Source organism: Hypanus sabinus, chromosome 8, assembly GCF_030144855.1.
Source record: "Hypanus sabinus isolate sHypSab1 chromosome 8, sHypSab1.hap1, whole genome shotgun sequence".
Lineage (NCBI taxonomy): Eukaryota > Metazoa > Chordata > Chondrichthyes > Myliobatiformes > Dasyatidae > Hypanus > Hypanus sabinus.
Genome location: NC_082713.1, coordinates 68,915,889 through 69,204,246, shown reverse-complemented (window position 1 = coordinate 69,204,246; position 288,358 = coordinate 68,915,889). Strand labels below are relative to the sequence as shown.

Below are 288,358 nucleotides of genomic sequence, written 5' to 3'. Positions count from 1 at the left end.
AACAATTTATGATACAATAAACACATAAAGGATTTAAAAAAACACAGGAGACAAAATACAAGACACAAAAACTAGGCTCTTCTTCTTTAAAATTTTATATGGACCTGCAAAAAATTTAAACAGACAATTTCTCACAGAGAGATAGCACGCTTACCAGAGAACAACTGAAAAGGAAAATGTAAATAAACGGGGCCTAATACATTCACACAGTCTCTTAGAGGCAAACTCCTTACACACACACACACACGCAAACTGACATATTTCACCTCACATATTACTCTGCATTCAAATCTTTACACTCTATTTACAGGGAAGAGGGATGCAGGTCAAATGACCTCCTCCCTATGAGGAGGAGGTGTGAAAGTGCTAACCACCCCCATCTCCCGATTCCAACTGCTGCCGGAGGGAAACCTGAATTGAATGAAACAAATCTGGCAGAGGACAAAAAGAGCCTTTATCTAGAGAGGACTTGAAGAGTGACCCTTCCCCCCTCAACACACCCCCTTTGTGCAGTTCTCCCTCCATTTTGCATAGAGGGTACCTCATTTACTTGCCCCTCTGGGATTGCAGATTTGAGTAACGCTAGAAACATTTCTTTACAGGACATGCGGGATCTCCCACACCCCATCTGCTCACCTAACTTCCTCATCTGGCTCTTCTATGTACTCTAAAACTTGTAATAATTGAACTGCTGTGCTTATAGGAAGACCAACAGCAGGTGTATTAAAGATTGCACTGTTCCTTTTATTGGAGAAGTTGCCACCTTAACCACATGTCTTATCATTCTAGAAGTTAATTCAACATCCGCTGGCAGGTTACCATTATCGCAGTATAATTCAGTGATTAAAGCTCACTGATGTAGAATTTTAGTGCCCCACTCTACTGTGCTCCATTCTGCCTGCAGTGTTAAATTCTATTCAGTAGGAGTGGGACACGTAAACTTAAGCACTGCCACTACTCGATCCCATTGTGATGCATTATGCTCAGAGGAAGCAAGCAGCATTCTCAGGGCATTACTGATTGCACTTAGGATGATAGGTTCCCTAAAGCACCCAACACTCCAGTACTCCGCTCATCCCATAACCCTCAGTAACCATGCGGCTGAAGACTTCACAGCTTTTTGCCTGTACCTATCCCCTAAACTAGCTAATTCCTTCGCAGAGAATTTGCTGATCACTGTTGTCTCGAAGGGGCTCATGGTACCATCTCCCTCACTTTCATCATCCAGTGGACATCCCCATCCCCCAGTCCCATAGTAGGATCATTGTTCAGCCTCATAAAAGCTTGAACCTTAGCAGGGTCGGCCTGCCAACCATCTCGACACGCAGCATTCAAGTGTCATATCTTCATTAGCTGACAAGCCATCTCTATATCGTTATCCTCCAACTTTGCTGCCCGAAACAGAGCCGTCAATAGTGATTCTACCAGAGCAAACACACCACTGACTTGGGGACTAAGTCATTCTTAAGATCCACTATCCCTTTATATAGATGTCTTATAATCTCTGCGGACAGCCACAAAGCATCCCACTAGCTATCCTTTCTCCCGGAAAAACCCAAAGATTTAGGTATGGAAACATTACTTAATTTCAACCCTGCCCAATTTCAACCCTGGCAAAATTGAACTGGTTTGATCAATCTACTGGCATTCCACAACCCATTGCTAAGTTAGCAAGGCTTCCAAAGCCTGCACTATTGACAGTCCAACCTGGGACAGCATCTCTCATAAGTGGGTTCCTCTCATTTAAATAACCTTTTAAAGAAGTACATTTCTGCTCAAATAGTTATTACTGCTTGCAACATGAAAATGTAACACTGAATCAGGCTTACAGGTCTGGTCAGTGAGGCAGAAAACATTGACTGTGAATAAGTATGTTAATCATTTATGTACAAACAGTAAAAATTTGACCAAACATTCATGTTCCCCAAGTTGCAGAAACTACAGAATTGAATACAAGCACCCTAAGCTAAAAAGCATGCATAACATATACCTTCCCAAACGGTTATGTGCAGTGTGCCTTAGACATAGGGAGAGAGAGCAAGCACAGTCCAAGAGCTTCTTTATACTTGGATATTAGAAACTGGACATGAGGCAGCGAACAACGGAAAAAGCAGCTGCAGTTTCTAAACTAACCAATCATGACAAAAGCAGCTTTCGATGAGCAGAATAAGCCAGGCCCTCCACCCTGCAGGACAATGAGTTCTAAATGTTGTTATTGTCTGTCTTAAACATATTCTCTAGAAGCTCATTTCTTATATGCAATAGCACCTTAGTCATGATGGAGCTGAATAGCGACCCCTTTGTTTGCATCATTGGAAACAACTCTATTTTCTTCTTTAATATCTCTATTTGTCTCTTTCAGGGTTCTTTTGAAGACACTGACCTGGAGTTACATGCTGGCTTCAGTTCTTTGTGGGAATGGGACCCACTCTCGAGGTTTCACAGCAGACTGTTATCTGACATGCCAAGGATGCAGCCTAGGAGATTAGCTCGCCTTGGGGAGTTCAGGATCTCATGGCTCTGGAGACGAGCGGATTGAAGGTCGGTGTCCCAGCAGAAGATCGGTGTGTTGTGGGAGTCGGTAGATCTATGGCTGTGTTTGTTATGTCTCCCCTCTCACTGTGAAATGGAGACATCTCTTATTCCCTTATTAGGGAGAGATGGAGCCTGTGGTATGTTGAACACCAGATGCATGAGTAGCTTTTGGGGTGCTGCAAGTCTGTGTCTTTGCTGTTGCTTTGCTGCATGCTTGAGTGCTCGGTGGTGGGTGTCGATGCTTTCTTTTTGCTAGAGGGGGAGGGTGGATTGTTGCTTGCTGCCACTTACACGAGGGAGGGGTGAGCTGGGGAGTACTTTTGGGGTTCTAACATTTAACTGTCATTCATTCTTTGGGGGTACTCCTCTGTTTTCATAGATGGTTGGAAATAAAAAGAATTTCATGATGTATATTGTATATATTTGTCTGACAGTAAATGTACCTTTGAAACTTTGAAACCTGTGTTGTTTGACTCTTACTTTAAACTATACCCTTTAGTATTTACCTCCCTTCTCCTTGTCATGGTCCCGACTGGCAATTCCTCATCTTACCATTATCTCATTGATTGTGCCTTAATTCCTGTCGGCTGATTCCCTATGATTGCTAGTCTCATTAATTACTACACACCTGGTTCCCACCAGCAAATGTAGGATAAAACTCGAGAGTCACAGCCATGCTGTGCTAGTTCGTTGGTCGACTCTAGTGTGAGTAAACCTTGTTTCCTGGTTCCTTAGGACTGTCAGTTCTAAGCTCCACATTATTTCGTAGATACTCTATGTAAATCTTGTCTCTGTGTAATGACTCGCATGGATACCGGTTCCCTGTTCGCGACACTGCTAATGCCTCATGACTCTGCCTCCGTGCCTGTGTCCTGCACTGGTTTCGTCCTCAGCCTCGTCCTTGTGACACGCCTGGGAAAAGGACCTATCTGTACCAGTCATGATATTTACATATCTATAATATCACTCCTCAATCACCTATATTTCAAGGAATAAAGTCCAGCCTCTCACTATACTTCAGGTTCCTGAGTTCTGTCAGCATCCTCATTAAGCTTCTCCATACCCTTCCCAACATAACCATGTTCGTCGATGACATGACTGTGGTGGGTCTCATCAGCAAGAACAAGGAGTCAGCTTACAGAGAGGAGGTGCAGCGGCTAACGGACTGATGCAGAGCCAACAACCTGTCTCTGAATGTGAACAAAACAAAAGAGATGGTTGTTGACTTCAGGAGGGCACGGAGTGATCACTCTCCAATGAACAGCGACAGCTCCTCAGTAGAGATCATGAATAGCACCAAATTTCTTGGTGTTCACCTGGCAGAGAATCTCACCTGGTCCCTGAATACCAGTTCCATAGCAAAGAAAGCCCAGCAGCGTCTCTACTTTCTGCGAAGGCTGAGGAAAGTCCATCTCCCACCCCCCATCCTCATCACATTCTATAGGGTTGTATTGAGAGCATCCTGAGCAGCTGCATCACTGCCTGTTTCAGAAATTGCACCATCTTGGATCGCAGGACCCTGCAGCGGATAGTGAGGTCAGCTGAGAAGATCATTGGGGTCTCTCTGATGCACCATCAATAACTCACACTGAGACGTAAGGCGAGATATCGGCTTTTATTGACTGGAAGAAGGAACCAGGAGTGAGTGTCCATCATACTAAGTCCTGGAGACTGAGACCGAGCGTCAGGCCTCAGATCGCCTTTATACAGGGGCCTGTGGGAGGAGCCACAGGAGCAGTCAGCAAGGGGCGTGTCCAGACAGGCAGTTCACCACACTTTCTTCCCAACATTACAGACATTTACACTACACACTGCATCCACAATGCAAACAGCATTATGAAGGACCCTACACACCCCTCATACAAACTCTTCTCCCACTGCCATCTGGGAAAAGGCACCGAGGCATTCAGGTTCTCATGACCAGACTATGTAATAGTTCCTTCCCCTAAGCTATCGGACTCCTCAATACCCAGAGCCTGGACTGACACCAACTTACTACCTTCTGCTGTGTCTATTGTCTTGTCTATTATTTATTGTAATACCTGCACTGTTTTGTGCACTTTATGCAATCCTTGGTAGGTCTGTAGTCCAGTGTTTTTTTTCTGTGTTGTTTTTACGTAGTCCAGTGTAGTTTTTATACCTTTTCATGTAGCACCATGATCCTGAAAAACATGGTCTCATTCTTACTGTGTACTGGACCAGCAGTAATGGTCAAAATGACAATAAAAAGTGACTTGACTTGACTTGACTTGATAATGATATCTTTCCTACAACAGTGCAGCCTAAGCTGTATATAGTACTCCAAATGTGGTCCCATCAATACTTTTTTCAATAACTTATGATCTGTTAACTAATAGAGACTACTCAGGAATATTACTTCAACCAGTTCTTTGTTCAGACCACATTTGTTTTCCTTTACTGAATCACCAACATGGTCAGTGTATGTGTAAGGCCTGCCCTTTTCTCTTCAATTTCAGTGAAAAATGTCAAAAGCCAATCACAAACTGAATCATATTACAAAAATAGATTGTTGATTAGTCAGGGTATCAAAGAGGAAAGGGTGTAGGGAGGAGAATGGGGTGGAGAGGAAAAAGAAATCAGCCACAATTTGTACAGACTAGTCTTGATGGACCAAATGGCCTAATTATCTCCATTGTCTAACGTTATGACTTATCATGACTTCCTGTCTAAGTGAGTCAGTACAGCCTCTGACTGAGATCTAACCTTTATAGAAAGTAAGGATCACTGTTGTAAGTTAATTATTTGTTCATGCATAGCATATTTCTAGCATTATTAAAAGACCACAAACAGAACTGCCATAACGCTTATTAAAATCTGCAAATGATGATTCACCAAGAGTAACCTTACACTTGAGAAATTCAGAAGAACTTAAACAAGCTAGTTACTTGAAAATAAGTTGAAGCAATATACTTAGGATCTAAGTGAGGATTTTTATTATTTAAGTTTAATTGTTAAAGCTTCCATTGGTAGGGATGCGGTGATGTATAAGGAGACATACATACAAGGATGAAATAAAAGGAAGATGAATAAATGCCTCAGGAACCTAATAAACAGCTGAACTTAAGCACAGTTTAAAGAAAATGGATTACAATCTCCTGTGAAAAATACTGAGAATCAAATAAAACAAAAGGTGATAAAGTGATGATAAAATAGGATAGAATACATTAAAGCCAGGCTAAACAGTGGAGTATTGAATAGACTAGACTCAACAATGAAAAGACTTTCATTTATCATTTGCTGTCTGACTCGTACAAAACATCTCACAAATGTTTTGTGTACAATCAATTACTTTCCAGCATAGTTGGTTTTTAATGCAGGCAACAGTGCCATTTCATATACAGCACAAGTCCACAATCAGGTGGTGAGTTCCATACGGGGAAAGCCATAAACTTGTTCACTGTAAATGGGTTTGTGATTTTATTACATGGAGCATGCATTGAATATATTTTCATATTACTGGCCTCTTAATCAGGTTTTGGGGCAATGGCTGAGAGAGGAAAGTTGACAAGGACACAAGAAATGTTTTTTCTGCTTCTGGAAATAGTGTCTGAAAACTATTAAAATCGACTAGTTGTATTTCCACAAGCACCTTGATCAGAACTATATAGTCCTTGTCTGCAGTATTTAGATTGACTTTCATGCATGTCCTATTCCTGTTTCATTACTGATTGTACGTGCATATGATGTCCACTGCATTTTCAAGACGAAAGAGAGTATCATGTACCTTAGAGATCCTTAGTCTGACCAGATAACTGATTGGATTTAGCTACAAATAGACTGCACATGGATGCAATAGAAATAGGACCCCTAGCACCCAGGGCATGCCTTTTTCTCACTGTTACCATCAGGTAGGAGGTACAGAAGCTTAAAGGCACACACTCAGTGATTCGGGAACAGCTCCTTCCCCTCTGCCATCTGCTTCCTAAATGGACACTGAACCCTTCAACACTACCTCACTTTTTTAATATATATTATTTCTGGTTTGCACTTTTTAATCTATTCAATATACACATACTGTAATGGATTTACTTATTTATTCATTTTTACATTTTTTCTATATTATGTATTGCATTGAATTGTCCCGCTTGGTGGCGCAATAATATCAGCGCCGGATTCCGGAGTGAAGGTTCCCAAGTTCGAATCCAAGTTCGGTTGAGCATTGAGCTAGCAACTTGGCCTCATAAAGACAAGAATAGCTTGCTACGGAAACACCGTCAAAAGACAGTGCCCCGATAACGTCACTGCTGCGTTAAGGGCTATTCTTATGTGTTGGTACATGGCCAAGTGGTTAATGCGTTGGTCTAGAGATCTGAGGGTCTCTAATTCAAGCCTCAGCTAAGGCAGTGTGTTGTGTCCTTGAGCAAGGCACTTAACCACACATTGTTCTGCTCACCGGTGCCAAGCTGTAACAGCCCTTGCCCTTCCCTTGGACAACATCAGTGGCATGGAGAGGGGAGACTTGCAGCATTGGCAAATGCCAGTCTCCCATACAATCCCATACAGGACTGCACCCTGGAAACTTTCCAAGACGCAAATCCATGGTCTCTCGAGACTAACAGATGCCTATAGAGTTGTTGCTGCTAAGTTAACAAATTTCACTCTATGTATCGGTGATAATAAATCTGATTCTGATTCAGATTTTGGAATGTTCTATAAAAGATAGTATTTCACATATATCTGACTTTCCATTTGCTAAATATCAACTGCTATGAAACAATATGCCACAACAGATCATGCAGATATGTTAAATGTAAAACTATATCTAAAGATACAAAACAAAATAATTGTTTTCATTGCTGGAGAATTGGGATTTGCAACAAATTCCTGTATATCAGTGAGGCCTAACATAGACTGAGAGATTTCTTTGCCGAACACCTACGCTCTGCCCACCACACAAAGTGGTGGCCACCCATTTCAATTCTACTTCCCATTCCCATTCCAACATGTTAGTTCATGGACTCCTCTACTGCTGCAATGAGGCCACACTCAGTTTGGATGATACCTTATATTCTGTCTGGGTAGCTTTCAATTTGGCCTGAACATTGACTTATCAAACTTCCAGCAATTGCCCCCTCCCCCTCTCTTTCACTATTCCCCATTCCCATTTCCTTCTCTCACCTTATCTCATTTCCTGTCCATCACCTCCTTCTGGGGCTCCTCCTCCTTCCCTTTCTTCCATTGTATTCTGCTCACTCCTATCAGATACCCCCTTCTCCAGCACTTTATCTCTTTCATGAATAAACTTCCCAGCTCTTAACTTTCCACTCTCCAGGTTTCACCTATCACCTATCACCTTGTACTTCTTCCTCCCCTCCCCCCACCTTCTTGCTCTTTTTTATCAGAACTGATGAAGGGTCTCAGCCTAAAATGTCCACTGTTTACTAGATGCTGCCTGGCTTCCTGAGTTCCTCCAGCATTTCGTGTCTGCCTTTCCTAAATTTCTAAGGTTGTTGGCTTTGAATATAGCATTTACATGCCATCTTTTTTATGGGTTTATCTTCAAAATAATTTGACCCACAAGCAAATGCCAGCAGCTAAACCAAGCTTACAATTTACCAAATTACTATGTTTCTCATAAAGCAGATAGTCATAAATAAATGGAACATGAAGAGAATACACAAGCAGGAATAAAAATGAGGCATAGAGGCATGGAGGGGTAGAAAATTGAAATAGAATAAGAGGAAATAGAATTTCCAGCTTTCCTCTTTTGTTTTTAGTAGAAATAGATTTTAATGCATAAATTACACACATGCAATGTGTGGGCAAGTTTATTTTTATGTAGAGAGTAGCAGGTTCTGGATTAGCTTTCCAGGGTAGTTGTGGAATCAGGCAGTTTGATGGAGTTTAGGAGGCTCTTAGATAGGAGCATAAATATGAAGGGAATGGAGGGATATAGATGAAACACAGGAGGAGGACATTTAGTACAAATTGGGATCAAAATCAACACAACACCATCTGCCAAGTGGCCTATCCTGTGCTTTGCTGTTCAGTGATCTATGGCACATGTTTTGAAGCATTAGCGCACCTTGGGAAATAAGACAAGGTACTTTGTATCAAAATTCACCCAGGTACTGGAGTCATTTCCCCACTATATGTCAAGCATTTGATAACACCCAGTGAAAGGTTCCTGACTCATTGGTAAAAATTTCATTATAACATCTTGATTGAATCAAAATAAATCAACAAACAAGCCATATAGCAAATCAGGAACCGTATGTGAATGAAAGGACTCCTGCTGGAATGTCCATATTATCTTCAGAGTCTCCCCACATTGATTTCGGTATGTTATACTTTCACAGAAAGTGTGTAATGGATAGGCTGACCTGTGGGCTCTTTTCAAGGTGGTGCCAATAACTGTTGCTTCTTTGAATACAACTCAAATATTTGACAAGAATTATCATTTAGGAATCCAACAGCTGAAGTCTACAAACACTGCCATGGATACATTAGTAAGCAATATTGTATTATGACATTTAAAAACCTATTGAAATCCAAATCTAGTGATAGCAGCAGATCCTGGACTGCAGACTTGGGTTGCAAGTGCAATTTTCCTTTTAGAAATCAGAAGTGCAGAATCCAAACCGGTCTGCAGATATGATTGAATCATAAAGGCTTTAGACACGCAACTATCCCGCTGGCAAATGTACAGTCTCTGGAAAATAAAATTGAACATTTCAGAGCTAGATTGCAGTACCAGAGGGACATCAGGAACTGCTACGTACTTTGCTTTGTGGACACATGGTTCACACCTGCAATTTTGGATGTGTCGCTGGAGTCCAATGGTTTCATCTTCCATTACAAAGACAAGCAAGCTGAATCTCTTAAAGGTAGAGGAGCTGGAGTATACGTAACTCATCATGATGCACAAATGTGGTGATTCTGTCTCAGTCCTACTCGCCCATCCTGGAATATTTAGCAGTCAAGTGTTTTCTGCCATTGTCCTGGTAGTGGTGTACATTCTACCTCAGGCCATCGTCAGACAGATCCTGGAAGAGCTGAGCTCCATAATCACAGTCTGATGCCTTCCTTCCCATTGAAACTGTCTACCGCCTTTCCTATGATTGTGGGGGATCTCAACCAGGCCAGCCTGAAGAAGCCTCTGACCAATTACTGCCAACATATCACTTGTAGAATCAGAGGATCCAACACACCTGACCACTATTATACCATCATCAAGAATGCTTACCTTGCAATCCCATGGCCATACTTTGGAAAGTCCAATCATATGGCTCTACTTATGCTCTCAGTTTTTATGACTAAAGACCAGAACACTGGTGTTGAGGACCTAATGAGAGGCAGAGGAGCAGTACAGGGCTGCTTAGAGTCAGTGGACTGGACAATATTCATGGAGTCATTTTTGTATCTGAATGAATATGCCACAATTGCCATTGACTTCAACAAGACCTGTGTGGATAAGTGTTTACCTTCAAGAACATGCCGACATACATAAACCAAAGCCCTGAATGAACCAGGAGATATGTAGCCTGCTGAAGGCTAGATCTGTGGCATTCAAGACTGCTGATCCATAACTATACAATAAGTCAAGCACAACCTACAGAAGGCTATTTTAAGTGTAAAAAAAACAATTTAATTTGAAGTTACAGATGGAATCAGATGCACATTAGCTCTGGTGGTGTTCCTACCTGCAAAGTGAAAACTAACAACACGAATAGCTGAGGTGTTTCGCTCCCAGATGAGCTCAACACCTTTTATGCACACCTTGAAAGGGAGAATAAAACTACACTTGTGCAAACCCCTGCAGCATTGGTGACCCTGTGATCTGTGTGTCAGAGCCTAATGTCAGAACATCTTTCAAGAGGGTGAACCCTCACAAGGTGTCGGGGTTGATGGTGTACATGGAAGGACATTGAAAAACTATGCCAACCAACTGGCAGGAGTGTTCAAGGACATCTGCAGTCTCTTACTGCTGCAGCCAGAGGTTCCCACCTGCTTCAAAAGGTTCAATCATACAAGCACCCAAGAAGAGCAGGGTGAGCTGCCTCAATAACTTTCACCCAGTTTCACTCAATTCTACTGTGGTGAAATGCTCTGAGAGGTTGATCATGCCCAGAATTAACTCCTGCCTAAGCAAGGACCTGGATCTACTGCTATTTGTTTATTGCAACAAAAGGTCTACAGCAGATGCAAACTCATTGATTCAGCACTCAGCCTTGGATCACACATACAATAGCAACACCTGTGCCAGACTGCAGTTCTGCAGTTAATTGTTTCCAGCTCAGAATTCAAAACAATCATACTGTCAGTTCTATCAACGAGCTCCAAAGCCTGAGTCTCTGTACCTCCCTCTCCTAATGGATCCTTGACTTCCACACCAGAAGGCCACAGACAGTGTGAATCAGAAATGACAATCACTGACAATTAACACAGGTGCACCTCAAGGATGTGTGCTTAGTCCACTACTCTTCTTTCTCTGTGACATAACTCAAATGCCATCTATAAATTTGCCAATGGTACAAGTATGGCTGGCAGAATTTTAGATGACGATGAGGAGATAGGTAGTTGTTTGAATGGTGCCACAACAACATCCTTGCACTCAACATCAGTAAGACAAACGAATTGTTTCTTGGCTTCAGGAAGGGGAAGTTGGGGGAACACAAACTAGTCCTCATCGAGGTATCAGTAGTGAAAACGATGAGCAATTTCAAGTTCCCGGGTGTCAGCATCTCTGAAGATCTATCCTAGATCCAAAGTATTCATGCAATTACAAAGAAGGCATGACTGCAGCTATATTTCAAAAGTTCAAAGGTCCAAGTTAATGTCAGAGAAATGTATACAATATACATCCTAAAATGCTTTTTCTTTGCAAACGTCCACGAAAATAGAGAAGCGCCCCAAAGAATGAACAACGGTTAAACATGAGAACCCCAAAGTACCCCCATGTTCCCCCTTCCTTCATGTAAGCAGCAGCAAGCAATGATACCCCCCCCCCCAAAAAATAAAGCGTACCCGCTACCGAGCACAAGTGTGAACTGGGAGATAGTAAGGACACAGACCTTCCAGTTACCCCAAAGACTATCACAATTCATCCGGCATTTGACAAACCACAGGTTCTTTCTCTCCCTAATAAGGGAGAGGGAGGTGCCCCCCATTTTCACAGTGAGCGGGAGACATAACAACAACCGACTGGTTTACAATGTTAAAAAGTCCATTTCGTTGCTTTTTACAAGCTCTGTGCCTGAAGATTGCAAAGACCTCTTGTCTTTGGGTCCTCAGTGATAGATCTTCCGGCCTCCTGGATGACATATGAGTCTCCTGCCATGATACCAACCCTCGATCCACCCGTCTCCAGAGCCCCAAGGTCTTAAGCTATTAAATACAAGCCGGACTCTCAGGACGAACCATTGGCATGCGGAACAACAATGGCTGGTCCTGACACCCTGAGAACAGGTCCCATTCCCACAAAGAACTGAAGTCTACATGTCACTCCAGGTCAGGGTCTTCAAAAGAACCATGAAAGGGAAAAATAAAGATATTAATGATGAAAATAGAGCTGTTTCCAAAGATGCAAGAAAAGGAGTCGCTGCTTAGCACCATCTTAACTCCAAATCCAACTTCATTAGGAGTTTGAAGTGGTGTGGTGAACTAGACATACCTGTCTGGACACGCCCCCTGCTGACTGCTCCTGTGGCTCCTCCCACAGACCCCGGTATAAAGGCAATTGAGGCCTGAGCCCGGCCTCTCAGTCTCCAGGATGCAGAATGGTGGTCAGTTACTGCTTGTTCCTTCTTCCAGTCAATAAAAGCAGATATCTCGCCTTTACGCCTCAGAGAGAGTTATCGATGGTGCATCAAGAGGCTTGGTATGTTACCAAAGACTCTGACAAATTTCTACCAATGTACCATAGAGAGCACTCTAAATAGTTGCATCACCATCTGGTATGGTGTGGCCACTGCACAAGATTGGGAAAAGCTGCAGAACATTGCAAACTCAGCCAGCTGCATCATAACCATATAAAAATCACAGCATGGAAACAGGCCATCTCGGCCCTCCTAGTCCGTGCCAAACTCTTAATCTCACCTAGTCCCACCTACCCTCACTCAGCCCATAACCCTCTGTTCCTTTCCTGTCCATAAACCTATCCAATTTTACCTTAAGTAACACAACTGAACTGGCCTCTACTACTTCTACAGGAAGCTCATTCCACACAGCTATCACTCTCTGAGTAAAGAAATACCCCCTCGTGTTTCCCTTAAACTTCTGCCCCCTAACTCTCAAATCATGTCCTCTCTCAACGGAAACAGCCTATTTACATCAACTTTATCCATCCCTCTCAAAATTTTAAATACCCCGATCAAATCCCCCCTCAACCTTCTACGCTCCAATAAATAGCAACCTAACTTGTTCAACCTTTCTCCGTAACTTAAGTGCTGAAACCCAGCTAACATCCTAGTAAATCGTCTCGGCACTCTCTCTAATTTATTTATATCTTTCCTATAATTCAGTGACCAGAACTGAACACAATATTCCAAATTTGGCCTTACCAATGCCTTGTACAATTTTAAGATTACATCCCAACTTCTGTACTCAATGCTCTGATTTATAAAGGCCAGCATTCCAAAAGCTTTCACCACCCTATCTACATGAGACTCCACCTTCAGGGAACTATGCACTGTTATTCCTAGATCTCTTTGTTCCACTGCATTCCTCAATGCCCTGCCATTTACCCTGTATGTTCTATTTGGATTATTCCTGCCAAAATGTAGAACCTCACACTTCTCAGCATTAAACTCCATCTGCCAACGTTCAGCCCATTCTTCTAACTGGCATAAATCTCCCTGCAAGCTTTGAAAACCTACCTCATTATCCACAACACCTCCTACCTATCATCGGCATACTTAGTAATCCAATTTACCACCCTATCATCCAGATTATTTATGTATATTACAAACAACATTGGACCGAAAACAGATCCCTGAGGCACCCCGCTAGTCACCAGCCTCCATTCCGATAAACAATTATCCACCACTACTCTCTGGCATCTCCCATCTAGCCACTGTTGAATCCATTTTATTACTCCAGCATTAATACCTAACGACTAAACCTTCTTAACTAACCTTCCATGTGGAACTTTGTCAAAGGCCTTGCTGAAGTCCATATAGACTACATCCACTGCCTTACCCTCGTCAACATTCCTCGTAATTTCTTCAAAAAATTCAATAAGGTTCGTCAAACATGACCTTCCACGCACAAATCCATGCTGGCTACTCCTAATCAGATCCTGTCTATCCAGATAATTATAAATACTATCTCGAAGAATACTTTCCATTAATTTACCCACCACTGATGTCAAACTGACAGGTCTATAATTGCTAGGCTCACTTCTAGAACCCTTTTTAAACAATGGAACTACATGAGCAATAAGCCAATTTGACAATTTGAAAATGGCCACCGCCGCACTTCCTCTCAAAGCCTCGCTGTCCTCTTCCAAAAGAGCAAGTACTAGCCTCCACAACATTGAAGGCACCATCAAAAGGTGATGCCTCAAAAAGGTGGCATCCATCATTAAGAGCCCCATCACCCAAGACATGCCCTCTTCTCATTGCTACAGTCAAAGAGGAGGTACAGGAGCCTGAAGACACACACTCAAAATTTCAGGAACAGCTTCTTCCCCTCTGCCGTAAGATTTCTGAATGGACATTAAACCAGTAAACATTACCTCACTACATTTTTGCTCTCTTTTTGCACTGCTTATTTAATTTATTTTTATATACATTTTTATTGCCAATTATAGTTGCTTCTTTTTTCAATTATTATGTATTGCAATGTATTGCTGCCACAAGACAAGAAATTTCATGATGTATGCCGACGGTATTCAATCAGATTCTGATTCTTTATTACAATTACAGTGGTCAAACCTGGCTACCCATTAGTGCAAGGGACCTAATTATTCATTACTGCATTACTTAACTTTCTTCCAATTCTGAGTTCCTCCTCGCCCCTTTACTTCAACCCTCCAGATTTTCTTTTCACATTCCGATTTTCCTTTTGCTTCAATATTTATGCACTGCACCTTCCATCCTTCCTCTGTCCTCCTATTTCCCTGGTTCCCATGGCAGCCTTTGGTTCTGTTGTTGGAGAGAAGTCTTCATGCCGAACTAATTCTAACCCTAACTCTTTTGATCAATTCATTTGTGAACACACATTTGGTTCCTAGCACTTTTAAGTGACTGGAAACCACAAAAGAAATGTCTTAAAGTGTGGATGTCATTCTCTAACTATTATTGAAGTGTCATAAAATTTGAAATAGCACAAATTTAACACATCAAAATCTAATTCCTCATCTACCACCTTCTGTTTTTAACACCATACTGTGCTATTCATTATGCTTTTATGAGATCCAATGAAGACTCAGGTTGTTAAGCTTAAGAGGGTGAAGTATCAGTTTAGAAGTCAAGTAACAGTGATTTTGATTTGATTGTGAGAGCAGTCTAAAAACTGTAGGTTGCATATCTCCTTAAGAAATGTCTTTTTATTGTGCAGGCATTGCTAATTATTTGCTTAGAACTGACCAGGTGTCCCTGTAAAAGTTCTGGGGAGTTAAACTTTTGGTGAAGAGCCCCTGCTTTTACCCTGACTGAACAGAAAACCTCCAATTCATTTCAAACCAGTTGTATTTCCATGGTATCCATCAAGAGCAATGTCAAGTGTAGGTAAACACCAATCAGAATTTTTATTAATCAAGTATCATCCTGAACAAATGTAATTAGCTGGCCTGAATCAATTCTTGCTATTGATTTACTAAGGTGAAGAAGTTCGACTTGGAATACAGGGACAAGCAGAAATGTAAAAAACACCTGATGATGTCAGACTTAGGGTAAAAAAACTTGAAAATTACAGTTTATGGATATGGAAAGATTAATTAATTCTTTCTTGCATCATACACTTCAGTTACTTGATGCAACCATAGTGTTACCTGATGTAACCATAGCCTTCAGCCAGGAGCAATTGTCATTAGGTGGTGCCTAACCTTCATAGAGCGTTTCCACCCTTAACCAGTTGGTGGGTCAGCAGTGGTGGTCAAGTCACTGCCCATCTGCTCCTGAATTGCAGCCTACTCCATATCCAGCAAGAGGCTCGTTTTACTTCTTCCCGCATCCTGTGAGCTGCTTGCTTCTTGCTCTCTTCATCAAGGCCCAGTGCAGACAGGAACCTCCATACTGACCTTGCCGGGAACCATCTGCTGCCGATCTGCACGGGGAATAGTCACGTCTGCCATCCTTTGTCCCTACACTCCAGGACTATGGACTGCTACTTCAGGGCCTTCTTCTCATGAGCTTCCTCACATCCTTCTTCCCATGGTACGGTGAGCTTCACCAGGGAGATTTTCTTGTCTTCAGTGGGCCACAGTACAATGTCTGGTCAAAGTGTGATTCGCTGCACCTCCAGGAACTGCAGCTCACCCCATCCCCCCCTCCCCTGCATTGACTCTCATAACCCATGATTTGGCAGTTTGCAGCAGATTGGATTTAGGCCTCTTTGATATGACTGGCGTGGCCCTCTACTTGATGAAAATGACTGCCCTGTTTGCCTCTGTGCAGCTGATCTCTTTTTACACCCTCTCCCACTCCAGTGTGTCAGCAAGGGACAGCAGGACATTGTCATGGTTGTTTTGCATCCAGACAGAATGTCTGCCTGTGAATCCCTCTGACCACAAAGCTTGCAGTTAGCTGTGATGGTGTAGGGACTGTGTTATATGCAGACTGCAGAAGGAAAGTGTGGACAGGCTCCAGTCTCCAAAGCTCTGCCCAAGTGATCTTGTGCTTGGAAAGATCTTATTTTGTCCAAGCGCTCTATGAGCTCCAGCTCCACTGCCTTCGATTCCCACCATTCATCCTCACAGTTCCGTGCCTCTGCCTGGACCGTGTCACACATCTCCCTTGCATTTGCATTCCCCCATCATTGGAAGTGTGCAGAGCCAAGGCCTGGTCATCCCAGGCATGGGTTGCTGATGATTTCTCTCAACTGCAGGGAGCTCACTGCCTGATCTATAGCCAAGTTGGAAGCCTACTTTTGGTCCAATCTTGTTGTGACCCCTGCTTGGTTTATTAGCTTGTTACCAGAGTCACTCAGTGTTAACACAATTCTACATTTCGCCACCTTGAACTCCTTCACTACTGATAACAATAGGAGTCAGGTTTTGTCGATCTTCTTCAGCACTCTTCAGTATGTTTTACAGTGTCTGTGATGTTGGCACTGTCAGCCATTGCTGCACGAAACCTCTTTCCAAGACACTTTACTGGGTTGTCCTCTATGGATGGAATGACTTCTCCCTGTACTTGAATACTGAACCTGCTAGTAACTTTGCCTTTTTTGATCACCATGCATCTGGACTTCCTGGATTTGAAGGTCATCCTAACCCAGGTAGCTACATTATCCAGGGTTTCCAATACTCATCTTGCTTGGACATAGATACCATCTATGTTCTCGGATCCCGGGCTCCAACACCAGGCCTCGAGATATGTCTGTTGCTGCCGATATGTGGTGGTTCAACTTCCTTAGAGAGATAAAGGCCATTGCAGAGCAAGGAAAGGGCAGCCCCGTGAAGGCCAGAACTGAGGGAGGTACATGTTTGCTTATACTCTACTCAGATCTGCAAGAGAGAATTTGGAATATCTCCCAGGCATTGAAACAGTATTCAAGTGTAGGATGGACGAGTTTTAAAAGAATGAAAGTTACTGCCAATTATATTAACTTTTGGCTTTTTGCTGTGAAATTCCTCTGCTGTTTTAACAGATGAATTATCCCATTGAAATAAACATGTTAAACTAATAAGGAAATGGTTATGATACAAACATGTTGAGTGAATTATTCTCCTGCTGATAGCAGTTATTTTCAAACTTTAAAAATGCTTCACGGGAAATTAAGTGTTTGGCATAAAAACTCTTCTGCCTCAGCGACAGAGGAAATGTGAGAATGCTATTTGAGGCCAATGGAAACAGTGAGGCCAACAATGCTGTTAGATGAAATGAGAATATATTAGAAGGCAAGAGATTGGATCTTTTGAGTAGATAAAGAGATGAAGGAATCAGGAACTGTGGCTTTGAAGAGCAAAAAAGAAAGACTTCCATTGCTTCATTGAAGAGTGAATGAAATAACAATTGAGTCATTGAACTGTAAGGGAACTGAAATTTAGGAGACTGAGGGCATATGATTTGCAGCAGAAAACTGTTGTGTTAGGAGTGAAATAATCAATTACTTATTTATACTAAAACCTTGAACATGGATTTTTCACTGCTTAGCTTATCAGGAACAATTGAATGTGCCTCATAAATCAATAGAATATAAGGCCCTTAATCATAAAATACTTAATATCTGTGTATTGATTGATTCATTTTATTGCACATATAAAAGTATTTGCTGCAGGAAGCAGCCTTTTTGGATAATTCAATCCAATTTGCAAAGACTGTTACCAGATACAGGTCACACTCACTCAAAAAATGCAGAGGTCTATTGCATACAGTCAACGTGGAGTTAAAGCAACTTCAAATGAAACTGATCTTATGTAGAGTTGCTCAATTTTCAGATTTTTTCCATTTCCGTGAGCTGTCCATTTATAACATCCAAGCTTAGCTCATTTGTAGCTTGAAAATATTCTTCATTGTGGAAACTCTTTCCCTCTGTTTTTCTGGTTGACCTTAAAAAGTAAACCAGCAATGCCTTCAAGAAAGCAGTGTGTCTTAACTGACTATTCCCTGCCTTTTTCTGATACATCATGTTTTCACCTTAAATTTATTACTCTTTTGTACTTTTCAAAATAATTCCACTTACTCTCAATTCGGCTGATTCAACCATCTGCAGTTTAACGAACAATGCTTTTATGACTTCCACCAAGAATTAATGCTGTTTGGAAACTGAATCACTCCCAAACCACAAATTGTTCAACCAACTTAAATTAAAAAGAAATCCCTAGTCAAACAGCTGGGCTATTCTGCCTTGTGGATTGCCAGTTTTCTGGTCCATAATGGAAGGAGACAAAACGTTTAAAATAAACATATGAACTGATTTTGGAAACAGTTAATAACAGAATTACTGAATATCTCACAGATAAAATATCTTTCCAATGATTCAGTTTTACTTTAAGAAAACTCATTGAAGATGATGCCTGCAGATGCATTTGCTTTTCCTGGTGAACTGCACAGACTTTAAAAATAAATTTCGCAGTAAGTACATAACATCACTCTGGAATATACATAAACAATATAAGGCCCTAGAGAATATCAGGTTTTTGAAAGATTCAAGAAGGAAACAAATGTTTCATCAAAGTCAACGAAAGACCAACAGATTGTGTTGCTGTAACTACTGCCACATGTGCTTGTATTCTGTCTCATCTCTTATTCAGAATTCAGCTGATTGGCTGATGAAGGCAGCAATAGATAGAAAGAAAGACTGACATTAAAGGGATCAAAAAGCAAAGCAGCTCAAAGACTTGGATTTCATGGAAACGTCCTTTGGAGAAATGCAGCAGAGGATGAATGCCCAAGTTAATGTAAGACAAAGGGGAAACAGAAATGAGGATGAAAATTTAAAAGAAACATGAAGCTAGTTACATCATGCATATGGTTAAGCAAGTAAGCATGAAAGCAGGAACTAAGAGGTAGAGAGTTAATTTAAATTTTTGACCATAGAGGTCAAAATATATTATTTGAAAATCTCAAAAGTAAAAAATAAAAAGCAAGAAAAATAAATGATTGTGGGCTAATAAAATATTGAAAGTTTGTAATCTTATGTAAATATAGTAAAGTCATTCTATCCAATCAACTCTGAGGCAAGTAGCGTAAATTGTCCTCAAAGGGATGTATAAAGTGTTATATGACTTGAATTGTTAAATAGAGTTTTGAAATGATTTTTCAAATCGAAAATAATTGAGAATATGGTATAAATATATATATAGAACATGCATTGTTGTAGGAAGCTTGATTGTAGAATTGAACTGTGCTCTCACGGGGATGTAGAACTAAAACTTTGATGTCCCAGCAATGGCAGCCAGTTGCAACATCAATATTGCTATAGTGCCTTTAAAGTAACAGTGTCTGAAGTCAATGTAAAGAAATTATGTTAAACAAACGTTTACACAAAGGCATCTTAGGAAATATTTGTTTTGTTGATAACAATAAGTAGATTGTAAAAGAAGAACAAGACGAAGACAGATGGCTTAGGGAACTACTTCCAAGTTCAGCTAAAGAGTCCTAACATTGAAAAGGAAGAGTATTGTTATTACAACAGTTGTAGAAATTAGAAAGGGGAAATGATGCCACAGAGGCCTTCAGAAGCAAGCATACTTGGACGTAGCTCAACAAGTCAATATAGGTTGGTGAGTGGAAATACTAAGTGAGTCTTGATGTAAGTTATGATACGGGCAGCGGAATTTTGGATGGCCTCAAATCTATGAATGCTAGAATATAGAATGCACAAGAGAATTCAGATGCTCAAATCTGGAATGCCGGGGCCACCTCTTTAACGCCAAGGTCAAGAGTAGAAGACTGCTTTGCCAACCACCTGAGTTCTGTCTGCAAAAGCCACCTTGAACAATGAGTTGCATGCCATTTTTGCTCCCTTCCGACCTGCACACTGACCTGTGTGCTCTCATCTTTCACCACTGCAAGAATGAAACCAAATCCAAACTAGGAGAACAGTACAATATACACCTCCTGGGAAGTCTACAAACTAACAGCATGATCATTGGATTTTCCAGCCACGATCCTCCATCATAACTTCCATGTTCATTTCTTTTTCCTTATGGTCCACCCTAATTCACAGCTTTCCCCTATCTCTTTTTGGCAGCCTCCCTCTAACTTTGCATTATCCAGTTTCTGTTTCCATCTGCCTATATTTAATTCACTGGACATCCTATCCCTCCCCCTCTTGTTCTGTCTGACCAATATCCCTTGCCCTATCTGGTTTTCTCTTATCACCTTCCTTACTTATCAGATTCCAAAAGTTGCAGTCCTTTGTTTTCTCCACTTATCACCTTTCAGCTTCTGAACTTAACTCCACCCTCCCTTTCCCTTACCTGGCTCCATCTGCCTATTATCTCCCTTTTCACCTGGTTCCTTCTATCACCTGCCAGTTCATGTCTCATCCCTCTCCCTCACCTCTTCATATTGGTTATCTCCTCTTCACAATCTCAGTCCACGTCCCAAAATGTCAATTGTGTCTCTGTTTTCATGGATGCTGCTTGGCCCAGTGAGTTCATCCAGCAGTTAGTTTCTTTTTGTGCTAGAATATGGGAGTCTAGCAAGGAGTGCAGTGGAGCAGTTAAGTAGCATATGCATGGATAAGTGCTCTAGTGCCAAATGACGAGGTAGAGCCAGAGTTAAGCGAAGTTACAGATGTGGAAAAAGGCAGTCTTGGTGATCATGCAGTCATGAGGTCCACCCAGAATCAAAGATAACATCAAGATTGTGAAGAGTCAAGATTTGCCTCTGGTAGTTCCCTGGACAGGAGGTGGAATCACTGACAAAGGAATAGTCTTAGTGGTAGATACTGAAGGAATGGCTTCTGTTTTCCCAATATTCAGTTGTATAACACAAGAAAGATGTCACCATGACTTATTTAAAATGACTACTGCATCTGGCACTAAAGCTGTTACCAACTACACTAAATCCTTTGGGAAACTAGGAGGAAACGTAATTCACAAGCTTGGTTCACCAGAAGTATATGAGAAAAAGAAAGCAGGTCTTAGTTTCTTAATTCTGTCAACTTTCTTTTGATATGAGGTAGTATAATTATATGCTAATCTAGGAACTAGTTTTTTTCATTAACATAGATAACATAAAAAAGTTGTCTACTGAATAATCATTAAAGTTGTCATGTAGTTAAGGAAAGAACTATTCTATTTCAGTTAAATAATTATTTATCTCTTTTTGAGGTTGATGCATGTACAATTTTTCAGTAATTAAAATTTATAGAATAATTAAAATTTACAGACACTAAGTGGATAAAGCAAGTTTCAGGTAATTTTATAAAACAGATTGATTTTTTCAGGTTTTATCTTGACTGCTGAGCAAAGGTTTTTGAATAAGCTAAAATGATATATAATTCATAAGTGTGAATTATTTATTAAGAAAGAACAGATTTTATGAATTTCATTAATTAGCAAAGCTGCATAAAACGGATGTTCCATACAATTGAGTTTTCAGCAAAAATGCGCAATGGTCAACTCCTGGAATGTAAGCTGAAGACATTCAGAAATGTAATATACCAAAAGGAACAATAGATAATAATTATTCAACACCTTTGGTTTTCATTTGAGTTAGAACCAGAGAATAGCAATTAATCTCCATATCCGGCAGGTAATTGTAGAGCATTGCAGTGTTTGTAAATATCTGTTTGAACATTAGAAAACTGTAAAAACAAAGCAAAATGAGATAATGGCACATTTTCTAAACGTAATGATAACAAAATTAGTTTGCTGATTTAACATTGCGTATCTGTGAGTAAAATTTCTCCATTGAGGCAATAATTTGATGCCTTTTGAAATGGTTTCATTGTGTTAGTAAGTCAGAAGCTGAAGCTTTGTGATTTGCATTCACAGTAGGTATCCTGTCAACCTGTTCAATATTTAGTGACACAAAGCACCTTCTGATTGAAAAGTTAAACCACATCAATGTTCATCCTTGGCGGCTCAAGTCAAAAATTCAGGAATCTCTCTCCTAATAGCATTTTGAGAGCATCAACAGGACACAGACTGGTTCTCCATTACCTTTTCAGGGTGATTCGAACAGAGGAATAAGCACTAGTTCTGCCTGTTATACCCACGTTTTAAGAACAGTGAATCATTTGTTTAACTTTACCAAGTAAAAAGTGAATGGTTTTTGTGACACTAACAGACGGTTACTTCCAGAATAGGTAACATGGTTGGCACAACATTGTGGGCTGAAGGGCCTGTAATGTACTGTAGAATTTTATGTTTCTATGTTTAGTTCTACCTGTTTGGTTTAGTATATTATTCTCAGCAAGGCAAGGAACAATTATTTGTCAAAGTCAAAACATTTTACAAGTTAACCTTTTTTCATCTAGTGTTCTAAGTGTGGTTGTAACAAAGTTTTATAAAATGGTGGAAACAACATTTATGATGAAGGGACCTCTTTAAAATTGGGCTAATAATCATAAGCCATTCACTCACACACCTACCTGTAGTATAATACTATGTAATACACATGATATAAAGATTACATACAAAGAGGTTTTATTAATGGATTTTGTATTTGTTCCTGCCTATTGACTGAACTAACAGTTCCTGGTACTCACTATTGACACTGACCTAATCTGGTTATGAAGGAATTAACCATATCTGAGAGGGTCCCATGCCACAGAATGGACTGTAAGCAGTGACAAGGCCTTGGGAGTAGATATTCAAGTCCTGTTCCTGCCAAGTTAGACTACATTGACAAAGATATCAGTTTAGCTTTTCATGGGACAGTGCCAGGTGGCATTTACATGTACATTTGCCTATACTTGTCTGTTGCTGGTATTTATCGCTGACTTTTGAATACCATTAAGAAGATGTTGATGAGCTCTCTTCTTGAACTACTCCAGACTTTGTGGAGAATACACTCACACAGTGTCGGATAGAGAGTTCCAGGATTTAGATCTGGAATAATGAAGGACTAGCAATTTATTTCCAAATCAGCTCATGATGTTCTTATAATGTGCTACCCTTGGGCTTTTTTATCATAGCGGCTGTGGATTGGGAAAGTTCCTTCAGAACAGCATGAAGCACTTTGGTTCCATCAGTTGTCTAAGTCTAGGGAAGACAGTCTGAAGCACAAGCCCATTAAAACCCCCGTTTGTGTGGATGCTGCACGATTCGTACCCTGTTACAAATAAGTACCACGAAATAACAGTCAGCACACTGCACACAATTAAACAATTTAGCATTATAATTCTTAATTTGGCTAAAGGGTTAGTAAAGAAAAAGTAAAAAACAAAAAGGGCCCATTTTAATGAAACAGTCTAATGTGCATAAGTGAGATCTCACTGTTTCCCCTTCGATCTCCCCGGGCTTCTTTAGATTATGGCCCAGCTCTGGGACAAATCCAATGACTTCTTCCCTCTGGCATCTTCTCCCTTCATCTCCCGCTGAACCAAAGACCCAGCTCAGACCAGTGCTAGGTACACGACACAAATAACACACTCCCTTCATTGGACGGCTCACATCCAAAAGCACCCATTATCTATAACCATGACCCAAATACTGCTTCTACAGAAAGACCATCATGTTAGCAGTGAAACACTTTCCAGGGTGTCACAAGCAGATACCAGTAACTGAGGAGAGTTTTGTACTCTGCAGTCTATATTGTCTAAGTTCAGAGAGTCATACATCAGAGAAATAGGTCCATTGGCACAACAGTCCATGCTAAGATGATCCCATTTGCCCAAGTTTGACCCCAATAATGGAGACAAGAACAGCATGTTACACTTGGCACTTTTTCAATAATTTTAAATATCTACCTTCATTGTGCTAGAAATTAATTAAAAACATTAAGGAAAAGTAAATAAGCTACTTTCTTGCAGATACTTTTATATCAGCACTGTGACCTCACTCAAATTGCAATAGTGTTGTAGATAGTGAGGAAGATTTTTTTTAATGCCACAGCCCAATACACTGTAGATTAGCTGGAAGGCAAGGAAGAATAATGGCAAATGGAATGTAATTCTAACCAATGTGAAGAGGAGTATTTTGAAAGGGTAAATAAAGGTAGGACATTCACAGTAAATGAAAGGTCCGAAGCAAGAGTTGATGAACAGAGAGTCTTTGAGGAACAATCTGTAGAGTAGCAGCAAAGAGGAATAAAGCGCAGAAAAAGGTATATGGGGTTCATTGGCTGTTGCATAAAATATACGGACAGGAACATTATGTTACAAGTTTCTAAAATATTGTTTCTGCCAAACCTGGATTTACTTTTTTTGTGCATCTATGTATGTTTACCACACTGTGGGAAAGATGTGATTTCACTGGAAATCATGCAAAGGAGATTCATTGCAATTTTGCCTGGATTGGGGCATTTAGGTTATAAATATGTTTGTATATATTATACGTACCGAATCTGCTTTACCCAGAGTAGAGGAGGCTGAGTGTTGATGTAATTGAAAAAAGATTGGGCAGAGAGTAAAACTTTTTTTTCCTTTCTGGGGAGTCTAAATCAAGATGACAAAGATTTAAGAAAAGTTTTTGGAATTTTAAACAAGACCTGAGAGGCAGTTTTTTCTACATACAGGTGTTGGTGTCTGGAATATGCTCCCTGAAGAGGTGATGGAGACAGATACTCTCAGAATATCTAAAAAAGATCTAGACAAGTACTTGAATCACCAAGGCATAGAAGGCTATGGATCTAATGTGGGTAAACATAATTAGAGTAGATAGTTACACAGACACATGGATATGGTGGGATTAAGATCCTGTTCCTGTGCCGTATGACTTACCAATTATTTGAGTCACGTTCCTCACTCCAACCGTGGCTAACGTAAAATTGAGGGGTCAGCACAACATGCCCCATTGCTGCCCTGTGCACTGAATCCAATGAGTGAATGGGTGCTTAATCTAACATTCAAAATATCCACCCTTCAATGTGCAGGTGAGGAGTTCAAAACTGCAAGCATCAGGTAAAGACAATCTAACCCAATGTTTTTAAGTAATGATGTATTTACTCTCAACTATCAATACTTGCTTTTTTGCTCCCTGTGATGTGATGTCTGACAATGACACTTGTAAATCATTCTCCACTGCTGGAAGAAACCCATATTTTTATCTTCATTGCTGCCAGAACAGAAATTGATGGTTCACAAATATACATTATTAGCAAAGGAAGTCATATTTTCCCCTGCTTCTTTTAGCAATTTTGGAATCCCTGCAACAAGATGTAGCCAAAGCCAGTGAGGTGTTTATACCTGAAGCTTAATTATCAGCAAGCTGCAAACAAACAGTTCCAATGAATCTTCATTGATTTACATACTGAAGCAAAAGAGTGAATTATGTCCTAAATCCAATTCTTATTATCTGGATTTACACTACTTTAAATAAGTATTTGAATTGCTATGTCAATGTTTCAAGATAAGCACAGTTCTCTTCTTTCACACATACACAACGATCATTGTGTTTTTATCCAGAAATTGATCCAAACATGGTCCCGCTTGAAAGGTTGGTCAAGTTGGCTCAGTTGCTCAGCATTCAAGATGTGTTTGAAGCTGGATTAGACATTGGCTTTGTGGGAGAAGCCAGAGAGCGGCAGTAGATAGTTGCTTCTCTGACTGGAGGCCTGTGACAAGTGGAATGCTGCAGGGATCGGTGCTAAGTCCGTCGTTGTTTGTCAATTATCTGGATGATAATGTGCTTAACTGGATCAGCAAATATGCAGATGACACCAAGAATGGGGTGTAATAGACAGCGAGGAAGACTACCATGGCTTGCAGTAGCTGGAAAAGTGAGCTGGAAAAGTGAGCTTAAAAATGGCAGATGGAATTTGATGCAGATAAGTGCGAGGTGTTGTCCTTCAGTAGGACCAACCAGGGTAGGTCTTATACAGTGAATGGTAGGGCTCTGAGGAGTGCAGTAGATCAAAGGGATCTGGGAATACAGGTCCTTAATTCATTGAAAGTAGCATCACAGGTTGATAGGGTTGAAAAAAGAAACTGTTGGCACATTGGCTTTCATAAATCAAAACATTGAGTACAGGAAATGGGATCACAAACAAAAGAAATACTGGAGAAACCTAGCAGGCCAGGCAGCATCCATGGAAAAAAGTGAACAGTCAATGCTTTGGGCCGAGATCCTTCATCAGGACTGGAAAAAATAGATTAGAAGCCAGAGTACGAAGGTGAGGGGAGGGGAGGAAGAAGTACAAGCTGGTAGGTCATAGGTGAAACTGTGGGGGGAAGGGGGAAAGTAAAGAGCTGTGAAGTTGATTGACGAAAGGAATAAAGTGTTGGAGAAAGGGGAATTTGATAGGAGAGGGCAGAATGTCATGGAAGAAAGGGAAGGGGAAGGAGCACCAGAGGGACATGATGGACAAGTAAAAAGATAAGGGGAGAGAGGGAAACGGGAATAGCGAATGGAGAAAGAGAAGTTGGGGACCAATGACTGGAAGTCAGAGAAATCAGTGTTCATGCCATCAGGTTGGAGGCTACCCAGACAGAGTATAAGGTACAATGGCAGATGGAATTTAATGCAGACAACTGCAAGGTTTTGCAGTAAGGAACTGAGAACAAAGGTTCCATAATTCATTGAAAGTGGTGTCACAGGCAAATAAAGTCATAAAGAAAGATTTGGCACATTGGATTTCATAAATAAATGGATTAAGTACAGGAGATGGGATGTTACATGAAAGTTGTACAAGACATTGGTGAGGTGTAGAGTATTGTGTGCAGTTTTGGTCACCTACTTACAGGAAAGAAGTAAATAAGGTTGAAAGAGTACAGATAAAATTTACAAGGAGATTTACAATCTCTGGAGCACCTGAGTTATATGGAAAGATGGAAAGAGGGGAGATTTGATAGAGGTGTGCAAAATTATGAGAGATATAGATAGGGTAAGTGCAAGCAGGCTTTTTCCACTGAGGTTAGGTGGGACTACAACCAAAGGTCATGGGTAAAGTGTGGAAGGTGAAAAGTGTAAGGGGAACATGAGAGGAAACTTCTTCACACAGAGTTTTGTGAGAGTGTGGAATGAGTGATCCATGCAAGCTTGAATTCAATTGTTAAGGGAAGTTTGGATAGATACATGGATAATAAGGATATGGAGGGCTATGGCTCTAGTGTAGGTCAATGCGAATAGGCAGCTTAAATTGTTCTGCATGGACTAGATGGGCCAGATGGCCTATTTCTGTGCTGTACTTTTCTATTACTCTATAGCTCCAAAAATCTGAAATCCCTTTGCTCAGTCTTGTTTGGCAAATCTTAGTTCTCTTCCGAAATGTTGAAATCATGATCACTTGCTTTGATTATAATTTTATTATCTTCCTATGTTTATGGAGTTAGATTATTTAACAGGTTAGAAGCATCAGCTAAGAACTCAAAACAAAATGCAGGAGGAACTCAGCAGGCCAGGCAGCATTATGGATGGAACAAGCGATTAATGTGTTGGGTTGAGGCCCTTCATTAGGACCACACTATAGATGCTTCCGGATCTACTGAGTTCCTCCAGCATTTTCTGTGCGTTGCTTGTGATGTCCAGTATTTGCAGAATTTCATGCGTTTTTAAGCAAAGACCAAAATCTTTGTTTTGCATCATTCGTCATAAATGATTTCAGAACAAAAAGTTAATTTTTTTATGGATTCCAAGAAGTATTTTCAGAAATTGTCCATCAGACAGCCAAAGTACCTTATGAACTAACTGTGTTGCACTGCCAGTAGCAAAGATAACCTTTGTGTGGTGGGATTAGTTATTTTTTTAATTCAATATTCTTTAAACTAGTACAAAAGAATCTGAAAAATCAACAGAACAATATACAATTTGTCCCTGAAATTCTTTCATTTTCTATCTGGTTGTTTGCAGACAAATGGGGCTGGAAAGGTGACTTCAATTCTTTGTGCTATGTGTAACTGTCCAAATGTTGATAACTGTTCTTTACAGTTTAATGCACTGGTCAGAAATAACATCTTCCAGGACCTGCTCCAATTCTACATTGAAGTTAATACATAGGTTTAAAATGACTGTAGACATTATATCACATTGATCCATTATTTGCTAATTTGTTTTCCTCTTATTTAGAGATACGTACAGCACAGTAACAGGAACTACTGGCTCATAGATTCTATGCCTCCCCATTACACCCATGCAACTAATTAACCTACCAACTCGTATGTGTTTTGGAAAGTGGGAGGAAGTATATGCAGTCATGGGGAGAAGTACAAATTCCTTACAGACAGCAGTAGAACTGAATGTGAGTCACTGGTGCCGTAATACCATTATGCTGTTATGCTACCATGCCGCTCACATTACGTAGAGATACTGTATATGCTGCAAATGAAACTATTTCCCAATGAAATTTTGTCAAGATTTGACTAAAGTCATTAATCCATAATAATGATAGCAGTGAAGTATAAGTCTATAACAACATCATCTTTAGTCGATGATTGAGAAGGTTGACAAGGAATGATATAATGATATCTTTCACTTCTTCAGTAATTCACATGAATTCTTTGGTTTTCCTTGCACCGCTCGTCTTTGCCTATTCAAAGGTTAATCCATTTCAAGGTTAGTAAGAAATGATCACCGCAGAAGGGATGATGTCATCAAAAATAATCCATACAGCACCCACCACCGAGCTCTCAAGCGTGCGGCGAAGCATCAGCAAAGACACAGAATTGCAGGGTCCCAAAGACGACTCGTTCATCGTATTCAACATAACACAGCCTCTCTCTCTCTCCCTAATAAGGGAGAAAGAGTGTCTCCATTTCACAGCGAGAGGAGAGACTTAACAAACAACTCGCTGATTTATGACGTTAAAAAATTGCATCGCTTTCTCTGAACTCTATGCCCAAAGAACTCGGGACTCTGGGCACACAGCCAGCAGCCAGCTCACTGCTTTCAATTTTCAGTATCCCATGACACACCAGATTCCTGCAGAGACACCAACCTTCAGTCTGCCCATCTCCAGAGCCACGAGATCCCGGAACTCCAAAGGCGAGCTAATCTCTCAGGCCACATCCTTGGCATGTCAATTAACAGTCAGTTGTGAAACCCTGAGAGCGGGTCCCATCCCACGAAGAACTGAAGTCAGCGTGTAACTCCAGGTCAGGGTCTTCAAAAGAAACCTGAAAGAAAAAAGTAGAGATACTAAAGATGAAAACAATCAAGCACCTATTTTCCAATAATCTCAATTATTGGAAAATAGGTGCTTGATTGTTTTCACATACTTAATGGGCCAATGGGACTGGGACCATTGGTAAATTTATCTGCTTTGTACTATTAAGGTTATAATCTTATGCTTATTCCCTTTGAAAAATATAAATAACTGCTATAGTAATACTGAAGTATAACCAGTATTATAAGTATAAGTATTGAAGTATAAGTATATAGTCCTAGTAACCATTTAAAATGCAATATTTAAAAAGTACAATGCAAATTGATTTGTTACACTAAATGAACTATTTATGGACTGCATCCACTGTTGTATCTGCAGAGGTGTTGTGTTTGTGGAGGTAAAGTCAGTAGGTGCAAGTGTAGTCATTATAAATGTAGTAGCTCGAAGTGCACGTAGGTTGTACCCCTTACGCTTGCCCACAACCTCACTAGTGGGAATGAATATCAGGGAGAGAAATTAGTTCATTCTTCCTTCAATAAATTTGGAAGATCATGCAGAGTTAGCATTAGTGATATTTTTCCAGTGCTTGAAGCTGCTGCTTAGCATATCCAGGTCTGAGAAGTATGTTGAGGAGCAGGGAATACTGTTTTCCAGTAGACTGTCAATTTTGCTGCCAAGTCTGAGGTTTTGATCTCCATACACCCTTCTCCTCAAGACTGCACTTGTGTATTGAAGGTGGTCCTTTATCAGGAGGTGCCTTCCGAGATATGGGTTTTCTATGGTCTTGCTCTGAGGCTCTGTTGATGGTGGGGGGGGGGGGGGGGGTGTGATCTTTGTCTTCTGGATGCAAAAGTCTCAATGAAACTCTCATTGATGATTTGTAGTTTAACCTCAGTTTATGCAAAGCAAACATAATCTATACACTGAAACTCAACGACTAATATTTGGATAAACTTAGTTCTGCAGTGTAGTTGTCCAAGGGGAACAGTTTCAGGTTAATTTTGAAGAGTACTCCACTCTGGTGAAAAGTTTTTCGAAGTGAAACATAAAATTAGAGCAAGTAAAACTGAGAAAGTTTTTGAAACCAGTCTAGATTGAGTATGTTTGCAATGGAACCTCCAAAGGCTTTGAAAGCACTGAAGAACAGATAAATCAAGGTCATCAGATACTTACTGAGCCTCTCTGCTCTCATCATTCACTATTTCTTCTTCAGGTTGCATGTTTCTGCTGGATCTCTGCCTTTAGCTGCTTGTGATGCTGTTTCTTTTCATTTGAGGATCTGTGAATCTAGGAACAGCTTATGTTTGCCTGAGGGGTTTGTGGAGGCGGGCAATCACAACATTTATTTATTTACAAAAACTATGGTATAGAAAACTGCAGAACAAGTGCTGAGAAAGGAAAATTTTAATGTCTGGCATGTATAATGTAAGCCCAAGAGCCTGTCCCCATACTATATAGCTCAATGGCTTGAGTTAGCTTCCTGATCTCCTGGTCATTTTTGTCAACCTGATTCTTTGTGTTAGAGAACCCAAAGGTCCCCTCGCAGTTGTCAGGTATAGTTAATCATATGACAGGGCACAAGCTATGAAGACGGCATGCCTCCTGTACAAGCAGTTGTTTCTCAGGTGCTGTCTCAGAAAAGTTAGATAAGTGGTTTCCTCGAGAGATTCAAAGTTGATCTACTTGGGGTAATGTTTCTGCTGACACTTATGCTTGGAACCAGGTTGATGGGGGCAAAAGAGTAGATTTAGTGGTGGTCAGTGAAGTGGTCATCGCTACCTGTGCAGCAAATCAATGCAGACATTTTTCTTCCCTCTTCCAAAGGTGTTGTGTTGTGTTGCTGTGACCTCTTGTGCTTACCACTCTGATGAAAGTTAGGTGTTCCAAGCATTTTGTCAGAGGAATGATTCCACTGGAGTTTAGCTTCCCTACTCTGTCCTTGATGGTCTTACCTTGCCACATGGCTGTGACCCTTCCCACCTCATTGCTGAAGTTGCCCAGGAAGATGTTACTCTCTGTCAAAAGTTTTCACTGTCAGAGTGTACATCCTACTTGCTCTTGGCAGAAGTACCAGGATCAGAGACATTTACAATATTGTTGGCTTTCATTTTGAGAGTGTCAAAGTATCGTAAGGTACTCATTCATTTAACCAGTTTAGGTTCTGAGCTACTGAATTCGATTATTCTTGATAGAGAACTTCAATCCATTAAGTTAGTTTTCCTCTTCCAGTATAGCTCTGCAAAAGATGCATAACTACTGCCTTTAAGCTGGGCATCTTTTGATGACTGTGTCTCACTTAGAGCAGTCTTATTGATATCAGAGCTTTCAACGCTGAACTACAATGGTTAAGAGGTGTTTAGGTCTACCACTGTTTGGATTGCCTATAATAATCCTGTCATTCTATGTATATCTAAATTGAAGAATTGTCCAAGCATTGTCAGTTCAGTGATGGGCTTTCCCCATTTTTACCTGCACTGGGATGGACTTGTCCTTGACAGAGGGTTTCCTTATCTGGGGATTGAGAATTCTTGTACAGTCCTAGCTGACAGCTAATGTGTTGGAGGAACTACATGCCAGTCATTTAGGCATGATCAAAATGAAAGCTTTGGCTCAGAGCTTTGTCTATCAGCAGATTGAGCAGCTCAACATTCACTGTTTGGGATTCCAACATGCCTTGAAGATGCCAAGAACAGCATCTCTCCATCCCTGTGAACAGCCTGCATTGCCCTGACAGGTGAGTCAGGGAGATTATGACAGACCATTCATGGGCATACTTTTCTTGGTAGTACTGAATGCAGCTACCAAGTGGACAAAAGTGTTCCCAATAGCCTCCACCACAACCTTGCACACTGTTGGTGTGTTGGGCAGCCTCTTCTCAAGGATTGGTGTTCCTGAACACTTAGTTAGTAACAATGGACGACTGTTTGTTCTAGAATAGTTTCAGTCATTAGAATGAGACATATTGCAATAGAATAATTCATCTATGCCATACCAGCCAGCTACAAAAAGCTTGCTGTAAAGTTTTGTCCAGAGTCTAAAGAATGCACTATAAGCAACGTCAGCAGAAAGCATTATACTAATACTGAATCAGAACCAATTTCTTGGTAGCACTGGATGCAATTTACCAATTTTCTTTTTGCACATCGTAATGCAGTGCAGTCCACACCCAACAAATCATAATCTATGCTGTTCCTGTTTCATCCTTGGACTCACGCTTGGATCTCCTCATACCTCATTTCAGAAGGTGTATGCAAGACAAACAGCTGAGACACACTGAGGGTTCCTCAATAAGGAGGTTGGATGTTCCATTAGCAGACAAGCAGTCCTGGTGAGGGACTACAGAGGTGATCAAAAGTGGGAACTTGGAAAGATTAAGGACAGCACAGGACTACTCTCCTACACAGCAGAGATTGAGTACACTGTCATCTGGAGGTGACGCATTGATCAGTTGAGAAGAGCAGAGTCAATTATTAGATATGGAAGGTGTACAGAGCTATAAGCACCTCTTCCTGTAGTCCCAGAGTCAACTTCTACAACCACCAGGAAGGAGACTCCAGAAGCTGAGAGTGTTTTGCAGCCACATGTCTCACCACCCCAAGCAGAGTGCCCCCCACCCCTGTCAGGAAAGGCCATACCCCACAAGAGTAAGAAATCCTCCACAGCAGATAAACCTTTAGGCCTGAATGAGACAACTTAAAATGACTATGTTGTAGATGTCTGTATGGTAGTTGTATAATATTGCATACATATTTGAGTTGAGATGGATTCTATACTGAATTGGAGTCTATAGCAAAGCAGGAAGGAGTGTAGTGTATTTAATATTTTGGTAATATTTGAGTAACATTGTAAGTACATTGTTTGATTAAGCATTGACTGCTTGTTTATATAACACATTATGGGTTATATGTAAGAAGTACATGAATAGCATACATCATTACTCCACCATGTCATACCTGAGCGAAAGAAAAACTAAGTAGACAGGCTTGCCCAGCTCCTGGATTTTTCTTTTGATTAGTTTCCGGGTTACAAATCGTAATAACTACCTCACAGGATTCACAAACCAAATATTTCATTAAAGGACAAGGGGACAAAGTAACTGGAAACATGCTGGCCCATAGCTGTCACAATGAGGCCTCGCTCAAGTAAGAGGAGCAACCCTCATATTCAGTCTGGGTAGCCTCTAAGCTGATGGGGTGAACATCATTTACCTAACTTCCAGTAATTTCTCCCCCCTTCCAGCTTATCTCCTTTACCATTCCCCAATCTGGCTCACCTCTTATCCCTTCTTTTTCTGAACCTGTCCATTACCTACTGTTGGTGTCCCTGTGCCTTCCCTTTCTCCCATGTCCTCTCCTACCAGATTCCTTCTTCCTCAGCACTACCTCTTCCACCTATCATCTCTCCACATCTCACTTCATCCCTCCCCTTCCTCCACTCACCCACTTTTCCCCTCACATGATTTTACCTATCATCTGCCAGATTATACTCCCCCTCCACCTACCTTCTTATTTGGGCATCCTTCCCTTCGTTTCCAGTTCTGATGGAGGGTCTTATCCCAAAATAGTGACTGTTGATTCCCCTCCGTAAATGCTGCTTGACCTGCTGAGTTCCTCCAGCATTTTGTGTGTGTTGCTTTGAATCCCTTGTGTTTATAATTACTGATTTAGTTTTAACACACTGGTCCCCAGCTGGAGCTGCACTCCTAACCACATCTCACCTCCCTTTTGTTAATGTAACTATTTTGCTTTTATTTTGAGATAAGCATATGGTTAATGGTGACATTTTTTTTCCTTTTTTTTTGCACCTGGTATGACTCAAGTAAGTCATGATAGAGAATAAGCTGAATCCACTCACAGGTTAGCACTGTGATTTCTTGTAAATTGTGCCAATTTTCAGCAAGTCATTTAACAAACACTGTAGAATGAGTGGCTGCAAATGCCGAGCTTTTTCTAAATTTTGGTCAGAACCAAAGAAAAAGAGACACTTTTCTTCCCAAGCCAGCCATTTGGAGCTGCAGCCAGCTGATGTGAAATATCGTTTTAACCATCACTCTCTGAAAGCTGTGTTCATTTGTAAGAGTTATCTGAAATGGTGAGTGGTGAGTAGAAAGATGGGGTGATCAGGAAGAATTACAAATGATTTCCCACACTAGACAAAGAATAGTAAGTATCCTTGATCTTAAAGGGTTTCCCAACTGAATAGATTAGGGCAGCACAGTAGCACAGAGATTAAAGTCATGATATTACAGAGCAGCAACCCAGGTTAAATTATACTGCTGCCTGTAAGCAGCTTGAATGTTCTCCCTGTGACCACGTTGGTTTCCTCTGGATGTTCCAGTTTCTTCCCACATTCCAGAGACAAAACAGTCAGTAGGATAATTGGTTACATGGTGGAAATCAGACAGCATGGTCTCTTTGGGCTGCAGGGTTCTGTTACCATGCTGTATCTCTAAATAAAATGAAAAAAAAAACTTTGGCAGAAAAGCCCAGGGATCAAAACTAGTGAAATGTCACAAGTGAGCTGTTACAATTTTAAACTTTATTGAAGGAAGTTTGGAGGACTCAGAAAGTAGAGAATTCAGAAGAATGAGGGATGGCTTCATGGAAACCCCTTGATGGAGTGAATGTGAAGAGGAATTTCCCTTTGGTGGGAGAGTCTAAGACCAGAGGACACAGTTTCAGAATAAGTGGGCATCCTTTTAGAACGGAGATGAGGAGAAATTTCTTCAGCCAGAGAGTGGTGAATCTGTGGAATTCCTTGCCACAGGCAACTGTGGAGGCCTTATGTACATTTAAGGCAGAGGTTGATAGTTCCTTATTGTTCAGAGCATGAAGGGATATGGAGCGAAGGCAGGAGATTGGGGCTGAGAGGAAAATTGGATCAGCAATGATGAAAAGGTGCACCAGACTCGATGCACCAATAGGCTAATTCTGCTCCTATTCCTTAGGGTTTTATAGTCTTATGGACTACTTTGGCTGCAGGACTAGTATTTGAATTAGAAGCACAGAACGACCACACCAATCAGCTCTGAACAGACTCTTTCCATTGTTGAGTCATTTTCAAACCAAATATGTAGTTTGCAAATATGGGCTAGAAAAGTAGTAAACAGAATTCAGCGTCTAATAAGTTTTATATTCTTTAAAACCAAAATCAAAATGAAATCAGCATAGGAACCCAAGAAACAGAAGGAGAAATGTTAAAGACTGCACCCAGGTATGATAAGATTCTGAACGTTAATAGCATTCAAATTTTGGAAACATGAAACATTTTGAAAATTAAAGTTTATACTTCTGAACCTATTTAAAACCTAACAAGGCACAGGAATGCTGGATTAAGCTGCACACAGAAGAATAGATTTATGTTTGAAACAGTGGACTGCTGCATCCGCCAAACAGACAGACTGTCCAGCTGTACCTGCAAATACAGTAGGAGAAAAAATATCACCAGTGGTGCTGTCAGCAAGCCATGAAAAAAACTGAGGAGAGTTCATAAAAGAGAAAGCTTATAGCAAGGCTGCCAAGTATATATAGAATAGGTGTGGACAGTACGATTGCCATTTGCTATTATTGGTTTGAGAATAAAAGCAAATGGCAACAGGTGAAAATAGAGGCAGCTTGAAAACAGAGTTCAAGGATTTCCTCCAAGATAAAACAGCAAGAAGGATGCTTATCATCTCTCTGTAAAAACACCTGTACTCATACACACATCACCCACACCTTCTACCCTGTTGTCTCCTTCTGTACCTATTAGACCTACACCAATTACATCCACACCTACACTTGCACTTTCTACATCCACACTTACTACTCTCAGCCTTACACCCATACCTACCATATCCAGACTACCACACTCATCCCCAGATCCTAACCTATTCCACCCATACCTCTACCTGTCCCTACCACTCTGACACGTTCCACACCTCCTACACCTAGACGCTCAAAACCCTCACATACAGCTGCACCTTTTTCACCCAGATTTACCCAGTATCTACTATGCTCATACCTACCATCATTCACATCTTTAACACCTGCACCTATATCCCCACACCAATAACACATGAAAACAAAGAGGTAGAGGAAACCTTATGATTGTGTAGTACTTTATATCTTATAATTAATGTTTATTTCATACCTTATACTATTTGTAGGATTTGTTGTTATATTATTTTGTTTGTGGAATTGATTTCACTTTAGTTAACTTCCAAATCTGCTTTGGATTGTGCTCTCTGGGTTTATTTAACGTAGTATGCTCCAGTTCTACACAAAGGTGCCTCGAAGTCAATAGATTCCAAGATGCCACAAGGACCGCCAAGAAAAGCAACTGTCTCACATTGAAATCAGAAGGAAAAGAAACATTGCTTTGAAGAAGCCGTTCGAAGATCCTGCTGAGGATTGATGATTGACAGTGGTGAACACAGAAACAGCAGACTGCAGTCGGGTAAGAGAAAACAGTTGGGACATTGAAGCTTTGATGACCATTGGTGCACAATAAATCAGTAAACTTGCATCTAGCACCCAGACAGCGCCAATTTAAAAAGACAGCAGCGGTCTGAGGTTCTGTGAGAGACAGAGAGAATTCAATAACTGGAGAAATCACGGGAGGATTGAACACGGTGCACAAAAGCCATGGATGGAGCAATGTCATCCTTTAGGCAGAAAATGAGGCAAAATTGTGGCTTTAATGCAGCCAATGACTATACAAATGAACATATTATCTTTCACAGCATGTATAAAGTGAAAAGAACTATAGTTATTTACAGGCAAGAAATAAAGGATCACCTTAGAAAAGCACGAATACCACGTACAGTACTTTCATGAGAGTGTAAGCAGGCACTTCCATTGACAGGGTTTGGCTCTGAGACAATCAATTGTTTCTTCTTATACCAGCTCTTCTTTTTCTCTTCATCTGCTAAGGCACTCTTTTGGAATCAAGGTTAAGTTGTTCTATTCTGGCCCCCAAGGCTGAGGTGAATGATACTTGTACAGATGGGGCAAAAAGTGCTTGATTAGGGGTATATTAGGTAATTGGTATGGTTGTACACTTCTCTACCCTGCATGCTGTATGTTCTTGATAGAAAAAAACATAGAAAACCTACAGCACAATACAGGCCCTTCGGCTCACAAAGCTGTGCCGAACATGTCCCTACCTTAGAACTGCCTAGGCTTTACCCATAGTCCTCTATTTTTCTAAGCTCCATGTAGCAATCCAAGAGTCTCTTAAAAGACCCCATTGCTTCCGCCTCCACCGCTGCTGCCGGCAGCCCATTCTACACACTCACTGCTCTCTGTGTAAAAAACTTAACCCTGACATCTCCTCTGTACCTACTTCCTAGCACCTTAAAACTGTGCCCTCTAGTACTAGCCCATTTCAGCCCTGGGAAAAAGCCTCTGACTATCTTCACAATCAATGCCTGTCATTATCTTGAACGCCTATATCATGTCACTTCTCATCCTCCGTCGCTCCAAGGAGAAAAGGCCGAGTTCACTCAACCTATTCTCATAAGGCATGCTCCCCAATCCAGGCAACATCCTCGTAAATCTCCTCGGCACCCTTTCTATGATTTCCACATCTTTGCTGTAGTGAGGCGACCAGAATTGATGTATAGACATGGAGCCTAAATGCTCCTTCTCCATACGAGTGGGCATAGGTCAGGGTTTCTCATGAGATAGTGGGAATCTGGGTTTTTGAATGAAACTCTGAGAGGATCTTTAAACCTATCCACCTGGTAAACTTCTTCCTGTGACTGTGCTTGGAATATAGTCGCTTATTGGGTCTGCCCAATGGAGCTGTCTGAGGGTCAGTAAACCCTTAATGATGGGGACATTATCCTGGAAGAGCACACAGAAGCACTGGATACAGTCGATGACCCCAACACACTCACAGGTGAAGTATCACACTTGAAAAGACTGTTTGGGGCCCTGAATGGTAGTGAGGGAGGAGGTATAGGGGCAGGGGTGGCACTTGTTCCACTTGCAAGGGTAAGTATCAGGAGGGAAATCAGTGTTGAAGGACAAAAAGACAAGGGAATCGCATAGAGAGTGATCCCTATGGAAAATGGGAAGTGGGTGGGAGAGTAAAATGCGCTTGCTGGTGGAATCCCATTGCAGATGATGGAAGTTATGGAGAATTATGTGCTGGATATAAAGGTGAGTGGGGTGGTAGGTTAGGACAAGAAGAATCCTGTCCCAGGTGGGGTGGCAGGATGTTGGGGTGAGGGGTAACGTGCACAAAATGGAAGAGATGCATTATGGAAGAGGGTTAGCATTGATGGTGGATGAAGGAAAGCCCCTTTCATTTGAAAAGGGATGGCATCTCATTAGTTGTGGAATGAAAAGCCTTATCCTGAGAGCAAATGTGACAGAGATGGAGGAACGGAAAGCTGGGGTTGGTACTTTTGCAAGTGACAGGATGGGAAGAGGTATACGGTAGTTCAGTTAGTTGTAAGTATGAGTAGGTTTATAAAAGATATCAGGAGATAAATTGTCTCCAGAGATAGAGACAGTGAGATTAAGAAAGGGAAGGGAGGTGTCAGAAATGGATCAGGTAAATTTCAGGGCAGGGTGGAAGTTTGACGCAAAGTTCCTGAAGTTGATGAGCTCTGTATGGGTGCAGGAAGTAGCACTTATGCAGTTGTCAATGCAACATGGGAGAAGTTGGGGAGTGATACCAGTGTAGTTCTGGAACATGGACTATTCCACATAGCTGACAAAAAGGCAAGCATAGCTGGGACCCATAAGAGTGCCCATGGCTACACCTTTCATTTGAAGGAAGTGGGGGGAGCCAAATTATTGAGAGTGAGGACCAGTTTAGTCAGGTGGAGGAAAGTGATGGTGGAGGGAAACAGGTTGGGTCTGTTGTCTAGAATGAAGTGGAAATCTTTAAGGCCCTCTTGATTGGGGATGGAGGTGAATAGAGACTAGATGTCCATAATTAAAATGAGACAACCAGAGCCAAGGAACTTGAAGTCATTGAAAAGATCCAGACTTATTCAATATTATGGATGGAGGGAGGAAGGGACTGAACCAGGGGGGGAAAAACAGAGTTGAGATATGAAGATATAAGTTCAGTGGGGCAGGAACAAGCAGAAACAATGTGCCTACCTGAACAGGCATGTTTGTGGATCATGGGTAGGAGGTAGAAACGGAAGGTTTTGGGTAAGGGAATTATAAGGGTATTGGCATTGGATGGACGATCCCAAGAGTCAATAAGATCAGTGATAGTGCAGATGACAATGACCTGGTGCTCCTTAGTGGGGTCCCTGTTTGAGGGGTAAGTATATAAATAAGAGGAGGTGTCTACATGTTGGTGTCTGGCTTCAGCAAGGTACTCTGCTTATCCCTCTGGTGAATATAAATGATTTTGTGGAGTCAACCTTTGTGGAATCTATCCAATGCCTTGTGGCATGTGCTGTAGTTAATTCACAACTCCTAGGTGTATAAGACAGTAAGAACACCCGCTATCGAAGAAGGCAAGTGAGTCTTGTGCCAGATTTGAGACTCCAACCTTCAATTACATTTATTTTAAGTGACCAAATGCTATGCAAGCACATTAAAGACAACAGTATTTCATCATCATTGTCTGCCTGTACCGAAAGCTGTTTGCCAAGATATGGAAAGTAGTTCATGTTTTCTTTTATTCTCCGAGGACAAAGTGGTGCAGCAGCGTTGACTGTCTTGCAAGTGTAGAGAGTAAGGATGATCCTCCCATATACTTGTAATTGCGTGAGCGAGCCATCAGTAGCCTGGAGCTCTGCTACTGACCATGCATTATCTGCATACGGCAATTTCATATTGAAGTTCACACCTTCATATTTCTGAAATGCAAGTTGAACAGTTTTCCATGCGTTATGGTATAATTGTATTCTCATGGAAGTGTGTTGGAGGTGAGTTGTAAGATTATGAAAGGAATTATTGAGAGAAGTGTTAGGGCTAGGATACAGTCTTGTTTGACTGCTATCCTCGCAGAGATCTGGTCTGCTGTAGGACCATTCATTAAGATCATAGCTTGCATGCCATGATGAAGCAAAGAAAGCACTCCACAGTCTCACCAGGTCAAGAAAGATGATGCATGGTAGGCAGTGACACTCCTAGTATTTTTATTTTATTTGCTATGTAGGGAAGGTCAGATCCTCTGTACCTCAAGAGGGATAGACTCCACACTATGATTTGGAGAGCAACATTTGGCAACTGGGAGTGTTGGGGGGTGCGGAATTAAGAAATAGATACATAGGATTATACAGAATGGAAACAAGCACAGCTCATCCATGCCAGCCATGATGCCTATCTACTCTAATCTCATTGCCTGCATTTGGCCTCTTTCCCTCTTAACCTCTCCTGTCAATATTCAGTCAAATGTCTTTTAGACACAGTAATTGTAACTGTCTCTACCACTTCCTCTGGCAGCTCATACCCACTCCCTTCTACATGAAAAAAATTCATCTCAAGTTCCTTTTAGATCTTCAACCCCCTCACCTTGAACTTAAGCCTTCTAGTTCTAGAAACTCCTATCATGGGAAAGAGACTATCAGCTGCAGTTTTTTTTTTAAATTTTATAAACCTTTTTGAGGTCAAGTATTTAGATGATAACTTTTTCTGTGCCAATAAGGGAGAACCCCTGTAGTTATCCAACTGGCTTTATCTTCTTTCTTGAAAGTGATATCAATTACAGTATCTCTAAGGTCCTCAGATAATCCTTCTCTTTACAAATGGAGACATTGAGATTGTGGATTTGTGACTTAAGCTCTTTTTATTGTTGAGTTTTAGAACTTTAGCAGGGTTATTATCGGCTTCCAGGGCTCTTTTAACCTGGTAGCCCCATAGAAAGCCAAAGATATTTCACTCCCTGAAGTACTGCAAGAATTGACGGATTACTTCAATCTTCAGCCTTTTGAAATAGCAAAAGATGAACATGTTTGGCTTGGGAATCAAAGAGCAGGAGAGACAGCTAGTGAATATATTGATGCCTTAAATGATTCATCTGGACTTTATAGGTTTAGCAAATTCTTAAACAGTGTACTGCAAGACAATTGTGTGTGTGTTTCAAACAATGTGCAGATCCAATACACATTGGTAACAATAAACCATTTGACCTTTGACCTAACTTGCAAGTTGCAACCCTAAAGGCAATGGCATCAAAAAATGCCAAGAAACTTCATTCTATTAGTCAGCTCTGCTTTCTTGTACTTAGAAAGCAGTCACAGGAATTCCATTCCTAAAACAAGGCCAGTCTAATTTGGATGTGAGTAATGCCAATTTCTGCTACAACTGTATTCCAATCATTTAGCAAAGGTCTATCCTTTAAGAAAGCAAAGTGTGTCAGAAGATGAGACATCCAAATTCAATCCCCAAACTGATGAGCAAGATCAGCATTTTCATCCCTTTACAGAGATTTATCCAAATTTATCTAATTTTAACAAATATAACAAGAATACATTGAAGTTACACAAGAAAGTGGGAGTTCTGAGACTGACAAACTAATACAACACACAATGGGTCAATGGTGAGAAAGCTATGTCCGCAGAATTGAATAATACCTTGTTAGAATTGGAGGAAAAATCAAAAGTGTCTATGTTGACACTACAGTATGAGTTGTAGCAGAACATACTGGAGGAATTTATGAAGGCAAATTAATTCCACAATTTATAGAGCAATCATTGACAAGGCGATGGAAGTCAGCAGTGAGTTGAGTCTGGATGTTGCATATTCTACAGTTCAAGAGATAATGAGAACTCCAGTGATCTAAACACTGTAAAGAAAGCCACTACCAGCCTGAATCTGTAATTACCTTGCACATTTAAAGTATTATTTCAAAGAGGAAAGCTGTGTGACATATATCCATGTGTAAATATGTAAAAGAATCAAATGTGTGTGTGATGTGAAAGCATGTGTCAGTTACTGGTTTTCAATAAAGTGATAACTCATGTTCTGAAGCTCCTGGTGTCTCCTTGAGTTAATTTACAGTACTCTGCAAAAGTCTTAGTGTATATGTATATAGCTAGAATGCCTAAGACTTTTGCACAGTATTATAATAATTTTATGAATTGAACTGCACTGCTGCCACAAAAAAATTCATGACATATATGGGTGATGATAAAACTGATTCTGATATTGGTCCCTGTTGTGAACTGAGATTGGCAAGGGAGCAGGGTCAGAGGAATCATTTTTGGGAAAAGGGGAAGTGAGAGGAAGAGAGCGGGAAGCAACAGAGACATTCTGTACGAATCAATAAACCAATTGTTTGAAAACAAATGACTTTGCCTGGTGTCTCAGGGCTGGGTGTGTCTGCACCCATGCCACCCCCATCCCTGAAAGTCCTTCCCTGCTACCTCTCCCGAACCCCTCACATGGTGCTGCACTCTTGGCATTCCCAACATCCTTTACTCCCTCTAGATTTACAAACTCTCTCTCCTCTCCACATTGATAAATACGGTACAATGCAAAAGTCTTATGCACTCTATCTATATATATAGAACAATGCTTTTAAATGACCTCCCAACACACTAGCTGAAACTTTGTTGCTACATAATTACTGTGATGCCAAGAGCAGAGTAGAGGCTACGTAATTAATAGCGAATGAGTGGACCAAGGCTTATCATCATCCTTAAGCCACCAATCAGAAGTAGACTCAGTGGCCACTTTTTAGGTTCACCTCTACACCTGCTCTTAATGTAACTATCTAATCAGCCAACCATGTAGTAGCATGACAATGCATAAACGCATGCATACATGGTCGAAAGGTTCAAATTTTTATTCAGAACTAACATCAGAATGGGGAAGAAATGTGATCTAAGTGACTGCTGATCTCCTGAGATTCTCACACGTAACAGTCTCTAGAGTTCACACAGAATGGTATGAAAAACAAAATAAGAAACATCCAATGAGCAGCAGTTCTTGGAACAAAAACACACTGCGAAGAGGTCAGAGGATATTGACCAGCCTGGATCAAGCTGCCAGTAAGGGGACAATAACTCAAATAGACATGCTTTACAACAGTGGTGTGCAGAAGGCTGCCTCTGAATGCACAACATGTCAAACCTAGAAGAGGATAGGTTTCTGCAGCAGAAGACCATGAGCACACACTTAGTAGCCAATTTATTAGATACAGGAGGTATCTAATAAAGTGGCCACTGAGTATATATTTACTATTTAACTGGATAAATGAGTAGCACTCTCGTTAGATTAGCATACTTGATTGGCACCCCACCACCATATTGAACACACTCTCGCTCTATCTCTATCTGCCCCCTTTCTTTTCCTATCCACAAATTGCATGGCATCAACTCAAAGCTTCTATGACAGCAGGAGGTAAACATATTACCTCCACCTCCTACAAAGAGAACAGTTATCTGCCATTATGTTAAATATTGTAATATTTCAAGTTGAGTAATAGCAGTTCACTGTATAATAAGGAATTCTGATTCTTTAGTAATACCCTGTGTTGAACATCGGAACAGTTTGAAGTTATACTTTCCCTGCTCCTTAATAGTAGGTGAAAACCACGGGGATGTTTGTCCTACGAATTTTAGAGACCCAGGTAGAATCTTGGTTGAGAAGTAGTGTTTAAGGACTGATATGTCTGTGGTGCTGGTCTACACTGCCAGTGTATTACCTGTTAGCTATAAGGAGGGGGAGTGGGGTGTGTGGAAATGTTTGGATACTGGTGAAGAGCAAAGCCTATTGAATGAGTCATAGTCATAGATCATAGAGGGGAATGTAGTGTGCTTTTCGGCATTTTGCAGTCTGATACACCAAGGTGAGCGCAGAGTGATGGAAACAGCTGAACTGGAAATAAACTGAGTGATCAGGAGCAGTAGTAGTGTTGAGGTTGGTGATGTTATCTGCCCGTCTCCCTCCACAGATACCACCTGCCCTGCTGACTTCTTCCTGCATTTTTGCAGGATGTTAGCAAAATAGAAGTCATAACTCTAACCATTATGTAAAGACTCATGAAAGCCCTTCCCAAGTGGGAAGAAGAACCTTTATTTCTTTGACAACCAAACTCTCTAGAGATCCTGGTCAGAGTAATTTTACCATTGACGGGTGATGTTATCTACCTGTGTCCCTCCGCAGATACCACCTGACCTGCTGATTTCTTCCTACATTTTGTTTGTTGCAGGATGTTAGCAAAGTATTAGGTATAAATGTCATATCTCTAACCATTATGACCAGGCATGAAAACATTTCCCAACTGGGAAGAAGAGCCTTTATTTATTTGACAACCATACTCTCCAGAGATCCTGTTCAATGTAATTTTACCATCTGTTATGTAAATTTAGCTCCCAGAGATCAGAATCTAGAACTCTTTGGCTTTCTCCATTTCACTGGCAAATTATCATGTGTTGCCAGCAATTCAATTCACTATATCATGCTTACAAATTATTTATTCACCTTGATTGCTCAACTTGGCAGATACAAATTAATCATTCAGAATGTATCAATGGACCAGCAAAACAATGAACTTTCCATTCTTTGTATTTCAGTCCTGATTTCCATACCAATTATAACACTTGCTGAATGGAATAATTCTAATGTTGTTTACAAAACATTTCCCTCTCTAATCTTTCATACTTCACCTTCAACCCATAAATAGCATGTCTGATAACTTTGAGCTTGGCATTGTCTATATGCTAATCAGTCAGGTAGAGCTATATTGATGAACCACTCACATTAAGTTCGCTCAGTGAATGCTGGACAAAGCAGAAATAAGATGGCAATCAATATGAATTAACTTACAGCCATATTCTGACCTGTTAGGAGAAGAGATTTGTTCATACCCCTTTACTGAGAGGTTGACTTGAACAATTGAGGATGACCTGGAGATTAGGTCGGTCAGAAGAGGATGGGCATTATTTATGCAGGATTTGGTTTGGTTTTAATGAGAACCAAGATGAAAAGCAAATCAAAGTGGTGGCACTCAGGTCAATCTACAGTTTAAAGTTCCATATTGCAAAGAAGGGCCCAAGAAAGAGAACTGCATCCCTGGACCCCTCCCTCATCCAAGACTTCCATCTGGACAAGCCTGGAGGATCACCCGGAGGCTCCTGTTGACGGGGGGGGGGGGGTGGAGGACTGTTATGGTACCGTCTGGCAATTCCTCATCTTGCCATTGCCTTCTTAATCCCCTTGTCTGATTTCCAATCGTTCCCAGTTCCACCTGGTTCCCATTATTGCACATAGGATAAAACTCGGGTGCCACAGCCACGCTTTGCCAGTTCGTTGGTTGACTCTAGTGTGGGTAAAGCTCATTTCCTGATTCCTTAGGACCATCAGTTCTAAGCTCCGCAACATTTCCTGGATACTCTACGTAAGCCTTTTCTCTGTGTAAAGACTCTCCTGGATACCAGTTCCCCATTCACAGCAGTGCTAACGCCTCACGACTCTGCCTCTGCACCCATGTCCTGCACTTGGGTTCATCCTCAGCCTCGTCCTTGCAACACATTGTCCTCATCAATGCATTTTGTTAACTTCCCAAACAAGAGGTTTGCTCTTCTCCATTCAGCTGGCATCTCACCTGTGGACAGTGAAGACTTAAAAGTCTCTGTCATGACCTCAGAAATATTACCTTCAATACTAGCTGAAGAAGTGTCACATCAGTCCCTGGGGCTTATACATTTTGAAGTACATTAAAATACCTAGCACTTTCTCCTTATTAATGACAATCTGTTCTGGAATTCTACTTACCCTCCCTGGATTCTCCAACTGAGATATTATTCTCTGTGAATACAGACAAGAAGTATTCACTTAGGAGCTCAGCCACATTCTTTGGTTCATTACAGAGATTGCAATCTTTGTTTCTAATAGGCTTTACTCTTCCTCTTGTTAGTCATTTGACCATAATGTACCCATTAATTGCTTTGGGATTTTCCTCAATCATATACTTCTAATATTTTTTCAATAGCCTTAACACATTCTATATCTAGCAGTATTGCCTTTGCCTGGATCTGCAGTATTACCCTTCAATTTAAGGGAGCCTCTTAGCTCTTAACTCACACTATACCACTTTTAAATGATCCCACTCACAGAATGTAGTCCCACCTGCAAGTGGCAGCTCCCTGTTCAATTTTTCCAAATCCTGTCTTATACTATTGAAACAAGCCTTTCCCTGATTAAGGGGCTGGCCTGTAATTTCCATGAATACCTCGAAGCTTACACGGTTGTAGTCACTATCTCTAAAATGCTCTCATTTGCACAACTACATTCCCTAAGATTAGGCTTAGTACTGCCCCTTCATTAATATGTCTGTCTACGTACTAGCTCAAGAAGTCTCCAGCGTACTCTATAAAAATTGCACTCTCTTCAACCATACACACTATGATGATCCCATTTATTGCTGAGGATGCTGAAATCCTTATTATTGAAACTCTTCCCTCTAGTCTTCTAAACACTAGGGAATGTAAGCTCAGTTAGCTTAATCTCTCCTCAAGTGGCAGAAGTGCCATCATTAGAATCTGTCCAGTGAATTTTTGCTGCACTCTTTCCACTGGCAAGTCTGTCATTGTTTTAACTATGAAGACCAATGTTATACACGTACTCCTGCTGCAGTCCTACTAAGAGTCTAGATAACTACAGTAAGACATCTTTACTCTTACACTCAAATCCTTTCTTAATAAATGCCAACTTACTATTTGCTGCCTTAATGACTTGTAAACCAGCATGATGGCTTTCAGTGAATTGTATACAAGGACAGTTTGATTACTTCTAACATTAAAATTACCGAACCCATAACCATTTAAAAATACTCCACATCTTATTTTTCTCACTCTTTTGAGTCCCAAAGTAGATAACTTCATATGTTTCTACATTATAATGCATCTGACATCCTGGTCACCCATTAATCTAGGTTATATCCCTTAATGCTTCTTCACCTACTCACAAACCAACCTAACTTTGTATCATCACAGTGTTACAGAAGTTGATAACAACATTAGCCATCCATCCATGGAAGAAGACACCATCTTAGTTCCTGTGAAATTAATCTTGTCATGCTTGAGCTAGACTTCTCCAATCTCATTACAGTCATGATGGTTCTACATTGAAGGCTTGTCACTGTATTGTGTTTTGTCTACTGTTAGGCAAGAAACATAAGAAATGAGGAATATGAGCAGTTGTAGGTATTTGACCCTTTGAGCAGGCTCTTCCACTTAATAGGTCCCCAATTGATCCTATCTTGCCTTCAAAACCACTTTACCACTCTTTCCTTATACCCTTTGACTTCATTTAAGTTCAAATATCTGTCAACGTCCACTTTGAATGTATTCAATGACTCCATTTCCATTGTTCATAAAGAGAGCAATTTTAAAAGAGTCACTGCCCTATGAGCAAAGAACTTGTTTGTCTAAAATTGGTTTGCTCATTTCCTGCTTCCTGATTTCAGATACACACACTGGGAAAACATTCTCACTATTTATCCTGTCACTTCCAATTAAAATCTCACTGAATTCAATAATATCACATCTCTTCTAAATTCCAATGTGGATAAGCCCAACCTGCTCATTTACTTTCATATTTCAAAGCCTTAATCCCAGAAAGTAACCAAGTGAATTTTCCCTGCAATGTCTCCAATGTATATCCTTGCTTAAATATGGAAACTGACTATCCATAGCAATTCCGGTGGAGTGTCACCAGCACCCTGTAAAATTGAGTCAATACTTTCCTACTTTAATATTCCATATCAGAGGGTTATTCTCCTCTAAGTAAGTAAACCCTGAGGTACTGGACCTTCAGACCTTAGAATGGGCAGTACCATGCAATATCAACTGCTGTTGTTCTTGCCACTTCTATCAGTTCTTGCTTAATTATGGAGTATGATTCACCCGGGTAACTGACAAACAATAAACCTTACTGAGATACCGAAGAGTCTGAGCTTGTGACAGGGCTATTTGAAGCCTATGATTATGCATAGTCAAAGGACTGAATTCCTCTGAGGTGTTAATGCCTTTATGATGTACCTAATCACTGATGGACATTGAAGAAAAGTAAGTAACATAAGACTGCATGTCACTGCCCCCCATCTTACAATGTTAGCACTTGCCAATACCTAGCTATAGCACTTGCAGTTTGAATTAGAAGTCCCTCTGGATGCAGTTCTTTGGAGGACTTATGCACACCATAGAGCTAATCTTTTGCTAATCGCTCCTCTTCCCCAGTATGCAGTAACTTCACATCAGGACCTACGATTTCCGTCCTGTCTTGTTGCCTTCTTAGTGTTAATTGTTGCTTGGTGACAGCCCTCACAATCTTTCAGTGGAGATTATCCTTATTGACACTCATCTTTCAAGCAACAGATTCAGATGAAAGCTCATTGGCCTAAAACATTAGTTGGTTCCCTCTCCACCAATGCTGATGACCTATTCTTATTTCACCATATCATCTTCCAAAGTCAAAGTCAAGCTTATTGTCAAATGCACAAATACATATATGCACAGATATATTTAAAATCTTACTTGCAGCAGCATTACACATATTTAACATCACATATAAAATATTTATAAGAAAGAACATTAACTAAATTTAAAATATACACAGTTTTCAGGAGAAGACGCAATTAGATCAAAATAAACCCCACTGTAGTACCAAGTGGTTAAAGTGGCCATAAAGTTAGAATACTGAGATAGGATTAGAGTTGTTCAGGATGAATCAGGAACCGAATGCTTGAAAAATAGTAGCTATTCTTGAACCTGCTACATTAGTAGTTATTCTTGAACCTGGTGGCATGGTACTTTAGGTTTCTGTACCTCCTGCCCAATGGTATCTGTAAGAAGGTAGCATGGCCCAAATGATGGCGATCTCCGATGGTAGATCTTGCCTTCGTGAGTCTTCCTGCTGGGGAGGGATTTGCAGGTGATGCCAGTCTATGATGCAACCAGTTGGGATACCTGCAACAGTACATCTGTAGAAGTTTGTTAGATGGTGCCCGCAACCAAAGACAACATCCTTCAGACAGTTCATGAAACTACTTCTTTCACTTCTTTTATTCTTTCTGTTTATTTCAAATATGATTCTGCTAATATTGGAGCCTGTGGTCTACATTTTGATGGTGTGTTGCCTGGCCGATTGAGTGATTCAGCACTTTGCTGTCTCTGAGGGGGTTCGGTGAAGTTTCAAGTTAAGCTTACAGCCTGAAGACAGAGTGTGAGGCCATGATCGGCTCCATTTCTCGCCAATCTCATTGATTAAAGCATCATGGAAGATTGAAACGAGGCTGAGAACGAAAGACAAGCAGGTGTTCAGCACCATCTCGCAGTGTCTGACCGCTCTCTCTCTCGCCCACTGCTCCAGAGGAACGTGCCTGCATTCGAATGGTTTCTCTCTCCCTCTCGCTCGATGCTGCCCAGGGTCCTGGATGTTGGAGAGCTTTAATCTATGCAGTTTGTGGATTGGGGTCTGTAGCTGACATTATGATGTGTTTCTGGTTTTTGGCTGCTCTGTTTTCATTGCTATTTTATGCAATTTTGATTTGGACTGACTGGCTCTGCTGCCTGTGGTTAACAAATGACACAGAGCGAGATTGAACTGAACATAGCTGAAATGAATATGCCTGGAGTATTTTGATAACCTTGTGGTATGGTGTTTTATATTCTGTGTTTATGATCTGTGTTTTTTTTTGGTCCTCTGTGTGATTTGTTCCTTTTTTTTGCCCGTTGGAGGTTGAATGATTTTCTTTGAATGGGTTCCTTGGGTTTCTTTATTTTGTGGCTGTCTGTGGAAAGACAAATCTCGGGGTTGTATACTGCATAAATTCTTTGATAATATATGTTCTTTGAATCTTTGAATCTTGAATGTTTGATGACATGCTGAACCTCTTTAAAGTTCTAAGAAAGTAAGAACCCTAACAAACCATCTCTGTGATTGCAGCTACAGTATGTGCTGGACCCAGGGCATTTATCCCATGATGCTTTGCGTAGAATATTATGGATTGAAAACTGTCTACTTTACTTCTTACATTATAACTCTGATTATGCACCAGAATACTGCATTGTTTTCTGAGTGGCTTAGAAAAAATTGTAGAAGGCTGCATGTGCAAGCCAGTATACTTGTAGAGTTATCAAATCATTGTAGTGTCCCAATTTACCATGTTATCCCCTGTTGGCTGAACATGTACAGCTCGGATACTGAAAGCCTCAAGGAATATTTTGATCCTTGCCTGCCTTCCTGGTGAAGAAAGCTATACGCATGGAAACATAAGCTCTACGGGGAAAAGTGGGAATGGTCGAACATCTGGAGTTACAATCTCAATTTTGTTTAATTGCACAGTTCACTTCCAGTAAATCTGATAGATACTTGGCATAGAAGACAGCATTAATTTTACTTAAATGTAGAAAATGCTTAACAACTGTAATTTTGAAAAGAAAACTGCTTTGTGATTTTTTTTTACTTTTGGTGTTACAGAAATCATCGTCTACACTATTACAGACTGTTAATCTTACTGGAGTTCTAATTCAAACTCAGTAACTAGATTCAGCTTTTCAATTCTTTGTTGATGTATGTAGTAAGTACCTAACTGTGTTTTGTCTATGTACTTAAAGCACCTCAAATCATTCGGAATAAGTTAATAATATAGTAGGCCAGCACTGCATGAAAAATTGAATGATCCCTCATTACATTCTGAAAATAGATGTAAATGTATGTATATTCATGTCTTTTAGCTATGATTTTTTGAAAAGAAAACCATTTATTTTAATATTTTAATATCCAGTTTTTTTTTACATTCTGTCCCTGTTCTAGGATATCTATTGTTGTCAAAAGGTAGAGGCAGGTGTACACACTTAAAGTCACATTTTAAATTCTGTCTTCTCACAGCAGTCTTTCTGGAAACAAGACTTGTGTTTTTATTCTAATGTAAAATAAATGCCAATGATCTTGGGATTGATTGCAAAGTGAAATACAGTATCTCTAACATATATGTCTTCTAATAATTTCTAAAACAGAAATAAGAGCTAAGATGATCCAAAACTATATAATAAACCAGAAGAGATAACAGTCATTCTTTATAAATCACTATTTTTCACATGTCTGTATTAACAAACCAACATGTAATACAGGCAATGTCATCCAAGCTGGTAATGGTGGTAAAGTTTGTTATTGTCCCATATTTGTTGTTCCTCACTGCACCTTATGGTGCACTGGGCAGCAACCTTTGCTGTTTCTTTGGTGTTTGTCTGCTTTTTATGAGGCAGAATTGCAAGCTCAAATCTCAACCCAGCACAGATGGAAAGCTTGCAAGGAGCCGGCCGGATTCAAATCCAGGACCACTCACCTCGAAGTCTGGTGCAGACGCCACTGCACCACTGGCCAGCTTTGCTCATATTTAGTGCCAGCAAAATTGCCAGCTCTATTACAGATGACTATAAAACACCTGCTACATTGAATGAATTCACCTAAAGGCATCCAGTAGCATTTTCTGTCGTCTTTGGGTCAGCTTCATAGACAGTTTCTGTTTGGTCCGAAAATGATTTATTTATGTACTGAAAAATTATCTCTGTTTCACAGCAATTTCCTTGGCATGTGACTGAAAATGACTGGCTAATTTGGTTTGGCTTTATCATATGCTCTTCTTTCAACTCATTCTTCTTTCTATTTAAGGGTGGTTTTGAACATACTAGAATTTGCTTCAGTGGCACATTTGAATAGTATACAACCAAAGTGTGTTGTTCAAGCCTTTGCAACCTTTAGAGATTTCGCCCACTTAATGGCTGATACCATCATCAAATTCATAGCAGTTTTCACTTAGCTAAAATAATTACAGTTGCCCAGAAATCTGTCCACTCAGTGGAAGTCTGATAAGTCACCAAAGGATCCAGTAAAAACAAACCCAGCACTAGTATTATGCTAGTCTCTTTAAAGACATATGATTAAATAGTGGCAAGTCTTTTAGCTGTCCTGATTCAATACTAATTAGATCGTCATTTGGACTATTTGGTACTGGGAATGTTTCCCAGTTTCTTTTGTAATTTCTGCTCAGAATAAATTATCATAACGGTGCCTTGACCTGAAAGTCTTGACAGGTGTCAAAGATCTATTTTAAGTCACTAGCTTGATCTACCCATAAACAAATAGCTTTTCAGCAGGCCCTTTTAAAATTACTGCTCTTAAATACTGAGGATTTCTTTAACAAATATAGCCGTACCTCCTTCCTATTCAACACTGTACTTTTTGAAAACTTTTTGAACTTTGAATCAGTATGCACAAAATGCTGGAGGAACTCAGCAGGTCCGGCAGTATCTATGAAAATGAATAGATAGTTGATGTTTCGGGCCAACACCCTTCTTCAGGACTGTCACAGCTTGAAACGTCGACTGCCTATTAATTACCATAGATGCCTCTTGACCTGCTGAGTTCCTCCAGTATTTTGTGTGTGTTGCTTTGGACTTCCAGCATCTGCAGACTTTCTCTTGTCTTTGTAATTTGGTTCACGCTTATAGCCAGTTATCTGCATATTTCAAAAACACAGAAGACGGTATTCTGTCTTTTCTGTCTAGCAGAAATTAATCTAGGCATTTGGTTTAGGTACTGGTTTACCATTTGTCACTTGAACCAAGATACAGTGAAAGCTTTTCTTTATATGCTATGCTGACAGATCGTTCCACACATGTACTTTGAGGTAGTAAAAAAGGATAGCAAAATGCAGAATACACTATTACAATTACAGAGTAAGTGTACTGCAGGCAGACAAATAAAGTGCAAGGCTCACAGTGCGGAAGATTGGGAGGACAAGAGTTAATTTTTTGCTGTATGAGAAGTTAATTCAAAAATCTGATAATAGCAGGATAGAAGCTGTTCTCAACCCTGCTGCTACATGCTCTCAAGTTTTGTAACTTTTGACCAATAGAAAAGGAGAGAAGAGAGAATGCCTGTGTAGGAGGGGTCCTTAGTTATGTTGACTACATTTCTATGGCTGCAGGAAGTGCAGACAGAGTGGATAGATACATTTTGTGTGAGGGACTGGGTTAAAATTGTCCAAGGACTCAAGCATCGATGCTTATTTCTATTCTTGCAATTTATGACACTGCTTTCCAGCAAATCCTCGTGGTTGCTTCTTAGATTGCAAATTGAAGAACACTAAATTAACTTACCTCATACTTCAAAAAAGAGGGAGAGAAAATGTAGAAATATGTAATGATCAGTTAAACACTGAATAAGAAAGATACTGGAGTGCATTATAAAAGATGTGATAATGAGACACTTAGAAAATATCAGTGGGATTAGACAAATACAAAAATAAATCTACAAAAGAGAAATAGTATTTGATAAACCCCTGGAGTTTTTCTGAAGATGTAACTGGTAGAAAAGATAAGGGAGAACTACCGAATTTGGCATCTTTGGAATTTCTGAAGTCTTTGAGAAAGTCAAGAGGACAAAATTAAAGTGCAAGGTAACATATTTGTTGACAGATCCAAAATAGAAAGTCAGAATAAATGGGACTTCTTTGTGGATGGCAGGCACTAACTAGGAAAATACTGCAGGATGCAGTGCTTCAGCTTCCTGAATGTGATATTTCAAAGATTGCCAACAGAACGATGCCGTGAAGAACACAATGCAGCTTCAAGATGATTTAGACAAGTTGAATAAGTGAAAAATATATAGCAGATACAGTATAATGCGGATAAATGTAAAGTTATCCAACTTGGTACTTAAAAACAAAACGACAGAGCACATATATTGTCCAGCACATGATGTTCTGGCTTTTGAATGATTACCTATTGACAAGGAATTCCAATGATAAGCCATTTGCAATAATAGTTATAATTAAACTCCTTTCCTGAGTTAAAGGTGAAATTGAAAACAGCTTAAGCACTAAGTATTGTTACCTGCTGCAACATCTGCAGACTGAATAATTTAAGTTAAATATTGTGATGGCATTGTTGTCCACAAAGTTCTAAACTCAAACAAAGACCTTAAACTCCATCTGATATAAATAGCTATGGGTACTCTCACTAAAGGGAGATTACATTACAACTCAAACAAAATGCTGGAGGAACTCAGCAGGCCAGGCAACATCTATGGCAAAAAGAACAGTCGTCGATTCAGGCCGAGACCCTTCGGCAGGACTTTTATCCATAGATGTTGCCTGTCCTGCTGAGTTTCCTCCAGTATTTTGTTTGCGTTGCTTGGATTTCCAGCATCTGCTGGTTTTTAATTGTTGCTGATTATATTGCAACTATCCAGTCTTCAAAGACTAACTTACTTGATTGTTTACCCTCCACAGTGAGTTTCGCTGCCAATACCCACTATTTGAGTAGCGGGTCTCCCCACTGATCAGGGAGTAGATGCTTACAGCTAACAAAGTATTTTCAGTGATACACATTTAAATCCAAATAACATTCTTAAAACACATATAAAACTCACAGAAGATTTCTATCTTATAGAACATTTCCAAATTACACAAATGATTTCTAAAGCATAGGTACAATTCCTTTAAAAATTTGTACCCATGAGCTGCAGATGAACCAGTCATCCATCACAGGAATCGAAGGCAGAGGAATAGATTCTAGTTCACACCATGTTTTTGTCATTCTTCTTGATCTTCTTGGATCATTCTAAAAAAGACTGTATTGCTCTCTACGCTTATACTGTATACAGTATAGTTACAATATTATCTCCCTTTAGTGAGGGGATCTATAGTTTCTATATAGTTACAGTATCATCTCGCTTTCGTGAAGGGATTTGTGTTTAGAATTTCATAATTCCAACCCAGTACCCCACTCTTACCTTTTACATCTTCTCACATGCCTATTACTTCCCCTTGTTCCCCTTACCTTTTCCTTTTGACTATTGTCTACTGTTAGATTCTTTCTTCTTCAACTCCTGACCTGTCTCACCTACTACCTTTTGCCACCCCCAAACTGTTTAATTCAGGTATCTCCACCCCAGCCCCTTCCTTCTCAGCCCTGAAAAAGGATACTGGCCAAGGATGTCAACAGTTTACGTCTTTTTCATAGATTCTGCCTGACCTGCTCAGCATTTTGTGTGTGTTGCTCTGGATTTCCAGCACTTGCAGCTTTTCTCATATTTGTGATTTATATTGTTTCTTTGTACTTGATGTACTACATACACATGTGATTTTTTTCAGATACCTGTTAACACAAGTGATCTAACGTTTCAGAATACAGAGATCCCAGATATCCATGGTTAATGTTGTGTAGCTGAATACTTGAGTACATAAATCTTCCAACTATTAACAGATCAGCTATTTGATATACTAAATGATAATATCAATCTGGTCTGCAAGCATCCTTGAACTAAGTAGTTGAGGCAGCATTGTCTAGCTTCCAATTAACATATCTCATTGTCTTACAATGCACCTGTTGAGCAATAAGCCCAGGTGCTGTGGGCCAGAAAGTCTGCTCCATAGACAGTGTTTGTTTGCAAAGTTATCCTTTTAACTTCAAACTGATTATTGCCTGCCATTTACATTAAGAATTGAAGACTCTCACATTTAGACAAGAAGCTAAACAAAGAAAATTGGTTGGAAGTTTAACTTACTCAGAAACAACACTTTGATCATGAGAAGTAACAACTTTTCTGTTTAGAAAGCTGAGCTTGGCAAAAAAGGAAGACCCCCTGGCCGAGGACAGTAAATCATCATGATAGTACCTCGAAAGTGAAAACATATGGAATACATTTTAAATTGATGCTGATGTTTTTTCAAGCCTCTTCCAGCCACCCACACCTTTCCTGTAAATAGCCACAGATTAAGTCCTCAGTGTCCTCAGTCCCGCCCACTTCTCCAAATAATAAATTGAGTCCTTTTGAGACACAATGGTCATGGAAAGAATATGGTCCCTGAATATACTCTGACAAGAGAACATACCCAATTGGCAAACAAATCGATGTATCATGAGCTTCAGGAGCATAAAATATTTGAAAAATGGAGTGTTTTTGTATCCTTTAAATGCTGGCGCAGAAAGGGATCTGGGTTTTCTTGTACAACTATCATTGAAAGCTTATATGCAGAAGTATCAGTTTGGAAAATAAGGAATATATTGGTCAGCATTATGAGAGATATTGCATATGGGAGCAAAAATAATTAATAAATGGTACAAAGTTTTACCTAAGAAAGGATGTACTTGCTACAGTCAAAGTTGTAACAAAGCTTCAGCAAATTGATTTCTGGATTATAAGACCACCTTATGATAAAAGATTGGAGGTCAACAAGGTCTGAGTTCCTTGGATTTTAGAAGAACTGGAGGAATCTAATAGTGTTCTGCATACTGCTTGCTGGGAGAAACAAAGAAAATATGAAGGGAACTCAGTGGATGAGGCAACATCTTTGGAAGGAAACATTCTTTTTTAAATTGGAGCTAGAGGCTGAGAGTGAAGGAGTAAGGAATCTCAGAGAGAAGCCTTTAGTTTACACTGCTCGAGGAAAAGATGCTGGACTGCGCAGGCACTTGACATAGAGCACCAAAGGTTTACAAAAAGACTACCACATACAGTGGACAACAGAGTGAGAGGGAGCAGAGTGGAACAGCTTTGGCTCAACAGGCTTCAGCGTGAACAGGAAGAGGCGAGGATAGGTTCCGGTAAGTTTTGTTTAGTTCGTTTAGAGTAGAGAGAATGCCAGGCAGGATGTTGGTATGCTCCTCTTGCAGGATGTGGGAAGTCAAGGAGACCTCTGGTGTCCCTGACAATGACACCAGCAAGAAGTGCATCCAGCTGCAGCTCCTAACAAACCGCTTTAGGGAACTGGGGAAGGAGCTGAATGACCTCCGGATCATTCGGGAGAATGAGGAGTTTATAGATAGTAGTTTCAGGGAGGTGGTTATGCCAAAGGAGTGGCACACAGGTAATTAGGTTACCATCAGGCGCAGGAAGGCAAAAGGGCAAGCAGAGCAGGGTTCCCCTGTGGCCATTCCCCTCAACAAGTATATCGATTTGGAAACTGTTGGGGGGGACAAGCTATGGTAGCTGGATCTCTGGCACTGAGTCTGGTTCTGCAGTGCAGAAGGGAGGAAGGAAGAAGAGGAGAGTGGTAGTGATAGGAGACTTGATAGTTAAAGGTACAGACAGGAGGTTCTGTGGTCATGACAGAGACTCTGGATGATTTGTTGCCTCCAGGGTGCCAGGGTCAGGGATGTCTCTGAATGCGTGCACAGCATTCTGAAGTGTGAGGGTGATCAGCCAGATGTCATGGTACACATCAGAGGATGAACACATGGCTGAGGAACTGGTGTAGGGGGCAGGGTTTAAGATTTCAGGAGCATTGGGACCTCTTCTGGGGCAGGTGCAACCTGTGCAAGAGAGACGGGTTACACCTGAACTATAGGGGGACCAATATCCTTGCAAGGAGGTTTGCTAGTGCTATTGGGGGGGGGGGGGGGGGTTAAACTAGATGTGCAAGGGGATGGGAACCAGAGTGACAAAGCAGATAGTGGAGCGGGGTTGAAAATAAATGATTTTAAAAGCTCATGCAAAGTCACAAGCAGAAGGTTTGTGTGTGGTGGTAACAATCTTCTGATGTGTGTCTATTTCAATGTCTATTGTGGGGAAGGCAGACGAGCTGAAGGTGTAGATTGACACATGGAATTATGACATTATAGCCATTAGTGAAACTTAGCTACAGGAGGGGCAGGACTGGCAGCTTAATGTTCCAGGGTTCCAGTGTTTCAGACGTGATAGAGGCAGAGCGATGAAGGGTGGGGGGGGGGGGGGCAGGGGTGGTGGCATTGCTGATTAGGGCAAATGTTAGAGCAGTGCTCAGGCAGGACAGATTAGCTGGCTTGTCTACCGAGGCCATATGGGTGGAGCTGAGAAACAGGGAAGGTATGACCACATTCATGAAGTTGTGTTATACACCACCCAATAGTCAGTGAGAATTGGAGGAGCAAATCTGCAAAGAGATAGCAGACAACTGCAGGAAACATAAAGTTGTAATAGTAGGGGATTTTAAATTTCCACATTTTGATTGGGACTCCTATACTGTTAAAGGTCTAGACAGGTTAGAGTTTATAAAATGTGTCCAGGAAAGTTTTCTAAATCAATATATAGAGGTACCAACTAGAGAGGATGCAACATTGGATCTCCTATTAGGGAACGAGTTAAGACAGCTGACGGAAAGTGTGTGTAGGGAAACATTTTGATACCAGTGATCATAACACCATTAGTTTCAACTTGATCATGGATAAAGATAGATCTGGTCCTCGGGTTGAGGTTCTAAACTACAAAAAGGCCAAATTTGAAGAAATGAGAAAGGATCTAAAAAGCGTGGATTGTGACAGTTTGTTCTCTGGCAAGGATGTGATTGGTAAGTGGGAGGCCTTCAAAGGAGAAATTTTGAGAGTGCAGAGTTTGTATATTCCTGTCAGGATTAAAGGCAAAGTGAATAAGAATAAGGAACCTTGGTCCCGAGGGATATTGGAACACTAATGAAGAAGAGAGAGATGTATAACATGTATAGACAACAGCGAGCAAATAAGGTGCTTGAGGAGTATAAAAAGTGCAAAGAGAAACTTAAGAAAGAAATCAGGAGGGCTAAAAGAAGACATGAGGTTGCTTTGGCAGTCAAGGTGAAGGATAATCCAAAGAGCTTCTACAAGTATATTAAGAACAGAAGGATAGTAAGGGATAAAGTTGGTCCTCTTGAAGATCAGAATGGTCGGCTATGTATGGAACCAAAAGAACTGGGGGAGATCTTAAATGGGATTTTTGCATCTGTATTTACTAATGAAACTGGCATGGAGTCTACGGAAATAAGGCAAATGAGTAGTGAGGTCATGGAACCTATATAGTTTGAAGAGGAGGAGGTGCTTGCTATCTTGAGGCAAATCAGAGTAGATAAATCCCCAGGACCTGACAGGGTATTCCACCGGACTTTGAAGGAGACTAGTGTTGAAATAGCAGGGGCCCTGGCAGATATATTTAAAATGTCAGTATCTACATGTGAGGTGCTGGAGGATTGGAGGATAGCTCATGTTGTTCCATTGTTTAAAAAAGGCTCTAAAAGTAATCCGGGAAGTTATAGGCCGGTAAGTTTGACGTCAGTAGTAGGTAAATTATTGGAAGGAGTACTAAGAGATAGGATCTAGAAGTATTTGGATAGATAGCGACTTATTAGGGAGAGTCAACATGGTTTTGTGCTTAGTAGGTCATGTTCAAACAATCTATTAGAGTTTTTTCAAGTCAAGTCAAGCTAAGTCAAGTCAACTTTTATTGTCATTTCGACCATAACTGCTGGTACAGTGCAGAGTAAAAATGAGACAACGTTTTACAGGACCATGGTGTTACATGACGCAGTACAAAAAACTAGACTGAACTACATAAAAAAAAACACAGAGAAAGCTACACTAGACTACAGACCTACACTGGACTGCATAAAGTGCACAAAAACAGTGCAGGCATTACAATAAATAATAAACAGGACAGTAGGGCAAGGTGTCAGTCCAGGCTTCAGGTATTGAGGAGTCTGATAGCTTGGGGGAAGAAACTGTTACATAGTCTGCTCGTGAGAGCCCGAATGCTTCAGTGCCTTTTCCCAGACGGCAGGAGGGAGAAGAGATTGTATGAGGGGTGCATGGGGTCCTTCATAATGCTGTTTCCTTTGCGGATGCAGCGTGTGGTGTAAATGTCCGTGATGGCGGGAAGAGAGACCCCGATGATCTTCTCAGCTGACCTCACTATCCACTGCAGGGTCTTGCGATCTGAGATGGTGCAATTTCTGAACCAGGCGGTGATGCAGCTGCTCAGGATGCTCTCAATAGAACCCCTGTAGAATGTGATGAGGATGTAGGGTGGGAGATGGATTTTCCTCAGCCTTCGCAAAAAGTAGAGATGCTGCTGGGCTTTCTTTGCTGTGGAGCTGGTGTTGAGGGACCAGGTGAGATTCTCTGTCAGGTGAACACCAAGAAATTTAGTGCTCTTTACGATCTCTACCGAGGAGCCGTCAATGTTCAGCGGGGAGTGGTCACTCCGTGCCCTCCTGAAGTCAACAACCATCTCTTTTGTTTTGTTCACATTAAGAGACAGGTTGTTGGCTCTGCACCAGTCCATTAGCCGCTGCACCTCCTCTCTGTAAGCTGACTCATTGTTCTTGCTGATGAGACCCACCACGGTCGTGTCATCAGCGAACGATGATATGGTTCGAGCTGTGTGTTGCAGCACAGTCGTGGGTCAGCAGAGTGAACAACAGTGGACTGAGCACGCAACCCTGGGTGCCCCCATGCTCAGTGTGATGCTGTTGGAGATGCTGTTCCCGATCTGGACTGACTGAGGTCTCCCTTTTTGAGGAGGTTACCAGGAAAGTGGATGAAGGGAAGGCAGTGGATATGTCTACATGGGCTTCAGTAAGGCCTTTGACAAGGTCCCGCATGGGAGGTAGTTAGGAAGATTCAATCGCTAGGTATACATGGTGAGGTAGTAAATTGGATTAGACATTGGTTCAATGGGAGAAGCCAGAGTGTGGTAGTGGAGGACTCTCTGAGTGGAGGCCTGTTACTAGTGTTGCGCCACAGAGATCAGTGCAGGATCCATTGTTCATTGTCATCTATATATGATCTGAATGATAATGTGGTAAATTGGATCAGCAAATTTGCTGATGGTACAAAGATTGGAGGTGTAGTGGACAGTGAGGAAGGTTTTCAAAGCTTGGAGAGGGATTTGGACCAGCTGGAAAAATGGGCTGCAAAATGGCAGATGGAGTTTAATGCAGACAAGTGTGAGGTATTGCACTTTGGAAGGACAAACCAAGGGAGAACATACAAGGTAAATGGTAGGACACTGAGGAGTGCAGTAGAACAGAGGGATCTGGGAATACAGATACATAGTTGCCCTAAAAGTGGCGTCACAGGTAGATAGGGTCGTAAAGAGGGATTTTGGTACATTGGCCTTTATAAATCAAAGTATTGAGTATAAGAGTTGAAATGTTATGGTGATGTTGTATAAGACATTGGTGAGGCCGAATTTGGAGTATTGTGAGCAGTTTTGTTTACCGAATTATAGGAAGGATATTAATAAGGTTGAAAGAGTGCAGAGAAGGTTTAAAAGGATGTTGCCGGGACTTGAGAAGCTGAATTATGAGAGAGGTTGAATAGGTTAGGACTTTATTCCCTGGACCATAGAAGAATGAGGGGAGATTTGATAGAGGTATATAAAATTATGATGGGTATAGATAGAGTGAATGCAAGCAGGCTTTTTCCACTGAGGCTAGGGGAGAAAAAAAACAGAGGACATGGGTTAAGGGTGAAGGGGGAAAAGTTTAAAGGGAACATTGGGGAGGCTTCTTCACACAGAGAGTGGTGGGAGTGTGGATGAGCTGCCAGATGAAGTGGTAAATGCGGGCTCACTTTTAACATTTCAGGGAAACTTGGACAGGTACATGGATGAGGGGGGTATGGAGGGATATGGTCCAGGTGCAGGTCAGTGGGACTAGACAGATAAATGGTTTGGCACAGCCAAGAAGGGCCAAAAGGCCTGTTTCTGTGCTGTAATGTTCTATGGTTCTATGGACAGTTGATGTGTTGGGTCAAGATCCTTCATGATTGTATCCAATGATGAGATGATTTAGAACATGGGGTCAGAGTCTAAGGTTACAGATTAAATAATTTAGCATTGAAAATAAAAGGAAAGTTTTCATGCACAAAATGATGAATCTATCTCCATTAAAATAGTTACTGGAGGTCCGATGCCTCTCTTGCCCAACGTCCAACTAATTCTACAGTACAGATCTTCAGTACTATAACTGGGAATTGTTTAGTGCAATAGACAAAGTAGTGTCAGTGGGTCTGCAGAATGTCTTTGACAAGGTGCCACACACGAAGCTACTAAACAAGATAAGAGCCCATGATATTACAGAAATGATTGTAGCATGGATAGAGGATTGGCTGAATGGCTGGAGGCAGAGTGGGAATAAAGGGCTCCTTTCCTGGTCAGCTGCCAGTGACTAGTGGTGTTAAAATGGGATCAATTTTAGTACCGCTTCTTTGCACATTTTATGTTAATGACCAGGATGACGGAATTGATGGCTTTGTGGCCAAGGTTATGTACAGATAACTGGAAGAACAGTTGCTGAGAAAGTTGTGAGTCTGCAGGAGGACTTGGACAGATTAGAAGATTGCGCAATGAAGTAGCAAATGGAATACAGTGTATGATTATATACTTTGAGAGACTGTTTTATAAATGAGGAGCAAATTCAGAAAGTGGAGGTACAAGGGGCCTTGGGAATCCTAGTGCAGCATTCTCTAAAGACTGAATTGCAGGTTGAATTAATGGTAAGGAAGGCAAATTCAATCTTAGCATTCATTTTGAGAGGACTAGAATATAAAGGCAATGATGTAACACCCAGGCTTTATAAGGCATTGGCCAGACTGTACTTCGAATACCATGAGCAGTTTGGAGCCCCTTATCCAACAAAAGATGTGCTGGTATTGCAGAAGGTCCAGAACAGGCTCATGAAAATGATCCCAGAAATGAAAGGGTCAACATATGAGGAGCGTTTGATGGCGTTAGGCCTGTATTCACTGGAGTTTAGAAGAATGAGTGGGGATCTCATTGAAATCTATCAAATGCTGAAAGGACTACATAAAGTGGATATGGAGAGGATGTTTCCTATGGTGGGGGAGTCTAGTATCAGAGAGTTCAGCATCAGAATAAACGATGTCCCATTAGAACAGAGATGAGGAGGAATTTTTTAAATTGGAGGGTGTTAAATCTGTAGAATTCATTGCTACAGATGGTTCCAGAGGCCAAGTCATTGAATATACAGTATTTAAAGTGGTGGTTGATCAGTTCTTCATTTGTAAAGACATTGAATGTTAAAGGGAGAAGGCAGGAGAACGGGTTTGAAGGGATATTAGATCAGACCTGATGGAATGGCAGAGCAGAGTCGATGGGTTAAATGGCCTAATTCTTCTCCTCTGTATTATGGCCCAATGGTCTAACTCCTGTATGCACTGCTCTCAGCCATTTCATAATACCACTTGGATTGAATAGGTTTGGCTATAGACCGGTTTCTGTGATGGTGGCAATTTTAAGATGAAGTAAAGGTTAATGATCTAGTCAGCACTTCAGGATGAACATGGCTATAAATTCTCAACATGTGGCTTATCACTCACATGCTGGGTATTACCATCACTGAGGATGGAGATGACCGTGGTGCATTGTCGTTCTATTAGCTGTTTACTTGTCCAGCATGTTTCACAACTAAGTGAGGCAGCAATGCAGATCTTCAATCTTATCCATTGATTATGAGATCACTTAGTTCTGTCAGTAACATATTGTTTCTGTTTAACTCACAAATGGTGAAGTTACAATGAAATTATTGGCACCTCATCTTTTCAGAAATGGCTGATCCCATTTTATCTTTAAAGTTAATGATCTTCTATCAGAAATATACATCACCACTGTGAAACATTAGTATACATGGCTTGTAATCCACTCCAAATACAGTAAGACAAATATGCAATCAGATCGAGTGTATGGTGTTTACAACTAAACATAATTTTTATATTAGAATGAGGTTTATTATTACTGCCTTCTAGTATATGATGTGAAATCTGCTGTTTTGCAGCAACAATAAAGTGCAAAACTGAAGCAAATTACTATAAACTACAAAATAACCAGTGCAGAAAAAAGGAGTAATGAGGTAATGTTCATGGGTTCATGGATCATTCAGAAATCCAAAGGCAGAGTAGCAAATCCATTCAGGATTTCAGGCTCCTGTACCTTCACTGAGAAGTGGGGTGGGGATTTAAAGTAATGGATGCTGATCTTCTCGCGGCACCGCCCCTTAAATACGTTCTCAATCATTGTGTCCATGATGGAACTGGCTGATTCTACAAGCCTCTGCAGCTTCTTGTGGTCCTGTACATTGAAGGTTCCATACCAAGGTGTGATGCAACCAGTCAATGCTCTCCACTGTACATCCATATAAATTTATAAATTTATTTGATCACATATTGAATTTCCGCAAAACCATAACAAAGTAGAGTGTCTAGCATGTCTGCTTCATGCTTGATTCAATATGTTGTGCCCAGGATAGATCCTCTGAGTATATATTTTTCACTCTTTAATGTTTACCTATATGCTTATGCATATACATCTCTTATTACTTATGCATTGGTATGTAAATAATAAAACTCCAAAGAGTGATGTTTTATTTCCAAGAGAGGAGACACATTATTTAGAGCTTGGTTCAAATTGAAGTTCCAGACTGCCTATGAAATTGGTGGATTGTTTGAGAAGCAGGTGCATGAGATGGCTGTTATCCAGCAGAATCAAATAAATGAACACACATATAGCCTTTTACTTTAAGATATATTACTCTGCTGCCCATTTTGTATTAATGAAACAATGAAATCTAAGTATTCCTTCAAAATACACATTTAATGAACAATGAAAGTGTATTCTGATAATTGGCTCTTGGAATCTTCCTTTGTTCATATTGAATCAAAATTTGGATCTCTGCTCATAGAAAATTCTGTTTCTCTGCCCAATTTAATTTGATCCTTCACCTCCTGAAGTCTGCACTGGATCCAACCCAGACACAGCTTCCTGATCAAATGGTTCACATTCTTCACTTGGCTCATCCCCAGCACCTTAGATTCTGTCACTCATTACAACCAAACGTATCTTGTTCCTAACTCCCACCTATGTGAGAGCATCTTTCTCAGCAGGTTATGAGAATGAATACCCTAATTATTATTTTGCACTGTCTTCATGAAGGCATCAAGGCAAAGCAAAAAAAAAGACAAAAACCATAAGTATTTTTACAGATACCAGACCAACTACTTGCATATTGAGACATTTATGCTCTCAGTGCAAAATGATTGTTCCAATTTCTCCATGAAACAATTACCATGAACAATTACCTTATTTGAGAATCAGATATACCATGTGATTTTGCTATCCCTATAGGGATAGAACAAACACAGTTGACGAAATACAGCATAAGACCATAAAACTTAGGAGCAGAATTAAGCCATTCAGCTCAGCTAATCATGACTAATTTATTTTTGTTCTGAACCCGATTCTCCTGCTATTTCCCACAATCTTTGACACCTTTACTAATCAAGAACCTATCAATCCCTGCTTTAAATATACCCAATGACGTGGCCTCTAGAGCAGTTTATGCCAATGAATTGGCTGGACTCTGGCTAAAGAAATTTCACCTCATTTCTGTTCTAAAGGAACATTCTTCTATTCTAAGGTTGTGTCCTCAAGTCCCAGACTCTCCCACTTTTGGAAACATTATCTCACATCCACTCTCTCTAGGCCTTTGATATTCAGTAGGTTTCAGTTAGATCCCATCCCCCATATTCTTTTAAACTCCAGTGATTATGGGCTCAGAGCAATCAGATTCTCCTTGTACACTAACCCTATCATACACAGTATCATTCTCATGAACTTCCTCTGGAATTTCTCCAGAGTCAGCATATCTTAGATGTGGGGTCCACAACTGCTCACGATACTCCAAATGTGGTTTGAACACTGCCTTATAAATCCTCAGCATTACATCCTTGTTTTCATATTCTAGTCCATTTGAAGTGAATGATAAGGTTCTTTTCTACCGATTCAGTTTGCAAGTTAACTTTTACGGAATACAGCACTAGGACTTCCAAGTCCCTTTGCACCTCCAACTTCTGTATTCACTCCCCATTTAGAAATTTGTCTATACTTTTATTCCTTCTACCTAAGTGTATTATTAACAACAACCTCATTAAAAACTGTGTGCAAGAGTATGTGACTATGAAAACTTGCTGTACATTCCCAAATCAGAAATCATGAATGAACCAGGTGGTTTGTAGTCTGCTGAGCACTAGATCTGAGGCACTTAAGCCCGAACAAGAAAACAAGGTATGATTTGCAGAGGGCTATTTCAAGAGAAAAGAAACAATTCCAAGTGAGGTTAGAGGCGAGATCGCATGCATGTCAACTCTGCCAGGGTTTGCAGGACTTAACCTCCTTCGAAACGAAACCAATTAGCACGAATGGCAGCGATGCTTCACTACTAGATGAGCTCAATGTCTTCTATGTCCACTTTGAAAGGGAGAATATAATTCCAGCTGTGAAGATGCCTGCTGCACCCTATGATCTCTGTCTCAGAGGCTGATGTCAGGTTGTCTTTCAGGAGGGTGAACTCTCGCAGGGCAGCAGGCCCCAATGGAGTAGCTGGTAAGGCTCTGAAAACTTGTGGCAACTAACTGGCAGGGCATTTTCAACCTCTCACTGCTATGGTTACCACCTGCTTCAAAAAGGCAATAATTATACTCGTGCCTAACCTGAGTAGTGTGAGCTGCCTTTATGACTATTGCCCAGCAGCACTCATATCTACGGTCATGAAATGCTTTGACAGGTTGGTCATGGCTAGAATCAACTCCTGCCTCCTCAAGGACCTGGAACCCCTGCAATTTGCTTATCGCCACATTAGGCCTACAATCTCAATGGCTCTTCACACAGTCTTAGATCACCTGACAATACAAACACCTATGTCAGGATGCTGTACATTGACTACAGCTCAGTGTTTAACACCATAATTCCTGCAATCCTGATCAATAAGTTATAGAACCTGGGCTCCCTCTGCAATTGGATCCTTGACTTCCTAACTGGAAAACCACAATCTTTCTCACTGACGATCAACACTAGCACAACTCATGCGAGTGTGCTTAGCCCACTGCTCTACTCCCTCATACCCATGACTCTATGGCTAGGTATAGCTCAAATGACATCTATAAATTTGCTGATGATACAACCATTGTTGGTAGAAGCTCAGATGGAGATGAGAGGGCATTCAGGAGCAAGATATACCAACTAGTTGAGTAGTCTCAATGCAACAACCTCACAGTCAATGTCAGTAAGACCAAAGGAGCTGATTGTGGTCTTCAGGAAGGTTAAGACAAGGAAACATGAACCAATTCTGCCAGAGGAATCGGAAATGGAAAGTGTGAGCAGTTTCAAGTTCCAGGGTGTCAGTATCTCTGAGAACCTAACTGGAATCAACATATCCATGCAGTTATAAGGGCGTAAAGGGGGCTTCTTCTTTTTTCCTTGTTACCGTGAATGTAATCAAAATGGCTTCTTTGTCTTGTTAAAAGCAGGAATGCTTCTTTGTTGCGAGAGAATGCTGGAAGCTTGTTTGGGTTAAAATTTACTGATAACGAGAATTGCATTCCTTTGTAAACCAATTGGGATTAATGTTGCACTTTCTTCTGAGTCTGGAAGCTATTGTTGGCGGGCTTTTGGGGAGATCGGCGCAAGGGGGTGAGAGAGAGGACGCGATGCTGTAAGCTGGGCGAGGAACACACCCCAAGCGGGGATCCGAGGCCAGGAGATACTCCGAGGAGAGGGGATGAAGCTAGATGTGCTTTGTTGACCACTTCGCAGGGTCCTGAGCTGCGAGTCGAGGAATTCGGAGGGGATCAAATGGTGGCCAGAAGACTTCAGTAATTGAGCTCCAATGGTAGTGCACGAAGGGGTTTGGACTTTGATAAGTTTGGCGCCTTTTCTTTATTTTTTTCTTCATATATACTGTATCGTTATTAATCATTTAGTTATAGTAACCTTTATAAATTGTACTCATTTAATTGCCTATGGTGTACTGTCTGTTTTTGAGCGAGGCGGGGACATCACACAGCATCCACACCAGCTGATTACCCAGTTTGGTGGGGCCGAAGGCTGCTCCCCCTAGACAAAAATGAGCTGAGCGAGCCTGAGGCGACCCAGGGGGTTACAAAGGCAAGACAGTGGCTATATTTCATTAGGAGTTTGAAGAGATTTGGTTTGTCACCTAAAACACTCAAACATCTATCGATGTACCATGTAGAGCTTTCTGACAGACTGCATCACTGTCTGGTATGGCAGGGGTGGGGGGTTATTGCATAGGACCAAAAGAAGCTACAGAAAGTTGTGAAGTTAGTCAGCTCCATCTTGGTTAATAGCCTCTGGATTAGCCAAGACATCTTTAAGCAGCGGTGCTTCAGAAAGGCCATGCCCATTATTAAGAACCTTCATCACCCAGGGCATGGCCTCTTCTCATTGTTACTGTCAAGAAGGAGGTACAAAAGCCTGAAGGCACACACTTAGTGATTCAGGAACAGCTTCTTCTCCTCAGCCATCTGATTCCTAAGTGAACATTGAACTCATGAGCACTACCTCACTTTTTTATATTAATATTTCTGTTCTACACTATTTTCAATCTATTTATATATATAGATTGTAACATGTGTGTGTAGGCCTCTATTAGTCTCAATAGACCATGGATTTTCACCTTGGGAAGTTTCCAGCGTGCAAGCTTGAGCAAGGTTTTTTTTATGGAAGACTGGCAGTTGCCCAAGCTGCAAGCTGCCCATGCCCCTCTCCACACCACCGATGTTGTCCAAGGGAAGGGCATTAGGACCCATACAGCTTGGCACCGGTGTCGTCGTGAGCAATGCATGGTTAAGTGCCTTGCTCAAGGATACACACACAGTCTCAGCCAAGGCTTGAACAAGCGACCTTCAGATAACTAGACAAATGCCTTAACCACTTGGCCACACACCAACACTGATTGTAATATATACTGTAACTGATTTACTTATATTTTTCTTTCTATATTATCATTTATTGCATTCAACTGCTGCCACTTAGTTAACAAATTTCACGACGCATGCCGGTGACAATAAACTGATTCTTATTTTGCATTTCCCTACCTTGTAGCCAATCTGGCGCTTCTTTGCCATTCTCCTCATCTCTCCAAGTCCTCCTGCAGACACTATGCTTACTCAACACCAACTGCACCGCAACCATACTTTGTTCCATACCTGCAGAAAATTCCACAAATGATCCTGAATTGATTTTAGATACTTTTAGCAATGATAGAAGAATATTGTATTACCCTAACAAGAATCATAACCGGCGGCTCAATTTTGTTATGGACTTAAAAGTATATTAAGGCTTGCTATGAGATCACTTAGCTCTGTCAGTACCATTTAATGGCTTTTTAACCCACCAACTAATATATAACCTAACTAAGTGCAACTTCATACTCACAGCTAAGCTACAAAGTCTCAATTCATGTGAAGGCAACATCTCCTGAAGAGCTTATATAGTTCAGTAGATCTCCTCCATTGCAAGCATTATTTACCTTAATGGTTTGTAAACAAGCTGTTTATCAAGTCTATAGATAGCATTATATTTGTCAATGTAAAAGCAACAAGAATATGATAGTGGCTGGCAATAGCATAATAAGTAATGATTCTTAATTAACTATTGCAGTCATAGTAGGTGATACAGTTTTGCAGTAGATAGTTGTACTGCCTCAGAGTTTAGCGATCAGCATTCAGTCCTGAACTTGGGTGGTGTCAGTGTGAAGAATGCATCTACTCCCTGTGGTTGCAAGTATTTCCCCCTGCTACTCTGGTTCCTTTCCACATCCCATCATCATGGTGGTTGGTAGATTAAATGGCTGCTATAAATTGCCCCATGTATAGGTGGGTGTCAGGAGAAACTGCGGGGAGTTGATGATCATTTGAGAAAGTATAGACTACTGGGAAATAAACAGGGGCATAAGATTAATGGGATTGCTCTGAGAGCTGGTAAAGACGTGAAGGTCTGAAGGGCCTCCTCCTGTGTCATGACAAATATGAGAAATACTAATGGTATAGTGGTCTAATAATTGTCACTATTGCTGGAAATATTACCAAGGAACCTGCAAAGCTGTTTATAATAGCGCCACAAAGAAATAAAAATCATAAAGTTGCCAACTTTAATATAAATGGGTGTGATGTCATAACTAGCAATAGCTGGTGATAATGGTAATAGTACTTCATTTGAGTGTGGCTATAGAATCATAACTGGAAATGAGCTGATATCAAAATAATTTGCATTACATTGGAGAGTAATCTGGCACAATGCAATTTCAGTGATAAATGGAGAGTACAGTATATGAACTCTATCTAAGAGGGAAACAAAGGTCCTCAGGATCATTGGACACAGGCTGCTGAATTTTACACAACTAGTGTAACATAGTGGCTCAATCACTTACTGTGTCCAACTCTAATTTGACCTCTGCATAGCAAATCTATGAAAATATGTGTATGCTTCTGCTGGATTACTATTGTAGTATTGTTATAATTATTGTTATAATTTGATAGAGAGAAAGTAAAGTCTGACATAGCAGTATTTCAGTGGAATAAAGGAAATTACAGTGGTATGAGAGAGGAGTTGGCCAAATTAAATTGGAAGGAGCTGCTGACAGGGATGACAGCAGAGCTGCAATGGTGTGTGTTTCTGGGAAAAATGAGGAAGGTGTAGGACAGATGTATTCCAAAATGATGAAATACTCAAATGTCAAAATTGTTCAACCATGGCTGACAAGGGAAGTTATAGCTAACGTAATAGCAAAAGAGAGAGGTGACAACAAAGCAAAAATTAGTGGGAAGACAGAGGATTAGAAAGCCTTTAAAAAGCTACAGACAGCAATAAAAAAATCATTAGTAGGGAAAAGATGAAATATGAAAACAAGCTAGCAAACAATATCAAAGTGGATAGTAAAAGCTTTTTAAAGTACGTAAAAAAATAAAAGAGTGGACATAGGACGGCTAAAAATGAGTCCGGAGAAATAGTAACAGGGGACAAAGAGATGGCAGATGAATTAAATGAGTACTTTCAATTAGCCTTCACTGTGAAAGACACTAGCAGATATTGTAGTATGTGAAGGAAGAGAAGTGAGTGCAGTCACTATTACAAGGGAGCAGGTGTTCAAAAAGCTGAAAGACCTAAGGGTAAATAAGTTACCCAGCCTAGATGAACTGCACCCTAGAGTTCTGAAAGAGGTAGAAGTAGAGATTTTGGAGGCATTGGCAATGACCTTTCAAAAATCATTGGACTCTAGCCTCATACCAGAGGAACGGAAAATTGCAAATGTCACTTCTCTCTTTAAGAAAGGAGGAAGGCAACAGAAAGAGAATTATAGACCAGTTAGTCTGAGTCAGTGGTTGGGAAGATGGAGCCAATTGTTAAGGATGAGGTTATGGAGTACTTGGTGACACAGAACAAGGTAGGATAAAGTTAGCATGGTTTTCTTAAAAGAAAAGTCTTGCCTGAAGAACCTGTTACAATTCTTTGAGGAGATTACAAGTAGGATAGATAAAGGGGATGCAGTGGATGTTGTATATTTGGACTTTCAGAGGGCCTTTGACAAGATGCCACACATGAGGCTGCTTACCAAGTTAAGAGCCCGTGGTATTACAGGAAATCTACTAACATGGTTAGAGCAATGGCTGATTGGTAGGAAGCAGTGAGTGGGAATAAAAGGATCCTTGTCTGATAGGTTGCTATTGACTAGTGGTGTTCCGCAGGGGTCGGTGTTGGGACTTCCTCTTTCTATGTTACAAATCAATAATTTAGATGATGGAAGAGATAGCATTGTTGGGAAGTTTGCAGATGATATGAAGATTGATAGAGGGGCAGGTAGTGTTGAGGAAACAGGTAGGCTGCAGAAGGACTTAGACAGATTAGGAGAATGGGGAAGAAAGTGGCAAATGAAATACAATGTTGGAAAATGTATGTTCATGCACTTTGGTAGTAGAAATAAATATGCTGACTATTTTCTAAACAGGGAGAAAATTCAAAAATCTGAGATGCAAAGGGACTTGGGAGTCCTTGTGCAGAATATCCTAAAGGTTAACTTGCAGGTAGAGTTGGTGGTGAGGAAGGCAAATGCAATGTTAGCATTCATTTCAAGAGGTCGAGAATACAAGAGCAGGAACCTAATCCTAAGGCTTTATAAGACACTGGTGAAGCCTCACCTTGAGTTTTGTGAATAGTTTTGGGCTCCTCATCTAAGAAAAGATATGCTAACATTGGAGAGAGTCCAGAGGAGTTCACAAGGTTGATTTCAGGAATGAAAGGGTTATCATACAAAGAATGTTTGATGGTTCTGGGTCTGTGCTCGCTGGAATTTAGAAATATGAGGGGGGATTTCATTGAAATTTTCAAATGTTGAATGTCCCTGACAGTGTAGGAAAGAATGTGGGGGAGTCTAGGACAAGAGGGTTCAATCTCAGGATCGAGGGCTGCCCATTTAAAACAGAGATGCCAGAGAGTAGTGAATTTGTGGAATTTGTTGCCACATGCAGCTGTGGAGGCTAGGTCGTTTGGTGTTTAAGGCAGAGATTGATAAGTTCGTGATTGGATACGGCATCAAAGGTAATGGAGAAAAGGCCGGGGAATGGTGGTGAAGAGAGGAACAAAAGGATCAGCCATGATTGAATGGCAGAGAAGACTCCTGTATTTTATGGTCTATGTTCTTGTAGTAACTTGCTCTATAAACAAGAAACAAGACCACTGCCGGTAAGAACTGATGCCTACAAATATCCCTTGGAAGAAATGGAAAGAAAGGTCAGAGTTCATGATATGGATTTAAAATTGCCTTAACACGTATACTTAACCTTCCTACATAGGTTAAAAATTAATATGTATTACTCTTATACTACCATATAACCTAGCTTTAGCTGATTTATGTAAATAACTAATAGTTAAACTTAGCTATGTCTCCTTGAATAGTTCTTTAACTACATGCCTTAATGAAATCCATATGCTCAAAATGGAACAGTGACATTTAGCCTAATTTGAAGCCATTCTAAAAATCGAAGCCAATTGTTTAATGAAATTGGAACTAGTTAAGAGCAAATAGTTACCATTTACAAGTAAACTAATTTGCATGTGATTGTTTTTCAAAATACTTCTAATAGCTCTTTCAATTTTCTCATCAAAACTCACAAATTAATACATAAGAGATCTCTCCTGGAGTCATTGTATAAACAAGAAATGCACTCAGGAAGTAACTACATGTGAATAACACATGTCAACAAAAAGATCTCCATGTTACAATTTCTGCCAAATTCTCAATAATAACCCAACACTTCATTGTTAAGTCTCAAGTCTGAGTCATTGCTTGGATCATCACATTCTTTCAAAGGTCCACAGGAAATACTGAGGTCCGGATTTGATTGAATAGTTGGCGAATACAACTGTGTTGGAGCTATTATGTGTAACTGAAAATTATCCGTTATGAATGCCACTTTGAATCTTTTCAAAATAATGTAGCCTACACATTTGTATTGTGAAGTTTAGTCTTTACAATTTTGCATTGCTGATTTAATTTGTAATATGTTCTACAAGGTTATGGTGCTTAATTCCATTTTATTTATCCATACCCTTAAAAGTTTTTTGGAAATATGAATAATAAGGATCAAATTTTATACCATCCTTGAGTCAGAACTTACATTAGAGAGGTAAGATCTGAATTTAAAATTTAAGGTGAGTACATTGCTCTGTGAGCCATCAGAGACACAATAGGCCTAATGCTGTTATTCTATTTGTTAGAGAATACAGAGATGTGGAATTAAAACATGATGGAGGGAGATTCTTACTAAGATAGGTGAAACTTTTCATTTCAATTTGATGAATGAACTCTAAGTATGTATAGTATGACAATTTTAAAATTTGTGATAGTATGGAAAATGTTTTGGCATAAATCCAGTTCATAATGCTCAGCTCTCCCTAAAGGGAAGCTCTTTGATTCATTGAAAAGCTTGAGGTCTAGTTCAGAAATAAAACATAAAAATAAATGGAGGAACGCTCCAATTGTCCAATCATTTCCTGAAATTGGGAAAATAAATTTTCCTACCAAGATCCCATCTGGTACAAGATGCTAATTCTCTCAGCTTAAAGAGTTGGGTCTGAAAGTCACATAAGAAGAAATTCAATGACCTTTTGTAAACTGCTTGCTTAAGACTCCCATTCTAACATATTGCATGTTATGTCTGCTGGCGCTTAGGGCAGCAATGATGTTCCTCCATCTCTGTCCATCCTTGACCATCTAACCAATTTTGGCCTTGATCTTGATGATAGTCAGGGCTCCCTCTTGGTTTTCACTATTGTCAGCCATACAAGTCCTAGGTGAGGACTCAAGAATACCATCACACACAGATGTAGAATGATTCTTCATTGCTGACTCCATAACAGTTTTGTTTGCTCAATTAGGGCTGTTAGCCCTGAGCTGATCTCTCGAACCTGGAGGACCGGTGGACCACTCTTAGTCTGGTCTCTACCCTTTGACTTGTTTGGCATTGGTGACCCTACCAAGAGCCAAAGCATGAAGCCCTGACTCTAGCCAGCGTCATTGAAGCATGCAAGTTTCTAAAACCATGACAAGATTATGGTCCTCTCCGAGGATGACTTCCATTTACAGTCTTGTTATAGTCACCTTCTCTGCACTACATTGAAAATTATAATACTCCTTTTCCATTTTTCACTCAAATAATTAACAGTAGCCTTCAGACACTTTCTTCCTGTGTTACTTCAAAACTCTGTCATTCATTATTAATGCCTTCTCCTACACTCTCCTCATGCTTCTAAACAGAACCAGGCCATCTATTATCGTTGACAAATGCTCAGCATACTAATAATTAACACACTTCCTCTCCTTTTGTAGGACAGACTGGCACACATCAAGGAGAGAACCTCACAAGAAGTTCCATTGTATAATTGTTGCTATTTGTAAAAGGGTTGTACAATGGAAACAATGAACAGAGTGAGAGCCAGAAATATTGGCAATAGTACAGCAGAAAGAACTTTTGCATGAAAGCATGGCGTTCTGTTAATTTATTTCTCTATTAAGCACGAGGAAATCTGCAGATACTGGAAATTTAAACAACACAAAGAAAATACTGGTGGAACACAGCAGGCCAGGCAGCATCTATAGGGAGAAGCACTGTCGACGTTTCAGGCCAAGACCCTTTGTCAGGACTCACTGTCGACATTTCGGGCCGAGACCCTTCATCAGGATAAATTGGGGTACAATTTATTTCTCTTCTCACCTTTCTATTAATTCATTTAAACTATTTCAAATTGGTGCTAAGGTAGGCAGGTACTTTTTAGCAGTGATGTATTGCTAGCTCTGTAATAGTTTCATCTCTTGTCTCTCCAGATACTGACAAAAGTACATGATCAGAGAAGGAGAGAGAATCAGCAGCTGAAGGACCATCATTGATCATTATTGTGCCTTAAAGAACCAAACTAGTATCCTGCAAACTTTGGATTGTGACTTGCCATGCCACCATGGGATGAAGTGGTAAATGTAATTGCACAAGAGTAAGGGCAGCAAGAATTGATTGAAGATACAGCTCACTAGAAGATACGTTTCCAGCTGAGCTCCACTTATAAGGAAAAGAGACAATTGCCTGGAAACTGAATTGCTATGAAATAGGAGTACTAACTTTATACCACAAGTTAATCCAATATCTTCTTTATTCTCGTAGAGCTCAGGGACGTTATTCAGTTATAGTCCTTATTCAAAAGTACTTTTTAGATTGTTAAATGCTCCTTAAAATGAAAATCTCCTCAGATTGCAAGAATAATGACTTCAGTTTAGCACACCTGCAAGCTCTCCTGCACTAATTAACTTGTACTTGAAGAGTGAATTCTACTGAGCTGCAGCACTGCTCTAGGCCTGTTTGCTGCATATAACAAGAGGCACTGTGTGATAGGAGTCTTGTAACCCTGAAACAAACATTGGGAAATTGATGCTTGCAAGTTTGCATGCTTGTTCAGCCAGGTTATCTTGATGAACTAAAACAGTTGAAAACCTCCTTGAATTGAGGGGATCACTGATTTACCTACTAGTTGCTGTTACAACCAGCAAAATGATGATACTGATGTGAATGTTGTAGGTGAATTTCCTCTAGAGCAGATGGATGGTAAGGGTGTTGAAATGAGTTGCTGAGTATTTGGGAGAAAATGCATTAATGGAAAAGTAAGTGGGAGTATAGAATTGATGGGAATATTCTGAACATTCCCAAGGAATTAATGGGATCTATTGTATAATTATAAATGTGACATATAAGAAGTAATGTTAACTGTTTGTATTGGAAGCCAGCCCTTGGGACTCGAGAGTGGATGACAGGAAAGGGCATTTGTCACATGTTGAATGGGGTACTTTGAAAGCAGTCATTCAGAAGGTCAGGAGAAAAGGAATTCAGGGGAAATTTGCTGCATGGATTCAGAACTGGCTTGCCCACAGAAGGCAGATGGTAGATGGTGGTAGATGGACTGTATTCTGCCTGAAGGTTGGTGACCATTGGTGTTTTGCCGGGATCTGTTCTGGGACCCCAGCCCACTGGGATTTTTTTTTTACAAAAGAATTTAATGAGGTAGTGGAAAAGTGGCTGAATAAGTGTGCATGTGACATGAAGTTTGTTGGTGTCATGGATATTGCAGAAATTTGTTGAGGGTAACAATGGGATGATGCAGAGCTGGGCTGAAAAGTAATAGATTAACTTTAATCCAGAAAACTAAAGTGATTCACTTTAGAAAGGTTGAACATAAAGATAGAATACAGAAGTAATATCAGGATTCACAATAGTGTGGAAGAACAGAGTGGTCTCTTGATGTGCCTCAACGGTTAGTGGTATATATTTGAGAAACTTTTAGATAGGCAGATGGCTGAAAGGAAAATGGAGGGTTACTATGAAGGGAAGGGTAGATTGATCTTGGAGTAGGTTAAAGGGTCAGCAGTGCATCATGGTCTGACGTGCCTGTGCTATGCTGTGTACTCTTGTATATCTTATTTTGCCGACTGAGCCCATTGTTTAATTGGTGAAATGTAATCCAGTTTCTTCTGGGAACACATGAAAAGGTGTTAATTGTAGACTGTTCAACAAATATCTGATTTATTCACCTCAAGCAAAGTGTATGTTTCCCAATTTGTACCTGTGCAGGAGATTAACTTCAGTGCAATTTTCTCCAAAAGATGACAGTGCAAAACAATCTGATTTCCAAGCAGATTTCTTCAAATGAGCCATGCATCATAAATGCTACAACTAGCAATCATCTGTTAGAGCGAGTGGTATTTTAATTGGCCATGTTGTTTAGCATGGTGAATTCTTTGTCCATCGTGGAGCTACCATTCATCTATGACATTTGATCTCAACCCTGTGACACCTTGAATTGTGCTGCTCTTGCTGCTGCCAATATTAATATTTATCAAGGGCATACATACCGATCCCTTATATGTAAAAGGTTATATCACTGCCTCCAGCTTATTAAGTCCTAATGGAGTCTGGGCTGGAGCTATCGTCGGTACTTCCCTCAAAAGGGCTTTGAGTATTAATATCCATTATGTGGGTTTGTTCTCCAATTTAACTATTTTAACAAGTTGTTTTAAATCCTTTGCTGAAGCTTTCAGTATAGCTTTCTGGGTCAGTCCAGATGAAGGGTCTCAGCCTGAAATGCCAACTGTCCAGATCCTTCCTCCTTCCACAGATACTGTCTAGCCAACTGCGATCTTCAGGTTTTTTGGATATCACTTGTGCTTTATATATACAGTAGTCTTTTTCTTTTTGCAGTTGTGTACAAATGTCACTTAAAAGTTAACGGGGGTTGTTACTGCTTTAAAATGACAATCACACAGTTAACTATTATACAATTGTAGATGCAGTTTTTCAGGTTCAGTGAAAAGTCAACAGCCACAATAAACAGACACGTTAACATGATGCCACTAATCTAATTTGATTACATAATACCACACTGTACAGTACAAGGAGAGCACTTCAGTAAGTCAAGTTAATTGTTACAAAAATGCAATGTTTCACGGTAGTGGGCAGAATTTACTTGAAATCTAAACAAGTTTGGCAGCGGGATGGGAACCAAATTACCAGGTCAGAAAGTAGAAGGATGAGGAGCAAGGTAATGTCAGGGTCAGTAAAAACAGACGGCGTGAGGCAATAGATACAATGAGACAAATGGTTTGAAGTGTGTGTATTTTAATGCTAGGAGTATTATGGGCAAATGTGCTGAACTTGGAACATGGGTACATTGATGCACCATCAATAACTCACTCTGAGACGTAAAGGCGAGATATTGGCTTTTATTGACTGGAAGAAGGAACCAACAGTGAGTGACCACCATACTACATCCTGGAGACTGAGAGGCCGGGCTCAGGCCTTGATCGCCTTTATACCGGGGTCTGTGGGAGGAGCCACAGGAGCAGTCAGCAGGGGGCGTGTCCAGACAGGCACACGTAGTTCACCACATACATGGAATTATGATGTTGTGGCCACTACAGATACCTAGGAGTCCAACAAGAGCGTGGGCTGTACTGGTTAAAGAACTGGCCAGGTGACTGACCTTTCAGTGGGTGAGCGGTTAGCGTACAGTGATCACAATTCCTTAAGTTTTATGATTGCCATGAATAAGTATGGACTTGGCAAGAGACTACTAAATTAGTGAAGGGCAAACTGTGAGAACATTTGAAAGGCACTAGGGAGAGCTAATTGGGAACAGTTGTTTCTGCACCAATTGCACATCTGATATGTGGAGGGAGTTTGAAGATTAACTGCACAGAATACAACGACAGGTATGTTCCAGTTAGAAGGAAGGACAAGGATGGCAAGGTAAGAGAATTTTGGATGTCAAGAGAAGTGATGAATTTAGTTAAGCTGAAAAAGAAAAAAGTATGTAAAGTTTAGGATGTGGGAAGAAAAGCAGAGTCCTTGAACAAAACTCCAGAAGGGAATTGGAAAAACCAGGAAGGGCCATAAAAATCTTTGGCAAGTAGGATTAACAAAAATCCCAAGGCACTCTATACCTCGAGCAAAAAGATAACTAGGGAGAGTGTAGGCCACTGAGGGATAAAGGGAGGAACTTTTGCTTGGATGAGGGTAAATTCCTTAATAATTGGGTTGTTTTCTGTGGTAGGGCAGAGACTGAGGAGAGATCTACCACTGTTTTATAAGATTATGACAGGCATGGGTAGAGTAGACAGACAGTATATTTTTTCCAGGCTTGAAATATCTAATACCAGTGGGTATACTTTTAAGATGAGAGGGATCAAGTTCAAAGAAGATATAAGGAGCAAGTATTTTTTTACGTGGAGAGTGCTGCCCAGGCTAGTGGTAGAGGCAGATACATTAAGGACTTCCAAGAGGCATTTAGGTAGGCACATGAATATGACAGAAACTGAACAATATGGACATTGTGTATGCAGAAGGGATTAGTTTAGCTGGCTACTTGATCACTAATTTAATTTGTTCGGCTCAGCATTGTGGGCTGAAGGGCCTGCCTTGTGATGTACTGTTCTATGTAGTTTTTAAACCTGTGATTTACTAATGGCGAAAAAGTCTACTCATGATATCTGAGTAGCCACAAATATTTACTGATCTTCCTAATTTGTGATGATCACCACCTCCATAGGGAATAGGTAACATTTTTATTTGCAGCCTAAATTTATCAAGGATGTTAAATGGTGTAATGATGCCCTAGTAATGTAGAGTTCCTTCTCTTCTTGTTTGTCAGGAATTATGTCCTGGATAATACTCGGAGCAAAATCTTGCTGAAAGCCCAAGGCAAACACAAAGAATACTGGCAGCACTCAGCAGGTCAGCTAGTGTTTATGGGAAGAGAAACAGAGATGACATTTCAGGTGATAGGCTCCCTTAGCTGAATTAGAAAAGTGAGAAAAGTGAATTAGAAAAGGTGGGGGAAGAGAAGACTAAAGAGAATAAAGGAAATGACTAGGATAGAATGTACTAATTAATTTAAAATCAGAACCTTGTTTAATATTACCGGCATGTGTTGTGAAATTTGTTGTCTTTGCGGCAGCAGTACAATGCAATACATAGTTATAGAGAAAGCAAAACCAATTGTGAATTATAGTAAATGTATAACATAAATAGTCAAATTAGATATGTAGTATAAAAATAAAAACTTAGTGAGGTATGTGTTCAATGTTTATTCAGAAATTGGATGGCAGAGGGGGAAAAGCTGTTCCTGTATCACTGACTTTGTGCTCCCGTACCTCTTTCCTGATAGTAGCTGTAACTCCCTGGGTCGCCTCAGGCTCGCTCAGCTCGTTCTTGTCTAGGGGGAGCAGCCTTCAGCCCCTCCAAACTGGGTAATCAGCTGGTGTGGGATGCTGTGTGATGTCCCCGCCTCGCCCAAAAACAGACAGTACACCATATGCGATTAAATGAGTACAATTTATAAAGGTTACTATAACTAAGTGATTAATAACGATACAGTATATATGAAGAGAAAATTAAAGAAAAGGCGCCAAACTTATCAAAGTCCAAACCACTTCGTGCACAGCTGTTGGAGCTCAATTTCTGAAGTCTTCTGGCCACCATTCGATCCCCTCTGAACTCCTCGACTCGCAGCTCAGGACCCTCTGAACTCCTCGACTCTCCAAACAGCTCAGGACCCTCCGAGTGGTCAACCAAGCACATCTAGCTTCATCTTCCCCCCCCTCGGAGAATCTCCCGGCCTCAGACCCCCCTTTGGGGTCCGATCCTTGCCCAGCTTAGAGCATTGCGTCCTCTCTCTCGACCCCCTTGCGCCGATCTCCCCAAAAGCCCGTCAACAAAAGCTTACAGACTCAGAAGAAAGAACAATAATCCCCATTTGGTTTACAAAGGAATACCATTCTCGTTATCAGTAAATTAGCATTCCTGCTAGTTAACAAAAGTAAACCCTTTCCCAACAGTAACAAAGAAAAAAAACCCCTTTACATAGCAATGAGAAGAGGCCAAGTCCTGGGTGAGGGCAATATGTCCTGAGTGAAATACAACATGGACTCAGGGTAGTAGAGTCATACAGCGTGGAAACAAGCCCTTCCATTCAATCACACCATGCCAATCAAGATCCCCATCTAACCTAGTCTGATTTGTATGCTTGTGTTTGACCCAGATTCCTTTAATCCTTTCCTATCCATGTATCTGATTGAGTGTCTTTTAAATGTCAATGTTCCTACAGTACCTTAGCAACTTCCTTGGGTAGCTCATTCCATATTTGGATCATTCTCTGAGTGAAAAAAATTGCCCCTCATGTTCTTCTTAAATCGCTCCTCTCTCATCTTTAACCTATCCCCTCTCATTCCAGATTTTCTGACCCTGTATCTCTATAAGATCATCCCTCATTTCCCACACTCTAAAGAATAAAATTCTAATATTTTCTAATGAACTAAGTCCTAACTTGCTCAACCTCTCTGTAAGTCTCAGTCCCTTGAGACCAAGTAACATCTTCATAAATATTTTCTGCACTCTTTCTTGCTTAATGGTATCCTTCTTACAGCAGGCTGATAAAAACTGCCACAATATAAACCTGAATTAAATTCCATTTGCACTTCTGAGCCCATTTGCCCAGTTAAGCAAGATCCCACTTAACTATTAATATCCATCTTCATCACCACCTCTTCTAATATTATCTAAATCCTGCAAATAATAGCTTGTACATTTTCATCTAAATCACTGATTATATGACAGATAAAAAAACGGGTCTACCACTAATCATTGAAGCACATCAATAGTCATGGACCTTCAGTCCCCTAAACAAATTTCCATTAACATCTTCTGATTTCTAACGTCAAGCCAAATGTGTCTCAATTGTTTACAACCCCCTGGATCCCACTTGATCTAACTTCCCAGAGCAGACACTATGTGGAGTCTTATCATCAGCTTTACTGAAGTCTATATAGACAATATCCATTCCTCTGCCCACACTGATCTTCTTGGTTACTTCTTCAGAAATCTCAATAAATTAGAAGAATTTGAAGTGAACTTGAAATGAATTCTTATTTCGCCTTAAAGGAAAGTTTGGGTCACTGATGGCAAGAAAAGATGAGGTAACAGGGTAGATGTTAGATCTGGAGAACTGCTGTGAGAAAGAAACTTGTCAGTGAAGAAGTTAAAAGTCAAAGAAGTTTCAAAGGAATGCACACAAAATGCTAGAGGAACTCAGCAGGTCAGGCAGTATCTATGGAAATGAATAAACAGCTGACGTTTCAGGCTGAGACACTGCTTCATGATTAGAAAGGAAGTGGGAAGATGCCAGAATAAAAAAAGGAGAGGAAGTTAGATAACTAGATGGAGACAGGTGAAACCACATGGGTGAGAAAAGTAAGGGGCTAGAGAGGAAAGAATCAGGTTCTTAGAGCTTTGGGATCTTTTTTGGGGAAGGTATGATCTGTACAAAAGTGATGAGTTATACCTGAACCCAAGGGGGACCAATATTCTTGCAGGCAGGTTTATTAGAGCTGTTGGAAAGGGTTTAAATTAATTTGGCAAGAGGGTGGGAACCAGGGAAAAGGGTCTCAGGATTGGACGGATGGTAAACAAGCAAAGATAGCATGCAGTCAGACTGTCAAGAAGAGCAGGCAGATTGGTGAGTACCAGTGCATTAGGGAAGCAGTATTAAAAAGGGTAGAGAATACAACACTCAGTGTTATGTCTCAAAGCACAGAGTATATGCAATAAGATGGATGATCTTGCTGCACCATTACAGATCATCAGGTATGATGTTGAGACCATCTCTGAATCATGACTGAAGGAAGATTGTAGTTGGGAACTGAATGTCCAAGGTTACAAGTTGTATTGGAGGGATAGGAAGGGAGCCAAAGGAGAAAGTGTGGCTCTGCTGGTAAAGAAATGCATCAAATCAGTAGAAAGATGTGACATAGGATCAGAAGATGTTGAATCCTTGTGGGTTGAGTTAAGCAACTGCAAGGGTAACTATATACAGGCCTCCCAACAGTAGCTGGGATATGGACCACATATTACATTTGGAAACAAAAAATGCATGTCAAAAGGGAAATGTTATGATAGTCATGGGAGATTTCAACATGCAGGTTGATTGTGAAAATTAAGTTGGTAATGGATCTTGAGAGTGAGCTTTTTGAAGCCCAGGAGATGACTTTTTAGAGCAGTTTGTCATTGGGCCTACTAGGGGATCAGCTATTTGGATTGGTGATTGTAATGAGGTGATTAGGGAGCTTAAGGTAAAACAAACCCTTTGGAGGCAATGATCACAATATGATTGAGTCAACTTGAAATTTGATAGGGAGAAAATAAAGACTGATGTAGCAGTATTTCAGTGCAGTAATGAAAATTACAATGGGATGAGAGAAGTGTACAAAGTAAATTGGAAGGAGATACTGGCAGAGATGACAGCAGAACAGCAATTGTGTGAGTTTCTGAAAAAATGAGGCAGATGCAGGACAGATGTATTGCAAAAACAAAGAAATACTCAAATGGCAAAATATACAACTGTGGCTGACAAGCGAAGTCAAAGCTAATGTAAAAATAAATGAGAGGGCATACAACAAAGCAAAAATTAGCAGGAAGATAGAGGATTGAGATGCTTTTAAAAAAAAACCTACAGAGAGCAACTAAAAGAACAATTAAGAGGGAAGAAATTAAATATGAAAACAAGATAGCAAATGATATCAAAGTGGATATTAAAAGCTTTCTCAAGTATGTAAAAAGTAAGAGAGATGAGAATGGATATAGAACCACTAGAAAATGAGGCCAGAGAAATAATAATGGGGGACAAGGAGATAGCAGATGAACTAGATGAGTATTTTGTATCAGTCTTCACTGTGGAGGACACTAGCAGTATGCTTGATGTTGTAGTGTGTGAAGGAAGAGAAGTGGGTGTAGTTACTATTACAAGGGAGAAGGTGGTCAAAAAGCTGAAAGATCTAAGGGTATCTAAGTCACCTGGACAAGATGAACTGCACCCTAGGGTTCTGAAAAGGGTAGTGGTAGAGAGTGTTATGAACAGTTTTGGGCTCTACATCTAAGAAAGGATGTGTTGGTTTTGGAGATGATTCAGAGGAGGTTCACGAGGATGAACCAAATTCCTTATTTCTGCTCCTATGTCTTAATATCTTACAGTCTTATGCAATCTGACAGGAGAGGAGAGCGGACCATGGGAGAAAGGGAAGGAGGGGAAGCTGAGTAAGGAGATAGGCAAGTGAGGAGAAGTAAAGGGCCAGATTGTGTAATAAAAGAGGGAAGAGGAAGGAATAATTATTTTACCAGAAGGAGAAATCTATGTTCATGCCATCATGTTGGAGGCTACCCAGACAGAATAAGGGGTGTTGTTCCTTCACCCTGAGAGTAACCACGGACATACATGTCAGAATGGGAATGGCAACAGGAATTAAAATGGCTAACCACCAGAAAATTCCACTTTTTGCAGGTGGAGTGCAGTTGCTCAACAAACGGTCCACAAGAGGCTGCATCAGTTTTAAAGGATTAGTGCCTTCAGAATGCTAAAAGAAGATAAGTCAAGAAAATGACCTGGTGCTGGGACCTGGTTGGGAGTCACAAACATGATGAACAAAGGTCCATTGAATGTGAAAGTTGGTGAAATGAACAGGGAAATCTGTAGTGATATTCTGGCTGCTTAGAGAGGGAATGAAAGGCACAGGAGAAAATATGGTGAGAGATAAATGGTGGCATTTTGCAATTGAGTAAAATCTTATTGTTGATGAGGACTGTTGATGAAAAGAAAGCCGTTGGAATTCAGTGCATAGTTCGTTTAAAGTGTCCAAACCTGTTTTCAAAAGTGAGCAGGACCTTTTGAGACTTGAGGGTGGAACAACAGATTGCAGAGAGAGTTGAGAGACAGTTCCTTGTGGAGTTTACACTTCGGTTTTCAATAGCGTGTGGGGCCTATCAGGTTTTGTCTGCAGACTGGGAGATTACTTAGGCTATTAGTAATTTAGCAAGGGCCAATAAATAGAACTGAGGTGTAAGTGGAACAGCCATTGTAGGAACTGGTAATGGTTAGTGTGTGAAGTTATGGCTCAGCTGGCTTTGGCCTGAATTGGCCGAGGCACTAAGTTTCTAGTAAGTTTTTCTTTTCTCTCTCTTTGTCTATGAGTACATAGCTGGTGCGCTGAGTATGGATCCAGGGTTAGTGCTATGTTCTTTGTGTGAGATGAGGGAACTCAGGGAGACCTGTAGTCTCCCTAATAACTTCATTGACAAGTACATTCAGTTGCAGCTCCTTAGAGACAGTTTGAAGGAACTGAAGCTGCAGCTGGATGACCTTCCAATCATGTGGAAGAATGAGGAGGTGATAGATAGGGGCTACAGACAGATAGGAACCAGCTAAGTTGCAGGATGCAAGTAGCTGGGAGACTGTCAAGAGAGGGAAATGGAATAGGCTGCCAGTGCAAGGTACCCTTGTGGCTGTTAACCACAATAATAGGTATACCACTTTGGATACCATTTGAGGGATGGCCTACAGATTGCAGACATAGCAGCCAAGTCTCCGGCACTGAGTCTGGTTCTATGGCTCAGAAGGGACAGTGAGAGAAGAGAAATGGATTAGTGATAGAGCATTCCTTAGTGAGAGGAGTGGACAGATAATTCTGTGAATGGGAAAGAGAAACCCAGATGGTATGTTGCCTCCCATGTTCCAGGGTCAAGGATGTTTTGGTTTTGGGCCACAGCGTTCTAAAGGGGGAGAGTAAACAGCCAGCGGTCATGGTACATATTGCTACCGATGATGTAAATAGGAAAAGGGATGAGGTACTGAAAAGGAAATCAAGGGAGCTGTGTGGAAAGCTGAAAAACAGGACCTCAAGGATAGTAATCCCTGAATTGATGCCTGTTGCACATGCCAGTGAGGGTAAGAATAAGATGATTTTTAGGGTAGGGGGCAAGGCTTCAGATCTCTGCATCATTGGGATCTCTTATGGGGAAGTTATAACCTATAAAAAAAATGGCTAGTTACACCTGAACTTAATTGGCATCAACATTCTGCAAGCAGGTTTGCCAAAACTGTTGGGGCATGTTTAAACTAATTTGGCAGAGGGAAGGGAACTGGAGCGAAAGGGCTGAGGATGGGGCATTTGGTACACAAGTAGATGCAGTGTGTAGTGTGACTGTGAGGAAGGACAGGCAGATAATAGGGCAACATTGCAGTCAGTGGGATGTGTTGAAGTGTAACTTGGGAGCAAAATCCAAAAAGAGTGATGAATACAGGACTGAAGATTTTATATTTAAATGCACAGAGTAAAAGGAATAAGCTAGATGTTCATGCGGCACTGTTAGAGATAGGCAGGTATGACATTGTGGGTATCACTGATGTGGCTTAAAGGAAGATCATTGCTGGGAGCTTAGCATTCAAGGATATACATTGTATTGAAAGGACAGGCTGGTAGGCAGAAGAGGTGGGGTGGTTCTGTTGGTAAAAAATCAAATCAAATCCTTACAAAGAGGTGACATACTGCAGGATGTGAAGGTTGAGTTTTTGTGGGCAGAATTAAGGAAATGCAAGTGTAAAAGGACGCTGATGGGAGTTGTTTCCAGGCTTCTGAGCAGTAGCCAGGATGTGGTCTACAATGACAATGGGGGATAGAAAGATATATCACAGTCAGGGTATTTCAATATGCAGGTACACTAGAAAAATCAGGTTGGTGCTGGATCACAAGAGAGAGAATTTTTAGAATGTCCACAAAATGGCTTTTTAGAGCAGCTTGTGGTTGAGCTCACTAGAATATCAGCTACTCTGGATTGGGTGTTACTTAAATAACCAGATTTGATTAGGAAGCTTAAATAAAGGAACCCTTAGGAAAGAGTAATCATAATATCATCGAATGCACCCTACAGTCTGAGAGGGAGAAGCTGAAGTCAGATGAATCAGTATTTCAGTGGAGTTAAAGGAATTATACTGGCATGAGAGGAGCTGGCCAAAGTTGATTGGAAGGGGTCACTAGCTGAGATGCCAGCAGATGCCATGTACATTCCAGAGAAGTATTCTCAAGGGAGGATGATGCAAAAGAAAGGATGTATAATATAGAAAAACTTAATATGAAGTTGGAGGATTGGGAAGCATTTAAAAAGCAACAGAAGTCAACTAAGTATGCTATAAAGAGAGAAAAGGTTAAAGGAAGATAAACTAGACAATAATAGAAAACAGGACACAAAGTTTTTTCAGATATATAAAGAGTAAAAGAGAAGTGAGAGGGATATCAGACTGCTGGAAAAGTAGTAATGGGGGACAAAGAAATGCCAGATGAATTAAAAGAGTATTTTGTATCAGTCTTCACTGTGGAAGACACTAGCAGTATGCCAGAAATTGATGACTGTCAGGGGACAGAAGTAAATACACTTGAATTACTAAGGAGAAGGTGCTTAGAAAGCTGAAAGGTCTGAAAGTAGATAAATCAACTGGATTAGTCTTGATATTTCAAGAATCACTAGATTCTGGAATGGTTCCAGAGGACTAGAAAATTGCAAATATCACTCCACTCTTTAAGAAGGGAGTGGGCACAAAAAAAAAACAAAATTGTAGGCCAATTAGCTTGACTTCAGTGGTTGAAAATATGTTGCAGTCTATTATTAAGCATGAGGTTTCAGGATACTTGGAGGCACAGGTCAAAGTCAGCATGGTTTCCATGAGAGGAAATCTTGCCTGACAAACCTGTTGAAGTTCTTTAAGGAAATAACAGGTAGGATAGACAAAAGAAAGTTAGTGGATTTTCTTAGGTTACTTGGATTTTCAGAAGGCCTTTGACAAGGTCCCAAACATAAGGCTACTTATCAAGATGAGAGCCCATGGTATTACAGGAAAGGTATGACTATGGATAGAAGATTGGCTGATTGGCAGGAGGAAAGGAGTGGATATAAAGGAGGCCTATTCTGGTTGGCTGCTGGTGACGAGTGGTGTTCTGCAGGGATCATTATTGGGACTATTTTTTGCAATGTATGCCAATAATTTTGGATGATGACTTTGTGGCTATGTTTGCAGAAGATATGAAGATAGGTGGAGGAAAAGGTAGTGTTGAGGAAGCAAGGATTAAGGGAATGGGCAAAGAAGTAGCAGATGGAATATATAGTAGCAAGATACATGGTCACATACGTTGGCAGAAAGAATAAAGGTGTGTACTATTTTCTAAAGGGGAGGAGATTGAAAAATCGGAAGTGTAAATGTACTTGGGAGATCTCATGCAGGATTCCCTAAACTGATTTGTAAACTGAGTCTGTAGTAAGGATAACAAATTTTCCAAAAGCAAGGATGTAATCCTAAAGCTTTATAAGGCATTGATCAAACTGCACTTGGAGAATTGTAAGCAGTTTTGGGCCCCTTATCTAAGAAAAGATGTGCTGGCATTGGAGTGGGTACAGAAAAAGTTCATGAGAATAATTCTGGGAATTAAAGGGTTAATGTATGAGGGATGTTTGATGGCTCTGGGCCTGTTCTCAGTGGAATTTAGTAGAATGCAGGGTGATCTTATTAAAACCTATTGAATATTGAAAGGCCTAGATAGAGTTGATGTGGAGAGGATATTTTGTACGGTAGGGAGTTTAGAGTCAGAGAGCACAGCCTCAGAATAAATAACAGAGGAGGAATTTCTTTAGCCAAAGGGTTGTGAATCTGTGAAATCCATTGCTAGAGATGGCTGTGGAGGCCAAGTCTTCGGATTAACTTAAAGCAGAAATTGATAGTTCTTGATCAGTCAGGGCATCAAAGGTTACGGGGAAAAGGCAGGAGAATGGGGTTTAGAGGGATAATAAATCAGACATGATGGAATGATGGAGTAGATTTGATGGGCCTAATGGCCTAATTCTCCTCCTGTGACTTGTGGTCTAACTAGTGTGGTGGAGACAGCATCTGATATACTAGCTTTCATAGGTTAGGACATAGAATATAGAAGTTGGGATTTTATGTTGCAACTTTACAAAATATTGGTCAGGTCACACTTGGAGTAATGTGCTGCTCTGAACCCCATCAGGATGTGACTGTGCTCAAGAAATTGCAGAGGAGATACATCAGCCTGCTGCCTGGATTGGAGTACTTATAAGGAAAGGTTGGCTGGGTTTGTTTCTCTTATATGAAGGAGAATCGGGGGTTACCTGAAAAAGGTAAATAAAATATTGACAGCATGGTAGCATAGTGGTTAGCACAATGCTTGACAGTACAGGTGACCAGGGTTCAAATCCCGCCACTGCCTGTAAGGATTTTGTATGTTGTATGCCATGATGGCATGGGTTTCCTCTGAGTGCCCTGGTTTCCTCCCACAGTCCAAAGACAGACTGGTTGATAGGTTAATTGGTCATTGTAATTTGTCCTATGATTAGGCTAGGATTAAAATCAGGGGATTGCTGGATGGCATGACTCGTAGGGCCAGAAGGGCCTATTCTGCACTGCATCTCAATTAAATAATATTAAAAAAATTAAAAGAACCTGTAGATTGGGTAGACAGCCACACACACAAAATGCTGGAGGAACTCAGCAGGCCAGGCAGCATCTATGGAAAAGAGTAAATAGTCAGTGTTTCAGGCTGAGACCTTTCATCAGGCAATGACCCTTCATCTAGTGTTTGAGATAGGGTAGATAGCTGGGAGCTTTTTTCAATAATAGGGGTGTTTAAAAAACAAAATGGTGCTCGCTTCGGCAGCACATATACTAAAATTGGAACGATACAGAGAAGATTAGCATGGCCCCTGCGCAAGGATGACACGCAAAAAAAAAAACAAAACAAAATGACATAGGGTTAAGTAGGAAGAAATAAATTTTAAATTGGATTTGAAGGGTTGATATCTGGAGTGTTGTCATAGGAAATGATGTATTTAGATACAACCACCATGCTTCAGAGACATTTAGACAGACATAAGTTAGGTATAGAAGGATACAGATTGACTGAATGTATATGAGATGAATGTAGTAGGTAGAAATGTTAAAGTGTTGCAGAAAGACTCATTTCTGTGCTCTTTCACTCTATGGCTCTGTTATTCTTGACAACTCCTACTTTTTGGATATGAATTCCAGATTCTGTGGGATGATCTGGAAGACTGAAAATATTGAAGATTGCCAAAAGGTTAAAACATTGTTTGAGAAGCCTAGTATTCATTTTGTGTAATGATACTGTTGCATTACAGCATTGATATATATTTTGTCAGCTCTTTTAATGGAGACATTTATTTCAAACCTGTTTCAATCTCCAATAATATTGGAAAAGTAATGTCAACAAAATACATTAACAAGTCGTTACCCTAATATAAAACTTGTGTGAGTTTTCTAAAAAGTGAAAGCACTTAACTTTTAATGCAGTCCTTCACAATCGCACAACTGCAAGTTTAAAAGTAAGTTTCTGACAAGTGCAAAAGCATAAGGGCAGCAATAGTGGGAGATTGTTTGATGTTTAATGAAATACGAATTGCACAAAGTTCCTGATCCAAATCCAGAATATTTTAAGCAAGTATATGGCAAGCACAACTGAGTGGAGAGGTGAGTAGAAATCTGGATTTACATCCTTCACCTGATAAAGTAGTCACTGAATGTATGTTTTCTGGTCTTCTGCTGATGTAGCCCAGCCCCTTCAGAGATGCTTTCTGCACACCACTGTTGTAATGTGTGGTTATTTGAATTACTGTTGCCTTCCTATCAGCTTGAATCAATCTAACCATTTTCCCCTGACCTCTCTCAATAACAAGACATTTTCACCCGGATAACTGACACTCACTAGATCACAAACAAAGGAAAATCTACAGGTGTTGGAAATTCAAGCAACACACACAGAATGTTGGAGGAAATCAGCAGGCCAGTCAGCATCTATGGAAAGAAGTATAGTTGATGTTTTGGGCAGGACTCACTGGATGGTTGTTTTTGTCTTTCACACCATTCTCTGTAAACTCCAAAGACAGTTGTGCATGAACATCCCAGATCAGCAGTTTCTGAGATACTCAAACCACCCCATCAGTTATTTCACAAAGTCACTTAGATCACATTTCTTCCCCATTCTGATATTTGTTCTGAACAACAGCTGAACTTCTTGACCATGTCTGCATCCTTTTATCACTAAGTTGCTGCAATATAATAGGCTGATTAGATATTTGCATTGACAAGCTGGTGTACAGATATACCTAATAAAGTGGCCATTGAGTGTTGCTATGGATGATGAAATTGGACAATTGAAAGAAGTGTGAGAGGATGATTTTTTTTACAATTGTGATTATAAGTCAGTTATATTGAGCATAATTGTGGAAAGGACAAAGCTAAAGGGAAATAAAGATCTCTAAATTGGGTAAATGCCAATTTCCTTGACTGAGAATTGATTGAGCAAAAAATGAACTAGAAACAGCAAATGAATCTCAAAACGCTATGAGATATTTAAGGGGTTTTGGCGAGTTCCGGGTAGGTACCTTTACAAAAGGAAAAGAGAGGATTTTCAAATCTAGAGCACTTTAGGCTGAGTTACATGGAAGTTAAGATGAGGCAGAAAAGAAATGCGTATATCAGATGAGAGTTTAATACACCAGAAATCTTGGAAGAAGATAAGGAAGCGTAGGAGGCAAATTAAAAGGGAAATTAGGAAAACAGAGAGAGGCTTTGAAAAAAAAATTGGAAATAAAATGAGAGAAAATCCAGAAGTGTTTTATAAGTGATGCACAATCAATAACTCACTCTGAGACGTAAGGCAAGATATTGGCTTTTCTACATCCTGGAGACTGAGAGGCCGGGCTCAGGCCTCAATTGCCTTTATACAGGGGTCTGTGGGGGGAGCCACAGGAGCAGTCAGCAGGGGGCGTGTCCAGACAGGTATATGTAGTTCACCACATTCACCCCCCCCCCCCTTTGTTTTAAAAAGAGTCCCCATGTGCCGAAGTTTCTTACAGGTTAAGTCTATCAGGTGGTCGAATCTGTCACTGCGATCTACGTAGCACCGGCTGTGATTGCACAGATGCCGGCGACATTGGTGATGCAGGAGACGGTGGTGCTTGCACCGGAGAGGGAGGTTGTGCTGATTCCGGCCTAACTGGAGGTGTCAGCCCACTAGGCGTCAGTGATCCCTCACGCATGTGCGAGGTGCCTGGTATATATGCGTACGAAACGTCCGGTATATGAGTGTCGTGAGGAGTCTGTGTAGGGCCTGGTGAGAGCGGTGTCACCTCGGGTACAGGGTTCATAGTTATCGGAGAGTGTTCAGGGTAGTGGTCTGCGGCACCTGCGGGCGCCAGGTCGCGGATGGAGACCGTGTCCTCCCGCCCATCAGGTAAGACCACGTAGGCATACTGGGGGTTCGCATGTAGAAGGTGAACCCTCTCGACCAGCGGGGAGTATTTATTACTCCTCACATGTCTCCGGAGCAGCACTGGCCCCGGGGACGTCAGCCAAACTGGTATGGTGGTCCCAGTGACAGACTTCCTGGGAAAAGAGAATAGGCGTTCGTGAGGGGTGGCATTGGTGGACGTACATAACAGAGAGCGGATAGATTGGAGTGCCTCAGGGAAGTCCTCCTGCCATCAAGAGACCGGCAACCCTTTTGACTTAAGGCCTAAAAGTGTGGCCTTCCACACTGTGGCATTCTCCCTCTCCACCTGTCCATTTCCCCGGGGATTATAGCTTGTGGTCCGACTAGTAGCAATGTCCCTAACTAGCAGGTACTGGCGCAGCTCGTCACTCATAAAGGAGGACCCTCTATCACTGTGGATATAGCAGGGATATCCGAACAAAGCGAAGAGCTGGCGCAGGGCTTTTATGACAGACGTGACAGTGGTGTCGGGGCAGGGAATGGCAAAGGGGAACCGCGAGTATTCGTCGATAATATTGAGAAAATAGACATTGCGGTCAGTGGAGGGAAGGGGGCCCTTAAAGTCAACACTCAGTCGCTCAAAAGGGCGGGTGGCCTTGACAAGTTGCGCCGTGTCAGGACGGTAGAAGTGCGGTTTGCACTCAGCACAGATTTGGCAGTCCCTGGTCATCGTCCTGATGTCCTCCAGGGAGTACGGCAGGTTCCGGGCTTTCACGAAATGATAAAATCGTGTGACCCCCAGATGGCAAAGATGTTCATGAAGGGCGTATAGCTGGTCGAGCTGTGCGCTAGCACACGTTCCCCAGGATAGGGCATCAGGGGGCTCATTGAGTCTGCCAGGCCAGTACAGAATATCATAGTTGTAGGTGGAGAGTTCTATTCTCCACCGCAAAATCTTATCATTTTTGATTTTGCCCTGCTGTTGGTTGCTGAACATGAACGCAACCGACTTGCTGAGCGCTGGTCGGTCAGCAAGGTGAACCTTTTGCCAGCAAGATAGTGCCTCCAGTGCCTAACAGCCTCCACTATGGCCCGGGCTTCTTTCTCCACCGTGGAGTGCCAAACTTCAGAGTCTTGAAGGGTACGAGAGAAGAATGCTACGGCCTTCCTGCCTGATTGAGGGTAGCAGCCAGAGCGAAATCGGAGGCATCACACTCCACTTGGAAGGGAATGGTCTCGTCCACCGCATGCATTGTAGCTTTGGCAATGTCCTCTTTAATGCAGCTGAAGGCCGCGCAGGCCTCAGCAGAGAGGGGAAAAGTGGTAGACCTGACCAGGGGGCAGGCCTTGTCTGCGTAATGGGGGACCTATTGGGCATAATAGGAAAAAAACCCAGGCATCGTCTGAGGGCTTTGAGAGTGGTGGGAAGAGGGAGTTCTAACAGGGGGCGCATACGGTCGGGATCAGGGCCAATGACCCTGTTTTCTACGACATACCCAAGGATAGCGAGTCGGGTGGTTCTGAACAGACACTTGTCCCTGTTATAAGTAAGGTTCAGAGCTTCGGCCACTTGGAGAAATCGTTGGAGGTTGGCGTTGTGATCCGGCCAGTCACGACCACAGACAGTGATGTTATCCAGATAGGGAAATGTGGCCTTCAGTTGGTACTGGTCCACCAACCGGTCCATTTCCCTCTGGAAGACAGAGACACCGTTCATGACACCGAAGGGGACGTGCGGGAAGTGATAGAGCCTGCCGCTGGCCTCAAAGGCGGTGTAGGTGCGGTCCTCTGGGTGGATGGGGAGCTGGTGATAAGCGGATTTCAGATCTATTGTCGAGTACACCTTGTACTGAGCTATCTGGTTGACCATATCTGCGATGCGGGGTAGGGGGTATGCGTGAAGCTGCGTGAACCTATTGATGGTTTGACTATAGTCCATGACCATCCTATCTTTCTGCCCAGTCTGAACAACAACCACCTGGGCCCTCCAAGGACTCGTACTTGGCTCAATGATCCCCTCCCTGAGCAGCCGCTGCACCTCTGACTGAATGAAGGCCCTGTCCCCCGCACTGTGCCTCCTGCTTTTAGTTGCCATAGGTTTACAGTCAGGGGTCAGGTTGGCGAACAGCGATGGGGGAGGGACCTTGAGGGTGGAGAGACTGCAAGTGGTGTCGGTAGCGCAGAAAATCCATAAGTGTTTTATAAGTACACAAAGTGCAAGAGAATAATGAGGATAAGTAAGATTTAAGGACAAAAAGCAATCCGACATGTGAAGGTAATTTATGAGGGTAATAGTCTTGATTTTTCTTGACAAACCATGGGAACGATATTAATGTATTGCTAAGATGGAGTACTGATGCAATAAAGTGAAAAAGAAAGTTTTAACAGGGTTATTATCTTCAAAAGTAGCTGGAACATAAGATCCAGATGAAATATTCCCATTGTGTTACAAGAAGCAAAGAAAGCAAGAAGCTTTGAGTACAATTATTTAATCTTTCCATGGCTCTCAGAATGGTATCCAGGGATTGGTAAACTGTTGAAGGGTTATAGCAAGTATTCAGAGGCCAGCTAATTTAACTTCATTGGTGGGTAAAATATTAGAATCTGTTCCAAAGATCAGTACAGATCTTCATCAAAGTTACTCAAAGAACACAGGATTTATTGAAGGGACATCTGCTTACCCTCTTCCCATTACTGCCATCTGGGAGTAGGGGCAGGAACCAGACCATTCAGCTTTTTAGGAACAGCTTCTTTCCATCTGCTGTCAGATTTTGAATGATCCACAAACCAAAACACTACTTAGTTATTCCACTCCACTTCTGCATTATTTATTTATTTGTGTTTATTTATTTATTTTATTGCAACTTGTAATTTGTTATGCCTGTTGCCACGGAACAATTAATTTCATAACTTATGTCAGTGAAAATAAATTTGATCTTGACTACCTGATTAAATTCTTCAGAGTTAAAAAAAAATAAAAATGCATTTGATTTAAACTAAAACAAAGTTAGAAAATGCTGAAAATACTCAGCATATCAGGCAGAATCTGTGGAAAGAAAAATAGTGTTAAGATTTCAAGTCAAAAACTCTCAGTGGAAAAAGCTTGTTAAATAGCTGGGAATGTTGGGGTAGATGGACATCTCTCTCTGGGTAAAGCTACTACAACAGTGGGGATAAGCTTAAACAAGTCCATGAGTGAATGAGCATGAGACATAGACAAAACAAAAATGTAGAAGATGCTAAATGCAAAGCAGGAGATGTGCCCAACAGGTCTGGCTCAGCATGCCCTCCAACCCCTTAGGAAAGAAAGAAGGAAGACAAAATAAAGGGAATAAGGAAACAAGCTGAGACAGTAACACAGATGTGCAACTGATATGGATAGAAATCAAGTTACTCAATGATGTAAAATTCAATATTGAGCACCTAAACTGCATTTGGTTTCTCCAATGTAGAGGAGAACACATTTTCATTTTGGTTTAAACTGTTTTAATTATAGTGGGGCTTCTGAATAGATCTTGTACAGAAAAACTGTCAAAAATGAACAAAGCCCATGGGACCTCAGGGCAAGTGGCTAATTGGATCCAAAACTGCCTTGTTAATAGGAAGGGAACATTCCTATTTGTTGACTGTTTTTGTAACTGGTGGGTTATTACCGATAGGTTTCTCAAACCTCTAAACTTGGCCTTTTGCTTTATGTAATATACATGAATGATATTGACCCAAATAGATAAGGCATTGAAGGGAAGTTTATAAATTGTTCAAAATTGTCCTCACACTTGATTGGTGTTGGCAGTGAGGAGAAACACTTTAAACTGCACGAATGATCCACAGTTACCTGGAAGAGTTTAATGCAGGGATAAAATACCTGCAGAAGGTGTAATTAAGAAAGGAAATATCTAATAAATACAAGAATTTAGTTAATGGGTCAGTAAGTATAGTTTGGGCCAAAGGTCCAGCTTCTGTACTGCACAAATCTACTAACACTATTGTTTGGTGTGGAGGAACAGAGAGTCTTGGAGTTGATGTTCACAGATCCTTTTCGGTTACAGTCCAGGTCAATCAATGGTTAAAAAGACAGAAGTGATGAAAAATATTATCAGTCAATCCATTAATTTAATAAATGCCAGGAGTTTTTTTTTAGAAGAGTTGTGCATTTCAGTAGTTAGGCCACAGTGTTGAGTGTTTTCTACATTTATTATAAAAGAAAGATTTGATTGGACCAGAGAAGGTATAGAGAAGTTTTAGAAAACTATGGCCAGGGCTAGAAAATTAGCTAACAGAAAAGATTAAATATCATGGGATTGCTTCCTTTGGAATAGAGCAAGCTGAAAAGAAATCATTAGGGGTCTAAATAAAGGAAACCCCCATTTACTTTTAGCACTGTCATCAAAAACCAGAAAACAAGTATTTAAAATAATTTGTGAAAAGATTGGAGAGGAGATGAGGAAAATTATTTTCACTCAGAAGGTGGTGATTTTTGGAAGAATGGTAGTCAATGCTAAAAACTCTGAACACAATTAAACAGTAATTGAGATGTTACTGGAGGAACTGTGAACTTCAGGATTAGGGATTGTGTTCTGCTAGACTGGAGAGCCTTTTTCAGCTAGCAGAGAACAAAATGAAAGTCCTTCAGTATCATAAATTTTTGATGATTTTGTAAAACATGTTATTAATAGACCTAAACCTCTGAAACACATATTATTTCCCCTTTTTTATTATCAAAACCATATAATTTGCCTGATATGCAAATACTCTTTACTGTTAAATTATGTTGTATGTGGTTCATAAAGACACCCTAATGGTCAATTGTACTTAAAACAATAACATTTAATTTAAGTACTATAACACAGTTGGATAAGGTTAGTCTCAATTTTCTATTGAGCAGAATTAAATCTCAATGAAGATACATAAGAGATCTCCTAATGCATTTGCAAAATATAGGTTTAAATCTCAGTCTAAACACCAAGGAAACAAAATGAAAGATATGTAAAATTATTACTTTCATAGAACATTGTCATAATAAAGAAGAGACTGGCTGATCTTGTTATGCCTGTTTCGAATCTTTGATAATATTATTCAATTAAATTCAGTTCACTTCCCTCTTCCTGTAACCTTATATGTTGTTACTTTATGACACAAGAGATTCTGCAGATGTTAGAAAGCTTGATCAATAGTCATAAAGCACAGCAGGTTATTCAGCATCTATGGAGGGAAGTCAACATGACAGGTCAAGACCTTGTATCTGAATACTTCATCTGAACAGTCCAGATGAAGATTTTCAACCCAAAGCATTGACTGACAACTTCCCTGCATCAGTAGTGCTTTAAGCATTGAGTACCACCAATATCTTTTTAATTTGCTCCAGGTTCCAGCAACTGCAGTCTCTGGTATATTCATTTTGCATTTCAATGATTTGATTTCTGAAGGATGTACTATTCCAAGCTCTATCAGGGAGGAGATTGGCAGAAAAATAAGATTGAAGTACATGCTCAAAGCTTCTTTAAAGAAAACCAACATCAAGAACTCTTGTAGCCCGATGCTTCATGATGGCTCAAATTAAAGAGGGAGCATTTGGGATGGTATTCCGAACCTTGAGGCCAAACATCTAGAGCAACCTAAAGCAATGAATGGGCACCATCTACCCATCCAGCTGCCTCATCAACCACTTCCTGTACAATCTGTGAGAGAATCTGGGGTCCCCACATTGCATGCCTCAGAACCCACAAATTTGGAATGAAAGCAAATCATCCTCAATGGGCAGGAAACTGCCTGAGCAGAGGCCACAAGGACACCCAAGTCCCTTTGAATATCAACATTAGCAAATCTACCACTATTCGTAAATTGCTTAACTTCTTGTTTTGTGCAACAAAATGGATAACTAACATCTTTCCTTATTGGAGTGCGGTGGGTAGAGCAGAATAAGCTTCCCTCTTGAAGTCTTTGATAGTTGGCAAACGAGGACTGGGACTGTCAAAATCTTTCAATGATTCCAAATTTCTCTTTCATGTATATCATGACTTTAGAAAATTTTTAAATGAAAATCAACAGAAAATATATCTAGATAACAGAAAATATGCAACAAAAGAAATATAGCGATAAAGATGTAACCAATTGTTTTACCTTTCTTCTCTGCAGTGCTGTTACCTCTATTCACATTAATTGGCTCACAGTTTCTGTGCCAGTTTTAATTTGGTGTAGGATCTAAGATCAGACTCCTTTGTATAACTGCAGGGGCATCTCAACAAGCTCCTGCTGTTCTGCTCGACTCTGCTCCAGTGTGAGGTCTTAGCCGCAAAAAGGATAGCAGAGATAAGCTCGTAGTGTTCAAGTATTCCGTTTTCCTGGAGTAGTCCTGTAACTTACCAGCAATTAATAATGCAAAATGCCAGTGTGGCAAAATCCAGCAAGTTAGAGCCACTGACATGAACATGAATCGCAACTTGAATTTGAATTAATTTTCCTTGAGCTTTGAAAGTGACCAGTACTTTAAGACAAATATAGTAAATGCTGATTGCCAACTGAAGGACAGGCTTGATAATCATTGCATTCAATTTTATTCTTGTCCTTCACACATCATGGCATGGCTACGCAGGCAGTCTGTATCATTATTTTGTAAATCCAGGAATTCTTTGTAGGTAATGGAATGGCTGTGAATTGGAACAGGCATACGTAGGATACTGCTCCCTGTTACTTGAATCTTACAGCTATTCTTGGAACAAGACACGATAGTGTTGCATTTTTATTTGTAGAATATATAAAGAGTATTCTCCACAACTTGACTATGGTCCTTCTTGTTACACTAAGGAAAATGTTATTAGCACTAACTGGGCACCTAGGAACTAACAATTAGCAGAAGGCTTGTGAAATAATAAGGAATTGTGCACTGCTGTTGAATACATTTCCAGCAAGCATTTGGCGAGCCAATATGCAATTATCCAAATAGGTACCTCTCTCTTTTGTTTCCATGGGAACTCTTTGGTTACTATTCCTCCTTTTCTCCTTAGAATAGACAAATGATGGTGCTACAACAAAAACTTCCATTTACCTAGCTCTTTTAGCTCAATAAAAATCGAGCTCCTTTATTACCTCAGCCAAAGGTGCTCCACAAGAACACAATCAGATAAAAACAGACAGTGAAACAATAGAGGAGATAATAGAATAGGTGATTAAAAGCGTGGTCAAGAAGTTCATATTCAAGGAGAAGCAAAGTGAGGAGAAAATCACTGCATTGCTGTAGCCATTACAGAAACCTGGCTGCCGTAAGAGCAGGACTGCCTGCTTAATGTTCCGGGGTTTAGATCTCTCAAAAGAGATGGCAAGGGAGGTAAAAATAGGGAGAAGATGGGGGACATTGCTGATCAGGGATAATATCTCAGCTGCAGAAAATCAGGAAGACATGGAAGGACTGTCAATGAGTCAGTTAGAAACAGAAAGGGCGCAACTACTCTATCAGGAGTATTTTATAGGCCTCTAATAGCCACTGGGACACTGAAGAGCAGATAAGAAGGCGGATTTGGAAAGTACAAAAATAACAGGTTTGTTGTCATGGGTGACTTCAACTTTCTTAATGTTGATTAGCAACTCCTTAGTGCAAAAGATTTAAATGGGTTTCTGACATAGTATGTGGACAGGTCAACTAGAGGAGAGGACATACTGGATCAAATACTCAGCAATTAACCTTGGTAGGTGACTGACCTCTCAGTAGGCGAGCTTTTCAGAGATAGTGACCACAGCTCCCTTATCTTTAGCATAGTCACACGGACCAGGATATCCCACTGTGACAAGGAAAAGATGATAGGGAGAAGGAAGCACTTTACAAGTGAGGTGCCGAGAAAGTCAAGAGGAAAGAAGGAAGCATACTAAGGTTTAGAAACACAAATCAGGCAGTGCTCTTAAGAATTCCAAGGCAGCAGCAAAGAGTTTAAAAAGAGATTTTGAAGAGGTAGAAGGAACTGGTGAAACTTTTAGTGAATAAGATTAAAGAGTTCACTATGTACATGAGGAACATGAAGACAGTAGAGTGAGAGTAGACTACACAGGCATAAATGGGGGAAATGTGACTGGAGGCAGAGGGGATAAGGATGGTCCCTAATGAAAACTTTGCTTCAGTGTTTGTTAGGGACAGAGCATTGACAAATTTGAGGCAAAATAGGCTAATACGCTGGAGCATGCAGAGGTTAAGAAAGAGCTAGTGTTGGAGCATGTGAAAAATATTAGGATAGGGGAGTCCCTGGTACCCGATAGGATATACCCAAGGTTACCACATGAACTGAAGGAGCAGATTGCAAAGGCATTGTCAATGATCTTTGTGACCTTCTTTTACACAGGTGTGGCACAGAGGATTAGAGAATGTCAAATGTTGTTGTATTGTTCAAAGTTCAAGCTTATAAGTAAAAGTATGTATAACTAATATCAATAAACATCCAATATGCAAAAGTGGACTGATCATGCAAGTAATAAAAAAGTAAGCTAATAGTACTAAAGATATGAGCTGCAAAGACGCTGAAAGTGGGTTCATGGGCTGTGGAGTCGGTTCAGTACTGAGACGTGTGAAGCTGGTCAAGGAGACCAAATGCCTGCAGGGCAGTAAGTGCTGTCAAACCTGGCAGCATGGGACCCAAAACTCCTGCACCTCCAGTCCGATGAAAGCAGTGAGAAGGAGGGTGGGGATGTGTCAAATATAGACAGCAGCAACGGACTCCCCTGTGGAATCTTGGCTGGCTTGGAACATTAGTTGCTGTTCTACACTCGGACACTGATGCTTTCATCTGGTTTGAGTCCGCCCCTGTGATAGCCAACGTCATCCACTTCAAAGTGCTGTGCCTGCATCCCTTAATGTCAGGTTCTCTGAATCCTTCAGAAGATTATAAGATGCTAATTCATTTTGACAGTGCAAAGGTACATTTCTTAAAGGGAAATTACAGGCTGTGAATTGCAGCAATTATAGTTTAGAAGTATATCTGGTAGATATGTGAGGTATTAGGAATAATACTGGGAATTATAGACCAGTGAGTCTTTTGCCAATGGTGGGCAAACTATTGGAGAAGATTCTTAGGGATTTACGAGCATTTGGAGAAGCACAATTTTGTTAGGGATAGTCAGCATAGTTTTGTGAAGAATAGGACATGAGCCTAATCATGAGTTATAGAAAGAGGCCTTTCAGCTGCGCAGGACAATACTAGTTGTTTACAGTACTTCAGTTCTATATTTCCCCAACAGCCCAGTCAATTCCCCCCACATACTACCACCCAGAAACTCACAGGGTGAACTGATCTACCAGCCACAACTCTTTGGGCTGTGGAAGGAAGGTAATGCCTCCACCCGTAGGATGAGAACACCACAGATGAGGATTGAACCTGGGTCACTGGAACATTAAGGCATCATCTTAACTAGCTGTGCCACTCTTCCCTATTGTAGAAGAAAATTCTTAAATTTACAGTATAATAAAACTTTCTGATGTAAAGGGGAAGAAAGGAACTAGTGGAGGATTTATGCATTGAGGCTACCTGGTTTATGTAGAGCACCATACTCACATGAAGATCTGATTTCTCATACTTGATTATGTGGGTTTAATAGCATCATAAAAACTACTATAAATCCAGTAAAATCTAATTTTAAAACTAAAGGGCTAGCAAAATTTTAATTGCTGAAATGGAAGTAGTCACATAAACTTTATTCCAATGAAAACAAAGGAAGTGAGCTAATGCTTTTCTATTAAAATAATGGATGGGTCAGAGTCAGATGAACATGTTAAATATTTGTCCAATATAGTTCTTTTTGGCTTATCTTGACACGGTCAATTTGCGAATAGATTTGAATGTTCAAGCTGATCTTTGAACAAATCATTATTTTTGCATTTTATTGGTTATAAAGCATTTTGGATCATCCTGTGAAAGGTCCCCAAACCTTTTGCTTTTGTGGATAATGCACCCTTCATGCAAATAATTGAGCAAAAATGAAATAAAGTGAAATATGTTTATTTTAGCAGTTCTGACGAGCTGTTTCATGCTTTGAGGTACACTTGGATGAGCACTTCCAAATGGAATGATAACAATCTGATAAACCTTTACTGATTGTATTAATCTCACTCCCTATATTTCCCCATGGAAATTTGCTCTAGTATAAATGATAAACAATCTCTTCCCGGTTAGTAAAATTGATTTCAACCATGTGTATATAATCACATTAAAAGCAGTTAAACAAATATTTCAATTCACAGTATCCCCATCAAATAAATAATCTACTCCTAACATTACACAGTACACAGTACTAAAATCTTAAATGTGGAAATCCCATTAATTTGCTTAAATTAAATAAAGCTCAAAACCTTTCCTTCTTATTCTTTATTTTAAAACCTTGGCAGTTCTATTAATGTAATGACAGGAAAGTTCAATAAAGCCAATTAATACAATCACACAAAAGAATGTTCTTTCTTTTGGAAAAAAAAAGTTTAGAGCCTGCTGAATTTTGGACAACTGCTGAGCAAATCACTTAAGATGCTTTTTAGCAGCTTATTGGTTAACAGAAATGTCTTTCAAAACAAAGGATTAAATAACTGAATGGATTTCAAAAATCACTAACTCATCTATAAAACATTTCCAGTGCTACATCTCTGCACATTCTAAAGTTGAAGAAAGGGCTAGGTTCTCATTGAAATCTGTATTTATCTGATTAGCTCTGGCACATTTCACTTGTGATTAATCTGATTACTTTTACTGGCAACCTCCAATCCTTTCAAAATCTGCATTGGCTAACATAATAATGTATAAAGTAAAAAAGTAACCCTAAACTATACTTTTAGATGTTGCGGTAACTCCCTCTATCCCTCCTCCCCCTCCCCCTGCTCCCCCACGTCTTCACCCTCTCCCCACTCTCCCCCTCCCTCTCATCCCTCTCCCCCTCACCTTTTTCCCCACCTCTCCCTCTCCTCCCCTCTCCCCCACCTTCCCACCTCCCTCTATCCCCACCTCTCCCCTTCCTCCCTCTACCCACACATCTACCCCTCTCCCTCTCTTCCCTCTCCCCACCTCTCACCCCTCTCTTCCCCTCTCTCCCCCTCTCCTCCCCCTCCCCCACTCCCACTCTTCTCCCTCTCCCCCTCTCTCTCCCCTTCCCCCTCCCCCACCTCTCCCCAACTCTCCCCCCTCACCCCCTCTCATCCTCTCACTCCTCTCTCACCCCCATATCTCCCTCTCCCCCTCTCCTCCCCTACCCCCCATCTTTGTCAGTGGTTTCCATGGTTAGAGTGTTGCTGATGAATGTAGCATGGTGTTTCATTGTTAGGTTTGGCCGAAGAGTCATGGGTCAATCACCCATCTTGGAGGGGATGAGGGTGTTGGAATTATTAAAATGCCAGAATAGCTCATTATTGATGACAAAACTCATCCCTTATTCTTGGAGTTGGCTGTTTCCTGCTTACCATGTCTCTCTTGGGTGGGGGGGAGTGGGGAGTGAGGTGAAATTGCAGTGTCAAAATGTCTGAGTTCTTGCGTCAAAATTTAAACCTGATGCAGATGGGATGTCCTAACATTCCTGATCCATTAGGTTTTATAAACATTGGATATCATCAATGACGTGGGCTTGACAGAGTGAGTTCTTTGAAAGGAGTCCAACTTGAGTGGAGTCCAGGATCTGCTGCATGAACACACCCACATGCACATGTTTATCATATACTTTGCCATTGATATTACACTGAGCCTCTTTGCAGTCTTCTGACCTTGGGGTCTTCTCACAGGCAGGATGCGAAGCTTAAACTTGGACACTATGAGTTGATGATCCGTCCAGCAGTCGGCACCACACATGGCCTTTGTCACTCCCACGTCTTGCCAGTCCCTCTTTCTGGTGATGACATAGTCAATCAGATGCCAGTGCCTAGAGCGTGGATGCATCCAAGATGTCTTGTTACGGGTAGGGAGGCAGAATAGGGTGTTGGTGATGACAAGGTCATGCGTAGCACATGTCTTGGGGAGCAGGAGGCCATTGCTGTTACATTTGCCAATACCATGTCTTCCAAGAATCCCTTCCCAGGTCTGGTAATCTGTCCTCGCTCTGTCCCCGAGGACAATAAGCTTCTCTGACTGTGGGACTGCTGCTATGAGGGCGTCAAGTTCTTCATAGAACTTATCTTTGATGTCATCTGGGTTGGTCATTGTTGGGCATATGCGCTGATCAGCGTTGCACTCCTCTTATTGCCAAGCGGGAGCCGAAGCGTCATCAGGCGATCGTTGATGCCCTCTGGAAGCTTGGCAAGTTTACGAGCGAGGTGGGATCGGATGGCAAATCCAATGCCAGCCTCTCGTCGTTCAGTGCTGCTGTGACCGCTTCAGAAGAAGGTGTACCCGCCACCATGTTCTGTAAGCTGGCCCTTGTCTGCTAGGCGTGTTTCACTGAGTGCTGCAATGTCCACGTTATAGCGGGCTAGTTCTTTGGCGACCAGTGCTGTTCTTCTTTCTGGTCTGACAGCCTTGGTGATGTCAAGCAGAGTTTGCACGTTCCACGTGCTAAGGTTGAGCACTTTCACTATCGTCTTCTTTGTAGTTCGACCGCTGAGTGGGATCCCCGCCAGCCACGGTGTGCTGGCCAGGGTAAGATGAAGCCGGCTATGTTTGAGGCACCTTTTCTAGCCCCTTCCTCCATGGAGGTGAGCAGAGCAATTCCTAAAGAGGACTGCTCAGACACCCAGGGAGCTGCCGAGCTCCACTGCAGCTTCATTCCATCGGAGAACGACCCAATGCCCTGGGCCGCCTGTGTGCAGATTTGTGACTACAGCTTCCAGTGTATCCACACCTGCTACTTCGCCACTCGCCCATCGCCACAGGACTTGAAGTTTTTTAGCGGAATGGGTTTGGAGTCGTGACTTGCGCTTGTTTTGGATTAAAGTGAGGGAGAGTTGCGCAAATCGTCAGCCTCACTCTCTCGTCCCGACCTATCTCTATCCAGTTGCAAGACGGAGTCGAGATGGTTGGAGATAAGTCCAGATGCAGTGGATGGCCAGCAGTGTCCTACATGTCTCACTGTGCCCTGATTGCACTCCACAACACTTTGCTCAGTCCGCCTTCCTACTCGTTGGACCGCCTAGTGGTGGTCCGCGTAGTCCGCCAAATTCAGTCTTCGCATGTGTAGGTAGACAAGCCCTACCTCACCAAGGATTTGAGGCCCATCGGCTACCCTCACAAGGTTTTGACGGCCAGTTGAAGCCGTTGCCCAGGGTGTGGCCGCTGTTGCATGCAAACAGCTACGAGGAACCACTGGTGAGAGCTGAGTGTCAGGTGAGGACCAATGCGGACGAACTACTCAGAAGAGTTCGACATGTTCCCCGTCAGAGGTACTACCTCTCCCTGACACCCCATACACCCCAAGCTGAAGAGCAGCATAGTTGCAGAAGAATTTCGTGAAGACCTAGATGGCAGGCTGTTTGACACACCCCAGTATGACCACACCAGCATTAAAGAGCAGTGGACAGCTTTCAGAGACACAGTCTACTCTACCGCTCTCGAACACCTTGGACCAGCAATCTGTAGACATCAAGACTGGTTCGATGAGAAGGACGAGGAGATACAGGCACTGTTGTCAGAGAAACACCAACTGTTCAGAGCGCACCAGAATGATCCCACGTCACAAGCAAAGATAGATGCCTTTGCCAGTGCAAGACAGAAAGTGCAGAAGAAACTCCGTGAGATGCAGGATATCTGGTTCAGCAATAAGGCCAATGAGATCCAGGGCTATGCAGACAGTAATGACACCAAGCGTTTCTATGACGCTTTGAAGGCTATGTCTGGACCTTAGTCCTCTGGCTCCTCCCCCTCCTCAGTGCAGATGGGACTCGGCTGGTGACAGAGAAAAAGCAGATTTTGGAGAGATGGGCTGAACACTTCAACCAGGTCCTCAACCGCCCTGCCGAAATCAATGATGAGGCCATTGCTCGCCTACTTTAGGTGGAGATCAACCTGGACCTTGACAACCTCCCCACAGAAGAAGCAGTCAGAAAAGCCATCAGGCAGCTCTCTTGTGGCAAAGCACAAGGATCAGATGCAATCCCTGCTGAAGTCTACAAAGCAGGGGGCCTCCTGAATGAATGGGCCTATTCATGATGCAGAAGCTGACCGAGCTCTTCCAGTCTATGTGGAACGAACGAAAGGTCCCGCAACAGTTGAAAGATGCCAGCATAGTCCACATCTACAAGAGGAAAGGCAACCGCCAGTCTTGTGACAATCACCGAGGCATCTCCCTCCTGTCCATAGCTGGGAAGATCTTGGCTTGCGTCCTGCTTAATCGCCTTCTCCAACACCTTGAGCAAGGTCTCCTCCCAGAAAGCCAGTGTGGCTTCTGTGCAGAGCGTGGAACTGTTGACATGATATTTGCTGCACGCCAACTCCAGGGAAAATGTCAAGAGCAGCACAGTGACCTCTTTATGACCTTTGTCGATCTGACCAAGGCATTTGATAAGGTCAGCGGAGATGGCTTATGGAAGATAATGGAGAAGTTTGACTGCTCTAGCAGGTTCATCACGATTGTTTGGCAGTTCCACGATGGCATGATGGTGTAAGTTTTGGATGATGGTGATGAGTCAGAAGCCTTCCCAGTGACAAACGGTGTGAAACAAGGATGCGTTCTCGCCCCTACACTCTTTAGCATGGTCTTCTCTGCTATGCTGAATGATGACTTATGCAATTGTCAGGATGGTATACACGTCAGATACAGGACTGGCGGTGGGCTATTCATCCGCTAGCATCTACAGGCTGTTACAATTTTAAAGGAGACCGTTGTCATGATGATTGCGCCCTCAATGCCAGCACAGAGCAGAAGATGCAGCGAGAAATGGACTGCTTCTCACGAGCCTGTGACAACTTCGGACTTACAATCAGCACCAAAAAGACCGAAGTTATGTACCAGCCCACAGCCGGAAAGCCCTACCAGGAACCACACATCACAGTAAAGGGGCAGAAGCTACTGGCAGTCGACAGCTTTACTTATCTGGGCAGTACTCCATCACGAGCGGTGAACATAGATGCAGAGATCAGCAACAGAATTGCCAAAGCCAGTGCTGCCTTTGGGAGACTCCGTGAGAATGTATGGGAGCGGAGAGGACTCAGCCTAACCACCAAGCTGAAGGTCTACCGAGCAGTGGTTCTCACCACCCTCCTCTATGTCAGCGAGACCTGTACCGTCTACAGCAGACACGCTAAACAGCTCAACCACTTCCACTTGAGCTGTCTCCGCAGACTTCTCCACGTACGATGGCAGGACAAAGTCCCAGACATGGAGGTCCTGGAGCGGGCTAGCCCCCACAGCGTCTACACCCTCCTACAGAAAGCCCAAGCTGGATGGGCTGGCCATGTCATCAGGATGTCTGACAGTCGACTACCAAAACAGCTACTGTATGGAGAGCTGAGCCAGGGCAACCGCTCAGTTGGAGGGCAGAAGAAACGTTTCAAAGACTGCCTCAAAGACCTCAACCTCAATCCCAGTAGCTGGAAATCGCTTACTCTGGACCGCCCAACCTGGTGGAGCAGGACCACTAAAGGAGCGTATGCAGCAGAAATCAGATGCACCGCAGAGGCTCAGAGGAAACACGTAAGGCTCGAGCTACCTCTACTTCCACTGCAGCACCTACCCTCATGTGTCCCACATGTGGGCGAGCTTTCAGGGCCCGGATTGGTCTCAACAGTCACCTCCGGACCCACAGTCACAAAACCTCCACCTGACAGAAGTCGTGGTCGTCTTCGACTCCGAAGGTCGAACAACAACATTGATACTACATACAGTCATACCCATACATGTACAGATATCCCTTTTCACTGTTTCCTTCTTTAATCATAAAAAAGTAAGACATAGGGGCAGGATTAAGCTATTCAGCCCATCAGGACTATTCCGTCACTTGATCATGGCTGATTTAGTTCCAGCTCAACCCCATTGACTTGCCTTCTCCTCACAATGAATTCCACAGATTCACCAGCCTCTGGCTAAAGAAATTCTTCCTTATCTCTGACCTGAAGGGATGTCTGTCTGTTCTGAGGCTGTGCCCTCTGGTCCTATATTCTCCCACTGTTGGAAGCATCCTCTCCACGTCTACTCTATGTAGGCCTTTCAATATTAGGCAGGTCAAAGCCAGAATTAGGTTTCATAACACTGGCATATGTCATGAAATTTGTGTTTTGTGGCAGCAGTACAGAGTAACGCATGATAATTTTAAAAGATTAAATACCGTAAAATTCAATAAGAAATATATATAGTGAGGTAGTGTTCATGGATTCATTGTTCATTCAAAAATCTGATGGCGGAGGGGAAGGAGCTATTCATAAAATATTGAGTGAGTGTCTTCAAGCTGCTGTATCTCCTCCTTGTTGGCAGCAATGAGAAGAGGGCATGTCCTGGGAGGTGGGGTCCTTAATTATACATGTTGCCTTTTTGAGGCGTTCCTTTTGATGATACCCTCACTGTTGGGGCTAGTGGCCACGATGGAGTGGGGCTGAGTTTGCAATTTTCTGCATCTTTTCATGATCCTGTGCAGTCACTTCTCCATGCCAGTCAGTGATGCAACCAATTCGAATGTTCTCCATGGTACAACTGTAGAAATTTGGTGGAGTCTTTAGCAACATATCACATACCTTCAAACTCCTAATAAAATATAGCCGCAGTCATGTCTTCTTTGTAATTGCATCAGTATGTTGGGACCAGGATAGATGTTCAAAAATGTTGACACCCAGGTACTTAAAACTACTCACCCTTCCCACTGCTGATCCTTTGATGAGGACTAGTGTGTGTTTTCTTGACTTCTCCTTCCTGAAGTTTACAATCAATTCCTTGGTCTTATTGATGCTGAGGGCAAAATGTTATTGCTACACCACTCAAGCATCTGATCTATCTCACTGATCATCATCCAAAATATTGCCAACAACATTGGCAAATTCAAAGGTGGCAGTTGAGCTGTGCCTAGCCACACAGCTATAAGTGTCGAGAGAGTAGAGCAGTGGGCTAAAAACAGATCCTTGAGGTTCTTGCGTTTATACTCCAGTCTTCTTAAAATGAATGCTAACATTGCATTTGCCTTCCTTCCTACTGGTTCAACCTGCAAGTTAACCTTTAGGGAATCATGCATGAGGACTCCCAAGTTCCTTTTGCACCTCCGATTTCTGAATTCACTCCTCATTTAGAACATAGTCTAATTCCTTTCACCAAAGTGCATGACTATACACTTCCCTACACTGTCTTCCATCTGTGACTTCTTTGCTCATTCTGCAAATCTGTCCAAATCCTTTCACAGATTCCTTACTTACTCAATGCTACCTACCCTTCCAGCTATCTTTGTATTATCCTCAGACTTGGCCGCAAAGCCATCAATTCCATCATCCAGATCATTAAAATATAATATGAAAAGAATTCCTACTCACTCTTTGACCCCTTCACCTCTATCTCCCTGAAGCTCCTCTCCCTCATTGCCTCCCCTCCCCCTGTTATCTCAGATCTATCCCAAACAACCCTCAGGACACTCCCTCTTTCTTGGATCTTATTATTTAAGGTCATCCATCTTTTACTCTGCTGTTATATTCAATTAATAAAGTTCTGTGCAGTTTAGCCCAAGAACATGTTTTTTCTTTGAAAATGTTCTCTTTAAAATTTGGGAATTTATCCAATTATGTATCTATTGTAAATCTGCAGACTGATATAAGAAGATATTAACAATTTTTGCCATTGTCATATTAACAGGGATAACATTCTAGGTAAATGATAGATCTAATTGTTTGCCATCTCTATGACAATGTAAAATTAATTGAAGAACTATAGAGCAAAAATGTATTCACCTTTCATGATACAAGGACTTTCAAAGAGATATTTGCAGAAAATAACACAAACATTACCATATAAAACCAAGTCGTTTGTGCTAATCAGTTCATCCTGATGCAACAGGAAAGTACTGCAGATGGTGAAAATTGAAATAAATGGTGCATCGCAGACAGCATCTGTGGAGGCAGAAGTATTCGATATTATTCTGCCAATGGTTTTTTTTGAGGGAGTTGGATTAGGGAGACGTGGGTTTGGTCGTGTGAGGTGGAATTACAGTGCAAGATGTGGTTTAAAATCGGGAAAAGTGCCTCAATATTTTTTATTGCATTTGGTGATCTATCTTCCTTTTTTGTTAAGTTATTACAATTGCTTTTAACCTTATTATATGTCCATTCATTCACAATCAGCATTCCACTACTGAAGAGATGTGTATAAATTACCCTGTGGACAATGACTGATTCCAACAGTGAATGCCTCAAGGCTCTCAGCTTTATCGAACATCACCATGGCGGCTATCACTGGGCACGGACGCTGCGTTGAGGTCTGATAGCGTAAGATGAGCCCATGGTCGGTTCCACTACTCCATTCTGAGTAAAATTAAAATCACTGAGGATGAGAGCAGAAAAAGAACAGGTATTTAGTGCCATCTGTCTGTGTTTGACTGGTCCCCCTCTCTTCTCACTGCTTCTGCCTGACAGAAGAAGCAAGAGACTTGGGTCCCACACCACACTGGGTTCTGGAGCAGTTGTTGCCTACAACCATTGAGCACTTGGAAAGGCTTCACTTGCCTCATCGTTGAACAGGCTCCATAGCTATGGACTCACTTTCGATGATTCTGCCGATCATCTTCTATGTGTTTTTATTTACATTTTTTTTACTATTAGTGTGAGTTGTCATCTTTTGAGTTTAAGTTCAGGTTGAATTGTCTTTCAACCATAGATGAATACAAGTCAGCATTACACTGGGGCCAAGGTGCAAAATACAGAACCAACACAGCACAAGGCACGTATAGCATGTATAAGATAGTAGCAAAATATAGTCACACAAAAAATAGTCCAAGTCCATTGGTCCCTGGTGCTGCAGTCTGCAGCTGAACACAATACAGGTTGTCTTCAGCAGAACGAGCACTGACCCCAGCATAAAGGCCATCCTGCACTGACCCCAGCATAAAGGCCAACCCACACTGCCTCCTGCCAACTCTGATACCGGGGCAGCTGCAAACCCACTATGACTGTAGCAACGCAGTTCCCCGGCTACCCTGCTATTCACCAATTAACCAATGTCTAACAGGGTCTTGTGATTACAAGATAATCACTCGCTGTTAGACTGCACACCTCCTTATTTTTACAAATTGGATGTGTGGCTGTCTTTTGTGTGTTTTGCTGACGAATTCTATTGTATTTCTTTGTTTTGTGGCTGCCTACAAGATGAATTTCAAACTTGTTTATGGTATATATACTTGAACTAACCTGGCCGGCAGCAGAGCATTCTGGACTTAGCTCGATGTGGAGAAGGAAGGTTCAAGTAGAACCACAGCTCAAGGATCTCACACCCCACCTCCCACCCCCCCACATCCTCTGCCAGTACCTGTCAGAGAGGCACAAATCCCAGTTGATTTAATTTGTTGGATATTTCCATTCTGATTTACTGATTTTAATTGCACAGGAAATGCCATTGGTTTATTATTGTCACATGTACCAAGATGCAGTGGAAAGCTTGTCTTGCATATCCTTTATACAGATCAAATAATTTCAGATTGCACTGAGCTAGACTGGGACAAAGCAATAAAAGTGCAGAATAAAATGGAAAAGCTAAAGTGTATATGATTGCCTGGATTTTGACTTCTTTGTTTCTGAGCACATGGATTTCCCACTCTAGTCCCTTTTATCCCTTCCTCATTCATTACAATACTCCTTGACCAAACTCAGCTCATTTATCCTCATAGCTTGTCCTGTGGTTCAGTCTCAAATTTTGAAAAAGAAACCCTCTTGTGTAGGGCTTTTCAACTTTTTATGGTGTTACAAACCCAGATTGATGGAGTCATTAGTCATGTTGTTCATGCCTGTCTCAGTGTAGTAATGGATGGACCAGGAGAGCTCCAAACCTTGTTATCATGAGCAAGTAGTAAGTTAGGGCAGGGAAGGCAAAAACTGATCATGATCTTTGCTGAAATCATAGGTGGTGCAACACACAAAAACTTGCAAATCAAGATGAAAAAGCTCTCATCCCTAAGGATATGCCCATGGAAGGTTCATAAAATGTTATTTTCTTAATTCCTTTTTTTTCTACATTAGTGTACTGTTTGCTACTAAAGTATGTCATTCAAATCAGCCTGCCCAGCAATGTAGAAGCATCTGCACCAGACTTTGAGGTGAGTGGTCCTAGATTTGAATCCAGCTGGCTCCTTGCACACTTTCCATCTGTGCTGGGTTAAGTATCGAGCTAGCAGTCCGGTCTTGTAAAAAACAGCCTAATGCTAAGGAAACGGCAAGATTGCCGCCTAATGTGCCACAAGGTAGGAAGAGGAACAACAATGACATTCAAATATTGCCCATTAATGCAATCAAATAATTACGAATTTTATGATAATCTGTACAATAGAAGATTGAGCAGGTGAGTTGTGGTTGTAGAACATTTTGTGTAGATTACTTGCAATTAATGCTGGGAACAGATCATAGGATTTAATTTGTTTACATCACTTTCAATGAACTTCGTCAACATTACCACCTCTATGCCAGCCTAGGAAGCAAAATAGGAGATGTCTATCTTCAGTCTCATGTTGGTCCTGTATGTTGCCTGGGAGGCAAATGGTTTCTTATGCAGAAAATGCTAATTACATAGGTCAGTATTATTACCATGGATGATGATGGCCATTCTCCTGCCAGTTAGCTCTCAAACATGTCCAAGCTACCTCCTTTGCTGTCAACCTGAAAACCTTCCGGATTGAATTAAAAACTGAAACCGTATCGAATTTGAGTTACCAGTGGCAAAGATTGATTTAGTTATGCAAAGTGTGTTGATAACTCCCTAATTGATTTGCAGATCAAATTCTGTGGCCCTGGTTTCTTCTCTGTGTCACACAAAACATACATATTTGAAAGCCATGTCAAAAACAAACTTAAAAATACTTAAAGATATAATTGCCCACCTCCAAGCACGTCTTCGCTAAATGGGCAAACTGAGCTGAATGCATAATCCACAATGAAATACATAGTTTCCTCTCAGTAAATATCAATTGTCCAGGCATTGGATCTCAAAAACCACATCCATTTTCATGAAAAATTAAATGGAATTGGAGGCTTCATGTAAGTTTCTGGAGAACCTACTGACTGATTAAATCACAGTCTAGTATGGAGTCTCCAATGCACAGGATCGCAAGAGGCTGCAGGGAGCTATAACACAGTCATTTCCATCAAAAGCGCAAGCATCTCCAACATCAAGGACATTTTCAAGACATGGAGCCTCAAGGAGGTGGCATCCATCATTAAGGATCCTCAAGAACAAGCATATTCCCTTGTCACGCTACTTCCATCAGACAGGAAGTACAGAGAGCCTAAAGTAGTGGTCACCAACCTTTTTAAGCCCAAGATCCCCTACCTCGGCCCTAGTGAAAGGCAAGGTCGACCTACTAAATTGATTAGTTACACACATGCGCACCAGGCAGAAAAGATCAGAAGTAAAACCCCGCAACCCGGAAGTAGAATTAATATACATTCACCAGAGGTCACCACCCATTTTTGTACCGTGGACCGGTTTAATAGTGACAATATTCTTGCGGACCAGCCAATGGGGGGTGGGGGGTGTTAAACACGACCGGAATACAGCGATACTCCAAGCAGGTTCCTTATGTCCAGTCTATTCCGCAGTTAAGTTTACGTGGCTCTCGGCACTTAGCTTCTGTCCCGCTTGCTCATGTTCTTTTCCGCTGAAAAATCTCAACAGGTTTGTCTTTAAGTGCAGGGTGCTTGGACTCAAGGTGCCGAAGCAGTTTTGAGGGCTTCATTGCCTCATTAGACAGCCTCTGGGCCCAAACTCCAGCCTCCCGCCTGCCGCCAGATGCCTTGGCCAGGTGCAGCTGGTTGTGGGTGGGGTGAGAGGACAAGGTCAGGGCCGTAGGTCCCCGTGCTGGGGCTGCAGCAGTTGCAGTCCAGAGAGAGCGACCGACCAAGCGAGGAGTGCAACAGGGCATGCCCACCCCCCTTGTAGGTAGGATCTATCGGCCGAAAAATATTTGGCTCGAGGGATGACTTTCAGTAGATCGCAGCGAAGTAGCTGCTCTGATACTTACGAAACCCTGAGCTCGAATTAGGTCGTCTGCAAATATTTTAGCACCAGGTTCCCCACAAACATTTGGTGTGCTAAACCAGTTTACAGGCAGTGCCCATCTGTCTGCGCTCCAGCCCAGTAGTTGGCCACTTCTCGCCAGCCGCGCAAGGCCAACCAGTGATCCCTGGTGCGAAGGTATCACTGCATTTAGGTGACTGATGACCTCACGTGCATTCAAGTTCAACAGTGGGCATGACAGGGAATAAGGAAAGGTGCAGCTGACTCATATCATTTCATATCGCAAAATCACATCGTTTCCTCGCGGCCCGGTGGTTGGGGACCACTGAAGTACACTGTGTAGTGTGTGGCGGGGGAGCTACACACATGCGCACTGGGCAGAAAGAACGGAACTAAAACCCCGCAACCCGGAAACAATCTCTCAACAGTATTTGTGTATTTATTTTTCATTTTTTTCAGGATCCACTGGGAAGGTCTCAAAGATCGACCAGTCAATCGCGATCGACGGGTTGGCGACCACTAGCTTAAAGAGACACACCCAATGAGTCACAAACAGCTTCCCCACCTTCGTCATCAGATTTCTGAATTGTCTATGAATACTATCCCATTGTTCTTTTTTTTATGACTGGTTTATGATTTTATGACTTTGTAATGGACTGCTGCGGCAAAGCAACCAATTTCATGCCATGTTAGACAGTAATAATTAACCTGATTCTGATTAGATTATCACATAGCTCTGTGAATTTTTTGATGTTGTATTCTAAACCTGTTATTGAACTTACTATGGGAAGATCTTTGAGTTGATTGTTAAGAATGAGGTTTCAGGGGACTTGGAGGAACACAATAAAATAGGGCCAAGTCAGCATGGCTTCCTTAAGGGAAAATGATGCCTGAAAAATCTGTTGGAATTCTTTGCAGAAATAACAAGCAGGATAGACAAAGGTTAATTTGCAGTTTGAGTTTGTGGTGAAGAAGACAAATGCAATGTTAGCATTAATTTCAAGAGAACCAGAATATAAAAGCAAGGATGTAATTCTGAGACTTTATAAGGCATTGGTGAGGCTCAGCTTGGAGTATTAAGAGCAGTTTTGGGCCCTTTATCTTAGAAGCGATCTGTTGGCATGTTCCACTTCCATCCTTGCTTATCCACCTCAACCAACCTGGTCTTCACTCCTTTCCCAAAATATTTAACTTTCTTAAATATGATTGCACATCAACATCTTACTATGTTGGTTCTGCAAGCTTATAACTCACAAATTAATTACTTTATACTTAACTTCACCATTTTCATTTCACCTTTTTGAAAATGGTCGCTAGCTCTGTTCTTACTGACAAAGGGAAACAAATGAACCCTTTTAAACACCAAAGATGCTGTTCAGTTTTTGTCAAATTTGCTACCTATTTTCTTTTCTGGGGTCGTATTCCTTCGCCATGAAAATCAGCTTTTCATCATTTCTTTGTGTGTTTTGGTCCATGATTTTGGCCTTCTCAGTTATTGGCTCTGGATGTAAGGAAGTAGTGAGTTGCCTATGCTTACTGGGGTCCTACTTGGGCTTGCATTATGCAGTCTGCTCAGAGAGACACAGGTTTATTAGTCCTGACAAGGCCTTGTGTTGTGATAGTGAATAATAGCAGATGGAGTGAGGAGGTTGACAGTTAGCAAAGAAAAACTGACCACATTCAAAAAAAACTCAAAATACCTTACTTGCTCATATTCATGTTTGTCAAAGCTATCAGGAAAAATATGCTTTAAATGTCTGTAATTTTAGTAAGAGTCAAAATGCTTCAAATACCAAAACTCTTCAAACCCAGTAACAGCTCTAAATAATTAAATATTTTATAAAAAATACTTGAAACATCAAAAACACTTAAATACACTCAAACAAATTGAAGCAAAATCTGTACTAACCACTACTCTCAGCAGTTTTCCATTGAACTAAGTGGAGAGATTATCTCTGTGCCAGCAGATTATCTCTGGTGAGAGTTGCTTGAGAAAGATCCCCTACTGGGAGTGGTGGAAATCTGCCAGGCCTTTAGGCTCTACAGTGGACAATTCCAGTGTGAGAATGCTGTTAGGAAACAACCTTTAACAGCTGAAGGGATCTTTGGGACGATGTTCCTCCACACATAGCCAAAGCTGAAGATGCCCTTTGGGAGAATGTCAGTCATTCATCTTCAAGGCCCCATTCATTATATTATAGTGACTACCCCATAGATTTTCTGAATTTTATTTCCTTTCTTGACTTCTGGGAAATCCCTCATTTAATAGATTCAACAGCTAATTGTTCTTTGTGGATCTTGTAATGGATAAGTCAGAAAGTTTTACAATATAAGAACTCTTTTGCCTATCTTTTTAGCTTATTTAGTACTTAAAATCCTGCACAATTATTATTTTTGTAATGGTACTTTTTTACTCATTTGCATGTTTTCCTTCATCCCATTCTGTAGCTGAAGCATTAGACTGATAGATTGGATTGGATTTGCTGGAAGATGCTGACAGTTCGATGCTAACCAACCAAACATTTTCCAGAGAAGTAATTTCAAGTTGATATCTCTCATGTAGCCACCAAAGTCATGAGCTTGCAGTCTTTCCAAACTGCCCTCCGATATTGAGTTCCTCAGATAACAGAGTGCAGGTTTGCTACAGTTCCCCAGTACCTCCACAGGGGTATTTGCCCATTGATTCCATACTAGAAAAAATGAATGGAGAGATTTGAATGAAGAGAAGGATAAGTATTAATTTATATATTCTTGAACTAATTGCGTTTAATTAAACATTTTAATTGTTTTCAAGTTTATTAAGTATTTTAAATTGTTAAATTTTTAAATAATGTTTTAACTAATTCATTAATTTTTAATAGTCGTCAGCTGTTTCTGACTGTCAGGGATATACAGAAGAATTGATTGTCCTTGAAGAGAATGCAGGCTGGTAAGCTTGGAGATACTCTTTTGCCAGCTGACAAAGCACTTCCATGGATACTGTTAACCACATAATGACATTGTATCATGCCAAGTCCAGTCATAGCCCTTTGTCTCACTTTTTGTACCAGGGCAGCTTTAGGCAATGATGATGCGGATGAATATGGAAAATAAATTTTGTACTTACCTCTTGGGTCAGTGTGGGTAGCTCCTTATTGGCTGCTTCTCACCAATTTTGTTTTACTTTGATCCATGTAGATCCTATTTCTGGCTCCCTGGTGACTGTATCATTTTCCTTTGCTGTCTTTATGTTATAATTATAAAGTACAGGCACTCCACATTCCCAACTTTTCGACATATTTAATATCCTACAAAGTTTCCTTCCCAGACTTGGTTTTGTGTAAATTTGTCTCAACAATCCTCTTGCATTTGGTTTCTCATGAATTATTATTACCTCCAGTACTTCAGTTTTAATTACAACTAAAAATATATACTACTTTTTCCACTTGCTCCCAGTATGTGTACCATTCCCTGTAAGCAGAAGAAGTGCTACACCTGCCTATTCACGCCCTCCCTCAATATTCCGGGCTCCAAACAGTCCTTCCAGGTGAGTCAACACTTCACCTGCGAGCCAGTCGGGGTCATCTACTGGATCCGGAGTTCCCAGTGTGGCATCCTCTGCACTGGTGAGACCCAATGAAAATTTGACAAGCGCCTTCTCTCTGCCCATACCAAGTAGGATTTTCCAGCAGTCAACCAGCTTAATTCAAATCCCCATTCCCCTTCCAATATGTTGATCTATGTCCTCCTCTACTACCACAAAGAGGCCTCTCTCAGGTCAAAGGAGCAAAACCTCAAATTCTGTCTAGGTAGCCTCCAAGCTGATAGCATGAACAATCATTTGTCTGGTAATCTGGTAATTTTCCCCTCCCCTATTCTCTTCTTCCATTCCATACTCTGGCTCCCAGCTTAGCCCTTCTGTCCTCCTCACCTGCTTAGCATTTCCCTCTGGTGCCCATCTTCTTTCCCTTTCTCTCCTCTCCTACCAAGTTCCTTTTCCTTCAGGTCTTTACCTTTTCAACTTATCACCTTCTAGCATCTTACCTCATCCCTCATCCCTTGCCAACTGGCTTCACCTATAACCTTCTAGCTTGTCCTCCTCTGCCTGTCGCACCTTTTTATTTCTGGGCTCTTCCCTCTTCCTTTGCAGTCCACATGAAGGGGTTTGGCCCAAAATGTCGACTGTTTACTCCTCTCCATAAATGATGCCTGACCCGTTGAGTTCCTCCAGCATTTTGTATGTTACCTCTGGATTTTCAACATCTCTTGTGATTATGTGGGCAATCTGACAATTATGTCCAACCCTATATACCACTGAACAGTGGAGGAATTCATGAGTCAATCACATTGGTGGATCTGGGATCACGATTAAGCCAGACGAGTCAAAATCTTAATGCACAGGAATGCACAAATCTACAAAGTGTGGTGGACTCAGGCAGTTCCAGAATAGGTACAGCTCCTCTACAAGAGCCAATGTCAGGAAGGCAAGGTTCATTATTAAAGGCCCTCACCATTGAGGCCATGCTCACTTGCAGGAGACCCTGGAGCATGTAGACCCTCACCACAACACACAATAACTGCTCTTTCCCACTACCATTCGGTTCTGGAACTGAACTAAATCTATAAACCAAATGGTTTCTTACAAGATTCTGACAATTCCATAGTTACTGTTATTAATTTGCAGTTCCATAGTTAGTACCTTTTCTAATTTGAAGGTATATTTAATTAAACTTAAATTCCCTGGCTGCCATGGTGCAAATTAAACCCAAGGTTCAAGGTACGTTTATTATGAAAGTATGAATACACTATACAGTCTTGAGATCTGTCTCCTTACAGGCAGCCACAAGACAAAGAAACCCAAAAGTACCCATTAAAAAAGGAAGACTGTCAAACAATTAAAGTGCAGAGAAAAAAAAGATTGTGCAAACAATTAAAGCTAAGAAATGACATTCAGAACCAAAATCCACGAAAGTAAGCAAATAGTGTCCCAGAACTGAAGTCCACAAAAGAAAGTCGATCCACAGACACAAGGCCTCAGAGCCTCAGTTCAGCTCACTGCTGAGTAAACATCACAGAGCAGCAAGCTGAGGCACCTCGTGCATTGTCTCGAGCCCCAACAACCTGACCTTTTCAATCTAGCTCGACGCTTAACTCGTCACCCAAAAATAAGAGTCTGTTGCTTCGAAACGTTCTGGGGCCTGGACCCCACCACCTCAATTCAACCTGTACCCAACCTTTCCAATTTGGCCTGGCATTTAAATTGTCATCCAAATGTTGGGTTCTGTCGCTTTGGTACAAGCTGAAGTTTGGACCCTTGCACTTCAATTCAGCGTGTAACCAATCTTTCCAATTTGGCCCGGCGTTTAAGTCAGTCAGGTCTTTCCTGTTGCCTTGCTTCACCTAGGTTTTGCCATATCGATTCACCTCCAAGTCCAAAGGGAAGCTATAGGCCAGGTTTGTGGTATCATTTAACAGGAAAAGTGTGATCAGCAAAGTATTTGGTCATTTTCTTTGTTTCATTGGTCACCAGCAAGTAGTCATTGAGCTTCAACAGCACCATCTTAAACCATGTCACTAGATCAACAGTTCAGGTGTCTGTCAGTTTAACCTCTAAGTTAACACTCATTTAACTTATTTATAACAGTTCTTCCCATTTTATTCTTTACATTTTTATGGACTATTTGTTTCCAGGCCTATTACGCTCAGTTTGTCCTGAGTTTTGTTTTGTTCCTATTTAGACTTGTTTCTCTGCTTGTAAATTTCTGCCACTAACTTACCGAATTTTTTCCTATAAATGGCCGGCTAGGCCGCTGACCATTAAGGTAGATCCTTCTTCAACTAATATTGATGCTATTGAAATAAATCATTGAATCAAAGTTCAAAGAAAATTTATTATCAAAGTACATACATGTCACCATATATGTAATCCTGAAATTCATTTTCTTGCAGACACAAATCCAATAAATCCAATAACCATAACAGAACCAATGAAAGACCACATCCAACAGGATGGACAGCCGGTATGTAAAGTACAATTAACTGTGCAAATACAAAAGGAAAAAAAGAAATACTAATAATAAGTATATAAACAATAAATATCTAGATCGTGAGATGAAGATTCATTGAAAGTGATCCCCGAGGTTATGGGAACAGTTCAGTGATGGGGCAAGTGAAGTTGAATGAAGTTATCCCCTCTAATTCAAATGCCTGATGGTTGAGTGGGAATAACTGTTCCTGATCCTGGTGGTGTGAGTCCTGAGGCTCCTCTACCTTCTTTCTGATGGTAGCAGTGAGAAGAGAGCATGACCAGATATTAAGGGGTCCCAGATGATGGATGCTGCTTTGCTGTGAAAGCTCTCCATGGGGATATGCTCAGTGATGGGGATGACTTTACCTGTGATGGACTGGGCTGCAGCCATTACTTTTTGTAGGATTTTCTGTCCAAGCACATTGGTGTTTCCATACCTCGCTCTGATGCAGCCAGTCAATATACTCTTCACCACACATCTATAGAAGTTTGTCGAAGGTTTTAGATGTCATGCTGAATCTACGCAAACTTCAAAGGAAGTAAAGGCACGGCTGTGCTTTCAAACTATGCTGTCAAGTTTGTGGATGACACAAAAGTGCCTTATCAAGAACAATGATGAGACAGAGTATAGCGAGGAATTGGAGCAGCTGGCAGACTGGTGTGAGCAGAGCAGCCAAAGCCTGAATGTGGAGAAGACAAAGGAAATCACTGTGGGCTTCAGGAAGATGCAGATGAAGCATCCTCTTCTGCAAATAAATGGCTTCTCCAGAGAGGGAGTTCCTGGGACTTCACATCATAGATAATCTCACTTGATCCATTGATATCAGCTCCCTGAACAAGGAGGAACAGCAGCGCCTCCACTTCCTAAAATGATTGAGGCAAACAAGGCCCCCACCTACCCCATCTTAACTGTGTTTTACACAACGACCATCATGACAAGTTCCATCTCCATCTGATATGGGAGCAGCCCTTTGAAGTCCCTACAAAGGGCTGTGAGAACAGCTGAGAGGGCCTCTATGCCATCCATCAGGGGCATTCATTAGGAGTACTGCATATGCAAGGCTCTTAAGGATCTCACCCACCCATCCAGCATTCTCTTTGATTTTCTACCATCAGGTAGGAGACAACAATTCATAAAAACAAGAATGGTCAGGATGAGAAACAGTTCCTTCCCCCAGGATGTTAGGCTTCAGAACTCCCTGCCACGTAGTATTCAAAGTGTCACTGGTTAACCTGTTCCATACCTTACAATATTTAATATTAATGCACTCTAATTTGTTTTTCATGTGTGATTCATCTGTAGATTTTATTCTTACCTTCGTAAGTTATCATGTGTTATGTGTGTTATGTGTACAACTATACTTTACACCTTGGTTCAGAGAAACAACATCTCATTTCTGTATACATTATATGGTTATATATGTTGTATACAATAAACCTGACTTGACTTTATAATTGCACTTACATGCTGGCCCAGGACAGATCCTCTCAAATGATAACTCCGAGGAATTCAAAGTTGCTGACCTTCTTTACCTCTGATCCCTTGATCAGGACTGGCTAATGGCCCTCCATTTTCCTCCTCCTGAAACTGATAATTAGTGCCTTGGTTTTGCTAACATTGAGCAACATTGGTTGTTGTTGTGGCACCATTCAGTCAGATTTACAATCTCCATCCTATATGCTGATTTGTCACATCTTTAATTGAGCCACCGACAGATGTTATCAGCAAATGTAAATATGGCATTGAAGCTGTACTTAGCCACACAGACAGAAGTGCAAAGTGAATAGAGCAGGGGGCTAAGCATGCAGCCTTCTGGTGCACCTAAGCTGATTGTGCAGGAGATGTTGTTGCCAATCCAAACTGACTTGGGACTGTCAGTGAGGAAATCAAGGATCTAATTGTACAAGACTGTATTGAGGCCAAGGTCTTGAAGCTTATTAATTAGTATCAAAGGGATTAGTATTGAGTGTTGAGCTGTAGTTGATAAAGAACATGCTTATGTATGCATCTTTGCAGTCCTGATATTCCAGGGTTGAATGAAGAGCCAATGAAATGGGATCAGTCACAGTATGGTACAATACAGAAGAAGGCCATTGAGCACATTCTATTCATGCCAGCTCCCTGGTTGAGCACCTCACCAGTTCTATCCCTGGTCTTTTCTCCATAGCCTAACAAAATTTGCCTCATAATAAAACTATCCAATCTCCCTTTGAAGGTGACAATGAAACCTACTACCTACTTCTACTCTGGGTAGAAAATTCATTCAAAATAATGTCTCAATTAATTATACATTCCCTTTATTTTATGCTTGTAACCTTTAATACTCAAGACCCTTACTAACAGAGAGAGCCTGCCAGTATCCACTCCATTCAGACCCGTAACTATTTTTACATATTTTAGATGATCACCCTTCAAAGTGCTCTTCTCTATATAAAATATTTTTGGCCTCTCCGATTATCTGTATTTCTGATCCTGCAAAATATTCCAGTAATTATTTTCTGGATGTTCATTGTTTTTCCATGTTAATTCTATTATGAAGCAACCAGAATTGAACATAAATCTTCATATGAGATTGGAAAAGTGTTATATAAGGCTCAGCACAAATTCCCAGCTTTTATATTCTATGTCTCTATTGATAAAGCCCTGAATAGTCTATGCCTTATTAACAGCCACAACAGCAGAACAGATATTGAGAATCTATGGCCAGTGACTCATCTAAATACCCCTATTAACTCGGCATGAGTTAGAAGAGTTTAAGAAACCCTACATTTGCCTTAATGAGTGCAGCTCCCATCAAAGGCAAATAAACTTCAAACCTTCCAAGTCAAAGCAACCCACATGATTGGCAAAACATTGAAAAATAGAAACATTGAAAACCTACAGCACAATACAGGCCTTTTGGCCCACAAAGCTGTGTCGAACATGTCCTTACCTTAGAAATTTCCTAAGGTTATCCATTGCCCTCTGTTTTTCAGAGCTCCATATACCTGTCCAGGAGTCTCTTAAAAGACCCCATCATATCCGCCTCCACCACCATCGCCGGCAGCCCATTCCATGCACTCACCACTCTTTGCATAAAAAATCTTACCCCTGACATCTCCTCTGTACCTGCTCCCTAGCGCCTTAAACCCGAGTCCCCTTGTGGCAACCATTTCAGTCCTGGGAAAAAGCATCTGACTATCCACATAATCAATGCCTCTCATCATCTTATACACCTCTATCAGGTCACCTCTTATCCTCCATCGCTCCAAGGAAAAAAGACCGAGTTCACTCAACCTATTCTCTTAAGGTATGCTCCCCAATCTGGGCAATATCCTTGTAAATCTCCTCTGCACCCTTTCTATGGTTTCCACATCCTTCCTATAGTGAGGCAACCAGAACTGAGCACAGTACTCCAAGTGGGGTCTGACCAGGTTCCTATATAGCCACAACATTACCTCTCAGCTCCTAAACTCAATCTCTCAATTGTTGAAGGCCAGTGCACCGTATGCTTTCTTAACAAGGAATCAACCTGCGCAGCAGCTTTGAGTGTCCTAGGGATTCAGATCCCAAGATCCCTCTGATCCTCCACACTGCCAAGAGTCTTACCATTAATGCTATATTCTGCCATCATATTTGACCTACCAAAATGAACAACCTCACACTTATCTGGGTTGAACTCCATCTGCCACTTCTCATCCCAGTTCTGCATCCTATCTGTTACGTATTCAGGCAACAATAAATATATGAGTTCGGCAAGGGTTTCTTATAACAAACAACACGTTTATTAAACACAGAAAACAAACCCCCCAAAAGTAAACAAACACTACCGTAACCGGAAACAGCTGCTGAACGGCTGTTCAAACAGTTCGTAAAGTGATATTCCAAAATAGTTCTTTAAAGTGGTATTGCCAAAAGTTCGATATGCTCACAGTCCATTTAAAAGGAGAGACTTTACAGGACGATTTAAATTCTCTTTCACGTCGCTTGCTTCGATCCCCGACGTCGAACTTCCCATGAAGAATTTACGAAACAGAACGGCTTAAAGGCACTTACCTTTCCTTCTCCACTACCTTCAATCCTTTCTAGGTAAACCTAGGGATTAACACGAAGATAGTCAACGAAATCCTTCCAAATAAGGATCAAACAAAGGTCGCCCCCGTTTCACCGTAGAAAGCGATTCTCCTCGATCTTTAACTTCCAACCTTGAATCTTCACTCTCCACTGTCTCAAACTAACAGAATCATAAAGAACCTGTTGGCATTAACCTTTTAAACTTTAGGCATTAAATAAAAACTTCATCCTTCAGCTAAACTGCGTCATCACTTCAAACACGCAGTGGCATGAAGTCAACCTGGCAAATCCAGCCACGAACTGCCCCTCCTCACAGGGTGGGGTCTACCTTTTATAACCTGTAAAAAAAACCCGTCACATGATCTCTACTGGCGGGAAAATGACGTCATTCCACCATCACAAGACCATCACCTCAAGTCCAGTACAGCTTCAACCCCAGTCACATGACAAGGGCTCCACTGTCATGTGTCACGAGTATGTAACATATCAATGTCCCGCTGTAACCTCTGACAGCCCTCCACACTATCCACAACACCTCCAACCTTTGTGTCAGCAGAAAATTTACTAACCCATCCTTCCACTTCTTCATCCAGGTCATTTATTAAACTCATGAAGAGTAGGGGTCCCAGAACAGATCCACTCGTGAACGACCTCCATGCAGAATATGAGTCGTCTACACCCACACTTTGCCTTCTGTGGGCATGCCAGTTCTGGATCCACAAAGAAATGCCTTCCTTGGATCCCATGTCTCCTTACTTTCTCAATAAGGCTTGCCTGGGATACCTTGTCAAATGCCTTGCCACGTACACTACATCTACTGGTTTAGCTTCATCAATGTGTTTAGTTGCATCCTCAAGAAATTCAATCAGGCTTGTAAGGCACGACCTGCCTTTCACAAAGCCATTCTGACTATTCCTAATTGTATTATGCCTCTCCAAATGTTCTTAAATCCTGCCTCTCAGGATCTTCTCCAGGATCGTAAGAAGCAGTAAATTCTGGGAAAAAACCAGCAGTTCAGGCTGCACCTGTGCAAAGAGAGCATGACTTCAGGATTGAAGGATGTCCATTTAGAACTGAGATGCAGAGAAATTACTTTAGTCAGAGTGTGGTAAATCTATGGAATTTGCCACGAGTGGGAGGCCAAGTCATTGGGTGCATTTAAGGCAGAGATAGATAGGTTCTTGATTAGCCAGAGCATCAAATGGTATGGGGATAAGGCAAGTAGGGATGACTAGAAGAATTGGATCACCCCATGATTGAATGATGGAGCAGACTTGAAGGGCTAAATGGCCTGTTTCTACTCCTGTATCTTATGGTCTCATGGTCTTAAATCTGTAACAAAATGCAAAATACATACTTTTGCCTATATTCTCACTCTCCGGCTGCTCCCATTCACTCACTGAACAGATAAATTTGTTTACATTTTATCCCTATGGTTACCTCAATTTACCCCATGATGGACATCACCTTATCTCCAGTCAACATCTCCCCATACATCTAGAGTTTGTACAAATTTCTTTTGTCACATTTTGTGTTCTGGTGAATGGTCTCCAAACTGAAACATTTACTTGACCAGCTGTATAACTCCATCATCTTTTAATATTTTTCTTTAAGTGGCCAACATCTGCAGTTTCTTAAATCTGAAGTCCACGTGACTGACAGTCCGCCCATCATCTTAAATATTCCTTCTCTTCCCCACCTGGGTACACAGAACACATTGTGTGCAAGTCACGAAATGCACTGCAGTTACTGAGACTGGTCTAACAGTACCTGACAAGCATTTGACTTCCAACACCCACGTGCTCAACAGCAGTCCTTATCTGAGTACACCACCTGAGCGTGACTTGCTAATTACACCTAATTTGTCTGGAGGAGGAGTAAATAGAAGGAAATAAATAACGATGGGGGGGAGGTGAAAGAAAAAGAAATCCTTATATTGCAAAATATGAAACAATTGTTGGAAAGATGGTTAAATAGACTGTATTTGAAATACCCAGCAGGCCATGCAGCATCTGTGAAGGTGGAAACAAATTATACTTTGTATTGCAGATGGATGAATTTTATTTAGAACTGACCAGTTTTGAAGTAAACTGAAAAGGTGTTTATCTGAAATTGCTAAATTCAATACTGAATCCCAAAGGCTGTAATGTACAATCATTCCTGACAAGAAAAGGCAGACCTAAAGAGCTTTGATGCGATTATTTGTTGTGAGCTCCCTAAGCACTGGTCTATTGCATGTCTAGTTTTGCTGTTAAGCAAACATACAGTTGTTTGTTATAGCTTCAGCAGGTTAGTAAATCCCAACACGCTCTTCTACACTTCTCATTGAACCATTAGAATCAGAATCAGGTTTATTATCACCGGCATGTGACGTGAAATTTGTGAAACTTAGCAGCAGCAGTTCAATGCAATGCATAATATAGAAGAAAACAATATTAATAATAAATAAATAAATAAATCTTACTGGGTGTACTTTCTACATTATGCATATATTGAATAGATTAAAAATCGTGCAAAGAACAAAAATATTATATATTTTAAAATTGAGGTAATGTCCAAAGCTTCAGTGTCCATTTAGGAATCGGATGGCAGAGGGGAAGAAGCTGTTCCTGAATCACTGAGTGTCTGCCTTTAGGCTTCTGTATCTCCTAACAGAAGATAACAGCGAGAAAAGGGCATAGCCTGGGTGCTGGAGGTCCTTAATAATGGATGCTTCCTTTCCGAGACACCACTCCCTAGAGATGTCCTGGGTACTTTGTAGACTAGTACCCAAGATGGAGTTGACTAAATTTACAACCCTCTGCAGCCTCTGTAGCCACCCATACCAGACAGTGGTGTAGCCTGTCAGATTGCTCTCCACGGTACAACTATAGAAGTTTTTGAGAGTATTTGTTGACATGCCAAATCTCCTCAAACTCCTAATAAAGTATAACTGCTGTATTGCCTTCTTCATAACTGCATTGATATGTTTGGATCAGGTTAGATCCTCAGAGATCTTGACACCCAGAAGCTTGAAATTGTTCATTCTCTCCACTTCTGATCCCTCTATGAGGATTGGTATGTGTTCCTTCATCTTACCCTTCTGCAAATCCACAATCAGCTATTTCATCTTACTGATATTGACTGCCAGGTTGTTGCTGTGCCATCACTCCACTAGTTGGTGTATCTCACTCCTGTACGCCTTCTCGTCACCACCTAAGATTCTACCAACAATGGCTGTATCATCAACAGATTTATAGATGGTATTTGAGCTATGCCTAGCCACACAGTCATGGGTACATAGAGAGTTCAGCAGTGGTCTAAGCACACACCCCTGAGGCGCACCAGTGTTGATCGTCAGAGAGGAGGAGATGTTATCACCAATCCGCACAGACTGAGGTATTCCGGTTAGGAAGTCAAGGATCAAATTGTAGAGGGAGGTACAGAAGCACAGGTTCTGCAAGTTCTCTATCAGGATTGTGGGAATGATAGTATTAAATGCTGAGCTTTAGTTGATGAACAGCACCCTGACATAGGTGCTTGTGTTGTCCAGGTGATCTAAAGCCACATGAAAAGCTATTGAGATTGCATCTGCCGTTGACCTATTATGGCGATAGACAAATTGCAATGGGTCCAGGTCCTTGCTGATGCAGGAGTTCAGTCTAGTCATGATCAACCTCTCAAAGCATTTCATCACTGTCGATGTGAGTGCTACCAGGTGATAGTCATTGAAACAGCTCATGTTATTCTTGGGCACTGGTATAATTGTTGCCTTTTTGAAGCAACAGGGAGCTTCTGCCCTTAGCAATGAGAGGTTGAAAATATTGTTGAATACTCTCACCAGTTGGTTGGCACAGGTTTTCAGAGCCTTACCAGGAACTCCATCGGGACCTTCCGCCTTGCGAGGGTTCACTCTCTTTAAAGACAGCCTAACATCGGCCTCTGAGACAGAGATCACAGGGTCATCAGGTGCAGCAGGGATCTTCACAGCTGTAGTTGTGTTCTCCCTTTCAAATTGTGCATAGAAGGCATTGAGTTCTTCTGGTAGTGAAGACTCACAGCCATTCATGGGTTTCACTTTCTAGGAAGTAATGTCTTGCAGACCCTGCCAGAGTTGACGTACATCTGATATTGCCTCTAAAATGGAGGCGCGATGCAGCACGCAGCAGCCGCTCAGGGATGAATATCTGTTATCCGTCAAGTAGGATGCCGTGTACAATCCTGATTTGCTGAAGACAGAAGGGTGAGGCATGGAGGAACGTCTGGTGAAACTTTTGAAATGCCTGTTTCGCTGCCACTGTTACTGTGCAGTCGAAAAATCTCCGGGAGAAAGGCCCCGAATCCTCGGCTTTGCCTGTTGCTTGGCAGCCGGTGCCGGGGTCGAAGTGCTCGGCAGAGATGGTGATCGGTGCTGAGTGTCGGAGGGCTGGTCGGAGGCTCAAAGTTTTCGGACGGACTCAGAGTTGGCTGTGGTCGGGTGCTTCCAGAGGCTGCATCGGCAAGTTTGCGGCACTGGAGGTCCATGGCAGGAAGAGCTTCTCTTTCTTCTACCGTCTGCGTGAAATGATGGGTTGTCGGGACTCTGAGCCTTTTTTTTTACCCTGTGCCCATGGACTGCTCTTTATCAGATTACGGCATTGCTTTGCACTGTTGTAACTATATGTTATAATTATGTGGTTTTTGTCAGTTAGTCTTGGTCTGTCTTGTGTTTCTGTGATATCATACTGGAGGAACATTGTATCATTTCTTAATTCATGCATTACTAAATGACAATAAATGAGGACTGAGTGTCCTCATCATCCAATCTAATCTAACCTCATTCAAAATTGTCCCTTCACTGTTGAAATAGCCCTCCGCAAATCATACCTGTTTTTCTGGTACAGGTCTGGTTGCCTGACTTGAATGCCACAGATCTAGCCTTCAGCAGACGATGTACCTTCTGTTTCGTCCACAGCTTTTGGTTTTGGAATATACAGTAAGTCTTTGCAGGCACACACTCATTCGCACAGGTTTTAATGAAGTCGGGAAACAACTGCAGCATACTCATCCAGATTTGAGGATGAATCCCGGAATACAATACAATCGACCGATTCAAAGCAGTCCTGTCGGCACTCCTGTGCTTCCCTTGTCCATACCTTCTTGTTCCTCACTGCTGGTGCTGCAGTCCTCAGTCTCTGCCTGCACTCAGGGAGTAGAAGTACAACCAGGAAATCAGACTTCCTGAAGGTAGGGCATGGAACAGCATGGTAGGCATTCGTGATGGTGGTGTAGAAATGGTCTGGTGTGTTGTTTCCTCTAGTATTACCAATCTGCCCGGCTTATTAAAACTGCCAGATTGAAGGATATACCCTTCCATGAGCTTATAAGATTGTGCTGTGTATATTTTTACACTGCTTCTGATATCACTTACTGATTGGCAAGCTTGGAGCCAGATCAATTCTCAGTCTACCATAAATACCATGATCATGGTGGTACAAATCACAATGGACGTTTCCTTTGGTATGATAATTGGCTTGGTCTTCTCACAAACTTTGCAATGTTTACCTCTACCAATATTAATATCAACAGATGCATGATAGATATGTCACTTAACACTCAAGCAGCTTGGTCAGTAGCTGTGCTATCAAGCCATGTCTAGTAGTAACATTGAAGTTCCCTATCTAGAATGCTGTGCTTTCTGTGCTTCTTCTACTGTCAGAGTTCCCTTCAAATGCTGTTCAACATCGAAGAGCAATGATTCATCAGCTGAATGAGAACAGTGGGTAATAATTGAGAGGATGTGTCCTTGCCCATATCTGGCCAGATGCCATGAGACTTCAGGTCTCAAGTCAATGTTGCAAAGACCAAGTAACGACATCTCTCTTGTATACTCCTCCTTTGTCTGCCTAAGCAATAGAATAAGATGTATTGGGGATTGTGATGGAGGAGCCATTGTTTCATTACCTCTAATTCCACAATAGGCAATAGATTTGTATTTTCTTTTGTTTAATTGATCATGGGATATGAATGCTATTGCCAATGCCAGCATTAAATATTCATTTATTAATTGTACTTGAACAGTGGAGGCAGGTAATGATCAACCACACTATTGGTTTTGACATCACATAGGAATAGGACTGGAGTGAAAAGAATGGTAAATGTCCTTCTCCAAAGGGCCTTAGTAAGTTCAGAGCATAAGCGTTCAAGTGAGGTAAAAAGCCATTGACATTAAGACATCTGACTAAGCTTAGGCAGTCTAATATTGCTTCCTTATATGAAATTTACCATTTCTCCAATTGTTAACTTCTTCTGTTTTCTAGAATTTCTGATGTAAAGAAGTAAACAATAACCTACGATAATTTAATCAGTGCAAGTTTCTTTATTGCACATAACAAAGAAATTTGCATAATCCTACTATTTTAATTTCTACCTGTGCATCCATTTCTTGGAGTTATTGCCCCATTTATTTTGAACAACTGTTGCATTTCTCCACTGACATGTCATAACACACATCTGCTTTAAACTAATAGAAGTTCTATGAAAACTTGTAGTACCAGAAAATTAGTGTTGAAAACCAATCGCCCATGCATTTTGAACATAGGTAGTACAGGGTCTCCTGATCAGAGGTCTCCCTCTTCTCCTCCTGCCAGCTTCTTCTGTTACGTATCCTGTAACTGGATAACTTACTATCAAAGATAGAGAAGTCCGTTGAAGTCTGATGTCACTATTTTCAAACATTTTTATTTATAAAGGGACACAAAAGTAAGGTTAATACAAAAATTCAGATAATGCACGTCATCAATACTCAATCTAAAGCGCGGGTATAGTAATAATCATCATTAAGTGAGCTCTACTATTGTCTAGGGGTAAGTAGATTGTCCGTTGGAAATATAAAAGTCACTCAGAAGTCTGCAGGCCTCAGCCTTTTGAGAATCGCTGGGTTTCACGTGGTGCGACCGAGAGAGAGAGATTGGGAAGAAGAGAAAGAACTTGCCGAGTCTTGATGAAGCTTCCGTGAAATCCCTCTCCCCAATGTTAGTTAAAAGCGGTTTTCTGTGATTCCAGCCACAAATTCCAATCCCGGAATCTAACGCATGTGGCTTCCTTCAGAATGGCTTCCCGCTGCTGCGGGATCACTCTCTCGTGTCTTCTTGGTGCGTCTGAAGAGGCTGTCCCCCTGAGTCTCTCCTTTATACTTCCTCATGGGGTCACAGGTGTCAATCAGGTTGGGATGATGCAATCTCTCTCTCAACCAGCCCACCTTGCCCGAGGGCTTTTCACGTGGTCTCCATGAGACAATAGCCGCTGTCGTCTTATTCTGTATCCCGGGTGGAACGTGCAATTCGGCACATTTCTCTCTCTCTCTCTCTTCCTGGGTCTACTGACCCCCCCCCCCCCCCCCCCGACGGGTGCTCTTGCGATTCTCACAAAGGAGGGGGCTGGGATCATAACACTTCCTTCTTTTCATCTTCACTGTCTTGATGTCAACCTAACAGAACCATTCCAAAAGCTAATTCTTTTTCAGATGAAAAATATTATTTTGATGAGATGATATCAAGCTGAAAAGTTAAGTAACAAACAAAATGATAGATGAACTCTAGCAAGTCAGGCAGTATGTGTAGAGAGGAATAACCTTTCAGGCTGAGATGCTTCATTGGGACTATCTGAGCTAAAATATTAGTACTATTTTTCTCTCTTTTGACACCAACTGTCAGCACTCTCTGCTTTAGTTTTGGAAGCACAATGCATAAATTGGTCATTGAGGAAGGCCACTCCAAAATTATACAAAGATTCTTAACTGTGTGGACAATTCTGTCTATTTTACCAAAATTAATATACAGTGGCATGCAAAAGTTTGGGCACCCCTAGTAAAAATTTCTGTTACTGTGAATAGCTAAGCGAGTAAAAGATGACCTGATTTCCAAAAGGCATAAAGTTGAAGATGACACATTTCTTTAATATTTTAAGCAAGATTACTTTTTTTTTTATTTCCATCTTTTACAGTTTCAAAATAACAAAAAAGGAAAAGGGCCCGAAGCAAAAGTTTGGGCACTCTGCATGGTCAGTACTTAGTAACACCCCCTTTGGCAAGTATCACAGCTTGTAAACACTTTCTGTAGCCGGCAAAGAGTCTTTCAATTCTTGTTTGGGGGATTTTCACCCATTCTTCCTTGCAAAAGCCTTCTAGTTCTGTGAGATTCTTGGGCCGTCTTGCATGCACTGCTCTTTTGAGGTCTATCCACAGATTTCCAATAACGTTTAGGTCGAGGGTTTGTGAGGACCATGGCAAAATCTTCAGCTTGCGCCTCTTGAGGTAGTCCATTGTGGATTTTGAGGTGCGTTTAGGATCATTATCCTGTTGTAGAAGCCATCCTCTTTTCATCTTAGGCTTTTTTACAGATGGTGTGATGTTTGCCTACAGAATTTGCTGGTATTTAATTGAATTCATTCTTCCCTCTGCCAGAGAAATGTTCCCCATGCCATTGGCTGCAACACAGGCCCAAAGCATGATTGATCCACCCCCGTGCTTAACAGTTGGAGAGGTGTTAAAAACATAGAAACATAGAAAATAGGTGCAGGAGTAGGCCATTCGGCCCTTCGAGCCTGCACCGCCATTCAGTATGATCATGGCTGATCATCCACCTCAGAACCCTGTACCATCTTTCTCTCCATACCACCTGATCCCTTTAGCCACAAGGGCCATATCTAACTCCCTCTTAAGTATAGCCAATGTACCGGACTTAACTGTTTCCTGTGGCAGAGAATTCCACAGATTCACCACTCTCTGTGTGAAGAAGTTTTTCCTCATCTCGGTCCTAAAAGGCTTTCCCTTTATCCTTAAACTGTGACCCCTCGTTCTGGACTTCTCCAACATCGGAAACAATCTTCCTGCATCGAGCCTGTCCAATCCCTTTAGAATTTTATACGTTTCAATAAGATAGCCCCTCAATCTTCTAAATTCCAGTGAGTATAAGCCTAGTCGATCCAGTCTTTCTTCATATGAAAGTCCTGCTATCCCAGGAATCAATCTGGTGAACCTTCTCTGTACTCCATCTATGGCAAGAATGTCTTTCCTCAGATTAGGGAACCAAAACTGAACACAATATTCTAGGTGCGGTCTTACCAAGGCCTTGTACAACTTCTACAAGGCCTTGTTCTTCTCATGAAATTCTGCACCCTTTTTTCTCCAAACATAGCTTTGCTCATTGCGACCAAAAAGTTCTATTTTAACTTCATCAGTCCACAGGACTTGTTTCCAAAATGCATCAGACTTGTTTAGATGTTCCTTTGCAAACCTATGACATTGAATTTTGTGGTTAGGACCCAGGAAAGGTTTTCTTCAGATGACTCTTCCATGAAGGTCATATTTGTGCAGGTGTCACTGCACAGTAGAACAGTGCACCACCACTCCAGAGTCTGCTAAATCTTCCTGAAGGACTTTTACAGTCAAACGGGTGCTTTGATATGCCTTTCTAGTAATCCTACGAGCAGTTCTTTGGGAAAGTTTTCTTGGTCTTCCAGACCTCAACTTGACCTCCACCGTTCCTGTTAACTGCCATTTTTTAATTACATTAAGGAAACGGCTACCTGAAAACGCTTTGCTATCTTCTTAGAGCCTTCTCCTGCTTTCTGGGCATCATTTATTTTAATTTTCAGAGGGCTAGGCAGCTGCTTCAAGGAGCCCGTGACTGGTGATTTTTGGGACAAAGTTTGAGGAGTCAGGGTATTTATAAAGCTTTGAAATTTGCATCACCTGGCCTTTCCTAACGATAACTGTGAACAAGCCATAGCCCTAACAAGCTAATTAAGGTCTGAGACCTTGGTAAAAGTTATCTGAGAGTTCAAATCTCTTGGGTTGCTCAAACTTTTACATGGTGCTCCTTTCCTTTTTTCACTCTAAAATTCTAGAAAACAAAAATAATACACTAATCTTAAGATGTTGAAAAGAATGTTTCATCTTTATCTTTATGACTTTTTAAGGTCAGTTCATCTTCTACTCACTTTAACTATTCACAGTAACAAAAATTTTGACCAGGGGTGCCCAAGCTTTTGCATGCCACTGTAAAATCGATACTGCACAGAGACTAACTTAGCATTTATCCATTCTGCATGCTTAGTTTGTTCACATAATGGAAGAGCATCCTCAACAGCTCCAATCTGCTAATTAAATTTGCTGATGACACTACAATGTCTGTTACAAGGCCTAATCTCAAGTAACAATGTATCAGCCTACAGAGAAGAAGTCATCTCTCTGACACGGTAGTGTCAGGAAAACAAACTCTCCCACAATGTTGCAAAAACAAAGGAGCTGGTTGTGGACTACAGGAGGAATGGAGACAGGCTAACTTCCATTGACATCTGGAGTTGAGAGGGTGAACAGCTTTAAGTTTCTTGGCATACACATTACAGAGAATCTCACGTGGGGTGTACATACTGGCTGTGTGGTGAAAAAGGCACAACAGCGCGTCTTTCATCTCAGATAGTTGAAGAAATTTGGTATGGGCCCCCAAATCCTAAGAACTTTCTACAGGGGCACAATTGAGAGCATCCTGACTGGCTACATCAATGCCTGGTATGGGAACTGTATTTCGCTCAATTGCAGGATTCTGCAGAGAGTGAAATAGACAGCCCAGCACATCTGTAGATGTGAACTTCCCACTATTCAGGACATTTACAAAGACAGGTGTGTAAAAAGGGCCCAAAAGATCATTGGGGACCTGAGTCAACCCAAACACAAACTTTCCAGCTGCTACCATCCGGGAAACAGTACTGCAGCATAAAAGCCAGGACCAACAGTCTCCGGGACAGCTTCTTCCACCAGGCCATCAGACTGATTAATTCATGCTGATACAGTTGTATTTCTATGTTATATTGACTGTCCTGTTGTACATAATATTTTTTAAAAATTACTATAAATTGTACATTGCACATTTAGACAGAGACGTAACATAAACATATTTACTCCTCATGTATATGAAGGATATAAGAAATAATCAATTCAATTATGATATTATGAGTAAAACAACATAAATCCAATCACAATTACAAACGGAGGAAAATCAGTACCAATACTACTGAGACAAACTTAACTCTACAGTTCAATTTCTGACCTGTTCTTATTCAAGTAAAGCATCTTTCTTCAGAGTTCCATCCAGATTATCCAATTAATATATTATACATCGTTTCATTCACAGCTATAGTGGTACATTCATCTGGCACCTCCTTTCCATGATCTGCTGAGATGCCCCAGTCTGCCAATCAGCATGCAGATGTGATCAACCCACCCAACATTTTGTCCATAACTTTTCATCCCATACATTTTTAAGCATATTTGAGATAAACAGACTTTGCAAATCTATACAAGTTAATTGGTTTGTCAGCTATAGGAAACCATAAGGGATCATTATTGCTCAGATATGCAGTGATTGGCAAAATGACATTCCCAGCAATTACTTACCTCAAAGCATGCATCCTGCAATTGTGAATTACAAAGAAAATTGATACGTTAGATGATATACTACATTTGGTGCCTTACAAGATATACCATAAAAAGTGGAGTTCTTTTTTGATATAACAAAAGTTACAACAGCAAATATTGATGACAAAAGACATCACAGTCTCCACTGCACCTGCACAATCTTCAGCTGGTTGAAGAAAAATAGCATTTATGGAACATAGCCTTAAACCTTTCACCAGATATATAGTTTGCCAAGTAGCAAACCAGACTTCTATATGTTTTAGAGACATGGAATTCCAGGATAGAAATCAAAAAATGCAGAAGAGGGAAACTCAAAATAGAAATTTTAAAAGCCTGAAAATACTCAGCAGGTCTGGCAGCATCTGAGGGAAGAGAAATAGAGTTAAAATATGTCAGGTTAAAAACATAATGAAGTGTCTTAAAGCTAAAACATTAACCCTGTTTCTATCTCCATAATTGTTGCCTAACTTGATGTATGTTTTCTAGTTTAAGGTCTCAGTATGGTTTCTAAATGGAGGATGTTACAGAGACAGGAGAGGTATAATCAAAATGTTACCACATGGAATTGGCCATTTTCCAGCTGTCAGAGTCAGTGTCAGCTCTAAAATAGCAACTTTCTAAGTTGCACTAAATCAGTTTCTCTGCCTTGTTTTGTGCATTTATTAAGATCTTCCTCTTACTTACCAATTTCCTATTTGCTTCCAAACAAAATGATGTTTAAATCAGTTTTCTGCTACTTTCCTTGGATAATCACAGATGGATGACTTTTTTCTTGTCATGTTTGTTTCTCAGTGAGATCTATATTTCTTTAGCATATTCAAATAATTTAAATGTTCAGTGCTGATTATCCTCTAGCAAACCTATAAATCTAATTTTGAAATCAATTTTATGCAATCCATCCCTCACAGCAACATAATATGTTTTCTTTTAGTTCAAGGCTCTAATTTCCAGTGATCAATGTTCCTCTTGACCTGCCCATAAAGCCTTATCCCAAACAAGAGCAGGCTTCTTGTTTCCTGATGGAACACTGGAGAGCATTAACAGCAAATAGAAGGAAGGGCAAGCTGTACATTATACTTTGATGATCAGGAGCACATTCGTGCACATCTATTGTGTTGGCAGGGGAGATAAATGTGAAGAATGTTCTTAATATGCTCTGTATGCGAAGGAAAGAAAATTCTCCATGGATATTGGCAATCCAAATTACGAATTCGCCTTTGGGCTTTTCGCATTCCCATTAACCACCATGCACTTTAACTATAGCCTTTGGTTTAACATTACATGGTTTTTTTTTCAGTCCCCTGAATACTTAATGGCTCTGTCTAAACTGCAATGGTCTTGTGGTTCTCCTCCTTAACCATCTTTACAGACCAACCTCCACTTTTGACTTCAGTGATATTGTCCCCAACAGCAATATTACTTTGATCAGCAACTATACTGTCCTTATCTTGATCACTAAATCTACCCTCATGGAGAGAGTTGTCTGTAGTCACTGCTCTATCATCCCAAATTTATCACCTTTTGCTATTCCAGGTACTGCAATAGTAGCCACTCCATCTCTTGAGATCAGTCGACGTTCCTGTGAAGTCTACCAAGTCATCTGTTGGTTTGGACAAGGCCAATGCATAAGTGACTGATGAAATTCTTCACTATGCATTTTGGTGATTCTTTCAGTCCATCACCCCTCAGCCTCAGTGAGTCAATCCAGTCTATGGTCATATCCATTGAAGCATGCTCTTGGTATGTAACTGCAAGAGGATCTGACAAAAGTATCAAGAGTTTGAATCATCTCAGCATTCTCCCGAGATCCCCATTAACACAGAAGCCAGCCTTCAGCAAATTTGATACATGATAGGAACAGATGGTAGGGAGTATTAGATAGAGCAGCAGTCATGGGGACAGACAGCATCTGCTATAGTAATGTGGTTCTGGCCAAGCTATTCCAGTGCAGTCACAATGCTGGCATCTACCTTAAGATGTGGAATAGTGCCCAGGTATGTCTGTTCCAACAAAACAGAGCAAATCCAATCTAGTTAATGACTGTCCAATCAGTTTCTTCTCAATTTGCAGAAATGTGACAGAAAGCATCATCAGCAGGGATGTTACAGGACCCTCAGTCACCTGCTCACTGATCCTCAGTTTAGGTTTCACCAAGCTGGTCCAAAGAACAGGTCACCTGCCCACTTAGCTATAGAATCATAGAATTATATGGAACAGAAACAGGTCTTTGGCCCAACTCATCTATGCTAACTAAGTTGTCTACTTGAGGTAGTCCCATTTCCCTTTGTTTGGCTCGGATCCCTTTAAACCTTTTCCATTCATATACCTATCCGAATGACTTTTAAATGGTGTTGGACTTCTGGTGAATTACAGGACATAAGGAGAACCAATCAACTAGATTGAGCCATATCTTAGACTAAAGAGATTGGTTCCAATTTTTGGAGGTCAGTAATCCCATCCAGGGAGTCCCTCGGGGAGTATTTGAGTCCTAGTCATTCTCAAGTGTCTCATCAGTCACATTCCTTCCATCAAAAGTCTAAAGTGGTGAAGATTGCTCAATGTTCACCTTTATTCTTGAAACCATTACAGAAAGCCAAGTCCTGTTCATGAGTTGGCCCAAAGGGCCTGTTTCCATGCTGTTCAATGTTCAGGCATGAAGTAGCAGGCAACCTTTACACCACAAGATTGTAAGACACTGACCATTTCCAGAATCTAATGGCCTAACTACATACCCATGATATTTAATGGTGTTACTTCTCTAAGATACTCACAATCAATATCCTATCAAGTTCTATGATCTGCAGACTTTTGTTATATCCACCTATTACCTTCCAGCGAGTCAAGAAGATGACTCACCTTGACAAGGCAATTGAAGATGGTAATCAAAAGATAACTTAACAAAGTTACCCACACCCTGAAAAATAAATTAAGCAAAGAGTTCAAAGTAAAATTTATGATCAGAGTACATACATGTCACCACATACAATCCAGAGGTTCTTTTTTATGCGGGCATACAAAGCAAATCTATAAAACAGTAACTGTAAGCAGGATCAATAAACAACAAACTGCAAATGCAAATATAAATAAATGGCAGTAAATAACAGACTTAAAATATCAAGATAAAGAGTCCTTAAAATGAGATTATCAGTTGTGGGAACACCAGAAATAGAATGAGTATAGTTATCCCCTTTTGTCCAAGAGCCTGATAGTTGACAGGTAGTAACTGTTCTTGAACCTGGTGGTGTGAGTCCCGAGGCTCTTGTAACTTTTACCTGATGGCAGCAGTGAGAAAAGTGCATGGTCTGGGTAAAGAGGATCTTTGATGTGAATGCTGTTTTTCTAAGACAATGTTATATGTAGATGTGCTCAATGGTTGGGTCAGATTTACCTGTGAGGTACTGGACCATATCTACTTCCTTTTGTAGGATCTTCCGCTCAAAACAATTGTTGTTCCCATACCAGGACATAGTTCAGCCAGTCAGCACAGTTTTCACTATGTAGCTATAGAAGTTTGCCAAGGATTTTGCTCACATACTGAATCTCCACAATCTCCTGAGGAAGTAGAGGTGCTGTTGTGCTTTTTTTGCAATTATATTTATAATATGGGTCCAGGAAAGATCTGCTGAGATGCTGACACCAGGCAAAATTAAAGTTACTGACCCTCTTCACCTCTGATCCTCCAATGAGTCCTGGTTCATGGCCCTCTGGTTTCCCTCTCCTGAAGTCTACAATCAGGTCCTTGGTCTTGCTGACATTGAGTGAGAGGTTGTTGTTATTACATCACTCAGAAAAATTTTGAATCTCCCTCATGTATATTGATTCATCACCACCTTTGATATGGCCCACAACTGTGGTGTCATCAACAAACCTGTAAATGGTGTTGGAGCTGTCCTTAGACACAGTCATAGGTCTAAAGCTGGTAGATTAGGGAGCTAAGTACACATCCTGTGGTGTTCATGTGCCAATGGAGAATTGGGAGGAGATGTTTTTGCTACTCCAAACTGACTGGGGTTTTCAAGTGAGAAAATCCAGGATTCAATTGCACAAGGGGGTATTGAGCCCCAGTTCTTGGAGATAATTCATTAGTTTTGAAGGGATAATGCTGTTAAATGCTAAGCTGTTATCAATGAAGAGCATCCTGATATATGTATCCTTGCTGTCCAGATGTTCCAGGATTGTGTGAAGAGCCAATGAGATCACATCTGTAAACATTTTGCTTTGGTAGGCAAATTGGAGCAGATCCAAGTCACCATTCAGACAGGAGCTGATACGCTCCAAGACCAAACTATCAAAACACTTCATTACTGTGAATGTAAGAGCCACTAGGCGTTTAGAAAGGTTACCATGCTCTTCTTGGGCACTGGTACGATTGAAGCCTGCTTCAAGCAGGTAGGTACAACACACTGCCAGAGTGAGAGGTTGAAGATATCTGTGAGTACCCTAGCCAGCTGGTTGGCTTGGGTTTTCACTACTAGGCCAGGTACTCCATCCAGACTGGATGCTTTCTTTGGATTGACTCCCTGAAAGCAGCCAGCACATCATCTTCAGATAATGAGACTGAGTGAGCATAGAAAACATTAAGCTCATATGGAAGCAAAGTTCTGCTGTCCCCTATGTTGCAAGATTTAACTTTGTAGGAGGTGATAGCATTCCAACCCTGCCACAGCTGTCGAGCATCCCTTGTTGATTCCAGTTTCATCCAGAATTTGCACTTCACCCTTGAGATGGCTATCCAAGATCATACCTGCATCTCTTGTAACATTCCTGTTCTCAAGATCTGAATGCCTTTGATCTGGCCCTCAGCAGGTTCTGGATTTCATGTTTCATCCAGGGCTTCCGATTGGGGTAAACCCTGAACAATTTTGCAGGGACATATTCATCCACAGCTGTTTTAATAAGTTCTGCTATGAACCAGATGTGGTCATTCAGGTCCTCAGATGAGTTCTTGAACTGTATGCACTTAGTAGAAATAGAGCCAAATGGTCCAATTTGCCAAAATGTGGTCTTGGAAAGCAACAATAGGCATTCCTTATCATAGTGTGGCAATGATCTAGTGTGTTGGGATCTCTGGTGCAACAGGTTACATGCTGGTGATAACTGGACAGGGTTTTCTTCAATCAGGCCTGGTTAAAGTCACAAACTATAATTTGAAATGTGTTGGGATGCAGATGGGCTGTTTCTTGCCTGAAGACATCATTGTGTAGTTTCACAAGTGCTAGGTTATAATCAGCCACTGGTGGTAGCCAGGATCACAAATGAGAACTCCCAAGGCCAATAGAATGGTTTACATTTAATCATCAGATGTTCTAAGACAGGGGAACAAGAAGTTGACATAACCCCAACATCTGAGAACCAACAAAAATTGACTAAAAATCACATGGCCACCTTTTTCCTTACCAGAGTTCGAAGTTTAATCCATTTTGAATATTGTAGAAACTTCCAGTCAGATAATTCCACTCAGTGTATTCTCTGTTAACCAAGTTTCAATGCAACAAACAATTGCGATCTGCCTCATCTGCCTCTGATACAGCTGCCTTGCCCTGAGATCATGAATCTTATTTTCCCGTGACTGCACAATTGCCAACAAGATACTGGGTAGAGGAGGCCTCATCCCTCTGCACTTCAGCCTGGTTTGAATTCCACCTCTCCTGCCACATTTCAACCATGGCGTTGACCCTTAAAGGATCCACACCTGACTGCCCTACTAGAGTTCATGACTTTCACTCCATATTCAGTCGCGAGGTCTGAAGATTACTGATGTAATTTCTTAGTCTATTAAGAGGAAATTTACATTTTGCAGACTGCAGTGAAAGTAATTCGAAACAGGTATATTTACGAGGAAAACTGGTACTATTTTCTGCAGCCCACAGAGAGTTGCCAATATACGCTGGTGACATCTTAAGAGTTCATCTGCTTCTACTGACAACTTAATCATTCACATTTTCTATAACTCAGGTGGCCCTCCTGCTCAGTACTCAATGCTCTTTTGCTGTCTAATACGCATCGACCTTACAATAGACTGTCTTGCCCAATATTATTATGCATGCGGATTTCTCCATCAGTCATGTGGTTTTAAATAAAAACACAAAATGCTGGAAATACTCAGCAAGTCAGGCCACCTCTGTACGGAGGAGCAGTGCTTACATTTCAGTGAATGATGCATCTTCAACCTGAAACATTAACTGTTTCTCTTTGCATAGATACTGCCAGAACTGCTGAATATTTTGAGCATTTTCTATTTCTAGTTTAGATTTCAGGCATCTGTATGTTTTTTCCTTGACTTTCAAGTGCTCTTAAATATGCAATTATATTAGATCCATTCAGCATCCCATTTGTCCCTTTACTCTTATTGTCTGAATCTACTTCCTATATTGTGCAGTAACAGGACTGTTTCCATACCCTTATGCCCTAGAAATCGAGACAAAAGGAGTTGATCATGATTTGTTAATGGTTACTTTCTTTCAGGGCACGTAACCCTATCAAATGTGTTGTGCTCTCCAGCACATATTGCATCAGGCTAAATTAAATAGGAATTTTCACACAACATCCATTACAAGGTCTTCCACTTTTGCATCTATGCGACCCACTGGCTTCCTGCCAGACCCACCTGGAGCAGCAGGTACTTAACAGTAAAGAACCCTGTTCATAATTACTATCCCATACTTAATTTCAGAACCGTGCCCTGAGCAAACTACCTCATGCTTCAGAGACCACCCACTGCTGGTGCCAATTCTGCACTGTCCATCAAATGATGTCACCTGAATTTTCTCATTTCCCTGACTACACACTAAATAATCCCTCGATGCTCAATCTATAAAAGGCGTCAAAATTGATTTTCTTCTCCCCTCCACCCCCAAATCTTTAGACTGACCATTACATACCTAATCTCTGATGATGCTTCCAAACTCTTGACTTTGAGAACACTGGATTAAAATGACCTTTCATGATTTTAGCACATCCACGTTCTTGGCAATAGTACACTCACTAATGTCTCGTATGCTTCTAGCTCTACCACAGGCAACAACATTGCCTTCCACTTTTCAAGTACAGGTGTCTTTCTGTCCTGTGTTCTCTTGGGACCTTATAGATTCCCTCAAAAACATCTCCATGGATTCTATATAAACCACTTGTTTTGCTGACACTGACCAACCTATCTAACCTGTCCACTGCTAACTATAATTATTCTTCCATTCTCTATTGATAACACTGTGTACCTGTTCTACCATTCACTGCAGCAACAGCATCACAAACACGACACCAAGTCTGGAGGCTCTTTAGCATTACTGCTTACTAAATAGTGGAAGGAAAGGTCCTAAGTAAGGATCCTTTACTGAAAAGAGGCATCCGTTTAATAGCAGTGGCTGGTACAGCAATGTATAAAAAGTCGTGCTGCATGGTGTTGAAATTGGAATTGGAATTGTTTTGTTAATCTCACAGATACCGAGATACAGTGAAAAGCTTGTCTTGCACACTGTTTGTACTTATCAAATCAGTACACTGTGCATTGAGGTAGTGCAAGACAATAAAACAATAAAATAATGTAAAGTGTAACAGCTACAGAAGAAGTGCAGTGCAGGTTGACATAAAGTGCAAGATCATAATGAGGTAGGTAGTCAGGTCAAGAATCTATCTTATCATAGTAGGGAATCACTCAATAGCCTTATAAAAGAAGGGTGGAAGCTGTCCTTGAGCCTGATGCTCCATGTTTTTCTCAGTCCTTTGTATCTTCTGTCCGATGGAAAACGCAAAAAGAGAAAATGGTTGGGGTATTTGATTTTGCTGGCTGCTTTGCTGAGAAATATAGATAGAGTTTATGGAGGGAGTCTGGTATCTTTGATGTGCTGAGCTGCATCACAGTTCTACAGATTCAAATCTTAAAGATATGGAGGGAGGAAGTTGTTATTTTATGGTGCAGTTCTACAAGATATTAGTGAGGTCTCACTTGGCATATTGTATCCAGTTCTGATTTCCCTGTTATTTGAAAGGCCTCATTAATTTGGAAAGAGTGCGAAGAAGATTTATGCAATTTTTCCAGACCTTGAGAGCCTGTTATATGAAGAGGTTGGGCTGGCCTGGAGTTTATTCCTTAAAGGGTAGTAAACCATGGGGTGATCTTACAGAGGCATATAAAATGATGAGAGAATCAATAACTAGAAGACATAGGCTTAAAGTGAAAAGGGAGAGATCTAAAAGGAACTAAGAGGCCACTTGTTCACATAGAGGGTGGTGCATGTATGGAATGAGCTGCTAGAGGAAGTGGTTGAGGCAAGTACAATAACATTTAAAAGATAGCTCAACGGGTACTAAGATAGGAAAGATTTAGAGGGTTATGGGCAGAACATGGGCAAATAGGATGAGCTTAGATGGGCTTCTCGGTCAGCATGGAGAAGGTGGACCAAAGGGCTTGTTTTCATACTGTATTGCTCTATGACTCTCTACATACAAAACATATATACACTAAATATGATTTAATGCACAATTTAGCATTTAACGGATGATAAATTCACACTAAATCTATTCAGTGCTGAGTGACATTTCTTTATTACTATTCATTAAAATACCAGATATTAATTACAACAGATATATTTTTTTTCCTTTTGAATATTTTCTGGTTAAAATATGGTTCACCACTCCCTTTATATTGTGGTAAGTTTTGTAAGACATTGGATGAATGTCTGAACAGTTCAAAATGAGAATTCAAATCTTTCTGCACCCTTAACCTGTGGGATCTGTATGTCAGTTAATGGGTATTGTTTGTGACATGCCTATACAGATTAAACAATGTTAAAGTCTGTAGAATATTGGTTGATAACAGCTGGATTCTTTTTTGCCTCAGGCACCATTAACATGAGGAAGTCTGTTAATGGCTGAAGGTCTGTTGGTCACTTTGAGAGCTAAGTTGATGGATTCTTTCTTAGTGTCTGTCAACCTGGCTTCATGGAATCTATTTTTGGATTCGAAGTCTATTGCTTATATGTAATATCAATGCTCTTTTATTAAGTCCAAGGAATGTTGTATGCAATGAGAAAATGAGGAGTCACCTTTACAGTGTCTAATTTATTTATGGGAACTGTGCTAATAGACACAGGATGTGCTTGGAAAAAGACTATCTGTGTTGAGACAAAGGATTAAAGAGTTTGTCTATCTCTGTATGTCTCTTTGCATTTGTGAAACTTACATTTATTGGGGTGCTTTCATGCTTTCGTCAGACTTCAACCAATGGTTGGAAATCATGATTGGTGCCTAGGACACAGGGATGGATTCATGAGTGACTCAGAATTCAGAGTTCCCCCAACAACAGCAACAATTAAATGGTGCCTAAGAATCCTGAGCCCTAAAATCTTTGTGGAAAATTTTTTGACTTGCTATGTAGTATTTTGTGTGGTCTATTTGTGCTTTCTTTTTTTTTGTAATTTTTTTTATTGAAGTTCATCATCAAACAAATATTTCCATAAGATGTATTTCTGACATTGTACATATATATCATATAATCATATATATCACAAATCTCCACAAAGTATTTATCTGAGGTATACACTTATAGAAAAGAGTGGAAAGAAAAAACAAGCAGAACTACATACAAGCAGGGAGTGATCTTTTTTTACAACAGGTTCATATGATAATAAATTAGGCATAAGTTACTTTGTTGTGCTTGTACGCTTATTACCACATCTCCTGGACAGTCCAAATGATGGGTCAGATCAACGCAGCCCATTACACACTTTAAACTATCAAGCTTTATCAGTATATCCAAGATCTAGGTTCAGAAAGATTCTTACTGGTTTAAACTCACTAATATACCAATTAACAGTTGGTCAGGACTGACTTGTAAATATTTCCTGCTCAAATTTACCTTACAACTTTCTCATTATGTCCTTTTTGACATTGATTTGAATCCTAATATTTGGAGAATCTTCTCAGTTATTGTAATTAATACATTACTTACTGTCACTGGACACAACTTGTCAGGCAGCAGGATAGGCATACTGTTCCTTGTAAGACACTCCTGAGTTTAGGTGCTGGCTGCGATATATTACAGCTTCTTAAATTGGCAGCTGACATTTTGACATTTAATATGAACTAGATATGCTTTCTATTGCTCTACTTCCCGCCCCCAATAACAAGTTATATCTAGTGTTGAAACTTGGATATAACTATCTGACTCCACTTCCATGCAGGTGCTGTGCTACTTAAGCGCTCACAAACCATTGCCATGACAACACAATGCTGAACCACTGGAGATTATAAGCAAGAAAAATAATGGTAAAATTGCTGTTGTAATCTCTCAGAATGGAAATCAATGTAATATGAAGGCACACCAGTCATTATTTAACAGTTTTGAAGAAAGGTTAACAGCCTATAATGTTAACTCTGTTTCAATGTAGATGTTGCCTGACCTGCTGAGAACACCTAACATTTTCTGGTGTATTTTATTTTAACATATTGTTCTGATAACCGGATAATCTAATAGATCCCAGGTGCTGCTGTGGAATTAAAATACATAGTACATCTATCAGATATATTTTGCATAGAATATAAAACAGCAAATACAGCAAATGAACAGACCTTTTGGCCTAACATGTCAGCGTCAACTAAGTAGCTAACTTAAATTACACATCTGCCTTTATGTAGTCTATATGCTTCAATTTTCTACCTGTTCAGGAATCCTGCCTAAATACCTCTTAACTGTTGCTATCATATCTGCTACTACCACTTCCCCTACCACTACCACTTTCTGTGTATAAAAAATGCTAGCCAGTAAACCTTCTTTAAACATTCCCCATCTAACCTTAAAGCCTTGTCCTCTAGTATTTGAAATTTCAACCCTGAGAAAAAGACGAGTATCTACCCTGTCTACGCCTCACAAAATCTTATATACACTCATGATCCACATTGCTTACAGTGAAATATTCTCATTAATTTCTTAGCAAGATGTGGCATTAAGCTAGGGACACAACATTCCAAGTACATTATTCACTACCATTACCAACATTACACAGTGAATAAGAAAAGAGTTCTCAGCAAAAAAAGAACTTGAAAGGAAAGTGCAATGGGAAGATGTGAAGGAATAGAAATAGTACAGAGGTCATGTGGTAATGTCACCTTGAATTTCTACATCATCATTGATCTGATGTGTATATGGCAGAAGCTTTTATCAAAGGCAAGCCTGTTATTCTTTCACCTTTAGTCTGAATGATTTTGTACACTTTTCCCATTCAGCCAAAAATCTGAAATCACAATTTTCAGTCTATTTGATCCTTCCATTTTTAAATTCTTCCACTGCTCACTGGAGGTTATTGTTCATTACCTCCAGCTCTTCAGCTCACTTTATCACACAACATGTTGTCATGTCATTATCTTTTCGTAGTACTTCAGATTTGTGTTGAACTTCAATACTCTATGTCAAGAGCCTATTGCCAGAAAGCAAATTTCACTTGCATTCAGGTCTAACTAAGTATCACAAAATAGCTAAATCAAACTGGAGGTGGGAGGTAATGGAGTCAAAATCTATTTGTCAAATGATATGTTTAGGTAGATTATGGTGGTTGTACAATGGCAATTGCCACACCTCCATATCATATGCGTATCTTACACTCAGTTGCAAAATCTCAGCTGTTTCATTTGGGAATTTCGTTCCTCATTCTGTCAAGTGAAGACCCTCTGATGATCACCTTGCAATGGTCCCTTCCATTCATGACACAGCCAGTTACACAGCTTTATGAAAGATCTGATTCAGAGTGAATTGCGATGGTTCCTTTTTCACATATGGACATTTTAAAGACTGTTGGATAAGTATATAGGAAGTATTTAGAGGGATACAAGCTAAATGCATATTAGGGGAACAACCTTACAGAAGTACTTAAAATCATGAGAGGCCTGGATAAGGTGGATTTAACTGTCTTTTCTCCAGGGGAGGGGAGTCCAAGTCTCTGGGGCATAGGTTTAGGGGGAGAGAGGAAATATTCCAATGGGACTCAAGGAGCAAAATTGGACTTGATGGGTGGACACTGTAGTTAGAATGGATTAGTTGGTCTGAAGGGCCTATATCTGTGCTACATGGCTCTACAAGTGCTAGGTAATTACCAGTTATAAAAGGCAAATACTATATTGTTAATGTCAACTTTCTGTATCAACACTGGCCAAAAGCAAACATTGATCATGGCTCCAAGTGAATATCCATGAATATCTCCATGGCTTTAAGAGGAGGCCAGTATCAGTTCATTTTTCAGTAGCTCACACATATCAATTTATCACTTCTGGTTGACAAGAGCAGCTGAAATACTCATGAAGCTTGACTGAGGTTCTGGCGGTAAATTCCACATCAAACTTTTCCACCACCATGGCTGCAAGTGAGAAAGCTCAACAGAATGCTCTGTGACAACGTATCTGCTTCTGTCCAAAGAATGCTTCAACCCTACAACTTCTATCATCAAGCTGACAAAAGCCACAAGAAATGGTTATGACAACAGCTTTGAATGACACACCAGCTTGAATATTGAACATATATTAAAATTAACATTAACATTAGACATTTTGAGTGTTCTACTCTACATCTAATGTCACTATTGCTCATGAAGTAAAAGCCCACAGTCCTCTATGCAACTCCACTGTTGAAACACTTGCACCAATTTAACAGCAACACTTTGTTGCAAAGACCCATTTATGCCTTCACATGATAACCAGGGAATCTAGCCCTGTCACAGAAAACCAATGTTTTCAAGTGAAATGGGTATATTTCCTCTATAACGTCAGATCCAAAGGCTGCATTGAAGAACTTGCTGTTTGTAATACTTAGCACAGGTGTGACCACATAAAATAATTCCTTTAAAGAAGAAAACTAGTGTTGATAGCACGGTTTCCAGATCACACAGTGATTTTGATGATCCTTCTCCTTCTGGATATGGTATTATCAGAGGCCTGCATGTGAGTTAATATCTAGATTAATTATCATGGGTAATCTGCAAGTTTTTAAAGCAACCGATGACTTATTTCTACAAGCTCCCAATTAGCAAATATGGAAAATGTGAGAAATTCTCATACAAACAATGGTTGCGACAGCTTGGAAGCAAAGTGAAAAAAAAAGAGCATAACAAAACCCTAAAACTTATTTTCTCTCTACAGCTGGAAGTGTAGTCAAAGTAATAACAGACACAGCATGAGAGGTACAAATGATCCCTTGAGGTTACAACATAAATATCTTACAAAATAAAACAAGCTGAACTACTGGCATTCCACAATTCAATCTACCCCACTTAGTCTCCTGCTTTCTCTGGCTCTGAAGTTGGTTCTTTCATCCAGAGTGCTACAGCTTTATACCTAGGTTACACCTGCTGCTTCTGAACTCAGTGACCTACATTAACTGCCAGTCGTTCAGCACATCAATTTCAAAATTCTCATCTTGTGTACGAAATCTTTTATGGGCTAACCTAATAATATTGCAAGGACTCAGTGCTCTTCTATTTCAGGTCTCCTGTACATCCATTATTATCATTAGAATAGAATCATTGATCATACACCACAGAAATGGGACCTTTCAGTCAACCTCGTCCATGATGACTGTGATGCCTGTCTATACTAATCCCACTTGCCTGAGTTAGAGCCAAATCCTTTTATGCCTTTCCTATCTAAGCACCTCACAAGTATGTCTTTTAAATTTTGATATATTACCTGCTCCTGAAACTTCATCTTGCAACATGTTCCGTATGACCATGTGGGGAAAAAATTACCTCTCATAATTCCTTGGGAAGAGTCACCAACTTTAAATTCGTAAGTATTATTATTTCAGAGGATCTGTCCTGGGTCCAGCACATCAAAGCCATTCTGAAGAAAGCACGGCAGTACCTTCACTTCCTTAGGAGTTTGCAAAGAATTGGCATGACATCTAAAACTTTAACAAATTTTTATAGATGTGTGGTAGAGAGTATATTGACTGGTTGCATCATGACCTGGTATGGAAACATGCATACCCTTGAATGGAAAAATCCTACAAAAAGTAGTGGATACAGCCCAATCCATCATGGGTAAAGCACCATTGAGCACATCCATATGGAGTGCCTTTGCAGGAAAGCAGCATCCATTATCAAGGACCCCCTATATCCAGGTCATGCTCTCTTTTCACTGCTGTCTTCAGGAAGAAAATACAGGAGCATCTGGACCCACACCACCAGGTCAGGAACAGTTATCACCCCTCAACTATCAGATTGAGCCAGAGGGGATAATTTCACACAACTTCACTTGCCCTATCACTGTATGGTTACCACAACTTATAGACTCATCTTCAAGGACTCTTCATCTCATGTTTTCGATATTTATTGCCGTATTATTATGGTTATTATTATTTTCTTTTGTATTTGCACAGTTTATTGTCTTTTGCATATTGGTTGTTTGTCCATCTTACAGCTATAGCCTTTGCCCTTCATTCAACACAACATCCTGATGAATCTCTTATGCACTTTATCCATTGCTATTGTATCCTTCTGGTAGTGTAACAAACAGATCTGCACATAGTAACCCAAGTGCTGTCCAACTAATGTTCTGTAAAACTACTTCATCACTTCCCAACTCTTATACGCAATGCATTAGCCTGTGAAGGCAAGTGTACCAAATGCCTCCTCCATTGTCATAACAACTTGTGTTGCCACTTTCAGCAAGAAAAGAACTTGCAATCCAAGTTTCCTCTGCACATCCATGTTCCCTGCTATTTACTCTAAACGTCCTGCAGAATAAAATCTTGAGGTGCATCTGTGTTGATTGTCACTAAGGAGGAGATATTATTTCCAATCTGCACTGACTGAGGTCTCCCAATGAGAAAGTCAAGGATTCAGTTGCAGAGGGAGGTACGGAGGCCAGATTTGCAGTTTGTTGATTAGGACTGAGGGGAGGATGGTGATGAATACTGAGCTGTAATCAATAAACAACAGCCTGATACAGGGATTGCTGTTGTCCAGGTGGTACAAGGCTGAGTGGGGAGTCAGTGAGATTGCATCTGCTGTAGACCTATTGTGATGGCAGGCTAATTGCCACAAGTCCAGGTCCTTGCTTAGGCCACAGTTAATTATTGCTTTTACCAGTTTCTCAGAGCACTTGCACATGATTCTCACTGTACAAAGTATGCTGACTCCTAATCAGGCCCCAATAAATAGGTATAAATCCAGTCTATTAGAATCTTCTTCAACAATTCCTCTACCTCTCCTGTCTTTTTTAAATGGATGGATACTAACTACCTCCCAGTCGAAGAAAGAAACAAAGAATATGTATCAGAGGCCCCACCACACGACCGCCACCTCGTTTGCTTCCCTTAGTAAATTGGCATGGCTCCCCTCTTGCTATGGGGATTTATCCACCTTAATGTGTGCCAGTATTTCTATATTTCTCCAGACTATCAGTGCACTTCTCCCTTAATACTCCGATCTCCACATCTTTCTTTCCGGTGAATGTTGATAAGAAGTTTTAATTTAAGACTCTGCTCTCTGGTCACTGGGGGGGGGGGGGGGGGACTACTCTTTCCATAGCTCTCCTCTTAATTCTAATATACCTATGAAAGGTTTTAGAATTTTCTTTACTCCTACGTGCCGAGGGCATTTTATGGCCCCAAACTGCCATGCTAATTTCTGACTTGTTCTTTCCTATATCCTTTATAAGAACTCATTTGATACCAGTTTCCTATGCCTGACATATTCTTCCCTCTTTTCCCTGACTATTCGTTGTATATGCCTTCCACTCCCTAAATACTGAATTCCCTTCCTGAATCTCATCCTTGAATATGCCCAGTAGAGAACTGACTGGTGGTGCAGTGGCATCAGCACTGGACCGCAAGAGCAGATGGCCCTGGGTTTAAACCCAGCCAGGTCCCAACCTGGGCAGCAGCAGTACCAGCATGAAAGAAAGGCCTGGCAATCTACTTCTGCATCTTGCCTTGAAAACCCTATAGACCTTGAAGTCACAAAGAGTCGGACTCGACAATATTGTTGATGTGACTAAACACAATAGGTGTAGTGTATATGGATTTCAGGAAGGCATTTGATAAGGTACCCCATGCAAGACTTATTGAGAAAGTATGGAGGCACGGGATCCAAGGGGACATTGCTTTGTGCATCCAGAACTGGTTGCCCACAGGAGGCAAAGAGTGGTTGTAGATGTGTCATATTCTCTATGGAGGTCAGTGACCAGTGGTGGTGTGCCTCAGGGATCTGTTCTGGGACCCCTTCTCCTCATGATTATTATAAATGACCTGGATGAAGAAGTGGAGGGATGGGTTAGTAAATTTACTGATGACACAAAGGTTGGGGATGTTGTGGATAGTATGGAGGGTTGTTAGGTGTTATAGTGGGACATTGATAGGATGCAAAACTGGGCTGAGAAGTGGCAGATGGAGTTCAAACCAGATAAGCGTAAAGAGGTTCATTTTGATAGGTCAAATATGGTGACTGAATATAATATTAATGGTAGGACTCCTGGCAGTGTGAAGGATCAGAGGGATCTTGGGGTCCGAGTCCATAGGGCACTCAAAGCTGCTGCACAGGTTGACTCTGTGGTTAAGAAGGCATATGGTGCATCGGCTTTCACCAATCAATGGACTGAGTTTAGGAGCCAAGAGGTAATGTAGAAGCTATTTTGGAACCTGGTCAGACCCCACTTGGAGTACTGTGCTCAGTTCTGTTCACCTCACTATAGGAAGGATGTGGAAACAATAGAAAGGGTGCCGAGGAGATTTACAAGGATGTTGCCTGGATTGGGGAGCATGCCTTATGAAAACAGGTTGAGCAAACTTGGCTTTTTCTCCTTGGAGCGATGGAGGATGAGAGGTGACCTGTTAAAGGTGTATAAGATAATGAGGGGCACTGATCATGTGGAGAGTTAGAGGCTTTTTCTCAGGGCTGAGGTGGCTAGCACTAGAAGGTATAGTTTTAATGTGCTTGGAAGTAGGTACAGAGGAGATGACAGGGGTAAGTTTTCTACACAGAGAGTGGTGTGTGCATGGAATGGGCTGCCAATGACAGTGGTGTAGGCGGGTATGATAGGTTCTTTTAAGACACTCCTCAACAAGTACATGGACCTTAGAAAAATAGAGGGCTATGGGTAACCCTAGGTAATTTCTAAGGTAAGGACATGTTTAGCACAGCTTTGTGGGTCCAATGGCCTGTATTGTGCTTTAGGTTTTCTATGTTTCTAAAACCTACTTCTAATGAACGTAACATAAAGTGATTTCCTCTTTTGGAAGTGCAATACATATGCAAAGATCGTTGCTCTTCTGGAATCAAATCACTTCTAATCACATACAGAAACTGAACAACATATACTGTATAGAATACTGGAGGAAATCAACAAGACAGATATCATCTATGGAAGGGAAGGTCTCTTCTCATCACCTTCCTCTGGTTCTCTTCCTTCCCTTTTCTCCATGGTCCTCAGATCTCTCCTATTAGATTCCTTCTTCCTCAGCCCTTCATCACTACCACATGTCCTCTCCCAGCTTCTTAATTCATTGCCTCCTCTCCCACTTACCCATCTTCCCCTTCACCTGGTCTCACCAGTCACCTGCCAGCTTGTGCTTCTTCCCCTCCTCCACCTCCTTATACTGGCTTCTGCCTCCTTCCTTTCCACTCCTGATGAAAGGCCTCAATGCCAAATCTCTACTGGCTGTTTCTTCCATTGAGGCTGCTTGATTTGCTAAGTCCTTTGTGTTTTTTTACTTATCGCCTAAGTTTTCCAGCATCTACAGAACTTCTTGCGTTTATACAGAAATTGAATCCTTTAATTGTGCACTGCTTCTAATTACTTTTTCCCTTATGGAAAATCACTTTCTTCCTTTTAGTGAGTGCGAAGGTTTGCCCAAATCTTGGTGCAATTCCTCTAATGTTAAAGAATATTGTTTTGATGTTTAAGACTTCAGCATGTAAGACACATTCAAGATTTCCTGGCCAGTAACATAGTGATACTAAAACAAACAATAATACTTCTGTCATAAACAAATCAAATATAACAAGTATTAAGGTTATTATGATTGTAAAAAACAATTACCTCTAAAATAAGTACAAAATTATGGTTTTTTTAAATGAAATAGAATAGTTGGATGTTCATCTGAAATTTTATTTTCTACACATTAAGAAAAGATGCTAAATGAATAGAAAATAGAATTTGAGATGAATCTCATATGTGTGTGTTAAATTTTATTCAATCACTTTCCTGTACTGAGTACAAGCAAATACCACGTATAGCACTATATGAGGTTAAAATGGAAGCTGATTAAATTTGGCAGGAGTAATGGAAAATTAATATCATGAAGCAGGCTAAAGATAAGACTCATTGATTAGATAGTAAACGACAAGTCCATGCGATGATAATGGAACACCTGCAAAGGGCTGATGCTGGAAGGGTTCTGAACTCTTGCTCTATTGTTGGCTAGGACGAGGTAACTTTGCTAAGGGGTGATGCCATTAAAAGATGTTATTAAGCAGCAAGAAACTTATAGATTCAGGAGAACAGAAGGATCTTGCTGTTCCAATTTATGAGATACTAGCAGTAAATATTAAAATGCAGTAAACAATTACGAAGACAAATGCTATGCTTCAATTTATTGCAAGAGAGCTATAGTAATTAAGTAGGAAGTGTTGTTACAATTATACAGCACTTTAGTGAGATTGCCCATGAGGTGAGGGGTAGTGTTTATGAAGATCAAAACTGAAGATTCACTAGACTGGTGCCAGGCATGAGGGAATTGTCCCTGAGGTCTGATTAAATAAGATTGGCCTGAACTTAACAATGAGAAGTGTGTAAAGAATTAACTTGGTAAATGATATCGAACTGGCTATGTGGTGAAAAAAGCACAACAGCGGCTCTTTCACCACAGATGGTTGAAGAAGTTTGGTTTGAGCCCCCAAGTCCTAAGAACTTTCTACAGAGGCACAATTGAGAGCATCTTGACTGGCTGTATCACTGCCTGGTATGGGAACTGTACTTCCCTCAATCGCACAAATCGGCAGAGAGTGGTGCAGACAGCCCAGCGCATTTGTAGGGATGAACTTCCCACTAATCAGGACACTTACAAAGACTGGTGTGTAAAAAGGACCCAAAGAATCATTGGGGACCTGAGTCACCCCAACCATAAACTGTTCCAGCTGCCACCATCCAGGAAACAGTACCACAGCATAAAAGCCAGGACCGTCAGATTCTGAGACGGCTTCTTCTACCAGGCCATCAGAATGATTAATTCAAGCTGATACAATTGTATTCCTATGTCATATTGACTGTCCTGTTGTGCATACTATTTTTTATAAATTGCCATAAATTGCATATTGCACATTTCAACAGAGGCGTAACATAAAGATCTTTACTCCTCATGTATGTGAAGGATGTAAGAAATAAAGTCAATTAAATTCAATTCGATTGATGAAACATTGTTTCCTCAGACCTGAAAGGCCTGAAATTAGAGTGCATAGTTTTAGGATAGAAGAGTCTGTAATTTAGGACAGAGATAAAATTATTTTTCACTCAGTATTTTGTGCCGCTTTGGAATACTCTTTGCCAGCAAGCGGTGAGCCATCATGCATATTCAGCACTGAGGTCAATATATTTTTCAACCAAGGTACATAGGTACCAGCATGAAAAGTGGCTGCATCATTCATTATCCTGAACAGTGTAGCATGCTCAAGGAGTTAAATGGCCTATTCTTTCTTACATTCTGCTTTTAAATTAACTTTAAATTAAATAGTTTAAAACTAAAACAGACGGGAGTGAGGTTTCAGGTGAACATATTATATTTTATTGAATATTTTACTTTTGCTGGCTTTACACGTTTCTTCTTTATTTTCTCAATATTTGCTTGCCTATTTTATATGTTAGCTTACTTTTGTATAAATTATGTTATTACGATCAGCTTTGACAATGATTACAGGCTTTCCTCACCTGGAGCAAAGACTTAATATATCTGTAGCTCTTGAAACTTTGACAAGATGAATTGTGCATGAATCACCATGAGCTAATATAATCAACAGACAATTAGATTAGTGTATCTATGTTTCAGAAGGTGGGAGATCGGTTCTATTGGTTAAAACCATCTTTATACCACTGTATTTTTTAATGCATGCCCATCATTGATAAACAAAATTAAACTGGCAGATAATTTATATAATGATGACATAATTAACTCCAAAGATTTGGAAGGAAAAGACGCTGATTATCCCCTGAGAGAGGTTATAGCACAGGGTATCTTATATTCAAGAAGTTTATTTTTAATATAATTTCATGTAAAATTTATCAGTTGGTGTTGAACTATAAAGTAAGAGATTCGGAGCGTACTCTGATAAAGAAGGAAACTGGCTGATGTATAAGAACCAAAAATAATCCATTACAATAGTGAGGTAAAAGAACAATTGAATAGGATAACTCAATTTTTGGAACTTCTGAATTCCGAAACTCCATATAATGTGTTCAGACTTAATGGTCCTTGGAATAATTAAAGAAATGATTGAACACTATAAATGGGCAACATCAGAACCTCTTGACTGGATGATCTTAAGGGAGTTTAATGATCTTTCTCATAAATAATCAACATGCAATTGTGTAAAAATGAATGTTGGAAGGAAGTGGACAGAATTGATCACCAGAACAATGAAAACAGTCCAATCGAATTTTCTGACACATTCAGTCACTGAAAAATGAAATGCATCATTATGAAGGGGCATGAATATAAGATATGACTTGTAAAGCATAAACAATCCTAAGGTAAGTAAAATTTTATTTATTTGCTTACCTTAAAAAAACAGGAACTGATCGTGCTAATGAAATGGCTGGAACAGTTATAAGCCAAAGCTCCCTGAGTGTGAATTGCTTTGTGACAAATGAACATTAAAGTCAAAATTAAATTAAAAGTGGGGTGCAATCTATTGCACCAGATGTAATTGCAAAGAGTGACACTGAATATTACACTTACGACAGTCCAGTCAAGCAAGTCATAATCACTAATAAAGTAGAAAGAATGAAATCAAGATTCTATCATTTTGATTCTTTTAAGGCTGAGTAATGGGAAAATGCAAAACAATAAATGGTGATATGTGTATCCATGTTCATCAATCAAAATTTGCTTGTTTCATCCCAGCAGTTGATGAAGTGGGAATTGCACAACTATGTTCACAGCAGGGTTATTTTCAGAGGTGTTATGAATATGTAATGATGATGTTAAAACACGTTTTTACATTCTGCATTATAAGACATAACTAGGAAACATTCCTCTGTGATATTGTTTTTGAATTGAATAATTAAATTATTACTCATCTCATTTCAACATATATAAAAATTTTATAGTACAAAGAAAAATGAAATGATACTTTGAATGACAAGCTGTCAAAGTGCAACTCCATAATAACAATGAAAACAGTAATTGTTGGAAATTTCTGAGTACATTGTCTACTAAAATATCTATTATAAAATAACTGGTGAGAGAGGTTCATCTGTCCAAGTTGCACAATGTTGTTTACAAATCAGCCATGTCATTCCAATAAAAATAAAGTCCTGTAATATTCAGTCCACTGAGCTTTTAATAATAATCACATAAAAACTTTCTGTGCATTATGAATTTATATATATATATATATCCACCCAGTTTGAATTAAGCTTCTATTAACAACCAGAGACTTGCAGTCATTCACAACTACTTATCAAGGCACTTTGTAATCCTAGGACAGTCGGTTTTCTCTGAGATAAACCTCGTCTGCCCATCAATGCCTTTTCTTTCATGTGCCAGCTTTAGATAACGTAGCAGTAAACCGTTTTTTTTGTAATCTTGTTGAAATTCACTTTTAGATCATAATGCTTTAAAGGCGAAAGTGAAGTGTTTGTTCGTAGTCTTTGTTCTTAGCTTTAAGTGAATTCCTGCTGATGAATTGGCCATTTGGTTAAAAGCCCACTGGTGTTCATCATTATATCAGATGCAACACTTCTGTCAACTCCCTGGTGATTTAATAGCCAAGTATCTGTTGTGCAGTTTACCCATTTCATGTAATACTTCTGTCACTGGTCTACCGTTTATAGTATTATAGTCAAGAGAAAGTAATAAAAGATTCTTCTAGTTTACTTTAAGCATGATATACATACTGATTTATCACTAAGGCCTTTAGGATGGACACTTGCTCTTGTATTTATCACCTGGTCGCATGCTTTGCTGTCACCAACAAAAGATACAATATTACAACAGGTTTTCAACTCTGCAGCATCCATTACAGTGGTATGAAGTGAATCACAATTGAACACCAGACTTCCATTAGTTGCTGCAGACTTCTGTATTTCTTGCTCATTGTTTCATTATTCGTGCTTTTTCTCATTCCTTCATTCCATCATTTTTCTTCCAGCCAGACTTTGCTCGAGTCTGTCTCAGCTTCTGAATATCTTCGACATTCATTATGCTGGATTGTGTCTCAATTTCCCTTTCCCCTATTTCCAGCTCTAATGATCCTTTCCCTCTCACATCCTACTTCATTCACCAGATTTTCACTTTCTGTTCAATATTTTGAGTCTGTTGCCACTTAGCCTCGGCATTTGTCCACTTCAAATTGTCCTTTTTACATTATATTGATACATTTGATGGCCTTAGATTTCCTTAAATTTCTAGAGAATTAGAGTCATACCGCATGGAAACAATCCCTTCAACCCATTGAGTCTGTGCTGACCAGCAAAAATTCATTTACATTTAAAATAGTTAACTAAATTGCTATTATTATTCCCACGGCTATTGTGAAAATCTTGGTTGTGCATGACGCACTCTGACCTTCGGAGCAAAAAGGCTGTGAGCGAACTGCTGATTCTTTGGAACAAAGGAGATTTTTCCTACTTGGGGTTAAAGAGAGGCGAGACTGCACAGGCGTGTGACATCAACTCGTTAAGCACGAAAGGTCTAAAAAGAAGACCGCCATATCCAGTGGGCAGCGGAGAGAGAGGCAGCAGAGTGACAGGGCTTTGGCTCAACGGGCTTAGGCGGTAACGGGATAAGGCAAGGTAGGTTTAACAGTGTTAATTGCAGAAAGGAGGTAGTATGTGTGTGAGGCCAGTTTTCTGTGCTCATTGTCAGATGTGGGGGTTCCTGGAGTCTCCCAGCCTCCCGGATGGCCATATCTGTGCCAGGTGTGTCGAGCTGCAGCTCCTGAAGGACTGACTTAGGAAACTGGAGATTCAGCTCAATAACCTTCACCTGGTCAGGGAGAGCGAGGAGGTGACAGAGAGGAGTTATAGGCAGGTTGTCACACCAGGGCCAAGGGAGACAGACAAGTGGTCACAGTCAGGAGGGGGAAGGTGAAGGGTCAGGTACTAGAGAGTACCTCAATGGCTGTACCCTTAACAATAAGTACTCCTGTTTGAGCACTGTTGGGCGGGGGGGGGGGGCGAACAACCTACCTGGAGGAAGCAGCAGTGGCTGTGCCACTGGCACAGTCTGGCCCTGTGGCTCAGAAGGGTAGGGAAAGGAAGAGGAAAGCAGTAGTGATAGGGGACTCTATAGTTAGGGGGTCAGACAGGCGATTCTGTGGACGCAGGAAAGAAAATCGGATGGTAGTTTGCCTCCCAGGTGCCAGGGACCAGGATGTTTCAGATCATGTTCAAGATATCCTGCAGTGGGAGGGGGAACAGCCAAAGGTCTTGGTACATATTGGTACCAATGACATAGGTAGGAAAAGGGAAGAGGTCCTGAAAAAAGACTACAGGGAGTTAGGAAGGAAGTTGAGAAGCAGGACCGCAAAGGTGCCACGTGACATTGAGAATAGGAATAGGATGAGGTAGAGGATAAATGCGTGGCTGAGGAATTGGAGCAAGGGGCAGCGATTCGGATTTCTGGATCATTGGGACCTCTTCTGGAGCAGGTGTGACCTGTACAAAAAGGACAGGTTGCACTTGAATCCCAGGAAGTCCAATATCCTGGTGGGGAGGTTTGCTAAGGAGAGTTTGCTGGGGAGAGTTTAAACTAGAATTGTTGAGGGTGGGAACCCAACTGAAGAGACTGGGGAAGAGGAGGTTGACTCACAAATAGAGAAAGCTTGTAGACAGTGCGAGAGGGAGGATAGGCAGGTGATAGAGAAGAGATGTGCTCAGACCAAAGGTTTGAGATGTGTCTATTTTAATGCAAGGAGTATTATGAACAACGCAGATGAGCTTCAAGCGTGGATCAGTACTTGGAGATATGATGTGGTGGCCATTACAGAGACTTGAATGGCTCAGGGACAGGAATGGTTACTTCAAGTGCTGAGTTTTAGAAAGGACAGGGAGGGAGGCAAAAGAGGTGGGGGTGTGGCACTGTTGATCAGAGATAGTGTCACGGCCGCAGAAAAGGTGGATGCCATGGAGGGATTGTCTACAGAGTCTCTGTGGGTGGAGATTAGGAACAGGAAGGGGTCAATAACTTTACTGCGTGTTTTTTATAGGCTGCGTAACAGGGATATTGAGCAGCAGATAGGGAAACAGATCCTGGAAAGGTGTAATAATAAGAGTTGTCGTGATGGGAGATTTTAATTTCCCAAATATCGATTGACATCTCCCTAGAGCAAGGGGTTTAGATGGGGTGGAGTTTGTTAGGTGTGTTTAGGAAGGTTTCTTGACACAATATGTAGATAAGCCTACAAGAGGAGAGGCTGTACTTGATTTGGTATTGGAAAATGAACCTGGTCAGGTATCAGATCTCTCAGTGGGAGAGCATTTTGGAGATAGTGATCATAATTCTATCTCCTTTACAATAGCATTGGAGAGAGATAGGAACAGACAAGTTAGAAAAGTGTTTAATTGGAGTAAGGGGAACTATGAGGCTATCAGGCAAGAAATTGGAGGCTTAAATTGGAAAAAGATGTTCTCAGGGAAAAGTACAGAAGAAATGTGGCAAATATTCAGGGGATATATGTGCAGAGTTCTGTATAGGTACGTTCCAATGAGACAGGGAAGTTATGGTAGGGTACAGGAACCATGGTATACAAAGGCTGTAATAAATCTAGTCAAGAAGAAAAGGAAAGCTTACAAAAGGTTCAGAGAGCTAGGTAATGTTAGAGATCTAGAAGGTTATAAGGCTCACAGGAAGGAGCTTAAGAAGGAAATTAGGAGAGCTGGAAGGGGCCATGAGAAGGCTTTGGTGGGCAGAATTATCGAAAACCCCAAGGCATTCTACAAGTATGTGAAGAGCAAGAGGATAAGACGTGAATAAATAGGACCTATCAAGTGTGACAGTGGGACAGTGTGTATGGAAATGGAGGAAATAGCAGAGATACTTAATGAATGCTTTACTTCAACATTCACTATGGAAAAGGATCTTAGTGATTTCAGTGATGACTTACAGCAGATTGAAAAGCTTGAGCATGTAGATATTAAGAAAGAGGATGTGCAGGAGCTTTTGGAAGGCATCAAGTTGGATAAGTCACCGGGACAAAATATACCCCAGGATACTGTGGTAGGTGAGGGAGGAGATTGCTGAGCATCTGGCGATGATCTTTGCAACATCAATGGGGATGGGAGAGGTTCCGGAGGATTGGAGGGATGTGGATTTTGTTCCTTTCTTCAAGAAAGTGAGTAGAGCTAGCCCAGGAAATTATAGACCAGTGAGTCTTACTTCAATGGTTGGTAAGCTGAAGGAGAAGATCCTGAGAGGCAGGATTTGTGAACATTTGGAGAGATATAATATGATTAGGAGTAGCCAGCATGGCTTTGTCAAGGGCAGGTCGTGCTTTACGAGCCTGATTGAATTTTTTGAGGATGTGTCTAAACGCAATGATGAAGGAAGAGCAGTAGATGTAGTGTATATGGATTTCAGCAAGGTATTTGATAAGGTACCCCATGCAAGGGTTATTGAGAAAGTAAGGAGGTGTGGGATCCAAGGGGACATTGCTTTGTGGATCCCGAACTGGCTTGCCCACAGAAGGCAAAGAGTGGTTATAGACAGGTCATATTCTGCATGGAGGTCAGTCACCAGTGGAGTGCCTCAGGCATCTGTTCTGGAACCATTACTCTTCATGATTTTTATAAATGACCTGGATGAGGAAGTGGAGGGATGGGTTAGTAAATTTGCTGATGACACAAAGGTTGGAGGTGTTGTGGATAGTGTGGAGGGCTGTCAGAGGTTACAGTGGGACATTGATAGGATGCAAAACTACGCTGAGAAGTGGCAGATGGAGTTCAACCCAGAAAAGTGTGAAGTGGTTCATTTTGGTAGGTCAAATAAGATGGCAGAATATAGTATTAATGGTAAGACTCTTGGCAGTGTAGAGGATCAGAGGGATCTTGGGGTACAAGTTTATAGGACCCTCAAACCAGCTGTGCAGGTTGACTCTGTGGATAAGAAGACGAATTGTGTATTGGCCATCATCAATCGTGGAATTGAATTTAGGAGCTGAGAGGTAATGTTGCAAGTATATAGGACCCAGGTCAGACCCCACTTGGAGTACTGCGCTCAGTTCTGGTCACCTCTCTACAGGAAGGATGTGGAAGCCATAGAAAGGGTACAGAGGGGATTTACAAGGATGTTGCCTGGATTGGGGAGCATGTCATGAGAATAGGTTGAGTGAACTCAGTCTTTTCTCCTTGTAGTGACAGAGGGTGAGAGGTGTATAAGATGATAAGAGGCATAGTCAGAGACTTTTTCCCAGGGCTGAAATGGTTGCAACAAGAGGACACAGTTTTAAGGTGCTGCGGAGTAGGTACAGAGAAGATGTCAGGGATAAGTTTTTTACTCAGAAAGTGGTGTGTGCATGGAATGGGCTGCCAGCAACGGTGGTAGAGGCGGATACGATAGGGTCTTTTAAGAGACTTTTAGATAAGTACATGGAGCATAGTAAAATAGAGGGCTATAGGTAAGCCTAGTAATTTCTAAGGTAGAGACATGTTCGGCACAAATTTGTGGGCCAAAGGTCTGTATTGTGCTGTAGGTGTTCTATGTTTCTATCCTTACAGGTCATTTCATTACATCAGTGAATTGAGTAGTACATGGGAAAGCAATAATTGAATGTAGAATTAAGTGTCACAGAGAAAATGCAGTGTGGGCAGACAATAAGGGGCAAAGCCTTAACAAGATAGTTGGTGAGATCAAGGGTTCATTTTATCATACTAATAGACCATTGAATAGTCTTATAACAGGCGGGTAGACTTTGTCCTCAAGCCTGGTGGTACATGCTATATTCCAGTAATACCATTTCATTCTCCCTGTTCTCCCATCATCTCCCTCATAATTCAACTAGTCCCCTACATGTTGGGGCCAATTAATCTACTGACTTGCACATCTTTGTGATGTGGGAGGAAGTCAGAGCATCTGGAGGAAGCCTATGTTGTCACAAGGAGAACCTCCTAATTCCACACAGATAGCAATAAAGGTCAGAAACGAACCTTGATCGCTGGAGCTGTTTGCAGCAGGCTTACCATACAAACTATGCATTCTAGAGAATCTTTGCTCAGTCCATTCTTAGTGCCCTATACATTTACTGACATGATTCAAAGAATTCAAGCCTTCAGTCACATGAAAAGAGTCACCTTACTGGTTCTCTTTCAAGCAAGGAAGGTAAAGACAAGGGATTTTGCTGTAAATTCAGAGCAACACATACAAAATGCTGGAGGAACTCAACAGGTCAGGGAACATCTATGGACAGTACTATACAGGCTATATTTTAGGATTGGAAAGGAGGAGGAAGAAGCTGAATCAGCTTCTTCAGTAAGGAAGATGAAGGCAAGCTCTGATGGAGACATTGCAAAGGGTTTTGATAATGGGAAACATGTTCCACTGGTAGGATAGTCATTAAGAAGGAAATGAAAAATTTAAGGGAACAAACAGAAGAGCTGATGATAGTAGAGGAACGTTTCCCTAAAGATAGGAGTTTACCATTTTATTTTGTGTTAAATATGTACTGCACTATTACCCATTCATATCTTCTACAGAATGATGAAATCGGGCAAGTTTAACAAAACATTTTTGTGCTGTTCATAGGAAGATGCTCAAACATGCAGGTTCCTCTCCTCATGGCTGCCTAGCTCAGCTGCAGAAAAGGCTGCCATGGAGGTGAAGTGAAATGTTGGGAAGTCGAGTACGGGTAGAAGTGATCTCCAGTATCCACGATTCTGTAGTCACCCCTCATGATATCCTGTTAAGCACTGACTGTGCATAGCGCCAGGGAAAATTCTTCTGAAAAGTTAATGTAACCAAGTGCAATAGTATCTTTCAAATGGAAACTGGAAAATTACTTAAAATGGAAATATTTATAGGAAAATAGAACTGAGTGAATAGATCTTTCAAAGACATGGCACCAGCAAGACAAACAGAATGATGTCTTCTTATGTCATATAATACTATGATTTACATTCCATTGGTATACACTGTTCCAACAGCAGGTGTCTACTTGACTGTTGCAGTTGTCTCCAGTTGCAGAATTAAACTAACTTCACAAACAGAATCCTTAAATTCCACACTTACCACTGTTGTACTTTCTGTTCTCTTTTCAGTGTATGCTCTTTCTAAATAGCACACAAACATTTATTACAGCAGCATTACCATTCTTAAAGAACAGAATGCTTGATGCCAAAATTGTTGTCTCTTGAAGTATAATTTATTCTTGCCAATTCCCAACCATGGAAATGAGAAAACTGCTTTTATAGCATAGGAGATTATTTTGATACCCAGCTGCTCTTGGACTGAACGGATATCAATTGAATGGAAATGAGGTTTAATGGTACTGCATTACTAATCTTTGTATTCCCTTTTCTTGCTGATGTAATAGTAGGGAATACAAATTCTGTGTCATGTTACCACAACAAGTGAAACTTCAAATTGTTTAAGTATGATAGCTAGCAATCTTGCACAGTAAAAGCCAATGCTGTCACTAAGAAACAACTCTTCAAAAGACCCTTGATACTGGAAGTCTGCTGAACGTTTCAAAATGTCTTCGCCTATCTACTTGGTACAATGATAAAAGCTGGCACACGTGATGCCATCACACAGAAAGATAAAATGGAGAGACAAAAAGTTTTTCATCCCAAATTTTGTTAAAAGAAGTTTTATTCATGAGAAACGTTACAGGAATCTGTTATTTGCATTCAGTGAGGAGTTGAACATTCAAATAATATCACATTTACACCATGCATTCTAATGACCAAGGCAATGGATTCCAAACAGTATTATATCAATGAGCAAGAAAGTAGAACATAATTGGTAACAATGCATCAGATAAACCTGCAATTTATTAATAAACTTCTAACCTTGTGTAGGATCTGATACTACAGCCCAGAAATTGAATTTCATCATCTTTTAGTGTGCTAAAAATGTGAAGTGTAATTTGCTTGAATCAACTTCCATCTCCAAAAATATTGCAGAAACTTGGGCTACAAAACAATGCTGTGGTATATTAAGCACAGACTTTTATGATAAGATGTGAGCAACAAGTTCTTGTTAGGATCTGCGTATGAAGCTCACAGTTACCCAGTCATTGGTAAACTGAGCTCTAGACAGAACAGAAAAAGAGCATTACCCCTGGCAGTCACCTAAAGCAAAGGTTGCTATGGAGATGAAGGAAAAAATATGATAGGCATACATTGTGTAATCTAATTTACCTGGTCACTTAATAAGATAGACTGCATCCAGCGATATACCTGCTATGATTGAGCCCAATCTACCTGTGATCACAATGGTCAGTTTTCAAAAAAAAATCGCTGAAAGGAGCACCACTCATTAATTTCACAAAATATGGACCATATTGACATTAAAGCTGGGAGATATTATGCTGGGAGAGCTGGGAGACATCAGCATGAGAATGGAAACCCATTAAGTGTTGTCCATTTCCATTAACCATAAGAACATGAATCATGCTTGTAACTACCCATGCCATCTTCCGATAGGTAGTACTTAATCCAGAAATTAGCACCAACAAAATTCAATATTGTGAAAGTTGTTATTTTACATGACTGGTGCTTAAAAATATAGGCAAATAGTTTGTTTCCAGACACTCCTTGAGTATATTGGGGATTTCTGCCCATGGATTTAATGGAAAGTAGAAGGTTATTATGTGGTGGGCAATGATGAATATAGAATTGAGTCAGGTTTTATAAACAAACATAAACATTTATTAAAGTCTGCTCAACAAAAGTGAAAAGTAAACCAATGACTAACTTAACCAGGAGTTAACTGCTACACGGCAAGCTCTGGAGTAGTTGTTAAAGTGGTAAATTCAAAAGTCCAAGTTGATTTATACAGTCAATAAAGAGAGACTTCCCTGAAAACTGATTTCTTCGAAGTAATGATGATCTGCCGATCCTACAGCAGAGTGATGCCTTGTCCAAAGGATTCATGACAAAGGAAATAAAACGGCTTACAGGAACTGATCTTTTTGCTGGAGGGTGAACACTGCACAGACCTTCCTGATATTGCAAGAGTTATCCCAGATGCAGGCCACTATTCCTGAACGAAGATTCAATAAGGTCGATCCTTTACAGAACCACCGAACGACAGCAACTTCACTACTTCAGTTTCCTGTACTTTGGTAAAGTCTTCACTGTCCAATACTAGACTGTGGAGGTAACAAAGGAGTACAAAGAAAAACTAGCAGCGATTGGTGAAACTGTCGGCAATAACGTTTCCACCTTAAAATAGAAAGTAAAACTCCACTTCAAAACAAAACTACGTCATGAGATGAATATGCAGCAAAACTAACTAATGAACTACCCTAGGAGCTACCTGCGTGACAACAGGGGTTTCCCCCTATATACCTGTTGGAACATGCCATTACCTGACCTCACACCAGTGGGAAAGTTGCATCATGTGACCTCACACTGGCGGGAAAATTGCATCACCCTACCATCACAAGACAATTACATCATGCTCACAAGATGCTCAATTACATCATGGTCATAAGACAATCACAAGATACCCACGGGGTAAGTAACAAAGGAAACTTTGTTGTATATATTTATTGTAGTTAAAATTTGTTTCATTATGTTCAAATGTTTTATATGTTCATAATTGGTTTTATAATTTTGGTTTTCAAACTGTTTTCAGTATTTTCCATTGTTCACAATGCAAGTAGTTTTTTGGTTCTAATTGTGAGTGATATTTCAAAATCAATAAAACTTCCTTGTAATTTTGACAGACAGAATGTTTTACAGTCCCTTGATAATATTGTTGACTGCAGTATCTGCTAACAATATAGCCAACCAGAAGCACACTTCAAACATGAAAATATCTTCCTCCAATTAATGAATCCCCAGAGCTATTGTATTCCCTGTTTTCATCCTTCCTTCCTGTACAGGTGGCCCACTGAATGTGGCATGCACTCCATGTTGAGTGTAGTCTTGAAAAGGATATTCATTCATTCCAGAATTCAGAATTGATTACTTGATTAGAACTTGAAGGCCCTTCATTAAAATGTTAACATTAACTCTATTTCATTTTCCGTAGGCACTGCCTGACTTGATTAGTGTTCTCAACATTTTCTGCTTTTATTTCAAATTTTCGCCATGTGCAATTTGTTGACTTTCAATAACTGAATGCCTGTGTGGGAAGACTGATTTATTTATATGTTGCTGGAAAAAATCTGTAAAATGTGCAGCACAGATGGTTGATGGTTGAGTTGAGTTGTTCTCCGATCTTGGCAATTTACTTGAAAACGTTACGTCACCATGCCAGCAGACATCATCAGTCCATTCTTGAGGGTGGTGTGTCCTCCAAATACTTGGCCTTTATATATCTTTCAATCAACTAGTTGGAAGTCATTTCAGAAACTGGATTGTGATGTGGGGTGGATTTGTCGCCACTGATTGGCTGTGTGGCAAACTCAGTAAGCTGTGGTCAGGAACTTTTCACACATTGGATCATCAATAGCACTGAGGTCTACATATAAAACTGTTACAGAAAATTATGCTTCTAGGAATTCCCTTGCATGCCTTGTGTTCGCTTGTGCCATGACTTTCACTGATGCCCAACTGAATTTGTGCCCTTCTCAATCTTCATGAGTAAAGACTAGGTCATGCTACCTTACAGCCTGTTGATGTTCATGAATCCTGCCCACAAAGCACAAAGTTCAGTGCACAGCCAATCAGCGACGAGTTTCCAAAATGATGTCCAATCAGCTGATTGAATAGTAAATAAAGGCCAAACATTCAGGGGAGGGGCACATGGGGGGTGAACACCACACTCAACAGAACATTGCCAATGTCTCCCCTGCATGGTGACAAAATGGCCAAGATCAGAAAGCAACTTAACTCAATTATTTATAAATTGTATTTAAGTACAATATGCAAGTATCTCATGTCAGACAAGAATTACAGGTGGGAAAGGTGTTAGGTTTTTACTTTCTCACCTGTAATTTAACGACCAGCCAAATATGTAATTGCACTGAAACTGAGTTATCATCTGAAACTCCATTATAAGTAAGTACTGGGTGGAACCACTTGAATTGTAATTTTCAAACTTAAATGGCATCATAAAACTGAAATAAATACCTGGCCTGAAAAATGAAAGGAGTAAGTCATATTTCCCATGGCAAGAGTGGATAGGAGAGTGCAAAGTTTAACATTACATGAAGAGGTAAACTAGAATCACTTTGTTATTGGTTAGTGGGCATTAACTTAAGAATAAGACCTGCCATATTTGAGGGTTCTTCATCAGAGAAGTGTGACCTAGTCAGTCACCAGCAAATGTCAGCAAGTGGGTCTCTGAGATAAAGGCTGAAGTCATACCAGCTGGTCAATAACCGGAAGATGTGTTTCATCAGATTGTCTGAGGATTGACACCAGGGCAGTGGATGTACACAAGGCTTAGCTCATAACACAGTCAAATAGAGAGAAAGGGAAGGATATCATAGTGTCAGTGGTTGCATTGTGATCTCTCAGCTTTATGTAAATGTACTGTATATCATCACCAATAAAATGTTCTGTTTCTCAACATTTACTAAATCCCTCCTGCTCAGGACTTTTGCACAACTGGATGCAATTCAAATATAAGACTGCTATAGAAGTACAGAGGGAGGGGAAGAAAGCTGACCGAGACAGAGCAGCTTTTATATTTATATTTATTTTCAAAGTCAGTTTCTCCCTCTCTGCCTTCAAATGCTGAAAAAAACTGAAATGTAGCCACCATTTCGTATTCAACCTCATAGAGGCCCTTCGATGATGTAAGCTTTTGGAAAGAACTTAGTCTTTTAATAATAAGACACTGGGAACATTCATAGAACTAAAATCCAAGAAATCTCCAGGAACTGATAACCAACACCCCAAGTTTTTGAAGATAATAAATGCTCATGGCATTTGTCAAGAAAAATGTTCATGGATTTTACAATGTTTCTCATTGATAGATGTCAAGAAATGAAGGACCACTGTTTAAGAAAACTGAGGGAAAGTGGAAAACTACAGTCTTGTTAACCTAACATAACTGGTAAGGAAAAGTGATAATATATTACTAAGGAAATTATACAGGAAATCTAGACATTCAGAATCAGAATGGTGGAATCAATGTAAATTTATGAAAGGAGAACTGTTTCACAGATCTATTACATTTTTGAGGTTGCATTTAGAAGAAAGGGGAAAATCAGTATATATTGTGTGAATGGGACATTGACAAGATTTAACTAGATGAGAAATTATTGGCAGAGACACAAGAGAGACGGTAGAATCCCGAAATCTTGAGTAACACACTCAATTTGCTGAAGCAACTCCACAGGTCAGGCAGCATCTATTGATAGAAATAAGCAGTTGACATTTTGTGCTGAGACCCTTTTTCTCAGTTTGAAATGTCAGACCTGATGAAGGGTCTTGGCCTGAAACATCGATTGTTCATTACCCTCCATAGGTGCTGTCCAACCCGCGAAGTTCCTCCAGCAATCTGTGTGTGCTTTTGAGAGATTATAAATCAAGATTAGAGTAAATGTATTGTATGCAGTATGGGCTAAGGTTGGTTCATGGGCAGAAAGTAGAGGGGGTAGGAATGAACAAGTTATTTTTGAAGTGGGAAGCTATGAATTATTGTGAGTTACAGGGATTACTGCGATCATCCTATAGCTTCAGTCAATATCAATAATTTGGATAAGGCTACCAAGTGTAATATATTCAAGATCACTGAAAGAGTTCCTCACCACTGGTAGGTGATAGGCAGATGGGGGAGAAATGGTCAGAGGCCAGAGGGAAGAGAGAAGAGGGAAGATGGAAGGGGGAGGTAAAAATTGTCAGAAGAAGAAATCAAAGTCCATGTCTAGCACCAACCATCTTCAGTTACTTCTTCAGTGATTTCCTATTCAACATAAACTGAGGGAATATCGCTTGACAATTATGCAACATTAAATTCCACTTGTAACCCTTCATTAAAAGAAATAATCCAAGCAGAAAGCCCTAGACAAAGAGCTAATTGTGGCAGCTGATATTCCTGCTACAAATAATCCAAAAATGATCACGTCCCACAAAAAGAGTTCCCAACCAACTATCCTTGACATTCAATGACATTGTCATCTCTGTTATCCATCAATGACTAGAAATTCAATAGCACACAAGACACGGTCAAAGGCTGGTTAACTTCTGGGTTGAGTGACTCAACCTCTGACACTCCATTGGGAATGTGACAAAATACACTCCAATTGCCTGGCATCAATATCAGCAGCTCTTGAACTTCACAGTATCTAATCCAAAGCCACTATTTCATATATGGAAGAGACACACACTGTAGATAGAAGATCAAGTATGATCTTATTGAATGGCAGCAAAAGTGTAAAGAGTTCTGATTTCAATTTCTGATGAGTTTATGTTGCTCAGACTCTGAGTTCAGGTTCCATCATTTTCAACAAATATGGTTTACCTGAACAAAACACAGTGGCCTCAAGAAAACAACCTCTCCCTCAATGCCGCAAAAACAAAGGAGCTGGTTGTGGATTACAGGAGGAAGGGAGACAGGCTAACTCCTATTGACATCAATGGATCTGGGGTTGAGAGGGTAAACAGCTTCAAGTTCCTCGGCATCCACGTCCCCGTGGACCTCACGTGGACTGTACACACCAGCTGTGTGGTGAAAAAGGCACAACACTTAACTTAGTTGGTTAAGGGAGTTTTATATGGGCCCTCAAAGCCTAAGAACTTTGGCACAACAGGGGCACAATTGAGAGCATCCTGACTGGCTGCATCACTGCCTGGTATGGAAACTGTTCCTCCCTTAATCGCAGGATTCTTCAGAGAATGGTGCAGACAGCCCAACACATCTGTAGTTGTGAATTTCCCATGATTCAGGACATTTACAAGGACAGGTGTGTAAAAACAGCCCATAGGAGCATTGGGGACCCGAGTCACCCCAACCACAATCTATTCCAGCTGCTTCCATCCAGGAAACAATACCGCAGCATAAAAGCCAGGACCAACAGGGTCCGGGACAACTTCTTCCCCCACCAGGCCATCAGACTGATTAACTCACACTGACTTGAGTGTATTTCTATGTTATATTGACTGTTCTATTTATTATAAATGATTACAAATTACTATGATTGCACATTACACATTTAGACGGAGACATAACGTGAAGATTTTTACTCCTCATGTATGTGAAGGAAATAAGAAAGTAAAGTCAATTCAATTCAAGAAGCATCCCATTTGCAGAGAAATGCATATAAAATGCTAGACAAAATCAATAGATCAGGAAATGAGTAAACAGTTGATGCTGTAGCCTGAGACCCTTCTTCAGGACTAGAAAGGAAGGGGGAAGGTGCCAGAATAAGAAGCGGGGGGTCAGGGAAGGAGGACTAGCTAGAAGGTGATAGGTGAAGCCAGGTGGGTGGGAAAAGTAAAGGGCTGGAGAAGAAGGAAGCTGATAGGAGAGGAGAGTGAAATATGGAAAGGAAAGAAGGAGGGACACCAGGGGGAGGTGATAGGCAGATGAAGAGAAGCAATAGGAAGTCAGAGAGGGGAATAGTGGAAGAGGGAAGGGAGAGGGAAATAAAATGCCAGAAGGAGAATTCAATGTCCACGCCATCCCATAGGAAACTACCTAGGGAGATTATGAGGTGTTGCTCCTCCACCCTGAGAATGGCCTCATTGAGCAAAGAAGAAGGCCATGGACTGACATCTCAGATATACAGACAGGACCAGAGGTGTCCTACCATACCTTTACTTTTAAGGCTGCTTCCAAATCATATGGAAATTCTCCTTGTATTGCGATGTATATTTGCTTCCTGGACCAAGAGTTTTCATGTTCTGCCAAGCTCGTTTTCTGCCACCTGTAAGATCAAAGAATTGTAGGCAAGTTTAAAACTAGTATAAATTATTTAGATTCTAATCATAAATGGGAGCCAGTCTTCAGTTCTTAAAATATAAATTGCAAGCAGTAATCAGTTTGAAGTTAAAAAAGAGTAGTGCCTATAAAGCAGATTTGCTGGCTCATAGCATCCTGTCTTACTGGTCGACAGGTGCAGTATAAGACAATGGATTAATTTGGCTTGTTTCAAGAAGACAAGCTGACTAAAGTCTTATGCAGTTCTGATAAAAGGTCATGACCAGAAACATGAACTGTTTACTAATTTCCATAGATGCTGCCTGGCCTGCTGAGTTCCTCCAGCAGTTTGTGTGTGTTGCTAAGCTGCCTAAATTGTTAAGTTCAAGGAAGCATGCAGACCAGATGGATAATATCATTTATCATATCAATTAACTGACCTATTAATGTTTGAAGTTTTATCTACTTAGAGAAGTTAGCTTTACAGAATTGATTGTAGGTAGCTGAGATCTATGGCTCCAAAAAGGCTTCTAGATGCTTTGTGTAAAAAGAGCAACAAAGAAAATACCATGTGTGTGCGAAGTCACCCAGGTAGCAGAGGAAAAGGTATAAATGTAGATAGCATTTCAGGCTTATTAGGAATGGGGTAAGGAACTTATGAAGTATGAAATAAACACAGAGTGAATCCATTTCATTGGATTCCGATTTCTGTGACGGACAATGTCTTTTTTCATTTATAGGAATTGTACCTGTGCTTTGGAAATGTTTGTTTCAGAAGTGGTTTGTAATTTGGAAATCTTTTATAAGATAGAAATGCTCCATAGGTTTTAAATGTTTTTTAAGATTGTTCTTAGGATTTAAAAGTGTATCACTGAAAATAAATGAATTGTGTTTTAAACTAACTTGTGAGGTGGAAGTATCTTCTCCTTGGCATGGAGAAGGGACCCATCATTCAAATAGTAGGCATTAGCAGCTTAGCTCAGCATGTTGAATAAACAGGAAAATTAATTAGCCTTTGAAGATTGGGTAGTTACAGTATAATCTCCCTTTACTGAGGATGCTCATGACTATTTATCCAATATCCGGGCTCACTGAATTTTGTAGCATTTATTTTACTGGTCACTTTTGTTTACAAGAAGATCAATAATTAATAGTTTATGAATTACTTAGTGTTCTTAGATTATTCATTCAGTTAATAGTGGTTTATCTCTTTTACCAGTTATCCTAAGTTAACCCACTCCCCTACTCAGAAAACAGAAAAAGGCCATGATATTCCCCAAAGAACTTTTGTCAGACCAATGTCAGTTTGATTTGCTTCTTTTTTTTAAATCTCTGGAGCAACAGAGTACGCTCTTAGTAACTGCCTGAAAATTGCAAAAGACGTCACAAGTACTGAGGACATAAAGCAATACCCTCATCATAGTCCCACACCGTCCAATTCCTGGCTTCAAGACTTCATTAAAATTGCACTTCGTGTATGATGCCCCTATCTTCTTCAAGAAGCTTTTGATCATCTGTCCTAATTTCTCTTAACTTGTCAAATTTAGTTTGTTAACATTCCTTTTAAAGTTCCTTGAAATGTTTTGTTGCTTTAAAGGTGATATATAACTTTATAAAGTATTTTTAAAGTTTGAATACTATTATGGCAAATTTGGATACTACAACTTTCAAAAAACGACAAATCAGCAGGCTGCTGAGGGCTAGATTTGTGTCGTGTAAGGTCAGCAATCCAGAACTTTACAAAATGTCCTCCTACAACCTATGAAAGGGCCATCAAAGTTCAAAGTTCAAGTTAAATTTATTATCAGAATACATATAGGTCGCCATATACAACCATGAGATTCAATTTCTTGCAGGCACCTTCAGTAAATCCAAGAACCATAATAGAGGCAATAGAAGCCTCACCCAACAGAGCAGACAAACAATCAAGGTACAAGAGACAACATCTGATGATGATAAGAGTGAAAAGGCCATACCATTTGAAGTCTGCTGTGGTAGTGTTTGCATAATGGTAGTGTTGTTTCACTCCCCAGTGAGTTCAGCACATTTATGCACGCTTTGAAATGGGGAATAAAACTATATCTGTGCAAATATCCACATTGCCTGGTGAACTTGTGATCTCAGTCTCATAGGTTGACATCAGAATATCTTTCATGAGAGTTAACCCTCACAATGCGTCGTGCCCCGGTGGTGTGTCTGGCAGGCAATAACCCGTCCAGCTGGCTGGAGTGTTGAATGTTCTATTTAAACCCTCACTGCCGCCATCAATGGTTCTCAGCTGCTTCAGAAGGGCATCAATCATTGTTGTCCAAGAAGAGCAGCTTGAGCTACCTCAATGGCTACCGCCCAGTATCTCTCACATCTACTGTGTTGAAGTGGTTTGAGAGATTAGTTATGCTAGAATTAACTCACTTCAGTAATTAATCCAAGCAAGGAACTGGACCTGCTGTAGTTCGCCTATCCACACACCAGGTCTTAGTGGATGCAATCTCAATGGCTCTCCATTGGGCTTTGGACCACCTGGACAACACCAATACCTACAGCAGGCTGCTGTTTATCCATACAGCTTGGCGTTCAACACCATCAACCCCTCAGTACTAATAAACAAGCTTCAAAACCTGAGCCTCCATTCCTCACTCTCCAGATGGATTCTTGACATCTTCATCGGGAGACCACAGTCAGTACAAGTGATAACATCTCCTCCTCACCGACAGGTGCGCTTCAAGGAAGTGTGCTTAGCTCACTGCTCTACTTTCTCTGCACTATTGATGGTGTGGCCAGGCACAGCTCAAATGGCATCTGTAAATTTGCTGATAACAGGCACTGTCAATTGCAGAATGCCAGATGGCAATGAGGAGGCATATAGGGGCAAAATAGATTGGAAGTATCACAACAACTGTTGTCACAACAACATCACACTCAGCATCTCAGTGGACCTATCCTGGTCCCACTGTGTTGATGCGATCACAATGGAGATACGCCATTGGCTAAATTCCATTAAGAGATTGAGACGATTTGGTAGACTCCAGCAAATTCCTACAGAAGTTCTGTGAAGAACATTCTAACTGGCTGCATCACCATATAGTATGAAGAGGCCAAAGCATGGGATAGTAAGAAGATTCAAGAGAGTTACAGCCTCATTGGTTCGAACATGGTCACAAACCTCCACACTATCAGGAACACTTTCCAAGGCGGTCCTCAGGAAGACAGTATCCATCATTAAGGACCAACACCCTCTGGCACATGCTCTCTTCTCATTACTGCCATCAGGAGGAAACACAGGAGCCTGAAGTTCCATACTGAAAAGCTTTAGGAACAGCTTCTTCCCCTCAGCCATCAGATTTCTGATTGGTCCAGGAATCCATGGACAATCTCTCTCTGTTCCCCTTTTGTAATATTTATTTATTTAATTATAATTTATAGTTATTTACTAGACCTGCACTATACTGCTGCCACAAAACAACAAATTTCATTACTTACTGTATGTCAGTAATGATAAACCTGATTCTGATTTTGGTTTTGATCATGGATTCATGGACATGTGCAGCACAGAGTGAAGCCCTTCAGCCTCCTCCTCAAATCTTCTATAAAACTCATTCCTCTCACGTTAACCTGATCCTTTTTTTTTAATATCCCCACTATGGGAAAGAGATTTCAACTATCTACTTTACCTAAACCTCTTCTGATTTAATACAGTATATCACAAAAAGGATCATCGCATAGTCTCCTTCCCTTCAGGAGAAACAAGTCTAGTTGATCCAATGTTTCCCCATAACCAAAGTCCTTTGTTCCAGGCACATTCAAGTTCAACTTTAATTGCCATTCGACCATCCACATGAATTCAGCCACCCGAAGCGGCATTCCTCCAGGCCCAAGGTACAAAACACAGCACCAACAGTCATACACAGAACACAGCACAATAGCAGAAAACTTACAGTCATAAATAAACCTAACAATATAGCCCAAATCCCTGAGTGTCAAGCCTTGTAGATTGATGTTTACCTGGAGCCGTATTTCTTCCAGAACAAGCCCACAGCAGTCCTCATCGTGCGCAAGTGCATGTACATAATCCAGCTGGTCTTCCACCGAGCAAACAATTGAGGTCATCACTAACGGGAGGGACTAGCGCCCTAACCAGCATGGAATCCGTGGCACCCTGCTCTCTCCCATACCACCATTGGCATTTCATTCCCTGGGTGGCTGCAACAGCCGATCTCATTGCATGACATCCTAGTCCGCTGCTCCTCCACTGTCAGTCCTACCAATGAACCAATTAACCGGACTTGCAGTATTCTACATTACCAATGTACAAAAGGATCTTGTGATCACAAGAAAACTGTCCAAGACAATCATTTGCATGATGCACTGCCTCTAATGCCTTCCTTCTTGAGTGGCTGTAGCAGGCTGTAACACTATGCAATAAATCCAGCTCTCCCACTATCGAGGAATGTGCTAGTGGGGTAGACCTGATGTTCATAATATCCAGCAGTGTCTTGCAATCATAAAAAAAAACATAAAAGATTGTAAAAGGCAATATTCTGGTGAATCTCTTCATTATTTCCAGCTCAACCCCATCATTCCTAATGTGCAATACTTAGAACTATACACAAGATGCATCCAAATCACTATTTTGTAAAATTGAAACTTTATGTCCCAATTTTTATCTTTTGTGCTCAGACCTATAAAGGCATTAACTTATCTACAATCTGTATTGCCACTGCCAAGGAACTAAGGACTTGAACCCCAAAATCCCTCTGTTTAACAGCATTCGTTTGTTTCCTCCGACAGTATTTATTGTTTACATCCTGCCCCTATTTGATTTCCACAAATGCCCTGTCTCAGCATGCTGGGATTAAGTTCCATCTGCTAAAACTGTGCCCAACTTTTCATCTAATCTATATCCTGCTGCAGGTTTAACTTCCCTCTCACTAGACACATTTTTGTGTTATCCACAAAGTTACTGAGTCATTTTATGGTCAGATAATCCAAGTAAATTTGTTCCCATACACAAAGAGAACACCAGTACCCTTGTCCAAATTACTTAGTGCGATTGACATCGTTCTGAGAAGAATGTTTCATCACACCTTTGACAATGTAGGTTCTCTTCCTGTACAGAACTGGACTCCCACCTAAGGTCTTATATTGGATTCCCTGGAGGATAACAGCTGTCAATTTATTGACCAATCAAAGTGATAGCCATGTCCATGCTAGTCTTTAAGCCTATACATTTTCCACTTTGCAAAGGTATTCTGCTTAGTCAGAGAGATCAAATTATGGTCAAAGTAATACACACTGCAAAAGATTTTTCCACATAATCAATTAGAGAACATTTACTTAATACAATTATTTTGTCAATTACTTTTTCCCTTCAAGGTTTGGTCAATAATCAATCAATCATGATTCCTATAATGTTGTTACCTTGCTTAGAGAAAATTTATATATTAGAATGATCCATAGCAAATTAGCATGTTACAGCCAATCTTTTTTCCCTCAACATCAGTTCTCACTAATTTATTTTGCTGTATACTTAAAATAAATTTTGCTATTTGAGATTCACACCTTTCTATTAAGTATGTGTCAATTCTCACTTTCTTGAAGGTCTTTTTTATGATACTTTTCTATTGATTTTCCTTCTCATTTTGATTCTTCCTGTGTATTAAGGCCAGGAGGTTAATGAATATTTATTAATTTTTAATTGGGATCAGTAGTTATTTGGGGTTGGCAAAGCAGTTGAGACTAGAAAGGCACAGCACACTGAGTTAGTCTAGCACCTGGAAGATCAACAGGCAAACCAACAACATAGGTGCAATGCCAGTTATGAATAATGCAGATTGACAATAAGTTATACTGCCTTAAAATTGCCAGATCCTAGAGTTTACAAGTTGAAAGTCTGGGACTAAAATGATGTGAAGCTGAAGACATCTATATGCACAAGTAAATATGTTCAGCTGGCAACAAAGAGCAAAGGAAGTTGTGCCTGGATAGTCACTGGCAGTGCTGGTATACCGGACTTTAGGGCTGAGTCTATCAACTAGCTCTCAGCAAATAGACATTGGTGCACTCTCTGTAATACCTTTTCTGAAAATGCTCATTCATTTCAGAAATAACAACAGAAAGTGCTGGAAATACTCTGCAGGTCAGGCAGCACCAATGGAAAAAGAAACAGTTACTGTCTTGAAGTCTTAATGAAAATTCAGAAGGGCAAGTTAGATTTCATTAGGAAAGAAGACACTGAAGGGATGGTAAACCAAAGGGGATGTCTTTGTTCAAAGAGTCATAGAATCATGTAATGATAAGGCACACTAACAGGCCTTCAGCTAATCTAGTCCATACCAAACTATTACTCTACCTGGTCCTATTGACCTGCACTTGGCCCATAGCCATGCATACCACTCCAATCTATGTACTTATCCAGATTTCCCTTAAAAGTTGAAATCTAACCTGCATCCACCACTTCCACTGGCAGTTCATTCCACACTCTCACCACCCTCTGAGTGAAGAAGTTCTACCTCATGTTCCCCTTAAACATTTCACCATTCCCACTTAACCCATGACCTCTTGTTCTAGTTTCATCCAACCTCAGTGGAAAATCCCTGCTTGCATTTAACCTATCAATAACCCTCATAATTTTGTACACCTCTGTCAAGTCTCCCCTCATTCTCCTATGCTTCAGTGAACAAGCAATTGATCTATTCAACCTTTCCCCATAACTTAAGTCTCAACAATCTCCTTGTAAGTTTTCTCTGCACTCTTACTGGTATCTTTCCTATAGGTAGGTGACCAGAACTGCACAATATACTCCAAAGTTTTATACAAATTCAACATAACATCCCAACTCCTGTACTCAATACTTTGATTTATGAAGGCCAATGTGCAAAAGCTCTCTTTATAACCCGTCTACCTGTCTCAGGTGAAACCAAATGGTTTAGAGAGGCATTTAGAGTAGCAGTTAGAAGCAAATCATGCTTCCCGTTCTATTCGTGTGCTGCTAATAGAGAGTGTGTGGGATTTGTCTGGCCAGCCAGATTATACCAAGAGAAAAAGAAGAACTGAAACAAAATGAGGAAAGGAAAAATTGACCAATTCCGATACAGGCAGCAAGGAAGAATAATTTACCCAAGGTTGGAAAATATGGAAAGCCACAGCTTACCCAGATGCAAGAAAGTACGTGTGTGTGCGTGTGTATATGGAATGAGCCTTGTTATAAAACTGCAGGAGGTTGAGGTCAGAAAGATCAGAGTGGCATGGGAAGCAAAAGCAGCAAGCAACTGGACTGAGCACCGATGGTTCGCAGTTTGATCACACAATCTTGTGTTAATTTCAGTTTCTCGATAGTAGAGGAGACCACATTGTGAACACAAAACAGCATACACAAGATTATAACCTTTGCTCCACAGCATTCTGCAGCTGAAGAAGGAACCCAGCACTAATATTTACAGGACTGAAATGAGAGTTGTCAGATTAAGGAAATGAGTAACTCAGTGTATATAGAAGAATGTAGAAGGGAATAGATCTGCATCTGCTGTGGTAGTTTGCAATCGACCCATTGTCCACCAATACTAATGACCAGATGCCACTGAACAGAGCAGACCATTAATAAATATGAAGTATCTTTAGGTCAACCTTTTCAAAATGTTTTATTATTTGCAGGGAATTATTCATTATTGTTGTGTATTCCTAGGACTCAAATAAACCAGTCAATTGGCACTTGGTTTGAGTAACCCTCCCATCAAAATTCCTCTTCATACTTGAAAAGCTTCTCTGGAAAAAATAAAATGAAATGCTGTTTGACAAAATCAATAAAGAGGAGACAATTTATATACTTTAATAGGATTTCCTCAGTTACCCTTCCCAGATTTTTGTTTGTGCAGCTTTCAATGCAGTGCTGGAAACTGAAATGGCATTCTGCTAAATAACTTTAATTGTTAAATGCTCCAAATAGTAAGGAGTTCTAGAAGAATAAAGTATTAATGGTTAAGAAATATTATTAGAGTCAGCAAATTGCTCTTCAGCCATTGATTTTCACAAAACGGTTATATTTTAAGTTGTCTCTTTTTATTGAAGACTGAGAACAGAACCTCTGGGAACGTATGTACTTTCTGTTTTCTGATAAACGACAACAACCACAACGGCGAGGGAAGCTTCCAGCCATCACTCAGTCAGTAACACTCAATCCTCTGAATGCACTCTTAGGATCTAAATTCTGCACTGGAGTCCTGAGCTGATGTGAATAAGATGCAACTTTGAATGTATGGACCAACAAGTATTTTAGTGCCTGGAAAGGCATGTTAAACATACAGCACTAACCAGTTATTATTTTGTACTAATGCTCAGCTTTACAAGTTACATTCCATATGAGACCAAATGGGTGATGTGCACTGGAATAATCCTTGCATTCTTATGGTACTAAAATATGTTTCCTCTCACTTGCTAAGGGCGATGGGTACAGCAACCAGGAACTGCAGTGATGAGGAAACGGTGAGACAGTGAGCATGACTTCAGTGGTTGGTAAGCTGTACAAATCCATTATTAAGGATAAGGTTTCAGGGTACTTAGAGGCACGTGCTAAAATGGGATAAAGTCAGCATGGTTTTCTTAAAGGGAAATCTTGCCTGACAAATCTGAGGGAATGGTAGGCAGGACAGACAAAGTAAAATTAGTGGATGTTGCTTATTTGGATTTTCAGTAGGCCTTTATTAAGGTGCCACACATGAGGTTGCTAAACAGAGCCCATGGTATTACAGGAAGTATACTAGCATGGATGGAAGATTGTTTGAGTGCTAGGTGGCAAACACTGGAAATAAAGGGAGTTTTTTCTGGTTTATTTTCAGTGCCTAGTGGCATTCCACAGGAGTCAGTGCTTCCATTCATGCCATGTGTCAATGATTTAGATGACAGAACTGATAGCTTTGTGGCCAAATCTGTGACCAAGATCTGATAGATGGAGGGTAAGGTAGTGTTGAGGAAGCAGGGAATCTGCAGAAGGACTTAGACAGATTAAGAGAATAGGAAAAGGAGTAACAATTGGAAATCAGCATCACAAGGTGCATGGTCATATGCTTCAGTAAAAGGAATAAAGGCAGAGACAACTTTCTAATTAGGGAGCAAATTGAGAAATCAGAGGTGCAAAGGGACCTGGGAGTCCTGTGTAGTATTCCCTAAAGGTTAACCTGCAGTTTGAATTGGTTGTAAGGAAGGGGAATGTAATGTTAGCATTTATCTCCAAAGGATTAGAATGTAAAAACAATGGTGTAATGCTAAGGTTTTATAAGGAATTTGTCAGTCAGCTCTTGGAGTATTTTGAGCAATTTTGTGCCCCTTATCTGTTAAAAAGATGTGCTGGAACTGGGAAGGGTACAGAGGAGGTTCACAAAAGATCCTGGGAATGAAAGGGGTAATATATCAGGAACATTTGTTGGCTCTAGTCTTATAATTTTCTGAAACCCTCACTAATTTTTATAGATGCACCGTAGAAAGCATTCTTCGAGGGAGCATCACAACCTGGTATGGACGTTGTCCTGTCCAAGACCGGAAGAAGCTGCAGAAGATCGTGAACATAGCCTAGCACATCACACAAACCAACCTTCCATCTGTGGAGTCACTTTACACTGCACACTGTTGGAGCAGTGCTGCCAGGATAATCAAGGACACGACCCACCCAGCCAACACACTTTTTGTCCCTCAGCAGCTTGAAGATTCGTACGGCCAGATTTGGGAACAGCTTCTTTCCACCTGTGATAAGACTGCTGAACAGATCCTGACCCAGATCTGGGCCGTACCTTCCAAATATCCAGACCTGACTTGCACTACCTTACTTTCCCTTTTTTATTTTCTAATTATGATTTATAATTTAAATTTTTTATTATATTTACTTCGATTTGTACTTCAGGGAGTACAAAGCGCAGAATCAAATATCGCTGTGATGATTGTACACTCTAGTATCAATTATTTGGTGACAATAAAGTAAAGTAGAGTAAAGTTTAGAAGAATAAGGGGAGATCTCATTGAAACCTTTTGAATATTGAAAGGCTGAGATGGAGGGGATGGTTTCCATAGTGGGGTGCTGAGGTCCAGAATACACAGTTTCAAAGTAGAACCTCAGCCTTTTAGAACAGAGATGAAGAGGAATTTCTTTAGCCAGAGGATAGTGAATGCATTGCCACAGATGGTTGTGAAGGCCGTATTATTGGGTATATTTAAAATGTCGATTAGTAAGATTGTTAAAGATTACAGAGTGAAGGCAGGAGGATGGGGTTGAGAGGGATAATAAATCAGCTGGGCAAAGCAGACTCACTGAGCCAAATGGCCTAAATCTGATTCTATGCCTTATGATTGAGCATTAGCTACGGAAGGATGCTGATCATGAGGTGGCTTGATCATTGTAGGCAAGGGATGGTGATGAGTGGCTGCTGGGGATGAGATCAGAGATGAGATAGGACTGGTTGGATAATTGCAAAGGGAGAGCTCTCAAATGTGCTGAGTTTTAAAGTGCCCCTACTTCAAGTTGCTTCCAAGCACCAGATGCTACATATCTACTGAGCCAAGTCCTTTCAAGTTACACTGAAACAAATGAAGGCCTGCTTATGTGGCAGAGACATGGGCCTGAAAATACACATAAATCAGCCACTGAAATTCACAAGTCCCTCCATGTACTATCAGAGTATATCAATGTATGGATAAACTGGAAGAAAAGTAACAGAACTTCACATTTCACATGGTAGGTTCACAGTTCTGTTTTAAAATCAAATTTCTTTTGCATTATCCTGCTTAAACTAAGCTTCTGAACTAAATGTGAGCAATCCAAGAATGAGGAAAGACTTTAATATTGCCAAGACAAGTAACAATAAATGTCATCGAATTTATCATCAGATCATATTACTACTAGCGAGGCCTTCATGGGTGAAAAGTGAATGTTTGACTTCCCATAGGAGAACAATGTATACAAGGTTATTAATGAACTGAAAAGTACATTGAGAGATCCAGAGATTTTGGAAGAACTTCTGTCAAGTGCCATTCACAAGGAATGAATGCTCAGCATGAAAGCACAACTCAGACTTTCTCAGTGATGTTCCAATAGCAACAACCATTTAGCTTTTTCATTATTTTCCTCCTGTTTTCGTTTAGTAAGGATGATTGTATTTCCTATTCCATTGTTTGTCTGTAAACTATCTGACATTCTTTTTCATTGTGAATTCAAAAAGAATGTTAGGCTTTCTGTGCCCAAGATTGAATGGGTGGTTTTCCCTCAAGTCCATGGGATTTTTCTGTATCTAGACCTTATTTTCCCCTTTTTACTGGAAGGAGTAAAGTTCTCCAAAGTAATGAAGCAGCTAAGATGAACAACTAACTAAAAGCAACATAAAACCTGAGGCAGCCTTGAGTTTCAGAGAGCAGACTGCATTAGTAATAGGTTTTAACTTTCAACACATACTGAATATTTAATATAAAGCTAAAACATTCTGGGAATACTCTATGGGTTGTTCTGGAAGCTCTAATAAAAGACTACTGTTTCATTGATCTAAAATAACAATACTTCTCCATAGAAGCTGCCTGACTTGTTGCAGATTTGCAGCACCCTCAGTCTTTATTTAAGATTTCAAATCCCCAACATTTCATCATGAACACTGAATATTTAGTTGCTCCATTATTACCAATGTAACTCTAAGTTCTATTCCAAAAGCCACTCAGAGCAGGGTAGGCATCGAAGTATCGTTCTGAAACCTAGGTAGTTTTAACTACTTCCCTCAATGGCAAGTTCATCAGCTGATTTTGCTGCGCAAAACAGGCATACTGGTGAAGAAGTGCTTGTCTCACACAGTAATTCTACCAATTTCTGAAAGCACGCTGAGCTGTTTCCTTACTGCAAATGACGAAAAATAGTGCTTTCAGCATGTGTGAGTTTCTGTCTACTTCGACTGTCTTTCAAATTGGTGTACCAGACTTTAACACTAGGAAACTCTTATAACTGCCATAACTAACCTGCTTCCAAAGATGCTCTCCCTTTGCGACAAACACTGAGATCTCCTGGACAAATTTATATTTATAAAAATTACAAATATATATGTTACATCTTTCACATGTAACTCTTGTAGTGCAATAACTAAAGGATTTTAGCTGCCAATTTGTGTGCGAGGGCTAACGTGGATGTTTGATGTTTGCTTTTATTGTTTATATGTGGATGTTATCTCTGCTGAGCACACCATTTTGTGCTGGATGAGGGATCTCAACCCAAAACTGCAACTGTTCACTTCTCTCCATCAGAGCTACCTGACTGGCTAAGTTCCTTGAGTGGTTTGTGTATTGGTCTGGGTTCCAGCTTATGCAGTCTATAGTGCAGTCTGTCTAAAAACCAATCCCTCATTACCCCGGTTGGTTGATTCAGTGACCTATTTAAACAGACAAAGGCTACTGAAGATTCATTGGCTTGTTGCTGCAGGGTTTGGATGCAGTATGGATGAAGAAAAGCCAAATGGAATTTGGGAGTGACCAGGATATGATAACATGCTGCATTTTACAGTATATTCTGCCTTTGACTGAGGTTGCTGTCAGGTCTCAGTTAAATGTTTTGCTCATGATGTGGCACCTTCAGCAAAGCATATGTCAACCTAGATTTTGTCTGGATTGAGACTTGAAACTTCTGGATCAGACAGAGTGTGATCCAATGGGCTATTGCTGATACTTCCCCTTATAGGACTCTCCAAATGACCAGTGGGACTGATAAGTTGCAGTCCTATTGGACTGGACATGAAACAATGTATTTCTCATTCATTGAAAGTTAACACATCTAATCCTTCACCACGTCTTTAACTGTTGGCTACTGCAGTCCCCATAGAGTCAGGAAGGCCAGAATCATCCAGCTGCTATTGAAGTGATGGGCACTGTAGACAGGCCTTCCAGAGTTTGAGCTCTGGTGGGTATAGACCATGTCTCAAGGATCCAAACACAGAAATAAGACCGTATAAGATTTTGGTTAGGCCAGATTTGGACTACCATATTCATCAAGCCATTAAAGGCTTTAGAGAGGGTGCAGAGCCAGTTCATCAGGATTAGAGTTTGGCTATAAAGAGAGGTTGGAAAGGTTTGGTTTGTTTACTCTGGAGCTTTGGAGACTGAGCGATGACCTGATAGAACACAGCTGCTCCCCGACAAGCTGCATATTTTCAGCATTGTTTGGTTTTAATCCACAAGAAATATTACTGATCCTGCCTTCAGACTCTAAGAACCAAATTTTTAAGTGTCTTGAATAGACAAATTGTCTTCTAAAACCTGCCCTGAAGTTAAATGTCCCAACAGCAGTGAGATGTTCGTACTTAGGGATGGGAAAGCAGCATAAACTAGTCTGGCCAAGAAATAGTGCAAGAAAACAGAAGTGAGACAAAAGGAGAAAAGTGGATGTCTTATTAGAACTGCCTGAAATCAGCTAACGGTGCAATACCTCTGATGATATTAGCATCTATAGCCTGAAATATTACATTGATCCACTCTATATAACAACCTTCATTATTTTGCATTCAGGTGCACTGAAATCATTCAGTCAAACTTCAGCAGAATGCATTCTAATAGTGCTAACTTTGAGCCTGCTTGAAAAGGAAGGCTATGAAAACTTCGGAGGGGATCAGAGGTTGCTGAGGAACACACAAAATGCTGGAGGAACTCAGCAGGCCAAGCAGCACTCATGAAAGGGAATAGACACTCAGCATTTTGGGCCAAGACCCTTCATAAGGGATCAGATCTTGATTAGAGAGCACTGGCTATAAAGAGTGGCTGAAGAGACTGGGACTGCCTTCTCTGGAGTTTCAGAGGCTGAGGAGTGACCCAACCGAACAGAGTTGCTGCAATATTTCCAGCATTGTCTGGCCTTACATAAGCAGAAATATCATTGAGAATGCCTTTAGACTCTCAGTTAGACAGTTTAATAGAGCAAGAGGTCAGAATTAATGTGCATGTCAATGACTTTACATCAGAACCTTTCACTAACTATAAAAAGACAGCAGGTATCTGGTGGTACCAGGGCTGCAGGAAATGTACAGAAGGAATTGCAAATAGACTGAATTGAAAATGGACTTGAAGTTGTAAATACTGTAACAATAAAGCATAGTCTCTCACATATATCAGTGGGGCATGAGCTCAGATCTCCAAAAGTTTTCTTTTCCGTTCCCAGGCTGCTGTGTGATAGTAAGTCTGGACAATACTGGATACAGAAGAAAGAGGATAAATAAAGGACTTTTCTCCTTTAAGACCTCCATTTACTTCCTTGGCTATACTTTGCTCTCTATCAAGTCAGAAGTCTCTTGATGTTTAAGGGTATTCTCGCACTTCAAACACCCAACCATCCTTCAGATACTCACAGTGGTGATGGCAGGTTGCCAACAAGCTCACACTATGCCAACTTAATGACCTTGTTCCAGGTTCAATTATGCCTGATCCAGAACAGTAGGCTAGGGTCAGAGCTGGGTCTGAAGAATAAAAATTTACTCACACAAAGAAATAAATACAATAGTGAAAAGTAAATTTTATTATCAAAGTACATATATATCTACATATGCAACCCTGAGATTCATTTTCTTGTGGGCATACTAACCAAATCTATGGAATAGCAACAATAACAGGATCAATGATAGATCAACCCGAGTGCAGAAGACAACAAGCTGGAAATGCAAATAGAAATAAATAGCAATAAATAACAAGAACATGAAAAAACAAGATCAAGAGTCCATAAAGTGAGATAATTGGTTGTGGGAACATCTCAATGATGGGACAAGTGAGTGTAGTTATCCCCTTTTGACCTAGAGGCTGATGGTTGTGGCAGAGCATGGCCTGGATGGTGTGAATGTCTGATGCATCCTTCCTATGACAGCATTTATGTAGATGTGCTCAATGGTAGGGAGGGTTTTGCATGTGATGGACGGGGTTGAATTCACTAGTTTTTGTGGAGTTTCAAAGGTATTGGTGTTCCCATATCAGACCGTATTGCAACCAGTCAGTACGCCCTCCATTACACATCTGAAGAAATTTGTCAAAGTTTTAGATGTCATGCTGAATCTCCACAGACTCTCAACGAAGTAGAGCTGCCACGTTTTCTTCAAAATTACACGTATGTGCTGGGTCCAGTAATAATCCTGTAATAGTGACACCCAGGAGTTTAATTTTCCTAACCCTCTCCTCCTCTAAAGCTTGGATGAGGACTGGCTCATGAACCTCTGCTATCCCTTTCCTGAAGTCTACAATCAGGTCTTGGTCTTGCAGACACTGAGTGAGAAGTTGTTGTTATGACACTACTCAGACAAATCTTCAACCTCCCTTCTGTATGCTGATTCATTACCACCTTTGATTCAGCCCACAAAAGTGTTACTACATATCTGTGTACAATAGCACTATATATCTTTGAAAGCTGTAGTCACTTACATGATTGAAATTACAAAGTAGGAGGAAATGATCTGCAAGCCTACAGAATAAGTTAATTGTACCAATGACAGTACTTGATGAATGGATTTCAGAATTATGATCACGCAATTAAGCAGGAGCATTTCTAATTCTCAACTATATTCTTGACACAATAAACGATGCATTGATTTTGCTTCATAGCATGAGTTAATTATTGTTGAGAACAATGTGAACATGAAGTTTCAATAATATTAGTATGGATTGTACTTAAATGTATAGGATATTCAATAAATCTGAAGACATTATGGACTTAACCGCTAATTATCAGAATCTAATACTATTTAATGGATCTCATAGTTTTCACTGAGCTAGTTTTAATTCTAATGGACAGAAAGTGAATCATAGAAAAACTGATGCAGGAAGAGACTTCTCAGTCTGTTATTTCTGTGTTGGGCTGCATACTGTAAGTCCATCTTCTAGCCCTCGGTCCATAACTCTGCAAGCTACAGCTCTTCGAGTTTGTACAAAGGACTTGTTAAATATTTGTTGAGATTTCTGGAACTTTCTATCCCTTGGGCAATGAGTTGTAGACCCTTATCACCTGTTGAGTGATAAAGTAAGGAACCTGGGAATCAGATAACAGCTCTGTACTTTACTCTCTACAATACCTCTCATAATCTTACATACCTCTCTGAGCTTCTCTCAGGTTGTTACTCAGCCTTCTATACTCCAGAGAAAACAAAATGTGTTAGTTAATGACTTCTTTTTTACTTCCTAATCCAAACAACATCCTTGTAAAATTCCTCTACATCCTCTCCAAAACACCACATTCCTCCTGTAAAGGGGTGACTAAAATTGCACACAATACTCCAGAAATGGCTAAATCAAAGTTTTATACAGCTGCAAGACCTCAATTTTTACATTCAATATACTGACTGATGAAAGCAGGTATGCTATATATCTTTTTTACCACCCTATCCACCTGTGATGCAAATTTCAGGGAGCAAAGGCTTGCATCCCAACATCCCTCTGTATGTCAGTGCTTCTAATGGTCCTGCCATTTACTGTATTTGAGCTTGCATTTCATCATACAGTTAAACTAATAAAATACAATATCACACAGTTTTTCAATTTAAACTGCATCTGCCATTTCTCTGCCCACATTTCCAATTGATCTGCAAATCACTGAATCCTTTGGCAAGCTTCAAACTACATTTATTTTCAAAGTATGCATGCAGTCTACGACACTGAGATTCATCTTCCCACAGATAGTCATGAAACAAAGAAAAACCATGGAACCCATTTCAAGAAAAACATCAAATCCCCTACACCAATGTGCAAAAAAATATGAATCATGCAACTGGCAAAAAAAGAAAAAAAATACAGAAGAGATTCCTCAATATCTACAATTCCACTGGGTTTTGATAGTTCTGGTATCTCTGCAGCTTAATCAAAGATACATTATTTTCTACATGAAATATTCCTTGTTTCTGTTCTATTTGCTATTTGGTGTAAAGTAGCTGGTATTGAATTGGTCACCAGTTATAAGTCAGGAAATGTAGAAGAGGCTTGACCCAAAAAAGCAATGGGGTTGTCTTAGCGGTAAATGATATTTTATAAGCAATGAGGACCTACAAACTAAGAGAGAACTGATGCTTAACACAAGAAGGCAATAAGATAACTGAGGCTAGTTAGTTCATATGAGTGAACAAGGATTGTGGATGAAAGCTGGGTTTAAAGGTTTAAAGGTGATGTTTTGGAAATGAGTGACAAGTAACTCCTGTTAGCTGGGTGAAGCCTGAGAGGAGCCTACGTGTGCAGGCTTGACAGGACACCCCTCTGACCCTTGCCACAGTCAGCACTCGATAATCAAGGGCGATCCAGATGGGTCTGATAGAACTTTAAACAAATTAATGAGCCATGGATCTGAGGTGAAACTGGATTATTTCCAAGACCTCTCCTCTGGCGTACCCTTCCCAATTGACCAGGTACTCACACTCCATTCCATCAGCCATTGAACTCTGTACATTGAACCTCTTTCCACCATTCTAGGTCTCACAGGAGCAGGCTAAGGTGGGTGAAGCGGTCCATGGACAACCGGCTTGAGGCAAGTAGGTGAGATTCTGAGGGACATCAGCAGCTGGAGACGATAATTTACAGGATTGATGCAAAGTGTAATCATAAAGAGATCAGTAAACTGGGGCAAGAGCTGACAGGAGACACTGTACAGGGCCAGATCTCGAGTGGACAGACACAGTCACCAGGTCAGAGTAGTCTGCTGGGTGCAAGTGGCAATTAGCCTGATGGCAGTAGGCACAGTTAGCAAATGGGATGGCCCTCCGTGCCCTTTTCCAAGCATTCCAGCATTGGCGAAACAGGGCCCTGGCAGGCAGGACCTCCACCATTGGCTCCTCCGTGGGGAACAATGGAAGTTGGTAGCCATGAAGCACTTCAAAGGGTGATGTACCTGTGTCAAACCTATGATAATTCCCTCATACAATCTGGATCTTATGCATATATTACAGACGCATTAATGAAGGTGTAAAAATTAAAACTCACCAATAGTGATGACCAATACAGAGACTAGTTAATGCTATTTCTCAAGAGACCTGGGCACCATCTGCTGTGAGTCAAAAGTTATCTATTCTACACTGAGAGAAAAAGAGCATCTAGAAACATCATCACATCCCCTGCCCCACCCGCAGTTTCCCTCAATAAAAAAATTCCCATACCCTTTTACAATTTTTCTGAGGCAAAGTCTGCTCGATAGTGCTCATGCTTTATCAGAAAGCAAACAACGATGCCCCATTTTCAAACCTAGATGTTCAGTTTCCACAACAGAGTTACAAAGGAAAGCAATATTAAGAGCTGCCCAAATGAAAGAAGTAGTGGAGTTATATGAAATCCTGTGCGTCTACCCTCTCAAGCTAACATGAACCGGCACAAAATCAAGATGAGGGGATTTGATATTACGGTGTATTTTTATGAATTGATATGCCCTTCGTTGAAGTCTGTGGAAGCAGATTCAATAATCATTTTCAAAAAGTTCACATACTGTAATTGAAGGTGAAGAATTTGAAGGGCTTTTAGAAAAGGTTAGGAGATCAGGACTGATTGGGAGACTCTTAAAGAATCAGGCACATACAAAAAAGACTAAATGACTTTGTTCAGAGCTATGAATTTCTACAGCAACACACATAAAATGCTGGAGGAACTCAGCAGGTCAGGAAGCATCTACAAAAATGAATAAACAGTCAACCTTTTGGGCTGAGACCCTTCATCGGGACTGGAAAGGAAGGGACTGATACCCTTTCTATGTCTTTCGATGTTGATTTGATAATTCAGCTTTGTTTAGGTTCCTAGAGAGGCACAAAGACAAATCTGACATTTTTGTAATATTTTCTCATCTATAATTGAAACCATTGGAGCTTATGTGATACCATTAGTTCCTTATATGCTGTTGGCATGACAGACTGTGGGTAGTTGATCATACATTATCCACTCAAATGCACCAGCTAAAGCACAGAGGAATATTGCTGTAATGCACAACAGGCTTGTATGTAATCTTAGTTAAATGTTACAACGCCTGTAGTGTATTTGTGGCTCAGAAATATAAAACTGGGAAACTTGATAACAGCTTGAATACATCTTTGAGAAAATCTTCTTTAGCCAGGGAGTGATTAAAATGTGGAACTTAGGATCACAGCCAGTAAGTAGCTCAGATATTTTTGAGGAGAAGCTGAGTAACTACACAGAAGTAAAGGGAAAAACAAGATCTGTTGATGGATTTAAGATTAAATTAGATGTATCTGTAGAGATGGTCCTAATCTGTGGATAATGTAACATGCCATTGACTTTCATTGGTCCACACTCAGGTAGACCATTCAGGCATGAAATCAAGGGATCTACTGGATGGATCACAGTCCTTGGGCTCTAACGTTGGAATTCAGGTAGGTACACAGAATAAAATATTTCTCCACTGAAACAGCTCAAGCTCGTGACTCCCAATTTGTTTTCATCACACCTAACACACCCTCTCCTTCTCTCGAATGTAATCATGACTCAAAACCAATATCCCATTCACAAACCTGGCCTCCTGACCCCACATCCACCGGGCTCTAAACTGACTTCCAATGGCTTACTCCACCCCAAATAACCCCCGGTTATCCAACCAACTCTACTTCCTTTAGGCTTCCCTCCTTCCTTCCTTTCTGCCCATTGATTCCCTTAAACATCACTACCTTTCACCCTATCACACTGAGCCATGAGCCACAGAAATGGCTAGCCTTTATTTTAACTCACTCAATAATAACAGAGGAAAACCTTTTGAGGTTTCAATCACACAATGTCCTGAACCTCCCCACAAAATCAATTTGCAATTGCCAGTTATTGTAATTGACTTTAGCTAGCATGCCACTCAATGTTGTAGTAAACTGAGTCAGGCACTGAGATGTCTTTCACCTATTTACTGCAGTAGCCTTCTAAGTAATGAGGAACTCCATCATGCAGAGATGCATCCTTTATTGCAAACCACATTCCAGTTTGGGCTTTTAGTTTGGATTTGCTTCTGTTACTTAATTTACAAGAGACCAATTATGAAATGAAATATTTTTTATCCATTAATGCCAGTTTAATATAAACATTGACAAAGGATCTTCTTTCATATTATTGATAGTTCCAGTTGGAAAGATTTTAACACAAAGCAGATGAATTCCAAAGCTTTGACCAAGCTGCTAAAATTCTAGTTGGTATGATTTGTAAGATTTTATGAAGTAGCCCAGAGTTATTTTAAATGCAAAGATCAGTGTGGATCTTCCTTTATTCCAACAGCAAATATGCAGGTGTCAATATGGCACATAATTGTTCAAATCCTAATGCTTTGGATGGAGCAATTACATTGTCATGAACTGTGGCACAGAAGGTTTGAGGGCCCTAGGGAAAGAAGATAAACAAAGAAAAGAAAGACGGATTTATTGACTGACAGCTTGATTGATAATACAAGGCCTGAAGTATAACCTCTCATGCAACCAGGTTAGTTGTCCTCTTTTTTCCCATTTTTCCCATTTTCCAGTTTTCTTAAACTAAATCTATCTTCTGATCTTTGCAGCAAAAACAAATATACATCTGTTGTTGATGTTGCTGAGAAATGTGCAGTCTGATATCATTTGCTTCATAAGCTTAGTTTTGCTCCTTCACGTGGACAGGATCAACTCAAAGACTAAGTTGAGTTTATTGTCATGTGCACAAATAAATGTATGCACTGGTGCAATGAAGGACTTAAATACAACAGTATCACAGGCACAAGCCATCAGGTAATGCAACATTCACAAGACGAAATAGAAATTAAGTATAAATTATACATGATTTTTACAAGCGAGACTACAGTTAGAACAAAAAGAAAGTCAATCATAACTCAAATTAATCAAAGTGGTAACAGTGTTGCTATAATGAGATAGTGATTATGAAAGTATTTTAAATGTCTACAGTCATGCCTTAGTAAATTGTCTTCATTCTATTTATTTATAATTTTAGAATGAGCAAAGGTTTACTCACTGTGATCAAGTTGCATACTCAGATTCATATAAACGGCAATACAATAGTAACAATATAATCTGTTGTCTTCATGATTCCAAATGTAGAAATAGCATCATCTGGGGATGCATTAGCCTTCAAATTGTCCTTCCTGTGGAATGCGTGAGTTCTGCCTGGACCCTCCAGTTTCCTCCCTCAGTCCAAAGGTGTCCCAGGTACGTTAATTTATCTTTGTAAATTGTCCTGTGATTTGATTAGAGTTAATTAGGTTTGTCAGGGTTGCAGGGTTGCTGGGGGGGGTGCATGTCACTCGAAGGGTTGGAAGGATCTAAGCTGCGATGGATCACTAAATAAATAAATCGGTGACATCCGGAAATAGAAGTTCTGGATTTGAAATATAAGCCTTTACATGAAGCGTCACTGGAAGCATTTTATTAGATGTTTAGTATGACCAGAAAAAATAGCACGTCTCAAAAGTTTGAAAGCTGGCTGAAGAAGTAATACACTTGAAGAGATACACTTATTAATAAAGGGAAACCGAATGCCATTTTAAATGAAACCAGCCAATTTCAGGACAATGTCAGCTGTGTTGTCAATGCTGAAGGACTGACTTTTGGCTGCAGGGACTCAGGAGAAACAGGACAAGATCTGAGGCAACTAATGATAGCAGCAGGAGCAGAAACTGGGTGGAGGGATCAAAGACGAAGAAGGCTCAGTATCTGGCTCTTCAGGAATAGCAAGTACTGCTCAGCAGACACAACCACACTGTGCTTATCCACTCTCCTATCCTGAATAAAATTTCTTCTTTCTAATAATATTAGAAATAAAAGGATGACTGTCTTTGGCCTCCTCCAAGATGTCTGGGCTTTCCTATTGATTTCTTGCTTCACTCTATATACTGATGTAAAGAGGGTTTCTTCTTTTTTGTTAACTAGCAGGAATGCTAATTTACTGATAACGAGAATGGTATTCCTTTGTAAACCAAATGGGGATTAATGTTCTTTCTTCTGAGTCTGTAAGCTTTTGTTGACGGGCTTTTGGGCAGATCGGCGCGAGGGGGTCGAGAGAGAGGACGCAATGCTCTAAGCTGGGCGAGGATCGGACCCCAAAGGGGGGTCCGAGGCCGGGAGATTCTCCGAGGAGTGGGGGGGGGGATGAAGCTAGATGTGCTTGGTTGACCACTCGGAGGGTCCTGAGCTGTTTGGAGAGTCGAGGAGTTCGGAGGGTCCTGAGCTGCGAGTCGAGGAGTTCAGAGGGGATCGAATGGTGGCCAGAAGACTTCAGTAATTGAACTCCAACGGCTGTGCACGAAGTGGTTTGGACTTTGATAAGTTTGGCGCCTTTTCTTTAATTTTCTCTTCATATATACTGTATCGTTATTAATCACTTAGTTATAGTAACCTTTATAAATCGTACTCATTTAATCGCATATGGTGTACTGTCTGTTTTTGGGCGAGGCGGGGACATCACACAGCATCCACACCAGCTGATTACCCAGTTTGGTGGGGCCGAAGGCTGCTCCCCCTAGACAAGAACGAGCTGAGCCAGCCTGAGGCGACCCAGGGGGTTACACTGTGGGGGCTCGTCCAGGATTGATTTCTGTGGCAGCTGTGTGATCACCCTCTTTAAATTGTGTCTGCGGCGAAGAGCTGGTGTGCCTTTGTGGGTGTGCGATTGTTGTTTATCGTTGTGTGTGTGTTGGGTGTGCTGTTGTTAGCCTCGAGGTCGTTGTTCGAGTTCCAACTAGTGCTGACAAAATGGTGATGGGACCATGGGTTGTCCGTACTGTTTGGGGATTGAGGAGTGACAGGTTGGGATGTTTCAGCAGTGGTCCGGTTGTTGGAATAATGTCCAGCCCTAAAGGGGCGGAAGCGTGGGCGGACCGGACCCCTCAGTTGTTGGGTGAGTGGCAGTGCTTGGCTGAGGGAAAGCAACAGGGACGGGTTGAAAGTTTGAGTAGGCGGGCTGGTGACTTTGTTAGAACTGTCGGGCGCAATTACCTCGAAGTGACCGCTGCCAGTTCTGGGAAAGTGTGGGAAAATGCGTGTGGTTTGACTGGAAGTCAAATGCCGCAGCTGGGGGGCTCATTATATCCGTGGCAGGAGATTGGTAAGAAGTTTTTAGGGTATCCCTTTTTGCCTAGGGGGGCAGATAAATTGCTTGTGGTGCAAAGGGGATCTGTCAAGGGGATCAGTTGTTCCGTTGATTCAAGAGGTGTCGGGAAACTTAGAGGAGGCCCAGTGGGGGAATGGCTTGGGGTCTCTGGGGGAGCACGTTCCCAGCAATGTACCAAGGAACTCCCGAAAGGAGCAGACTCTATTCCTGAAGGCTTAGAGGGGCCATGCGCACAGGTGTTGTTACGGATGGATGGAAGTCAAGTTAAAGCCATCCTCAGCACCGGGGCGCCGGTTAAGTTGCTGTACAGTTTGTTTCATAACCGTTATTGGAAGCATTTACCCTTGGCGACATTGAGGACACTGGAGATTCGGGGTACCAGTGCCGGTGATTATCCAGACGACGGTTGTTGGTCAGTGAAAATGGAGTTCTTAGAGGCAAATGTGGAGGAGACTGAGGTTCAGGAATCGTTAATGCTGATGTGTCTGGACCCTGTTGAGACGGGCAGCGGTTCTGTTCTAGAGAGAACCAATATCCTGCTGGTGCGCTTGGGGGCCTGCCCGGAGGAGGCGGGTGAGCGCTGTTTGGAGGCATTGTCGATTCACCCAGGGTTTCGAGCTGCTTGTGCGGACGTGTGTAGCAGCATTGGGCCGATACCGAATTCAAACAAGAGCCAGTGGTGGTACGGCCTGGGGGAAGTATCTGAGGGTGAGACCCTCTTAGTGGACGCTGCGAAATACCACGAGGGAGCGGAGTTGACTGCTGAAGACACCTCGGAGAGAGAGAGGTTGCGGCGACTGGCCCCTGAAGCCGTGGAAGACGTAGGCAGCGTGTGTGTGGATTATATTGCGTTGAAGAGGCGCACTGTCAGTGACCAGAATATGGCCCTAGAAGAGGCGATGGCCTGTCTGAGTGGTGCGAAGTGGTTTAAGGTGCTGGATCTGAGGAGTGGATGTTGCCAGATCCCGATGAGTGAGGCCGACAAGGAGAAGACGGCCGTTATAAATTCCCTAGGAGTCTTCGGGTCCGAAAAGATGCCACAGGGCATATCTGGAGCCCTTGCAACCTTCCTGCTGGGCAGGTGGAAGACCATACGGGATGTGGAGGCGTATGGAGTTTTGGTGTATGTGGATGATCTCTTGGTGTTTGGATTTGCCTCAGGAGAATATGAAGTGAGGTCGTTGCAGGAGCAGCTGAGAACTACCGAGTTAAAGTGTTTTCGGGACACGTGCCAGGGCTGGCGAAGGTCGCAGCTCGTGAGTGACTGTCTCTACGGAATCAAGTTTGAAATGAAGACGGAGAGACTGGAGAAAGTGATCTGGAACCATTCGGAAGACTTACAAGTTGGAGAGAATGAAGAAAGTTGTCTGACTGAGGGTAATAGCAAACTGAGAACCCGGAGAGGGGAGTTTGCGGAGGTGAAGAAATTACAGACGAATCTCAGCAGAGAGAAGCGGAAGCTTGAAGGGAACCTGAAGATGACCATCGACAGTTCAAATGAAGTGCAAAACCTGAAAGTTGATCTGGAAGAAGTCATGAGGAAGAAAAAGCTGGAGAGAAGTGCAGTGAATACTGAACAGGAGGCTGAAGAGACTGCGGGAGCAGTGCAGGCCACGTGTTTCCGTTTGGAGAAGATCAAACAGCAGCTACCGATCACAGGAATGAGGAAGAATACAGATTCGATGGATGATGTGCTGGATGTGTGGTACATGCTGCCTTATGCTGACTTTCCCTCGATTGAGGAAGAGACCTTTGGCCCTTCTCCCATTGAGTCAGGTGTAGCGGGGAGGGTTAGTTGTGTGCAGTGTGGGGCATGAGTGAGAGGTTGAGAGAGGAGTTGGTAGTGGGCCCAAGGTATCCCCAGTTGTGTCCGAGCCTGAAGGGTTTAGGTGAGGGGGTACAGAGGCCTCAGAAGGGTTAGGGAACTCCCAGATAGTTGGCCTAAGTAGCGCCTGAGGAACAGGGCGTGAGGGTTACTGTGTGGGGAGGAGATGTCACTGTTTGTGCTTGGGTTACGGTGTGTTGGCAGGAAAGGTGGCGAGTTATTTAGTAGTCATGAGGACATGACTTTTATTTGGTGGAGGGAGAGTGTAAAGAGGGTTTCTTCTTTTTTGTTAACTAGCAGGAATGCTAATTTACTGATAACGAGAATGGTATTCCTTTGTAAACCAAATGGGGATTAATGTTCTTTCTTCTGAGTCTGTAAGCTTTTGTTGACGGGCTTTTGGGCAGATCGGCGCGAGGGGGTCGAGAGAGAGGACGCAATGCTCTAAGCTGGGCGAGGATCGGACCCCAAAGGGGGGTCCGAGGCCGGGAGATTCTCCGAGGGGGGGGGGGGGATGAAGCTAGATGTGCTTGGTTGACCACTCGGAGGGTCCTGAGCTGTTTGGCGAGTCGAGGAGTTCAGAGGGGATCGAATGGTGGCCAGAAGACTTCAGTAATTGAGCTCCAACGGCTGTGCACGAAGTGGTTTGGACTTTGATAAGTTTGGCGCCTTTTCTTTAATTTTCTCTTCATATATACTGTATCGTTATTAATCACTTAGTAATAGTAATAAATCGTACTCATTTAATCGCATATGGTGTACTGTCTGTTTTTGGGCGAGGCGGGGACATCACACAGCATCCACACCAGCTGATTACCCAGTTTGGCAGGGCCGAAGGCTGCTCCCCCTAGACAAGAACGAGCTGAGCCAGCCTGAGGCGACCCAGGGGGTTACACTGATTACATTGACATCCACCTAGAGAATTCCATTACTCACCTGGTCAGCCTTCCATCTTTTTCACTCTGTAAACGCCTGTACATTCAAGGGTTAAATGGCCTGCATCCTGCCCAAGCACCAATCGTTCCTCGCTATGGTATGCACAATATCATTAATCCTTCAACACTTCCTGTTATAACCCTCTTTTGTCCCTGACTATCTAAGCCAATTTTGGAAGAGCCACTTCAAACCACAATTCCCTCTGCCTGGCTTCTCTTGCAGCTTTCTGTTCCTTCACCTAACATTGGTAGATTTGCCTCCTGTCAGCTGGGTTGCAGAATGCCAAACGTAAACATTGGGATTCTACACAAATTGCTGGTGGAATGCTGCAGGCCAGGCAGCATCTATTGGAAGAAGTACAGTCGACGTTTCGAGCCGAGACCCTTCGTCAGGACTAACTGAAAGAAAAGGTAGTAGGAGATTTAAAAGTGGGAGGGGGAGGGGGAGGGGGAAATCTGAAATGATAGCAGAAGACAGGAAGGGATGGGATGAAGCTAAGAGCTGGAAAGTGGATTGGCAAAAGGGCTACAGAGCTGGAGAAGGGAAAGGATCATGGGATGGGAGGCCTAGGGAGAAGGAAAGGGGGAGGGGAGCACCAGAGGGAGATGGAGAACAGGCAAGGAGTGATTGTGAGAGAGGCAGAGAGAGAAAAAAAAGGGAAGATAAAAAAGGCAGGGGGGAATAATAAATAAATCAATCAATCAATCAGGGATGGGGTAAGAAGAGGAGGAGGGGCATTAACGGAAGTTAGAGAAATCGATGTTCATGCCATCAGGTTGGAGGCTACTCAGACAGAAAATCATGTGTTGTTCCTCCAACCTAAGTGTGGATTCATTTTGACAGTAGAGGAGGCCATGGATAGACATATCAGAATGGGAATGGGATGTGGAATTAGAACGTGTGACCACTAGGAGATCCTGTTTTCTCTGGCGGACCGAGCGTAGGTGTTCAGCGAAATGGTCTCCCAGACTGGGAGACCCCTCCCTTCCCCCTTTCTTTCTTCCTAGGCCTCCCTTTCCATGATCCTTTCCCTTCTCCAGCTGTGTATCCCTTTTGCCAATCACCTTTCCAGCTCTTAGCTTCATCACTCCCCCTGCTGTCTTCTGCTATCATTTTGGATTTCCCCCTCCCCCTCCCACTTTCAAATCTCTTCGAACACAGCAGGCCAGGCAGCATCTATAGGAGAAGGACTGTCGACGTTTCAGGCCGAGACATTGACAGTTCTTCTCCTATAGATGCTGCCTGGCCTGCTGTGTTCCCCCAGCATTTTGTGTGTGTTGTTGTTTGAATTCCCAGCATCTGCCGATTTCCTCGTGTTTGCGCTTCAAATCTCTTACTATCTTTTTTTTCAGTTAGTCCTGACGAAAGGTCTCGGCCCGAAACATCGACTGTACTTCTCCCTATAGATACTGTCTGACCTGCTGCGTTTCACCAGCATTTTGTGTGTGTTGCTTGAATTTCCAGCATCTGCAGATCTCCTCATGTTTGCAATGGGAATCTACTTCTATTTCTTTCTTTAAGAACCTTTCCAGAGATCTTCTCCCTTGTCTGATCAGGGATCAGGTTACCAGTTACCCTGATGAGAGCTGATTTTTTTCCCATATACCCACCCCTTCTCCATTTCACTTCCTGGATGCTATTTTCCTCTCTAAGGCAATTAGCAAGGCTCTACTCAGCATTAGCTCAAAATCAATGGTGTAAACATGTCAATGGTACTGATGACAAATGCCTTAAAGGAATCCACCAAATTGGGAATTTAAAGCCAATCTGGTTATACCCTTGTCACTCTGCTTTGAACAAGATTATACTACATAACAACAAACTTTCAAGAGGACAAAGTTACTGGTCATTTAAATCAAGCACTTGTTATGCATAAAAGATAGGATGTCATGAAAGAGGACTGAGTAAAATTCCTGGACAAATATTGTAGACTTCTGCAGTGTATAGTGTTATGATCCCAGCCCCCTCCTTTGTGAGAATTGCAAGAGCACCTGTTGAGGGGGTGGGGTCAGTAGACCCAGGAAGTGAGAGAGAGAGAAACGTGAAAAATTGCACGTCCCACCCGGGATACAGAATAAGACGACAGCGACTATTGTCTCATGGAGACCACGTGAAAAGCCCTCGGGCAAGGTGGGCTGGTTGAGAGAGAGATTGCATCATCCCAACCTGATTGACACCTGCGACCCCGTGAGGAAGTATAAAGGAGAGTCTCAGGGGGACAGCCCCTCAGACGCACCCAGAAGACACGAGAGAGTGATCCCGCAGCAGCGGGATGCCATTCTGAAGGAAGCCACGTGCGTTAGATTCCGGGATTGGAATTTGTAGCTGGAATCACAGAAAACCGCTTTTAACTAACATCGGGGAGAGGAAACCAACGCTCCCCCAATTTCACGGAAGATTCATCAAGACTCGGCAAGTTCTTTCTCTTCTCCCCCAATCTCTCTCTCTCGGTCGCCCCACGCAAAACCCAGCAATTTTCAAAGGGCTGAGGCCTGCAGACTTTCAGAGTGACTTTTATATTTCCAACGGACAATCTATTAACCCCTAGACACCAGCAGAGCTCACTTCTTAATGATGATTATTACTATACCCGCACTTTAGATTGAATGTTGACAATGTGCACTATCTGAATGTATGTATTAACCCTACTTTTGTGTCCCTTTACGAATAAAACATTTGAAAATAGTGACATCAGACTTCAACGGACCTCTCTATCTTTGCTGGTAAGTTCTCCAGTTACGGGATTCATGACAGTTGGGGTTCTCATCTCGGGATTTGACACCAAATTGGGAGGCCAGTGAATTGGGCTTGTAAATCAAAAACTTGAATCTGGTTACGCGGGTAGCCAGACGGGAAACCAGCAAAGATGGACGTGGGTGAATTTATGGAAAACCCGAAGGTGGGGGTGCTAGAGGCGGCCACAAAATCAGACTTGTTAAATTTAGCAAAGGGGTTGAACCTCACAGAAGTGAGGTCGTCCATGAAAAAGCGGGAGGTACGAAGGGCCATAACTCAGTATTACATTGGGAAGAAGGTGTTTGAAGCTGAGGTATTGGGAGGTATCCCTGAAGAGGTACCATCAAGTGGGACGGTTCAGTTAGAGGTGGAGAAATTGAAGTTGGAACGTGAAATTAAGTTAAAAGAGCTGGAAGCGGCTGAGAGAGAGAGAGAAAGGGAGCATGAAATTCACCTAAAGAAGCTAGAAGCAGAAGAGAAACAGAGGCAACATGACCGGGAAATTGAGAAGAGGAAGAATGAGCGAAGAGATCAAGGGTTAGACCAAGCAGAGTGGTTTAACGCTAGTAGGGAGTTGAGATTGGTGCCCCTGTTCGAGGAGACAGATGTCGATAGTTATTTCTTGCTTTTTGAAAAGGTGGCAGTAAATCAGAAGTGGCCAAAAGAGCAGTGGGTGGCGTTGTTACAAAGTGTGTTAAAGGGGAAAGCCCAACGAGCATATGCGGCGTTGTCCCTGGAGGAGGGAGGAGCGGAGAATTATGATGAGGTAAAAAAGGTCATTCTCCGGACTAATTGGTACCTGAGGCCTATAGACAAAAGTTTAGAAATTTAAGGAAGGGGTGGAATCAAACATATACCGAACTAGCCCATGAGAAGGGGGTGCTCTTGGACCGTTGGCGCACCGCGGAAAGAGTGGGTGAGGATTATGGGCGTCTCAGGGAGTTGTTTTTGATTGAGGAATTTAAAAGTTGTGTTCCGGAGGAGATCCCGGTGTATTTGAATGAGAAGCCAGATAAGTCCATTTCAGAATTTGCCAGGTTGGCGGACGAATATGCCCTAACCCACAAGACAAAGACTCCCTCGAATAAAGGTCCCCAGAGAGACCGTGGGAACGATCGAGAAAGTCCGACGAGTGAGGCAGAGGTCCCACCGGGAGGTAGCGGTAAGGTTGAGGGGGAAAGGCATGACGGCCAGAGGGCTCCGGGTTTGACCTGTTTGAATTGTGGAAAGGAGGGGCACATTGCATCTCGATGCTTTGCTCCGAGGAAAGAGATAGGAAGAGGGAAAGACGCAGTCCCGATCGGGTGTGCCGTGGTAATCAGCAAATCGACCAGAGAGCCGAGGGTAGACAGAGTACGAGAGGGCTCTGGGAGTTGTCTGTCACACGGAACCGTGTCTGTGACGGAGGGAGACACACCAGTTTCCGTACGAATCTGGAGGGATACGGGCTCTGAATTATCCCTGGTTAGCCGTAAGGTACTAGAATTTGGTCGGGAAACGGGCATGGTAAAGGTGGAAGGAATAAATAAATGGATAGAAATGGTGCCCTTATATAAAGTCATTCTGGATTGTGAGCTGGTGTATGGATCAGTTGTAATAGGGGTACCCTCAGAATTCCCGAGAGCTGACGTGGACATCCTGCTGGGAAATGACTTAGCAGGGGGTAAGGTTTGGTCAGCCATGCTGCCGACCTGCCGAGCGGAGAGTGTGGTGGCCCCGTCCCTAGCGCCCAAGGACCATCTCGCCGGCGCGGTCACTCGCAGCCTGTCGAGAGAGAGAGCTGTGAACGAGAGCAGTTTAAATCTGGCCAGTTTTGATTTGGCCGAGACGTCTTTGCTGACCCTGTGCCATGAGGGTTTCAAGGGTGGTAAGACGAAGAGTAGTAAAGTGAAAGGGGGTAAGGGAGAGGAGATAGATCTGCCTTTAGCGAAGAGAAAGGTCCTAAAGGTAGGAAATAAAGATGAGAAACAGATAAAGCTGTTAAAAGGTCCAGAGTTGGACATGGATGATCTGTCTGGTTTGGCAGAATTGTTTGAAGAACTTGAGAGTTCTAAAGGTGTTCCCGATAATGAGAGGAGGGCAGTCCTAGATGGAAAGGATACCCTTGCCTTGAAGGGGTCTGCTGAAAGGGCCAAGGAGGTTGTTTCAGCTCGCAGGGTTGCGCCTTCCCCGGGTGGGAGCTGCCCAGAGAGTAACTGGGAGGATCGGGGGAAGTTAGAATGTGGAAAAGGTACGGGTGTTGAAAGCCTGGAAGAGGCCAATGTCCCGTTTGAGTGTGTCCCAGATGGGGAGGGTATTGAAAGCCTGGAAGAGGCCAATGTCCCGTTTGAGTGTGTCTGAGATGGGGATGCACATGGTGCTGAACCTGGTAACGGAGCTCAGAAGAAGTCTGAGGTATCTGATTCAGTGGAACGGGGCGGCCGTCCTTGTGGGTCAGATGGACTCGGTTCAGTGGGAAAAGGGTTAACCTTGGTAACCAGGGAAAGTGTGAGTTCCCCGGCGTCTGTACTCGAAGGAGTGTTCAAAGTTAACGCCGAATTTAAGAATGGTGGGGGTGAGGATTGTTGGCGAAGGAAACGAAAAGTCTGTAGTTTCCAAATTGAAGGAAGAAATTTTAAACCTGGCAGATCGCTCACAGAGTGAGCCAGGGGATAGCGGGGCCCCCCACTCTATTGTTATACCAGGTTGGGGTGTGAAAAGGCTGCCTTTGACATGCTACTTGAGCGAAGAGTCCGAATCAAACACCAATAGCCTGAAGGGGACTGATAAAAAGGCAAGCCACCTGGGTAAAATCAAAGAGTTGGGTGGAAATGGTCTAAGTCTGGGGTATGGTGTTGCTAAAATAACCCCGTTGAGCGGGGCGGGCGGGAGTTCACCACACAAAACTACTCAAGTTCCCCGGGGGGGGCTCGCCGGAAAAGAGGCGACGGTTAATGGGGATGCCATTGTTAGACAGCCAGGCAGGTTGAACGGGTTTGCGCCAAAGCCTGTGAATAATAAAGACAGCCCTTTGGAGACCTGACGGTTAAGTTAAACGACTGAAACAATTAGTATTCGCGTAAACTTTTGTAAATGCACCTAAGCTAAGGTCACACCTCCTTAGTTTTGTTGCTTAGAAAAAAAATTAAATAGGTGGTTATTGAATTGAAGTCTGATGTACGGTTCGCAATGTTAAGATATGAAAGAAAGGGACACTGTAATCATTAACTATTTAGATACTGACTTGTATAACAGTAGTATTTTGTGAAAAGAAAAACTTGTATATTGTGTTAGATCCAAAACTCCTGTAAGACTGTGGACCACTCCGTTTTAACCACTGGTAAAACATTTTTTTAAGAGGGGAGGTGTTATGATCCCAGCCCCCTCCTTTGTGAGAATCGCAAGAGCACCCGTAGAGGGGGGGGGGGTCAGTAGATCCAGGAAGTGAGAGAGAGAGAAACGTGAAAAATTGCATGTCCCACCAGGGATACAGAATAAGATGACAGCAACTATTGTCTCATGGAGACCACGTGAAAAGCCCTCAGGCAAGGTGGGCTGGTTGAGAGAGAGATTGCATCATCCCAACCTGATTGACACCTGCGACGCCGTGAGGAAATATAAAGGAGAGTCTCAGGGGGACAGCCCCTCAGACGCACCCAGAAGACACGAGAGTGTTCCCGCAGCAGCGGGATGCCATTCTGAAGGAAGCCACGTGCATTAGATTCCGGGATTGGAATTTGTAGCTGGAATCACAGAAAACCGCTTTTAACTAACATCGGGGAGAGGAAACCAACGCTCCCCCAATTTCACGGAAGATTCATCAAGACTCGGCAAGTTCTTTCTCTTCTCCCCCAATCTCTCTCTCTCGGTCGCCCCACGCAAAACCCAGCGATTTTCAAAGGGCTGAGGCCTGCAGACTTTCAGAGTGACTTTCATATTTCCAACGGACAATCTATTAACCCCTAGACAACAGCAGAGCTCACTTCTTAATGATGATTATTACTATACCCGCGCTTTACCCTGAATGTTGACAATGTGCACTATCTGAATGTATGTATTAACCCTACTTTTGTGTCCCTTTATGAATAAAACGTTTGAAAATAGTGACATCAGACTTCAACGGACCTCTCTATCTTTGCTGGTAAGTTCTCCAGTTACGGGATTCATAACAATAGAAAGGACAGTAAAGACCCTATTGCATTAGTGTACCACACAAACTTTAAGACATTTCATAGAGTCATAGCAAAGAGTGGATGCAACAATGAATGTGCAAATGTCAAAACGTTATCTGTGACATAAAATATTTCAACTCTTTCTGTTCCTATGGAATAATTAAATTGAATATAACTAGAGAAGAGGAGGTTTGAGAGCCATGGGTAAAGGACAGAACCACACTAGCTCATATTATGGCATAAAAACCGGCTATTCAACCCATCTATTTGCAGTAAGTGTCCAGCTTACCTGTTCATCAAAAGCACCTCCACTGTGCTAGCTCTGGATTAGCCTATTTAAGGTGCATTGTATTCATTCCACTCGCTGCTGTTTAGCTGGGAAGAGGAAGAGAGGCAAGGATTGCATTAAGGGAAAATGGTCATGCTCCAATCTGCACTTAAGTGGTCTGCAGCCATTTGGCTTGTGGCCTAATTTCACTCGCCTCTGTGCAGAACTACCTCCGTAACCATGGACTCACTTTCAGTGACTCTGCGGTTCGTGTTCTGTGTGTTATCTGTTTAATTTTCCATTGTTTGTACAATTTGTTCTTTTTATTTGCACATTAGGTGTTTGACAGTCTTTGTTGTATGAGTTTTTTTTAATGGTTCATTTTCTGTTGTTTTGTTTTATGGCTGCCTGCAAGAAGAAGACGAATCTCAAGGTTGTACATATACAGTATACATTCTTGGACAGTAAATGTACTTTGAAGCCGTCCCGCTATAAGAACTCCTTCTGTCCTTCACAGGATTCTTCACAATCTACTCATGAAAGCTCTGTAAAAGGCCCTGCTGGATTATCAGCGGCAGCAGTGGGTGGCGCCTTCCTGCCCCATCCCTGTAGGGAGGGGGTCATTCACCCTGCAACACCCCCCACAAGATGATGTATGAATTGTTTGACGTTGAAAAACATTGTGTGAGGTGCAGTTACACATGAGTTCACTTGAAAGAGTGAGCATAAGGGAGAGTATGCATGATTGAGTGAGTGCAAAGTCTATCATGTGTTTATTAAATCTCTATCGTAAGGGTGTTTGAATTAATTCAGAGGAAGGTTGTGTTACATGATGTGAAATGAATTTGCAGGATGTCTTATCTTAACAGGCAGTCTCTTTAAAAATTTGTGTGAATATGTGTGGGGGGGGGACCCCATTCATCCATCTGTCTTTTCTTTTGCTTTGTTCCTTAGAATGTGTTTAATGTGTATTAACTGTTTGTTCCAAGTATTTTTCAGTTTATTAGTGAAGCTTCAGAAGGAAGAAAAATGCAAGGATTATCTGTATTTATCTGTGTTTTCAATTTGTGTACATTTATTTGTTTGCTTTGGAATGGATATTGAAGGGAGAGAAACTCAGATTCCACACTCTCCATGTGGAATCCAGGTTAAGGTGATGGAAATGGAAGTGTCTCTTCAGATACAGTAGAAAAAGTTGACATTTTGGTTATTTGTGTATACTTAAACTGAAAAGTTGAAATTTATGTGTTTGGAAGGAAATTGGAACACTTGAAGACTGAATTTAAGCTATAATATTCCATAAGGTTAAAAAATATATTGGGCATTGTCAACATTGAGTTTTAATTATTTTGGAAAGAACTTTACAAAGTTGAGACATAGTTAAAGCGTGCGTCTCATAAAATGCAAATGAGTAGGACCCGGGTTTAGGTCATTCCCGTCTCCTAGAATGCAAATGAAGAATGTGTTTGAAGTCCAGCAGGTGTTGAATTAAATGCAAATGAGAGTTCACCATTGCTGACCACAGAGAACCTGAGGGAGAAGGCAGACCAAGAGAGTCAGACAACTAACAATCTCACTCCAGGAAACTTAACTAACATCAGCCTCCTGATTGAAGAGGACCTGCAAATGAAAAGGATTGGAAGCATGAATGCAAACGACCCAGAGAGAGTGTGATAGCAAGCCATGAATAACATGTTAAAATGTAACACAAAAGGTATTTTATAATGAAGGATGACTGAGAAAAAGAAGAAATTGCACACAGCGTTGAAGGCAGCCACTCTAGCCTGAATAGGAAGTGAACACAGATGAGTTGAGCCCATTCAGTAGTTTGGCCAGTCCAGGAAGGAGTGCCACTGGGGCGAGATCCTTGTAGCTACTCAAATAGACAGCACACAAACCCTCCTGTAAATCGACCAGAGACTAAGAGACTAGTTGTCAGAATATTCTAACAGCTTTCTGTCATAACCTGGAATGTGAACTGTTGTCTGTGAACCTCAAACAAAGTTACCTTGCTGAGACCCGGCCCACAGAGTCATTACTGATGGTTTTAGCTATCAGAGATAGAAGGAGCAAAGGATGTGATCAAAGTGCAATGGGCCGGTAGGGAAGGAGGCATCAACCATGCAAATGACACAGCTGCAACTGAGCGACTGGTGGAAATTGAGAAGTCTAAGAAAAGGATGTGATCAGATTTCTGGAACATTTTATTAGCATCTGTGCTTACTCTCGTAAATAGCCAATTAGGGATGATAGATTCTGTAGATTTAGGTACAAGGGAACATGTTAGTTTATTAATTGGGAAAGGGATCCAAAGTGAAGGGCACTTTCATTGCCCTACTTAATTGGATCCTCCTTAAAGTTTGGCCTTCCTGGAACAGATTTCAGTCCAGGGACCAAGAGGAGGGTATGTTAGAGAGTATTTTTGAATTTCACAAATGTAGCAGAAATTAATTCAAACAAGAACTCTTCCTCCATTCTTAATGTAGATTACAATTTGCAGGCTGTAAGTTGAAGTAGAAGGCAAGCCTTTGCAAAATGATGGCCATTAGATGTTCATACATGCATCAGCCAAACATTAAGACAATGGGGCATTGGGAGATTGGTGGGCTGATAATTGTGTAGTGTTGTGTAGTGTTATATTTGTATGTAGCGTAGTGGGGCAACTACAGTGATTATACTTGTCTATGGACTGGGTGTCGCAGTGTCACAAATTTTGAGGGGTGGTATGTTGAGGTCAGTGTCTATCTTACCTTTCATTGAAAGCCACTCCCCCATGCTAGCTCGGGATTGGCCCATGTAAGAAGTGTTGCAGCCCCTCCTACTAGCTGCCATCTAGCTGATGATGTCATGGCACCGGTAGAGTATAAATCTAGCGCACAGGAAGCAGCTCCGTTCTGTTCACTCTCTGGATCACCATGGGCTGGAAGTATCATGGAAACAGTAAACACTGGAAATGAGCTTCAGTAAAGAGAGCCCAGGAGCACATTTTAAATAAGTATTTGCCACTGTTTTTGGGTTACCAAATGTTCAGCGACTATCTTGTACTCCCACTTCAAGCAGTTAATTTTGATAAATATTTGTAACTGAGTGTAATTTGAAGGGGTTACTGAATGTTTAGTGGCTATGTTGTCCTGTAAATGAGTACCTAACTTACTTACTGGTAGTGAGTGTCTTCTGTTCCCATTCAGCAAACCTGATTTCATACAACATCACATCAGAACCACATTGTACTTATCTAATGAATACTAATTATCCACATTAGCTCTGTAAATTTGTATGCTTTAGTGATTCAAGTACTTGGCTAGATGCATCTGAAATGTCATAACAGTCTCTACCTCCACCTTCATTCCAGACTTCAACCATCCTCCATGTGATAAAGTTCCCCTTCAGATCCCCTCTAAACTTGCTACCATTCACAAGCCAATGCCTTCTTGCCTTAGACACGGCACCATAGGAAAATTATTTTAATACCCACCTTATCTATCTCCTTTCTGATGTTATATATCTCCAAAAGATCATCCATCAACTTCCTCCAGTCAAGGGAAAACAAATCCATCTTATCCATTCTCTCATTGTAACTGCAAACTTCCAGACCAGACAACATCCTGGTGAATTTCATTGGCTGAGAAACATAGACATCTTGAGTTCATGGACTGGTGATATGAATGGACAGGGATTACAGCTAATAAGATAATCTAATCATAAATCTTGCTTTGTGGTACAATGGTATAGCAATTTCTGTTGGGCTGAATCTCAGCTCCAAGGACTGGATGTTGATCCTGACCTCTGGTGTTGTCTGAGTGGAGTTTCCATGTTCTCCCCTTGTGATTTTGTGAGTTCTCCCTGAATGCCTGGGTTTCTTGCTAATCCTAAAGTTGTGCTGTGGTCTAATATGCTTCTATAAATCACCTTAAAGTGACAGTAAGTGGTAAAAGAATTAAAGGACATGTGGTAGAAATTAACCTGCAGAGGAATAAGGGAATGGGACAGCAGGCATGGAATCATGCTAAGGGGCTTCCTGAATTGTAATAAGTAAAGGGATCAAAAAAGAAGGAATAGTCCAAATCATGTTCCTGTTGTATGTGATAACTAAACATGGTCTATATCAGTTGACAAAGCTTCCAAGCTCCTTTTGAAGTGACACCTCGCATTTGGGAGAAAAATATATTTTTTTTCTTTTGGAATGCTTGCAAGAGGTGTTGGTGGGGGGAATCTTCTGCCAAATCATAGAAGCATTTGAAGATCCATTTTCAGTAGTTTTTTGAAAACATAAAACAATGTAATTGTTATGTATAGAAATACTGAGCAAAGTTTGTAGGTTTCCTGCCACAATGGGCATCCGAGAATCAGAACTTCTACAACAACTTAACAGCTTCAGGGGCATTGTTACTGAGGTTGGCTTTTCACCTGCAGATTCTAAAAACTGAAGTTATTGTGTATCCTTAAAGTTTACACTCACTTTCTTAGGATTATTGGTCCTATTACTTAGTTCTGACTCCACCACATCCTAAATCAAATTCAATAAATGCATTTGTTCTATTAATTGAAAGCTTGTAATAATTCTTTGGCTGGCAATCAGTGATGACTGAAGTGCCACAGGTGTCAATGCTGGGCCCACAACTGTTCATGATATACATTCATGATTTGGAAGAAAGGACCAAGTGCAGAATATCTAAGTTTGCTGACAACTCCAATTTGAGTACTGTCTAACTTAAGGGTCTGGCAGATGGAGTAAAATGTTGGTAAATGCGCGACGATCCACTTTGGAAGAAAAAATAGAAGATAGGATGATTACTATAAGTGACAAAAGATTGCAGCTTACAGTTATGCACAGGGACTTGGGAGTGCTAAGGCATGAATCACAAAAGGTTGGTTTGCAGGTGCATCGGGATATCAAGAAGATAAATGGGATATTACCCTCCATTGCTAGAGGGATTGAATTTAAGAGCAGAAAAGTTATACTACACTTTATATGGTACTGGTGTTGCCACACCTGGAGTATCGCATGCAATGCTAGTCTCCATACTTGAGAAAAAAGATTTTGACTTTGGAGGTGCAGAGGAAGTTCACCAGTTAGATTCTGGAGATGAGGGAGACATTGAGTGCATGCAGTGAGACTGAATCACCTGGGTCTATACTCCTTGGAATTCAGAAGAATAAGGAGACACCTTATAGACATATGTAAAATTATGACAGGGATGGATGAAATGGAGGCTGGAAAAGATTTTTCCAGTGGTAGATGATATTAAAACTAGTGGACATAGCTTCAAGATTTGGGTGAGTACCTGTAGATTTGGGATGGAGATAAGGAGGAACTGGCTTTCCTCCTTGTCTGATGAGTAATGAATTGGTAGAATTCCCTACCCAAGGAAGCAGTAGAGGCAACCTCATAAAATATGATACATTTAAGACACAGATAGTAGGAGAATTATGGAAAATGGGGAACAGTCAGGTAGGTGGAGCTGAGACAACAGGCAGATCAGCCATGAACTTACTGATTGGCAGAGCAGGCTTGATGAACCAAATGGTCTACTCTTCCTATTTTTTATGTTTTTATGTACAGTAAATCCTATTTGAGAGACTTAATCTGCACAGGTAATATTCAGTTAAGGTTTAGAGAAACCCACAGTGAAACCACTGTTCTGAAATAACTTTGCTGTACTTATGTTCTGAGTTGAAATTCAAATAAATATAATAAACTTGTTGAATGTTTGAACACAGATGGCTAAGAATTTCTACTTTAAAACTGAAAATTCTTTGCCATCTGTGTTGAAATTTTCCAGCTGGAAATAACAACAACCAAACAGGCTCTTCATGCTGACTGTTTTCTAATCTCCCAGACTGCCAGAATCTCATTGAGACAGACCCAATACCCCTTCATGGACAGAGGCTGCCCCCCAAACCAGATTGCCCCGAAACCTCACTTCCCTGGGTTCACACTGACAGGCCTCCTTCCACTGTTCCCAGGGGTTAAAGCAGAGTTTATTATCTTGTCCCATCCCCACCAGCCATCCCACATGTACTTACTGAGACAGAAGCATCCTGGGATCCCAGGAATCCAGGAATGCCAATTCAAGTCAGCACTGCCAAGATCACTAGTAGTGGGGGCATTCCACAATCTGTTATGTGGAGCTTGAGACTGCAACAGTAGTGGATTGACAGGGGCTAATCTGAAGATAGGCAAATGGTAGAGTATGTCCAGCTGCACATCTTCTGTTAAGTTCAGAAGTGTCTGAAGTATGTGAGCAACTGCAGTGAGCCATCAGAAAATATGTCCCATTGTCTTTATGATCTGCCTTAGGCAAGAATCCTGCTTTGCTGAGTCTGTGTGTGTAAATTGTTGTTGCACTGGAAATTGTTGACTGCAATTGCAAACTATCTTCTTTCACAAATGATGCCTCAAGATATCAGTCTGATAGAATTTCATTTGCCTCACATTAAGAGTATATAAAAAAACAAGTAGATCGTTTTCCCTGGCATACACATCTAATTGGACCCAACATTTAAAAGTTTTCAATGAAGATCATTGCTAATTTCTATCAGTTTAAATTAAGCTATTGCACTGATAATTCACTTGTCAACAGATAAAAAGCAAAACTGCTTTAGTTTCTAATCAACAATAAAGCTATATTAGTTGCTTGATGAATATGCAAGTAATTGAAAGACACAGCACTAAATGATTATGGGCATTTTGTTCAGGAGGTTCAATTGTCTTTCAATTAAAATGCTCACTTTGATGGTTTTTGACAATTCTTATTATTCCTTGCACAAAGACATCATTCACTTTTCCATTTCTTTACTGCATAGCTCAAGCTAAATAAATATATAACCCCCTTTGGACTGATAGCCTGAATTATTATTTGAGATAGGCAAGATACTTCTGCTCACAATTGCTAATGGAATATGGTATATTGCTGCATATTAACTCAGCACGCAATCCATTGTTTACTTCCATAAAGACATTACCTGTTTCATAAATCATTGCATTGCAGTACTGATTTAACAACAAAAGGGGACTGTAAATTCAAGAATGATACATAAGCACAAAACATTTGTAGGAGTATACTTAAAAATAAACTAAATTACTTTTCTTTTAAATTCCATTGATTGTTATGGAAGTGGATTTGCCTTGAAAATATTCTCATTGCTGTGTCAAGAAATATAAGGAAGTGTTCTATTATGCAAAGAATGATTTTTTGGATAAAGTATTGAACAAAGATTTAAATATGACAGATTTCTAAATTACTGCAAAAGTACTGTATGAAGTGTCAAAACCTAAATGCCATTGTTCTGAAATTGCAATTGCTAATATAACAAGGTAGCCTAAAGTTACTCTTTCAGTCTTTTAGTGGGCACATTAACCTATTCAAAAGTGTGTGTTGACACTTTGCTAAAATAGCAGAGAGAAAATTTTGAGATGAATGTCTATATATATCAGAACTATGCCTCTATTCATATTAAGAATTTAAGAAGTTTGCCTATTTTCCCTTATACTTTGCATTTGAACAATTGTCTGTGAGATACCTAGGGGTTCTTAAGGTTGTCATAGCCGGGGGTAGTAGTGGGTTTAAGCTCCCACTTCCTATAAAGTGCTCCAAATTGTGTGCGACTCTAACAGCCTATGACAACCAAGTCCAAATCTTGGCCATGTGTGGCTTAACTACTAGGCCTGGCGGAACTGTTTCTACTGACAAGAGAAGAGACAAAGACGGGAGAACTGGTGTCTCAAAACCAGTTGCTTTGGGCAAGTGGGGCTCGTCAGCCTTGGACGGCAATCCACCAAGGAGAAGGAAAACTCTGATTTTAAACCTCCGCTGCCTTGCGATCAAACCCACCCATGGGAATGGCATCAGGAGTAAACTCCAAGGAAGAAATTCAGAGTTGCGTTCCCTAAGGCAGTTTGATGTTGTTTACAACTTAACTCTGGTAGTCTCTATGATGACACTGGTGCCAAGCTGTATTGGCACTTGTCCTTCCCTTGGACCACATCAGTGATATGGAGAGGGGGAACCCACTGCATGGGCAAAAGCCAGTTCTTCATATCTTCCCGTCCATTCTTGCACCCTGGAGAGGACACAGTCCACCAGAGGAGCAAACACATGATCCCCTGGGATCAACGGCTGCCTACTACCTAGAGGAATCTTTTTTTACACAGAATTGTGTAAAAGTGAAATGTGTGGGCTCTGTCGGTCATGGTCGACCATGGGTACTGTGCCTCTGGTAGTCACTGGGAGTGGCTTTTCCAGGGCACAAGCCAGGCAGAGTTGATATGGAGATCTGTTTGTTGCCCATGCAGTGGGACCCCCCCCCTCCCCCCATGCTGATGACAGATCCAAAGGAACGACGAAAGTTTGGTGACAGCAGCATCGCAGGAGTTGCCGTGCCGGTGCTGGGTACAGCAGTCAGCAACCTTCGGGACTCCGATTTCGGATTTTTCCTCGGGGTTTACTCCCAAAGCCTTTCCCGTGAGTGTGTATAGCCGCAAGGCAGCGGAGATTTGAAATCAGAGTTTTCCTTCTCCTAGATGAGCTACCATCTGTGGTTAACAAACCCCATCTGCCCAGAGCAACTAGTTTTAAGGCGCCAGTGGCCCACCTTTGCCCCTTCTCCTGTCAGTGAGAACAACTCCACCAGGCATAAGAACTATGCCACACGTGAAGGCCAGGAGTTAGAGTTGGTTGTCAGAGGCTGTTTGAGACACACGCCATGAAGAGCATTTGTTTAGCAGTGGGACCTCGTCCCCACTACCACCCTTCGGCTATGACTACCCTTGGAGACAAGTGAAATATACAAAGGTTAGTGAATAGAACAAAGACCTTCTCAATAGTAAGTTACATAGAAGGAAGGAGATTGGATGAAAGTGGGACAAGGAGGCGTAATGAATTGAAACTACTGCTCACAGAATGGACCTGTTTCTGTGTTGCAAATTGTATGTAATTCTGGACATAAACTATATCTGAAACTCTGGCATAATCAATCTTTCTGTGAGTTGCCCTTTAGTTTGTATTAATCAGACTCCTTTAGCTGAGGTAGTGAACTATGCCTGGATTCAATTACTTGAAAATGTAAACTTACACATTGAGATTGACTGTGAAGCTCTGTATCAAGTTCTTCCAGACTTCATTAAGGATCAATAAAAAGGAATATAGCAAAGACTTACATTATTTTAAGTTGTCACTGTATGCTTTATTTGTGCTAAACAAATTCAAAGCACCAGTCATGGTTAAATGACTACTCTATTGGAAAATAAATTCAGGGCCACAGACAGTCCTTACATGTGAGGCAACACTTTTCCTGTGAACTATTTGGGGTCATCTATTGTATCCGGTGCTTCTGATGTGGCCTCTTCTCCATTGATGAGACCTAACATAAATTGGGGGATCACCCCCACTCCACTTGCCAAAAGCATAATTTTCTGGTAACCAACCATTTAATCCCTGTCCCCATTCCCATTCCAACATGTCCTCCTCTTTTTCCACGATGAGATCACTCTCTAAGTGGAGATGCAACATCTCATCTTCCATCCATCTAGATAGCCTCCAATCTGGTGGCATGAATATCAATTTCTCCTTCTGTTATTTCTTTCCTTCCCCCTTTATTCTTCTTCTATTCCCCACTCTGACCTCTTACCTCTTATCATCACCTGCCTATCACCTCCTTCTTTCCTTTCTCCCAGGTTCAGCTCTCCTCTCCTATGCAATTCCTTCTTCTCCTGCCCTTTACCTTTCCCACCTACTTGGTGTCACCTATTACCTTCTAGATAACCCTCTTTACCTTTCCTCTACCTTTTTATTCTTGTGTCCTCCCCCTTCCTTTCCAGTGCTGAAGAAGGATCTTGGCCTATAGCATTGGCAGTTAATTCTTTTCCATAGATGCTGCCTGACCTGCTGAGTTCCTTTGGCATTTTGTGTATGTTGCTCCAGATTTCCAGCATCTTCAGATGAAACATCTACCTAATAGTTCTTTAAAGATATCTATACTATTCATTCTGCTGGTAGGAAGCATAGAAGGTCTTTTGCACAGATTCTAACATTTTCTCACATTACACAAGTTTTAATCTTCATGTATTTAATTGTTCATGTGTTTGAAGTCAGTTTGAAAATAAGAACAAAAAGGATTACTCCAGCTTTATAGGGGGAAAAGAATCACCAGGAGAAGAATCCTTAAAACAACGGTATAGAGTCTTAAGAAGTGCAGAGATATTCCTCAACATGGGGTACTCTGATTCATGTCAACTCTAACTAAGTCTAAACTAATTATTCTTTCAAATCACCTGCACACTGTTCTTCAACTCAGAAAATATGCTAATATTTTGCTGTATGATGTCTGAGAAATTGTATGCTGTTAACCATACTATAATTTATCTCCTTTGGCCTGCAAAGAAGTAAATCATAGGATAAATTTCCCAGCAGTGGCAAAATTAAATGGTTAAGCAGGATGGAGGAATCTGGCAGAGGGCATTCACCACCATCTGTGCATTGTGCATTGACCTTTTAGGAACATCTGAAGGAATATACTGTAAGTTAATTTTTCAATGCCCTACATGCTAACAAATCAGAAATCTTTGCAGCCTCCATTTTCATGATTTTTAAATATATATTAGGACATACCTTGTGTATATTGTTTGACTACAACTAATCAGGAGTAGGGACATACTTTCTGCTAGTAAGATCATCATTTTAAAGGTAACGCAAGAGATTCTGCATATCCTGGAATCTTAAGCAACACACAAAATTTCTGGAAGAGTCAGCAGGTCAGGCAGAATGTACATAAGGAAATGAATAGGCTGAGACCATTCATGTAATAGTAGAGACAACTTGCAGTTAGTTAGAGATCACAGAGATGGTCTTTATTTGGAGTTTAGGTGGCTGTATTTTATTCAAAGGTGGGCAATGTTCTTGGAGAGGTGGTAATAGTTGGAGGAGGTTATGAGTATACAAAGGAGAATATGTAGGGACAAGCGTGGAACAAGAGCATTTAATAATTGAGACAACTTGTCCAGAAGCCAGTCAATAAAGCATACTGGGATGGACTCACTTAAATTCCTCAACTGAGATTACAGCCCAATCGAATTTCTTTCAAAAAAACACATTTAAAAAAAAAGCTGTTCAAAATAATTTACAGAGGAAAGGTGCTGTCACTGTGCTGTAAAGGGCCAAAGGGAACATAGATGTGAGGAAGATAGAAGGAACATTTTTTTAGTTTGCCCAGCTGGTGATGAAGTGAAACTTATTCCCGAGAGAGATGGAAGAAACATAACCAATAATTTCTTTCAGTAGGGAATGGTATTGACACTTGAGAGAAAGTGATTTGTAAAATTTTGCTTTAAATCTTGGGGAATGGTATCGATAAGTTTGTTCAATAGAGTCCATTCATCCCCTGGCCTTAGTGACCTCCTTCTATATTCCATGATTCATGGTCTTGAGCTTTGCTTGTTCATTTGAAGCTGTGGTCATGGCAAAGAATACAAGAGTTGAGTGACTGCTCATTTCAAGCAGATTTCAGTTGGTTGTTTTCATAGATCAGCAGACAAATACCTGGTGGAGCTTTATTATTTTATCATCATCCTGTTTTTCCTTTGCATCATCTCTTTCAATATGCTGAATGTCTTCCCCTAGTGCTGCCTGCATGTACAGCTGCCACTAAAGCACACAACAAACACCATCATATTGCAAACCCAATTACAATGCTACATATCGATATACTGAGTTAGATGTCACTGACTGTTGTTGGAATTTCTGAACATTGAAACACTTAAGTCCTGATTCCCCTCCTGCATTATAGGCTTACCCCATTGCTGGACTCAACAGAATTGCTAACATCTCAGGTCCGATATTAAGTTCGTTGTGACTCTGTGTACAAGACCACAGTGATTTTAACGGGCTCTGTATTTGGAGACAAGTTGAGAATTAACTCACTTTTTGTTTGAATAGTTTTGTTTTAGTTTACTGCTTTGAATCATGTTTCAGGCAACATTGTTCTTTTCTATTTTCTTGTTAAAATTTAAAATTATTTATTGGAATTTTAAAAGAAAAGTTCTCTGAATGTCAGAGACTTTTAAAAACTATTAATATTATTTGTGACTTTTAATCTGGCAGATCCAGGGTTCGAGCTTTGCCATTTGGCAGAGACTATCAAAGTTGCTTCAGGACTAAGGCCTTTTCATTGTGCTGTGGGAAATCCTGCAAGATTAAAAGTCACGAATAATTTTCATAGTCTGTATGGAGTTTGTACATTACCCTGTGACCATGTGTCCAAGTTTTAGATGTCATGCTGTCATTTAGATGTCATTTCTCCAGTCCTTCCATTTCCTTCCATGCTCAAAGATGTACAAGTTAGGTTCAGTAAGTTGAGGTCATGCTATATTGGCACCAGAAACATGGTTACACATGCAATCTGCCTCCAGCACATCCTCGATGTAAGCGACACATTTCACTATATGTTTCAATGTACTTGTGACAAATAAAGCTAATGTCTTATGTTTAACCGCTGGGAAACAACAGGAATTCGGTACTCTCCCACTTCATTCCAGGACGAATCTAAGATTGGAATAGAGTCAGAATGCCAGAGGCAAGAAGCCCTCAGTTTTTCACATAATTGCCTCTCAGAAACAATTGGCATACATCCCACCCCCTGAAAAATGCTGCCCATCTTTCAGATAGAAATGGTAACAAAGTGCAAAAGTTCAATGTAAATTTAAATCAAAGTACCTATATGTTACCATAAAAAGCCCTGAGATCCATTTTCTTATAGGCATACTCAATAAATCGATATTAGAATAATAACTGTAATAGAATCAATGAGAGACTGCACCAACTTGCAGAAGACAACAAACTGTCCAAATAAAAAAGAAATAATATTAGTATTTAAATAAGCAGTAAATATCAAGAATATGAGATGAGTACTTGAAAATGAATCCATATCTTGTGGGAGCATTTCAATGATGGGGCTGTGGTAAACTACATATACCTGTCTGGACACGCCCCTCTGCTGACAGCTCCTGTGGCTCCTCCCACAGACCCCGGTATAAAAGCAATTGAGGCACTGCTCCCCCACTTCAGTCTCCAAGATGCCGTGCTCCATTTTGCTGCTAATAAAAGCCTATTGTTCGCCTCTCATCTCCGAGCGTTATTGATGGTGCATCGGGGCAAGTGAAGTTGAGTGAAGAGCCTTTGATTCAAGAGCCTGATAGTTAAGGGTCAATAACTGTCCCTGAACCTGATGGCGTGAGTCTTAAGGTTCCTGTACCTTCTTCCCAATGGAAGCAGTGAGAAGAGAGCATGTTCTGGGTGATGAATGCTGCTTTTCTGTGATAACACTTCAAGTAGATGTGCACAATAGTAAGGAGGGCTTTATCCATGATGTACTGGGCCATATCCACTAATTTTTTGCAGGATTTTCCATTCAAAGACATTGGTGTTTTCATACGAGGCTGTGATGCATCCAGTCAGTATACTCTCCACTACTCATCTATAGAAGTTTGGCCAAGTTTTAGATGTCATGCTGAATCTTCACAAACTCCTAAGGGAGTAGAGGCACTGCCATGATTTCTTCATCATTGCACTTATGTGCTGGACCCAGTACAGGTCCTCTGAAACAATAAATCTGAGGATTTTAAAGTTGTTGACTCTTTCCACCTCTGATTCTTCTGTGAGGACTGCCTCGTGGACCTTTGGTTTCTTCCTCCCGAAGTCAGTAATCAGCTCCTTGATCTTGCTGACATTGAGTAAGGGATTATTGTTATGAAACCACTCAGCTAGATTTTCAATCTCCCTCTTATATGCGGATTCAACACACCCTTGATTCAGCTATGACAGTGGTGCTGTGCTTAGCCACACAGTCATAAGCATAAAGCGAGTTGAGCAGGGTGCTCAGCATACAGCCTTGAGGTGCAACTGTGCTGATAGAGACTTTGGAGGAGATAATGTTGCCAATCCGAACTGACTAGGGACTGCAAGCGAGGATCCAATTGGACACAGATCCAATTGAGACCAAGGGTTTGAAGCTTATTGATTAGCTTTGAGGGGTTGATGGTATTGAATGCCAAGTGTGGTCAATAAACAGCATTCTGATATATGCATCTTTTCTCTCCAGATGTTTCCTAGTTGAGTGAAGATCCAATGAGATGTCATCTGCTGTGTACCTGTTGCTCTGGTAGGTAAATTGAAGTTGATCCAAGTTGCTTCTCGGGCAGAATTTTCATTACCAGCCTCTTAAACTTACACTTAATCACTATGGATGAGAGTGCTACTGGATGATCATCGTTGATGCAGGTACCATATTCTTCTTAGGCACATGTGCAATTGAAGCCTGTAGGTATCTCACTCTGCCGAAGTGAGAGGTTAAAGATCTCAGCCAGTTGATCAGCACAGGTCTTTAGTACTTGGCCAGGTACCCCATCTGGGCCTGATGCTTTCCGTGGGTTCACCCTCCTGAAGGCTGCAGATCAAAAACTAAAATCACATGATCATCAGCAGCTGTAGCAGTTTGTGATGGTTCCTCCATGCTTTGACGGTCAAAGTGAGCGTAGAAGTCATTGAGCGCATCTGGAAGCTAAGCCCTGTTCAGTACAATTCAATCTTAATTGTCATTCAGCCATATGAGACAGCATTACTACAGGATCAAGGTGCTAAAGCACATTACCACCAGTCACGCACAAGAACATATTGACAGAATGAAAGAATCCCGATGCCACCCACGCCCCACCCCTCCGTACCCCCTGACACCGCGGCTCGATACCCAGTCCTCACACATATAAGTCAACAAACACATATAGAACAAACATATAAACTACAATGATGCAGATTATGCATGTGTATAGTCTAGAACCCAACCCCAGACAACCAATACCATCTACTGATCTGCCCCCATGCTCACTAGGCAATACCATTGCTTAGAGGCACAGTTCCTGCATATACACGCACATATTGAATATTAGTAAAAATGTAATGATGCAGAATTTGCATGCATATACTCCTGACCTCCCAGCCTCCCAAGGTCATCTCTCGACCAGCCCCGATGCCTGCCCCTGCTAGGTGATACCACGGCATAGAAACCCAGTCCTCGCATGTAGATTAGACAGAACCAGGCAAATATATATATATATGTAGTCGAGACCCCTCAATCCAATTGAGATCTCCAGTCAATCACATCTGCGCTGCACCACACCCAGTAGAGCACAGTGGCTCAGAAATCTCTCCCGGTGACTGAAAAGCTTGAGGCCCAAGTCCATTGAATGCTGGCAAAGAAGTCTGCAGTTGTCCGCAGCAGAGCTTGTCTTCTGCTGACTGAAACCCTGTGGAGGACAGCAGCGGCTCTGTTCTAGACACCGCAGCACATTGCCCCAGTGAAGGGCACCGGCTTCATCTTGCCACTAGGGCAGCTGCAAACAGGCGACACCGCGGTTCCTGGCCCAGAACTCGCTACCATCAAGGCCAGGGAGCACCCCCACTATCCACCCCTGGTCTCATCCAGTAAATCTGCTAATTGAACTTGCAGTATACCAGATTAACAATGTCCAAAGGGGTCCTATGATCACAAGGAAAGCAGTCATTTGACTATGAGCCTCCATCAACTCAGACAGCAGCACCATGTGCATCTTCTTTGTTATTTCTGCCAGCCAGCAGCTTGCTGATGGTGTAGAACTTCTGTACTTTACGTTCTTATTGTATAGCAGGATCCTGTGGTCATTATCACCGATGTCACTTGATTTAACTCTATAGGAGGTGATCGTGTTCCACCCCTGCTACAACTGTCAAACATCCTTTGTTGATTCATTTAGTTCAGAATTGCTACTTTGCCCATGAGATCGTTTGCTGGAGATCGTACCTGGGCCTCCTGTAACTTTCTTGGTCATCAGGCTTGAATGCTTCTGACCTGGCGCTCAGCAGATTGTTCATGGTTCTCCCAGGGCTTCCAGTTGAGGAAGACGGAATGATTTTGTGGGGTCACACTCATCTGCAACTGTTTTAATGAAGTCCCTGACAACCATGGTGTATTCACTGAGTCCTTGAACACGGCCCAGACCAGCCAATCAAAGCAATCCCATGGCCGCTCTGCTGCCTCCCCTGACCACCCCTTTCTTGTCTTAATCTCTGGAATTTTGCTGTTTTGCCTCTACCTGTATGCTGGTAGGAGGACAGCCAAGTGATCAGATTTCCTGGAAATGTAGTCTGAGCAAGGAACGGTAGACTTTCCTTATCGTAGAATAACAGTCATCTAGTGTGTTCGGACCTCTGGTGCTTTGGTTAGCCTTATTTGTTTTGGAGGCTGGAATGTGCCGAGTATAGATATGATGGGTCCAAATGTGTTAGTCTTTACAGTGGTCCAATTAGAACCATTAGTGATCAGTCACTGAAACTGAAATATGCCTCAGATTTTTGAAACTTACTGACAGATTTGCAAGGATAGATCTGTCAGTTCCCTCTTCTACTGGAGTTCATGAGGCAGAAATCTATCCTGTTTGTATTCTTCAAAGTCACTTAGATCCTGGACTGAGTTAATGGGCAGAAAGCACGAAAAGTTAGGTTGGAACAGGAATGAAATTATTCCTTGAAATAATTTTCTTTAGTTTATTATTTCTAATTACTTATGTAGCTTTTGTGTTTAAGGTGAGTTTAAAAATGTAATAAGTTTTTAAATCTTTTGCTTTATTGTTAAGAATATGTTAAATATCTGTGAATGTCAGAGATATAAATGCTTTCAGAATTAAAGACAACTGCAGCAGCTGTCACACTTGGCTCAGTTTGTCAGTAGTCATAGGCTATCAGGAGTGTTTGTGAAGCTCTGACATTGCCTACACCATGCTACTTTACTCAAATGGGTGAAGAGACAGGAAGGTGGTCATTCTGTATTAGACACATGTACTATAGGTATGGGCATGGGTAGACCACAGGAAATAATTTTGAATGAGCCAGCACCATTCAATACAAAGTGAAATGAAATCCATACTGTGAACAATATAGACACTATACTAGAATCACTAAAGGTCTGCATAAAAACAAAGTTGCCAGCAGACAGAGTAGAATAATGAGAGTGGATATTAAAATACTAATTAGGGAAAAGTTATTAAAAATGGTTAAAAAAAAGTTTTTACCTTTTAAAAAAGGTTTATTATCCTTATCATGAAATTTGTTGTTTTGTGGCAGTAGTAAGTACTGTGAGAGACATAAAAATTACTGTAAATTATAAAACCAAATCACTAAAAACATTGTGCAAAAGAGAAATAACAATTCTGAAATTTGATGGCAGAGGGGAAGTTGTTGTTCTTATAATATCAGAAGACCATAAGATATGGGAGCATAATTAGGCCATTTGGCCCATCTCCTGTCAGGAGAGGAAAGGGGAATAGACAGGAAGAGCAGAGCACCCCTGTGGCCGTTCCCATCAACAATAAGTATACCGTTTTGGACACTGTTGGTGGGGACGACCTATCAGGGACAAGTTGCAGTGGTTGCGTCTCTGGCACCGAGACTGGACCCTCAGCTCAGAAGGGAAGGAGGGAAAAGAGGAGAGCAGTAGTGATAGGGGATTTGATAGTTAGGGGGACAGATAGGAGGTTCTGTGGAAGAGATCGAGAATCCCGGATGGTCTGTTGTCTACCTGGTGCCAGGGTTCGCGATATCTCGGATCAAGTTCTCCGTATTGTCAAGAGGGAGGGTGAGCAGCCAGATGTCGTGGTCCATGTAGGGACTAATGACGTGGGTAGGAATAGTGAGGAGCGCCTGAAAGGTGAGTTTACAGAGCTAGGAGCCAAGTTAAAGGACAGGACCTCCAGGATAGCAATCCCAGGTTTGCTTCCAGTGCCACATGCAGGTGGGTTTAGAAATAGTAAGATAGTGCAGATCAACACATGGCTGAAGACATGGTGCAGGAGGGAGGGCTTCAGATTTATAGATAATTGGGCAGTTTTCCAGGGAAGGTGGGACCTGTTCCGGCAGGACGATTTACATCTGAACTGGAGGGAGACAAATATTCTTGCAGGTAGGTTTGCTAGAGAGGCTTCAGTGGATTTCAATTAGATATGTGGGGGGAGGGGAACCAGAGTGTAGGAACAGATGTATGGGAGAAGGAAAAAAGAGAAGACAGTAAAGTTCTTTGTACTATTAGAGATAAGCAGAGAAGAATTGGTGGAGAATTTCTTAAATGCATTTATTTTAATGCTAGGAGCATTGTAAGAAAGGTGGATGAGCTTAGAGCATGGATTGATACCTGGAAATATGATGTGGTAGCTATTAGTGAAACATGGCTGCAGGAGGGGTGTGATTGGCAACTAAATATTCCTAGATTTCATTGCTTCAGGTGTGATAGAATTGGAGGGACAAGAGGGGGAGGTGTTGCAGTGCTTGTCAGAGAAAATATTACAGCGGTGCACTGGCAGGATAGATTAGAGGGATCGTCTAGGGAGACTATTTGGGTGGAATTGAGGAATGGGAGCGGTGTAGTAACACTTATAGGGGTGTATTATAGACAACCTAATGGGGAGCGAGAATCAGAGGAGCAAATTTGTAAGGAGATAGCAGATATTTGTAGTAAGCACAGGGTTGTGATTGTGAGGGATTTTAATTTTCCACACGTAGACTGGGAAGCCCATTCCATAAAAGGGATGGATAGTTTGGGGTTTGTAAAATGTGTGCAGGATAGTTTTTTGCAGTAATACATAGAGGTACCAACTAGAGAAGGGGCAGTGCTGGATCTTCTGTTAGAGAATGAAATAGGTCAGATGACGGGTGTGTGTGGGGAGCACTTCAGGTCCAATGATCACAATGCCATTAGTTTCAATATAATTATGGAGAAGGATAGGACTGGACCCAGGGTTGAGATTTTTGATTGGAGAAAGGCTAACTTTGAGGAGATGTGAAAGGATTTTGAAGGAGTGGATTGGGACAATTTGTTTTATGGGAAGGATGTAATAGAGAAATGGCGGTCATTTAAAGGTGAAATTTTGAGGGTACAGAATCTTTACGTCCCTGTTAGGTTGAAAAGAAAGGTTAAAAGTTTGAGAGAGCCATGGTTTTTAAGGGATATTGGAAACTTGGTTATGAAAAAGAGAGATATCTACAATAAATATAGGCAGCATGGAATAAATGAGGTGCTCGAGGAATATAAAGAATGTAAGAAGAATCTTAAGAAAGAAATTAGAAAAGCTAAAAGAAGATACGAGGTTGCTTTGGCAAGTAAGGTGAAAATAAATCCAAAGAGTTTCTACAGTTATATTAATAGCAAAAGGATAGTGAGGGATAAAATTGGTCCCTTAGAGAATCAGAGTGGACAGCTATGTGTGGAGCCAAATGAGATGGGGGAGATTTTGAACAATTCCTTTTCTTCAGTATTCACTAAGAAGAAGGATATTGAATTGTGTAAGGTAAGGGAAACAAGTAGGGAAATTATAGAAACTATGACGATTAAAGAGGAGGAAGTACTGGCGCTTTTAAGGAATATAAAAGTGGATAAATCTCCAGATCCTGACAGGATATTCCCTAGGACCTTGAGGGAGGTTAGTGTAGAAATAGCAGGGGCTTTGACAGAAATATTTCAAATGTCATTAGAAATGGGGATGGTACTGGAGGATTGGTGTATTGCTCATGTGGTTCCATTGTTTAAAAAAGGTTCTAAGAGTAAACCTAGCAATTATAGGCCTGTCAGTTTGACATCACTGGTGGGTAAATTAATGGTATATATAATTATCTGGATAAACAAGGTCTGATTCGGAACAGTCAACATGGATTTGTGCGTGGAAGGTCATGTTTGACAAATCTTACTGAATTTTTTGAAGAGGTTATGAGGAAAGTTGATGAGTGTAAAGCAGTGGATGTTGTCTATATGGACTTCAGTAAGGCCGTTGACAAGGTTCCGCATGGAAGGTAAGTTAGGAAGGTTCAATCATTAGGTATTAATATTGAAGTAGTAAAATGGATTCAACAGTGGGGCTGGGTGGGAGATGCCAGAGAATAGTGGTGGATAACTGTTTGTCAGGTTGGAGGCCAGTGACTAGTGGTGTGCCTCGGGGATCTGTACTGGGTCCAATGTTGTTTGTCATATACATTAATGATTTGGATGATGGGGTAGTAAATTGGATTAGTAAATATGCAGATGATACTAAAGTAGGTGGGGTTGTGGATAATGAAGTAGGTTTTCAAAGTTTTCAGAGAGATTTAGGCCAGTTAGAAGAGTGGGCTGAATGAGGGCAGATGGAGTTTAATGCTGATAAGTGTGAAGTGCTACATTTTGGTAGGAATAATCCAGATAAGACATACATGGTAAATGGTAGGGCATTGAAGAATGCAGTACAACAGAGTGATCTAGGAATAATGGTGCATAGTTCTCTGAAGATGGAATCTCATGTGGATAGGGTGGTGAAGAAAGCTTTTGGTATGCTGGCCTTTTTAAATCAGAGCATTGAGTGTAGGAGTTGGGATGTAATGTTAAAATTGTACAAGGCATTGGTAAGACCGAATTTGAAGTATTGTGTACAGTTCTGGTCACCAAATTATAGGAAAGATGTCAACAAAATAGAGAGAGTACAGAGAAGATTTACTAGAATGTTACCTGGATTTCAGCTCCTAAGTTACAGGGAAAGATTGAACAAGTTAGGTCTTTATTCTTTGGAGCATAGAAGGTTGAGGGGGGAGCTTGATAGAGGTATTTAAAAATATGAGGGGAATAGATAGAGTTGACGTGGATAGGCTTTTTCCATTGAGCGTAGGGGAGATTCAAACAAAAGGACATGAGTTGAGAGTTAAGGGGCAAAAGTTTAAGGGTAACACAAGGGGGAATTTCTTTACTCAGAGAGTGGTAGCTGTGTGGAATGAGCTTCCAGTAGAAGTGGTAGAGGCAGTTTTGGTATTGTCATTTAAATTAAAATTGGATAGGTAGATGGACAGGAAAGGAATGGAGGGTTATGGGCTGAGTGGGGGTCAGTGGGATTAGAAGAGAGTAAGAGTTCGGCATGGACTAGAATGGCCGAGATGGCCCTTACTGTTTCCGTGAAGTAATTGTTATATGGTTATATGATCATAAGTCTGTTCAGTCATTCCAACATAACTGATTTATTATCCCCCTTAACTCCATTCTCCTGCCTTCTCCTCATAATCTTTGACACCATATCAACTTCCTCTTTAAGTATATGCAATGATTTGGCCTCCACAGCAATCTGTAGCAGTGAATTTCACAGATTCACCACAGTCTGGCTAAAAAAAAATTCTCCTCATATCTGTTCTAATGAGACGTTCTTCTATTCTGAGGTTGTGTCCTCTTGTCCTAGACTCCCACATCTACTCTTTCCAGGCCTTTCATCATTTGATAGATTTCAATGAGATTCCTCCTCATTGTTTTTTGATAGATTTCAATGAGATTCCTCCTCATTGTTTAAACTCCAGTGAATACTGGTTCAGAGCCACCAAATGCTCCTCATATGTTAAAACATCCATTCCTGGGATCATTCACATGAACCTCCTCTGGATCCTCTCTAATGTCAACACATCCTTCCTTAGATAAGGGACCAAGATTCTCCCAATACTCCAAGTGTGTTCTGTGTAATTACTTATAAAGTATCAGCATTGCATCCTTTCTTTTACAGTAAATCTTAGTCATTGCAAAATGAATGGTAACATTGTATTTGCTTTCCTTACCACTGACTCAACCTACAAGCTAACCTTTAGGGAATCCTGCATGAGGACCCCCAAGTCCCTTTGCACTTCTGCTTTCTGAATTTGCTCCCCATTTAGAAAACTCTGTGCCTTTATTCCTTCTCCCAAGTACGTGACCGTACAGTTCCCTATATTGTATTCCACCTAAGACTTCTTTGCTCATTCTCCTAATTCTCCTAAGTACCTCTGCAGACACTCTGCTTCCTGGACACTATCTGCCCCTCCACATATCTTTGTATCATCAACCTACAATTTCCTGTCTTTAGCCTTCTTCCCTTCTTAAAGAGTGGAGTGACATTCGCAAATTTCCTGTCTTCTGGAACCACTCCAGAATCTAGTAATTCTTGAAAGATCATTACAAGTATCTCCACAATATCTTCAGCTACCTCTTTCAGAACCCTGGGGTGTAGTCCTTTTACCTTCAGACTTTTATGCTTCCCAAGTACCTCCTTCTCAGTCATAGAAACTACATTCACCTCTGCCCCCTGACATATTTGAATTTCTGTCTGACATCTGATGTCTTCCACAGTGAAGACAGACATAAAATACTAATTAAGCTTGTCTGTCATTTCTTTGGCCCTCTTACTACCTATCCAGTGTCATTTTGTAGCGTTCTGACATCCACTCTCGCCTCTCTTTTACACTTTATCTACAAAGTGTAAAAAATCTTTTGGTCTCCACTTTTGTATTATTGGATAGCTTATCTTCAGATTTCACTTTTACTCTCCTTATTGCTTTTCTGTTGGTTTTCCTAAGCTTGTTAATCCTCTAGTTTCCAACAAATATCTGCTATATTAAAGGCCCTCACTTTTGCTTTTATGTTGCCTTTGGCTTCGTATGTCAGGTATGGTTGCACTATCCACTACTTAGAAACTTCTTCTTCATGGGGATGTAGCTATCCTGCACCCTCCAAATTGCTCCCAGAAACTCTAGACTTTGCTGCTGTGCCATCATCCCTGCTGATGTCAGCTTCCAATCAACTTTAGTCATCTCTTCTCATGCCTCTGTAATTCCCTTACTCTACTATAATATCGATACATCTGACTTCAGCTTCTCCCTCTCAAACTGCAGGGTAAATTCCGTCATATTATGATCACTGTCTCCTAAGGGTTTCTTTGCTTTAAGCTCCCTAAACCAATCGGGTTCATTATACAACATCCAATCCAGAATTGCCTTTCCCTAGTGGGCTTGAAGAGAAGCTGCTTTAAGAAATCATTTGCAGACATCCTAGAAAATTCCCTTGATTTTTCCAAGCTACCTCCATATTGAGATCTCCCATGACTATTGTAACATTGCCCTCTTGACATGATTTTTCAAATTCTGATTGTAATTTCTACTCCACTCCCTGACTGCTGTTTGGAGACCAGTATAAAACTCTCATCAGCATCTTTATAAACTTGCAGTTTCTTAACTTGACCCACAAGGAATCTACATCTATATCTTTCTAAGGATTTGATTTTATATTTTGCCAACACGCCACCCTCTCGGCCTACCTGCCTGTCTTTTTGATACAATGTGCATCATTAAGCTCCCAGTGATGATCAGCCACGATTCAATAATGTCCATAGCTTCATGCCAGCCAACTTCTAACTGTGGTACAAGATCATCTAAATCAGCTAAACGTCATTAACCCAAAATAGTTAGCATTCTGTATTTGTTTCATAAAGCAGCTGACTGAGAAGACGTTAGCACTGCACACAAGAATTGCAAGCTCAGATAAAGAATTTTCCTCTATGGGGGACCTATTGAAGTTCTCTAAGCTTGGAACAGGTCAGTTCAGCTTTTGCTTTGAATAGATTAGGCTCCACATAACTACAGTTGGACATTATGTCATTGAAGCTGGGCATCCAATGTAAAGTTGAAAATGAGAAGTTGTCTTTAAAAGAAAGAAAGCCTTACCTGCAAAACTGGAAACATCTAATCCATCACTAAGGTTTATTAGTAATCTTCTTTCTCTTTCAAGCTCTGATGAAGGGTCTTCAACCTGAAACATTAACTCTCTTCTTCCACATGTGCTGCCTGACCTGCAAAGTTTTTCCAGCATTTTCTATCTTAATTAAATAAACTCAATTGGGTGTTTTCAAGTGAAAATGGACCTTTTGACATACACACAATAGGCCTTATACCTCCCACTATGTTCTGTTCTTGCAGCTGATGGTCTCAAAAATATTTGTACGACTATGGTCACAAGGTCAAATGTCCATGTGAACAGCAGCTTTTTGTACAAGAATGACATGTCTGAAGGACCATGTCATAGTTTTCCATTGACACACCAAAATGCTGATTATACTCAATAATCTAATTCAGCTTCAAACCTATCACATAGAGCATAAAAATTACTACTGTATGGAATTTCTCTTCACTTTCTACCGCGTACCTAATCCTTCCATTTTGTGTTGCAAATAGAGTGAATGACAGACAGCAGCTGTGAGTTTTAATTACATTTCTTCTTTTTTGTTGCAGGTGAAATCTAACATTGTGCAATTCACTCCCACACATAGCTAGAAATCATTAACACAGATCAGTAAATCCAAGAGAAGTACTTCGATGAAGTGAACTGTTAGTAATTTTGTGTTATATCCTTGGATCACAAACATTCTGTGAGATTACAGCTGTCTAGGAATCTCATTGCAGGAAGATGGGAGTGGGGCTATTGGGTTGAAGAGAATACCTGTTCAATTCAAGTTACTCCCCAAGTATAAATGTACCAGAGCAGAAATTCCTGCTTTTGCTCCCATACCCTAACAAAGACAATTACTGCATGAAATTAGGAATATGCAAGTCCCACCAGTTGGAACTGAGATCAGGAAAGTGGGACAAACTTTTGGATTGTAGGTTCATCAAGAATTAAAAAGAAGAATTTTTAATATTTAACTAATATTTAACTACACACATGCAGACTGCAGAAAATGCTGTTAGCCTCATCGTTATTGTCACTGTAGATTCTTGACCTATGCAAGGTTGCAACATCAGCAATATTTGATCCTGTAGTTCCAATGTTAATGAGATATTCCCCACCTCTCACAAGCTTTGGACATGACCTCAAAATATGAACCAAGATTGTGAACCAAATCTATTGAAGAGGATTGCTTTTTGAATGCACTTTAATTCAACACAATAAACTTCAATAATTACACTGGACAACAAAGAATACCTTGAGGTGGATCTTGTGATTTTTGGGCTACTGATCATGAAAATCACCATGAAATTTCCCTATCATGCACAATTCTTTAATAAACATAAGTTTATTATTTCAATTCATAATTCAAGTCAATTAAAATGTTGTCTACAATGTAAGCTGGAAAGTTTCCTATCTTGTCCAGGCATGCTTGGGCATGCTTAGGCAGCGCAGCTGCTGCATGGTAGGACAGGTTTTAGTAATAATTATTAGGTTCAGGACTGTAAGGATGGAATTTGCTATCACCAGGCACAAAAATTTCTATGAAGGATTTTGATATCTGAGACAGATGCTTCCCAGAATAACTGATGCCAAGATTAAGGAAAGCATTTTTGTTGGTCCACAAATCAAACAAGTTGTCAATGACAGGCAATTTGAAGAATTTCTAGTGGCACCGGAGAAAATCACATGGAAGGCATTCAAGGAAGTTGTTGGAATTTTTCTCAGCATCTACAGAGCACCAAACTACATACAGCTGGTAGAAAGCATGATTCAAGCATATAAAACCATGAAATGCAACATGTCACTAAAGATTCATTTTCTGCATTCCCATTTAGACTTCTTCCCTGCAAATCTTGGTGCTGCTAGTGACAAGCACGGTGAAAAGTTTCACCAGGACATTTCGGTCATGGAGAAAAGATACCAGGGCAACCGGAATCCATCAATACTGGCGAATTATTGTTGGACACTTAAGCAAGAAGCTTCAGACACTGAGTACAAATGAAAATCATTAACAAAATATTTTTAACTTAGTTGAACTATTACAAAACATCAGCACCATTATGCAATTAAACACATTATATTCAATAAAAATTAATTTGTTGTTTCTCCAAATTCCTATGTGATACAAGTATTTTGAAATTATATTTGTGTTCATCTTCAAGCAGACTACTATAAACAAAAAAAAAATCCTGAGGAAGCAACACTTTTTAAAAAAATTGTCCAGTGTTATTATCATAAATTGCTATTCTGCATAAGGAGTGGAATTTCTACTATGAACTTGCTGCAACAGGATCATTTATTATTTATGATCAGTCTTATAATGTTGTCAGATCCAAGGCATAGGTGTAATCTTTCCTCGAGTGTATGGGACAGTTTAGTTTTACGTGTTCATCAACTGCTGATTTTTCAGTAAGACTTAAAGATATTAATTTTGCAAGACTCAAAACTACCAGCCCTCTGGTTACCCAGCCAGGAGGCCATTCTTTTTAGTGCATGTCAACTGAATCATGAGGAGAATATCTCAATGATCTTGTCTTCCGCCAATGATAAAGTACCTGCATTTCCTCCATAAATTATTGGAGCATTAGATATTGGGAAACAGAAGCAGGAATAGGCCATTCAGCCTCTCTGCTTTCTCCAAATTGCGGATAATCTTTTACCTTAGCTCCTCTTTTCTGTACTAACACTATATCCTTTTACTTTCTTATATCCAGTAATCCGTCCATCTCTGTCATAACTGGGGCTCAATAAACTTCTTCATGAGAGAAGTCCAAAGGTTAACTACTGCCTTGATGAAAATAATCCTCTTCATTGGGTTTTATGATAGGGATCATTGGCTTTAGACAGCCCAGTCAGAACAAGCAGTAACTTCACATCCACCTCGCAAGCCCCTTAAGAATTTTGTATGTTTCAATGAGATCACGTCATTTTTTATAAAATGTAGGGAGTGTTACGATACAGCAACAATGAATATGGAATTGAGACTTTTTTTTAAACAAATAAAACACTTATTAAACACTGCTCAATAAAAAAACAAAAGTAAACAAACAACTAACTTAACCAGAAGTTAACTGCTATACAGCAACTCGAACAGTTCTTAAAACAATAAATGTGAACACAGTTCTTAAAAGTGATAAATGCAAAAGTCCCAATGATTTACACAGTCAATTAGGAGATTCTTTCCTGAAGTAACGAATTCCTCAACGACGTGACATTACTGCTGATCCCTAGCGAAATATGCCTTGCCGAAGTATTTACAACAAAGGAAATAAAAACGGCTTAAAGGCATTGACCCTTCCTTGGTGAATACCCCTGCTCTAGTCCTTTCTGCTCTTAAAGCAGGGACTACCTCGGATGCAGGTTACTATCTCTTCCAAATGAGGATTCAATGTCAATCCTGTATTACCGATGATGACACCAAATTTACTCGACCTTTAGGGTCTCCGTACTTCCATAAATCTTCACCCTCCAACTGGACTAAACTGACAGCATTGCAAAAGTGCCAGCAATATCCTTTGAGAATTAAGGCAGAAAGTAAAAATTAATCACCAGCTTTCTTTTCCTATTTCCAGAACACTGAAGTAAATTTGCAACTCAGACTGCAACAACACTGATACTTGTACAATGTTTGTGGTGAAAGTAGCTCTCAGGTCTTTAGCATCAAAAAGAGAGGCAGCTTTAACATCCAGGCACAATAGAACCAATAAATCTCTTGTTAATATTCAAAATAAGTTGGTTATGTTGCCTGTGCCTACAGTTCCTTAACATTGACTTTTCTAATAAGACTTAATACATAAGAATAATCATGCAGGACTAAAATGTAGAAGGTTTAGGATTTTCTAAACTACTTTGTTTTAAAGTATATTGGTTGACATGCAGTTTGAGAAACTGAAGGAACATTTTATAACAAAAGGCATCGAAGGGCTTATTAGTTAGTAGTGTAAGCTTTGAAATAATTTGACACACGGATCAGTAATGATTACTATAACAGCTTCCCTAAGGCATATATACAGCTCTAAAATCAGAAGTTATTAAAATAGACCTTTAGTCCACAGCCTGAATAGGTATTGGATGAGTGCAGCAATCATGCAATTGCCTCTTGAGAAATCATGAGAGCCTCAAACCATTTTGAATGTCAGTACTATTGTCCTGATGGACGTGCAGCTTATCAGATTGCCAAAGAGAAACTTCCCGAAGCCCTAGCATAAAAACAGAGCCGGTTTCTGTTAACTCTGAGCTAAGACCGGACATCAGCAGCATCTCATGGAAATTCATCACAAATCCCTGACACAGCCCTGGATGTTGCAATGAAGTTCAAAGTCAAAGTTGTGCTTACTGTCATATGCACAAGTGCATCTGTGCTCTGGTACAATGAAGAAGTCACACGCAGCAGCCTCACAGGTACATAGCATCAAATACACAGCATTCACAAGGAAAACATAAATTAAACACAAATTATACAAAATTTTACAAGAAAGAATGCATTTAGAGCAAAAATTAAACAATAACTATTGTCGTGGAAAGTGGTCAACGTGGTCACGGTGTTGCTGTATGATTGTGCAGGTTGTTTTAAAAACTAAACGGCTGAAAGGAAGTAGCTGTCCTTGAACTTGGTGGTGTAGGACTTCAGGGTTCTGTACCCCTCGCTTGAGGGCAGCTGTGAGAAGATGGCATGGCCCGGATGGTACGAATGTTTGATGGCAAATATTGCCTGCTTGAGGTAATTCCTCATGTAGATACTATCTATGGTGGGGAGGGATGTGCCCATGATGTATTGGGCTGAGTCAACTTTTCTCTGCAGTTTGTTACTTTCCTGTATTTTCAAATTGCCTTACCAGACAATGGTACAACTAATCAGAATACCTTAAGCAGTACATTCCATGCAAGTTTTAAGATTGTTTGGCGACCTGCTGAACTTGCTTAACCTTCTAAGAAAGTAAAGAAACTCTAAAACCTTCCTTGAGATTGCATCTGTGTGCTAGTCACCTGACATGTGACACCCAAGAATTTAAAGCTGCTGACCCTTTCTGCCACCAGTTCACCAATGTACACCAGCGTGCATTCACTCTCCCTCCCCTTCCTAAAATCAACAATCAGTTACATGAGATAGTGTACACTTTGAGTTCTTGTTTCTCCCATAAATACTTAAAATGCCTGAATGCTAGCTCCCAATCCCACATCCTCAATTTTTGGAGGATAAGTACTGTAGCATCAACCTAAAACCACACAGATCTCCAGCTAAGGTCCACAATGTCACAAGTAATCAAAGAATCTTACATATTTAGTCAAGATAGAAGTTGTTTCTTTTCATATGATACCCGTTTCCCATCTTTCCACTTTACTCTGCATTTTCAGCATATCAATATCATTCTCTGTCTGTAAAGATTCACTATACCTGATACAGCAAAGCAATCTGTAGCTGCTAATGGCAATAACCTGTCGTACATTGTTGTGATATAGTTGCATAAGGAAAACTATTTTTCCTTATCTCTGCTATTTCATAGAATTGTCCTTATGGTTTTCTGCTTGGTAACATCTCCCCCCTTTGCGTATTGCTCATTCAATATCGCTCAACAACTTACTTTGCTATAAAAATCAGGCCTTTGATAGAGCCACACACTAATAAACATATTTTTTTTACTATTGAACACATTAGTACACATTGTCAAGGAGTGGGTAGGAACTGGCAGACAGCTTGATCCCATCCAGTACGATGAAACATAATGTCTTCACCATTCCAGGCATGTCTCCTTCAGAGCATAAATGATGGAGATTTGGCATTAATGGAAAACAACAGCATGTGTGATATGTTCTAATTATCTAACGTACATTTTTTAGGAAACTGTGCAAATTGCTGTTGCCTTGGCAGTGTTCCCATGAGCCTTACTAATCCTGCTTTATTACACATTCAAGATTTCTTGCCTTGTGCATTCCTTTGTGCAATCAGAACCTTTGGATGAAGGCTCAGAATGGACCCAAGCTGTGTACCACCTCCTCAGTTTCCAACATACAGCATCCGAGGATGAGAATAATTCTGAATTAAAGGAATTAAACCCACATGAGCTGAGTCCTTTATAAGAATGTTTGCCACCAATGATACACACGGTTGTCTCAATCCCCACGGAATATGTTCAAAATGGCAGTGGAGAGAACAGAATCATAATCAGATTGGTTAGAACAGCACAATTATTCTCCACTTCTTAAAACAGTATTAACACTAGGAAACAGTTCTCCCCACCCTCTCAGAATATGTTAACTAGTACATTGGAGATTCTACTGAAATTAATCTAAATCAGACACTCTCTTAGAACATTGCCTCATAGTAACTTCAAGAGTTTTACTCACTATAAATGATGGCAACATAAATGCATCAATAATTTCCTTTTCTGTTTTCTCAAATCATTATTTGATACTCTTCTGTGATGAAATAAACTGCTAGTCCTTTGTTGCTTGCGTTAAGCGTTCATTAATAGCATCAGTGTTTGTTTTTGCATTTTGCCTATCACTCCACTTCCTTAGAGTGCACTCAAAGTTGATAAAATAATCTTCATTTCTCTCAAGGGTTGGATATGAATCTACTTAACCATCACAAAGCTTAGCATGCTGTACATCAAACTTTTCACAATTAAGACATTTTGGATTAATCTCAGAAATAATCCAATCCACAGCAGTGGAAGGATAATTAGGTAAGTGCATTTTCTTCTGGCTCATTTAGGGATTAGCCAATAGATTCTGTTCTGCACGTTTCCTATAATCCCTATAAACTGCCAGGATTCAATGAGTGTGTCGGCAATGGAAGAACTGAACTATGGAAGAAAACATCAAACTCAAATGGGTCAAGGCAGTGGAAGAAGACAAACCACTCATCTTTGTTATTTCCATGAGGCTGAAGGAATGGAGACTGCCATTTTGTAAAGCTTCTCTGCATCTTCCATTTTGTGAACTGGTTTTGCTTGAATGAATTAGTGTTTTAAAGTAGACACAATGATGCTCCAGGTAATCTGCTGCACTAGAGATAATTTCCAGATAAGAAGTTATTTGTGAGGTGTTCTGTGTTAAACTATAACTTTCAGGCTTGTGAGTAATGGGGTCCGTGTCCTCCCTGAATGATTTGAGCTGTTCACTGGTTTGGTATCTGATTTATAACAAAGAGTCTTAAATTACCAGTCGTCACTTGTGACAGGGGGCAATAAGTAGATGCTGACTTGGATCAGTGCTATTACCATTCAAACTGTACATGGATACAGTCGAATGAGATAGTGTTCCTCTGGGGCCAAGGTGTATAACGTATTCAAAATAGCAAGAGACAGAAAACAAACACACACACACACACACACACACTTCAAGTCCCTGAGTGACAGGCAAAGTGATGATACAGCTCCCGGAAATCCAACCTGTCATTCCACCAGCCGATCACTGGAGGGAAGCAATGGCAGGAGAGGCCAGCTCCCAGCAGAGCATGGATGCTGTGCAACACCACCTCCAGTGTCTCTCACTTGGAATACAGCAGCAGGCAAGCCCACAGCTGGAGGCCTCGCCTTCAATACAACTGAGGCCATGCTGCTGCCTCGTTGCCCGTCTCCCCACAAAACAAACCTGCAACACCTTACATTATCAATATCCAACAGGGTCAGGCAATTGCAAGAGAGTCACTCACAGTTACACGCTACATTGCTTTTGTGCACCAACTCCAATGCCTTTCAGTAGCCGGCAGCAACATGGTCTGCAGCCAGATCAGTCCCTCTGAACCCACTCTAGCCTGAGCGCCAACTTCTCCCACTCCAACCTGAGCATTGGCTTCTCCTTCTCCATGCCACTTGCCATCCATGTACCTATCCAAACTTCTCTCAAGCGTTGAAATCGACCTCAGATTCACCACTTGTGCGGCAGCTCATTTCACACTCTCACGGCCCTCTGAGACAGGACAGTTCCCCTCATGTTCCCCTTAATTTTTTCTCTTTTCACCCTTAACCCATTACCTGCCTGCATTTATACTATCTATACACATCCTATCTATACACTTCACAATTTTGTATACCTCTATCAAATCTTCATTCAATGTTCATTCAGACTATTTTTCCATCTGGTCCAGGTCTCACTGCAAGCTCTTATAATCTCTTCACTACACCCCCTGATCTTGGTGCTGTGATGTCATCCACAAATTTGCTGATCCAGTTAACTACATTATCATCCAGATCATTAACATAGATGATAAACAACAATGGACCCAGCACCATTCCCAGTGGCACTCCATTAATCACAGGCCTCCAGTCAGAGAGGCAACCATCTACTACCACTCTCTGACTTTCCCCATAAAAGCAATATCTAATCATTTAACTACTTCATCTTGAATATCAAGTGACTGAACCTTCTTGACCAACCTCCCAGGTGGGACCTACTTAACTGTCTTGCTGAAGTCCATGTAGACAACATCCACTGCCTTGCCTTCATCAACTTTCCTGCTAACTTCCTCGAAAAATTCCATTAGGTTGCTTGGGCATGATCTACCACACACAAAGCCATGCTGACTATCCTTAATCAGTCCCTCACTACCCAAATAGTCATATATGAGGTGTCTTAGAATACCTTCCAATAACTTGCCCACTACTGATGTCAGGCTCACCAGCCTATAATTTCCTTATTTATTTTTTGAGCCTTTCTTAAACAATGGAACAAAATTAATAATCCTCCAATCCTCTGGTACCTCACCTATCGCTAAGTCCAATTTAAATATCTCTGTCAGGGCTGCTGCAGTTCCTGCATTTGCTTCCCACAAAGTCTGAGGGAACAGCTTGTCAGGCCCTGGGTATATATCCACCCTAATTTGCCTCAAGACAGCAAACATCTCCTCCTCTGCAATCTGTATAGGGTCCATGACCTCAATGCTGCTTTCCTTCACTTCTTTAGACTCTATGTCCATCTCCTGTGCAAATGCAAATAGAAAAAAAATATTTAAGATCTCCTCCATCTGATTTTACTCCACACATAGGTTGCCATTCTACTCTTTCAAAGGACCAATTCTGTCACTTGCTATCCTTCTATCGAATGTCTTAGGGTTTTCCTTCTCCTTGTCTGTTAGGGAAACCTCATGCTTTCTTTTGGCCCTCCTGATTTCTTTCTTAAGTGTTCTCTTGCATTTCTTATACTTCATAAGTACCTCATTTGTTCCTACTTACCCATACCTGCAATGCACCTCCTTTTTTTCTTAAGCAGGGTCTCAGTAAACTAAGGTTTGCTGATCCTGTTGTCTTTACCTTTTATTCTGACAGGCACATACAAGCTTTGTACTCTCAAAATGTCACTCTTAAAGGCCTCCCACTTACCAAGTACACTTTTGCCAGAAAACAACCTGCCCCAATCCACACTTGCCAAATCTTTTCTGATACCATCAAAATTGGCCTTTCTCCAATTTAGATTCTCTACCTGCGAACCAGATCGATCTTTTTGCATATTTTCTTTGAAACTAATGGCATTATGATGCAAAGTGTTCTCCTACACAAACGTTTGGCACCTGCCCTGATTTATACCCTAATAGCAGATCAAGTATCACACATTCTCTCTCATTGGAATTTCTAAGTACTGATTAAGGAAACCTTACTGAACACATTTAGCAAACTTCATCCCATCTAATCCTTTTATGGCAGTCCCAATCAATATGTGGAAAGTTAAGATCACTTGCTATAACAACCTTATGTTTCTTGCAACAGTCTGCGATCTCTCTCTAAATTTGTTCCTCTAAGTCCCGCAGACTGGTGAGTGGTCTATAATGTAGCCCTATGAACGTGGTCATACTTCATTATTCCTCAGTTCCACCCATAAATTTCTAAACATAGCACACAATTCCCTACCACTGTATGAATTGTATTGGTGGGAAGGAATAATCCATACTGCCTAGACCACTCCATGGTACTCCATACCCCCAAGTGACCAGAAGACTCATGGGCCCACCGAAAGAGTGGCAATACTGGTATTTGAGACTGAGGGCAAAATGCCATTGTGTCAACACAAGCAAGGTTGTTAACAATGCTGTTAAGGCTTGTCATTGGCAAATCATCTTTCAAATGATCCCCAACATGGTAAACTGTAATGGTAATATGCAATGATTGGCTCCAAATATCCTTCCATAACTCTGCTCCCCATAAGGGATGAACTGTGACAATATGAGGGTGCTGGTTCTACCGGGGCAACCAGATAGTGAGTTCATTAGCAACAGCCCAAGAATTGCTATAAATATGGGCTTCTTCAATATCATGCACTGCTACGAGATCTGCATATTGACTTGACCCATCCGAGCCTTCCTTCTTCAGAACTTGTTGGGTGAGAGGTTTAAAGGCAGTGGCCTTCCAACAGCAACAAATATACTTCCATATCACAGAGCTGTCAGTGAACCAAGCATGCTGCTACTGAGCAGAATTCAGAAGATCAAATGGAACACCCCAAGCAACAGGCGAGTCGTGGCTTTAGATGTGGGTGGTATAGCCTGAGGAGACTCAGGAAGCAGTTCACATATTTTGTTAATTCCATCCAGTCTCTTGGATACTCATTTAGAAATATACCACTTCCACTTGACAACTGAACTCTGCTGTGTCCCCTCATGGACGAGTGTGTCAAAGAGTACCCATACCATAATAGGAAGGTCAGGGCAGAGAGAGACAAGAGAATCTCCCATCTGTGTTTCAGTCTTCATCAAAGCCCAGTAGCAGGCAAGAAGTTGTTTCTCAAATGAAATGCTATACAATACAACTACTATATCAATATCTGCAGCATAGTAAATTTTAAATTGTCCCATTCAGGCCAAAAAATTTAATCACTGAGGAGGCTTTTGTACTTTTGTGGAATAACATCTTTCCTGACAAGTGGAAATCACCATGCCTGGCAGGTGAGATTTGTGGCTATGAAACAACCTCATGTTCTGGGGCCACTTCCGTGGTGGTTGTCGGAGTTTACTTTGGGACTGTAGGAAGTACTCTGAGAACTCTTGACACCTTTCTTCTGGATGTATCAGTATCCTAAACAGCACATAGCAAGGTTCACTAGACAATGTGGATCATAATGTGTGAGAGTAATGTCTGACGTCACTGTTTCCTTTACCTTTTGGAAAGTCTCTTCACATTGCTTTGTCCATTACCATTTATTCCCTATCTGTAGTAATAAAGTCAGGAAATGGAGCACAGTAGCCAGGTTTGGCAGGTATCTGCTATAGTAACTGATGAATCCTAAAAAGAAAGGCAACTGTGACATGTCCTTTGGCCTTGGGGCATTCAACAGGTATTCATTTTCGTAACACACTTGTATAATTCTTGTGCATCGATGGTGCAACCACAATAAGTGATGCTTGGTTTAAAGAATTTCCATTTGTTATGTTGTGCTCTGAGCCCATCATTTTCTAATCTTTTTAACATGTTTTTGAGATTTTGGAGATGTTCCTTGTCATCCTTACTGGCAACAATGGTATCATTCAGGATGCACTGAGTGCTAAACAGCCTTACAGCACCTGGTCCATAGCTTTCTGCCAGAGTGCAGGTGCCGATGCTACTCCAAAAATAAGCCTATTATAGTGATGAAGCACTTTGTGAACGTTTATGATAAGAAACACTTAGGACTCTTTTATATCTGTAGGAAGGCCTCAGTTAAGTCCATTGAACTTAAGTGTTCTCCTTCAGAAAGGTTTGCAAAGGTATCTTCTATTTTGATCAGTGTATTGATTTACTTCCAGTACCTGGTTGATGGTGAACTTAAAATTATCATAGATTCTGAGAGGCCCATTCTTCTTGGCTATTGGCACCACTGGTGTTGTCCATGGGATCCACTGAACCTTGGAAAGAATTCCTCCAGTCTCCATGCAGTCTAATTCACCAGACAGAACCAGATGGGCTTCGCAAAACTTGGCTGTGACTTTTTTATTTAACACTATTTTAGCTTGATATGTTTGAGTTTTCAAATGCCAATCGAGAACACTGCTGTTGCAACATCCTGTGCCTTTCTTAATTCACTTTCAGTTGACTCTATTGCAGGTGATGTGATATACAAAGGGTGGAAGTATCTCCAATCAAGTTGTAGTTGTCTCAGCCACTCATGTCCCGCATTTTTGATCCCCCTGCTTTCACCACATACAATCCTAATGTGGTTTGTATTTCACTGCTACAAATGTCATTCCCACAGGAGTTATCTTTTCTCCGGTATAATTTCTTAGTTGGAAATCTGAAGGCTTCAGTATAGTGTCTTTGAAATGTCATTCAAACTCATTTTCTGGGTTGACTGGCCAAGCCAGTGTCCAATTCTATTTTAATTTTAATTTGCTGTTCACTTCCGGTGTAAACCATTTTGCTTGTCTGTTGTTAGTTTTCACTTTGTAAATCTCAAGGCTACTCAGTCCCATGTCACTTTCATAATCATCAGATTTTTCATTAACAGCATGCAGATTAGTGCTCTTTCTGAAATAGCAACTTGAGTTTTTATCTCTTCCTCTTCCCAGTGCAATCCATTTGTAGCGTTCTCGCTCAGCGTGTAAGACAACGCGAGCTAAACACTGAGATAAACCTTTGTCAATAACGACAGGATCACAGTAAGGTTAACCGTTTACTGTTCACTCTTCCACATTAACGTATGGTGAAAACTGTTGACAAAACAATACAAGATTTGTACAGCATTTGTTTCCTTCTTGATATTGCATTTACATCATAGATACTTGCAAAAGTAAAACTACAATGACTACATTACATTAAACTGCAGCATACAGTCAGAATCTACCTACGCCATTGACTGCTTTAAATACACTTCAAGGCAAACTATCCTCAACTCTTTAACTAACGAAAACATAAACATTATCAACCGTCGTTATTTTTAACAGGATTGGCATTAACATTTTAATTCAACATATCGATTATCTCATAACTCACAGCGTTGCTTTCACAATGTTTCTGGTGCGTAGAGAGAAAACTTTGCTGGCGCTTGCTCACACATGCCTCCTCCCCCACCTTTCCGTTTTTCCAAACCGATATTTTCCCACAGGACACGGCGAAACCAGATGTGACGTCATCACATGCCGCGATCTCTCACAGACAACCCCAAACAATCCTAACTTTAACTAGAATGCTAACAAATGAATTACTAAGCGAAAATATTATAAACTAAATAACTGCCATAAAGGCAGCACACCATTTATTTTTGTTTGCCCAACATGCTCTTTGTATGTGTCCTACTTCTTTGCATTTTCTGCAATTTTTACCTTTGAACCTGCATTAATCTGGTGTATGTGAGCCCCTGCCTCTATAGTAACACAGTCAGGCTGGTTTCTTTATTAATGTTGTAATTTTGTTCACACTCACTTTTATTCCAGACTGCAACTCAATTGCATCTCTGTCTGCTCTTTCCATTGATACAGCTATTTTAATTGCTCTTTTAAATGCGAGTTGTGCTCCAGTTAGGAGACTTTATAGAATTTTTTTGGTAAGATTTCACAAATTAAATGATCTCTCAGTGTATCAGAAAGCCCATGACCGAATTGGCAATGCTAAGACAATTTCTTCAGTTCAGCCACATACATTGAAATGGACTCCCAGTCCTTTTGATTCCACTTATGAAACCTAAAGCATTCTGCAATCAACAATGGTTTCTCTTCTAAACATTTCTGTATTGCATTCATGGTATCAGCAAAGCTCATTTCAGCTGGTTTGGTCAGAGCAGTCAAACTTCTAATCAAACTATACAATTGTAACCACAATGCACTCAGCAAAACTGGCACTTGCTTCTCATTGATTACTTCATTTATTTTAAAACACTGCTCAATTCACTCAATATCATGTTATCACTTGTGTAATCAAACACATCTACTTTTGCATGTAGTCAGCAATTTCTGCTCTTTTTATTCACTGTTTATGAATGCATGAATTCTTTTGTTGCCCACCTTTTTATAAAACTCAAACATTTCACTTCACATCAACTGGTACAATATGGTGCATTAACGTTGCACTGTGAAAAGAACTTCAGCTCCAGTCACCAAAAGCAAAACTTCCTAGTGGCAAAATAATTTAATTCTGATTCCCATTCCCGTTGTGGCATGTACCACAATGAGGCCACATTCAGGGTGGAGGAGCAACACCTAATATTCTGTTTGGGTAGCCGCTAACCTGATGGAATAAATATAAGTTTCTCCTTCCAGTAAAAAAAAACAGTCCTCCCTATTGCCTCTTCTTCTATACCCCACTTGGGACTCTTACCTTTTCTCACTTGCCTATCAGCTCCCACTGGGTCCCCTCCACCTTCTTCCTCCTATGGTCCTCTTTTGTCTTCTATCAGATTTCTTCCTCTCCAGCCTTTTACCTTTCCTACCTACCTGGCTTCACCTATCATCTTCTAGCTATCTTCCACCCCCTCTCCCCACCTTTTTATTCTAGTGTCTTCCCTCATCCTTTCCAGTCCTGAAGAAGGGTCTCGGCCCAAAACATCTACAGTTTATTCATTTCCATAGACATTTCCTGACATGCTGTGCTCATCCAGCATTTTGTCTGTGTTGCTCTTAATGTTTTCATATAAGCTTTAAGCCCAAATCCAAAAGAAAATGAATCCATCAAGCAAACTATCAAAACACTTGACAGACATCCACATTTAATATTGTCTGTGACCAAGAAAGAACCCAGCTCCTACCAACAAACATTCAACAGACGTCAACAGACACTTTGTCACTAACAAATCTACAACGTTTACTCTACAGACCCCAAATGCTATGAATTCAAAAAGAGTTCAATTGTAATTTTGACTCACCAGACATTCATCCAATGTTTTACAAAATCTGAACTAATGAACATGTAAATATAATATAATAGCTGATAGAGAAATATGGTTGCATGGTGCCCAGGACTAGGTGCTCAATATTCCAGGTTATGCAATGTTCCAAATGAATAGAGCTTTGACCAGCAACCAATCTGGACATCAGAAGTTTGAGAGGAGGGGATTTCACTCAGGTCCACTGCCTGAGAAGGAAAAGGCAGCAGCATAATAGAGCTTCGACCAGTGACCAATTTGCATTTGAGATTGATCAGCAAGAGCAAATTAAAGGAAGGCAGGGGCAAGCGTAGCAACCAACATTGCAATGGCCATCATCCTAATGGACAGAGTTAGAGTGGTGATTTTGAGGCTTTAGCTCTTCAAGGCTTCAGCAAAGAGAGGTTTCAGTCAGAGAGGAAATGAAAGGTTTTATGTTAAGTTTTTTTCCCTTCCCTTCTTTATATCTGCTCAGCTAGGACAGTGTGAAGCAGGATAGTGGAATGTTCCTCTTGTGGGATATGGGAAGGCAGAGAGACCTCCAGTGTCCCTGACAACTACAACTGCAAGAAGTATCTCCAGTGGCATCTTCTAAAAATCCGTGTTAAGGAGTTGGAGCTGGGACTGGATGAACTCTGGTTCATTCGGGAGGCTGAAGGAGTGACGGATAGGACATATGAAGAGTAGTTACACTCAAGCTTCAGAACATAGGATACTGGGTGACAGGAAGGAGAAGGGGACTAAGGAGACTGTGCAGAGTACACCTGTGGCTATTCCCCCTCAACAACAGGTACATCCATTTGGATATTGTGGGTGGTTGACCTAACAGAGGAAAGACACAGTTCAGGCCTCAGAAGGGAAAAGGGAAGAAGAGGCATGCTGTTGTGATAGGGGATTTATTAGTTAGGGGAATGGACAGGAGGTTCTGTGGGCAAGAAGTTTCCCAGATGGTATGTTGCCTTCTGTGTACCAGTGCCCCGGACCTCTCAGACTAAGTCCTCAGCTTTCTTAAGTGGGAGGTGAACAACTAAAGGTCATGGTTCATGTAGTACTAATGACATAGGTGGGACAAGAGATGTGGTTCTACAGAAGGAGTTCAGGGAGTTAGGTGCTAAGTTAAAGGGCAGGATCTCCAAGGTTGTAATCTCAGGATTGCAACCCATTCCCTGTGCTAGTGAGGCCAGAGCTAGGAAGATTATACTGTTTAATACATGTCTGAGGAATTGATGTAGGAAGGAATGCATATGACTTTTCATCATGGGCTCTCTTCCAGGGAAGTTGGGACTTGTACAGAACTAGAAGGTGACTAATATCCTGGTGGGAAGGTTTGTTAATGCTGCATTGTGGGGTTTAAACTAGAGTTGCAGAGAGATGGGAACCAGAATGCCAGAACAGATAGTGGAGAGGTTGTGAAGGCAGATGTTGTTAAAACCTTAGACTAAAAGTCAGGAATCAAAAGGTTGAACATGGTGCAGCTAGTATCATAAGCTGCATATATATTAACGCAAGAATTAAAGGAAAGGTAGATAAGCTGAGGGCATGGGTCAACATCTGGAATTATGACTGTCGCCATTCATGAGCCTTGATTTCAGGAGGAGAAGCACTGGAAGCTCAAAATATTGGGGTTCCATTGCTGACAGAAAAAAGGAGATGCATAACACAAAGGGTCTCGGCCCGAAACGTCGACAGTGCTTCTCCTATAGATGCTGCCTGACCTGCTGTGTTCCACCAGCATTTTGTGTGTGTTGTATGCATAACACATATAGGCAAGTAGAAACAAATGAGGTGCTTATAGAATACAAGAAATGCAAGATAACACCTAAGAAAGAAATCAGGAAGGCTAAAAGAGAGTATGAAGTTGTTCGAGCAGACAAGATGATGGAGAATCCTAAGGGATTCTACAGGTATGTTAAAAGCAAAAAGATTGCTTGGGACAAAATTGGTCCTCTGGAAGACCAGAACGTGATCTATGTGTGGAGCCAAAACAGATAGGGGTGATTTAAATGCATTCTTTGCATTTGAATTTACTTGGAAGATGGATACAGGATCTATAGAAGTGAGATCAATTTCATAGACCATGTATAGATTAAAGAGAAGGAGGTTTTTGCTACCCTGGGCAAAACAGGATGGATAAATCCCCAGGGCCTGACAAGGTGTACCCTTGGACCTGAGAGGAGGCAAGTGCAGAAATTGCCAGGGCCTGAGCAGAGATATTTAAAACATTCTTAGCAAAAGAAGAGACACCAAAGAATTGGAGGATAGCCAGTGTTGTCCTGCTGTTTTAAAAAGATTCTAAACAGAAACCAGGAAATTATAGGACAGTGAGTCTGACAACAATTTTGGGAAAGTTATTGGAAGATATACTAAGGGACCAGATATATAAGTATTTGGGTAGACATGGACTGATTCAGAATAGTCAGCAGGGCTTTGTGCATGATAGGTCATGTCTAACCAATTTTACAGAGTTTTTCAAGTAAGTTTACCTGGAAAGTGGATGTTGCCTACATGGACCTTAGTAAGGCTTTTGAGAAGGTCCACATGTGAGGCTGGTCAAGAAGGTTCAAATGCTCAGCATTCAGGATTAGGTAGTAAATTGGATTAGACATTGGCTTTCTGGGAGAAGCCAGGGAGTAGTAGTAGAGGGTTGCCTCAATGACTGGAGGCCTGTGACTAGTGGTATACCGCAGATATCTGTGCTGGGTCCTTTGTTGTTTGTCATGTATATCAATGATCTGGATGATAATGTTGTTTACTGGATCAGCAAATTTGTGGATTACACCAAGATTGGGGGTGTAGTAGACAGAGAGGAAGCTATCATGGCTTGCAGAGGGATCTGCATCAACTGGAAAAAAGGCAGATGAAATTTAATGCAGACAAGTGTGAGGAGTTGCACTTCAGTAGGACCAACCAGGGTAGGTCTTACACAGTGAATGGTAGGACACTGAGGAGTGTGGTAGAATAAAGTGATATCGGAATACAGGTACATAATTAATTGAAAATGGCATCTCAGGTAGATAGGATTAAAAAGAATGCTTTTGGCACATTGACCTTAATAAATCAATGTATTGAGTACAGAGTATTGAGTCCTGCTAAAGGGTCTCGATTCAAAGCTTTGACGGTAGTCTTTTCCATAGACGCTGCCTGGTGTGCTGAATTTCTCAAGCATTTTGTGATGTTGCTTTGATTTCCAGCATCTGCAGGTTTTCTCTTGTTTGTATTGAGTACAGAAGTTGGGATAGTATGTTGAAGTTGTATAAGATGATGGTGAGGCGTAATTTGGAGTATCGTGTGCAGTTTTGGTCATCTACTTACAGGAAAGGTTGAAAAGTACAGAGAAAATTTACAAGGATGCTGTTGGGTCTGGAAGATCTGAGTTATAAGGAAAATTGATAAGGTTAGGACTGTACTCTTTAGAAAATACAAGATTGAGACAGAATTTGATAGAGGTATACAAAAATTATGAGAGATATAGATACAGTAAATACAAGCAGGATTTTTTCCACTGAGGTTGGACGGGACTACAACCTAAGGTCATTGGTTAAGGGTGAAAGGTAAAATGTTTAAGAGGAACATGAGGGAAACTTCTTCACTCAGAGGGTCATGAGTATGTGGAATGATCTGCCAGCACAAGTGATCCATGTGAGCTCGATTTCAATGCTTAAGGGAAGTTTAGATAGGCACTTGGACAGTAGAGATATGGAGAACCATGGTCCAGGTGCAGGTCGTTGGGAGTAGGTAGATTAAATGGTTTCAGCATGGACTAGATAGGCCAAATGGCCTATTTCTGTACTGTACTTCTCTGTAACTCTAACTGTAACAGGCCAAAAGGAAAATAAGTTAGGTAGTTTTGTTAATCAGGGAAAATTCCAGAGTAGTTCTGAGCTGTGATGTAATGGTAGTGATGTGGAAACAGTTTAGGTTAAAGTTATCAATAGCAGGGGAAGGAAAGCACAACTGGGAGTTGTCTGCTGAACCCAAATATGTGACTTTTCCATAGGTCAAAACGTATGAGAAAAGATTAAGAACAACTTTGAAGGGTGCTGCAACTATAAAACCAAAGAGCATAAGATATAGCTGCAGAATTAGGCTATTTGGCCCATCAAGTCTGCTCCGCCACTTCATCATGAGTGATCCAATTTTCCTCTCAGCCCCAATCTCCTGCCTTCTTCCCATATTCCTTCATGTCCTGACCAATCAAGAATCTATCAACCTCTGTCTTAAATACACATAAAGACTCGGCTTCCACAGCTGCCTGTGGGAAAAGATTCCACAGATTCACCACTCACTGGCTAAAGAAAATTATCAGCTGAGACATTAACTAAACTGGCAATGATACAGCAGAAGAATAATCTATGGAATGGGACACAATTAGACTTTAATCTAAAATAACCCCTTTATTGGCATCTTCTAACGATTTAAATCTGAACACGCTTTCTGCTACTTCTAGTATGTCTTACACAATGTTGATTATTTGAACAGCAGCTTCCTATATAGATTCACTAGTCAAGTGTAAAATGTCTGTCACATTTGCCTAATGCGATCCTTAAGAGCAATGATCTTAATTTGTTTACGGGTTGTGGTGGCTGTTGGTTAGTCAGCAATTATTGCCCATTTCCACTGACCTATTGTCAGAGATGACCCCATTTGTGGATCTGCTGCCACATATTGTCTTCATCAGATAAGGATAGTTGGTTTCATTCCCCAGAGTACATTAGAGAACCAAATGAGTTCTTGCATCAATCTAGCAGTTTTGTAGCTATCATTACTGACATTCGTTCTATTAATTACAGACTTATTGAGTTAATTGAACTTAAATTCTCCAGCTTCTCTGGAAGGAATCAAACTCAATACATTGGATCATTAGTTGATGAGTCCAAAAACTTAAACAATTGACTGTCATACTCAAGGATATTTTTACTTTGATACTTGATATTTTTTGAGTGATCCAACATGGTCATCCAATTGGAATAAAGCTCACTTTTCCAATAATCCTAGGCAATATCTAATTCAGTTAGATTTCTCTAAAGGTGGAGTGTTTTTTCTTCTTCTTTCTGGTATTGGTCTGAACTAAAACCTTGCTCCTTAACATGAGATAACGTATACATTTTTAGTTCTACAAATTTCAGTTTTTTTCCTGGGTCACATGCAGCATCCATACACCACACAGCCTCTTCATTAATCCTTTATTGCTAGACTTTAACAGGATGGTCCCCAATATTTCTATAGCATTGTTAAATATCAGTCAGATATCCAGTTCATGTCAAGCTCAAACTCGTCATCACAGAGGAGATTCATTAAATTTCAGGGCAACTATGTAATGCTGTCAGACTACCTCAGAAGGAGTATGATCTGTCAAGATCATCTGCCTTATCTGCTCCAAGCAGATGGACTGAAAGAACATGTCAACCAATAAGTATGATTTATGATCTGTACAGAAATTGTTGAAATCTGCCCTGTCTGACATGGGTCATATCATGTTCTTCAATTCAGATAAAAATTACTTTTAGTATCTAGTAAATGTTGAAAGAACTTCCTTATTCCACTACTTCTCCATGACTAGATTGGTAATATCAATAGGCATTCTGTCTTGCTTTATAAGCTCCACAATACTGAAATCAAGGCAGTCAGTCTAAATACTAAACAGCCACTACAAAGCTGAAACCTTCTCATCGCCAAGCCAAGATCTAAACATCATCCATACTCAGTGGAAAAATAATATCAGCCCTCTAAAATCAGAACCATCAAATGAGGCTGTGACCTTCATATTTCACAACCAATGATAAAGCAATACTTTACATTATGATCATCATTTAGGTTAAAGTGGTACCTTACAGAAGTAATGATTCCATCAAATTTATTAAAATATTATTGTGTAGCTCTTAACCAAATGGAGTATCAAGTATTTAAATGAAGCCAGGACAGTAAAGAGCAAGCAATCCCCTAGTGAGATTCTCACACGTGGTCCTGTCATGTTCAAAGTATTCATCTAGGCAGGAGGAAAAATTACTCCAGAGAGAATGCCATTAAATGTATTATAAATCATTTTATTTTGGGGACTCTGTGCCTACTCTATCATTACTAATTCCTCACATACAAATGCATATCCATACATATGAAAGGTAATCACTTAAGGAATTTCTCCAGCAGTTAGAAAACCAGAATCCCTCTACATGTGGCACAAGTGTATTGGTGACAGAATCAAGGGAACAGCTATAAAATGAAAGCGCACCATGTTCATGAAACAAGAAATCTAGAAATTCAAACATAGTTGAACAGAATCCTAAAATAATATAGTGCTAATATTTTGGCTAACATTTTTTCAGCAGATAATAATGTTTATAGAACACTTTTCAAATAAATGATTTAATTCAAAGTGCTTTACAATGGGATAAATTTCAAACATGAAAATAAAAGAAATATTATTTAAAAGCAAAATTAAATAAATAGGTCTTCAGCTGGCATTTAAAAATATCAACTGAGTCTGCATCCTTTTTAGGTTTAGGTATGAAGTTCAATTGTTCAGGAACATAGTTCAAAGAAGTTGACCTGCCAATTATCTTTTGAGGGAGATTGTTTAAATTTTTGATTGGCAGAAAAAGACCTGACAGCTTGAGCAGGGTTATAAAATGGAAGCAATTATATGATGTAAGCTGGTCCTAGCCCATTGAGAGCTTGACAAACAAGCAAGAGAACTTTAAAATCAATTCTAAAAGTTACAGGAAGCCAATGCAGAGTGGTTAGGACAAGAGTGAAATGCTCCCTCATTCTGGTTTATTTAGAAGTCTAGCAGCAGCATTCAAAATGAGTTGAAGTTTGTCAATGGGTTGCTTTGGAAGGCCAATAAAAAGCACATTATAGTAACACACACAAAATGCTGGAGAAACTCAGTAGGCCGGGCAGCAGGGTTTCGGCCTGAAATGTCACCTGTACGTTTTTCCATAGATGCTGCCTGGCCTGCAGAGTTCCTCCAGCATTGTGTGAGTGTTGCTCAGATCTCCAGCATATGCAGACTTTCTCTTGTTTGTGACATTGTGGTAACATAGTCTATTTGATATAAAGGCGTGAATGAGATTCTCAGCATCATTATGTGACAGAAATGGATGTATCTTTGCAATATTTCTTAAGCTGCTCTGGTCACTTTCTTTATGTGGGATGTAAAATTCAAATCTGAATCAAGGATAACAGCCAGGCTTGTTCATTTTGATTTTACAAGGAGAACCAAGTTCCCAGGTTTTTCAAGAAATAGGATTCAGGCTCCCACCACTCCCAAGCTCCACATCTACTTCTATCACCAGTCTCAAGTGCTATCACAGATACCTCACTTTTTTTTGTCAAAGTAAATGAAAAAACGATTAACCTATTTCCTTTGGTCCAATTAAGAAAGGGTTAAATGCAACAATTATGCGTTGTGGATAATAAGGTCATGCACACTTTGAAATGTAATATTCAATAAAGTTTTGTGTATGGTATATGCTGTACATAAAATACCCCAATTATAATATTCAATGTAATACATTAATTTTATTGTGCGTAGGCTGTAGAGAAATTTGATATACCTTGAGCAGAATGATTATTAGCATGATTATCAGAGCACTGAAATAGGGAGGCTGAATCATTTTAAATGCTCCTGTATCATTACAAGACTGAGGTCCATGGACTGTTTAATTTACTGTTTATTTATTCAGATAATATCACCTCATGTATTGAACCAGCTTACTAATGAAACCATAGTGGACAGTTTTCTTCTGAACCTAGAAATGCAGCTTCACTTCATGTAAGTTGCTGCTTCAGATTCTCAGAAACATGTTGTTAGAAGCTTAATTGCTGGAACATTGATCGTGGATGAGTTCTGAGTGTTAGGTACAAAAGGACAACTATTTTATGAAGGTAATGTTGAATTGTAAGCAGACAAATAAATTCCCTGGCCATGATTGTTCTCAGTTTAATATTGTTAGTTACTATTGCTGATGTTGTGCTGCTTAATTTAGTGAAATACATCACTGTGTTAAAATTAGACACATTAGTATAGTGCTATACACAACAGTTATGCATTGTGAAGGATCATATCATGTGCAGTTGGCTACTTCACTAAATAACATAACACAATTGTTGCAAAGTACTGTAGATTTTTTAGTATGTGTTAAATAAAAAATAGATACCTATTAGTGTATAGTATAGCAATTTATTTTTCATTGTGTTGTGTCCATACTGAATTTAATTGCCGTACATTTCAGAACTGATGTACTGATATAATATAAATGGATTCAATTTCCCCTGATATACTTATTCTTTATAGCATTTTGAGTGCTTTTCAACAGGACTTTTTTTTTCTTAAAACTGAACAATTCTGTGCAGAACTGCTGTCTTTTCATTATATACTGTAAGTTGATAGAGTTTACCGAATGTAGACAGAGGTTCTGAACCTCCACTCAGTTGAAAGCTAAATTTGGGGACAAATGTACACTGTCACTGGAGCCCATCAATGAAACAATAACTGCTGCAGTTCTCCCGTGTGGAAAAGCTGTCTGTGCAAACCTGACAGATCCAAGAAAGTTAAATGGAAGAAGTAGCTATGAACTTAGTGGACAATGGAATTATATAATTACCTTTTTTTCTATTTTAAACCATCTTCAATGTATTTAAATTGCTTTGTTTCATAGTATTTCCAATTTTTAATTTTTTGAAAATAAATTCAATACTTGTTAGCATTGTAATAGTTTTTGGGTGTCACAGAGGGATTTACGAGCCAAGAATCCTGGCAATGGAGCATGCTCTTTTGCAGAGCCACTCTGCTGTGTTGGGCCACACTGATTAACAGGTAACCAGTTTCCTTGCAGAAGAAAACGACTGGCAATCTACCCTGACAAACAGGCTCTTAGGTTAGGACTAAAATAATTGGTCAGTTTCATTACAGATCCACATCATTTCTGTTTAGTTCCTACAAAAATTACGGTGCACAATCTAAAAGTCACAGGAATGTTTAGAATTAGGCTGTTAATGGAATAAGTCACATCATAATTTTGTCTTCCTTTTAGACAGATGTTACATCAGTATTAAGTATCACATTTTTTTCGAGATGACAATAGTGCCACTCTGCAATGTTTTGCAGACTTTCTAGGAAAGGAACGTGTTTGTTGCCCGGATATTGAACTTTCTGCTGTTGGATTCCGGCCATACTATTTGCCAAGGGAAATCTCACATGCAATTGTGGTTGTTGTGCACATCCCTCCCTCTGCCAACCCGATGTCGGCGTGTAACATCATTCACACTGGCATAGCCGGACTACAAACCCAGCACCCGAGTGTCCTCATTACCACCTCGAGTGACTTCAACCATGTTACCATGGCTAGAACACTGCCCAACTTCACGCAGTATGTGAGCTGTACAACCAGCGGGGAGAGGTCCCTGGACTTGATGTACGCTAACATTAAGGGTGCTTACAGCTCCTCTCTCCTCCCCCCCCCCCCCCCCCACCCCCGGGAAGGTCAGATCACAACCTGGTGCATGTGAAACCATGCTACGTGCCACGTAAACCTGCAACCTGGAGGTCAGTGAGGAAATGGTCGGGGGAGGCTTACGAGGAACTCCAGGATTGTTTTGAGGTGACAGACTGGCAAGCCCTCTGTGAGCCACATGGAGAGGACATTGATGGGCTCACAGAGTACATCACTGGTTACATCCACTTCTGTGTGGACTGCAATGTTCCGGCAAGAACTGTCCTTTGTTATTCAAACAAGCCATGGGTAACAAAGGACATTAAGGACATCCTGAATGCTAAAAAGAAGGTGTTTAGAGATGGAGATAGGGAGGAGCTGAGGACAAGACAGAGGGACCTGAAAGCCAAGATCAGGGAGGCTAAAGACAGGTAAAGGAGGAAGCTTGAGTGGAAACTCCAGCAGAACATGAGAGAGGTCTGGAGTGGGATGAGGACCATCACTGGGTTCCGGCAAGCTAGCAACAGAGGAGCTGAAGGCAGTGTGGACAGGGCCAATGAACTGTTCTTCAATAGATTTGACACTGTGGCCCCTGCCCATCCCCCACATGGTTTATCTGTTGTCAGCCCCCAACCAACACATACTCCACTCTCCCCTCCTACCCCCACTCACAGCCCCCCACCCTGCTCTCGTGACTACACCCCTCCCTCACCTGAAACCACCACGGTGGGCTTCACAGCTGAATATGTGAGAAGACAGCTGAAATGTCTCCACCCAAGCAAGGTTGTAGGCCCGGATGGTGTCAGCCCAGGGTGCTCAAAGCCTGTGCCCCCTAGTTATGTGGAGTACATCACCATGTCTTCAACCTGAGCCTGAGTCTCCAAAGGGTTCCTGTGCTGTGGAAGACGTCCTGCCTTGTTACTGTACTGAAGACACCACGCCCCAGTGGCTCCAATGACTACAGACCGGTAGCATTGACCTCCCACATCATGAAGACCCTGGAGAGACTTGTTCTAGAGCAGCTCTGGCCTACGGTTAGGTCACACTTAGACCCCCTCCAGTTCGCCTATCAGCCCCGACTAGGAGTTGAGGATGCCATCGTCTACCTGCTAAACTGTGTCTACGCCCACCTGGACAAGCCAGCGAGCACTGTGAGGGCCATGTTTTTTGACTTCCCCAGTGCGTTCAACACCATCCGTCCTGCTCTGCCGGGTGAGAAGCTGACAGTGATGCAGGTGGATGCTTCCCTGGTGTCATGGATTATTGATTACCTGACTGGCAGACCACAGTACGTGTGCTTGCAACACTGTGTGTCAGACAGAGTGGTCAGCAGTACTGGGGCTCCACAGAGGACTGTCCTGTCTCCCTTTCTCTACACCATCTACACCTCGGACTTCAACTACAGCACAGAGTCTTGCCATCTTCAGAAGTTTTCTGATGACTCTGCCATGTTTGCATGCATCAGTAAGATGAGACTGAGTATAGGGCTACGCTGGGAAACTTTGTCACATGGTGTGAGCAGAATCATCTGCAGCTTAATGTGAAAAAGACTAAGGAGCTGGTGGTGGACCAGAGGAGGGCTAAGGCACTGGTGACCCCTGTTTCCATCCAAGGGGTCAGTGTGGACATGGTGGAGGATTACAAATACCTGGGGATACGATAAACTGGACTGGTCAAAGAACACTGAGGCTGTCTACAAGAAGAGTCAGCGCCGTCTCTATTTCCTGAGGAGACTGAGGTCCTTTAACATCTGCCGGACAATGCTTAGGATGTTCTACGAGGCTGTGGTGGCCAGTGCTATCATATTTGCTGTTGTGTGCTGGGGCAGCAGGCTGAAGGTAGCTGACACCAACAGGATCAACAAACTCATTCGTAAGGCCAGTGATGTTGTGGGGGTGGAACTGGACTCTCTGATGGTGGTGTCTGAAAAGAGGATGCTGCCAAGTTGCATGCCATCTTGGACAATGACTCCCATCCACTCCATAATATACTAGTTAGGCACAGGAGTACATTCAGCCAGATTCCACCAAGATGTAACACTGAGCATCGTAGGAAGTCATTCCTACCTGTGGCCATCAAACTTTACAACTCCTCCCTCGGAATGTCAGACACCCTGAGCCAATAGGCTGGTCCTGAACTTATTTCCACTTGGCATTATTAACTTATTATTATTTAATTATTTATGTTTTTATATTGCTATATTTCTTCACTATTCTTGGTTGGTGCGGCAGTAATGAAACCTAATTTCCCTTGGGAAATTAAAGTATGTCTAAAGTATGTCTGTCTGTCTGTCTGTCTGTGTTGCTTGAATTTCCAGCATCTGCAGAATTCCTCATGTTTGTCTCTCAGGAATGCAGGTACAGTACCTTTAAGTGGATGAACATACCTCCCCATGGCCAGATGACAGGGAGACTCCAAACCAGACTAAAATAGCGGAGTGCAAAGCTTCCTCTACCCAATAGCATTTTTGCAAATGCACATTCTCTGAAGAACAAAATAGAAGACCTAAGGGCAAGACTGCTGTTTTGGAGGGAAATGAGGAATTGTGCTCTGTGTTTCATGGAGACATGGTTCACCTCAGATGCTGGTCAGACCTGAGGGCTTCTCAATCCTGCAGATGGACTGGGCTGCCAATTCAAAGAGGGAATGATGAACTCTTTGTGGTACTCAGTCTCGTCACACTCCTTTTCCACCGACCTAAAACATCTAATGATTCTGTGCTGGGTATTCTACCTATCCTCTGTGTTCCTGACTGCTATTTACATTTTGCCAAATGCCAATGTTAAGTAAGCCCTGGAGCAATTGAGAGCCATGATCAGCAAACAAGAAACAGCCTATCCCAATGCCTTTCAAATCATTGCTGGGGACTTCAATTGGGCTTGTTTGAAAAAAAAATCTCTGCCCAATTCGCATCAACATATCACCTGCAGCAACAAGCGTCTCAACACGCTTGACCACTGCTATACTACCATAAGGAATGCCTACCATTCCATCCCTAGGACACATTTCAGGAAATCTGATCATCTGCTTCTCCTCATCCTACTAGCACACAGAGAGAAGCTAAAGAGCAAGACTCCAGAAGTATGGACAACAAAGAAGTGGTTCCTGGAGATAGAGGAGTGGCTACAGGACTGCTTTGAGTCAATGGACTAGAACATGTACAGGACTTGTCAGAGGATAATGAATACATCATAGTTACCTTGGACGTTATAAAGTCAGTCTTGGACAGATGTGTCCCCACAAAATCATTTAGAGTCTTCTCCAACAAGAAGCCCTGGATGAAACAAAAGATCTGTAATCTGCTGAGGGTCAGATTAGTTGCATTCAGGTCCGGTGACCAAGCAAAATACAAGAGTTACGATGTCAAAAAACCCACCTCATGTGCAAAGCGGTAATTCCAGTCCAATCTGGAATCACAGAAAGATTCTCAACAGCTATGGCAGGGTTTGATTGCTATCAGCTTCTATAAAGTGAAATCAATCGACATTTGTAACAACAAAGTTTCATTCCCACATGAGCTCAATGCCTTTTATGCTTGCTTTGACCAAGGAAGTATGGAATCACCTTCATGGACTTCCACAGCCCCTGATGACCCTCTGATTTCAGTCCCTGAGGTAGATGTAAGTACATTCTTCAGCAGTGTGAACCCATGGAAATCATTAGGCCCAGACAGGGCACCTGGACAACTACCGAAGCCCTATTCCGATCAGCTGGCTGGATTGTTCACTGATATCTTTAAACTCTCATTTTGGTAGTCTGAGCTGCTTCAAGCAGGCTTCATTATACCAGTGGCCAAGAAGAACGTGGTAACTTGCCTCAATGACTATTGTCCAGTAGCACTTACATCCTCTGTAATGAAGTGCTTTGGGATGTTGGTGAAGGAACATATCATCATTTGTCTGAGGAGTGACTTGGTTCTACTTCAGTTTGCCTACTATCACAACAGGTCAAGAGCAGATTTCATTTCATTGGCTTTTCTCTCACCACTGGAACTTCTGGACAGAGAAGATGCATAGATCAGGGTGCTCTTCATTGACTTCAACTTGGCATTCTGCACTACAGTCCACTCAAAACTATTCAATAAGCTTCAAGACCTAGCCCTCAATACTTCCTTGTGCACTGGATCCTCTATTTCCTCACTTGCAGACTCCCATAAATTTGGATTAGGAACAACATCTCCTCCACAATCTCCATCAGCAGAGGTGCACCCAAGGCTGTGTGCTAAGCCCCCTGCTCTACTCACGTTATACATATTACTGTGAGGCTAAGCGCAGCTCCAGTGTCATATTTGAGTTTGCTGACAACATCGCTGTCGTTGGCAAAATCAAAAGTAGTTGCAAATCAGCATATAAGAGGGGGATTGAAAATCTGTCTGAGTGGTGCCACAACAACAACCTGTCACTCAGTGTCAGCAAGACCAAGGAACAGATTATTAACGACAGGAGGAAGAAACCGAAGGTCTATTTGCCAATCATCTTTGGGAGATCAGACGTGGAGAGGGTCAGCAACTTTAAATTCCACACTATAGCTTCAGAAGATCTGTCCTGGGACAAGCATGTAGAAATTACAAAGAAAGAACAGCAGCACCTCTACTTCCTTAGAAGTTTTCAAAGATTCAGAATGTCATTTAAAGCTTTCACAAACCTTTATAAATGTGCAATGGAGTGTATACCAATTGGTTGCATCCATGGCCTAGTATGGAAGCACCAGTGCCCTTGAACAGAAAAGCCTACAAAAGTAGTGAATACAGCCCATACGTGTAAAGCTATCCCTGTCATTGAGTATATTTACAAACAGTGCAGTCACAGAAAAGAAGTATCCATCATCAAGGACCCCCACCATACAGGCCACACTCTCTTCTTACTGCTGCTAACAGGAAGGTGGTACAGAAGCCACAGGACCCATACCATTAAGCTCTTGAATCCCAACATTGAATTGTCCCATAACCTGTGGACTCACTCACAGGGACTCTTCATCTCATGTTCTCAATATTTATTACCTATTTATTTGTAATTGCTATTTTTCTTTTTTTCTTTTTCTATTTGCACAGTTTGTTGCCTTTTTCTTTGTCTTTCCTGTTGAGTGCAGTTTCTTGTTGTTTCCATGGTGTTTCCTTGTATTTACTGTGAATGCCCACAAGAAAATGAATCTCAGAGTTGTATATGGTGACATATATGTACTTCGATGACAAATTTACTTTGAAGTTTATTTTGAGTACACGTCACCAAGTGAAGCTATGCCATTATGAAAGCAGTGAGCTGGATGCTGGCTGTGTGCCCAGAGACCCAAATTCGTTGGGCATAGTGCTCGATAAAAGCAATGCAACAGACTTTTAACACCATAAATCAGTGAGTTGTTCTGTTACATCTCCCCGCTTGCTGTGAAACAGGGACGCCTTTTTTTCCTTTATTAGAGAGAGAGAGCCTGTGATATGTCGAATTACCCGGTGAACGAGTAGTCTTTGGGGAACTTCAAGTCTGTGTCTTTATTGATGCTTTACTACATGCTTCAGTGCTCGGTGGGGGGTGCCAATGCTTTTTGATGGTGGGGAGGGGATCGTTACTTTGCTGCTGCTTACACAAGGGAGGGGGGAGTTGGGGTTCTAACATTTAACGGTCATTCATTCTCTGGGGCATTTCTCTGTTTTCGGGGATGTAGAATTCCAGGATGTATATTCCGATTAAATTTGAAGAGAGCTTCAGAGCAAGTACAGACAAAAAGAATTTCAGGATGTGTACTGTATACATTTCTCTGACATTAAATGCACCTATTGAAACCTATTGATGGTTGACTGTAGTTGCTTATTTGCAAGATTTTTACAGATTGAAATCAATCTGACATAAGCTGCCTAGTAGTGTTAATGATAAAAGCAGTACAACTTCATTTAATTATGATAGCTAGGCAATGTTATACATTAAGTCTGGCTTTGAAAATATTAATTATATAGTTCACAAAATTTATAACCACACATCAAATGTTTTCACATAAAACCTGACAGCTCTTCTTCCACTTTACGTTAAAATTCCATTGTCCTTTTACATAATTCCAAGATAGTGAGCATTTGCTTTGAATTGACTTCCTTTTTTTAATGTTTTGGTTAATATCTCAGAGTAAGTATTTCTTCCTGATTAAAGAGCCTGTGGCGACCCATTTCCTGGCACATCCGAACCGACTCACAATTAGATAGCCTACGGGGGTTTGCGAGCACAGGGCTTTGGAGCCTCTGCACCAGGGGGGGCAGGTTGAGGGAGGCTTAAAAGTGAGGCTGAAGATTTCGAATAAAGTTTTTTCCTTCGACTGCAGTTACCGACTCCGTGTCGTAATTTTAGCGCTGCGTGTAGCACACCGCTACAATTGGTGACCCTGACAGCCCAAACGATTTTTGGACCAGAAATGACCAACGCCGCCTCTGTTCATGCGGTTTCGTTGAAACTGCTGGGTTTCTGGACACAGCGCCCGAACCTATGGTTCCAGCAAGCCGAAGCCCAATTCCACATTCGCCAGATCACCTCAGAAGACACCTGCTACTACTACGTGGTGAGCTCCCTCGACCAGGACACAGCGGCCCAGGTCGCGGAGTTCGTACAGTCGCCCCCGGTAGACGGCAAGTACACAGAATTCAAAGCCCTGCTCCTCAGGACTTTCGGACTCTCACGGCGCGAGCGGGCTGCCCGTTTACTGCACCTGGATGGCTTGGGCGACAGACCTCCATCGGCTTTAATGAATGAGATGTTGTCTCTCGCCAACGGACACACACCCTGCCTCATGTTTGAGCAGGCATTCCTGGAGCAGCTGCACGAGGACATACGCCTGCTGCTGTCCGACGCGGATTTCAGTGACCCCCGGAAGGTGGCAGCCCGGGCGGACTTGCTGTGGAACGCCAAAAAGGTGAGCGGGGCGTCCATCGCACAGTTCTCCCAGCCACACTACCGGCAGCAAACCAGTCCAGGCCCGGCCGCAAAGCCCGCCAACCCCCAGCCCAATGAACACTGGTGTTTCTACCACCAGCGGTGGGGCGCAGAAGCCCGCCGTTGTCGCCCGCCCTGCAAGTTCCCGGGAACGCCAGGGCCAGCCGCCACTGATGGCTACGGCGGCTGGCCATCGGGATAGCCTCCTGTATGTGTGGGATAGAAGGTCAGGACGCCGGTTTTTGGTCGATACTGGGGCTGAGATCAGCGTTTTACCTCCGACGAGTTACGACACCCGCAGTAGGGCACCGGGTCCCCCCCTGAGGGCCGTGAATGGCAGCACAGTAAGGACCTATGGCACCCGTCAGGTGCAGCTACAGTTCGGCTCCAGCCAGTTCACGTGGGACTTCACACTGGCCGCCGTAGCCCAACCGCTTCTGGGTGCGGATTTTTTGCGGGCTCACAGCCTACTGGTCAACCTGCCCAGGAAGAGACTGGTACACGCCGAGACCTTTCAGACATTCTCCCTGGGTGCAGACCAGTTGCCAGCCACTCACCTCGGCTCCATCACGCTGTCCGACAACGACTTCACCAGGGTCCTGGCGGATTTCCCATCGGTTCTGGCACCGCAGTTCACAGCGGCCATGCCCAGGCACGGCATACAACACCACATCCCAACCCAGGGAGCACCCCTCCATGCCCGCGCTCGGCGGCTTCCCCCGGACAAGCTCCGACTGGCGAAGGAGGATTTCCAGAGGATGGAGGAATTGGGGATCATCCGGCGGTCCGACAGCCCATGGGCCTCCCCCTTGCACATGGTGCCCAAAGCGACAGGGGGCTGGAGACTATGCGGCGACTACTGCAGGCTGAACGAGGCTACCACACCGGACCACTACCCTGTGCCGCACATTCAGGACTTTGCAGCAAACCTGCACGGCGCACGGATCTTCTCCAAGGTAGACCTCGTCCGAGGGTACCATCAAATCCCGATGCATCCTGACGACGTCCCCAAAACGGCTCTCATCACCCCGTTTGGCCTTTTCGAGTTCCTCCGCATGCCGTTCGGCCTGAAGAATGCCGCACAGATGTTCCAGCGGTTAATGGACGCAGTGGGACGGGACCTGGACTTCGCGTTCATCTATTTGGATGACATCCTCATAGCCAGCAGCAGTCATCAGGAGCATCTGTCCCACCTCCGTCAACTCTGCGCCCGACTGAGTGAGTACGGTCTTACAATCAACCCCGCCAAATGCCAGTTCGGACTCGATACCATTGACTTCCTGGGCCACAGGATTACTAAAGACGGGGCAACCCCTCTGCCCGCTAAGGTAGATGTGGTCCGCCTCTTTCCCCGACCCACCACGATCAAAGGCCTTCAGGAATTCGTAGGTTTGGTCAATTTCTACCGCCGCTTCCTCCCTTCAGCTGCCCGGATCATGCGCCCCCTGTTCGCCCTGATGTCGGGTTCGAGCAAGGACATTACCTGAGACGAAGAGTCCGCCGCCGCTTTCGTTCAAACGAAGGAAGCTTTGGCGAACGCTGCAATGCTAGTACATCCCAGAATGGACGCCCCTACTGCCCTCACAGTGGACGCATCAAACACGGCAGTCGGTGGGGTGCAACCCCTGGCGTTTTTCAGCAAACACCTGCGACCACCCGAGCTCAAATACAGTGCTTTCGATTGGGAACTGTTGGCGCTCTACCTGGCAATCCGGCATTTCAGGTACTTCCTAGACGGTCGGCCCTTCACCGCGTTCACAGACCACAAACCGCTTACCTTTGCGTTTACGAAAGCGTCCGACCCCTGGTCGTCCCGCCAGCAACGCCACCTGTCCTACATCTCTGTATACACGACGGATGTCCAGCATGTCTCGGGTAAGGGCAATGTCGTGGCAGATGCGCTCTCTCGCCCTACCGTTCATGCCCTTTCCCAAGGGGTAGACTTTGAGGCACTGGCAGAGGCGCAGCAGGCGGATGAGGAGATTCCGAGTTACAGAACCGCAGTCTCCGGTTTGCAGCTCCAGGACCTCCCCGTGGGCCCGGGTGAGAGGACCTTACTCTGTGACGTCGCCACCGGCCAGCCCCGTCCCGTCGTCCCGACAGCCTGGCGGCGCCGCATTTTCGACTCCATTCATAACTTGGCGCATCCCTCCATCCGGACAACTGTCCAGATGGTTTCCAGCAGGTTTGTTTGGCACGGACTCCGCAAACAGGTCAGTGAATGGGCCAAAACGTGCATGCACTGCCAGACGGCCAAGGTGCTGCGGCACACCAAAGCCCCACCGCAGCAGTTCCATCCCGCCCACCGGCGTTTCGACCACATTCATGTGGATATCGTGGGCCCCTGCCAGTGTCGCGCGGAGCGCGTCACCTCCTGACTATCGTGGACCGGTTCACGAGATGGCCAGAGGTGGTCCCGCTCACCGACACCACCTCCGAATCTTGCGCCCGAGCCCTGATCGCCACCTGGATATCTCGCTTTGGTGTACCAGCCCACATTACCTCCGACAGAGGCGCCCAGTTCACCTCCAGCCTGTGGTCAGCTATGGCCAGCCTTTTGGGGACTCAGCTGCACCACACCACTGCCTACCACCCACAGTCGAACGGGCTAGTGAAGCGTTTCCAACGTCACCAGAAGTCGGCCCTCATGGCCCGCCTGCGAGGAGCCAACTGGGCGGACGAGCTTCCCTGGGTCCTACTCGGCATCCGCACGGCGCCCAAAGGCGACCTGCACACCTCGTCGGCCGAGTTGGTATACGGCGCACCCCTGGTCGTCCCCGGGGAGTTCCTACCAGCCCCAAGGGGGCAAGAGGAAGATCCCGCAACAGTCCTGGGCAGACTACGCGAGAAGCTCGGTAACCTGGCCCCCATACCCACTTCACAGCATGGGCGGCACCCGACCTGCGTACCCAAAGACCTACAGGACTGTAAGTTTGCGTTTGTACGAAGGGGTGGGCATCGGCCACCGCTGCAGCGGCCATACGAGGGGCCGTTTCTGGTGCTCCGGAACAACGGGTCCATGTTCGTGCTGGACGTTGGGGGGCAATAGGAGGTTTTCATGGTGGACCGCCTCAAACCAGCCCATGTGGACCTGGCGCAACCGGCCGAGTTTCCGGCACCTCGGCGCAGAGGCCGACCTCCCAAGCAGGTTCTGGCCCAGACTGTGGACATTGGGGGGTGTATCGCCGGTTCTGGGGGGGGGGGGTTATGTGGCGACCCATTTCCTGGCACATCCGAACCGACTCACAATTAGATAGCCTACGGGGGTTTGCGAGCACAGGGCTTTGGAGCCTCTGCGCCATGAGGGGCATGTTGAGGGAGGCTTAAAAGTGAGGCTGAAGATTTCGAATAAAGTTTTTTCCTTCGACTGCAGTTACCGACTCTGTGTCGTAATTTTAGCGCTGCGTGTAGCACACCGCTACAAGCCTATGTTAAATTATACCAATTGCATGCATGCTGGAGGTACTAACCAAATTATCACTTGAAACAAAATTTTGATAACTTATCTTTTGTTGCCCTATAAATAGTGATTTGTTTAGCCACAAAGTTATGTCAGCAAATATCTTCCACCTGGAACCCATTTATTGTGTCATAATAAAAGAAAATAAGTATGAGAAAGAATGAATATAAATTATTCTTTTAGAAAAAGAGGAAGTGCCAAATTATCTTGGATGAGAAACATATGAATGGAGCATTTAAAAAACAGCTTAATTGTAAATAAATAGGGATCTGATGTGGAAAAAATGAACAATTTGGATCAATGTGACATGATCTTTGTGAATTTATTAACAAAGGGTAAGATTGTCAAAGATCATTGCTTCGGCATGAAAGGTTGTGGCTTTTTAAGTGTATCTACACTAATCTAAAGTGCCACAGCTGGGCAGCATTTCAGTGTGCATGATATCAGTAAATTGACTCAATATGACCAAATCCAAGCAATTGCTTGTTCATAATTGGATTCAGCTTTCATCGCTACCAATGACACAACATTTATTGATCTACAAGGACTGAAATCAAAGGCAAAGTTATCAAGGGAGATTAAGAGAGCGACCATTAGTCAGAGAACTGTTAAGATGTTGTAATCAGATAGAGGTAATCAATTGTGTCCTGCACAGCTGATCAATTTTGTCTACATTGGAGATCTCAGGCAAGTAAGATGAATACAAGAATCATTTCTCAGAATTAAGTAGCAAACTGCTGAACTTGGAGAATATACACAATATCATAGAGCATTGGCAAAAAGTTTGAACCAGGTTTCAATGGATGTTTAGAGAAAACCACTGACCTTCTGTACAGATTAACTTGGGTGAGCGGTTTAACATAACTTATGTTTACAATTGTGGCCAGTGTGCATCTGCAGCATCTGATACATAAGCTGAGTCTCTGGATAGAGTGAGTTTGCCAAGATTGGATACGTTGTGCCATGTGTAAGTAGAATAAATTTATCCATTTCAGGAATGTGGTTGGGAACCAGGACATACCTTCTTTTACAGAAGGAAAAATATTTGCTCTGTGGATCATCCTGCTGGTTTTCAAAAACAATGCTTTGTTCGAAGATGATAAAAAAATTAATCTTCATCTATGTACAGTTCTAACTACCTTATGATATTTTAAAGTGTCTCTGTTCCAAATACTTTCCAATAGCTTACTGAGTTCACCAGTTTGTCATAAGTAGACCTTGCATGGTGCCATAACAAAGCCATCACCTGAACTCAGTTCCCCTCTATAGATGCACTCTATAGTTGTTGAGTTCCTTCAGCATTTGGTGTGTGTTGCTCAAGATTTCCAGCATCTGCAGTATCTCTTGTGTTTATGGCCTGAACCGAGTACTTGGAGCAATGAAAGACGTCAAGTGCAGAGTAAATAGTTATGTTGTTGTCACATGTAATAACTATTTAGACACAAATGTAGAGACAAATGAAAATTTGTATGTTTACATTCTGGAATGGATCTACCTGCCTTGTACTTAGGTATGATCTCTTTAGCTGTCAATTAATATGATGTTGTTGTGTAGCCCTTGGAATTAGCAGAAGATTGGAGAATGGAAAATAACAGGATTCTACTCTGAGATAAACTCAGCCAGGATGTTGCACAAAAACATGGTCTTTAGAATTGAATTTAACTCACATATGTTATAAAATGACCAAATAGTTTGCCCATAACTGACAGATGGTGGTACGCAAGTTCCCTTCGTCTGTACTTGCTCTGAAGCTCTCTTCAAATTTAATTGGAAATTCAAATGACAAGTACCCTAAGGCAAGTGTAATCAACACCAACAAACACTCAAGCCTTTGTTATCGTCAGTTGCCTGCTGAATGCAAACTCTCAATGTGCCACAATGAATCTTACACATCTTTATGAATGCCTCAAAGGATCTGACAAGGCTAGGAATTACTAGTTCTAAAATATATATGACATTGTGAATGTTAAATATCAGACTATTTTGGCCTCACACCACATAGTTACAATTCCCTGGACATTGTAATGTGGACTATCTACGCGATCATGTCATTTTCCTGTTTGTGGAAATTCAATGTTCTTAATTCCATGTTCCATTTCCTACATTTCAAGAGACTATACATCAATAAATGATTTACCAGTAGGAAATGTTTCGGAATGCCTCAAGGTAATAATTAAGGAATATATGGGTTGGCACAATATCGAGGGCCGAAGGGCCTGTACTGTGCTGTGGTATTCTAGAGTCTAATAATTTAAAATCACTATTTAAATGAAAGAATTTCTTTCTTCTAATACCTCATACGCAGATGCTAATGAACTGAGTCAGAAGTCCCTTTCCCTTACTTGGATTTTATGAGCCTCATTACCATTCATAAACATACAAAGAAAGGCTCCCAAACAAGTAACAAAGTAAGTAGCAGCACCAATTGGTATTGATTATTGATCAACTAGTGCCATTTTCACATTCTGAAGTGTGGTCTCCGCAATGATCAGGAGAAAATGGAATGGTATAGCTTTATCATTTTGACTTTGAAAATCACCGGATTCCCTGCAGCACCTCCTCTATCTGAACTGAATGTTCATGGCACTCAGTGTCACAGCCACCTCTCTACTTTTGTGCCCTCTCACCACATATGTCAGTTGGGATATAAGACAGCTTCAGAGTCACTCTCACCTTCTCTCGAAATTCTCCAGAAGGGCCTGAATGTCAGACAAGGACCTGTTCTCCAAGGCATGCAAAATCCTGACAGATTTTTTTTATTGCGAATAGGGGAAAATTTGAAAAAAAAAGGGGGGGGTTCTTGAGAGAATTGGAAAAAAACTTCCCTTTTACTCTCTTCCCACTTTGATGATCCTATCATCATAATCCCTCCTTTTGCTCATTGTACAGTTGTGTTGAAACTAAGCTGGCCAAAAATAGTAATTTTTATCATATTTGCACATACCTTTATGAGAATGGCGGGAAATTCCTGCATTCATTCAATGCTAGCAGAATGGGTGCAGTTCTGGAAAAATTGCAAATTGCTATTGCAGAAATCCCAGGCCACACCAATTGTCTATTGTGACCAAACAACTGAGCTGAAGTCCAAAGTTCTCAGGACTTTGATTTACTGAGCAATGATATTTTTATCTCCTCATCGTTCAGTGTTCTAAATGGGTTTCCGCTGAATGCTTTGACATTTAAATATATGCCAATTTCACATATGTGTACCACATTATATGCGTATATGATATGCATTGTGAGTGATAATTTCATTCCCTTTTTCCTACTTGGTAATTTTTTCATTATACTGAGTCCTGAGTATTAGTTTTCCTTTGTCTCTTTGCTGCATCATTCTGGCCTTACACTGAGCATTATTCTGACAATCCATAAACAATCCACAGAAATAATAAGCCTAAGATTTTCATGACCATATGTACATGTCAGACCTTGAGTCCACAGTTCCTGTAAATCATATTCAAATAATAAGCCAATATCCCAACTTATGAAAATTGCTTCCTATAAAAAATAAACTTTGAGCCCTGCGGATACAATTTAACTTGATGCTCTTCATCCACTTACTTGCCCACACAGTGCATAAATAGGTAATGCTGCTGAAGACTTTCTTAGTCTTTGCTAGCTTTGTTAGCTCCATTCTTAGCTGAGCACTAGCTCACCACCCTCCGCAGCATCATCCTTCACGGATGTCATTATTTCACACTTCAGAAAGGTTATTGTTTGCACAGCTAAACCAATGATGCTCAGTAATAAAAGATGAGGTAGTTTGCTCGTGCAGCCTGTGAAAGTTTGGGAATAATTCTAACCCTCAAGAACAAATATGTTGGGAGGAAGTAGGATTTGATAATTATTGCTTTAAGAGTGGGAGTGCAAAGCAGCTGCAGAGTACCAGCTTTATGGGTCAGTAAGAAAACCACTACCGTAGGAGGTACTTAATGTTGCAATTAACCTCATAGAAATGTTAATGGAATATTTAAATTACTTTCAACTTGGCTCCAATATTAAAATCTGTGCAGAAGGAGGCTATCTCAAGTCCTAGAAGATCCTGCCAACAGTTTGAGCGGACATTTTACCCTCTCACGTGCCATCTAATAACGTTACCTTGTTAGAGTTATTCTTCACTGTATGAGGGAGATTATTGGAGATACACAACATCTTTTCAACTCTGGGGGATTTCAAATTAAATGAGGATAGGAGCTGCCTTGGGTAAAATTTTAAAAGAAGATCAGAGTAGGAAGATTGTTGCTGTTAATAGCTGTACGACATCCCTTGCTGATTTAAGGACCTTCATAACACTGTAGCGTAGTGGTTAGCACAATGCTTTGCAGTACAGTACAGGCAACCAGAGTTTAATTCTTGCAGCTGCCTGTTCTTTGGTTGCTCGGGTTTCCTCTCAAGGGCCAAAGGCAAGCCAGTTGGTAGGTTTAATAGTCATTGCAAGTTTTCCCATGATTAGGCTCAGATTAAAGCAGGGAATTTCTGGCAGGCATGGCTTGAAGGGCATATTCTGCATTGTATCTCAATAAATAAATAAATATCAAGGAGGTTTGTAGAATGAAAGCCTCATGGAGGAGGGGCAGAAGGAGGAAAACATATACCAGACCAATTCTAATATTTAAGTGATTTATGTGGATGACAAACAAAATCTTCCAGTGAACTCCACTATCACAGCAGCAAGCTTCTCTGTTTTTACTAAGTAACCCTCGGAGTGATTGCTGACTATAGGTGAGCTGCAATCACTATGAGGCCATGCATCCTTTGTTACTTCAGCAAAGCTTGGTTGTTCCATGTCCAGCTTGAATACAGAGATTTCAGAGAGCCTGAACACCTTTCCGGAAACCGTTCCATTGAGACCTGTTATTGGATAGACATTGCCATCAGGAGAATAAGTAGCTTTTCTGTGAACAGGCTGGCTTGATGGATGGGTCCAGTAATGTTTACAAGGAGCTACAGTGGAAAGAGGTACGGTTTTCCCTTTCCAACATTTCTTGTCGGCATCCTAGGCCTACACAAACATCAGAATTAGATTTATTCTCACTGACTACTGTACCATTACATACCATATGTTGTTCTGTGGTAATAGTTCAAAGTAAATTTGCAATCAAAGTGCATACATGCCATCACATATAACCCTGAGATTCATTTTCTTATGTGCATACTTAATAAAACAAATAACCATAATAGAATCAATGAAGCACTGCACCAACTGGATGGACAACTAGTGTGCAAAAGAAAGAAAAACAGTAATAAATTAATAAGCATTATACAGTATATCAAGAACATGAAATGAAGACCCTTGAAAGTGAGTCCATGATTTGTGGAACAATGGGGCAAGTTAAGTTGAGTGAAGATATTTCTTCTGGCTCAGGAGTCTGATGGGTGAGGAGTAATAACTAAACACTGTTCCTGAAGCTTGTGGTGCGAGTCTTAAGATTCCTGTGCCTTCTTCCTGATGGCAGCAGTGATAAGAGAGTATGAACTATGTGGCAGGGTCCCTGATGGATCCTGCTTTCCTGCAACAATGCTCTGTGTAAGTGTCTACAGTGGTGGGAGGGGTTTCCCCTGATGAACTGGGCCATATACATATTTTTTTGTAGGAATTTTCATTCAAGAACATTAGTGTTTCCATACCAGCCAGAAATGCAGCCAGTCAATATACCACACATCCAATAGAAATTTATCAAAGTTTTAGATGACTTGCTGAATCTTTGCAAAGTTCTAAAGAAGTAGAGATTCTGCTGCGCTTTTTTTGTAAATGCACTTGCATGCTGGTCCTCTGAAATGATAACATCAAAGAAATTATACTTGTTGACCTTTTCCACCTCTTATCCTCCGATGAGACCCTGCTCAATGACCTCCAATTTCTTCCTACTGAAGTCAATAATCAGCTTCTCCATCTTGCTGAGATTAAGTAAGAGGTTGTTGTTGTGGCACCAGTCAGCCTGATTTTGAATCTCCCCCATATATGCTGATTTGTCACCACATTTGATTTGGCTAATGGCAGTGGCATCATCAGCAAACTTGACTGTGGCATTGGAGCTGTGCTTAGCCACACAGTCGCAAATGTACATCAAGTAGAGCAGGGAGCTAAGCATACAGCCTTGGGGTGCACCTATGTTGATGGAGACTGTGGAGGAGATGTTGTTGCCAATCTGAACTGACTGGGCTCTGCAAGTGAGGAAATCAAGGATTCATTTATGCAGGGAGGTATTGAGGTTAAGGTCTTGAAGCTTATTGATTAATTTTGAGGTGATGATAGTATTGAATGATGAGCTCTAGTCAGTGAAGAGCATCCTGATGTATGCATCTTTGCTGTTCCTTTGTTCCAGGGTTGAGTGAAGTGCCATTGAAATGGCATCTGCTGTGGACCTGTTGCACCTGTAGGTAAATTGGAGCAGATCCAATTCACTCTCAGGCAGGAGTAGATATGCTTCATCATCAATCTCTCCAAAAGCTTCACCACTATGGAAGTAAGTGCTACTTAATGATTGTCAGTGAGGCAGGTTGCCACATTATTCTTAGGCACTCGTATAATTGAAGGCTGCTTGAAGCAGGTGGTTACCTCTAACTGATGAAACAGGAGATTAAAGATATCAGTAAACACTCCAACCAGTTGATCAGCACAAGTATTTAGTTCTTGGCCAGTTACCTCATCTGGGCCAGATGCTTTCCATGGTTTCACCTCCTGAAGGATGCTCACAGGGTCATTGGGGGCTATGGGAGTTTCCTGTTTGCTCTATGTTTTGACAGTCAAAGCAAGCATAGAAGGCACTGAATTCATCTGGAAGTGAATTCCCGTTCACATCCCTACATCACTTGATTTCACTGTGTAAGAGGTACTCAAGTCCTACCTGAACTCTCAAGCATCATTCATTGATTCAAGTTTAGTCCAGAATAGCTACTTTGCCCGTGAAATAGCTTTCCGGAGATTGTACCTGGCCCTCTTGTAACTTTCTAGGTCACTAGACTTAAATGCCTCTGACATGGCTCTCAGCTGATTGTGGATCTCTGGGTTCATCCAGGGCTTCTGGTTGGAGAAAACCGTAGAAGATTTTTTGGGAACACACAATAAAATTCCTGACAAATATGGTATATTCATTCAGATCCACAGATAAGTCCTTGAGCACAGCCCAGTCCATCGACTCGAGGAAATCCCATAGCCGCCCCTCTGCCTTCCGCAGAGGAGGCCATGCAAAGACATAATAATTGCTATAAACTACAAAAAAAATTCATAAAGAGTGAAAAAAATTAATACCAGGTATATCTGAGGTCTCTGACTTCCAGAGAAGCTGCTATCCAAAGTTTGCATTGCATGGTCTGTTTTGACTCATTGGTGATCCTTTGACTAATAGGGGTAAGTGCTCTCAATTTAGTCATTCTCTGAATCACTTCCAATTGAGGGTTAAATTTCTCAATCTTTTTGTTCTTTTGCAGAATTTATATGAAGCTGATGGTGATACTTGACCAAGTGGTGCAATCTCTCTCTGGCACACTTCTGTCTGCACTAGTGCACTTTGCACCATTCCATTAGTTTGCACTTGTTGCCTCTTTATTGTTGTATTTATTATTAACATCTCTTGTGTTTACTCTGAGCTTCACATGAACAAGGAATTTCATTGCACTCTGCTATATATGGCAATAAGCTAATCTGAAGTTGAATCCAGTTCTTGATGATTGCCCTAGGAATTCGTATCTTTGTCAAATGAGACAACGTTGAAAGCATTAGATACCTTTACGATGTACTTCTAACAACTGCCCGTTTTCAGCTTTTACTCACGCTCACTCCTGAGGCCTACCCACCCCCCACCTCAACTTTCCAAGCAGAACCAGTGAAAAGAACAAACAGAAGCAAATATATTCTGTACATACCTTTTGACTCTCTGAAGGTGTATCTTCAGATGAAAAAATGTTTTCTGAGAATTGACTTTGCCAAAGTACTAAGATTGTTTGTTTGCAAGATATGGAAGGGAGAAAGGATGTGAACTAATCAATGTGGAATTGCTTTCCTGACAATACTCATTCTAGTTGTTTAATCATTGCTGAAACCAAGCCAGAATATTTATGTGATTCTTGTTTTTGATATCTGTAATTGTCAACAGCTGTCTATTGCCTGTACATTCCTGAGTAGATAAAATGCAGATGGTCTACTTAATTCCAGGGCCACTTATTGCATTTGCTGTTCTATCATCCTTTCTTGCATTGTGCATTCATTTCTTTGAGATGAGGGCAAGAAAGCCCCAGTAAGCAAATGAAATTCAGACCTTCAGTCAGTAGATGAAGTGATTGGGATGATAATCAAAGTTCACACATAAATGGAGACATGGTGCAATGTACAGAATTTAAAAACTAGGTACTGTTGAGTGATTGTGTTGAGTTTTGAGATGGAGAGGTCTTACTCGGACAAGGAGAAAGGAAGTGAGCTACACCAGAGGGTAGTAGGATTTAGTTGGACCAGTTATTTATCCTGGTCTAGTTAGGTCATTAAATCATTTTCCACTTTAAATTCCAGAACTGGGCAAAATACTTCTGTTACTAACTTCATTATGCCCATCTACTCAAACATTTAGTAAGAACTGTGAGTTTCTTCATTCTGACCTGGAGCTTCACCATTTCAAAGATCCAGTAGATTCTTCATCTCATCTGCAAGATTGCTCCTAATTATCATTGATGAATCTAATTCTGAGTAGCACTTGTAATAACATGTTTTCATTCAATGATGTAGATATCAAGACATGTACTGACTCATCTACATGTTGCCAGTTTCAGCTTTCTCCTTCTAACTTCCCTGCTGGATAACTTTACATAAGCCAACACTACTGCAGTCCACAGGCAAACACAATAAATGGTACAACTCAATATACTATAACACTGAATCAGTTCTTTCTGGTATGGTTCACTCTCAATACATAGCTTACAGGAAATTAGATGGTTAAATTGGATTATATTTGTAGGGTTATTAATGAATTTCATTGATGCCAGTACATATGCTTATCACACACAAATCACTTCCAAGTAATAGCTTGGCCATTTGAGTTACCTTCCTTCTTTTTAAAAATGTTTCCATCCTCTGTTCGGTTGTGGATTTTTAATGCAAAAATTACTGCTCCTGCTGTTTCAGATTAGTTTCTTACAATTTTACAAGTCCCTGAGTTTATGCTGCTTTTCAGTTAAATTTCATCAATACCATTCAAATGTATATTTCCTTGGAAATATTGTAATGGAGGTTTATAGGATCACAGAAGCAGGTATTCAGCCATTCAAGCATATTAGATCATGCCTAATCTATACCTCAGTCTATTCATTCAGCTTTATTTCATATCATACCCAATCCTTTAGTGTCGTAGAGCAAGACAACACAGACAAAGGCTATTCACCATAATGTTTCCGTGCTGAACAATGTTCAATCTAAGCTTGTTCTATTTGATAGCACCTGATCCCTATCCCAGTAAATCAATGGTTCACAAGCATTTTTGTGTTATCACCCCCTTGGCTCCAGTCCACATGCCAGCTAATAAAGACTATAAGCAACTTTGACTAATGATGCACAGTGAAAGAAAATAGGAACTTTAAAATCAAAGTAGCGACAAATAATTGTAAAAATTATTGAAATCTGTTTGTAGCTTTAAATAGATTTGTTTTTACTTTATCTAATTACAGTAAACACAATTTTCATCAGCAATTTTAGACCACACATTAGTAGTCCAACAATTCACTACTTCATTGCTTTTTCATCTCTCAACCATCTTGCACTAAATATTATGTTGGAAAGGCAATAAAGAACATCTTTTTCCACAGTGCAGGACAGCATTCAGACATTTCTTTCTGCAACCAAAAGTCTTGATATGATTTTTTGAACCTCCAGCTCATAGGCAATTTGTAGTGAGATCATTTCTTCCTCCATCCTTCCTATTAATTCATAATTACAAGGGTTCAAGAATGGATTTATTACCCAATCTGGAATTTGGATCAAAATCCTGAAATCTCTTTGATATACCTTTATGTAGCCCACCCAAGTGGACACAGTAAACTTGAAGACCATCTTGTATTCTTTCTTTCTTTTTCCAATTTGAAGAGCCTTGAAAATTGGAAAAGGTCTTGATTTTCAAAGTTGCACTTAAAAAAAAAGGATTAACTTGGATAGAAATGTAGAGATGACTGATTTGACTTTGATAAGATTTACATCATTTCTTGCAATTGAAGATTTTTTTCATTAAACTTTGTGAATAATTCTGACAAAGAAGCAATGTCATGCCTAATATTCTTGAGTTGATTACTGAGTGAAGCTTTCAAGATTTCAAAGAGTTTTATCTGTTTCAAGAAGTGCATAAAAGCATCTCAAGCAGTTTCCCTTTGAGAGACATCTCACTTCTATGTGTAACAGCAAGCGTTGAAACTGTTCATCATTCTCAATACAAAGCTCTCAAAATAGTCGGGAATTGAGAGCAACGGACTTGATTTTATTTACGGCTGTGAAAACAGTAATTAATGATTGGTGCAGCTGATCACTTAGGGTTTTTGTGACAGGATGGTGTTTGTGAATTGCACAGTGAATGAGAAATAGATCAGGTGTGGCTCTTAACAAAAAAGTAACAACCCCACAGTGGCATCCTGTCATTGATGGTACCTGTCTGGTGCACATGCAAGAATGTTGGTGAATGGTCTCTTTGAAAAATTACTTAATAACCCTAAATATTGACTCCATATCTGTTTCTAGTCTCCTTTTAAATAACAACTCTTGAACTATGCTTTCATTTTTTTATGAAGTGAACATAATCAAGAAGCAAATATAAATATAGTTGAGTGATAGAATGCAATTGCGGTTAAGGTCATAGAACACTGCAGCACAGAAACAAGCCCTTCAGCCCATCTAGTCAATGCTGAACCATCAACCTGACCTGGACTTTAGCTCTCCATACTCCTGCCATCCATGTACCTACCCAAACTTCTCTTTAAGAGCTGAAATTGAACCCACTTTCACCACTTACGATGGCAGCTCTTCTAAACTTCCACCAGCTTCTGAGTGAAGAAGTTTCCCTAATGTTCCTCTGACGCCACTTTCAAGGAATTATGGACCTGTATTCCCAGATCCTTCTGTTGTACCACACTCCTCAGTGACTTACCACTCATCAAGTAAGACCCACCCTGGTCGGTCCTCCCAAAGTGAACTTGCATGTGTCTGCATTAAATTCCATCTACCATTTTCAGCCTATTTTTCCAGCTGGTCCAGATCCAGCTGTAAGGTTTGATAGTTTGTCCACTACACCCCCAATCTTGGTGTTATCTGCAGATTTGCTGATCTAGTTGACCATATTATCATCCACATCTTAGATATAAATAATAAACAAATAATAGTCCCAACAATGATCCCTGCGGCACATGACTAGTTGCAGGCTCCGTTCAGAAAGATAACCAACTACAACCACTCTCTGGCTACTTCCTTGAAGCCAATGTTGAATCCATTTTATCACATCATCTTGAATACCACATCTTCTTGACCAACCTATGCGGGTCCTTGTCAAAGGCATTGTAAACTCCATGTAGATTACATCTACTGCCCTGTAGGATCAACTTTCCTGGTAACTTCCTCAAAACTATATAAGATGGGTGAGACCTGACCTACTATGCACAAAGCCATGTTGACTATCCCTAATAGGTCCCTGTCTATATGAATACTTGCATCCAGTCTCTTTCAATAGCTTCATATATCTTCCAATAGCCTTCCTACTTCTGATGTCAGGCTCACTGGCCTATGATTTCCTGCATTATCCTTAGAGCCATTTTTAAATAGCGGAACAACATTAGCTATCCTCCAGTCCTCCAGCTCTTCATCTGCAGCTAAGGATGCTTTAAGTATCTCTCCTAGGACCAATGCAGTATCTACACTAGCCGTCCGCAAGGTCTGAGGGAAAACCTTGCCAGATATTAGGTGCCAGGTATATCCACCCTAATTTGCCTCAAGCTAGAAAACGCTCCCTCCTTTGTAATCTGTATAGGGTCCCTGACATCACTGTTGCTTTGCCTCACTATTATAGATTTTGTGTCCATCTCCTGACATAGGAGTTTGTGAAAATTTGGCATGACATCTAAAACTTCGATAAAGCTTTATGGATGTATGATGGAGAGTATAGTGATTGACTGCATCTCAGCCTGGCAAGGAAACACCAATACCCTAGATGGAAAATCCTACAAAAACTAAGGAAATCTGCACAGTCCTTCACAGGTAAAGTTCTCCCCATCATTGAGCATATTTATGCATAGCATTGTGGCAGGAAAACAGCATCCAGTGATGGACACTCACCACCCATGTCATGCTCTCTTCTCACTGTTACCATCAGGAAGAAGGTATAGGAGCCTCAGGACTCACACCACCAGATTGAGGAACAGTTATGAGTTAATCCCCCTCAACTATCAGACTACTGAACCAGTGAAGGTCACTTCACTCCCCTTCACTTTCCCCATTAGTGAACTGTTCCCACAATCTATCAACTCACTTTCTTCATCTCATGCTCTTGATACTTATTGCTTATTTGTTTATTATTATTATTTCCTTTCTTCTTTCTTTTCGTATTTGCATTTTGTTGTCTGTTGCACACTGGTTGTCCGCCCTGGTTGTGTGGTCTTTCATTGATTTTATTATGGTTATTGGATTTAGCGTATGCCAGCAAGAAAATGAATCTTGGAATATATCTGTAGAAGCCCTTAAGATTCTCTACCACCTTGTCTGCTAGAACAATCTCATGTATACTTTTAGCCCTCTTAATTTCTTTATGTTCCCTTGCTTTTCTCATACTGCTTAAGTACCTCATTTCTTCCTACCTACTTATACTGCTATGTACCTCATTTTTCTTAAACAGGGCCTCAATATCTTTAAAAGACCTGTTGTCCTTCATCCAACTGCAGAGCACATTCTATTGTCCTATGTATTGTATGTTGCAAAATGTGTCTTCCATGTTCTCAGGTGTTTTTTATCAATTCATATTTGAAAAGAGTTACTGCTGAGCAGAATTGCTTTAATTATTCAGTCTGGTGACTTATGCAAAACCATACTCAGAACCTTCCTTATTGCTGGCAGAGTCAGTTCTTCTCCAATTGTATGGGGCTTTCCGGATTTAGCGATGAGTAATGAAATGTTGTATGAAACACGCAAGCCATCACTGTTTTGTTGTGAAGTGCTGGCAAACGTGTTTGAAGTGTTTTCCTTTAAATGAATACAGAACTGTCACATTGCTTTTCAACAACCATAACTTGCTTCGAGCAAAGTCTAAGAGGATGGTGGGTTAGTAAGGGATGAGGTAATTACAAGATCATTTCAATAAACGATGAGGCAGTGAGGATTAAATGCTTATAAATAAGTAATTCATTTTAAAGTTAAACCTGTAATTCCTCAGCTGCCTCCTTTCTACCGAGCACCCCACCAACACCCCCTTAGAAACTCCCACTGCCCCAGGGACGCAATATTGCCCACTTCATGATCCACTACTTTAAACCTGTCCATGTGTATGTCCAAATGTCTTTTAAATGCTGTTAATTTTTAATCTTTTAATTCAGAAATTAATATTTCAATTGACCCAACACCCACAGTTATTAGTGGACTGAACATCCAGGTTTCTACTGATGACTCCTGAATTAATTTCTAAATGCCCAAGCTCTATTTTTTCAGTTCTGTCTTTTTGTTCGTGAATTCCCCATCAGAGATAATAATTGCCATGTATCAACCACATTAAGCCTTTTAATCATTTTAAATAACTTCATTAGATCATTGCTCCACCTCCAACAGGAAGGAATGCAGACCAATTAGTACAACCTGTACCTAAAATGCAAGCTTTCAAATGCTGATAATATTCTGCTGAATTTGCAGATCATATTTATTATTTTCAACTCGCCACTAAATTTCATACGTGAGCTCTTTTCTCAGTGGAAGAGTCAGGAATCCTCTCGATTTGTCCCCAGGATATGGTACTCACACTTGCCACCCTGAGTTACCATATTTCTCACATTTTCTTAAGTCATGTATTTCTGTTTGAGGGCTCCTGCTCACCACATTGGTCTGCTCCACATGACATGTTGAATTATTTAAATGAGAATAATGTATTAGAGGTGAACTTTGCCCATAAAAATGAAGCTTGCTCTGTAATAATGTAACCATAATTCCTAGTACAATAAACACCTAACAGCAACCCTTGAAGCTTAAATCAGTGAAATCAGAGAGTTTTGACCTCAGAAGTAAGATAAGGACAATCAACACAATTAAGTGAAAAAGAATTAACAATGTAATGAAAAGAAGAGCATCATTCCTAAACTTTACTTTTCCTTTAAATCTGGCTAAGTAAACTATAGCCTTTTGCTATTCTAGAGTCTCATCTTACACCAGGCAGATATTCTTGCTTCATTTTCCCCGATGTGCTGAACAGCAGTGCCTAACAAGCTTTTCATGTCATGTAGGGTTTGACGTATTTCATCCAGCTTGCCATTTAAAGTTTACAGCATACTACATAACATTTCATTTCCACTGCTTTCAATTCTGTGTGTCTTGTTCCTCTATTCCCCATTAGGTGAGGAACCACAGGCAGCTAGGGCTTCAGGATGGTATACCTATTTTCTCTTTCTCCTGATTTTTCAGCTCTTCACGTTATGCTGATGTCTTTCCCCCTCTGTAGCTCAGCACTCTTCTTTACCCCAGCTGCACTCCATCTCAGTACTTATTCAAGCAACTAATCCCAAAAAAACTGCAGATACAGACATTTGGCTGTATGTTTGGAGAGAGATGTGGAAAAGAGGACGAGTGAGAGAGAGAATGTTGACTATTCAAACATGGGTCAACTCTACTCTTTCCTCACCAGCTATTTTTTTTTTAACATTGGAACTGGAGTAAAATACAGACGTCAAGCAAGGGATGTTTCATTGATTTATGGCCCTTGGGATGGGCGCTTTTCAGTGGAGATCAAAAATGAACATAGATCAGTTCCACATGCTGCTCTCCTCTTATTTGAGGCTGGATAAAAATATTTGCTCTTTCATGGCTGCATATGTGGTAGTGGAGAATGGAGGGAGATGAAAGGGAACCACAGTACAGAACCAGAGACATATTTAATCAATAGATCTCTGTCAGGATTAAACTGTCAGGTACAATATTATAGCAAAACAGTGCTTACATATGAACACTTGCAGACTAAAGGGTAAAAAAAATCATATAATACCAAAGAAAGATTGCACATCTGAAAATTGGTTTAACCTGGAATAGAACAATTTGCGAACAATTCTGAGTATCTTAATACCTTTAGGAAGTTTATTTTTCTGCCCCACTTGTCTGAAACACAACAGTTCTCATTTACTTCTAAAGCAACCAGTAATGTCACTTGCCATAAAGATGCTGTTTAAAGAGCCAGTGCTCAAATTTAATTCATTGCCAACACTGAGATTTACAACTCGAAACAACCTCAGATGCACCTTTTGCTTTCCAGCTGGATTTCCATCCAGGTTTCCTAGCCTCACATTCATTGCAGGCTGCTGCCTTCGATATCTTTTCACATCTCTGTTCACAGAAGCATCAGGGAGGTCACTCAGAACTCGGTCAGAGGTTAGATCTACTTTTCCTTCTATTATGAGAGAGAGCAGAGTGGTGTTGGCATTTCCCTGCATTGCAGGCTCCCCAAAATACAAGGCTTCATTGAGTATACTAATATCCTCAGCAGAGAGCTGCCTAGCAACTTTGTCTGTAAGAGTGTCTCGGTGCACAGACAAAACACTGTACTTCCTGCAACATTGTGCTTTGCCAGAGTGTTACCCATTGACCTAAAACTCAGCTGGCTTTATCTGCACAAAGAGTTCAGGGGGTGAGTATCCTGTGACAAACCCCCAAAGTCCTTCCAACAAGCACATGGCATGCATCAAGAGTGTGATGATGGTCTAGTATTCACTTGCTTTGACAAATAGAGGGCATACAACTCTAAAGAAGCTCAAAGCCATTTTGAACAAAGCAGCCTATTTGAAAGGTGCCCTAAACCAGCCTAAACATCCACTTCCTTCATCCCTGGCATGTCAATTATATGAAAATAAAAGAAAATACTGCAGATGCTGAAAATGTAAAACAAAAACAGAAAATGTTATAAATATTCCGCAGGTCAGTCTGCACCTATAGGAGGGAAATTATTTCCAGTCAAAGACCCTTTGACAGAGGCCAATTCTGATCTGAAACACTGATTCAGCTTCTCTTGCTACATGTAGCCTGAACTGCTGACCTGAGTCCTGATGGTGGGTCTCAGCTTGAAGGATCATTGATTATTTACTCCACTCCATAGGTGCCCCATGGCCTGCTGAGCACTTCCAGTGTTTTGTGTGTGTCACTCTGAATTTCCAGCATCTTGTGTTTGTGCTGCTGAATATGTCCAGTGTTTTCACTTTATTTACATGCCCTATTGTAACACAAACAAATGGCTTCTGCTACCAAGGAAGACAAAAGCAACAGGTGCACAGGGACACAACCACCAACCCTTTTCAGCTGGAATACCATCTTGATTCAGAAAATTATCACCATTTTTTCTCTAAATTGGTCTAAATCCTGAAGCTTCCTGCCCAGCAGCAGAATGGAAAAACATTCTTCATGGCCTCAGCAAACTGTGAACGTGACTCACAGACAGCTTCTCATGAACAGGAGGTAACTTAGGGAATAAATGTTCACCTTGCCAGAAATGATTAGATCCCACAAATGAATGGAAAAAAATTAGGTCCAAAACTTGAATCAAATCTGACACAAGACTTAAGAGTCACCCAGTTTTATGGATTGTCAAGGAAGGAAATGAACTGATGGCCTGCAAGCAGACCCTGCAACAAGTGTCAAAATCAATGGCTTTGATCTTCCTTTTATTTATCTGGAGAAAATTCCTTCTCATTCAAATAATGTTTTTTTGGGAAAACAGCCCAGCAATCTAAAGGCAGTAAAGGGATCAGGAGAGCCAGTGGAGAGATAGAGCTGTACATTGAAAGTTGTGGAGTTGTACATATTTTTGTGTTAATTTGGAACTTAATGTAGATGAGAAGTGGAACCTACAGGAACACTAAGGTATCAGTACTCCAGCCATGATGATTAGATTAAAAATATAAAAGCCAATGAGGGCCCATCAAAGTAGATGATAAGGCAAAGCTTTGGCGGAGATAGTATGATTAACTCTGCCAAGAATGCGGATGGGTCAAGAAGAATAAGGCAGAGTAAAATTTTATCAAATAACAAAAAAATATATAATTGACATTGCTCTCCGCTACTTCATAATAGCAGGAAGATGGAAGGAACAAATAGGAATAGGCTATTTGCCCTTCATGTTCACTCAACCAATAAGGTTATGACTCTTCTTTCAGAATCAGGATTAATATCAACAGTAGGTGTCGTGCAATGTATTGCTTTGTGGCAGATATAACAAACAAATAGTGAGGTAGTGTACATGGGTTCATTGTTCATTATCATTGTCCATTCACAAATTAAATGGCAGTGAGGAAGAAGGAATGAGTTGTTCCTAAAATGTTGACTGTGTGTCTTCATTCTCCTATACCTTCTCATTGATGGTACAAATAAGAGGAGGGTATGTCCTGCATGATGGGGTCCATAATAATGGATGCCAACTTTTTGAGGCATCACTTTTTTGAAGATGTCCTTGATGTGGGGAGGTTAGTGCCCATGATGAGGCTGAATGAGACTGCAACTTACTTCTGCCTGTATGGTGGCCCCTCCATTCTAGATGAGATGCAATTAGTTAAAATGCTCTCCACGGTATATTTGCAAGTGTGATTGGTGACATATCAAGTCTCCTCAAACTCCTAATGAAATATATAGTAGCTGTTGTCATGCCTTCTTCGTAATTGCATCGATATGTTGGGCCTGGGATAGATCTTCAGAGGTGTTGGCACCCAGGAACTTGAAGCTACTCACTCATTCCACTGCTGATCCCTCGATGAGGTCTGATGAGCTTTCCCTCAGCTTCCCCTTCCAGAAGTCCACAATCTGTTCCAAGGTCTTACTGACATTGAATGCAAGGTTAGTGTTGCAGCACTATTCAACCACCTGATCCACTGTATGCCTGCTTGTCACCATGTGAAATTCTGCCAACAATAGTTGCATAATTGGCAAATTTATAGGTGACACTTGGGCTGTGCCTGGCTACCCAGTCATGGGTGTACAAAGAGTGGAACAATGAGCTAAGTACATAGGTATCCTTGAGGTGCACCAGTGTTGATTGGCAGCAAGGGGAAGATGTTATGTCTGATATCTTTGATTCCCTCACTATCCAAAAATTTATAGACCACTTCCTTAAATATGCTCAGTAATTCCAAAGACTTGCTACCTTCTGGTGAAGAGATTAATTTTCCTCTCAGTATGGCATTGCAAACACATAATTGAACCTGTGGTACATGGTGTAAGATTTTATAACCATGAAGCATCACCTCTACATCTTCCTGTTCAAACCCCCAAAAGAATTCTGTAAGCTTCTGTGATATCACCCCTCATACTTCCAGAGAGTATAGATCCTGCTAGCTTATTCTTTGCTCATGTGACACTTCCCCCATTTCCAAGATTCAGTCTGGTGAACCCTCATTGTCCACCATTTTTCAGAGATAAAATCTTACTTGGATAAGAAGACCAAATCTTTCTCCATATTCTAAATATGGCTTCCAAGGGACCTGTGTACTTCTAATCGGCTTCATTCTTGTGTTTAAATCTTCTAGCAGTAAATTCCAAAAATTTAGTGAAAATTCAACAAGTGCACAAGGATCTTCGGAATGGCAGCATTTTTTAATCTCGTGCCATTTAAAAAAAATACCCTGCATTCTTATTTTTTTTCTAAAATAACCTTGCATTCTTTCACATGTGTTTAATTTTTCCAAGTCCCCATCCTTCATGTAATCTGTCAATTCCTCTCAGAAGTATTGCTGCATTCCACTTTTTTCAATCTACACTGCGATAAACCTTTGTTTCGTTATCAAATTACCAATCCATATCATTCATATACTTGCATGGTGGCAAGAGGGTCAGTGCTTTTGCTGGCATGAGAGGAGGATGGAAAGATGGGTCGATGCTGCTTGAGTTAAAGGGGAGGGCGGCTTTGGGGCATCAGTGTTTCTCTCGTTCATTCTATGGGTCCTTGGTTAATGAATGTCTGACAAGTGACAATTTCAGGTTGTATACTGTATACATTCTCTGAGATTAAATGAACCTTTGAACTGTTCGGGCCCCAGCACAGATTCATATGGTTTCCTGAATAGAAAATGACCCATTTATTCATGCTCTTGATAGCCACTGCCAAACCAATATTCCTGTTGTATCATCTTGCCTTAATGAGATACAAGACATGTAAACTGCTGTAGTTTGCCATTCCACCATAGCCAACTCTGAATTCTTTATTTAAAAAATATTATCAAGATACAGTGCGGAATAGGCAATTCCAGACCTTCAAATCATGCTGCCTAGCAATCCCCCAATTTTAATCCTAGTCTAATCACAGGACAATTTACAATGACAAATTAACCTTCTAATCAGTATGTCTTTGGATTGTGGGGGGAAACCAGAGCACCTGGAGGAAACCTATATGGTCACGGGGAGAACATACAAACTCCTTAAAGACAGCGGCAGGAATTGAACCTCGGATACTAGTACAGTGAAGCATTGCACTAATCAATATACTATACCTTCTTGGTTTGCTTTGTTTAAGTTTTGAGATCCTAGCTTCAGATTAATTGAAATCACCTTCAACCTTTACATAAAATGTTCTGTCATATTGTGATGTCTCTTTCCTAAAGGCACCTCAGCTACATGAATATTAATTACTTAATTCTCATACACAGCACTAAATCTAAAATAATCTATTCCTTCATCAGTTACTCAGCATAATGATCTGAAAAACCTTTTCTTAAATCCTCCACATTATTAAATTAGTTTTGTTTGACCAGGTGAGATGCAGATTACAGACCCTGATGATTATGGTATACCTTTGCTGCGTGAACTTTTAATTTCCTTTAATGTCTGTGGGCTCCCAGAAAGTAGTGTAATGTCCCACATTACCCAAGAATTTGGGAGCCTACAGATATTTCCCAATACTCCTTATCATTTTCTATTTCTTAACTCCACTCAAACTGCTTCTAATTCCTATTATTTGAGCCATGATCCTTCACCCTGACCACCTTTATATCCCTTTTAATTATCTTCAGGCTATTGTTATAATTTTAAAAAATCTAACTTCCAAACTTTGAACATCCTAAAATATTTAATCTCTATTTTTAGTCAGTTTGTAGCTATGCCTTTACAAAATCTACCAGATCATATCCATTTCTCTCTCTTTGTGCCATTAGTTCATGCCTTCTTATAAATACTGTGTGCCCTCAGATAAAGAGATGTTATAGATATTTTTTTAACCATTTCTCCCTTCTGAGAAACATTTGCATGCTTGTGTTCTCTGTCTCTTAAGTCAGACTCTGATTACTGTCAGACATTTCACTACTCTGCAGCATCGTCTTTGCTCTTTTTCTTAAGTTTCCCCTCAATGGAGCCTCCCATGCCCACCCTCTCCTCTATACCACCATTTCACTTAACATATTATCTGTAGATATTCTGATTGCTCAGACAATTGTCTCAGACCAATTCAAATGAAGCCCAGCGCAATACATCTTTTCACTGTACTGATATTATTGTCTCATGAATGGAAACTCACATCTCCCACGCCAAACAATGAGTTTATATTAATTTACAACATATGGGTCATGCAATCATCCATAGATCACACACACAATACTGGAGGAACTCTGGCTGCATCTATGGAAGTTAAACAGTGGATGTTTTAGGCTGAGACCCTTCATCACGACTGGAAAGGAAGAGGGAAGATGCCAGAACAAAAAGGTGGGGAGAGGGAACAGGGGACCAGCTAGAAGATGATAGCAGAAGCCAGGTGATTGGGAAAGGTCAAGGACTAAATGTAGACTTTAATTGCTCATGATTTTCAAAAGGATCTCCTCATTTATCATATCTGCATCATGGCTTCTCTGATAACTGTGTCAACTCCCACTACAAGTTCCTGTCCAGTCCTCGGGCAACATCCTTAGTCCTGGCAGTGGACAGACAAAGCTTTTGAAAATATTAAGTTTGCCTTGTGGTCAGGTGTATGGCAATATGATTACATGTTGTGATCTGGTACAACAGGAACATAAGCTGCAGAGAGTAGTGGACTCTGCCCAATACCTCACAGGCAGATCCCTCCCTGCCCTAGAGGAACTGCCTCAGGAAGACAACATCTATTGTCAAAGATCCCCACCGTCCAGGCCATGCTGTTTTATTGAAGCTACCGTCGTGCAGGGGTTACAGAAGCCTGAAGTCCGACCACCACCAGGATCAAGAACAGTTATTGGCCTTCTTGAGACAACTGACAAACCCCTAATCGCTACAGCTTAGCAACACTATGACCAGTTTGAACAAAAATTTATTGATTTTTTTGTTCTAATTATTTTCCTATACACAAAATTGTGCATAATTTAATGTATGCTTCCTTTTGAAAGCTGTTCCTGTTTCAATATGTCCCTGATGCTGCTGTATCTAATTCTTTTCATTGTACTTGTATATAAATGTACTTGTGCATATGACAATAAATTGTGACTGTAACAACAGAGGTTTCAGGACTGGTGCCCAATAGTATCTCTCAAACTACTTCTCCCTAATGTTCCTACATTATTATTCATTTCTCAACTGAGCTATGAGTTTACTCTTCTCCCAATGGTCTCTGCTCTCTTCACACAAGCTGCAAAAACTACCGGGGTTAAGGATCCTACAATGCTCCCTTCCGGATCCCCACATCACCTTCACATACTCGTCTCTGCTGCTTGGCTGATAAGTTCTGAGTAATCAAACTAAAGGCATCCCATTAACTCTTAGAATGATAGGCCATCTAGATGAGAGGACACCCTGGATCTAGTACCAGCCAGAGAACCTGCTCAGGTCACAGATCTCTTAGTGGGTGAGCACTTTAGAGAAAGTGATCACATCTCCCTGACCTTTACAATAGTCTCAGTAAGGGATGAGAGCAGGTGGTTTGGAAAAGTATTTAATAGGGGCAGAGTGAGTTATGATGCAATTAGGCCGCATCTAGGGAGTGTAAAGAGCAGATATGCTGAGGAGAATGCACAATAGAAATGCGGAGGTTGTTTAGGAAGTACTTGCGTAAAGTCTTGGATAGGTCTGCAGGTTTGTCCCATTAATGCAGTGAAAGGATGATAGGATGATGGAAACATGGTTGTCCAGAGATGTGAAACATATAGACAAGATGAAGAAGGAAGCATTCTTAAGGTTTAGGAAGCAAGGATCAAGCAGGGTTCTTGAGAGCTACAAGGAAGCCAGAAAGGAGTTTATGAAGGGACTTAAGAGAGCTGAAAGAGGATATGAGAAGGTCGTGCTGAGTAGGATTAAGAGAAACTCCAAAAGTTCTAGACACATGTGAAGAACAAGAGCATAACTAGAGTTAGGTAGAATTGATCAAGGATTAAAAAAGAAAACATGTGCCTGGAGTCAGAGGAGGTGGGGGAAGTCCTTGGTTAATATTTTGCTTTAGTATTCACTGGTGAGAGGGACCTTGACTAAAGTGAGGACAACGAATATGCTGGAAAATGTTGATTTTAAGAAAGAGGATGAGCTCAAATTTTTGATAGAGGTTAGGATAGATATGTACTTAGGGCCAGAAGGGATATATCCAGGTTACAATGGGAAGAGATTGATGTACCTTTGGTGATGAACTTTGTATTCTTACTGGCCACAGGAGAGGTATCAGAAAATTGGACAGTGCTAGATGTTATTTACTTGTTCAAGACAGGTAATGGGGTTAATCCTGGGAATTATTGACCAATGACTGATACATCAGTGGTGGGCAATCTATTGGAGAGGATTCTTAGAAGCAGGGTTTACAAGCACTGGGGCAAGTATAGTCTGATTAGAGTTGGCTTTGTGAGGGGCAGGTCATACCTCTTGAGCCTGATTGAACTCTTCAGGGAAGTGGCAAAACAAATTGATGAAGGTAGTGTGGTAGATGAGCTGTATATGGATTTTAGTATGCCATTTGCCAAGGTTCTCCATGGTATTTACTCAGAAGTTTAGCAGGCATGGCATCCAGGGAAACTTGGCTACATGGAGTCAGAACTATCTTGCCCACAAAAGGCAGTGGGTGGTGGTAGATGGAGCATATTCTGTCTGGAGCTTTGTGACCAGAGGTGTTCCACAGCGATCTGCTCTGACACCCCAGCTCTTCGTGATTTTTTAAGAATAAACAATTTAGATAGGGAAGTGGAAGGGTGGATTAGTAAGTTTGCAGATGACACAAAGGTTGGTGGTGTTGTGGACAGTGTAGAAAGTTTTCATAGGTTACAATGGGACATTGATAAGATGCAGAGGAGGGCTGATAAGTGGCAGATGGAGATCAATTCAGAAATATGTGAAGTGATGCACTTTGGAAGGTTGAACTTGAAGACAAAGAACAGGGTTAATGGCAGGATTCTTAGCAGTGTGGAGGAACAGAGTGGTCTTGGCATCCATGTCCACAGATCCCTCAAAGTTGCTGTGCAAGTTACAAGAGGTGAAGTTTTGGGCCAAGATCCTTGGACTCAGCCTGAAATGTCTGCTCTTTATTCTTCTCCATAGATGCTCTGACCTGCTAATTTCATCCAGCATTTTGTGTCTGTTGCTCTTGATTTTCAGCATCAGCAGAATCCCTTGTGTTTTTGATATTCAAGTTAAGAAGTATGGTGTGTTGACCTTCATTAGTTGGGGGATTGATCCTGACATAATGTTGCAGCTCTATAAAACCCTGGTTCAATCACACTTGGAATACTGTGTTCAGTTCTGTTCACCTAAGCATGTAGAAGCATTAGAGAGTTTACAGAGGAGATTTAGCAGGATGCTGCCTGGATTGGAAAGCATGTCCTTTGCAAATAGTTTGAGCAAGCAAATACTTTCCTCTTTGGAGTAAAGGTTGATTAGAGGTGACTTGATAGACGTATATAAGATAATAAGAGGAACGAATAGAGTGGATTGCCTACGACTTTTCCTAAGGTAGAAATAGCAAACAATTTTAAGATGGCTGGAGGAAAATAGTGCGGGAGTGGTTGTCAGAAGTACGGTTTTTACATGGGTAGTGGTAGTTGCATGGAACACACAGCTAGGGGTGGTGGTAGAGACAGATAAGGAACATTTGAGAGAACCTCAGATGGGGACATGGATGAATGAAAAGTATAGCGCTCTGTGGGAAGGAAGGGTTAGATTGGTCCTGAAGTAGTTTAAAAGTTCCGCACAACATCGTAAGACGAAGGGCCTCAACTATGATGTACTGTTCTATGTCACTGCCATGAATCATAATAGCATCCATCAGCTCCCACATGTTACAGCTGCAACACATCACATGCCTGCTACAATTCATTGATTTTCTTTCTAATGCAACACTGTTGTCCTTATTCCCCAAAGTCTATAATTTATGGATATATTACTGTGTTCGCCACATTCTCTGCTAAAGCACACTCTACTTCAGCAGAACCCACCGATCTATATTCTTAAGTACAACAGAGAGAAAAAAATATATAGTGGATGTGTTGAAACCAGAATGAAAGAATTTAGACAAAGACTGAGTGGTGAAAGACTTTTTACTCTTGACAGTATTTTCACCAGGTAAAATGTCTGGTGTTCCTTGTATTTGATTCTTCACAATGAATTTCTATTTATCTTCCAAAGCTTTGTGTCTCATAGGGACAGTAGCTATACTAATTGTACTGTGATTAGGCTAAGATTAAGTTGGGCGGCACTGCTCAACGGGGTGTAAAGGCCTATTTTGCGCTGCATCTCAATAAATAAACAAACAAATAAATAAATAAATATGCCAGTTGGAATTGTATTTGTTTCTGCCTGCAATCTTACTGAAACTGCTGATCAGCCTTGTTTGGAGTATCTATTCAGTTGCTTTCCTTTCTTTAACAAGATTTGCATGAAACCGGCAACCTAAGACAAAAAAAATGCAAAATATATTGAGAGTGTATCAAGTTTCTACAAAATTTTGTGCCAGTTTAGAAAATACTGTGCAAAAAGACAGCTGTACCTATGAGACTGCCCACATTCCCAGATTGAATTAATCACCATTGCCAGCTCAGTTAATTGAGTCTTCAAGAAAAATCTTAAAATTAAGTTTCTTTTCAACAAGGAAATATATGTTTTATAATCATTTAATTTTTTTCAATCTATTTCACACAAGATTGATTACTTAGATGGTTTGAAAGGTTTATAAATCCATTTTCTTTCATTTAAAATTGTTGTATGAACAGGTATTGGATATGTCATTTGATTAAAAATGCTCATACAATTTTAAATTTTTTTAAATAGATCAAACAATATCTATGAAATTTTTTTTCAAATTCATGCCCTAAATTATTTTCCAGTTTTGGGAAGATTTTATAGAATACAGCATGCAAGTGAGATTGAGTGGAAAAACACAAAAGCGAAATCTTGAAACAA

General features: G+C 41.1%; 1 non-coding gene across 1 annotated transcript; it reads left to right on the top strand.

The window, feature by feature from the left end:
• The first annotated feature begins 89,461 nt into the window (after positions 1-89,461).
• Positions 89,462-89,568, top strand: LOC132398762 (U6 spliceosomal RNA). Its single transcript, XR_009513791.1, has one exon. It is a non-coding gene; the product is annotated as a U6 spliceosomal RNA (small nuclear RNA).
• The last annotated feature ends 198,790 nt before the right edge of the window (positions 89,569-288,358 follow it).